Source organism: Monodelphis domestica, chromosome 4 (genome assembly GCF_027887165.1).
Source record: "Monodelphis domestica isolate mMonDom1 chromosome 4, mMonDom1.pri, whole genome shotgun sequence".
Lineage (NCBI taxonomy): Eukaryota > Metazoa > Chordata > Mammalia > Didelphimorphia > Didelphidae > Monodelphis > Monodelphis domestica.
The window spans coordinates 101,098,143-101,328,658 of record NC_077230.1 but is presented as its reverse complement, the minus strand read 5'-3'; the positions used below and the strand labels follow the sequence as shown (position 1 = coordinate 101,328,658).

General features: G+C 38.2%; 3 protein-coding genes across 16 annotated transcripts; 1 reads left to right on the top strand and 2 right to left on the bottom strand.

Annotated features, from left to right (window-relative positions):
• Positions 1–383: 383 nt before the first annotated feature.
• On the bottom strand, positions 384–87,533 carry FAIM (Fas apoptotic inhibitory molecule). Of its 10 annotated transcripts, XM_056793669.1 has the most exons (7): positions 87,401–87,533; positions 86,563–86,640; positions 40,292–40,427; positions 39,557–39,785; positions 26,746–26,795; positions 3,680–3,722; positions 384–1,770 (listed from the first exon to the last, which is right to left on the bottom strand). In XM_056793669.1, exons 3-7 carry the CDS (start codon positions 40,400–40,402, stop codon positions 1,445–1,447), a joined length of 759 nt encoding a protein of 252 aa, XP_056649647.1. In that variant the 5' UTR covers positions 40,403–40,427; positions 86,563–86,640; positions 87,401–87,533; the 3' UTR covers positions 384–1,444. The 10 variants fall into 10 exon arrangements, with proteins under 10 accessions (XP_056649647.1, XP_056649644.1, XP_056649643.1 ...); XM_056793666.1 differs by lacking the exons at positions 86,563–86,640; positions 87,401–87,533 and adding an exon at positions 60,901–61,038; XM_056793665.1 differs by lacking the exons at positions 86,563–86,640; positions 87,401–87,533 and adding an exon at positions 60,817–60,971.
• On the top strand, positions 60,877–122,890 carry CEP70 (centrosomal protein 70). 5 transcript variants are annotated; one of them, XM_007493939.3, is made up of 19 exons: positions 87,535–87,662; positions 89,786–89,863; positions 95,122–95,241; positions 95,682–95,792; positions 98,125–98,224; positions 98,497–98,620; positions 98,939–99,119; positions 102,246–102,415; positions 103,304–103,363; positions 105,932–106,019; positions 106,106–106,194; positions 106,877–106,951; positions 109,132–109,243; positions 114,318–114,488; positions 117,908–118,057; positions 118,224–118,389; positions 118,994–119,108; positions 120,340–120,419; positions 121,992–122,890. In XM_007493939.3, exons 3-19 carry the CDS (start codon positions 95,179–95,181, stop codon positions 122,060–122,062), a joined length of 1,926 nt encoding a protein of 641 aa, XP_007494001.1. In that variant the 5' UTR covers positions 87,535–87,662; positions 89,786–89,863; positions 95,122–95,178; the 3' UTR covers positions 122,063–122,890. The 5 variants fall into 5 exon arrangements, with proteins under 5 accessions (XP_007494003.1, XP_007494001.1, XP_001375700.1 ...); XM_007493940.3 differs by lacking the exon at positions 87,535–87,662 and adding an exon at positions 87,824–88,087; XM_007493941.3 differs by lacking the exons at positions 87,535–87,662; positions 89,786–89,863 and adding an exon at positions 60,877–61,005.
• Positions 122,891–127,538: 4,648 nt separating this feature from the next.
• ESYT3 (extended synaptotagmin 3) lies at positions 127,539–211,194 on the bottom strand. Its single transcript, XM_001375649.4, has 23 exons — positions 210,657–211,194; positions 193,140–193,181; positions 189,167–189,301; positions 186,841–186,917; positions 174,590–174,656; positions 173,644–173,733; positions 170,512–170,567; positions 166,163–166,283; positions 158,487–158,657; positions 154,496–154,578; positions 153,456–153,504; positions 152,779–152,868; positions 150,934–150,996; positions 150,782–150,844; positions 148,923–148,991; positions 148,289–148,375; positions 146,711–146,860; positions 137,753–138,222; positions 135,162–135,257; positions 134,232–134,363; positions 131,908–132,013; positions 129,859–129,908; positions 127,539–128,676 (listed from the first exon to the last, which is right to left on the bottom strand). Exons 1-23 carry the CDS (start codon positions 210,957–210,959, stop codon positions 128,640–128,642), a joined length of 2,607 nt encoding a protein of 868 aa, XP_001375686.1. The 5' UTR covers positions 210,960–211,194; the 3' UTR covers positions 127,539–128,639.
• Between the last annotated feature and the right edge of the window lie 19,322 nt (positions 211,195–230,516).

The window sequence follows — 230,516 nt, the reverse complement described above, 5'->3', positions numbered from 1 at the left end:
CATAGATCATTTTCTTTTCCTCCCCCCCACCCCCCATAGCCGACGCGTAAGTCCACTGGGCATTACATGTTTTCTTGATTTGAACCCATTGCTTTGTTGATAGTATTTGCATTAGAGTGTTCATTTAGAGTCTATCCTCTGTCATGTCCCCTCAACCTCTGTATTCAGGCAGTTGCTTTTCCTCGGTGTTTCCACTCCCATAGTTTATCCTTTGCTTATGAATGGTGTTTTTTTCAAGGAGCTTACATTCTTAAAGGAGGAAAGAAGCAGCTGTAAAGGGGTGGAAATGTGAGGGGTTTTTTTTTGTTTGTTTGTTTTTATAAAAGGTTGGACTGGATTACTTAAGAATAGGGTCAACAGGAATTTAATTAATTCCAAAGAGATTTATTCTAATAATTTATTTATAAAATATAGAAGAGTAGAAGTAAGAAAAATCATAGAGAGAGGATAGGATGAACTATCTAGCCTACACACTAAGTAATTTGCTCCAGCCCTGGCTCAACCTGGGCAGGGCTAGTTAGTCCTTAGCCAGAGGGGTCTCAGCCTTCAGCCAAGGACCTGGGGATGCAGGGAGCCTTTCTTAATAGGGTAGGTCTCTCCTGAGGCTGCTAGGGCATGGTTAATGCATTTCTTCAGCTCACCAAGCTACAGATTTTCTAATACTCAGAGACAGGGAGGTAGAGAAGGGATGGAGATACAAGTAAATAAAACAGGAAATATAGACAAGACAGGCATATTACATATAATGATATTACTCTGACCAATGTTAATTCTTAATAATATTAGTAATGCAACATAACTTAATCTCAGCATGATATTGCAAAGCTTCATTCTAATACTGTTACTTGGAAACCCAATTATAACATTCCTCCCTTCCCTCCCCCCATGGAATTAATTGCTTCCTGTAATGCCATTCTCACTAATCACAGAATGGTAGAAAGGGCACTGAACTTGGAATTAGATAAACTTCATTCAAATGCTAGCTGGATTGCTTCCTACCTGTGTGACTTTGGATAAGTCATCTACCCTCTCAGCTTTTCAGTTCTTTTATCATTAAAATGAAGGCATTGGGCTAGAAGATGTCTGCAATCCCTTCCCTCTCTACGCAGATATGAATCTGATGCATCTAAGATATCCAAGTTTTCCTATGTTTTCTTTAAGTCAAATTGATAAAAATTATTTGTAAGGTTTTGTTTTCTTTTCCCACATTTCTCATTCAAAAACAAAAGCAAGAAAATAAAAATAATATAGATTTAAAGAGTTGGGGAGTGTGATCTTCCTCTCTTCTTTAATCATTTGAAAAATGATCAATTTCTCCCTAGTGAAAGAAGGGGAAGGTTGCAGGAAAGCAAGTTTCTCCCAAATGTATAGGGTAATAGATTCAGAGCTGAAAGGACCCTCAGATGTCCCCTAATTCAAACTTTTCACTGTTCAGATGAAGAAACTAAAGATCATGAAGGTTAAGTGACTTATCCAATGACACACAGGAAGTAAGCATCAGAGGCAGAATTTGAACACAAGTCTTTATATTCCAGAGCCAGATTCTTTTCCCTGTAGGAAGCTTGATTGTAGTGGCCTTCTGGGGCTTCCAACAGTCAGTTCCCCCAAAAAAAGTGTAATAAGAAGGTAGAGTAATAAGAAGGTAGATCCTGAAAGGATGGGACCCTTTGGCACATTCCATCAATCTGAAGAACTGTGGTGAATTTTTGTTACAGATGAAGGGCATCCTGTGTACCAAGGATCCCTCCACTAGCAATGGCATTGTCCTAGCTGTTGGGAATAAAAAGACAAATATTAGACAATTCCCAACTTTAAGTAGTCTACATTCTATTGAGAGAAACAGCATGCACACACATAATGTAAGCAAAATAAATACAACTGTTCAGAATTGGGTTTTGTTTTTGGTGAGGATTAATTAAAATAGCTGGAAAAGGAAACAAAAATAGCTGGGAAAGGATTGTAAAAGATGGCTAGCTGATTGTCCCTTTCACTTTTCTACAAGCCCAGATGAAATGAGAATTTGGGACAAGATGAAGAACTTTATCTCCCTCATTTATAAAGTGTGATGTGATGGAAAGAACATCGGACTTGAAGCCAAAAACTGTAGCATTTAAAATTAGTTTCTCTGCTAGAAGTATTATGTTTTTTTAGAGGTTTATTAAAAATTAAGAATTAAAGAAAATACAAAATAAGAAAGCACGTGTCTAAACCCAGAGAGTCCATTCACAACCACTCACATCTTGCCTGCTAGGTAGAGAGCCAAATGTGCTCAGAAGCGGAAGTAGGAACAGAGAGAGACAGAAGAAGGCGGAATCCATTTAAAAACCCCTCTCTCCTTGTGGCCCAGGTGATGACCTCACCTGAGATTATGGGGAACTCTGGGAGCTACCAAGGACTCCTGGGAATTGAAGTCTGGGGCTCAAATCTACATTTTTACATTCCTCCATATGATCGTTTGGGAAGAAGAATTTCCCCAAAGGATCATGAAAACATAATCAACTTAAAGATTACAATAATTTGAGGATAAGAGGAAAAAAGAATAAAACCAATAATTGCTAGATGCATTGACAAAAAGCCAGTTAGGGGGCAGTCCCCATTGGCATGAAAGTATAGATACAAATAAATGTTCAATCAACCACACCCAAAGTTCAAATTTTATCTTCTTGTGCAGCTTGTGGTCTGGAGGCTTCTTCATGGTGTCTTTTCCAACAGTTCAGTTTCTGGATTCAGAGAGGTATCATCTTTCTTTACCTAATAGTCTTCTTAAGAGGAATTTAAACTTTGCAATTTAAAATAATAATATTTTTTACATTTCCCCGTGAAGAGGGTGATTGAAAAACACAGGATCACTTAGGGATGCATGGCTGAGTTATGAGGTATATGAAACAATTTGCAAGAGAAATTAAAAAGACACCAGAAAAATCCAAATAAAAAAGATAATTTCTTGATGAAAATATGGACTATCAAAGTCTTATGTGTAAAAATTCCAAGTAAAGGAAAAATAAATCTATAACAGGTTCTCGAATCAGGGCCCAATTAAAATGATCTAAGTAATGATGCATTTACCCAGTCAGTAGCCAGGACTACAGAAAGTTTGCCACACTATGAAAAGACAGAAAAAGGGACCAGATTATAGGAGCCAGGTAGGAGCCAAGTTTGGGGATACTTGTCTGTATTTTCAGAGTGAATGTGGACACAAGGAAGGCCTATGTCTTAACAAATGTTAAACATCGCAAACCTGAGTCTTCACACTAGGTTCAAGACTTTTGTATTGGCTTAGAAGCTCATCAATCCATCCTGGATTGGTTTATCTTTGGCCCTATGCAATGGCTCTTTTGTTTATATCTTGTCCTTGAATCAGACAGAATCACTAAGCAAAATCCCATAATTTTTTAAACAATTAGTGGCATCATTTTTATAGTCTCAAGCTTTTGGGACATGCATTAGCAAATGTGTTTCAAACTTACATTACTGCAAAATCAAAAAAAGTTAAAGAAAATCTTAATACTGGTGACATGTGCTTCAAATATAAAAAAGGAGAGAAAAAATAAAAAAACTAAAATAGTATATTGCACATGCAAGAAGAATATAATAAAAGTTTTAAAAATTCAAAATGTAGCTTATAAATCATTGACACACTGTGTCAGCTAAGAAAATATAGAATACAAGGTTTTCTTACCAAAAATGTGATCCATTTCCTCTTCACATCTGGCCATGATCCACTGTGAATTTCACAAGGTAACAGTTTTTGTTATAAAGAACAATAGTATAAATATGTAGGTATCAATATCCCCCAAATTCTCAATAGCCCAGTTAATTACAATAGCAAACAAACACACTATCATTTTTACATGAGATGCTGTATGGCATTTTAAAAGTCTATGAACTGAGGGATATTTGTCACAAGTTATACAAACATAGCAAATCTTTCAACCTTGGTAAACATATTTTTAAACAAAGTAAAATGCATTTTGGGTTTAGAACATCATCAAGAAATCTAGATATCATTCTGGTGGAAGTTAAGTAGTGAGCCAAAGAGTTATAAATGAGGGGTGCTCCTTTTTGGAGGCTTCTAGGGGTACATGCCCTGGGATTAACTGTCCAACTTCCATTCACATTTTTTTTTAAATGAGGGAGGTGAGGTTATAAATGTATTTCACTTCATCTATTAAAATAGGCCTTACCTCATGTTAGGGGCAGGCAAAAATGACCAGAGATTGTTAAGAAAAATTCTAAAAATCATGTCTAAAGAACCCTTAAAATCAATTGAGATATTTAGCACATTAAAATTTCCAAAGGTTGTTATAGCAATTTTCTGATGGAGTCCATCTATCCTCTATGTGACAATTTACAAAGTCAAAACTAGAAAAGCTGTTTTTATATGGGCTTATTCAATAATAATATCGGTAACAGCTTCGACAGGCCGGCTAAACCTTGTGAGGGTAGCCATCGGGTCGTTGACCTCTGTTGAACCAGGGCTTTGCTCACCCAGCATGTGAAGACTGCTTCGGCGGAACAGATGGAAGAAACCAACAAGAAGGTTCAACGGCTGAGAGGGCAACGCAGCAAAGCACTGTGGAGTGCTTGGGGTATGTTGGAGCACAAAAGACAACATGGCCATCCAATGCAGCTGAGGAAGTCTCCCGGTGTAACGATTTATTGCTTCATCAGAAGAGGGGTATGTCTTTGCTGGGACTTGGAAAAGACCCGCACATTCTGCTGCCATGTTGTTAACCCATTGTACTTTAAGCAACATGGCACTCAACCTACCATTAATCAGGGCTCACCATGGTTGATTAACCTTGCCTTTAGTACTTTTATCTTTAACAAAGACAAAAGATTCCATCCCATTTTCATAATAGCTTGGGGTAGGCAGAGAGTGGGAAGAGAAGTGGACTAGGTATAGCCTCAGTTTAGAATCAGACAGGAAAGGGGAAGGGGTACTAAAAAAATTATCTCACAAAAGTTTCACAATTCAAAATTAATTTTCTACAATTGCTGTAAGAAAATTCTGTCATAAACCTTAATGCACTAAGGAAATATGAGTTGCTATCCTTTGAGCATGGGAGTAATTTGTTATTGGGAAGAAGAGAATTGTGTTTCATGGTATACCATTCCCAATGCCACATTCCCCTCTATAATTAATCTCCTGTTTTGTCTCCTTCTCTAAGGATTGCTCACTTCAAAGAGAATCACTATGGATTCCTATAATGATTTAAAAATCTTTTTATAAAAAGAATTTGGCCAACAAGTTTGGGTATTCCTCTCTCCTTTACTAAGGGCACCATAGATTATGCATGATCTTTAAAACAAACAAGGTAGATATCAATATGAAAAGATGACTTCACCAGCTTAATAAATGACCAGGCAGACTAAAGTACATAGATGTAATAGAATACTACATGGCCATACCCGAAGTAGCTCAGATTTCTTTAGAGTAGGGAATGACCTCTATGGATATAAAGGTTGTTTTACTATGTTAAATAGCAGATTATGCCAAAGAAATTATTCAAGACACAAAATGATTTTCCTCCAGAATTAGAGAATGTCAGGCTTGGGATTTGAATTGAAATCTTCCAAACTCTAAGTGCTATGCTCTTTCCTTTATATCACCTTGCCTTGATATTACCACAAAAATGCTAAACATGAAAAATATCTTGAAATATGAAAAAAATCTATTTGAAATAATTAAAGTGAAAAAGCAGTACTAGAACTGATAATTATGTAAAATATGTATATACTTGAAAGTATAGTCATAAGCGCCAGAAAATATTATAGCAGTAGTTATAGTTAAGTTGATGTCTATGTGAGGAAATTCACCTTTTATTATAAAGTTGATTAAATATCCGGAGTGTTTCTTAAGCCATCCTCAGTGGAAATGAGCCTAGGATGAGTCATAGAACAGATATACTTTTGGATTTTATTGTTTTCAAGAACATGTGCCATCAGATTATATTTTTTTATTTATTTCCTTCCTTCCACCTTAAAACTGATACTATGTATCAGTTCCAAAGCAGAAGAGCAGTAAGATGTTAGGCAATAGGGGTTAAATGACTAGCCCAGGGTCACACAGCTAAGAAGTGTTTGATACCAGTTTTGAACCCAGGACCTCTCATCTCCCAGCCTGTCTCTCTTATCCATTGAGTCACCTAGCTGCCCTATGCCATCAGATTATAAAGACTTTGAATTGGATCAGATAACTAAGGGACTCATATTTAAATACCTCCTTAGTTCTTTTCTCCTCCATTATTTCAAATATACTCTGAATTAGCTAATTACAATTAGCTGAGCACAATTACTCTTTGCAAATATTTGGAATCTAGTACCTCTAAAACTCCCCAGGTTACCTGAATTTTGTGTTTTCCTGGAATTGAAGTGGGAGGAATTCCTTATATGGTTTTAATTTTTTTTTCACCTTAAGTAGAAGACTTACTGTGGAAAATATAGAGTAAAGCCTACAGTTTAGTCTGACTGAAAAATACAACACACTTTTCCTGAAACTGAACTTTGGTATCCTTGGACACTGGGAGAAAGATGAGGGGAGCTGGTAACATTATTTCTATATATTTCAAAGGCAATGCAGTCTAAAGTAAACATTTAGGTAAATTAGCCCATAATTATCTAGCCACACTCTTATTTAAAGAATTTATGGATAGATGAAAAGGCTGCCTTTATGTAATTTCTAGATCAAGTGATCCTAAAGATAATGTTTTGAAAATGAAATTATCTAAATATAATTCACTAATTTTCATGGACTTCGCATATATCATGTTTTCAATAGCTTTTAAAGGAAATCTGTCCATGTAATAAAATTTATTAGATTATCTAGTATAATGCACTATGCTATGCCTTGGGGGTACTACAAAGATGAATAAAATGAGTCCCTTTCCTCAAGGAGTTTACAATCTAGAAATCAGCACCATAGCTAGCAGTTGTAGGGAAGTCAAGTGCCTGGGTACTTCAGCACTGGTGTAGTGGACAGTACCAACAGTACTTAGGCCAATTACCCTGCCAGTTGAGTCACACTCTTGAACAACTTTCTGTGCCATCATTGGTTGAGAAATTTAAGGATGAAAGGGCCAGTTTCCTGAGGGACTAGACTAGGTTGGCTAACATTTTTTTGGCAATCTGATTGTGAGCTTCCAGGACACTAGGAAGGTATAACTACATGACCTACATTTTCTGACTTCTCATGTAAGAATTTTCTCTATTATGAGCTGTATTAGTCGCAGGAAAGTGTACATATGTTTACTATCTTGTGACCACACATGGCAAGTCATAGTCATGATTCTGGCAAGGGTTGCATCTTTGAGAAAGACTGTTACACACACCTTTCCTATTTATGATACATTACAGGTGCAATGTTGTGAATGCTTTGAGAACTCAGACTTAAACAATAAGACAGATAAAACAAATATGTGTAACATAAAATAATATATGCATCTATAAGAGAAATACAAGAAGTCATGAGTTCAGACGAGAAAGATTATAGATGAAAATAAAGATTCTAGTATATATACACATATAATCAATGAGGTCATAATATAATACTAACATATATAAACTCAAATTTGAAATAGTGCATTTTTTCCCCTTTTTAGGCTGGTGCAATCATTTTTAGAATAGCAGATAATGTGGTGAAGTTAGTTATGTACCAGGATCATTTCTGGTATAGGTTAAGGACAGGGCTAAAGACAGAATTTTTTTTCTTTTTTCTTTCATTCATTTCTTTAAAAATTCTTTTCCATTTTATTTTAGTTCTGAATCTTTTCCCTTTCTTTTCAAAGACAAGAAAATCAATCCATTACAAATATGCATAGTCATGCAAAACAAACTATTTTGGCTGTGTCCCAAAAGGAAGAAAGAAAATATACTTTGGTTTTCAGTCTGTGTCTATCTGCTTTTTATATGGATGGTATGTTAGAATTTTTTTAAAAATAATGTCCTAAATTGTTAGATGTTGGGAAAAGATTTCAATTACTCCATTGATAGAAATTATTAAATCATGGAATCTTGTGAGTAGGAAGGAAGAACATAAACACAGTCATTAATGGGGACTTTACTTCTCCATTTCTTCTTTGAACTGCTGTGACAGTTAAGAAGTACTTATTTATATTGAGTTGAAATCTTTCTCCTCATAACATCTATCCACTAGTCTAATGATCCCCTCTAGAGCTACATAGAATAAGTCTACAATTTGTTCCAAATGAGATTTTTGTATACTTGAAAACAGCAAAAATCCATTTCCCCTTGCCCCTCAAGTCTATATTGTTCCAGATGAAATACTCCCAGTTCTTTCAATTGATCGTCATAAGACATGGCTTTGAGAATACACCATCCTTGCAGCTTTCCTCTACATGTACCTTTTCAAATTAGCCTTTACTAGAGTAGTATCTACATGAGAATTGACAGTATACAAGTAAATGTTGAATTTCAATTTTCATATTTCTAGGGACTTGAAAGGCAGAGAAGATAAACAAGGATAGAAATATATAAGTATACATTTATGTGTGTGTTTCTAATACATATGTACATAGCTTCTGGTTCTGTGAACTTGCTTCAGTTAATCTGAGGTGAGAGGAACCTTTTCCCTAGCTGTTCAGTACTCTTCATTTTCTAGCTTTATATCATACTTAATGTTCCAACCAAAGCAATCTAATAATGTTATACAAAGAAAAGAAAGTTAGGTTGGAGGGAAAGAACCTGACTTTGCCTCTGTCATTTGTTACCTGAGTGACCAAGGAGCAGGTAGGTGGTGCAGTGGATAGACTGACCACCTGGAGTTAGGAAGACTCATGTCCCTAAATTCAAATCTGACACTTAGTAGTTGTGTAATCCCAGACAAGTCACTTATCCCTGTTTGCTTCAGTTTCCTTATCTATAAAATGAGTCAGAAAAGGAAATGTCAATCCACTCAAGTATCTTTGCCAAGAAAACTTCAAATGGGGTCTTTAAGAGTCAGACACAACTCACTAACAATAACAATAGCCTATGTGACCTGGGCAAAATCACTTAGCCTCTCCAGACCACAGTTTTCCCATCTGTAAAATGAGAGTTAGACCAGAAGACCCTGTAAAGTCATTTCTAAATCTTAATCTGGAATCCTATGACTCTATATTCTCTGTCTCCTAAATAACTCTCTATTTCCCACCTCTATTCCTTTGTTCATGCTTTCCCCCATGTCTAGAGTATCTTCTTGTCCCTAGTTAGTCTACTGAAATTTTAAATTTAGCTTTATTTTTTAATTCTCACTTTACTTCACCCAGTCTAGTCCAATGTTTTACTGGATGGAGTACATTGAACTTAGATAAATCACTGTTAGGGGATGAGACTCCTGCTGTGAACCTTTGCTTTCCAGTATAGATAGGGCTATTCTTGGGAAGACATACAACTTTGTAACCAATGTGGCTTCAATATGATAGATAGTGTCTTCACTGAAATAGCTTGCTTGTAAAGAAAAAAGTCTGTGCCCAACATTGACTTGTCAAAATGGTTTCCGATTCTTTCCAGGCATATTTTTATGTACATACTCCCACTTCTGGACGCCCAACTCTACACTTATTTTCATGTTCTGGAAACAAGGTTTTATCTCCTACTTGACAGTAGCCCCTCTAATGGGACATTACCACAAAGCTCCATGTCTCTCCAACCCCATTTCCCTCTCCTCCAATAAAGTGTATTCTACAATGCATGAAACATCTCTCAATTGACATGACAGGGATCCTTGCAAATCAAGCAGCCAGTTCACTGGATAGGTTTTTGCTCTGGTGTGTAGGATTCATTTTTGTGGTCAGGAGTTTGGCTCCAAATACTATGGAGTCATGACCAATTGAAGATACATGGTTTCACTGGCAGTTTTCCAATTTCAGTCTTTCAAAAATAATGCTGAAAAAAATGCTCTAAATCACTACTGATTTGAGAAATACAAATCAAAACAATTCTGAGATATCATCTCACACCTATAAGATTGTTTAAATGATAAAAGGGCAAAATGATAAATATTGGAAAGGATGTGGGAAAATGGGAACACTAATATACTGTTGGTGGAACTACAGATCCAACCATTTTGGAGAACAATTTGGAATTATGCCCAGGGAGTTGTAAAACTCTGTATGCTCTTAGACCTAGCAATACTATTGCTGGGTCTGTTTCCTAAGGAGATCAGGGAAAAAGGAAAAGAACTGATATGTTCCAAGATATTTGTGGCAACATTTTTTGTGAGGGCAAAGAACTGGAAACTGAGATGTCCATCAATTGGGGAATGGCTGGACTAATTGTAATATATGACTGGTAAGGAATATTACTGCGACCTAAGAAATAATGAGCAAGTTATTTTTTTTAATTGGGAATATCTACATGAAGTATAATGAAGATTGAAACAAGTAGAACCAAAAGAAAATTACATACAGCTATAAAATTAATATTTGAAGAATAACTTGTGAATGTCCACCTCTAAAGAATGAGCTGAAAAATAGAAACATGAAAGACAGTCTATATATGCATATCTTTTTATTGAGTGAATCCTTCTATGGTGCTGGGAGGGGAGAGATGAGCTGAGATACCTGGGAATAAATTCTATTAAACAAAATTTGTTGTAAAAAGGAATATTGAGTTTTTCTGTTATAACTGACAGCTAAAGATTTCCTTTTTATACCCCAATACTCTCTGAAGCAATTTGTTCATCACAAAATCAGAAAAATTCCACATGAGCTCTCCAAGCATGTATTCTTTGTGTCTTTGGTCTAGAACTAAATGATACTACAAGTCTTTAATTTTCTGGTATTCTTAGTGAACATCAGAGGAAGGACCTAGTGAAACTCATTGACGTCTACTCTACACTCACTTTGGATAATTGATTTCTGGTATAATTTATACTTGCTCACTACCTGGATGTTGAGCTGGTCTCACTTTAATAGTTTATAATCATGGTACCAGGATTGGTTGCTGTTTATACAGATTGCATCTATGTATTAAGCCACATCACGATGTGGTTCCATAATTCACACCAGGCTCAGATGTGGCTCTTCAGGTCATTGGGTCACAGGTCTGGTGGGCTCCAAGGCTTTGACGTGGGCAGTCATGATCCTGAAAAAGCTGGCACCAGCCCCAAAGGAGGACAATTAGCCACAGAGCCCATAACCACAACTGAATGGTTCTTGTCCCTCCAGACTAGGTCTCCTGGTGGTGAGATATTCCCAAAGCTCTGTCACAGCACAATGCTCACATCTGGACACTTATAATAACCATGATGCTGAAGCAATCACAGAGCTGCATCAACTCAGCTTAGAAGTATTGGCTTGTATGAAAGGAGTTTGTCTCCACTCAGTGGAACATTCTGAAGTTTTTCATTAGCAGAGCCCAATTGAATCCTTTCCCATGGATATTTCCATGCTCATGCTTGTTAATCCCATAGAAGAAGATGGGTTTTATACTGAGAATCGACTCTGGGTGACTGTCATGATCATATGATGCTCACAGGAAGGATGTCATTTATACCAAGTAAGACCATCATACCTGGAGGCTAGGTACTGGTCCTGGGTGCCCTTCCCCTTGGCCAGCCACTATTCTGCCTTCTGTCCCAGAGAAGCAGTTCCAGCTGGAAGTTCTCACTGCCTTATAACATAGTCTCATAGTTCACTAGCTCTGTGCTCTGCATCATATCAGTGTAGAACATGGAAGTAGGCTAGCTAGAGGAAGACACTGGGGAAGTCAAGATAGTTGAAGAAGTCAACATTTGTGCTCTGAATTAAAGTGGTTGGGATACAGACAGCTGATACAGGGCAACAGAATGAAGGTTGAGAGTGTTGTTGATGACAACAGTATTGCAACACAACTTCCCAGGATTGAACAATTAATTTGTGGAATCTGTTGGTGATGGAATACTATTGTGCTCAAAGGAATAATAAACTATAGGAATTCCATGTGAACTAGAATGACCTCCAGGAATTGATGCAGAGTGAAAGGAGCAGAACCAGGAGAACATGCACCAAACCTGCTGATGTTGGCCTCAGAGGGGAGGTGGCCACCCTCATGTTGGGCCACATGGATTCCATTCATCTACGAGATTGCATGGTGATAAGCACTACCAATCCTTACAATTACCCTAGTGCATGAATCCTGGGTCAAACATTGAGGCAAGAACATTTCCCACTCGTATCACACTGCTGATGAAACTTCTCAGTTTGCTGTCCAACTTAGGACCTCACTCCTAAAGAGGTCTCTGGTACCACTGTTCCTGGAAGCCCTGATTCTTTTCCTGAAGGGCCAGAAGTCACAAGATCATTGAATTCTACCACTTGAGACCTCTTAGAGATTAGACCATAACCCTCTTCAGGTCCAGTCCCTAGCCAGAGGAAGCAGCCCAAAGAGGACCCACCCAGATTACCCACCAGTCCATAGATCACAGCTTTTGCTACCCCAGCTACTTCCACTACTACCTGACTTCATTTTTTTTAAGCCCTTACTTTCTGTCTTAGAATCAATACTATATTGGTTCCAAGGCAGAAGAGCAGTAAGGGCTCAGACTTCATTTTTAAAATAAATTTTATTGTATAACCTAGATAGAATTATTTACCATTTTAGGGGAGTGGGGAGAAGAGTTAGGAAGGAGAGAATTTGGGTCTTGAATTTTGAAAAACGAATACTCACAACTGCTATTGTGGGGAAAAGTAAAATATTGATTAAAAAATAAAGTAGTTTTATTGGTCTTTACTCTAGTCATTGCTTATCCTTGGTCCTCTCACTAATGTAATGAAGGCTTAAACAAAAATTACACATTGACCACATCTTACAATATTATAGTCCTCCCACTATCTTTCTTCTAAGAGGAGGGAGGCGTATGTTTCATACTGTGTGATCCAGTGCCAGTGTTAGATATCATGCTTACTCAGACACTGTATTCCTTTCTGTAGTCATTTTGTAGACTGCTCCCTTGGTTCAACTTATTTCACTTTGTGCCAATTTCTCCAGCTCTTCCTGTTTCTCTGGCTTTCTCACTTCTCTGTCCAATATTTTATTTCATTTTTTAAACCATTACCTTTTCCCTTAGTATCAATTCTAAGACAACAACCAGGAAGTGTCTGTGGCCAGATGTGAAGCCGTGTCCTCTTGACTCCAGCCCTGATGTTCTATCCACTGCTACCTAGCTGCCCCCAACCCCAGACATAGTGTTGTTTGGTTGTTTTTTTTAATGGACACAAGAGAAGGCTGTGTTGATCCTAAACAGATGCCATCATCACTTTCCCAGAGAGGATATTTACTTCCAAAAGTATGATCACCAAAATACAAACTTACTCCCATAACACATGGGAGACATGTGCTTCCTCTCCCCGTGTACCACCTCAATCACTGCTTAGCTCAATTCCCAAAGGGCACAGTCCCAGGGGACTCGAATCCCCGGCACCTTGGCTTCTCCGGGCTTCCATGCAGGCCTGGCAGGTGCACCACTCAGCCTTGCAATCCTGGTTCCAATGTGAGGGTCCTGTGCAGAGTGCCTCCTGGGCACCCTCTTCCCCCCCTAAACATTTCTTCAGTGCTGGAATAGAGGCGAGCAAGCAGAGGAAGTTTCTCTTCCCTCTCACCAGTTCAGTGGATATGAGGAGAAAGAACAGTCAAAAAAGATGGAGAAAGAAAGGGGTTTATTTAGTCTCACCAATTTGAAAGAACAGGCAGTAAAAAGAGAGTACTACATCTCCCCCTCCCCCCAATCCCATTCCCAGAGACTCTGTAGCTTCCATGTTAGACCAACTGGGCATGATCAAAGGCCCTTCAAGGCCTTCTGCATGTTAGAACTAGACATGGTCAGAAGTCTAGGCTATATATAATAAACGATTGTACGTGAAATTGTGAATTTATTATGTACAAGTTTGTTATTCTTTTTAAAGTAATATTTGATTCAACCCATAATTTTTAAAGATGACCTCTATGATTCTTTCTGGTTTCTCTTTCTCCTAGGAATTAAAAAAGTTACAAAGAAATCAAAGCCATTAATAATCATATGAAAAGATGTTCTAAATCATTCTTGATTAGAGAAATGCAAATTAAAACAACTCTGAGGTACCACCTTACACCAATCAGATTGCCCAATATGGCAGTAAAGTAATAAATGCAGGAGTGGATGTGGCAAAATTGGAACACTAATGCTTTGTTGGTGGAGTTGTGAACTCATCCAACCATTCTGGAAGGCAATTTGGAACTATGCCCAAACGGCTTTAAAACTAGTTGTACCTTCTGATCTGGTAATGGCACTCCTGGGTCTGTATCCCAAAGAGATAATAAAAAAGAGGAGCTACTTGTACAAAAATATTTATAGCAGCTTTTTCTGTTGTGGCAAAGAATTGAAAATGGAGGGGATGTCCATCCATTGGGGAATGTCTAAACAAATTGTGGTACCTGTTGGTGATAGAATATTATTGTGCTATAAGAAATGATAAGCAGGAGGATTTCAGAAAGAGCTGGAAAGATCTGCAGGAACAGATGCAGAGTGAAATAAGCAGAAAACTGGAAGAACATTGAACACAATAACAGCAATATTGGATGATGACTGTCTGTGGAAACTTGGCTACTCTCAGCAATGCCATGATCTGGGACAATCCTGCAAGGTTTATGTCGAGGAATACTATCCACCTCCAGAGAAAGAACTGTGGGAGTCATCTTTCACATTGTGTATTTCTGGTTTTATTTTGGGATTTTGGTTATGTACAATGTGCTCTTACAACAATGACCAATATTTACTTGTCAATAAATATAGGAAACAAAACAAAAATAAATAAAATAAAGAAGTCACAATGATTCTCTCTCTTTTTTTAGGCAATTGGGTGACAGTAGATATAACTTCTGGGTCTAGATTCAGGAAGATCTGGCATCACACACTTAGCCAGTTCTATGATTGTATTAGAAAGTCACTGCCTCAGTTCCTTCACTCACAGAATCAGCCTAATGAGAGCACCTACCTGCTGATGGTATGGGGTTGTCTGCTGTAGTGCTGGCAATTCAGAGCTTTTTGGTGTTGGTAATCCAGGGCTGCAGGAGCTCCCGAAGGCTTTGGCTGCAGACAAGTTCATTGCCGCTGCTATCTAGGGCCTGGACCGTTCAGGAAATCTGACTTCATTACTTCACTGCTCCCACACATTTGCTATGAAATCTATCCTCATCTGCAGTCTACGGGGGGGCCTGGAGAATAGGCCATAGGCCTGCATGGTGGGAAGATGATGGAAGTGTATGGGCCAAGCTGATGAAGACCTGAAGGTCCATATGCCGAAGAAAGGGCCAGAGATGGGGAATACCAACGAGACCTCCAAATCCTTACTGACAGTGTGCAAAAACTGAACTACAGCGCTTATCCAAGACTAAGTGTACGTGGATTTATGTAGTTCTACAAAAAACATTTTATAAAATACTGAAGGAAGAGGGGGAGATTCCGAACAAAAGTCCCCAACAAAACATCGATGAGCTGTGGAGGTAGTCACAAGTCAGTAGAATGCTCGGCACAAATCCCCACAAAACACTATCATCCTGAGAACGGATGAAACTAGAAAGGACTGCAAATGTAGACAAAATAGAACATGTCTGTCAGCGTTTCTAGAGCAGTCTAGTCTTCCTAGCTATGCGATCACTAGTCAGTCAGTCAACCTGTTGTAAGGCAGGCACTGGGCCAAGCACCGAGAATACAAAGAAAGGCAAAAAGGGCTCGGACTCTGGAGGTAGTCTAATGCAGGAGAAATGCAATGAGACTAATGCAAAGAAGGCACATACAGGACAAAATGGGCAACAGAGGGCTGGTGCTAGAATGGAAAGGAATCAGGAAAAGCTTCTTGTACAACATGGGATCTTAGCTGTGACTTTATGGAAGCCAAGAAGTAGGGAGGCAGAAATGGGGGGAGTTTATCAGGCATGGACAGCCAGGGAAAGTGGAATAGATGGCTTCATCTATCTTTGCTTAAGTGGAGTAACAGATAAATTCCTTTTAATTAGAGCTATCTATTTTTAAAAATTCATTAGTTTTCAAGGGATACTGCTTAGGCCTTAAATTCAAGGGAGACGTAGGGCACTGTCAGAACACAAATTCTGGTTGCAGGCTCTACATATCTCGTAATCATGGAATGCGTGATAGATCTCCAAAGGTTCAAAATTGTGAATGACTCAAAACAGCAAGAGAGAAATGCATGCTGCTGAGTCTAAGGAGGTAATAACATTATTATCGACAATAGCTTACCTTCGAAGAATGGCATAAATGATATCATCAAGGAAAATATATCATCAGGAAAAAAGTTGGCTGAGGAACATAGCAAGAATGAGGGATGATAGCCCAGTGCTTCTGATACATATGAAATGTTCAGACACGTAAGGGAAATCCTCCATTGAATTAGGAGATCCTTTATTGAGAATTTGTGGGCAGACTTGGATAAGTATCAATGGAAAGTTATGGATAGGTACTGTACCAATGGTGGAAGTACACACCTCAATGAGACCAATTTATCAAAGCAATGAAGTAATGAAGTATACATTATATGTATATATATATATACATATATATATATATATATATATACACTAATTACAATCATATATAACTTAGATTTCAAGTCCAAGTTATTTTGTGAAGTTTTGCTTAGGAATAACTCCCAAGTGGTGGAGAGAATGATTAAATATTGGGTACCTAGAAAGGAGCAGATTCAGTGGGAGGCCTCTTAAGAGAGAGATGGCTCCAAGTTCTAGGAAAAGGGAAAGAAGACTCTGGGAAGTAGCAATCATGCAAACAACCAAGTATCTCAACTTGTTCCTGATTTCCAGTTTGTCTTTGTAGAGACTTTAGAGAATTTTCTCTTGGGTGAGATTGAGGTCTGTTACTTGATCAAGACTTAAACTTCTTCCCATCTAAAGAATTTGTTTGCTGGTATATTTTTTGGTATATTATATTCTGGAACTTCTCCAGTGTTTGCTATCTGGCTTGGATTAAAAAAGTTTACTGACTATTCAATAAACAAATATATGTGTGTGTATATATATATATATAAATTGTAATTAGTATTTGGTGCTCTTCTAGGGGCTAATTTTGGGCTTGACATCTTTTCACACATTCCTTTGAGGTGTCACACATTTTCATTTTGGAATTGCTGTCCTCTTCTGAGCTTGTATTCTGGTAATATCTCTTGCTGAGATTTTTCTAGTGTCGGGCTTTTTCTTTGTCTTTTGCTCATCTGGGGGTTATTTTTTTCCCCTTGATTTTGTCTATATGCTGAAGCTTCCCTCCATTCCCGAGGTAGACAGAGTACTATCCCATGCATGGATTGGGCTTGGGATTGGCTCAGCTGTCTCCGAATGAGCACTCTGAGAGGTAGCCTGGTTGGCCTGATGGGTGGTTTGCAGCTGTTCAGTTCAGCTGCTTGCATTTGGGTTCTGCCCAGTCCCACAGAGGCTGCATCTTGTTGGGCTAAAGGTCCTCCACTGTTGCTGGTGCTGCCCAGCCTCTCTGTTTTGGCTGGATTGTGCAGTTGCTTTCTTCCTACCACCGTTTGTTCTGTATTGTGTTGGTTATAGCTCAATCTGCTGAGGCTGAGCACAGCTTTCCTGCTGCTTGAGTCCCACTGAGACTTTTTAGCACTCTTTTCTTGTACCCCAGGGAGATGAGTCCTCCCTGCTGGCTCTCTAGGCCAGAGCACTGCTTCATCTCTCCTTCTGTTGGTTCTAATGCTTGAGTATTCATTTTGAGGTGTTTTTGTTCTTCTGTGGTTATTTGGAGGGTGGTAAGCAGGTTTCAAGTGTTTCTTATTTCAACATAACCTGACCTGCTGCTGATTCCCTCACAATGGCTGTTGTGGCTGCCCACCACTTGTAATTAGTATTCTTCAAGGAGGAGATAAGGTTGTAAGTTTGGTACCTTTTTCCCTTCTAAGGAATGGGTCCAAGGAAAACAGCTTTGATCTAAAATTGTGCCCTTAGGCTTATGCTGGTGAACCTATCATATTCCCCCCCCCCTTCTCCATGCATGACTGGAGAGGCACTTTTTCCCATGCTCCACCTCTCTGGCTCAGCAGCCAATGGGAGTGCTTCCCCCCTCCCCTGTGAGGGGGTGGGGGGAGGCAGGCGGCTCACTTATGAGGGGTTGCAGTTTGAGCACTCAGTCTCTAAAAGGTTCAACATCACTGCCTTAGGCCATTAATATTCAGGAAAGTAGGTAAAATTTTTAGTTCAGTGCCTTCTCTTTCCAGATAAAGAGCAGCTACCCTCAGGATCCTTTCTGTTCCCCTCTGGGCAAGAATCAAGGTCTTTGATGGCCACAATTACAAAACCCCTCTTCAAACTACATTCAGACAACCCATGTAAATCTACTCATATGGGCAGCACACATGACTCTCATAAAAAGCACTTTTATGACAATCTACTACCTTTAATCCACTCTATATAATATGCGTACATATTTACATTGTCATTCTTTTAGAAAGCAAGCTACTTATTTGGAACTATGCACATGAAGTTACTTAAAAGTGCACACTCTGATCCAATGATAATAATACTATTTAGTCTACATCCCAAAAAGACCAAAGGAAGAGAAAAAAGACCCACATGTGAAAAAAAAATTTCTAACAATTCTTGAGTGGGGAAAGAATTGGAAACTAACTTGGTGCCCATCAATTGGGGAAGAATTGAACAAATTATGGTATGTATGTAATGGAATACTATTGTATCCTAAGAAATGATAAAAGGGTAAGTTTAAGAAAAACAAGAGAAGACATATGAACTGATACAGCTTTCTTGGTAAGAAACAAGAGAATAATTTATACAACAATGACATTATAAAGACAAAGACTTAAGAACTCTGATCCCTGCAATTATCTACTTTGATTCTAGAGAACCAATGATAAAGAATGCTTCTGAAAAAATGGAATTGTATTTATTGCTTTTATATCACTTATTATAAGCTAATTGATCTCATATGATCCTCTAAGTAGTATCTGTAACTATGTTAGGAAAGTTAGTCTCAGTTGTTAATTAGCTGTGTATAAACACTGATAGATAGGGAGAAGAGTTAGCATAAGAGTTCCTGTTATCCCTGATTCAGGATAAAAGAGAACAAAATGATCAGAGTCGGTTGTGAAAGTAGGAATTTAATACTAGTATTTACTTTTCTAGAAATTCATGTTAATAACAGGGTCCTCAGATTTTAAGACTCCACTTTCCGAGGATATTTGTTAAAAGACCAATAAAATTGCTTGGACATTGTACTAAAATTTGGCAACCATTAGCTAACATACTTTGACTATTTGGGTTTTGTTAGCCAATGATTTCTATTAACTGTCAAAAAGCCTATAAAATCAACTGTGAGCATCCATAAGATGCCTTTGCCACAGGCTGAGTGGGGTGAAACCCCCAGCTTAAATTTCCAAAATTAATGATGAATCTTCAGCTCAGAATGATAGTCCAGTTTTCCTTTATTTATATATTCTAACTTCCATTTGAGAAATTTCTTTTTGCTGGATTCAATTTGTTGTAAGGCTTTTTTTTTTTCCCCTGAGGGGGATGGGTAAGGGAAAGAAAAGGTGGAAAAAAAGGATGTTTGATAATTGTGACAGAAAAAAAGGAATATAAACTGCTTGAGGATTGCTTTTGCCTTTTTTTTCGTGCCAAGGGCCTAGCACAATGCCTGGCACAGAACAAGCATTTAAAAAACATTGACTGATAAATATTTTCATTTAACCCTAATAACCCTCTAAAGAAAGCAAGACAGATATTACTATTTCACAAATGAGAAAACTGAGGCTTAAAGAAGCTAAATGGCTTGTTCAAGACCACCAGGCTAAAAGTGGCAAAACCAGACCTTTTAACTCCTGGGTTAGGGTTCCTTCTACAATAACATTAGTCCACAACATTGTGTTAAAGGTTAGTTTTGATATAAACTATTTGGAAAAATAGGCAAAAAAGGAGTCCGAATAGATTTCTTTCATGACACAAATATAGTTATGATACCTAAATCAGGAAGGGCAAAACCAGAAAACTAAAGACCAATTTCTCAAATGAAGACTTGTTGCAAAAATCTGAAATAAAATACTAACAAAGAGATTATAGCACTATATTACAAATATATATTATGACTAGGTAGGATTTATACCAGGAATGCAAGACTGGTTCACTATTAGGAAAACTATCAGTACAACAGACTATATCAATAATAAAAGTAAATATCATATGATTATTTCAATAAATGCAGAAAGAACTTTTGAAAAAATACAACATTCATTCCTATTGAAAACACTAGAAAGCATAGGAATAGATAGGCCTTTTCAAAAAATAATATACAGTATATATTTAGAACCATCAGCAAGCATCATCTGCAATGGGGATGAACTAGAAGCCTTACCAATAAGAAGGGGAGAAGCAAGGATGGCCATTATCATAATTTTGCAATATTGAACTAGAAATGCTAACTATAGCAATAAGAGAAGTAAAAGAATCAAAGGAATTAGAAAAATTATCACTCTTTGCAGATGATATGATGGTATACTTGGAGAATCCTAGAGAATGAACTGAAAAAACTAACTGAAATAATTAACAACTTTAGCAAAGTTGCAGGACATAAAATAAACTCATATAATAAGTCATCAGCAATTCTACATATTACCAACAAAGTCCAACAGCAAGAGATAAAGCTATTTAATGTAACTGCAGACAATATAAAATACTCAAACTATATAATACAATTTCAAAACACTTTTCACACAAATAGTTAGATCCAAATAATTGGAGAAACATTCATTGCTCCTGGGTATGCTGAACCAATATAAGAGAAATGGCAATTCCACCTAAATTAATTTACTTATTCAGGGCCATACCAATAAAACTACCAAAAATTTTTATAGGAGTAGAAAAATAATAACAAAATTCATCTAGAAGAACAAAAGGTCAAGAATATCAAGGGAATCAGGGAAAAAATATGAAGGAAGGTAGCCTAACAGCGTAGTGGATAAGTGAAATAGATTACACACACAATACACAGTAGTAATGGGCTAAAGTAATCTAGTGTTTGATAAGTCCCCGGATACAAGCTTTGGGGATTAAAAATGTTTGACAAAAATTACTGAGAAAACTAGAAAGTTGGTTGGTAGAAAAACTAAGTACAGACCAACATCTCATACCATATACCAAGATAAGGTCAAAATGGGTATATGATTTAGATATAAAGGGTGATGTGATATAAGCGAAGGAGCATAAAAATTTTTACCTTTCAGATCTATGTAAAAGGGAAGAATTTAAGATAAGAGACTGACAGCATTACAGGATATAAAATGGATAATTTTGATTACCTTGAATTAAAAAGTTTTTGTACAAACAAAATTTAAGTGTAGACCAAGATGAAAAAGAAAGCAGAAAAACTGGGGAAATTGTTTTTTTACATCAAGTCTTTATCTAATAAAGACCTAATTTCTAAAATATATAAGCCAATATATAAGATTATGAATCATTCTCCAATTGATAAATGGTCAAAGGATATGCACAGGCAGTTTTCAGAAGAAATCAAAGCTATCTATAATCATATAAAAATGTCCTAAATGACTATTGATTATAAAATGCAAATCAAAACAGCTCTAAAGTACCATCTCACACCCATTAGACTGGCTAACATAATAGAGAAGGAAAATGACAGATGTGGATAGAATATGGAAAAATTGGAACTCTAATGCACTATTGGTAGAGCTATGAAACTTATCTAAACCATTTTGGAGGGTAATTTGGAATTATGCCTAACAGGCTATAAAACTGCATACCTTTGAACCCAGCAATAGCATTAGTAGATCTGCATCCCAAAGGGATCAAAATAAAAAGGAAATGGATCTATGAGTACAAATATATTTATAGTAACTGTTTTTGTGGTCACAAAGAATTGAGGAAATAGATGAACAAGTTGGGGTACACGACTGTGATAGAATACTAGAGTGCTATAAGAAATTATAAGCAGGATAGTTTCAGAAAAACATGGGCAGGACTTATGAGAACTGATGCAAAGTAATTAGAACCAGGAGAAAATTGTACATAGTTAGAGCAATATTGTAGGATATTCTAAGTGAATAGAATCTTATTCTGAAAGACAGAATGATCCAAAACAATTGTAAAAGATTTAGGATTAAAAATGCTATCTACTTCCAGAAAAAGAACTGATGAAATCTGAATGCAGATCAAAGTGTACCTTTTTAACTTTTTCTTGTTTTTTATGTGTTTTTTTTTGCAATGTGGCTTATACAGAAATGTGTTTAGCATGACTTTGTATGTATAAATCTATATAAAATTACTTTCCTTCTCAAGGGGGGAGAGAGAAAGAATCTGTGGCTCCAATTTAAAAAAAGAATGCTACATTTTTTTTTAACACGTAATTGAGAAAAGAGAAAATAAAGAGGAAAAAAGTTAGTTTTCCTCTTGGAGGAGACAGAGTCACTGTCTTTGTTCCCTTATTTAGTTTATGTTACAGTATATTTAGGTAAAACCTCAGCAGCCTAAGTATAAAATAATTGATACTATTTGTATTTTTGGATATATATAAGCAAAATGAGATTTTCAAAGACAGTTCTGGAACCTACCTATTATTCTCCTGTATTTCATTGAAGGTAAAATATTTTGCCTTATCTGTTTTTCATCAGCAATCATACAAAATATGTAGCCCATAAACTATAACTGAATTTTCACAAATTTTTATTTTTATTAAAATCAGATACTGATAACATTAGATATTTTCTACTATGAGAACTCTTAAGAAGAGACTGATTTAGGAGGCAGTGAGTAGCTCAGTGAATTGAGAGCCAGGCCTATATAGGAGGTCCTAGATTCAAATCTGGCCTCAGACACTTCCCAGCTGTGTGACCCTGGGCAAGTCACTTAACTCCTATTGCCTAGCCCTTACCACTCTTCTGCCTTGGAACCAATATATTCCAAGATGGAAGGTAAGGGTTTAAAAAAAAAAAGAAAAGAAAAGAAAAAAAAAGAAGAGATTTATTTATATGGTTAAAATGAGAAAAGTATTCCAGCATGTTGCAATTATTTTAAACCCAAACAAATCCTATTTCCAGGAGATTAAAAAAGACAAAGTGTATCAGTTTCTGAAAAAATCAGCACCAATTTTATTTTATAGTTTATTGTAGTAAAAATTCCCCTCTTTAAAGCACTTGCTATTTTTTCTACATTTTTTCTTTTACTCAGTGTTGTATAACATTTTACATTATTTACAAAATAATTTGCATTATCTAAGGTTATACATAATCAATTTTTCCTCTGTGCCTCAAACAGAACATTAATTTCATGAAACTACAAAATAAGAATAGCACAGACTAAACATATGGGGAAATACAAATTAAATTACCACAGTAATTTAAAATCCCTGATTTTTTTTACTTTGCAAGTATCAAATTCATTAACAGGTGGTTACTCCAAAGTCTCTGCAATTTCTTTATCATCCACTATTAGAGTATGAATAATCCCTTCTCTTCGCTTTCCACTACTGACAGCTTTTATATAACATTCATGATTACCAATACTGAAGTGAGTTTCAGTTCCGTCATCTACAAACTCACCCTAAAGTAGGAAAAAAAAAAGTTATAAAATTTTTTTACTCTTCCTAGTATTCGTTGAAGTTATTAATAAAAACAAGCTATTTTAAAATAGTAAGATTAAAGGTTTACAAATGTGTTGGCTTATTAATGTTGAAACAAAAATTGTTAACTATGTATTTTCAATATACTTATCTTTCTCAACTTCTGGATAAAATTCCTCTTAATAACTCTAAGTGAATTCAATCACCAATTATAATTAGGTACTCCTACATGCATATTAATATATAATTAATAAGTGCTATGAGATTATAAAATGAGATGAAAAAATATAATTGTATCCTAACATAAGAACATAAGTAATGGATTTTGCTGAGACCTGAAGGAATCTCAAAGGTTAGGAGATGAGGGAATACATGTTTGAATTTTCAGGGTGAGGAGGCAAGTTAGAAAGGACAAGGGAAATAGGTAGGTGCTTTGACATTCTTTAGCCTTCCTTTTGTGGCTTTTTGTGGCACTGTGAAAGATCAAGATAAATAACAGAGGAAGAAAAGATAAGTGGTAAGAGCACTGAATTTGAAATCTGAGAACTTGAGTTAATTAAATATTAAACACCTGCTATATGCAAAGGATTGTGTTTTCACAAGTTCAAGCTCTCTCATTAATTATATGTGTGATATTGGGTAAATAAAAAACCTTAATCTGTAAAGTAAGGTGCTCTTGAGGCCTCTCCAACTCCAAAGTCCTATGCTATGATGAAATTAATAGGCAATTAAATTACAAGAAATGACAAATTTTGGGTTATAAAATTATGAAAACATTGAGGCACTTAAATATTCTTATGTTTATATCTAGAAAAAAGGATATTTTGTATAGAACATTAAATTTTAATTTCTCTATTGAATAAGTACATTCTTATTGACAAATAAACAATCTATATTCTTATATCTATTTTCATCTGTACTTTAGATTTTTTGAAATAGATTCAGTAGCATCATGACTATGAGAATCTGCAGCTTATCAGATAATATAAAGATTATCTCTGTGTGAAAAGAGGGATCAAGTTTCTGTTGACTATACTGAGCCTTGGAGCCTTGTTCACAGCTTTTACCATTTTGGTCTTAATATTTTGTTGTAAAATACATAAAAGCATGAGGATTTTTAGTCCATTTCTTTACTGTGCTCCTTTGGGTATATTAATGAATTCCAGCTTATCATGGTTGTTAATTCTGCTGACTACCAAAACAGGCATGTTAAGCTGGATTTTTGTACATTTTGGCTATCCACAAATCACAGAATTTCTTGGAATTCTGTCAGCAACTGATTGTCAAAAAAAAAAAGAGGTTAAGGGAATTATTTCATAATTTGCTTTGTTCAAATCATCTGAGGACTGACAAAACTAGAAGTCTTTGTTAAAGAATTTCTACTAGGAAAATTCAAGTTGTTGGATTAATATAAAACAAGACCTATGTCAAAGGGAAGAGCACCAACATTTACCCACTATAAATGTTTTTCAGAGTGGGAATAGGGATAAACTACTTTCTTATATCTATTCACAAGAGGAAATCATTATTCTGTGCTACAAAATGATGCAAAGCAATACCATTTTCCTGTTTGTAATGCTTAAGGTTTTATGGATTTTCTCTCTTTTCCCTTTTTTTGAAAACATTTTTTAGTTTGAATTTCTAACAGAGATTGTCATAGGCAAGAATGCAAGTTTCTTTACATAGGTAATGGAATATTTAGAAGTACAATGGAGATCAATCATAAAAACAATAGTTCCTACAGTATAGTAAGGAAGAAAAATAGGCTGCTATAATCATAAAGGAAGTGATGAAAATTATTGAGAATAACCATCCTATAAATACTGGAATGAAAGTAGAGGCAGCTTGGTATATAGTGGATTATAGCTGACCTCAAAATAAGAAATTAATAGATTCAAGGCTGATAAACTGTATTTGACTCTGGGTAACCTCTGAACCAGAAGCTACAGCAGCTGCTGATCATTATTGATAGTGGGAGTTGTCCTCACTCAAGAGTTCTCTATTCTGATAAAATCCTGGGTCCAAACCAATGAATGGAATATATTTGCTATTTCATATAAAAAGTGGTACCTTTCTAGCAGATCCATGTCAGCCATGCTATAAACATTTCTTGTTCTTCTTCCTACTTATCATCTAAATAAACTCTAAAATCCATTTCTATCAAATTTAAAGTTATTTATTTAACCAGAAATGATGTGTCCAATAATGATACACTCCTGCCTTTAAATATTTCTGGCACTTATTTCTACCCAGTATAAGTAGGGGTGGGGTGGGGATGGGCAAACATCTTGGGACTCAGTAGAGGCAAGATTAGCAGATGTACTAAAATGGGTCTAAACAAATTTGCCTAAGTTAAGTAACACTTAATAAAACTGTCTAAAAATTTCCATGCAGCTATTTCGCTTCTAGCTCTCTGCATACTTGTCAATTTCTGCTTCATTTTCAGCAGATTTTCCTGTTAACTCATTTCATTCTGATTCTTTTTGGCTTTTCTCACTCTGTACCCCACTAATCACAAAACTATAATTGTAGTTTGATTACAACTACAATTTGTAGACTCCTAAGTGGGCTAGAAGGTGTAGTGGACTTGCCTCATGTTTATAAGCTATATGGCTCTGGGCAAGTCACTTATGCTTTCTTAGTTTCAGTTTCCTCATCTGTAAAATGAGGTAAATTAGAATCAAAGTTACCTTTAAAATCTCTTTTAGCTCTAAAAATGAGATCCTATGATCTTCGTTGTTTTATTAAAAATGCTTTATTTTGAGTCTATATGTGTTATCTATTTCCAAGGGTCTTTGCCCAGACAAAACTAAGTCTTTGAATTTTATTCTGTAGAGTGTGATATGTATATTTGTACTAAAAACTTGAGTAATTATTTTCAGAAAACAGAGAAGAATCTTTGTGAAACAGGTCAAACAAAATTCCATGCTGTTTCAATTACATTTTACTTCCACATTCATAGTTTTCTAGCACTGCCTAAGGGAAAGCACTTTGAAATGAATGTCAGGGTGATTTCACACTTTAAAAAAAAATCTTATAAGGCCTTAATTATTTACATAATATTTATGTCTGAGAAAACATCTTTTTTTTTCCCTTTGAAACACCAAGAAAATTTCAATGTCAATAATGTACAAAGCATGAATCAAGGCAGTAACAAAACAACTACTTACGGCTGTCTCCATTTTTTTACCATTGCACCAGACATCCATAGTATCTTTCTCTGTAAGCAATGAGAAAAGAAAAGATTGTTTACTTTTGATAAGTTAGTTAGAATTCTATATTTTAAGAGAAAAAAATTATCTTTAACAACAGTATGTTGGAAAAATAATGCTATGTAGCTTTTAAAAAATTCCTTTAACACTTTTACTATGATACTTACCACTTTTTCATGGCTTTGACATTCATCTAAATATTAGAGAAATTATAAGTATTTATTGTTTATTCAGAGAAAAAAAATCCTTTAAAACAATATCACGATCCTAAGAAAACATGAAATCCCACTGTAGGCTAAAAATGCTATATTTAATGAATACATGCTAGAATAGATTTTCCTGACAGAATATCTTTTAAAATCAGTGAATATGTTTTTAAAAACTGCTCCCTAGGAAAAAATTTCCCACTTGGTGACCCTAGTAATAGAAGGTAACAACAACAAAAAAGCATGATAATGAGCAGATGATGAATAGATTTCAGTATTATTCTGAATTTCCCTGATCATGCCATAATAATTTATTTTCATTATTTTTCTTGTTTTTATAATGGTATTAGTTGGGGGGTGGGAATCCATAACAACTGGGAACTCTGAACATACTGAGTACTCAAGTAAATTACATTGACTACATGCCACATAGTAATGGTTCCCAATTTTTTTATTCAGAGGTATTATGTAAATTCCTAAATTTCCCACAGTTCACACCTAGCAAATATGAGTGTAAGCCTGGTGAGGGGAGAGATGAAGGGGGAAGGGAAGAGTCATAACTACTCATGAAAATTGTTATCTATATAAAGTGAGAAAAGGTGCTATCTTAATGGAGAGGTTAAGATTATATCCTAATACTAATGAATTAAAATTGCATTATGTGTATATATATAAACACAAAACAATTATTGTCAATTAACAATTAAGGAGGTAGGCTAAGGGTTTATAATCAGTTCTATAGACTGATTATAACTAAAATGAACCCCAAACAGTATTCTAATTTAAGGGATTAGAATAAGGCCCATTAATTCTGTGAGGTAGACATATAGAGGGGAAACCAGAGATAGAAGAGAGGAGCTAAAGCCAGAAGAGTAGGGAAAACTCTGAAAGAAGAGTCTTTGTGAATATTTGTATATTCCAATTTTCATTGCTGAAAGGAATCATAGCTTACTATGATTTGAGCAATTTACTAAGGATACTTAAAAAACAAATACACTTTAGAATTAAATAAATAGCATTCTATGCTAACCACATTGAGAGAAAGAACTGTGTGAGTAGAAACACAGAAGGAAAATATATGATTTACCACTTGTTTATATAGGTACAGGATGTAGAGTTTTGGTTTTAAAAGATTACTCTATTACAAAAATGAATAATATAGAAATAGGCATCAAGTGATAACACAGGTATAACCCAGGGGAATTGCTTGTCAGATCCAGGAGGGGGGAGGAAAGAGGGGAGGGAAAGAACATGAACCATATAACCATGGGAAAAATACTTTAAAATAAATATTAAAAAAAATATAAAATAAATTAAAATAAATAGCATTCTAGTACCATCTAAAATATAAGTATACATGTTAACTCATACAATAACATTTTTTTAAACCCTTACCTTCCACCTTAGAGTTAATACTGTATATTGGTTCCAAGGCAGAAGAGCAGTAAGGGCTAGGCAATAGGGAATAAGTGATTTCCCAGAGTCACATGGCTACAACATGTCTGAGGACAGATTTGAACCCAGAAACTCTAGTCTCTAGATCTGTCTTTCCACCCACTGAGCCATCTAGCTGCCTCCAAACCCTATTCAATAACATTTTAATTATTGTGATCTCAAACCAATTCTATGATAAATGAGAGATGCCTAGACAATATTCCATTTTTGGCTTTGTGCTTCTTCTCTTCCCTAAATTCCCTTCATATAATCATTAGTTGAGACTCTTGTAGGAAGTGAGTTATGAACTGCCTGTTTAATACAAGTATACTAGATACAAAATACTAGTATACTATTCCAAGGTTTCTTTTTGCCTTTTATATTGCACTATATTGCTGATTTTGCATAGTTTGTAAGAATTGAAAAATAAAAATTCCCTGGAATCTTTTTTATTTTTTTCCCCCCAAGCAAAAAACTAAATGTTTTTTATTGTTTTTTTCAAACACAAAACTAAATGTTAAGAACTACAGGTACTAGTAGATGCCTCACAATCTATGTAGCTTTCATGTTAAAAGTTTATACAAGAGTATTCTAACCTATTCCTTCTTTGCCCAGTAGTATTCCTAGAAAATCTATGAGAAGACATCACTAAACTCTAGGTCCTAAACCAAACTTTCTCAGGTTTCCTAGGGTATATAGTAGGAAACCAGTAGATGGTGAAATCCAGGGAAAAATCAAACCTCATCTTAGCCAATAACCTTCAGACTTTTAATCTAACAAATTATTTTCCAGAGTATTTTACAAATAATAGAACTGACATATTTGTGTTTACATACTTTTCTGAAGCTCTGAAGGTGTTGCTACTGAACAGTGAGATATCAAAAAGCAAGTGAAAAGTGAGGAATGGAACATAAGAACACAGATAATCTACAACTAGGTAAATAAACCTCTGCCAAATTAAGTCAGTCTAGGGCAGTGATGGTAAACCTTTGAGATACTGAGTGCCAGGTCCCTTCCCAACCTACCCTGCCCAGACCAAATGCCAAACTCCGGTCTCCCCTCCACCTCACTGCCAAGTCCCCCATCCTCCCTTATCACAGACAGGGGAGGGAGGAAGCACTTCCACTGGGCTGCTGGGAGGAGGAGTGGGTGATGTGAAAAAATCTCATCAGGCATGGTGGAGAGGAAGAAGGGAGTAGCTTCATTTGAGTCCCTCTGCCTTTCTAGTAATGAATTTGGAGGGGTGGAGGATGGGCAATGACGCACATGCCCAGAGAGTGCTCTACTTCCCATCTTTGGTCCCCATGCCATAGGTTCACCATCACTGGTCTAGGGTTAGTAATTTTGTAAGAACATATAACACATAAAAACCTTAGGAGTTTTGATTTAGAGTTGGAAGGGACAATCTAGTCCAACCTGCTTATGCTCATGTTACAAAGTATAACAAAATAGCTAATTAAATGACAAATTCCTTTTAAAATTCTGTCTTATCTTGAATAGTACACATTGTTTAAATGTCAAGAATTTAAATCCTGCCTGAGAACTGTATGTTATGTCTAATTATCTTTCATAACCATAAATGTGTCAAGGATTTAAGACCTATCTCAGAATTGTGTATTTCTATTGGTAATTAGCTGATATAATGGTTCTAACTCTTTTCTTTATGGCAGACTCTTTTTATTACAATTAATTCACTCACATTCTCTATTTTAAAACCCTTACACCTTCCATTTTAGATTCAATATTGTGTATTAATTCAAAGGGAGAAGAACAGTAAGGGCTAGGCAATGGGGTTCAGTGATATACCCAGGGTTCACACAGTTAGAAGAACTGAGAACACATTTGAACCCAGGACCTCTACCCCTGGCTCTTCAATCTACTGAGCCACCTAACTGCCCCTTCATATTCTCTTAATATTCAAGGTAATCATTACAGACCAACCATCAAAATAATCTGGCCCCCCTGTGTTATTATCTTAAAAATATCAACAGTCAAAAAAGAAACATGCATATATAGTACTTTATGCTTATGTTTCTATTCTAAATTTTCATGACTGGGGAGGAAGTTAATATTTGTATACTTATAGTGTACTAGTTTGGGGAGTAGGAAGTGGAAATAACTATAAGAGGGGAAATGTGCTATCATTAAATATGGACAATACTAATATGACATTTATGGGACAATATATAGTAGTCTCTCGTGATTGAGAATGACTATTGTCTTTGTGCAGTTTCATCTACGGTGTACCCTCATGTGGCTTTGGAGTCCAAAGGCTGAGGTGCAGAGTTTGTGGCACATGGGGCCTGGGACGCCAGTTGTTACGGGAGGTGAGGTTGTGGCCTGGTGTCGGCGTTCACGCGCAGCGGCAAGACGTCGACGTCGCTCATCTTCAAAGGTGGCGGCAGCACGGTGAATGTGGGCTCGCCAGCTGCTTCTGTCAGAGGCAGCGAGTTCTAGTTGCTTTGGTGTCATGCCAGCCCACTTCAAGTTGGACTTTAGCTGATCCTTGAATCTTTTCTTTGGTCGGCCTTGTTTCCCGAGTCCAGCTGATAGTTCACCATAGAATACCTGTCTTGGTATTCGCTGTGGGTCCATGCGGATGACGTGTCCAGACCATCGTAGCTGGGTTTTGAGGACCAGGACTTCGATGCTGGTGGAGTTGGCTCTGTCGAGGACTTCCTGATTGGTGATTCGGTCCTGCCATCAGATCCTCATGATTGACTGGAGGGAGTGTTGGTGGAATTGCTCCAACTGCTTCATGTGCTTCCGGTACAGTGTCCATGTCTCACAACCATACAGGAGCGAGCTGAGGACCACTGCGTTGTACACTTTGAGCTTCGTCGCAGTGCTTACACCTCTGTGTTGGAGGACTTTGCAGCGCAGCCGCCCAAGAGCCTGGCTGGCCTTTTGGATCCTGGCATTAATCTCGTGGTCTAGGGACCCATCGTTGGTGATGGTGCTGCCCAGGTACTTGAAGGTGTTGACGTTGGTCACATGCCTTTTTTCCTAAATGGGCACATCTCCATGCAATTAACTAAATCCTTCCAAAGTCACACAAAATTACAGAATCTCAGTATTGTAAGGCATCTCAGGGGCCAGAGACCAGCTTATCTAATTTCTATCTAAGCAAGAATCCTCTTTAAAATATATTCACTCTAGGGTCATTTAGCATTTGCTTGAATTCCTTTAGTATGGAAGAATTCAGATGGCAGCCCATTCTATTTGGGATTGCTCCAACTACTAAGAAGATTTTTACCTTATATCTAAATCCATTTCTTTGTAATATCTATCCCTTCTACTAATTGTGCACTCAGCATTTTTTCAATTTTTCTTTCCACCCTAAGATGCCTGTAACACAATCAAATTCAGCTTACTGTTTGCTGGATTTTAAGATTCCACCAAAGAATTGAATTTCCAGGTCATTTTCAAGCCTTTGCATAGATTATCAAGATTAAACTTGAGGCATGTCTGATTTGCCCCCAGGTGTCTGCAACGTGTGCATCACTTTTTATACTTCTTCAGGGCTGTCCAGAGTTGTGATTCTGTTTTTAAAAAAATGACTACCAAGTGCACCTGCACTAGATATCTAGCTCCCTGGTTTCTTATGAGTTGGAATACAAATTATGTGCATATTTGAAAACTTAGCTCTATAAATAGCATCATATCTTACAACTTTAGGGCAAGTGAAGTATCTGGAATTATTAGCAATGCTTTCCCATTATTTATTTGCATCTTTCTAAACTAATATTAAGAACAGGATACAATAAATCTATTTTTTTTATGATGAACTTTTTGTTGTAGCCTATTAGAAAAATGAGATATCAAATCTGGCCTCAGACACTTCCTAGTTGTATGACCCTACTCAAGTCACTTGACCCCCATTGCCTGGCCCTTACCATTCTTCTGCCTTGGAACCAATACACAGTATTGATTCTAAGATGAAAGGTAAGGGCTTAGAAAAATCTAAATACTAGATGGCATGTTGTCATTAAAATACGAGAATTCTAGGAAATGTTCTGGAATATGAGCTTTAGAGTCATGTCCCAGAATGCCACATTCCACCTACTAACTCTAGTCATTTTCACTGCTGTCCCCCATAACTAGAATTCCCTTCTCATTTCTACCTTTTGATTTCTCTGGCTTTCTTAGGTCCCAGCTAAAAATCTTACCTACTATATGAAGGCTTTTCTGATCCCCTATAATTTTTGTGTCTTCCTAATCTGGATTATTTCCAATTTATCTGCATATATTTTTCTTGGGCAATGTTCTTTGCATGTTTCTTCCTTCCCCTTCCCAAATTAGCTTGTGAACTCCTCAAGGGCAAGACTTTTGCCTCACTTTGTATCTGTAGGGCTTAGCACAATGCCCAACACATAGTGAACTCTTGATAAATGTTTGTTGACTTGACTTCCATTTAGACATTCTTGGATATTCCATTGAAGATGATTCACAGAGGAAGGCAAATCAAGGAAACTGTCATATAGAGGTAGCCAGAATAGTCACATAGGAGACAGAGTGCTAGATTTGGAGTCAGGAATATTTGGGTTTGATTCTTGCTTCAGAATACTAGCCATCTGATGTTGGGCAAATGCCTCATCAGCCTCAATTTCCTCATCTGTAAATGGGAATAGGATTGTATGGGGTGCTCAGGGAGGGGTAGTATCTCTGGTATGGAGGGCTTGTCGTGCCCTCCTAGGGCAGCTCTCCAGCCTCTGACCCCACCTGACACCCAGCTCTCACTTGTGGCTCCCAGTAGCTGCTAGCATGCGGCAGTGGCCACACCCCGGACAACGGCTTCGACAGGCCGGCCAAACCTTGTGAGGGTAGCCATCGGGTCGTCGACCCATTGTGAACCAGGGCTTTGCTCACCCAGCATGTGAAGACTGCTTCGGCTGAACAGACGGAAGAAACCAATAAGAAGGTTCAAAGGCCGAGAGGGCGACGCAGCAAAGCACTGTGGAGTGCTTAGGGCGTGTTGGAGCACAAAAGGCAACATGGCCATCCAATGCAGCTGAGGAAGTCTCCAGACGTAACAATTTTTCGTGCCACTGGACCCAGGCTTCCAACGCCGAGAGAGTGGGACTGTCTCTGTGCATCAACTTTTCCACTTAAATCTCTTTCACGCACAAGTATCTTTGTGCACACTCATCTATCCTAACCCCATCCACCCTCTTCAAGACCTGCGGCAATGGGGGAGTGACGATGCAACAGGTGGAGGTGACCACTGGCAGTTGTAGTCACGATCCTGCACGTAGGCGGCCCACAGACCAGTGGTCGCTCGGCACTGTGGGCAGCAGGGACGTTCCATGACCTCCCAGAATTTCACAGCCTAAAACAATCATAGTCCCTCTACCTCATTTTTATTTATGTCTTTTTAATTCTTTTATCACCAAAGTGTTCCCCACTATCTCTCCCCTAACCTTCATAGAGAATCATTTAATATAATGAATTGTATTTCTAAAGAGAAAAGAAAAGAAAAATGAGTAAAATGAAAACTTTGAAAAAGTCTGAAAATATATTCAGTGTAGCCTACTTATGGGCCTTCCACTTCACAAAAGGGTAAGATGAGGAGATCTTCTTTTATCTCTTTGTTGAAATCATGTACATTCTTTATAATTTTGAAATTTTTGCCTTTAACTTTTTTTGTGCTTACTTTCCCCATTTGCATCACTGTAGTCATTACATCTGCGTATAGATATTTCTGTTCTTCTTATATTCATCATTTCTTACAACAGAATAATTCTGTATTACTTTCATGTACCAAAATCTATTTAGTCATTCCCCAAAGTTTGTCAAACTCCATCATAATCAATCTGGCTAATTAATTTTCACTAATTTTAAGGCAATAATACACTTGAATACCTATCTTAATAGCTATTGGTTAAGAATATATGCAAAACATTTACTAAAATATAAAGAAACAAGGAGTAATTGAGACTTAATGATGCCTGATATTGGAACTTATATAGAAATTCATAGGATCTTGGAAATGGAGAGGACCTTAAAGAATATCTAGCCTAACCTCCTCATTATATATAGAGAAAATTAAGATTAAGCAACTTGCTCAAGGTCACACAACTAGTAAGTTATAAATATAATACACTGCACTTTCATGATATGTATATATTTTATTCACATATAATGAGTACATGGTTACCACCACCTGATGGCAGCAATAATTTGATCTTTTGTTAATATTCTAAAAGTTTATGATAAAGGATAGCTAGGTGTCTCAATGGAGTGTGCCAGATCTGGAATCAAGAGGACCTGGGCTCAAATCTGACTTCAGACGCTTCCCAGCTATGTGATCCTGGGCAAATCACCTAGCCCCAACTGCGTAGCTCTTGTTGCTCTTATGTCTTGGAATTCATACTAAGACAGAAAGTAAAGGTTTTTTAAAATAAAGCTTATGATGGAAAGAAAGCACATCTATAGCCAGTTTCTCCAAGGAGCTGAGATTTTTATCCATGTGGGTGTTATGTCAAAGAAGCCTTTGTTGAGAGAGATGCATTAAAAAAGACTCATTACTTTATAGTCAACTTGGTTATGAGCCTCTTCACACTTAGTTCATCTGATCCTTAGGTGACCAGAGTCCATGAACAGGTTTATGTTTGGTCTTTTGATCTTTTAATGGCCTTACAGGGTTTGCCATCATTTTGTCTGGATCTTCAAGAAATTAGGATCACCTCAATGCTACAATGTCATCAGAGAAAGATTTTTGAAGAAGGGGTAAATTATTTCAAATATTCATATTTATCCATTTGAATTTTGGGAAGGAGAAAATTCTGGAATCATTTAGTACTTAATTAACAAAAAATGTTGTAGGCACCTAGATTAAATATTGTTTCTGACACAGTTTCAAAAGGTGTTCTAATTTCTCCTCTTGATGGCAACACTTTGATGTTGAGAAATAAGTAATCATTGAGATTCCAAAGACATTTAAATACTGAAATCCCTAATATAATATATGTTGTTATTTAATTGTGTTAGACTCTTCATAACTCCAGGGACCATACTGTCTATGGGGTTTTCTTGGCAGAGATACTGGATCTGCCATTTCCTGCTCCAGAAGATTAAGGCAAACAGAGGTTAAGTGACTTGCCCATTGTCATGTAATTTATAAGTACCTGAAGCCATATTTGAACTCAGGTCTTTCTGACTCCAGGTCCAGCACTCTATCCACTAAGCCACCTAGCTACCCACAATATTTACTTATACCTTGGTGGGTTTTACCTGTTGTGCTATACTGAAACAGTAATGGTCCCTAATGAAAAAGGCTTCCAAGTAAGAGAAATGTGGAATGTCCAAAAAACCAACAATGGAGCATAGGATCCAATAATTCTAGTTAGAGGAATCACTTACAGTCTCATAGAACCAACTATCTGGTGGACAGTTTCATCTGAATGCCTCAGAGACATCTCCAACTCAACATATCAATAATAAAATTCTTGTCTTTCCTTTTAACCTTCTCCTCCTCCTAACTTCCTGGGTTCTAGTTGATCCATAAGCATCCTTCCATTCATCCAGAGGGACAAATTAAGAATCATCCTTGACTCTTGATTCTTTCTCAATCCTATGGCCAATGTTACCAAGTTTTGTTAATCCTACTTTCATAGTATTTCTTACATTTGTCCCCTTGTCTCTACTCACCATCATAGTTATTGACCATTGCATCAACCCTTACACTAGTAAGTGTCTGAGGCAGGATTATCAATGATGGCTTGCTCGGAAGCAATGAAGTCAAAGATATTATCAATGATATCAATTATTTTAATTCAATAAATACTATTATGTACCTACTATGTCCCAGGCACTAGGGGGTCAGTCAGTGTGTCATGTAGCAAAAATTAGTAATAAGAGACAGATAGAACAAGGACTCTAGGGGTAGGTATTTGTGGGATATAAAAAGGACTATGACATGAATCTTAATTTTTTTGGTGTCATGGAACCTCTGGGAATTCAAATGAAGTCTATGGACCCCTTCTCAAAATCATTTTAAATGCATAAAATAAAATGCATTGGCTTACAAAGCAAACCAGAGATCAATGAAAAATAAAGATGTATTTTTTTTCCAACCAAGTTCACTCTTGAAATCTAATCAGAGATCCCTTAGTTGGGATGGGGATGGGGGTGTGGACAGGTCTGTCATTCTCAAGTTAAGAATGCTTGGCCTAAAAGAAGACTTCTAATGCAATGGCTACATAATCTATGGAAAATTTATGGAATGATGTGAATAAGAATCCCATAGGATAAGACAGCACAGGAAATTAAGACCTGGAGAAATGAAGAAGCTTGATCAATATCACACAGAAAAGAAATGGCAGGATCAGGATTTTAATCCATGTCTTCCCATTCCAAATACTTTTTTTTTATTCCAATGTATCTTGTGATCTCCAAGAAATAAATCTTATTAAATAAAGCAATTAAAGAAGGTTTGGTGAAGGAAGGAGAATTGATTTAGGTTTTGAAGGAGAGGTAAAATCTGGATTCAAGAGGGAGGGACATTCCAAGACTGAGCAAATATAACTGATCACAAGATAATAGATTTAGAGCTGAAAGGGATTTTAGAAGTCATCTAATACAACCTCCCATTTTATAGGTGAGGAAAACTAAGGCATACAGAGTTTAAGCAAGTTACCTAGAGCCAAGAGCTAAGTGTCTGAGGCAGTAACTCCAAGTCCAGTGCTCTCTGTTCATTATAACACACTTCATTTCTTGGTATTCTACCTCATCACTGATGTCTTTTTCTAGTATGGGGATCATAAATGCACTGGATAGCTGGTCAAGAATCAATCAATTAATAAACATTTATTAACTACTTAGAATGTGCAAAGCACTGTGCTACTAAACCCAAGAGAAACAAAGATACTGATTTCTTCCTCTGTACAATGAGGTGATTTAACTAGCTGATCTCTAAGATATCTTCTAACTCAAATATCCTATGACTGGGATTCATTGTCTATGAACTACAGAGTTCCCTTCAATGTGGGTTAACTACCTCCTTAGCCATGGGCCCTGTCTAAAACTGGCTCAGAATAAAGTGAAGAGCTTCAGAGACATTTGCCTCCAGGCAAAAGGAAACTTTTCCCTCCTTCAAAAGGTTTTCCCCTGGTAAAAATGAAAAGGAGAGGAAAAAGACAGGACTCCCAGAGCTCACTGGAGAAGTAAAAAGTGGGATCCCAGGGGGCCTGACAATAGAAACAAATAAGAGTAGAATACAAGTTCAAACAAGTTGGTGGCTTGCTTCAAATCTCTAGTTCTTGCTATGCCTCTCAATGGAGAACTCCATCTGAGGAGAAATGGCATTTGAGATTGACAACTGATTAATATACAAGCCTGATTATATGCAAATCATCACTTTCTGTTGACTTTATTGTGATCTGATGTAACATGTATAATTAACACGTGTATTTAAAATAAATGTATATTTATTTTAATTTTTTATTTAATTAAATTAATTAATTAATTAATTAATAATTGACATGCATATTTATTAAATGAATATTTACATCTATATTTTGTCTACCTTTTTTTTCCTGTTTTTCTTAAAATGAGGGCAAATCTAATCCTTCTCAAAGTCAGATACTGGGTGCCCATTCCAGTAGGGCTAAAAGTAAATAAAAAGGAAAGGGATTTTTGCCTTCAGTTGCATATCAATATAATGATATGGAAAGAGCTGTAGATAAAAGAAATAGGTTTTAGTCCCAGCTCTGTCACTCAGGAACTATATGACCTTAGGCAAGTCATTGAATCATTGCAGACCTCTTTCTTCATCTCCTAAATGAGATATTGGACCAAATGACCTTTCACAATTCTTCCAGCTGTAAGATTTTATGATAATCTCAAGATCTACCTGGAACCGTGGAAGAATAAGTACTTTTAGGTTATTACCTTATTTCATCCTTACAAGAACCCTGGGAGGTAGGTACTATTATTATTCTAATTTTACAGATGAGGAATGGGACAATATGAATTTGAAAACTCTTCAAGATTTACATCAGACAGAGATACATGTAAAACCCAGTGGAAATGCTCATTGGCTATGGGAGGGGACAGGAAGGAGAGGACATGATTCATGTAACCATGAAAAAATATTCTAAATTAATTAAATAAATAAACTAAAAAAAAATTTACATCAGACATGCAGACATGTCTTTGCATAGAAAACAGTCTGAATAAAAGCAAAAGTCTATTTATGGTCTGTCAGCAGATCTTATGTTTAGAAAATCTGACCTCTGACATTCCTAAAACAAATTTTCGTTTATCCTCACTCTTGCCTTGCCTCAGGGTAGAAAAATAAATGCTTTGAGAGTAGGGATATTCTTATGTTTCTGTCTTTATAGTCCCAACACTTAGTACAGCATATAAACATAATAATAACAATAACAAGAACTGACAATTTACATAATGCTTTAAGATTTTCAAAGTACTTTTAATTAGTAGCACTTCTGTTCCTCACAACATAATTATTAAGTCTAAATCTAGAAGAAATTCCCCCTTGCCTGAGTTCCATAAACTAAGTAGGTCTCTGATTTGGGTACACTTCCCATTCAGACAAACAACATTTTGCATAAACTTAATAAATGTATATCATTTTCAAAGAAGGGCTTATAAGAGTAAGAATTCAACTGAACTACAAATATTAAATGTTTGTGTTTGGATAATTCTATTTTCAAAGAAGGGCCAGTGAGAATACTAACAATAACAATAATGACTAATAATAGCTAACATTCATGTAGCACTCAAGGTTTATAAGGTAGTTTTAACGTATGTTATCACATTTGACCTTAATATCAATACTGTGAGGTTGGTGTTATCCCATTTTACACAGAACAATATGTTTTATTAGTGCAAACTATCAATATGTATTGTTACCAAAGCTAATGATTTCAAGATAATAAGACTCATGGAATATATAAATATAGCATATACTCATGGGAAAACTATTTTTAAGAGTTCTGATAGAGAATACAAAGACAGAATTGCTAGAACAGTCTCACTAATGGTATTTCCTGCTTTAAAAATCATAGTTGTATACTTCTTAACAATTTAGTACACAAACTCAGACTAAATAAATTCAAATCACCAGAAACACACACAAAAAAACTATAAATGGAATACACACTTACCCAAAACAATTCTAAAATCCATACCATCCAAATGTAAAATCCAAGTATTTGTTGTTTTTGATCTATTTTCCATATATTTCTTGAGACTTTTCCCATCAATTTCCAGAGTATATTCATAAGCAAAACCACTGACTGCATCTATGTTTATAGTAGCTTTTGTTTTTGCAGCTCCAACACTAAATGTTTCTTTGCCAACCAGCTTGAACATCCATTCTCTTCTTACCTCTTCCTATGTAGTAAAACAGAAATAAACCAAAGTAGAAAATACCTGAGTGAACAAATATCCAGACAACAAAAGTGAATCATTAACTTCAGAAATCATGAAATGAGTTTAAATTCATGGAATCACAGTTCTGCCTTAAGAGAAAATGTCTTAAGTTCCCATAAGATAAGGTATTATCTCACCATTCTTTTACTGAGGAAACAACTCTGTTCTAAAGACGTACAGGATGAAATTCATGGATGCCCACAATTTTAAACTGACCAATTTATAAGTAGACATCTAGCAAGAACTGCTTACCACAAAATAATTATAAAAGCTATGAAATTAACTTCAAATAACTAATGTTAGAAATTATTTGAGGAACAGTAAAAACAAGCCAGAAATCTGAAAAGGAAAGGGTTTTTTCTGGATCAGGTTTATTTCTTCACAATAATCAGTCTATATGCCAGAAAAATATATGCCACTCATACATATTATACTTATAAATATATATACATAAGTTTTCTTCCTACCTTTCCATCTACATACACAACCCTTTTTCCTGAAGTAGTTCCATGTTCAAATTCAATCTTGTGAACACCATCACTTAAGGCAACATCCCAAACAGCTACAAGATCTGTCATTTTTTCAAACTGGCTGGAACAAGATCTAAGAGAAGAACAAAGAAATTTTCATGTTAAAAATAATTATAGCCAAATGGCAAAATTATTTGTCACATAAGAAAATAACTATTTTTAAAATGAACCTGTTATTACTGCATGTTAAGGAAAGATTATCCAAGAATTGACTGCTATCCAAATGTAACTTTTCTTCTATTACATCTAGTCTTCTTTTAATATACAAACTACTGTAACATGATTATAGTCCCTTAATTCCAAACAAAGCCTCCTTCATTTTAATAGGATTAAAAATCTATCTATTACTTCTGAATAGAACACCTTGCTCCAGGTTACAGCTTTTTTAAGGTCAGTTTAAAATTTTATCCTTTTAAAACCTAAAATACAAGTAGTATTAAATGTTATGTTCTGCTACATTGGCTCAACTGTTATAGTTTTTAAAACCTTCTAATTCAAGGTGGTACAGTTATTAGAAAAAGTGTTTTATTGTGCCATTGATAATCTACATTTCACTAAGAAAAGCAATTGAATTAAAGAAAAATGAATGCTATATTTAAAATTCAAAGTCCTAAATTTTGAAAATGTTATCTGCAGCACTTTTTGCCAATTTGTTGTTGTCTTTTTAAAAAATAAAATATGTCTACTTTATCACAAATTTCTGGTATGGTGTATGTGAATTCTTATGACATTACTTCTAACTCTGTGCTGATATAGTATGTTTACATTTATAGTAAGTAAATAGATGGATACGATCTAAATCATACTAAAACAGTTTTTAATTTTTATTGTACAAAACATAACTTGAAAAGTATTTCTATTTTTTTATTAATATGCTTATTAGTATAACAGCACAATAACCTACACAGACGCATATCTTTTCTCAATGTCCATAATAATTCCTCTTTTTGGTCCACATCTTCATTTATATTGCAATGAAAGCTATTTACCTTATTTCATCTTCAAAGAGAGCAATCTCATCTTGGGATGCCATAGTTATCAAAACAGCCTTTAATCCAATTTAGCAGCCAGGAGAGAGAAAAGCAGAATTGCAGCAAAGAAATAATGAGAGCAGCAAAGATCACTAAAGTAGTAAAGTACTTTGGTTTTGTATAATTTACAAAGAGAATTTTAACATATCATAGAATTGTCATCTCTAATTTCTAGAACATAATATAAAGTGTACAAAGTATGGCCAAGTATAGTTTTTCCTGTGCTTGCTTAAAATTTATAGATTTTTTAAAGTATCATAGTAGTTCTAGTCATTTATTTGTGGAAGGAGCCACCTTCATACTCAACTGGCCTAATCCTCTCATTTAAAAAAAATTTATTTAATTAGTCGATTTAGAACAATTTTCCTTGGTTTATAAGAATCATATTCTTTTCCTCCCCTTTCCCCACCCCTTCCCATAGCTGATGTGCAATTCCACTGGGTTTTACATGTGTCCTTGATCAAAACTTATTTCCATGCTGTTGATGTTTGCAATAGGATGATCATTTAGAGTCTACATCCTAAATCATATCCTCATCGACCCATGTGATCAAGCAGTTGGTTTTTTTCTGTGTTTCTCCTCCCACAGTTTTTCCTCTGAATGTGGATACTGTTCTTTCTCATAAATCCCTCCAAGTTGTTCTGGATCACTGCATTGCCCTTAATGAAGAAGTCCATTACATTCGATTGTACCACAGTGTATCAGTCTCTGTGTATAATGTTCTCCTGGTTCTGCTCCTCTCACTTTGCATCAATTCCTGGAGGTCATTCCAGTTCACATGGAATTTCTTGAGTTCATTATTCCTTTGAGCACAATAGTATTCCATCACCAACAGATACCACAATTTGTTCAGCCATTCCCCGATTGAAGGGCATCCCCTTATTTTCCAATTTTTTACCACCACAAAGGAGTGCAGCTATGAATATTCCTGTACAAGTCTTTTTCTTATCTCTTTGGGGTACAAACCCAGCAGTGCTATGGCTGGATCACAGGGCAGAGTCTCTTATCACCCTTTGGGCATAGTTCCAAATTGCCCTCCAGAATGGTTGGATCAATTCACAACTCCACCAGCAATGAATTAATGTCCTGACTTTGCCACATCCCCTCCAGCATTCATTACTCTCCATAGCTGTCATGTTAGCCGATCTGCTAGATGTGAGGTGATACCTCAGAGTTGTTTTGATTTACATTTCTCTGATTATAAGAGATTTAGAATACCTTTTCATGTGCTTATTAATAGTTTTGATTTCTTTATCAGAAATTGCCTATTCATGTTCCTTGTCCATTTATCATTTGGGGAATGGCTTGATTTATTTTGTACAATTGATTTAGCTCTTTATAAATTTGAGTTATTAGATCTTTGTCAGAAGTTTTTGTTAGAAGATTTTTTCCCCAATTTGTTGCTTACCTTCTGATTTTCATTGCATTTGTTTTGTTTGTAGAAAACCTTTTTAATTTAATGTAATCAAAATTACTTATTTTACATTTTGTAATTTTTTCTAACTCTTGCTTGGTCTTAAAATATTTCCCTTTCCCTCCCAAAGATCTGACAAGTATACTATTCTGTGTTCATCTAATTTACTTAGTTTCCTTCTTTATATTCAAGTCATTCACCCATTCTGAATTTATCTTGGTGTAGGGTGTGAGATGCTGATCCAAACACAATCTCTCCCATACTGTCTTCCAATTTTCTCAGCAGTTTTTGTCAAATAGTGGATTTTTTGTCCCCAAAGCTGGGATCTTTGGGCTTATCATAGACTGTCTTGCTGAGGTCACTTACCACAAGTCTATTCCACTGATCCTCCCTTCTGTCTCTTAGCCAGTACCATATTGTTTTGATGCACACTGCTTTATAGTATAATTTGAGATCTGGTACTGCAAGACCACCTTCCTTCGCATCCCCCCCCCCCCCATTATTTCCCTGGATATCCTGGATCTTTTGTTCTTCCAAATGAACTTTGTTATGCTTTTTTCTAATTCAGTAAAAGACGCTTTTGGTAGTTCGATGGATATGGCACTAAATAAGTAAATTCATTTGGGTAGGATTGTCATTTTTATTATGTTAGCTTGTCCTACCCATGAGCAATTAATGTTTTCCAAATCATTTAGATCAAGTTTTAATTGTTTGGAGATTGTTTTGTAGTTGTGTTCATATAGTTCCTGTGTTTGTCTTGGCAGATAGATTCCTAAGTATTTTATATTGTGTATGGTGTTTTTAAAATGAATTTCTCTTTCTAATTCTTGCTGCTGAGATGTGTTGGAAATATACAGAAATGCTGATGACTTATGTGGGTTTATTTTGTATCCTGAAATTTTGCTACAGTTGTTGATTATTCCACTAGCTTTTTAGTGGATTCTCTAAGATCCTTTAAGTAGACCATCATATCATCTTCAAAGAGTGATAGCTTGGTCTCATGATTTTTTTAATACCTTCAATTTCTTTTTCTTCTCTAATTGCTACTACTAGTGTTTCTAGTACATTGTTAAATAATAGAGGTGATAATGGGCATCCTTGTTTCACTCCTGATCTTATTGGGAATGCATCTAGTTTATCCCCATTGCAGATGATGTTGACTGATGGTTATAGATAGATACTGTTTATTATTTTTAGGAAAGACCCATCTATTCCTATGCTTCCTAGTGTTTTCAATAGGAATAAGTGTTATATTTTGTCAAAGTCTTTTTCTGCATCTATTGAGATAATCATGTGATTTTTGTTGGTTTGCTTGTTCATATGGTCAATTATGTGGATGGTTTTCCTGATATTGAACCATCCTTGCATTCCTGGTATAAATCCTACCTGATCATAATAAATAACCCTGGTGTGATTGCTTGCTGGATTCTTTTTGCTAGTATTCTATTTAAGATTTTTGCATCTATGTTCATTTAGGAGATTGGTATATAGTTTTCTTTCTCTGTTTTGGACCTGCCTGGCTTTGGAATCAGTACCAATATTTGTGTCTTAAAAGAAATTTGGTAGAACTCCTTCTTTGCTTGTTCTGTCAAGTAGTTTGTAAAGCATTGGGATTAGTTGTTCTTTGAATGTTTCATAGAATTCATTTGTGAATCCATTTGGTCCTGGGGATTTTTAATTAGGTGGTTCTTTGATGGCTTGTTCAATTTCTTTTTCTAATTATGGGGTTGTTTAGGTATTCTATTTCTTCTTCTGCTAACCTAGGCAATTTATATTTTTGTATATATTCATCTATATCACCTAGATTGCCACATTTATTGCCATATAATTGGGCAAAATAGTTTTTAATGATTGTCTTAATTTCCTTTTCATTAGAGGTGAGGTCTCCCTTTTCATCTTGGATATTATTAATTTGTTTTTTTTCTTTCCTTTTTAAAATTAGATTGACCAGTACTTTGTCGACTTTGTTTTTTTCAAAATATCAGCTTCTAGTCTTATTTATTAAATCAATAGTTCTTTGACTTTCAATTTTATTAATTTCTCCTTTCGTTTTTAGGATCTCTAATTTAGTTATTAAAAATCTGAGGATTTTTAATTTGTTCACTTTCTAGTTTTTTAATTTGCATGCCCAATTCATTGACCTCTGCCCTCCCTAATTTGTTAATATATGAACTCAAGGATATCAATTTCCCCTTGAGTACTATTTTGGCTGCATCCCATAGATTTTGAAATGATGTCTCATCATTGTCATTTTCTTCAATGAAATTATTGTTTCTATGATTTATTCTTTAACTGATTTTGGAGAATCACATTATTTAATTTCTAATTAATTTTTGATTTGCCTCTCCATGTACCCTTACTAATTATTTTTATTGCATTGTGATTTGAAAAGGTTGCATTTATTATTTCTGCTCTTTTGCACTTGTTTGCAATGTTTTATGCTCTAGTACATGGTCAATCTTTGTGAATGTACCATGTGCTGCTGAAAAGGTGTTATTCCTTTTTGTCTCTATTTATTTTTCTCCACATATCTACTAATTCTATTTTTTCTAAGATTTCATTCACTTCTCTTACCTCTTTCTTATTTATTTTTTGGTTTGATTTATCTAGTTCTGATAGAGGAAGGTTTAGGTCTCCCCCTAGTATAGCTTTTCTATCTATTTCACCCTTGAGCTTCACTAGTTTCTCCTTTAGAAATTTGGTGTATACATGTTGAGTACCCCTATTTCCTCATTGTCTATACTGCCTTTTATCAGGATGTAATTATCTTCCCTATCTCTTTTAACTAGATCTATTTTTACTTTGGCTTTGTCAGATCTCATGATTGCGACTCCTGCCTTCTTTTTCTCAGATGATGCCCAAAAGATTTCGCTCTATCTGCTTACCTTGACCCTATGTGTGTCTATCTTCCTCATGTGTGTTTCTTGTAGACAACATATGGTAGGATTTTGGTTTCTAATCCACTCTGCTAGTTGCTTGCATTTTATGGATGAGTTCATTCCATTCACATTCAGAGTTACCATTACCAGTTGTGTATTTCCCAAGATTTTGATTTCTACTCCTAGTCCTGCCCTTTCTTCTTTCACTATTTCCTTCTACTACAGTGTTTTGTTTTTAATCAGTCCCTGATTCCCATCGTTATTTTACTTCCCTTTCTACCCCCCCCTTCTTATTTCCCTCTTATTTTCTTTACGGTCTTTCTAATCTTCTCATTTTAAAGGGGAGGAAGAAAATGAGGTTCAGAAAGGTTAAGTGATTTAATTTCACAAAGCAAATTAGAAGCAGAACCAGAACCTAGAATCCAGGAGTCCTTACTGACAAGGCCAGTTGGTCAAATTCATTTTCTGATAATTAACTGAGCTATTGCTACATTTACATTTCAATATAAATTACAATTCAGTGAACTTACAGATTCAGGCCTCCATAGCAAAACTGGATGGGTTCAATGGTTTGCTTCTTAATCCTTCGTGCCACCCTAATTTGAAATTAATGCCATATCTTCTAAATCCCTACCTTTCTTTTAATATAAAAAGGGGATGAGCAGCCCATCTTGGTCCAAAACAATTAGAAACTTTAAGAGTAGTACTAAGGTTCTGAAATTAGCAACTAAATGCTCCTCCTCCCTTGATTAAGAAGAATGTAAGGAGCAAAGAAAAAGGTAAGCTTTAGAAAGGAGCCCCCCCAAAGTATTTGTCCACAAATCTTTTGTCAATTACAGATTAAAATACTTTTCTATTCCTAGAATCATTAGAGCTCATCCCAGAAAATGGGGTTTTCTACAATCATAAAAACATCTGGCTTGCATTTATATAGAACAAATCAAACAAATTATGAAAATTCTTTTGAAAAATGAAAATTGGTTTAGGCTTTATATTATTTACAGTTTCTTCCTAATCAAGTCTAGAGAGGCAATATATAGGCTTCAAATTTGAGTTGGCTAATTCATTTTAAAAAGCAGTAGTACAAATCATTAATGATGCTAAAAAATAAGTTTCTATCTTGATTACAAAGGCTTTTCACACAGTAAGAGAAAATAATAGGAAAATGGAAGTTTTATTGTGGAAAAGCCCTTTATTCTCCCTCCCTCCAACAACATTCACTCATTCAACCATTTGTTGTGTTTACTGTATTCAAAGCACTATGAAAAGTATCAAGGGAGATACCAATATATTCAAGGCACCATTCCTATCCTTGATTTTGCAGTCCTTGCTGTCAGGGTTAGTACATAACACATATCTAATTCAATTTAATAAACAACACCTATGTAGAGGACATATAAAAGCTGGAAATACAGTGTTATAAAGGTAGAATATGGCAAGGGAAACATGCTAGAAGAAAATCTGAGGTGTGATCACTTTGATCTGTTTCAAGGAAGTTTTCATGGAATAGCTAACATATAAACTGGGCCTCAAAGGAAGAAAAGAATTTCAATAGGCAGAGATGCAAAAGGGAGTGTGCTCTACACACTGCAGGATACAAAGGCAAAGAGAACACATACAGGAGGCTAATATCAAGGAACACCCTCAGTGGTGTAACGTAGGGTGCAGATAGGACTGCAACACAGGCAAACAGGCAACATTCACATTTAGTGGGCAAGAAATGGAGAATAACTCACCAAAGAAGAACAAGAAGTGATAGATATTTAAAAGGGAAACCTAGATGCAGTCAAGTCATGGAAGCCCAGGAAGAAAATCAAGAAGGAAAAAGATATGACAAGATATGTCAACAGTGTTGAATGCTGCAGAAAAGCTAAAAAGGACAAAGGCCAAGATATCACCAAATTTAGCAAATCACTAGTCACTGAAGACCTTCAAGAAAGCAGTTAGTATGATAATGCTGACAGAGGCAAAATTTCAAGGAGCAGAGGAGTGAATCAGTAGCAAAAAATATTAAAGGAGTCAAAAACCACAGACTACTCTTTCTAGAAGTTAACTAGTGAAAGATGATTTAAAGAAGCATAGCTTGAAGGAGAGGCAGGCTCATGGTTTGGAGTGAGGAGACCTGAATATGTTTGTAGACAAAGAAAAAGGAGCTAGGACAGTGATGGCAAACCTTTAGGGACTGAGTGTCCTAACTGCATCCCTCATGCCACATGTGAGTCCCCACCCCCCTCACCCCACAGAAGGAAGGGAGGAAGTGCTCCTACTGGGCTGCTGGGGAGAAGGGTAGATCATGTGAAAAATGTCCTCAGATGTGTGGAGAGGGGAGGGAGAAGGGAGTAGCCCGCTCCAGCACAACTGTCATAGGTTCACCAACATGGAGCTAGTAGATGAGATTTTTTTAAATGAAATAAAAATTATCAATCAATGAAATAAAAAATATCAATATCAATTAAGATAATTCCTTAAAGAACTGCAATAGTAAGGGGTTAAGAGTACAAATTGAAGGATTAATCTTAGTGAAGAAGGCCACCTTGCATACAGGGTATACAAAACCTTTGTGCATTTTAAAGCTTTAATGATTACTAATAACCAAAGGGCAGAAGAGAACATGCATAAAGTACTACTTAAAAAAGAGATGGTAGGGGGCAGCTGGGTAGCTCAGTGGATTGAGAGCCAGGCCTAGAGATGGGAGGAACTAGGTTCAAACCTGTCCTCAGACACTTCCTAGTTGTGTGACCCTGGGCAAGTCACTTAACCCCCATTGCTTAGCCCTATGGCTCTTTTGCCATGGAACCAATACATTGTATTGATTCTAAGATGGAAGGTGAGGGTTTAAAAAATTAAAAAAGGATAGAGATGGTAATTTCTGATCTAGGGAATGGGAAGAAGGGACTGTGGATGGTTTTGAATACTAATCTAAAGGAATTGGGCTACCAATTTAATAAGTGGGCAATAGGGAGGCATTTAACAGTTTAACTCAGATACCATGTACAAAATAAGAAAATACCTTACACCTTATGGTTATTCTGTATAGCTGATAATGCTTTCCTTAACAAATAATATAAATTACTGCTAGGAGAGGCCTATATATTGTAGTTAAAGTAGATGAGAGAATTATCTGATAAATTTTCCATAATCTCTATTTTCAATCTGGACAATTTTGCCAGTTTTAATCAAGTCACTGAAAAAGTGAATGACTGCTTCTTTTTGAGGTCCAGATAAAAAGAAAAGTAATTATTATACTTTAAAATCTGAATTGTTTAATTTTCCTACTCATAGGACGACAACAACAAGCATTGACTAAATAATAGGCACTATTGGGGATACTACAACTACAACTACAACTACCACACAACTACAACTACCACTACAACCACAAGATAGTTCCCATTCTCAAAGCATTTATCTTCTAATGATATGTTAATAGAATTCTGAATTCTATCATCTAATGTCTAGAATCTATTCTTTAGCAAAAAACTAAAAGTTTATTATGATTCTGCCTGGCAAGTCCTTAGTAAAGTACCACTGTATATACTATTTATAGGTAATGTTTCCAAGTTGCCTGAATTTCCAAAGGCAGGGCACGTGTGAAAAATGTTTTCAATGAAAAGGCTGAAGTAAAGACTAAGTAATAATAATTGTGACCCAAATAGTAATACTACTTTACCAACATAGAGAACTTTACAGTTTACAAAATGTTTTCACATTATCCCCTATTGTGATTTATATAACAAACAAGATTTAGGAGATAACAGATTTTAGAGTGGGTAATTTGAATCTATTACCCTAAAAACTACTTATCCCCAGCAAATTTAAGATTCCCAGCACCCTACTCTCTTCCTGTCCTTACATGCTGACGTAGACAGGAACTAAACTTGATAGTGTTCTCTCTGTCTCTTTTCCTGTGGTGACTTTGGTGGGGCGGGCTTTTTTGAGCAGGTAGAAAACTTAGTCACATTGTTCTATTTTGAAAGATAATAAACTTTTAAAAAATAATACTTAAAGTATTGGATATTAATTTAAATCCTTCGAGAGAGATTAAGCAATTTGTCTAGCTAATGCTGTATAAAACTATATGCAAAAAATGTTATGTCAGGGGCAGCTAAGTGGCTCAGTGGATTGAAATCCAGGTTCAGAGACAATAGGTCCTGGGTTCAAATGTAACCTCAGACCTGGGCTTAGCTATGGACTGTGGGCAAGTCACTTAACCCCTTTTGCCTAGCCCTAACCAGTATTCTGCCTAGGAACTAATACACAGTATTGATACTAAGATAGAGAAAGTAAGGGTTTTAAAAAAAAAGTATGTTTCCCAACTCTTAGATTAGTAGTCTCTTAACTAAATCATTAAATGTTTTAAGAACATTAGAGTTCACTGATGATGCAGAATACAATGAAATAGGCTATAAAAACCAAAAGGAAAGTCAATTTCTCAATTAAACATTATACATTATACAACTCTAACTTGTCTTAACAAGTAAGAAAAATGTTTAAAATTAAGTGTTTCCATTTTCAGGTTGACTTCTTATGGCAAAAGTTCCAATTTTATCAAGAGCAATGAATTACAGTTTTAAGTATGTTCTGTGAAAACAATAGAATTTCTGTAACAAAATTATTTAATTACAATGGTCATTACAATTGCAAAACTATGGTGACAATATATGTAATAATTACAAAAAGGGTGTGTGTGGCTATGCCGATAGAGGAGAAAGTTCAGCCACTGCTCTTAAAATTCTTTTTAAAAATAAACACGAAGCAGGTGATTGATAATAATCAAAGACTAAAGATTAGCAGGGTATGAACTCAAGAATGTGATGTTAACAGATAAGGAAAAGGAAAAACTACATTTATTTTTTTCTCAAACAAATGATTGTTCAAATTGTACTTGAATGATTAGCAAAAAAATTAAACAGGGTACTAAAGTTTAAGATAATGAGTAGATGGCAAGACAATTTAGTGACTTTCAGAGAGTTTAAATCATCAAGAATGTAAAAAGGTTGAATTCAGGCTACAAAAGTTACTCCAAGATCTTGAACTGTGAAATGCTCTACCTTATCACAGTCCTAAGTCCTTTAATTCTGCTGCCTCACTCCTTGAGTTTTTATCTTTGGTTCATCAGTATGCATCTAATACCAAACCTTCAATCTCTTGGTTATAAATGGGATAAAATCCAGTATGTACTCAAGGCAAAGGGACCACCAGCTTACACTGCTGCCCACCCTTTCCTCCCAATCAGGAATAAAATGTATAAATGAGTCTTTTTATTTTAAGACTAGACCCTTTATCTCATCATTTCAAGGGTATAGTCAGGAAGAAAGAAGAACAAGGCCACAAAGTCCAGCTGCAACTGACTCTGAATCTCTTCTTACCCTTGAAAATTTAGGGTGATATACTTTTACCCCTCCCCACTCCTAAATGATGAGGCTCATGTGTTTTGCTATTTTCTGATTGGGGTAGACTTCACACCTAGATTTTAAGTCCTTGCCCCAGTAAAGGGAAGTCACACAGAAGAGGGAGAGGGAAGTCAGAAACCTATATGTTTGTATTTGCACCAGCCATTGCATTTGCCACCAAGGCATCTGCCATTTCGTATGAGAAAAAGGATACACTTTTCTCTTCTACTCTCAACTTTCTTACTTCAGATTTTTAATTTACATGGGGTGGGTGCTTATTTTTATACCACTCAGTTATTACATACAGAAAGAGGTGACCCTGGCAAGAATGAAAGTATCTACCTGTTTATATTTTAAATCAATCATGGGAAAATTCTTGATCTCCTCACTTCTATTCCTGGAAACCTTCCAGGCTTGGTTTAGTCCTATACCTCATTCAAGAAGTCACCAGTTTGTAAGTGTTCTCCGCCATCATTGTGTTTTTATTTTGTATATTTCCTTTACCTATGGAGATACTGTATGACACCCACCAGAACATAAGGTCCTGGAGAGCAGATGATCTCAGGGTTGTATTTGTATTCTCAGAGGATAGCACAGGGATGATACTTAACAAATGCTTAATGACTGATTGATTTAGTACCTTCCCCTATTTTCCCAGTCATCATTGATGTTCTTGTCTCACTTTTTCAGTTTTGATCCTCTCCCACCAATGGTGCCAATAAAGCATTATTCTCTGGCCTTTACTTTCTTGTCCTAATGTCTGTAACCTTCTAATCCTCAGTCTTCAACTGCTCCTACCAATGTCCCTCTCTGCTCCTACTCCTGAGCCACAGAACACTGTTGAAGGTTGCTGAACTCATACTGCCTGTGTCCACTGCAAATTCATGTTACCTAAACTCAGCTGGACTTTCACTACTGCAAGACAATTTTTTTACTCATCTCTGATTAACTCCATCTTCATTACGTTCTCACAACTATTCCAACACTTCCTTCTTTTCTCAACTTTATCTGTTCCCTTTTCTCTCAATAAACTTCTCTATATTCTTGAAAAAAATTAAAGCCATCCTTTATACAGTCCCTTCTCCTATATACTTTTTTAAAAATTTAGAATATTTTTCCATGATTCCATGATTCATGATCCCCCCCCCCCCCCACAGTTTCTTTCCCCCTCTCAAATCCAACAAGCAGTTTCATTGGGTTATACATGTATCATTGTTCAAAACCTATTTCCATGTTATTCATATTTGCAGTAGAGCAATCTTTTAACATCAAAACCCTAATCATATCCCTATCGTGCTATGTGATTGAATACATATTTTTTAAAACACATTTCCATTTCCCCAGTTCTTTCACTGGATGTGGATAGTGTAAAAGAGAGAATCTGCAATGCATGCAAAGGACATCATCTGTCAATCAAAAGGGGGAAAAGTCAGTTGGAGCCAAGCCAGCAGCTGAATTGGGGTGAATTTACTTCTGACCTAGGCGGAGAGACCCCTCTTTGGCTTCTGATAGAGTGGTGGAGGAGAAGCTGGGGTTTCTGACTTATGAACTAAGTTTTAGCTGCTTGTGGCTGATAGTGAAAACCCTGAAGCTTTTGCTCACTGACTGATATTTGTCTGGCTGGTTAAAAGAAGAAAAGAAGACATATAGTTGTCCTCATAACTCCCTGACAGACTTTGTGTCACAGTTGTGACAGAACTGCCATTTCCCCAATATCCTCAAAACCAAGGCTCCTTGTATAGACTAGGGAAAACCCCATCCTTCTTACCTTATCTTCCATCCTTGTCTTGTCTTCCCCAAATAAACCCCTTACTTGAGAAATTAAGAGAAGGAGTATCTCTAAACCTCATAATGCACACTGAGTGAAACTGAAGGGAAAGAGGGAGGGGAAGGGAGGAAACTGGGAGGTGAAGGGTGGAGGGTAGGAAAAATCTTTGATCCATTAGTCTTCCAGTATTATTTAATAGACACCCTCAGCAGTATATATCTTAGGAAGTATCTCTTTATTACAACAGAAATCTCTAGTATCTCTTTATTACAACTGGCACCTTTAAGACAGACTGAAACCCACAATCCTTAGTAAGGCAGAGAAGTAGAAGACATGTTTAATTAAGCAGGTTATCTTTGGAGTTGTGGTTATAGCAGCCATTGCTTGTTTCTGGGTCTACAACATACTGTACAGTAAAATGACCCATATGATCTCTGACTCTATTGATTACATTGGCAATACAACAATGTTTATATTACAGTTGTCTTTTCAAACAGATCCTATTCCTCTGGCAGGTTTTAGTTCACGTATACACCCTTGTTATGGCAGCCCTGCAGTCTCTGACCCAAGTAAAGAAGATAGTTAGATTTGTGATTCCCCTAAAGGCAGAAAAGATACTGGCTATTGATAACCACTTGGAAACTGTGATAAAGAACTTGTTTGAGGAATTGATCAAGGAAAAAGGGCTAGATAAGTTTGAGGGCAAGGACAATGGACAGGCAGATAGTGTACCTAAGGGAAATGAAGATGACAATGACAACAAGGCTGATGGTGAACAGAGAAGATTTGTCCATTAAAAGAGGTCACCAATCTATCCAGTACAACTGGTGTACTGTAGTCTAAGGTTCACAGGCAATTCACCTCACAGGGACTTGAATCCCTAAAAAGACATTTCCCAAATTTTGTAGAACAACCTTTCAAATCTCAAAAGGAACTGAAACGAGCTTTTAGGATTTTTTATCCTGATTTTGAAGATGTTGAATTTCTCCTGTCAGAACTGTTCAGCCCCCATGAGCAAAGACAATTCCTAGAAAAGACAAGATCTGATAGTAACCTAACTAGCTGGCCTACTGTGGAGCAAAGGGAAGATCTAGACTTTGCTGACCCCACTAGCATGTCCTACCTAAGGAAATGCAGGGAAAAGTTGCTTCAAGCGATTAAACATTGCTGCTCAAAGCCAAATGCATGGGCTAGATTTGATAGGATCATGCAGAGCAATGGGGAACATCCTGCCACATCCATTGATCAATTGACCATTGATCAATATTAGGTCTAGAGACAAATAGTGAAGAGTCTGCAAGTCATGTAAAAAGGCAATTTTTAAGGGGATGCACACCTCATTTAAAGAACTTCTTTAGGCATTATTTCCCTATGTATGATACGGTTAGCTTCATAGAATTACATGATACAGCAAGTTACTTGCATGATAATCAGTTAGAACTAAACAAGCAAGTGCAAGACCTAAGAGACAAATTAGAAATGACAGAGAAAAATCTAAAGGAAAAGGAGAGAGAAGAAATCAAGAAACTAAACATGGTTAGGACTTACACAAAATCTAGTTACACAAAACTGAGTTACAAACCTATACCAGGGCAGAGAGAGACTAGGGAATGTTTCATTTTTCACAAGTGAGGACACCTCATTAAAAATTGTTTTTTTTGAAGAAACATGAAATTAACAATAAGAACACACAAAATTCACAAACTAGGTACAAAAAGTCCACTTGTTCTCATTGCATGCTAAAGTCTACTAAGCAAGCATCTGATTTGCAAGAGATGCAACAGGCCATTAAAACTGGAGCTAAACCCAAGTACTCAGACATGGTTAGGAAAGAATTATGAAGCCAGGCCTATAAGATATTTAGTGTGACAAATGGAGATAGAAGAGATGGGGGGAAAGAGGCTGCTGAAAATAGTAGACAAAAGAAGAGAAACAATGAAAAATTTGTGCAAGAAAGTGAATGATAGTACATGCAATAAATCAAGAGAAAGGCAGAGACAGATTAAAGAAATTGATGCATAAATTAAGGAAATAACATCTCAAATAGCAAATGAGATGAGAGACTTAGAGGAAAGCTGCATAGTAACTACACAGGAAAAAAGTTTAAATGAAATAAAATCATTTTTAGAGAACTTTCTTCAGTGTAGAGTGGGCAATGGGATTAAATTGTGCAAAAGAAAAAGAAAGATAAAGTCAGAAGAACTCAAGTAAGAGTTAGTGACAGATACAGGGACACATAATCTCAATTCCCTAATGGTTACTGTTACTAAAGAGGAAAATACTTTGAAATCATTCACAGAGCTGCAGGAAATCCCACCAAACTCAGTTAATTCGTCCAAAAGCTACATGGCACAGGTACCCTTAGAAAATACATCTAATTTGAATCCAGAAGCTGACACCTTCCATCCAGCAATGAGTGATTTAGATAAGACAAAATTAACTGAAAATGGAACTGACATTACATTTGAAAACAATAATCCTATTCAAAGTAATGGAGGCGACATGCCAGTTAAATTTGAAAAGGGGGATGGAATGGAAGTCTTAGTAACTGAACTAACAACAATAGTCTGAGCAGTTTTTAAGATTCACACAGGGACAGTTCTTTCTCTGGATGTGGATAGCATTCTTTCTCCTAAATCCCTCCGTATTATCCTGGGTCACTGCATTGCTACTAGTAGAAAAGTCAGTTACATTGGACTGTGCCATAATGTGTCATTCTCTGTGTACAATGTTCCTACTGGTTCTGCTCCTCTCACTCTGCATCAATTCCTGGAAGTTGTTCCAGTTCACATGGAATTCCTCCAGTTCATTATTCCTTTCAGCACATAATATTCCATCACCAACATATACCACGATTTGTTCAGCCATTCCCCAATCGAAGGGCATCCCCTTATTTTCCAATTTTTTGCTACCACAAAGAGCACCGCTATAAATATTTTTGTACAAGTATTTTTTCTTATTATCTCTTTGGGGTACAAACTCAGCAGTGGTATGGCTGAGTCAAATCTCCTATATACTTTAAAGATTCTCCATGAAGACTTACCACCTATCATTTCTTCTTTTTCTTTATCTGATCTCAGAGGACAAGTTTCTCCTTCTTGCCAAGTCTAACCACTTCTACTTGTCTCTGATTATATCCTCTTCCACCTTCTCTGGAAATTGTTCCATTGACCACTTCCTACCACCCCTTCATCTTTTAATAACTAGCTACTAGTCCTTTTTCTACTGCCTATAAACACGTGCCTTTAATACAACAAAAACAAAAAATGAAAAATCTTCCACTGACATTTCCAGCTTCTCAAATTATTCCTCTATCTACAATGTTAAACTTTTATAGAGTAGTCTATACTTTTTACTTGCCATCCTTACCACCTGTTCAATTTTCAACTCAATGTATATGGTTTCTGACTAAAACACCCTACTGGATCTGTTCTCTCAAAACTTAATTACTAAATCTGGTGGTATTTTCTTATGTCTGATCTTCTATTACCTTTCTACAACAGCTGGCTATCCCTTCTTCATGTTCTACCATTACCACAAACTCAACTCATTTCTCCTCTATAAATGCTCCCTTTTTCTTAACTACCCAGTTTCATTTGAGGTTATCATCATCCTTCCAGTCACCCACATTTACAACTTTAGAGTTATCCTCTCTCACCCTATCAGATGCAATGTTTGTGTAAATCCTAATTGCTAAAGTAGTTGAAGAGTACTGAGCTTGCAGTCTGGAAGAATGATCTTCCTGAGTTCATATCTAGCCTTATTAGCTATGCAACCCAGGATAAGTCAGTCATTTTATCCTGTTTGCCTTAATTTCCTCATCTGCAAAATGAGCTGTAGAAGGAAATGACAAATCATTTTAGTATCTTTGTCAAGAAAACCCCAAATGGGGTCACAAAGAGTCTGAAATGTCTAAACAACAAAACATTACTTACTTAATTAGAAAATTAGGGGGAAAACTAACAATTTAAAATATTATTGACTAGGTCAATCTGCTTTGTAGAAAATGCAAGAGCTTCCTTTTCCAAAGAAGCTAACCACCTTCCTTCCGATTCTGTGAAAATCAATTTAAAAACTCACCCAAGCAAAATACATCAGAAAGGTTAATTTGCTGCAAAAAGTGAAAATCAACCACTCAATAGGCACTCAGCATTTCTGTGTGCTACTTTGAGGGGTACCAGGAGATTCAGAGATAAAAGCAAACACACCTCCCTTCAAGGAGCTTACAAGCTCACTGTGTTGTGTCTGTGATGTGTGTGCATATGTATAAAATAAATACAAGGTAATGGGAGGCAGGAAGGAAAGACTCTAGTAGCAAAAAGGAGCAAAAAAAAAAAAACAACTTCCAAAGAAACTAGGGATTCTAAGAGGCAGAGATGAACCAGAGGTGACAGGTATTACAAAGGAAGGAAATGTAATGTAGTGTATGAGAAAAATAAGGCATCTTAAAGACCAAATTAAAATTATTTTGCTTTTATCATACATAGTTGGGTTCACTAGTACCACCTTTTTATTAACTTAATATACAATGTCAAATCTTGTTAAAAGATACAAAGATAAAACTGAAAATTTCAAATATCTATAGTCTAATGCCTTCAAGAAAGTAAATACATAATAAATATTAGACAAGTAAAAATTTCCCTATAACAAAAAGATATTGAAAGAACACTATTTGTAGTCAGTTGACTTGGAGTCCAATCTCCCATATACACTAGCCAGTGACCTTTAAACAATTCACTTATACTCTCAGTAGCCAAATTTCTTCGTCTCTATGATGAGAACACTAATGCATTAACTTATATCTCATTCAAGTAAAACAATGAATATAAAGATGTATAAAACTGTAAAACAACCTACCTATCAAAAATCTACCACTACTATGATTATTAGTTATAAGTTTCACTTATTTCAAATAAGAAAAGAGTATTTTAGAATGTTCAGAACTGTAAATTCATCAGGTTAGGGACTCTCCATGTAGGAAGTCCCCCAAATCATGGCAGATTATCAACTTGTCTGTAAATAACTGTCACAGAAAGTTGCCTGGCGCACTGGGAAGTAAAATGACTTCACCATCAACACTAGGCAGTATAACCTTATATATAATAAAAGAATAAATATGTATAGATAGATATAGATATTATTCCGGTGCCTCATGATGGTTGAGTTACCAGCTTTTGGCAGTTTCTACCATTCTGGGAAGGATTCAAAATACCAACCAGGTTATAGGTGTCTATTTCACAGGATCAGACTAAATTAAGAGAGGTTCATCAACAGAAGAATGACCACTAAATGTGCTATTGGCCACAGCAACACAAAAGAAATTATTAAGAAATGATTGTGTCCACCATAAATTAGCTGAGAAAGTACTTAGACTTCTATCAAGGACCTCATGAAATAGAGTATGAGAATTTTTATATTCATCTGGAGTTTACTGTAATTAGAATGATCCTCTAATGAAGAACTGATGATTATTACCTTAACTTTCCGCATTGATAATTAAGAATGAATCACAGACAAGTCTTTAAATCTGTACATCTAATATATTTGCTTCTTTGAGATCTGTGGATTTTTGCTTTTTAAAGAAACTTAAGAGTTTGGCTTTTGGGGGCAGCTGGGTAGCTCAGTGGATTGAGAACCAGGCCTAGAGACGGGAGGTCCTAGGTTCAAATCTGGCCTCAGCCACTTCCTAGCTGTGTGACCCTGGGCAAGTCACTTAACCCCCATTGCCTAGCCCTTACCACTCTTCTGCCTTGGAGCCAATACATAGTATTGACTCCAAGACGGAAGGTAAGGGTTTATAAAAAAAAAAAAAGAGTTTGGCTTTGGAGAACTGAGAAAGTATACCTTGATCTTTTCAAGGAAAAGTAGAGGTCTATGAGGGTGTAATATAAAACACACTGTAAAGACTTTGTTGGTATACTGTTGGTTATGCTGAATTGTGTTTCCTTTTCTTAAAAAATAAAAATTTGTTACAATGGATGGCTTGATGGGTTAGGGAGGGATATATATACAATTAAAACTGTCATGAAAACAAAAGATACCATAAAAAATTTAAAAATAAAATGTAAAAGGACAAGGCGTTTATTATAAATTTCAATCTAGTTATTAATAAATTATCTATAATATTTACATTTTAGAAATACATGTAACTATATCCATTGTACATCAAGTATCAGATGAGCAATTCTAATTGTAGTCACATGGATTTTAAAAATTAAATGCAGAAGATAGGAAAATTTTAAAATTCAAGTGGACAGGACAGGAAAATAATTTTGAGTGTTGTCTTAAAAACCTATTTGTAGTTTCACCTATGGGTATTAAGTTAAAAAAAAAATCTGTGCCACAGCAACAAGTTTCAAAGTATGTCTTTAAGCACCACCTTCCCCTTTTCCTGATAATTTGGATCACTAAAACCATAGTAGCTTTAAGATTCCCATGAATTTACACTCAACTGGTTTCACCGGCAAATGTGGGATTGGGTTTTTTCACCAAACTTTGTATCAGTTAAAAAAACCCCAAACTCCCGTTGCTTTTGTTTCAATTCAATTACTTCTAAAAATCACTTTAAAACATTTTTATTGGGGGCAGGTGGGTAGCTCAGTGGATTCAGAGCCAGGCCTAGAGATGGGAGGTCCTGGGTTCAAATTTGACCTCAGACACGTCCTAGCTGTGTGACCCTAGGTAAGTCACTTGACACCCATTGCCCTAGCCCTTACCACTCTTCTAACTTAGAACCAATACCCTGTAAGGGTTTTTTAAAAAAAGTTGTATTTTAGAAATACGTATTATATTATCACATTTATTTGGAACTACTTATTTCCAAGAAATATGCCACAAGCCTGATGAGATATTGTGATTCTGGTAGCATGGATTTCAAAATTGCAAAGGAGAAAATAGAATTTCTATTCTTTTTTTAGTCCAGTTCCAGGGGGAAGAATCCTATGGCAGACGAAGCGCGGAAAGCCACGCCCACTCCGGGGAAGAAGAGGATAGAATTTGCCTATTTATCAAAAGCTCCCAAAGAACAGCCGCTAGAGACAAACTTTGTTTGCAGTCGTTAAGATGCTCACCATGCAACCAAGCTTCAGCACGCCTGGGGGCCCAAGGGGACGTGGGGAACAACGACGCCGCATCCTCTGGAGTGGAGGGGCCAGACAGAGAAGAGAAAGGAGCGCGTCGCTCCCCAAGCCTGGGACCGACCGAACCGAGGCTCGTTTCGTCGTCTCCAGCTTCCTCCCTTGTCCCAACACCATCCCACAGCCCCCAGTGGCCGTGGCCGGTCGGCTGCCTCCGGGCTGGGGGTGGGGGTCCTAGGAGAGACGCTGGGCCCATTACGAGGGTGGTGGAGGAAAGGATGCGGGGAAAAGGAGGACGCGCTGGCGGCTGGAAGGCGGAGCGCCCTGGAATCGGAGACGGGCAGGGGCCGGAGGGATGGGGAGGGATTCCCCCCCTCCCCAAAGCGGCTGATTCCCCAAAGCGGCTGATTCCCCAACCCTTCCATCTTCTGCCTACTTTTTCCTCCCTCCTTCACATTCTCAATACAATTTCCTCGGCGCGCTCCTGGGACCCGGTCCCTGCCCCCGCCCAGAGAGCCCCCTCACCCAGCTAGTTCCCGCGGTCTCCACAACTGCTCGCAGGCTACTGCCACACAGCTCCTCCCTCTCTCTCCCGGTCACGCCCTCACTCCCTTTTCCGCTGGCAAAATGGCGGTCTCCTCGAAAAGGCCTAAGAGAACTTGAGACCGAGCGCGAAGCGCAGGCGACTACGGTGGCCTTCGTGGCCCCTAGCGAGCGCGGTGCTAGGGCTCGGTTTCGTCCCCGTGCCGGGCTGGGGAGGGGCTCACGTGGGTTGTTTCCCGATAGGCCATCTTGGTTCTGAGGCTGCGGAAAAGAAGCTGTCTGAGGCAGCCACCCTGACTGAGTCATCCTTCCCTCGACCCTCACTTTCCCCTTTGAAATGTCAACGCTAACACTTAACAGCATCACGTTATTCCGAGAGATTCGTGATGTCATCAGTGTAGGCAACTCTTTTCTGCACCTCAACAGGACACTGTTCGCCAACCTTCCAAACATATTTGTGCATTCTCCACTGAAGTGAAACTTGTCCAAATGTTTCAGCCACAAGTCGTCCATGATTGCTGATCTCCGCTTCCTCTGTCTTTAGAAGGTACTTATATTTTCTAGATCTTTAAGAACTTGGGACCCCGGTGCAGCTTGGACTGCTTTTCTTTACATAAGGGGCTACTGTAACCTGTTGTCTGTAACTATCTTTTACGTGACAATTGCTAAATTGTCTGGTCAAGTGCAGGCGTCACCATAGGGCCACATGGTCTTTCGGATGGCATGGCGATGTTTCGCTAGTTTCCATACATCAAACATTTGTGAGGTATCTATTACATGAAGGTATTTGTAATAGACATTTTTGAATGCAAAGGGGGAAAAAAGCCCAGCTCCTCAACGAGCTTACATTCTACCAGAGAGAGGGTTGTGTAACATATACAAGTGTCAACGTGGAAATCTAGAAGTCCCCAGTTTATTTAGTTTGAGGGTAGAAACCCCAGGTTTTGACCTTGTCACAGGAGAGGTTTCCCCCTACATCAGACAATAAACATCCACTTCAGGTGGGAGGTAGACCCAATCCGAAGTCGAGTAGCTCTTTTGTCTCCAGAAGCCTTTCCCAGTATATCACACCCTCCTTCGGAGGATCGAACTCCGACCTTCAGCTTGCGAGACTGATGCACCACTACTGCACCAAAGCGGAAGTGGATGTCTGTCTGGTGAAGTGGGACCTTCCCTCAGGGGGAAACTCTCCTGTGACAAGATCAAAAACCTGGGGTTTCTACCCTCAAACTAAATAAACTGGGGACTTCTAGATTACCATGTTGACACAAGATAAGTGTTATACATGAAAACGTGATATGGACAAATAATGTAATGGAAAGAGACCTGGGCCATAGGACCTTGGTTCTAATCTTGACTGTTAATTACTACAATAAGGTATGCTTTACATATAAGACGTATATGTACACACTGGTTGTCTAAATACAGCTTAAGGGAAGAATGGACAGATATCTGGAATCTTGCCCCACTCCTCTCAGCAGAAGACTGATTCCTGACTGAAGAGAACTAGAGATGAAGTTTTGAGGCTGGCTGTTGTTTTTGTTAGTCTAGAATTTTATGCCTTCTCCTCCCATCTAAATATTGTTGGTCTACAGGCATTTAAAAAAATAACTCAAGCCATTCTGCTGGGTTGCTATCTCTCTTTTTTAAACCTTTACCTTCTGTCTTAGAATCAATATTAAATGTTGATTCCAAGGCAGAAGAGTGGTAAGGGTTAGGCAGTGGGAATTAAATTACTTGTTCAGGATTACACAGCTAGGAAGTATTTGAGGCAAGATTTGGACCCATGACCTCCCACCTTGAGGCTTGACTCTATTCATAGAGCCACCTAGCTGCCCCCTGCTATATCTTAAAAAAAAAAAGAGAAAAAAAAATTAGCACGTTGAAAAATCTGAACAACACATCTGAAAACATGACTTCCTACTTTCAGGAAGGGGTATGTGGTTGCTCTCTCCTTTTAAAAATTTTCATTTATATTGTTAGTTCCAAATTTTATTTCTTTGTCCACACCTTCCCCCATGCTTTGAGAAGCCAAGAAATATAATACACCTTATCCATATACAATCTGAAAAACATATTTCCATGTTAATGGTTGCTATTTATTTTTTATATTTTTTATTGTCATGCAAAACACACTTCTATATTGGTCATTGTTGTAAAAGTAAAGTCATACATAGCTAAAACCCTCAAATAAAACCCAAAATGCCTTGATGTGAAAGACTACTCAAAGAGAAAAAAGAAGGCATTGTACTTGAACAAAGCAGAATTGCATTGGTATAAAAGAAACATGAGCAGCATAAATCCACAGACCCCTCAGTCTCAAATGTTCTAATGAACTATTTGTCCTCATCCTGCCATAGAGCCTTCTGAACTTGTATTGGACTCATCAGACACAAGCTGAACATTCTATACCTTAGTCTCAACATCATGATGTCATAGGCCATCTTGGACATCAAAGGACAAACTACAACTCATATGCTATCATAATTCTCTCCATAATGTTTTTCATGTAAACTTGTACTTTAAATTAGTTTTGCCTTTGATTGTGTGAGGGGCAGTTTTTAGATTCTTTTGGTTCCCTTATTTTGATGAGTTTATATTGGATGACTTGTTTAAAAATGGTGACAACCAGAGTTAACGCCTAATTTTATCCATTTTCCATTTTTTTATGAGTCAGTGATAATAGGTTACTACTGAAGTTGGATACAATGCCATTTTTATCCATCCATGAATTCATAAATTTTGTCTTCACTTTAACCAATCCATCACTGGGCATTTGCTAAGCTCCTACCATGTGTCAGGTAATATGTGGTATATGCCAGGACATAATACAGAAATAAAAATGAAATAGTTTCTACCCTCATTCATTTGGGTGAAACCATATATACATAAATCAGCATATACAGTTTCCAACCAATTTCAACCAACAGAACAGGCAAACCAGATTAAACGAAGCAGCAAGTCATCCTTTGGGAGAGTTAGGAGGTTGGCATGTGCCAGACAGGCAAAACTACCACCATCTTGAATACCACCTCTCTTCAAAATCTGATAGAGACAGTGGAGGCAGTCCAGGACCCCAAGACCAAAGGAAAAGATGTATCCCTGTACCACCAACCTTGTTTCTGGCACCATCCCCTTGCCATCATTCAGGGAATCAACCTATGAATATTAGACCTGGCAACTATAAGGGAAGGTTCTAAAACCCATGCCTCCCCAGCAACCATAGCTAATAAAGACCTGGTAAAAAGAAACTCTCATCACAAAACTCTTTCTCTGTAAAATGGTTATCAGAAATGGATGAGATTTTATACAATGTCGGAAATAACATTAATGAAAATGCACATATCTTTCCATCTGGCAATTCCTTTGTGTTATTTCTTCCTTTTAGAAATATAAGCTCCTTAGATAGCAGGGACTGTCTTGATTTTCTACTTATAAGAGGAAGGGAATAAATATTAATATAAAACCTACTATGTGTTTGGGCTAAGCACTTATACAGATATTTCATTTGATTTTTACAATAACTCTTCCAGGTGCTATCATCTCATTTTACAATTGAGGAAACAGAAATAGAGGGTAAGTGTGTGAAGATGGGATTCCCTGCCCATTTTTAGATTTCATCACTAGAAGCCTATATACCCCACTTACACTTGAGTGGGGGAGGTCTGTGACCCATGTGTGCGAAAGTGGGTGACGAATCAGAAACCACTTACTGCCCCCTGGGCAGGCCTAAGCAAAACTATAGACTATAATTTAACCACATAAAAAGTAGAGGAAGGCACAGGAAGTGACACAAAAAAGATATTACCAGATCTAACTACCATAGTCTTCCAGTCATGCTTCTTCAGGTCCCACATTCCCAACCAGCCCTGGCCCTTTTTACAAGTGGGGGCAAGGTAGCCCAGCTAACCACATGATTGGGCCAGATAAATTAAGGCCAGCCAAGGAATGGGCTTGTGTTCAGGAAGGGACTGGATCTAAAAGACTTGGAGTTCCCACTTGCCTGGGCTCCTATTCCATCTATGACATTACACCTACTTGACTTTCTGATTGGAAAGTCTGGGTCATGTGTCCTGACATCCAGGCATTCCTAATCCTACTCTGTTCCCCATTGGCTGGGTACTAAGAAGTATACAATCTTCCCGAGGTGCCTCTACCTACTTCCTCTTAATATGTATCCCCTCCTGTTACCATGTATAGAAAATGGCTGCCACTCCATATTGTGGGTGTGCAAATTAATATTCATAAAGTTATTAAGCATGTCCAGAACATGAGCAGAAATTTACTGTTCAGGCAGATGAGCTGAAAGCTAGACAGAGCTGGTTCACACGGGGTTGATAGCAATGTACTTTATTAATACTGTATTTCATTATCTAGGTGCAGAGACCCTGTCTCCCTTTTTATATAAAATAAACAGCATTTTCATTGTCCTGTTTCCATTTTTCTCCCAATATAATGGATCATTTAAATTGAAATTGGGAATTAGAAAGAAATAAGAGAAATGGTCTCTGGAAGCAAAGTTTTATTTCTGAGCTATTACTCTTTAGGGATTATCATTAAGCATGGTAATATTTGGAACTAGGATACCTATGAAAGTTGGCTTGAGGAATGGCTTGGTAGTTCAGTGGAGAACCAGACCTGGAGATAGATACTTCTTAACTGTGTAATCCTGGGCAAGGCATTTAATTCCAATTACCTAGTCCCTTCTTCTGCCATGGAACTCAATATTGATGCTAAGATGGAAGAGTAAATGTGAAATCCCCTACCCCACTCATGATTATATCACTACCAGCAGTTTTTTTTTTCTAATTTAGTTATTCTGTGCTCATAGATCTTTAACTTTCTCAAAATAATCATTTTAAAAAAGTGAATCACACTGCTGGTATGAAGTTTTCTGATATTCTCCACCCTATGCTGTATTATGTGAAATTGTTGTTCAAAAACATCCATGTGGTATCTGATTTGCATATCTCCTTTTTGGTTGATTTTTGCTGACTATACTTGATGTTCAGGAATAATATGATGCTTGGGAGCTTAATGCTTGGAAGAAACCCCAAAAAATGTATTTTTAGCAACAAGTTCTTGATCTATATAAAGAGGCTACTCACAAGGCTTAGGGTCTTCTGATGCCAACTGGAGTCTGGCTTTATTGTGATACTAGCCTCCTTTTGATAAACCTATTTCTTTTTGGCTTGGAGACTTTGTTTCACTTTTTTTTTTGCATCTTGGCTAATAAATTTTTGCTATAGAAGTTGAGTTTTTAAAAAATTGGAAAAAATTGAGGTGAGTTTCTGAGGTCAGGAGCAATAATGATTATAGGTAGCCCAAGTAGCTCATTAGACACATAGGACATAAGGGATATATTATCAAATTCCTAGTTTTAAAGGGCCCTCTCTGTAGTTGGGCATCTGATCTGCAGGAAGATTGCTATAGAAGCAATCGAAGATCAAGCAATCAGATCTCTTCTGGAAGGCAGGAATCTAGCGTGTCCAAATGTTGGTAAATAATAAAGAGCCTACTGATGCAAGAATGGGGAAAAAGAAGGAAATTGGAGAACTAGGGCTTATTTGTTGTTGCAAAACTAGTTTCATGTGTTCTGGGTCAATAAAACTGTCACTAAGCATTAAATTCATGGAAAAGAAAAAGAAAAGAGGAAAGAAAAAAAGAAAGGAATGCTAGAACATCATTTTATATGTATATAGTCTATCATTTTAGAGCTGGAAAGGACCTGAAACTCTCACTCAGTCTAGATAGATAGACTTTTTTTTACCAATCAGTTTTCAAGACCATATATAAAATAACCATATTCTAAAGCCAGACTATTTAACTCCTCAGCAAGCTCTTCTTTTTCTGCTTTATAAATAAAATACACTTGAATGTTTTCATTTAATCTGAATTTTCTCCATGAGAAACTGGTACTTCATTGCTGTCAGTTGTATTGTTTTCTGAAATACCACTTCCTTTTCGATGTTGAATTTTTATCCTAATTCTAGAAGATGAATTCATTATCTAAATTTACTTTTAAAATAAAAAAAAATTAGAATGAACATGGATTTTACATTGCATTGTAGTAGCAACTTCTGACTCCAGTATTCCCTGATTACAATTTGTCTCTGTTCTGATAAATTCTTTGTTATGAATCTCATTAGAACCTATATTCTCTCAGGTCATTTTTTTTAGGCAATATGTTAATAATTAACTAATGTTAATAATAATTAGTATTATTTGCTGATGGATGGTTAAATTTTTTGATACTCCTATTTGCAGATGACATTTGTAAAAAGAATTTTAGGGTTGTGACTTAAAATCTAGATTTAATTGGTCGCCTAAGGGAAATCTCAAATAAAATACCCAAGTCAATCTGGAAATATATGGTCATTTAATTAATATAGAGGGAAGGAATTTAAGGAGAAGGAGGGAAGAGGATATAGGATTTCTCCTGCCTGGCCTGTGCCAGGGGAACTTTAAAATCCCTGCCTCTAGTTCTCTGAAGAAGTTTAGAGGCTTCTAAGAGGATGAAGTTGGAAAGTAAAGGAGGAAAACTCAGAAACTCACCACCGAATTGGACAATAGCTTGTAGCCATGCTAAGATGCCGAAAGGCCCAGCACACTGCTATCAGCCAATTCTCCGTCGCCAAAGGAGCCGGAGAGAGGAAGTGACCCAAATATATAGATCTTTCACCCTTGTGTCTCCTCTAAATTTTCACGTATACTAATCACATCAAAGGCTTTTCTCCAGGACTGCCCATACTCATCTTCTTTTGATTAGATTATATCTTTAGAGTTACTTAACACTTCTTTGTTAAGTTCACCTTTTGTGAGTTACTTAACCTTTTTGTGATTAATTTAACCTTTATAGTTACTTAACATCTTTTTGTATTAAGATCTTAAAAATAGACTTAGCTTAAAGTTCTAGCTTCACTATAAGGCAGCTAAGTAGCTTCATTGTTCAATCAGGAGATTACAACTTTATCTTCCCCTAAAGTACAGTCTAAGTAGGGTGGAGTGATTTAAAGTTCCCAAGACATTTCTGATTTTGTTAAACTAAGTATCTTCATTGTTACAATCAGGAAATTTGTTCAAAGGAAGGAAAACTTTGTTCGAAGGAAGTCTACCTAGCAAACTACATGAAAAAACCAAGTGAATGAAAAATGTATATGTCTAGATTGTGACATGCAGTTGTATGGGTAGAAGGTACAATAATTTGGATCATTAGTACTTTGGCCACTACAATTTGACAGGGAGCAGCTCCTGGTATTGAATAGGAAAGAAACAGCATTATCAAGTACCTAATATATGTGCCAGGCACTATGCTATATACTTTGCAGAAATATCTTGTTTGATCTTCACAACCACTCGAGGAGATAGATATTATAATCATCCCTATATTACATTTGAGGAAACTGAGGCACACAGAGGGCAAATGACTTGTCCAGGGTTATATAGCTTTGTGCCAGAGACTGGTTTTGAACTCAAGTCTTCCAGATACCAGGCCTGGTGACCTATCCACTGTACCACTTCTCTGTCTCTTAGGTCAATAGGAAGATGATAGTAGGCTACATTTTGAAAATTGCAGAGATTTCTGCCAAGCTTCTCTTCTCATATTTTTAATACTGATATTCTCCCAGTGATGTCACATGGCTATGAACCACAAAATATATACTAAGATCTTAGGAAAATCAAAATGGCAGCTGGCCCAAGGGCGTGAATGTTAAAAACTGTAAATGCCAAACTATAAAGGTTTTGGCCAAACTGTAAAGGATAATTTTAGTGTTTTGACTTAAAATCTAAAATAAGTGGTCGTCATGGGAAATTCCCAAATATGAAAATACCCAAGTCAGCTGGGATTTATGGAGATTTTAATTAATATAAATGAAGGAATTAAGGGAAGGAGAGAGAGAGAGAGAGAGAGAGAGAGAGAGAGAGAGAGAGAGAGAGAGAGAGAGAGAGAGAGAGAGAGAGAGAGAAAATAGCCAAGCAGTAGAAAAGGGCCTAGGCCATACCCTAAGGGATAGCGAGTCAGTCTTTACCACTCACCATAAGATCGTCTCCAAGCAAGCTCCAGTCCTCCACTGAATCTCCTGAACTGAGTTCAGAGTCTAACTCCACACTGAATTCAATTGCGAACTCCATTCAAAATGTCCTCACTTCAACTCCAAACTCCAACTAACCTAAATTACCTTTTACCCCTTCCTTTCAAAGAAATTTTTCTTATGTCACCTCCCATAAATTTTCACGTCTAACAATCACAGTAGACATTTTTCCCCAGGACTGCCCATTCTTAGTTCTCATCTTCTTTGGTTCTCACCTTCTCTGGTTAGATTAAATCCTCTGAGTACTTCATACCTCTTTTGTTAAGCTTGCCTTTTTTAAGTTGCTTGACCTTTTAGTGATTAATTTAACCTTTATAGGTACTTAGCACCTTTTTGTATTAGATCTAAAAATAGTCCTAGCTTAAGGTTCTAGCTTTACTATAAGTATGAGTTAGGGACTTTTCATTGTTCAATCAGGAGTTTGCAACTTTATCTTCCCCTAAGGCACTGTCTGAGTAGGGTGGAGTAGTTTTAAAAGTTCCCAATACATTCTTGATCAAGTACCTCCATTGTTAAAAATGGGGAATAGCTTAATCAAATCTTCTAAAGTAGAGTCTGAGTAGTTTTTAAGATTCACAAGGGACAATGGAAAGACATGTGGCAAGTATAATAAGTAGGCTGCCTCATGTTACCAAAATGATCTGAGTGCAAGAAGTGTATGTAGCATGTAGAGAAGTAAATGTTGCAGGAACAGTAAACCATTTTCTCCCTCTGAAATATCAATGCCATATAAATACTTGGCTCCCCTGTTAGTGTTCCTACTCTGAATGTCAGTTCCAAAGTAATCTGAATAAAGCTGCCTATTTGGCCCATGAAGAACAATTAGAGAAAGGACAAAAAGCAGAGATTTCTGCCAGGGCTAGCCCCACTGAAGGTGCTGATATACATATAATACAGGAATCCTCCCTTCTGTTTCTTCAGGGGTAAGGGGATGGGGGAGGGGTGTGACACTATCATGACCTAGAAAATCTGCCTAAATTTTTTTGACTGTTCATATTAGAGAAGTCTGAATTTTTTCTTTTTGGGGTTAAGTATTTTGTCATAGGATACATGAAGGTCAATGATAAGTAAATACGTTGTAGAAAAAAATTTTTAACAGAAAAAAATTTGAAGAAAATAATTCTGAACATAGTTTTTGGTAATATAAAATGTACATATGTTTTGTGCATTTATTAGTTACTAAACTTTTAAAAATAGCTTTACATTTCTAGCCTTTGTGTGCCACCTGCTGGCATTAGTGTTCTTTTTGCAAACTTAACTTTTACTTATTTTCATTTTAAAAAAGAAATTGTATATTTATTGTATAAAAGAAAATATGTTGATATTCTACAGCACTCTACATGTATTTTATGCATTCCTTAGTTTCTAAACTTTTTCTGCCTTTGTGTGTTGTCTGCAGCAGCATCTGCAAAACTCCCTCAAAATTCCCATTTAATTTCTTATGCCCACCTTCAATATATCAAAACCACTATGAGAAAATTTTCAATATGGAAAGGATACTTGAATATACTACGTCAGTGCTGAGAAGAGGCAACATAGGACCTTGACCCAACTATTTAAATGCATGAATTGCATGTATCCATTTGCATAGATAATTTTGACCTTGTTTCTTAATATATCTGAAGGGCATACCCCTAAAACCTGTGGCCCAGAAAACTATCAACTATATCATAAAAATATAATCACAGCAGAGAGGAATAAATTATTTTATTTTTTTCAAAAGTTGTAATATTTCATAGCAATAGCTGACATTTTTATGGTGCTTTAAGGTTTACAAATCACTTTAGCTATATTATTTCATTTGATCCTCACAACAACTGTGTATGATAGGTGTTCTTCTTCATCCTTTCTTTTTGTAGAAAAGGAAACTGAGGCTCAGAAATGTGACACAAGGTGACTGAACTCATAGCTATTAAGTATCTGAAATAAGATTTGGATCATGGATTCCCAACTCCAAATCTATGGCTCTTTCCTATATCTCACACTTCTCAACAGATAAGAATAATTCTCTAACAGGAATTTTTTTTGTAGCTGTTTCTTAATGAATGCAACTAACAGATTTTATCATCTGATAGCCTTCTGATAATGAGCCTTAGCTATATTTGTCCCTGGATTATTTACAACAAAGTCTGTCACTAAGACCAATGTCAAAGCTTTACAACTTGAGAATTCTTTCCAGGACTGATGCTGAACTGACATAACTTTCAAAACCAGGGTGATCTTCATGTTATGATGTGGCATCAGAGGAAGAGTTTGATGGTGGATAATATACAATTTAGGAAGATCAAAATGACAGCTGGCACAAAGGACAGTGAAAAGACATGTGATACGTATAATAAATAGGCCACCTTATGTTACCAAATGGGACTCAAGTGCAAGAAGTGGCATGTAGAGAAAATAAATGCAGCAGGAATAGTAGAATCTTTTTCCCCCCTAAAATTTCAGTGCCACATTTCTACTTGGCTCCCTGTGTTAATTTTCCTCCTCTGAATGTCAGCTCCAAGTAATTTGAATAAAGTAGCCCAGTTGGCCCCAGTGAGATTCATTAGCTTATTAAGCTAAGTAGAAGGGAAGTGGCAAGATTGATCTTGGAGGAACAAAGTAAGCACAATAAAAACAATATAGAAGGTTTTTTCATAGTACATTCCAATAGAATTTACACTCCTTAAGGATATGGATGATTTCATTTTTGTTAGTATATATCCAGTGCTTAGCACTATGCCTATGACATCATAGGTACTTCATAATTGTTTGTTGACATAAATTAATTTGAATGAGAGGTCAGGAAGCAGCAAATCAAGTCAACAAGCATTTATGAAATACCACCTAGGCTACGTACTGTTTTAAGTACCAGGGATACAAAGAAAGACAAAACAAAACCAAAACCTACCAAACACTGCTCTCAAGTTGTTCATAGCCTAATAAGGTAGACAACATGTAAACAATTATGACATGCAGGATAGAAATAGGGTAAATTGGCGGTAGTCTCTGAAAGATTAAAGATTAAATTAAGATTAAAGAGGACTGTGATAGGTTTCTTGTGAAGGCAGGACTTTAGCTGAAATTCACAGTTAAATAGGGAAGCCAGGAGGTGGAGTTGATGAAGGAGAGAGTTCCAGACAAGGTAAAGCCAGTGAAAATGTCCAGGAGAGGAAGTGTCTTATTTAAAAAACAGCAAGGAAGAAAGTGTTACTGGATCACAGAATTGGGGGATAATATAAGGTATAAAACTGGAAACAGGAAAGGTTATGAAGATCTTTAAAAGCCAAAAATATAGTTTTATATTTTATCTTGGAACTAATAGAGAAATACTGAGTTTATCCAGTGGGGGTGGTGACATTGTCAGATCCTAGTTTTGACAGCTGAGAAGACAGATTAGAGTGGGGAGAGATTTGAGACAGTGAGCAGTTAGGGAGTTGCAACCATATTGAGATAATAACTGAATTCATAGAAGTTAATGAGAGATCATCAAGCAAAGAGTGCTCAGGTGACTTGCAGGACACTTATAGTTAGTGAGTGTTTAATTATGAATTTGATACCAGTTTTGGGAAGAACGCCTGAATATTTAAAATAATGAAGAGTTTGGGTATTTGATGGGATCCCAGAAATCATCCCATTCCCAAAGAGTATGTCCTCTGTCTCATTGGATTCTGAAGATCCTATTACCAACCTTTCAGTGAAACTCTCTTGCTCTAACAAAAACAAAGCCCTGCCTATAATAATAAGGACACTTCCTTATTATTCAAGGGTATGTAACTCAACACTTCATTAATAGAGAAACTCTATATGACTCTCCAGCTGGCTCCAAGCCAGTCCTGAAGCAGCATCTGGCCTCTCTTGTCTCTGACAGTTGCTCTCAGCTCTATCTCTCATTTGGAGCTTTCAAGGTACTGACTTTCCTTGTATGACCTGAATCCAGCCATCCCCTCACCCTCTTCAGGTTTCCTGAACTAGAATCTAAGCCTTGTCCTGTAACAAGCTAGGTGAAGACCTAACATCTAGTCCTGAACCTCTGCCTATACCTTGACTACTGGGATATTAACAATATGTACCAATTTAGAAGCAACCCCAAACCAGCTAAGTATTGGATTATTTTGCAAGTATTTTAGTTTGTTTGGAAATTGAGACGGGGGAGTGTGTGGAATTTCCCCCATGAAAAACAAAATAAGTATGAATAGAAATAAAATTTATTTGAATGAAGCCTTTGGATAAAAATCTTTTTTTTTTTTACACATAGAGAGAAAAGGGCAATTTGTAGTTTTTTTGGGCTAAGATATACCAAGATAAAGCCTGGTAATTAAAATCTGAGGTATCTAGAAACAGGCCAGACCTTTACTAAAAGGTCTTCTTTTATTTTAATAAGGTCTTACTAAGACTCATTGAGTTCATCAAAGGCTGACCATTGAAAGGAGTGAGAATTGTGAGTTCCTGAGATTTTTCAGGATACTTTTGAAATCTGTATTTATCTGTTACTATAGAGCTATATACATCAAACCTTGTTTTTGTTTATTCTTTCTTCAAACATATATCTCTATTCCACCTAACTGTCTCTATATGTAACACTTTAAGGTTTCTGAAACACTTTGTAGATATGATAGTACATATACATTTTCCATTATTATGGACCTCGCTTATCTACAACAAAGGTCCCTGTGTGGTTTTATGTTCATGTTCTAGATGTGTACTGTTGCATGCATATACTTATGTTTTCTGATTGCTCCTCTTCACATGTTGACTGTTGATTCTATTTTCTTACTTCTTAGGCAGGTTTCTTGTGCATGCTGCATGTGTGTTCTTAGTGTGAAGTTAATATATATGATGATTTATCTCATGTGACATGCTTTTTAGAAGTTCTTTTCCTATACAGTTCATGGGTTACAGTTCTTCCTTGTGTTCCTTTTGTCCATTTGCAATCTCTGATGTTCTGGAAGGATTTCTCTTGTCTGGTTCTCTTCATCTGTACAGCTAAACCCATCTTGACTGTTGTCTCACTTTGCTTGTAGATTTTTTCTTTTACAGGAACATGCATGTGTGTCAGAGTAGTTGCCATTGTGTGAGTATGATTAAGATTGATTCAGATTGTGTGAATGTGAGTAAGACTTTGTGTTAAGTTTTCTTGGTTGGTTTTATGATTTTGAATGTATGTCATGTTCTGCTTGTAGTGTGATTTAGAGTGAGTGTGGGTTGAGATGGAGAGCTTGATATATGTGGAGTCAAATTACTGTATTTTTCTCTTCTTGGGCATTGTTCTGTCTTTCTGCAGTCACTATTCATGTTTCAGCATTACTTTTTATGGGGCTGTACATATTTTATGTGTCCTCATTTTGGTTGTTTCTCTTTGGGTTTTAGCCTCTTCTGTGATCTGAAGCATTTTCTGTTTCTGTTTCATCTGGGTTAGTTGGGGCAAAGTGGTGTTTGACATGAGAAGCATGGTACCATGGTTCTTTCCCTATGATTTTGATCGAAGTAGGGGTTGTGATCACAACTTGAAATGGTCCATTCCACTTTTGGTTTTGTTGCTGTGGTTCTGGTGAAGTTTTTCACATACACTATATCTCAGGGGCTGAAAGTTTAATGGTACTCTGCACCATCAAGTCTAGGCTTCTTAGTTCTTTCAGCCTATCCTGTATATTTGTCAGATAGGTGTGTAACTGGCATTCTCCTCCCAGCATGGAAATGTGAGATGACTTTGTAGTCCTGCTGTGCCAGAGAGGCTGTCCAAACAGTATTTCATATAGGAATATGTGCAAATCTCCTCTGGGCTTTGTTTTAAGGTGGAACAGTACAAGTGGGAGAACTTCTGTCCACTTTAGGTGTGTTTGTGCACTATATTTTGTAATAGTTCCAAATATTGAATAGTACCAGTGTGCCAATATGGCTAACACTAGGATGATCCACATCACTTTCTGGTACATTCTCTTTTTTCCTGCGTTCACCCCTTAATCAGTTATTCTTACAAGCCTCTCTTTTTACAGGAACAAAGATGTCTGTTTTAACCCCTGTATATACTTGCTTAGAATTCTGTACCCCAAGATGGCTGCCCCATCCCCCAGGCTCTTCCAATTGCCAGGTGTGACTGTTGGTAATGGATTCTTGTGATTATCCAACATCTGGGGTGCCAGCTGTTATGGATGGGGAGATGGAGCCACCCACTGCATATATTTTGAGACTAAAGAGAGAGGTGAGAGAGTCAGAAGATGGAGAGGTGGGAGATATTAGATCTCCCCTCTCTTTCCCTAGTGAAGACAGCTCAAATTGTATGTGGAAGGAACAGAATATGTCCCTTCAGAGACTTAGTTGAATGTAAAGTCAAGGACTGAAGCCGATTCTCCCTCCTTGAGGAGAAGTACAGCCTTCCCCTCCAAGCTTCATATCTCTCTCCCTGGATATCATGAGGCAGGCAGTTTATCTAAAGAATAACTATTTATTCTAAAGGGACACACACAAGACAGGGTGAATAGGGTTGTTGAGAAAGGAAGTGGGAAATGGGAAGTAGGTGATCCCTAAGAGCCAACAACTGACCCCCTCCCACAAATCCTAAAGGTTCAGGCTGCTTGCCTGACCCTCGTAGGTCAGTTGTGAGAGCTGTCCTGACTTCTGTCTATCCTGGTTGCAGTATAAAGTTCAAGGACAACTTTAGGGGATGGAGAGGAAAGTCTTCTTTGGGTGGATGGCTGTATAATAAAAGTCCTATCCACTCCTTTTCTCATCAGTTGGATTCAAGGGGTTTGAGTTCACAGAGAGATGGTCAATGCTCAGAAGGTCGTCTGCCTCAGAGATTTCTCTTAGATCAACCACCCTTGAGGAGCTCCCAAAGAGAAATGAAGTAGCTGCTTTGAATTTTCTCAACTCTTCTGTCCCTTCCTGGAATTCTCCGTCTTCCTTGCTCTTCCCCTCTTTGGGTTGCTCTTTTGCATACTGAATCTGATTTTCCTTTTTTACAGCCCATTTGGCCCAGCACAACCCATTTGGCAGCTGCTAGATTCCCTAGATCATGCTGCCGGTATCTGAGATAATCCCCACTCATGCTGCATATGAAATGGCAAATTTATTACAAACCATTGAACTTCCCAAATTTATTTCATTTTCTTTTTTATTATCATTAAGGTGAGACTGACAAATTTATGCAATCTCAAGTCATGCTACCTCACTTAAAAGTAAGTGTAAATATGAGCACTCAATCAATCATTTTTGATTATAAGCTTTAGATCAAGTGGTCCATGGCTAGATTTCAGTGAATCTGTGAACTTGGATAGGAAGAAATGTTTGGTCTTTATTTTCATTAACTTCCAAATTAAATTTAGTATTCCCTTTCTTAAAAACAAACAAACACACGCAGAAAAAGCATTTGATAAAATACAACACCCATTCCTATTAAAAACACTAGAAAGCATAGGAATAGAAGGGTCATTCCTAAAAATAATAAACAGTATATATCTAAAACCATCAGCTAATATCATCTGCAATGGGGATAAACTAGATGCATTCCCAATAAGATCAGGAGTGAAACAAGGATGCCCATTATCACCTCTACTATTTGACATTGTATTAGAAACACTAGCAGTAGCAATTAGAGAAGAAAAAGAAATTGAAGGCATCAAAAAAGCAAGGAGGAGACCAAGTTATCACTCTTTGCAGATGACATGATGGTCTACTTAAAGAATCCTAGAGATTCAACCAAAAAGCTAATTGAAATAATCAACAACTTTAGCAAAGTTGCAGGATACAAAATAAGCCCACATAAATCATCAGTTTTTCTATATATCTCCAACACAGCTCAGCAGCAAAAACTAGAAAGAGAAATCCCATTCAGAATCACCTTAGACAAAATAAAATACCTAGGAATCTACCTCCCGAGACAAACACAGGAACTATACGAACACGACTACAAAACACTCTCCACACAACTAAAACTAGACTTGAGCAATTGGAAAAACATTAACTGCTCATGGATAGGACGAGCCAATATAATAAAAATGACCATCCTACCCAAACTTATTTATCTATTTAGTGCCATACCCATTGAACTACCAAAATACTTCTTCACTGATTTAGAAAAAAAACCATAACAACATTCATTTGGAACAACAAAAGATCAAGGATATCCAGGGAAATAATGAAAAAAAAAACACATGATGGGGGCCTTGCAGTCCCTGACCTTAAACTATATTACAAAGCAGCAGTCATCAAAATAATTTGGTACTGGCTAAGAAACAGAAAGGAAGATCAGTGGAATAGACTGGGGGAAAGCGACCTCAGCAAGACAGTATACGATAAACCCAAAGATCCCAGCTTTTGGGACAAAAATCCACTATTTGATAAAAACTGCTGGGAAAATTGGAAGACAGTGTGGGAGAGACTAGGACTAGATCAACACCTCATACCCTACACCAAGATAAATTCAAAATGGGTGAGTGACTTAAACATAAAGAAGGAAACCATAAGTAAATTGGGTAAACACAGAATAGTATACATGTCAGACCTTTGGGAGGGGAAAGGCTTTAAAACCAAGCAAGACATAGAAAGAATCACAAAATGTAAAATAAATCATTTTGACTACATCAAATTAAAAAGCTTTTGCACAAACAAAACCAATATAACTAAAATCAGAAGGGAAACAACAAACTGGGAAAAAATCTTCATAGAAACCTCTGACAAAGGTTTAATTACTCAAATTTATAAAGAGCTAAATCAACTGTACAAAAAATCAAGCCATTCTCCAATTGATAAATGGGCAAGGGACATGGATAGGCAGTTCTCAGATAAAGAAATCAAAACTATTAATAAGCACATGAAAAAGTGCTCTACATCTCTTATAATCAGAGAGATGCAAATCAAAACAACTCTGAGGTATCACCTCACACCTAGCAGATTGGCTAACATAACAGCAAAGGAAAGTAATGAATGCTGGAGGGGATGTGGCAAAGTAGGGACATTAATTCATTGCTGGTGGAGTTGTGAACTGATCCAACCATTCTGGAGGGCAATTTGGAACTATGCCCAAAGGGCGACAAAAGAATATCTACCCTTTGATCCAGCCATAGCACTGCTGGGTCTGTACCCCAAAGAGATAATGGACACAAAGACTTGTACAAAAATATTCATAGCTGCGCTCTTTGTGGTGGCCCAAAACTGGAAAACGAGGGGATGCCCATCAATTGGGGAATGGCTGAACAAACTGTGGTATATGTTGGTGATGGAATACTATTGTGCTAAAAGGAATAATAAAGTGGAGGAATTCCATGGAGACTGGAACAACCTCCAGGAAGTGATGCAGAGCGAGAGGAGCAGAACCAGGAGAACATTGTACACAGAGACTAATACACTGTGGTATAATCAAACGTAATGGACTTCTCCATTAGTGGCGGTGTAATGTCCCTGAACAATTTGCAGGGATCTAGGAGAAAAAAACACCATTCATAAGCAGAGGATAAACTGTGGGAGTGGAAACACCGAGGAAAAGCAACTGCCTGAATACAGCGGTTGAGGGGACATGACAGAGGAGAGACTCTAAATGAATACTCTAATGCAAATATTATCAACATAGCAATGGGTTCAAATCAAGAAAACATGTAATGCCCAGTGGATTTACGCGTCGGCTATGGGGGGTGGGGGGGAGGAAAAGAAAATGATCTATGTCTTTAATGAATAATGCTTGGAAATGATCAAATAAAATATTAAAAAAAAAAACTATCCCTACCTCCCATTTTTTTTTCTTACTCTCTCCCCACTGAAATAAAGAAAACCAACATCCTTGTAACAAATATAGTCAAATAAAACATATAGTCAAACAAAACAAATTCCCACATTGGCCATATCCAAAAACGTATGTCCTATTCTTCTGTTCTTCATTTTCTGGTAAGATGTGGTTCATCATAGATCTTCTGGAATTTTGGGTTATCCTTAAATTGATGATAGTTCTTAAGACTCAAAGTTGTTTAACTATAAATTGTTCTGTTTCATCTCAGCTAACTATGTAGCAGTATTAAGATTGTTTTTAACCAAGCAAGAATTTTTCCCAAAGGAGCTGCAAAGAAAATGATACTTTGTAACTAAAACATGCATTTTTTTAGGCTACTCTTTCAATGTAAAACAACATCCTCTGTGGGTCATTACCCACATTACTTAACAGGACTTGCACAGGTACAGCTTGAAAAACAAATGGAATAAAATAAAAGGAAACAAACTATGACAATGTCATTAATTCCATAATAAATCTAAAAAGGCAACATTGTATAGTGGAAAGAACATAAATTTAGAGTGTATTAGAAAATAGGATACTCTGATAAGCTATTTCTGGTTGCAGTAAATGGATATACTCTGGCTGACTAGAGAGAACCAGGGGAACCTGAGGGTGCCTAGTTGTAATGGAGATAGAAATGCTTCTAAGAGACAGAGAAATACTATTAGAGAGAGATATTCTGGGGTGACTAGAGAGAACTACTATAGGGAATACTCTGGGGTTGCCTATTGATCACTACTGATGGCGAATAGATTAATATTTTTCCTACCCTCCTCCTCCCTCATTACCACCTTTCACCACCCTTTTCTGAAACCTTTTGGCTTTGCCCCTCCCCCCCCCCAGTGGATTCTGAGGTTTATGAGGAAACACTCGTTTCTCTTCTTTTCTCAAGTAAGGGGGTTTATTGGGAACAACAAGATGAAGAACTGAGGTAAGATGAAGTGAGAGGGATGAGGGTTTCTCTAATCTATAATGAGGGATAGGAGGATTATGGGAAATGTCAGTCCTGTCACAACTGTGACACAAGTCTGTCAAGGAGATGGAGGACAACTGTTTAATCTTCTTTCTTCTCTCTTCAAATTCAAATCTCACATATACAATCAGTTCTTCAGATTCAATTACCACCATCAGCCACACAAAACCTCCTTCTTGCCTCCCCTCTCCAAAGCCAAGAGCCTTCAGCCTAGGACAGAAGCTAACATGGATCTGTTCAGAGCTTCTTCCCCCTTCAGCCTGGCTTGCCTCCAACTGACTTTCCTGGGAACATTCTATTTGGAATCTTCACCTTGATTGACAGATGAGGTCCCGAAGTTCTCTTTTCCTTCATGCCTCTTCCACAAGTGAAAGGATCTGGATTTGAATCCCCTTTTTGACACTTAATAACTGACATAAGTTACCAAGCTTCTAAGTCTCAGTTTCCTCATGAACAAAACAGAAATAGTAAGGCCTTACCTCTAGAATGGTTGTGAGGAAAGTGTTTTGTAAAACTTGAGGAGCCATGTGAATGTAGGGTTATTTCTCCCCTAAATGATAAACTCCATAAAGTCAGTGATAGTCTTATCTAAACTTTGCCTCTCCTATGTCACTTAGCACAGTTTTCCACACACAATAGGCTCTTAAATTCAATGGGGTTTCAATGTGAAAAATGCCTACATACAAATCACAAGCAGAACAAACTATAGCCTCTTCCACATTGCCTACTTTTGGTAATTCCTGTGTTATAGGTTTACCACTCACAGTTCTGACTCTATCTACTGAAAATGTTTCTTGCTTGGACCCAGCTATTACAATTTTCTTAGCCCTTTGATCATAGTCTAGCAAAGCAGTCTGATTAATTAAAAAAAAAACATGAAAATATTATGAAACATTTCAACAATTAACATAAACTCTTTAACAGTTTCACAATATCCATAACTAAACACCCTCCCCCATCCCAGGCAAGAGTTCAATCTTTGTCTCTTCTATCAAGCTGCTCCTGACCTACAGGAAAGTAAACCTAAAGGATTTTTAAAAAGAGAGATTTAATGAGACATTAAAATATATTGAACAGAGTGGAAGGAAGTTCAAAGGGGGAAACTGACAAATACTATGTTAAATTTAACATATAGTTTTTAAAAACCAAATTGTATATAACAAGTTGTTTCATACAATCCTCTTTTCTTCTTAAATGTTGAAATGTTTGTGTTTACTAAATTCATAATGTAATCCTTTTAAGTTCTGAGGATCCTTGACCCAACTTCCATTCCCAAAGATGATCTCAGGTCCTGGAACAAAGTTCCCCCTTAGTGTTCAAAGGGTATTCCTGAAGAGTCAGGTGATTCTCTAATGACATCAGCTCAAACCTCCACCAGAATACTTCTAACACCCCACCACCACCCCCTATCAGTTAAGAACCGTTTTAGTCAGCCAGCCTTAAATAACTTATTTATTAAGTTGGTATAATGAGTAAAGTTGATAGAAAACATCTCTGGAAAAGCCTGTGGAAATAGTATCTCACAAGTACATACACTACAAGGGAAAGTAAACTCAAGCCTAGGGAGCACATGTGGCAAAGGAGTAACTTAGCATTCATGGTTTTCAAGAAATTTGCCTTTGATACTATGTCGTTTCATTTCTGGGCTCTTGGAACTATTTATCTATGCCTAGTCTAGCCTTGCCTCCCAAAACAGAATGGCATCCATGGATCTGAGGATTCCACTGGAACACCAAAAGACAAAATGGTGTCCAACATCCTCTAGACCCTTCAGAAGTTCATAAGGTCCTCTGCTAAGGTTAAAGCTGAAGTTTCTGTTCCTCCTCAATGGTTTTATTAGGATGTCAGGCTTGCTCCAACCTTTCAAAGTACTCTAGTTCCAAGCTAGCTTGATAATTTATAGATGATCCCTGAGATGTGACCAAGTTTCTGTGCAATGTTACTCTAGTTCAGAGGCATTTTTGCACTTATTCTAAAGCAGGAGTTATTAATCTTTTCTGTGTGTGTGTGTGTGTGTGTTATGAACTCTTTTGGAAGTCTGACAAAACCTACTCACTCCTCAGAATAATGTCCGTTTTTTTTTTGTTTGTTTGTTTGTTTTTTAATATTTTATTTGATCATTTCCAAGCATTATTCATTAAAGACATAGATCATTTTCTTTTCCTCCCCCCCACCCCCCATAGCCGACGCGTAAATCCACTGGGCATTACATGTTTTCTTGATTTGAACCCATTGCTATGTTGATAATATTTGCATTAGAGTATTCATTTAGTCTCTCCTCTGTCATGTCCCCTCAACCGCTGTATTCAGGCAGTTGCTTTTCCTCGGTGTTTCCACTCCCACAGTTTATCCTCTGCTTATGAATGGTGTTTTTTTCTCCTAGATCCCTGCAAATTGTTCAGGGACATTACACCGCCACTAATGGAGAAGTCCATTACGTTTGATTATACCACAGTGTATTAGTCTCTGTGTACAATGTTCTCCTGGTTCTGTTCCTCTCGCTCTGCATCACTTCCTGGAGGTTGTTCCAGTTTCCATGGAATTCCTCCACTTTATTATTCCTTTTAGCACAATAGTATTCCATCACCAACATATACCACAGTTTGTTCAGCCATTCCCCAATTGATGGGCATCCCCTCGTTTTCCAGTTTTGGGCCACCACAAAGAGCGCAGCTATGAATATTTTTGTACAAGTCTTTGTGTCCATTATCTCTTTGGGGTACAGACCCAGCAGTGCTATGGCTGGATCAAAGGGTAGATATTCTTTTGTCGCCCTTTGGGCATAGTTCCAAATTGCCCTCCAGAATGGTTGGATCAGTTCACAACTCCACCAGCAATGAATTAATGTCCCTACTTTGCCACATCCCCTCCAGCATTCATTACTTTCCTTTGCTGTTATGTTAGCCAATCTGCTAGGTGTGAGGTGATACCTCAGAGTTGTTTTGATTTGCATCTCTCTGATTATAAGAGATGTAGAGCACTTTTTCATGTGCTTATTAATAGTTTTGATTTCTTTATCTGAGAACTGCCTATCCATGTCCCTTGCCCATTTATCAATTGGAGAATGGCTTGATTTTTTGTACAGTTGATTTAGCTCTTTATAAATTTGAGTAATTAAACCTTTGTCAGAGGTTTCTATGAAGATTTTTTCCCAGTTTGTTGTTTCCCTTCTGATTTTAGTTATATTGGTTTTGTTTGTGCAAAAGCTTTTTAATTTGATGTAGTCAAAATGATTTATTTTACATTTTGTGATTCTTTCTATGTCTTGCTTGGTTTTAAAGCCTTTCCCCTCCCAAAGGTCTGACATGTATACTATTCTGTGTTTACCCAATTTACTTATGGTTTCCTTCTTTATGTTTAAGTCACTCACCCATTTTGAATTTATCTTGGTGTAGGGTATGAGGTGTTGATCTAGTCCTAGTCTCTCCCACACTGTCTTCCAATTTTCCCAGCAGTTTTTATCAAATAGTGGATTTTTGTCCCAAAAGCTGGGATCTTTGAGTTTATCGTATACTGTCTTGCTGAGGTCGCTTTCCCCCAGTCTATTCCACTGATCTTCCTTTCTGTTTCTTAGCCAGTACCAAATTATTTTGATGACTGCTGCTTTGTAATATAGTTTAAGGTCAGGGACTGCAAGGCCCCCATCATGTGTTTTTTTTTCCATTATTTCCCTGGATATCCTTGATCTTTTGTTGTTCCAAATGAATGTTGTTATGGTTTTTTTCTAAATCAGTGAAGAAGTATTTTGGTAGTTCAATGGGTATGGCACTAAATAGATAAATAAGTTTGGGTAGGATGGTCATTTTTATTATATTGGCTCGTCCTATCCATGAGCAGTTAATGTTTTTCCAATTGCTCAAGTCTAGTTTTAGTTGTATGGAGAGTGTTTTGTAGTCGTGTTCGTATAGTTCCTGTGTTTGTCTCGGGAGGTAGATTCCTAGGTATTTTATTTTGTCTAAGGTGATTTTGAATGGGATTTCTCTTTCTAGTTTTTGCTGCTGAGCTGTGTTGGAGATATATAGAAAAGCTGATGATTTATGTGGGTAGGGATAGTTTCTGAAACCTCTCCTCCCACCAAAAGAAAGAAAACAAAAGTGTTGAAGCATTTTTAAAAAATAGAACTGGAGGAAATCCAGAAGAAATACCAAACAGAACACCCTTAAAAGTTATATGCTGAATAAATGATATACTTTAAAAGAAAAATAAACTGTATACAATAAAAATATGCATTTTCACATATAAATCTTTTTCTCTTCTATTATGTATATAGAAATGCTCACTTTATTTGGTGTTTGTTTAAAATAAATACAAATTAAAAATGTTAGTGAAAGTCAATTTCTTTTTGAGATGTTCACCTGTCTTACTATCAATTTCAAGACAGAAGAATAGCAAGGATTAGGCAATCAAGGTGAAATGACATATCCAGGGTCACATAGCTAGGAAATGTCTGAGACCAGATTTGAATCCAGGTCCTCCCATCTTCAGGTCTGGCACTCTATTGTGCCACCTAACTGCCCCCAAGTCAATTACTTTTAAGTCTATTTTACATGACTATTAGCTATTGCTCTCTGTTTTGACCATTTTGAGATCTTTGCTCCATTGGCCCAAAGTGTCTTCCATAATAAGACTCAAAATGTGTAGTAGTAGTCATTGTTTATAAGTCCAGCACTAATTTAACTGTTTAGCTTCAAATTCTTTCTAGTATCATTGCTTAATAAGCCAACACAAACTGTTTATCAATTGATGTGCTCTCCTGGCCACAAAGATTTCTGGGGCAGCTTAGTGGATAGAGCATCAGACCTGGAGATGGGAGGTCCTGGGTTCAAATTTGGCCTTAGAAAGTTCCTTCCTGTGTGACCCTGGGCAAGTCACTTGACCCCTATTGCCTAGCCCTTATCACTCTTCTGCCTTAGAACCAATATACAGTATTGATTCTAAGACAGAAGGTAAGTGTTTTAGGAAGAAAAAAAAAAGAATTAGAAGAGGTGTCTTCTCATATCTCTCATTTGGGGCCAAGCATGGTATTTTAAATTTCACAGTATTGAATTTTGAGTATTTATTATTTAGTTCTTACCATTTTCATTGTTGTAGTCATTGTTTTTATTGTTTTCCTGGTTCTGCTTAACTCATTTAATACCATCATTTCGTATAAGTTTCTCCATGCTTTTCTGTATTCATCACATTGTTTCTTATAGCACAGTAATATTTAATTACACGAATGCATCACAACTTGTTTAGCCTTTTGTGAGTGAGAAATTCACTACCCCTTTTTATGATGTATTAGATTTTTTTTAAAACCCTTATTTTTTGGCTTGGAATCAATACTGTGTATTGGTTCCAAGGCAGAGAGTGGTAAGGGCTAGGCAATGGGGGTCAAGTGACTTGCCCAGGGTCACACAGCTGGGAAGTGTCTGAGGCCACATTTGAGCCTAGGACCTCCCATCTCTAGGCCTGGCTTTCAATCCACGGAGCTACCCAGCTGCCCCTGGTGTATTAGATTTTAATGTTAGCAGTAGTCTTTAGTTAATCATAGTTGTGATTGTAGGGATATGTTAACATAAGTGAATCAATATTATAATACTCAGTATTTTAGTAGTGTTTTCATGATTGTTTTAGTAACAGTTTTAAGGCTTGATTTAATTAAATTATAGTTTTAGCATAATTAAGCATTGTTAGCATAGGCCTCAATTTTTAGCTAATCGTTGTTATTCAGCATTTAATGAATATGGTCTTGAACTTGTAACCTAGCCTTCTAGACTATATTCAGCCCTAATCACATGATCATCTTTTCTCTTGAATTGAGGCCTAGTACCTCTCCTCCACCCTGGTAGGCACATGATGGCCTCTGATGGAGTAGGGTTTAGCACCCCCATCCTACTCTTGTCTTCATCATCTCTTCTGAGGTGAAGTGTTTTCTACAAAGCACCCATGTGATTGACTTTCTCTATTTTGAGGTACTTTTCCTGGATTATTTTCTTTGGGTATAAAGGAGGCTATCTCACAAGGCTCTGGGTCTTTGGTCGTGACCAGAGTCTGGCTTTATTGTGAGACCAGCCTTCTCTCAATAAACCTATTTCTTTTTGGCTTGGAGACTTTCTTTTTGGCTTGGAGACTTTGTTTCTCTTATTGGCATTTCTGCTCATAGAATTTGCCCCACACCTTTCCCCAAACAATGATCATATACATAGTTTTGTAAGGGGTAAAATTAGGGCTGTTGGGTCAATATATTATTTTGGAGGTGGCCAGGGATTTAAATTCAATCGAAATAAAATACTCAAGTCAGTCTGGGATTTTTATGGTGGTTTAATTACAATAGAAGGAATAAATTAAGAATAAGAGAGAGAGGAGAAGGGAATTGGGCTGCTCTGGCCTGGTCTGAGCCAAGCAAGAATTCAGAGGCCTCTGCCAAGGAGCCTTCTTAGAAGATTAATTCTAGATTGACTTCCAACCACAAGGCCTCCTCCAAGATGAGGAGTCTCCTTTTAGGAGGTAAAGGAAAAGAGGAATCAGCCTTGGCTTACTAACCAAGGTCGCTCAGGGAAGACGTCTCACCTAAACCATGCTACGCAGCTTCTCCCAGTAACCTCACCGCCAAGCCACAAATGCCAAAACCCGACAAGAGCTACAAGCACCCCAAAATGCTGTCCAGATCTCCCCATACTGTGGAGAGAGACCATCTCCGAGAGCAAGTGAGAGGAAGTGACGCTAAATATATAGACAGTTCTTTACATCACTTCCTGTATCTCACATGTACCAATGGTACCTTAAGCTTGGCTTAGGACAGCCCAGGGGGTCTGTCAGTTGTCTCTGATTTGTCCTTGTTAAAACATGTCTATCATAGGCCATCCTCCTCACAGCTAATCCTTAAGTGGGAGTGTATACATTCCTGGTTGCTAGAAGTCTAAAGACTAAGCAGGGTGGAGTAAATCTAAAATTCACAGTTTCCAGTTTTTTGATACTACAAAAAGGCTGCCATGAATATTTTGGTGTGTAGGGACTTTTTATTTCAGCAAAATCTTTAAACAGCTTCTGAGCTTTTACCAGGTATTATTCAAATAGATGGTACCCATAAGAATTCTTCAGGCAGCTGCTCACATATTTTGCCTCATAGATTCTCCTAGGTGGTATCCAAAAGGGTGTCTCAAGCAATTGTCATAACACAATCCTCTCCACTGAGACTCTTCCACCCTGATTTCTAAGGACTTCCTCTTAACTCTTTTGAGATTCAGGGGACTTGCATTCTTTCTCACACTTTCCTCATTTCACACTGAAATTTTCTTAGATACACATACATACCCTTTCTGGTGATGCTTCTTTGTAGGAACCTGCAAATATTCTTGAATCTTTGATAATCCTCAGGGATGTGTTAAAGATCTGGAAGGTGGGGGAGGACAAAAAGATCACAAGCAGGAAATATTTTCTTGACATTTCCACTATACCATAAAAGTTCTTATTTGTTATTCTCTTTTATAAATAATGTTGGAGTCAAAAGTCTCAAGTTCTGGTTCTGATTTACCCAGCATTACCTGGATCTTCATGCCAGTGGGAGGGAAAAAGTTACTTAAATTCTCTGAGTTTCAGTGGATATAATATGCGAACTTCCTTAGTCTGAGAATTGTGGGGAATGCAATTTGTAAAATAAAACACGTAAAATAAAATTATATCACCCAGCCAACCTTTACTTGCTGCCTCTGTGCCAGTGACTTATAACATTTTAGTCTTGAAACTACTTGCATGACAGAAAACTCCGGCCACTCTCATTTGTGTGTACAACAAGCAAGAAAAAGAAGCCTCCCCCTTCTCTGCAGAGAGAATATTTAGGAGACTTAGATATTATGTGGCCTAACCTCCCTCCTTTTACAAAGGAAGAAATTGAGGTCCAGAAAGGTTAAAGGGTTTGCCCAAGATGACACAGACAGTAAGGGGGCAGAGCACGGATTTAAACCAAGGACCTGATTCCAAACCCAGGGCACCACCACGCAGAGGTCCCTGAAGATGGAAGCTAGGTAAAGATTTCGGGAGGTCAGGGGGCATCGCTAGGGGACGGGAGGAGTGTAAAAGGGGATGGAATGAATCGTTTGGAAGAGGAGAGAAGAAAGGATCGGACTCCACTCTCCGCAGTCTACATACACACCATATGCCCCGCCAGAGTCTTCCTTTGAGCTAGAAGTCCCGGGACCAGAGTCTTGCAGAGAAATCGCACCAGAACACACCGATGGATTGAAGGAGCGGGAACCCATCTATTCTCTCGCAATCGATTTCCCAGGTCTTTCTCCGTCGTTGTTGTCTCCTGGGCAGCTGCGTGGCGTACTGGCTGCAGTAAGAACCAGTCGCTGTTGGGTCCGGATGGTCTAGCTGTTGGTGCGGGCGCCGCCGGCTCTTTTCTTTGGAGAGAGGTAAATGGGGGATCTTTGGGAGTCAAAGCCTGGGGCTGGCTTTGCTCTTGATGAAGAAGGTTGGAGTGGGATGGGACTTGTAGTCCCCTCGTGACTAGATAGGTAACGCCAGGAAGCTCTGTGTAGACTTCCGAGTGCGGAACTGTTACTGATGTTGATGCCCTTTGGTAAGGGGAAGAGAACACCCGGGCCCCCCGTGGGCCTTTGCGTGGTCCCTGCTGTATCTGGCTTGCAACCCTGTGTTGTCGCGTATTCTTTGCCCGTTATTCCTCTAGTACCTGCCACAGACAAGGTGTAGGGGCGTGTGTGTGTGTGTGTGTGTGTGTATGTGTGTTTATGCATGTAAGTGTCCGTCTGTATAAGCCCTTTGGGCATTAAGTTTTGATGTTCAGAAAGATCTCCTGGCGACTGCCCTTCTATTGAAGGTTAGTGTTCTCTTTACCCAGCTAGGCTAGCTTTTAGTATGCATAGCCCGACACTGTGCAGAATAATAAAAAATAAGAATTGGTTACACTTCATAGTGTCTCAAGAATCTCGATACAGTTTTAAATTTTAATAACTGAAAACTGAACAAAGACTGTTGGGACATCGCCCGATAGAAGTCTTTTAAGATTTACAAAGGTTTTTCCTGCTTGATTATTTACTTGTATTGTTACCGTTTAATTCAGCCCTTTTAATTTAATTTTTTCAATTAATATTTCCTTTCCACTGAAAAAAGGAAAACAATTCTAACTTGGGAAACCAATTTCTCCATTGTCCTTGTTCAAAAACTCCTACATCTACAAAACAAAACGTAACAAATAAACAACAAAAAAAAAGCTAAACCTCAGCTGAGTGCAAGGCACAGTGTTAGGTGCTTGAGACACAAAAACAACTAGGACACAGACTGTTCTCCGAAAACTTTTAAGACCAATGGAGATTAGAGGATGGTGAGAGGAGGACAAGTAGGCAAGAAAAGCATGATGTTCTGGAGTTGTGAGAGAAAGGGGCAGGAAAAGCGCTTTTGTTACTTGTGGGAACAGAGGAGATAAGGATATGCTTTATTGCATGGAAGTAGAACCTAAGTTGAATCCTAAAGGAAGTGAAAAGCTCCAGTCTGGAGGTGAGACTGGGGAATAAAGGAATAATCCATTTCAGTCTTTAGTAAAGTGTGGATATGGGAAAGAGTAAAAAGAGAACCTGGGGTATCTTTGCATATTGGAAGGGGAACCGCATGAGACTGGTTGGAGCCAAATTGCAGAGGGCCTTGAATGCCCAAAGGTAGTAAAAATGCCTATGGTACCATCATTATGAGTTGCTGACAGACCTAAAGCATAGAAAGGAACTTGTAGGCAGAATGAGTAAGTCTTTGTTAAGTGTTTTAAACTATTTGCCAGCCACTACTATATGCTGAAGGATTATAAAAACAGTAAAATGAGATAGTCTCTGCTCCCAAGGACAGGTTATAACACATTCACAGATAACTAAATGCAGGATACATAGGATATACTCACAATCAATACACATTATTTTTTAGGGGTACTAATTACTAAGGGGAAAAGAAGGGTCTCTTGAAGGTGGTACTTGAGCTGAGCCCTGAAGGGAGATCCAAGAGGCACAGGTGAGGAGAGAAGGCATTCCTGCTATGGAGAATGGTCTAAATGTGGGGATAAGGAAGCAAGAAAGTTTATTGGTAAAATGCCATTATGAATGAGCTTGATTGTAGGCTAAAAATGCAAACAAATTACTAAGAAGAGTTTGGTACACAATATGCTAGTTCAATAATTATGGAGAGAAGCTGAGGAAAGTGCCTTTCTATATTTGGTAGCTCACTAAAGATGACTCCATTTTTCTGTCAGAATAGAATGGATAAACAGATTTAGAACCCAATTGTAACAGGTCAAATGTGCCAGAAAGGTATGGGAAAAGGAAAACAAGTCAAAGGGAAGGAAACTTTGAAAATTACCAAAAAGCCATATGGTAGGGAGTGGTAGTGTGCTAGTAGTTATATCAGGTTCAGTTTGTTGGCAGGAATATAATGACATAATTTCCCCTAGTCCTAGGAATAGCACAGAAGCATTTTAAGATGAGAAGGGAAGTAAAATTTAAACTATAGTTTTATCTTTTTCTTTTGGGTACTCAAGTCTTTTTGGACTGTCATTCATTAACACCAATTTTTAACCATCAAGTAGAAGTTGCAAGAGGTGTCTGCAAAGATTGAGGTAAGGACAGCATGATAGTTAGATGAATAATTCTTTGTGGTGGTAATTATTGAAGGGTAACAATTAAAAGTCATAGTCTGCAACATTGTATTGTTGTAGTCTTGGTAAGTTTTTTTTGTATGTACAATTCTACCATTTAACCATTAGTTAGTACTAGTTCCTTTTTGCTCTTTTATTTGTAGTTGATAAAAGAAAAATTAGTGTTAACCACTTAACATTCAAAAACCCTGGTATATGTCATAAAACATTTGTAAAATTAAAAACTTGGGCTGAAATGCTTTTTGTGCCTTGGGATTTGCATTTCTATTTTCTGGATTTTTCCTTTACCTAAAAATGGATTTCTCCCATTCATTCAACAGACCTTTATTAAGTCCCTTCTTTGTCTCTAGCACTGTGGGGGGAAATGACAAACAAATTAAAAAATGAAAGATAGACTTTATAAACTATTAAGAGAGATGAGATACACATAGAGGAAACAACCAAAATTAGTTGAGTGAATGAATGAATGAGGATAATTCTAAAATAACTTTGAATATTAGGTAATTGAGCTTTTAAAAAATTGATGTTTTCTGTATTTACATCACATTAATTTTCAAATTTCCCTCTCCCTCAAATCAGTACGATTTCCCTTATGACAAAGATTTAAAAGGAAAAAAAATAGTTCCTAAAACCAACCAGCATCATCCGCTATTGATAGTATATTCAGCATTCTGGGCCCATAGTTCTTCACCTCTAAAGTAAATGGAAGTACATTTTATTACTTCCTCTCCAGGGCCAATATTAGTCATTAGACAGTTCAGTTTCAATTTTTTGTTACTTCCATGAAATTGTTATGATCATTGTGCATGTTATTTTCCTAGTTCTGCTTTACTTCATTTTGCATCATTTCATAAGTGTCCTTATATGTTACTCTGAATTCTTCATATTCATCGTTTCTTAAAGCACATTAATATTTCATTTTGTGTGCAATGATTTGGTTAGCCATTCTCCAGTCAAAAGGCACTTGTTTCCAATTATTTGCTATCACAAAAAGTGCTTCAATAAGTATTTTGTTGTAAGATCTTTCTTTTTGTTTTTGACCTCATTAGGGTACATGCTCTGGGTCAAAGAGTATAGACATTTTAGTCACAATTTCATAGTATATTTCCAAATGTGTTCTCATAATAGTTAGAACAAGTCACAGGCCCATTAGTAATGTGTTGTTCCCACATTGTTGTTCTTCCCACAGCCTTTTCCTTATTGACTATTTTCATTTTTTTAATAGTTTTTGTCAATTTGCTGAGAATAAGATAAAACCTAGATATATAAGGATGGAGACTAGTCTGCTGAGTATGAGGTGAAACCAGTTCTGTTTGTAAATATTGAATTTGAAATCTTTTTCCTTCTTTAGTTTTCTTAGAAATTCTTAGAAAACATTGTGTGCATTCATTTCCTCCATTTTTCTCCCCTCATCCTTTTAAACCCTAGCAATCTGACTTCTGATTTTGTTACTCGACTGAAATTACTTTCAAGATTTCTAGTGATCCCTTAATTACCAGATACCACTCACGTCGGCAAGCAGGTTATTTATAGATCTATATATCCAGTCCAATAGCTCCAATGAGCTTCAGTCCCACATAACCATCTACCTTTTTGATATTTCGAAATGTATATCCAGGAAACATCTTAAGCCTATTATATTCCAAATTGAACTCATCTTTCACTTCTTACATCCCCTAAAATCCCCAAACATCTTTCTTTCTTTCTTTCTTTCTTTTAAATATTATTTTATTTGGTTATTTTCAAACATTCATTAGAAACAAAGATCATTTTCTTCCTCCTTTCCCTCCCACTACCCCTCCCCATGGCAATGTGAGATTCCTCTGGGTATCACATGTGTCCTCAGTCCGAACTCTTTTCCGTGTTGTTGGTATTTTCATTAAGGTGTTCATTTAGAGTCTCTCCTCAATCATATCCCCTCCACCCCTGTAGTCAAGCTGTTGCCTTTCCTCGGTGTCTTTATTCCCCCCATTTGTCCTCTGCTTGAGGGTAGTGTTTTTATTTTCTCCTTGATCCCACCCAAACATCTTTCTTGCAGATTTCCCTATTTGTATTGAAGATGCCATTATTCTTTTAACCCAGATTCATTCATAACTAGTATTATCTTGACTTCTCATACTCCCCTCACTTTTAGTATTCAATCAGTTACCAAATCTTACCCTTCCATCTCTATCAATGTCTCTTGAATCCATTGCAGTCTTTGTTTTGTCATGTGGAAGAGGTGAAGAAACCTTATTGATTTCCCTGTTTAAAATCTTTTCTGATGCCAATTTATCCTCTACACAGTTGCTAAAATTATTTTCCTTAAGTAAAGATTTAGCCACTACTCCCCTATAAGCTCTGGTGTCTCCTTATTGCTTTTAGGATGAAATGTAAATCCTGGCTTTAAAGTATTTTATCTCTAGCTCCAACCAACTTTTCAATCTCATTGTATATTACTTTTTTTCCTGTGGTCCAGCCAAACGTACTTTCTCCCCATTCTCACACTTAGCATCTCACACTGGCTTTTCTAATTAATTGGCTTAAAACATTCCTGACAGACTAAAATATTATTGACCAGATTAACATAACCTTAAAGTTTTATCTCAGACAGAACAACTTTCATACTTTTTCAATGCATCCTATTCAAATTCTACTCCTAGGAAATTCCTGACTAGTTATCACAAACTTTGAGTTATGTTGCAAGGACAGAATGACCTTCTCTACTCTGTCACCAGCATTATCTCATGTCTTGGATAGCACACCAAATAGAAATCTTGTAGATTAGTATTTTGTTGAATATATTTAACTCCCTTATGCAGCTGTGTACCTTTAACTGGCTTGCATACTTTGATAAGTTTGAATACTCTTGATTGACATATAGAAAATGTATACTTCTGACAAGTAACTTCTTTGTTCATGGAATGTATACAAATCACTTTTTTTTTTAACCCTTGCCTTCTGTCTTGGAATCAATACTGTGTGTTGGTTCCAAGGCAGAAGAGTGGTAAGGGATAGGCAATGGGGGTTAAGTGACTTGTCCAGGGTCACAGAGCTGGGAAGTGTCTGAGGCCAGATTTGAACCTAGGACCTCCTGTCTCTAAGCCTGGATCTCAATCCACTGAGCTACCCAGTTACCCCCCAAAATCACTGTTGAATGTCCAATAAACCAGGTCTTCTTGATCCCACTCATGAGCCTCCCTAAGTCTTCCAATGACTCAGTGATTCTCTGTACATCCATTGGTCTCTGTTTTTCTCCCTACCCTTGTTCTGGCTCTCTGTCTAACTCACAATCACATACTCTCTCTCACTCATGGTTTAGATCTTAGACTGTGCCTGCTGGTCAGAACACATTTGCTATAATTCGACTCCTTACCACCTGAGCTAACCAGCAAGGGGTTGGGCTATACCTGCCTTCTAACAGTAGCTACCAGAGTAATCCTTGAGGTCAACATTCCTTCCAATTCGCCACATGTCTTTTCTGGCTCCTTTTCCTCAGTGGGCCTGATTGGTCCTAGGTACCTCCATATTTCCATAGATATCCTGGTTCTTCACACTTTACTTTGTATCAGTTCATATAGGTCTTACCATATTTTTCAGAAACCAACCCTCTTGTCATTTCTTGCACTATAGTACTCCATCACAATTATATGCTGTAGCTTATTTGCCCATTCTTCTATTGTGAGTATCCCCTCTATTTCTAATACCTTGTCACCACAAAAAGAGCTTTTATAAATATTTTTATACATACAGGTCCTTTTCCTTTTTCTTTGATCTTTTTGGGATACAGACTTAGTGATATTGGTGGGTCAGAAGGTATGCATAGTTCTAAATTGTTCACCAGAATAGTTGGACTAGTACATTATTTCACCAGAAGTTCATTAGTGTACATATTTTCTCCCCTCACCTCCTCCAACATTTATCATTTCTTATAGGAGTGAAGTAGTACCTTAGAATTGTCTTCTTTTTCTTTAATAATGATTTAGGGCATTTAAAAAAAATATGACCATAAATAACTTTGATTGCTCGAAAACTGCATATTTTTATCCTTTGACCATTTATCAATTGTGGAAATGGCTCTTATTTTTGTAAATTTGATTCAGTTGTATACTCAGTACATATCTGAGAAATGAGACCTTTATCAGAGAAATTTGCTGTAAACATTTTTGATATTACATAATTGTCAATGGTATTTTTTAGCATAATGTAGTTTCCCTGATTATTTTTGCTTTTGCTTTATCTAAGATCATGACTGCTGTCCTGGGTATTAGATTCTGCTTCAACTCTTTATTTTTAACTCTTTGTGTGGCTTTCTGTTTCAAGTGTGTTTCCTGTATAACAACAAATTTTTGGATTCTAGTTTCTAATCCATTATGTTATCTGCTTCCATTTTGTGGATGAGCTCAATCTAATTCACATTCACAGTTATGATTACTATGTCTCTCCCTCTATCACATTTTCTCTTATTTCTCTCTCTTCTTTTATCCTGTGCCTTCTCAAAAGCCTTCTTTTACTTTTTGATCATTGTCTCCCTTAACCTGCCTTCCCTTTTATCATCCCTTTCCTCTTTTCTTATTCTTATTTCCCTATAGGATAAATTACATTTCTATACACAACTGATTATGTATATGTGTATATATTCTTCCCTAAGTTTTCTTAGCCTGTCTTATCCTGACCTTTTGTTAGTTCTGCTGCTCCAAAAGTTGATTTTGAGGCATTCTTTTAAAGCTATTTGGAGAGGAATGTTGAGAAAATTCAGCTGGATTGACTCTAAGGGAGAAAAATATTTCAAGAAGAAAATGATAAGCAGTAAGTATAAATTGTAGTAAAAAAAAGATTGAGGGCTTTAAGAAGATTATTCTATTTAGTCCAGAGGGAAATTATTGGTGACTTTAAAAGGATATTTTAAATTAACTTTTAAAAAGAATCTTAAAAGCAAACATTTATTAAGCACTTAAACACTGGACTACAAAGACAGAGACAAAAGCTAAACGGTTCTCATCCAAATCTGAAAATTTCCATCACTTTATCTTTGAAGGTAAATTTTTGGCATGCTTTGTAAGAAATACTGTGATTGTTCAAGATTTATATGCTTGTATAACTAGGTGTTTATTGGACTCTGTTACTTTGTATCTTTCTCAATACCTAACATAATATTCTACACAATCACACTGATAAGTCTTGTATAACTGGAGCAAATGTCTTTTCAGAATAACAGATGTAAAATCCTATTTTCACAGGTCTGCAGAGTTCTTCTTCTTCACTGCTAACTTCTGCTCCATTTGAACATATGGGACATGGCATCAGATCTGAAGCAAGATGCTAATAATTTATTAGATTGGAATATAACATCTGGTCAGGTATATTTCTTTTTAATAGTTTATGAAGCTATTTCCATTGTGTACTAGGCTAGTTATATACATGCTTTAATTTCTTTATAATTGCATGTTTTCTTTTTAGCAAGATGCAAAACTATTTCTGAAGGCATTTATGTAACACTAAGGATTGTAAAAGTACTTCATAAATATTATGTCATTTATACCCATAACAATCTTAGGAGGTAGGTGCTACTAATTAATCCCCATTTTACAGATGAGGAAACTGAGGCAAACTCATGTTAAATGACTTGCTTAATTACAGAATAAACTATGATAGTATATAAAGAGAAAAATTTAGAATAGGGTTTAATCTTCCAGATTAATAAGTCAGGAGAGAACATTCTACTCTTGGCTGGGAAGAACAAGAAGATCTTTGGAATATGCCTGACTTTAAACTTCCATGCGTGTATTTTCTTATACAGGTCAATCAAGATGTTTTTTCACCTGTTTCCTCTGATCATGTAAAGCCGGTCATTCCACTGACATCCCCTACATCGATTGAATTATTAGACATACTTATGAAAGGAAGTCAGGTATTTTTCTTTAGATATTTTAGGAAACTGTAAGCTTATTACATTTTAAAAACAACTATCAGTTGGTTTGAGGAATATTGACATTTTGACTATTTGCATGAGTAAAGGGTAGTCCTCTATTATTTAGTTCTTTCTTGAATCATTTTGAAGTTGTTTTTGTTTGGGTTCTTTATATAAACTCATATTTAAAAAATGTTTTGTTGTTGTTCTCAGTAGAACAAATGAGCATGTATTTCATTAGGTGCCTCATGTAAGTTTGTAGCACTTTTACTTCTGAAGATTAAAGCTTAAAACTGCAATAAGAATTTTGGGACACCATGTATAGTGAAAAATGATTATTATAAGAACAAAAGTAATTTATTTGAAAGAAATTGAGAGAATATTTGGTAAACTTGGAGAACTTTTAGTAAAGTGGTGAGGAGTGGGGAATCAGATGCCATATTGCAATGGATCAAGAAATGATGAGTAATGAGACAATTGAAAATGGTGAATGTGAAGACTTCCTAGATTATATCAGTTTTAAAGGTAAAAAGAGTAGCTTGAAAGGTTGGCAAGGTTGTTATAGTTTTTTGAAGATTTAAAGAATAAAATAGATCTGAGATTTTTTCTTTTTTTAATAAAATTTCATTTTTTTATTAATAAAAATATTTTCTCTCCCACTAAATAAAACAAAACATTTTTAACAAGCATGCATAGTCATGAAAAACAAATTCCCTCATTGCTAGTTCCAAAAACAAATGTCTTGTTCTACATCTTGAGTCCATTACTGCTAACAGAAGGTAGGTAGCATGCTTCATCACCAGGCCCTGGCTTTTTCATTTACTCATTCATTGTCATTGGAAGAGAGTAGAGAAGAGTCAAGGGACTACTGAGAGATAAGGATGAGTTAGTTAGATAGAGAGATTAAAGGTAGGGAGAGGTAGAAAGGGAAGTAATATATTTCTCAAGACCATGACTGAAGTAGTGTGGTTAGAGAATGAAGAAGCTTGAATTTGTTAGCCTTTGGACTACAGAAGTATCAATTGACTTGGATCCATACTTTAGTGCATCTTCTGGTGACTGAGAGTGGCATTTCAATCTCCAAACACTAGGAGACTAGATCTGGACATTTTCCATGTCCAAGCTCTGTTCCAGTAAATTCCTGAAGATAAGGTCTGTGGCAGTTGGACTGAGCTTCCCTCTGTTTTTGCCTATAGCCTCATCCCTCTGTGATAGGGGATAAGGTAACTGCAGATGATATCCCATACCTGGAATATTCACTTCACTCTGGCTTGGACTGAGGATCTCAGACTTCAACTTAGACCATGTTTATTTTAAATATACAAATATAATGACTTCCTTTATAATCCAAACAAAATCTCACCTTCTACAGGAAGCTTTTCCTTACCCTTCTTTCTCTCTTTTAATTATTTCCTATTTATCTTGTATATACCTCTGTATATTTTTATTTGCAGGTTGTCTTCCCCTTACATTAGACTGTAAGCTCTTTGAGAAGAGAGGCTATCTTTTTGTCTCTTTTTATATTCCCAGTGCTTGCCACAGTGATTGGCACATTGTCATTTAATAAATATTTATTGAGTTGAATCAAATTTAATTATATTAACGATATCATGATTTGTTAGGCATCTAAAATAAGTTTGGTGTTACAATAGAGAATGAAACCCATAAATTTAATGAGTTGAGTGGTCATGAACTGTAGTTCCTCAAAACTTGGGTTTTGAACTAGAAGTTGGTTGTAGCTTTAGTCTTGGCTACTTCTCATTTATAGTGTGTGGACTCAGCTGTCAGATCTTCAGCCTTATAAAGAAGGAAAGTAGAGGAGGGATTTTTATTCAGTCATTTTTCACTTGTGTCTGACTCTGTGACTTCATTTGGGGTTTTCTTGGCAAAGATACAGGAGTGGTTTGTATTTCCTTCTCCAGCTCATTTGACAGTTGAGGAATCTGAGGCAAACAGGGTTAAGTGATTTGGCCAGGGTCACATGGCTAGCAACTGTCTGAGGTCAGATTTGAATTCAGGAAAAATGAGTCTTCCTAACTCTAGTTCTACCACTCTAAGCACATTACAACCTAGCTACTCTAAAAATAAGGAAGGAGAGATGGAATAGAACAAAACCCAAGAAGGTCATAGATAACATTATAACATAAGGAAGAAGAGGAGAGTATATACAGAAAGAGCAAAATGCCACTAATAAAAAACATTATAGAATCATAAAATTTTAGACTTTTAAGGGTACTTATTACTTAATTCACCTCCTCATTTTATAGTCTAATATAGTACATGAATTTTACTTTAGAACTTGTCATTGATTTTTTCTTCTTTATGATCATAGCAGGAAGAAGCAGAATGGGAAAGCATAAATGCTCTATTAACGAAAAATGGCTTAAAACCAGTGTGTTTTGTCAACAGGGCACATGGAAAAAACCTAGGCGGTAATCAAACTTTATTCTTTTTGTTTCTGAAGATTAGAAAAAAGTCAATTTTACTTTTCTAAATGATAGATATTAAATAAAAATGTATTATTATATATGATACAATAAAAATTATACATTACAATGAGATATAGTATAGAGCTAAGATATACAATATATACATATGTTATTATAAAAATGATATAAATATCTATTTGTATTTGACTTTTTTCAAATTAAAATTCTTTATATTTGGGGCAGATTTTTGATACTGTATTTTAATTTGATTCCAGAGTTAATAATTTTTGACAAACAGACAGCACAGAGGATTAGACAGACTTTAAAAAGGTTGGTGGATGACAGTGCAATGAATCAGAATATGATTCATCAACTCATCGAAGCAAATCAACAACTCAGGTAAGATTTCTTACGGGAAAAAATTCTGTTTTGAATTTGCTTTGAATTTTTATGACTATATATATTCATAAGTATACTTAAAAAAAGAAAATATTCTATTTTACCTTTTATACTTTTGACAGATCAGGCCTATTCTATGGTTTTAAAATATTTGCATGTTAAAGGAAATCTTTTCTACTGTTGTTAGTTTCTGGTATAAGGCAAAATATTAAGAGTGACTTAGAAGTGTGGAAAAACTATTGAATCTAAAATTGAGAAAATTCGCCTTATATCTTTGACATGTAACCACGAGAAGGAATTGTGTATTTATTAAATCAGAGATGAACTGCAGCAGGAACAAAGCCGAACTTTGCAGGAAGAAAAACGAGCTAATGATTTGGGACAAATAGTAAATAGTGTGAAATCCAAAATCATTGAACTTGAAGAAGAATCTGAGGTCATGGTTTCCCAGCAACAGAATCAAGTGAAAGAATTTAAAAAAGATCAAAAAGCTGCACAGGTAAGAGTACTATATGTGTTTTGATTAGATTTTTTTTTTTAAACCCTTACCTTCTGTCTTGGAACCAATACTGGTAAGGGCTGGGCAATGGATGTTAAGTGACTTGCCCAGGGCACTAGGAAGTAGCTATGGCTAGATTTGACCCTAGAACCTCCCATCTCTAGGCCTGGTTCTCAATCCACTGAGCCACCCAGCTGCACTCTTGATGAGATTTTAAATGGAAAATGATTTATAAATATAAATAAATACTTGTTATAATTTATATTCACATCAGTACTGATGATATAAATTGAGGACTTAAACTCTTAAAAAAATTAGCTGGCAAAAAGTTCTCATTTAACTGGTATTTAATATGATAATAATAAAACATGAATATCCTTTATTCTAGCAAGTATTTATTCAGTGCTTATCCTGGGCTAGGTACTGTGCCAGGCTGGTCACTTCTTTTAAGCAGTTTCATAGTCTTCTCCTAATCAGTAATTACTTCTACAGCCATTCCATATGACCCTGGACAAGTCACTTAAATTCTCTGGGCTTCAGTTTTCTCAACTTTAAAATGTAGGAATTATACAAGGTGACCTGAGAAAGATCCTTCCAGTTCCAGATCTGGTCTGGTCAACTAATCTTTGTTGTACAACTTTTAAATACTTCTAGTATTAGTACACTTAGGTATCTTGGTGAAAAGTTCTGATTTAGTCTCAGACACTCACTAAGCTATATGATACCGAGCAAGTCATTTAACCTGTCTTTGCCTCAGCTTCCTTATCTACCTCCTAGGATTTTTCTGAAGACTATGTGTGATAATATTTATAAAATGCTTCACAAACCTTAAAGTGCTGTATAAATGCTCTTACTACTGATTTCCTTGACCTGGACTCTGCTAGCCAGCCATTGCTATTATATTCTTGAAGCTCTCCTCCTATCATTGTCCAGCAAATACTGTTTTTCTGTTCCTTAAGGAAGAGGCCCCTCACCACGCATTACCTTGATCTGTATTCTTTGAGATGAAATAATTATTAATAATGATGCTATACATTCCTAAAAGTAAGATAAAGCCAGCTTTATGTTCATGTAGATACTGTTGAAAAACTTTGTCCTTTTCCCTTTTTGGCATGAGGACTCTACCCTTGCTCTCTGTTCTTCTTTTCCTGGTCCTTCAGTTCTGTAAAATATTTCATGTATTTTCTTATTATCATTTTGTCACTTTAACTGTCCTTTACTTATTTATTTATTTTCAGCCTATGCAAAAAGGCATTTTTTGGGGTATAATTTTCTTTTCTTTTTTTTTTTTTTGAAAATTTTGTTTAATTAAATAATTTAGAATATTTTTCCATGATGACAAGATTCATGTTCTTTCTCAGACCTCCCTCAACTTCCTCCCATAGCCGACATGCAATTCCTCTGGGTTTTACATGTATCATTGATCAAGACTCGTTTCCATACCATTGATCTTTGCACTAGAGTGATCATTTAAGAGTCTATATCCCAAAACATATATAGACCCTTAGGCCCTTGTGATTAAGCAGTTGTTTTTCTTCTGTGTTTCTATTCTCACAGTTCTTCCTCTGGATGTGGATGGTGTTCTTTCTTACAAGTCTCTCAGAATTGTCCTGGATCATTGCACTGCTGCTAGTAGAGAAGTTCATTACATTCTTTTGTGCTACAACATATCAGTCTCTGTGTACAATGTTCTCCTGGTTCTGCTCCTTTAACTCTACATCAATTCCTCGAGGTTGTTCCAGTTCACATGGAATTCCTCCAGTTCATCATTCCTTTGAGCACAATAGATCACCATCACCAACAGATACCACAATTTGTTCAACCATTCCCCAATTGAAGGGCATCCCCTCATTTTCCAATTTTTGGCCACCACAAAGAGCGCAGCTATGAATATTCTTGTACAGGTCTTTTTCCTTATTCTTTCTTTGGGGTACAAACCCAGCCGTGCTATGGCTGGATCACAGGGCAGACAGTCTTTTATCTCCCTTTGGGCATAGTTCCAAATTGCCCTCCAGAGTAGTTGGATCAATTCACAACTCCACCAGCAGTGCATTAATGTCCCAATTTTACCACATTCCTTCCAACATTTATTACTTTCCTTTGCTATCATGTTAGCCAATCTGCTAGGTGTGAGGTGATACCTCAGAGTTGTTTTGATTTGCATTTCTCTGATTATAAGATATTTAGAACATTTTTTCATGTTTATTAATAGTTTTGATTTCTTTATCTGAAAATTGCCTATACATGTTCCTTGTCCATTTATCAATTGGGGAATGGCTTGATTTTTTTGTACAATTGATTTAGCTCTTTATAAATTTGAGTAATTAGACCTTTGTTTTTGTTTTTGTTTTTTGTTATGAAGATTTTCCCCCCAATTTGTTGCTTCCCTTCTAATTTTGGTTGCATTGGTTTTGTTTGTACAAAACCTTTTTAATTTAATGCAATCAAAATTATTTATTTTATGTTTTGTAATTTTTTCTAACTCTTGCTTGGTCTTAAAATCTTTCCTTTCCCAAACATCTGACAAGTATACTATTCTGTGTTCACCTTACTTAAAGTTTCCTTCTTTATATTCAAGTCATTCACCCATTCTGAGTTTATCTTGGTGTATGGTGTGAAGATGTTGATCCAAACACAATCTCTTCCATGCTGTCTTCTAATTTTCCCAGCAGTTTTTGTCAAATAGTGGATTTTTGTCCCCAAAGCTGGGATATCTTTCTGAGGTCACTTTCCCCAAGTTTATTCCACTGATCCTCCCTTCTGTCTCTTAGCCAGTACCATATTGTTTTGATGACTTTTGATGACACTGCTTTATAGTATAGTTCGAGATCTGAAACTGCTAGACCACCTTCCTTCACATTTTTTTTTCATTTTTTCCCTTAATATTTTTGATCTTTTCTTCTTCCACTTTAACTATATTATAAACCAAAAAAACTTTTTTGACAGGAATGTGTAATTAACTACTTCATGTTTTTGGATTTGAAGCTACTGAAGAAGAGAGCTAATACTTACCAGGAATATGCAGAGATGGCAAATATTCACTGTAGAAATAATGTCTTTGGAAAACATCAGTCTGCACATACATACATACCATAATTGGAATTTTTATTTTGTTTTGTTCTACAGGCAAAATACCAGCAGTGTGAACAAAAATGGATGGAGCAACAAAAGACTCTTTCTTGTTTGCAGAAGGAAATTCTCAAATTCCAGAAAGAGGAAGAACTTCGTGATGCTGCTCAAAAAAGAGTCTTTAAACGGCTTTGCAAACAAGCAACGCATACTACTGTGGATAAACAGTAAAGTTTTCTAGTTAAATTAATATGGAGTCACACTCACTTTGATTTTTAAGAATTGAATTTTATTTGAATTTTTAAATTTTTGGTCTGTTTTGCTTTTTGGAATTAGATTTCAAATAGGTATTATGTGAATTGGTTTGCCTATTAATATTGAGTAGTAGTGAAGAATTTTCTTTCTCTTTAAATCTTTAAAATCAGACCAAGAGTACTTGTAAATGAAAACTAAAATTAGAATTATTTGAGAGAAATAAATATAAAATATTTAACTCATCTGGCTTTAAAATCAAAAAATTGAAAAGAGACTAGAAAACCAATTTTATTCTGCAAAGGATAAAAAATGAAGGTAGTACTAAGAGAGAATAACCAATATTGGGAGAAAGAGGAATGAAAACTGGAAGAAAAAAAAAGTTTAGTAACAAGAAAGAAAGAAGAAGAAAGAGGGGGAAGGGTTTCTAGATTCTGAAGAAAAGACCAGTATTTCTTCCTTTTTCAGTTCCTGTTCTATACAGACCCCACTTTTTAGGATCTGGCATTTTGGTCCCATCTTCTCTCCCTTCTTGGAGAGGGTCAGAAATCTCTGTTTTGGCAGCCAGATACTCACTGAATCCTCACCAATCACATCTTCTTCCTGTCCTTCACCTTCTACCCTTTCCCAACCTGTTCTGGATTGTATTTTAGTTAACATAATCAATTCTAAGCCTAAAAAGGCTTCAGGTTGTTTTTAAAGTTCTATGTTGGTCTTAATATATAAAATGCAAATTGTTGTATAACATTGCTCTGGCAGTAGAGCAAAAGAATGAACTGATATGCTCTTTTGCTAACAAAATTATTACCAAATTTTGAAATCATGTACTATAATGCAGCATTCAGGAAAATTTTTTTTTCTAGGTTGGTTATCCTGATTGATTATTATGAATCCAAAATTAGAAAATTGCAAAAGGAACTGAGGTAGGATTAAATTCAATTTTAAGAAAAAAATTATGGTTATTAAATGTTTGCTTAATGCTCATGCTGTGTTTTGAAATTTTTTATTTATTTGTTTTTGAAATTGACCCGGATTTGATACCGTGATACCACAAATATGGTTTTTGAAGATACTCTTATAAGGGCCTTGTGCAGTAATGTTAAGTTCTGTATACTTAGTAAATTATTAGCATGTTGCTAATAGTAAAAACAATCTTTTTTGTTTGTTGGATTTACTCACAGTTGCATTCATTTCTAAGTAAATACTCAGTTTTTATTCAGTGCTTATTGGATGTAGCCCTACTGTGTAGCCCTAAACTAGGCAATTAACAAAATCCAACCTAACTAAGGATACAGATATCATATAAAGATAAAACTCAGAAGTAGAAAATGAAAATAGTTTTAAGATATGAAGAGAATTGTTATAAAATTATCAAATTGTTATAAAATTAATAATATTATCCAAGGAGATGGGTGTGTTCTATTTGGAGGCCAGTATCTCGTAAAATACATTTGATGTGAAGATATCAATGCACTTTGCAAGCATAATGTAACATCGGTATGCTTTTCTGCTTTTTATGTATTACAGTTTAGAGCACTGATTTTGTGACTTGCCCAAACTACATGGTGGCAAAGGTTTTACTTGACAGTGTTGGGTTCTTGAAAAGTAGTAATAGTGGTTTTAACTACTTGTATCATCTGACCAAGAAAACTATATTACTTCTGTAATAGTGTTATATCACTTATCTTTTTATTTTTTGCATTTAATTTAGGTGTTCATCTTAAGTCAAACACTAGTAATAGTGATATGTAGGCTTTGGGGAGAAATAGTAATTAGGATGATCATCTAGGAGGCTATTGAAATAGTCTTTGCTAAGGTGGCAAAGACTTGAACTAGATTGGTTATAGCAGTGAGGATGGAAATAAAAGGATATAATTAAAAGACATTTTGAAGGACTATCCAATAGTAATTGATAATTGATTGAATATGATGAATGAAGTATAGAGAGGAATCCAAGGCCCTCTCAAATTTTAAGCTTTGTTAATTGAGAAAATTGAAGTACACAGTTTGAGAAGTCAAGCTTATTACTTTTTAAATCTCAATACTTGGAGGTATAGGACTTCCGCAGCCAGAAGTTCAATTTATAGAACTTTAAAGTAGTTGCCTCTGAATGTTACTGATAAGTAGAATAGGTCGAATTTATCTACCAAGAAGGAAGGAACCTTTAGTACAAGTCTGAGGGACCACCTGAGGAAATGAAAGGAAATAAGAGACAAGGTAATAGACATTGTCAGCACAGGGCTAACTAGATTTTTGAAGGTCTGAGAAACTGGGTTAGCTTAGGAAGATAGAAAAAACAAACAAATGTAAAATGATTGTGCATCAGAGTCACTGCCTACTTTTAACCTGTTGAAGTTAAAGAGGCATCATTAAATGTGATAGGCTGCTAATGTTTCTGCTAGTATTTCTTTGATCTGTTAAGATTAAACAAACTAAAAAATTGGAAAAATAATATGGGAATTGGAAACCTTTTACTTTAGGATGGGTTTATTCTGAGATGACACAGACACATCTTAGCAGGAAATGTATTCAGTAAAGTACTTGATCTGTGCTATCTACTTGATGGAAATAATATTCAAGAGTATTGTTTTAGGAACAAAAAGGAGTCAAAGGGATGGTTTCTAGGAGAAGTAGGGCTTCTCTGTGACCCCTTTGATTTGCTTCTTTTTGGGTATGGCATTCAAACCATTTAGAAGGTGTAAAAATAGACTTGAATCCAGGACTTCAATCCCCAGAAATCCTTGCTTCACCTCCCCAGAGTGCTTTGTAATCTCACTGGGTTTTCACCTGGGCCGAGAGCAAAATCATTATTTAGAGGGTCTCCGCCCATGGTGAGTTTCTTCTCTTCCTGTCTCTGCTGGCAAACAGATGTGTCTCATGATGTGAGTGAAATTTGGGTGGGCCTCATGGCCCAGCTAGCATGTGCTTCTCTTGCTTGTATTTTCTTTAACCCTTGACCTTTAATAAACCTCATAAAAATAATACTCCTTGCAGAGAGAAACTAATTTCTACCTGCCTTAAATTTCCCAAATTTTAATCTTTACAAAGGCACACGTTTGAAGACATCACTGCCTTAATACCTTTACATTTTACTATGTGTCTTAATTGACAAAAAATAGTCCTAAGATTATTGAGGGTTTAGAAATACTTGAAGGCATGGTATCAGATGTTTAACTTCATCTTTTATTGTGAGTCAGGTTTTAGCTATTCAGTTGTGGGTGCTTTTAGTTAACCAGAAGAGTTTAATTCTTTATCTTAATGAATCTAAGGCCTGCAAGGAAGTGGCAATTGGACAACTTTATATTAGAAAGCAAATCCAGTCATTCCCAAACAGGAGCAACTAGAAAATGTTATATATGTATTTTTGAAAATTAATTTTAATTTGTATTTAAGATATTGAACTATTATTTAATTGGTTTGATTTTTATTAGTGTAAATTACACTTTTGTGCATAAACAGTTTTCATAAGAAGCATACCTTTTGTTTCATAGTCACTATAAAGAAGATTCAGTATCTGAAGGAGAAAAGGAGGACTTTATAAATCTGGATGGCACACCAAATTATAAAAACCTTCTTATGGTATGAGGACTCCATGACTAATGAAAATTTACTTTTAAAAGTTAGGTAATAATTCATACATTTGTCTTTATGATTGTGTGTTATAGTCATTCCAGAATCAACTTAGAGACACTAAAGCCAAGAATGATAAACTTTCATGTGAAAATCTGAATCTTCGCAAAGATTTAGAAAGCAGGTGAGAAAGATGTAAGTAATGAAATTTAGAATCTGTTGAATGTTCCCTCTTCTGCCATGAATTTTTCCTCTAATGCCATCCCAACCCCAGGGTTTCTTAGGGAAACAAAGTATAGATTTAGGGAAGGGAAAATGATAACATAGGCATCCAGATTGATAAAGGCAGAATTCAACGAGTAGAGAGGAAGAATTAAGCATACCTTTGTGCTTGTATCTCCAATGTCTTAGCACGGTGCTTAACACAGTGTAATCACTTAAGAAATACATATTGAAGTCAAGCTATCCAAAACATTCAGCTTATTTTAACTTTATAAAAGATACATTTTTTCCCACCAATAAATGTGTTTTAATGAGAAAAAAAAGAAATACATATTGATTGATTGTTTGAAGTATGGAGAGAATAGATGAGATGAAGTATGGATATTGTATAAATGATGCTTGAAATATTCTGTCAGTTGTGATATGTTACTAATATTTACATGGTATACCTTTCCACATTAGTTCTCAATCACCTCTAAACATCAACAGGATGTGCTGTCTTGAACAAATATAAACTATTTATATGTTTATTTTTATTATTTATAATGATTTATATTAAATCCAATCCATTTTCATTTGGGAAATGCTTTTTAGTTTTCTTAGTTTAGCAAAATTGAATATATCTAACCATTTATTTTTAATAGGCCTTCACCACACGATTTAAGACTTTATAAACAACAAGTGAAGAAGCTGGAGAAAGCACTTAAGAAAAGCGTAAAGTAATGATATTTTACTTAAATATATTCTTGTTTTTGTTTTGCTTTATTTTATTATTTAGTATTATTTATCTGTTTACCTAATGTGGTTACATGATTTCATATCAGTTGTACCAGGTTAGATATGAAATTTATAGATGGGTTATAAATGACATTAAGTAGAAGTTTCATTAGCCACAAAATTTTTTTCATTTAGAGTTAATATTATTAGGAGTGATAATTATGTTGTTAAAGAGACTATATTCTCCTTAAGGTATGCCTGAAAAATAGTGTGTCATATAGGGAAGGTTAGAAAAATTAGTTACAGAATGAAATAGAAGGCTCAGTCAAGACCTAGGATTAGAAAATAGGGGTAGCATCAAAAGGAGATTGTTGTGACTAGAGCTATCAAATTCTGAACTTTTAGGTGTAGATGGGAAAGAACTAGGGTAGGTCTGAATGGAATAAGCTGGCTTTTCTCACCCCTAGAGCTATCTGCCTGTTTTCAGTCCTCTTAGTCAATACCTGCTAGTACATAATGGGAAATACCTAGAAGGTCAGCTGTGAACTATTCAAGTTCTTTCTTCTTCTTTTGAATGAATGAATTAAAATTCATTCTTCTTTTGTGAAGCAGAAGGAAAACATAGATGAGTGGAGGTAATGGTTTACATACTATTAAAGTGGAAAAATTTAAGGGGTAGCTAGGTGTTTCAGTGAGAGTCAGGCCCAGAGATGGGAGGTCCTGGCCTCAAATTTGACCTCAGATACTTCCTAATTCTGTGACCCTGGACAAGTTATTTAAACCCCATTGCCTAGCCCTTATTGCTCTTCTATCTTAGAATCAATACATAATATTGTGTAGTATATACAATCCATTGAGCAACCTAGCAACCCCACAAAATTTTATTTTTTTAATAGCATTTTTTTAATCTTTGAAAGTCTCAATATATTTCTTTAATCTCTAAGTATTTTTAACCAGAATAACTGGAAATAATAGGAAATGTTTCTTAGTGGGAATTTCTGTTGGACATTGGAGGTATTGTGAGATTTGATTAGCCAGAAGATAGTCAGTAAGCATTTACTGTGTGCCAAGTACTATTAAGTACTATTGATTCAAAGATGAGAGGTCCTAATTTAAATATGGCCTCAAACACTTCCTAGCTGTTTGACTCTGGGCAAATCATTTAATCCCTATTGCCTAGCCCTTGCCACCCTTCTACATTGGAACCAGTACCTAGTATTGATTCTCAGGTGGAAGGTAATGGTTTTAAATAAAAATTTACTTGATGCTTTCTTTTTGAAAGGGTTGAATGAATCATGTTATATAAATGTAATGGAATATTATTGTGCTATAAGAAATGATGACTATGAGAAATCCAGAGAATCATAGGAAGACTTGTATGAATGGATACATAGTAAAGCAAGGCAAAATTAGGAGAATTTGTACCTGACTCCAATAATGTTAATGAAAGAAATGTTAAAAGGAAACTGAGTAATTTTACTGATCAGTCTTGACCCTAGAGAACAGTCAAATGAAGAAATACTTTCTTCCTCTACCTGTTAGAGTTGATGCTGAATGTTGCATATATTTTCAGATATAATCACTATGTCTTTATGTTTCTATTTTTCTTTGTTTAAACGAAAGGTTCATTGGGTGTATGTCTGTGAGGGGGCATAAAACTGAGAAGAACAAAAAAGCATCAATAAAACTTAATTTTTTAAAAGAAAAACTATGCTCAGGACAATAAAAATATGAACAAAACTTTTAAGAGCTGTTCAGCAGTGGAATGGCTTGCCTCTGAAAGTAATGAATTGTGTCACTGGAAGTGTTTAAGGTTGGATGAAAGTCTTTTGGAGATGCAGTAAAGATTATTCCTGTATTAGAAGGGAGATTGAGCTAGATGACTCGTCAACTGTCCTTCCAGCTTTTAATATTCTGAAAGTGAAAATTAATTGTCCAGCTTATCTGTTAATGTGACCTTTGTTATTTTCATTTTTAAGGGAGTTATTAAAAAAACCATAGTTGGGTTCTGAAAGTGATATGACAGGTAGAGAGATTAATATTTTGTGGCAGGGTTTTGCTTTATTTAAATCATACTATGTAAGTGATACAAGTCTAATCTGATTGTTGTTTTATTTCCTGGAGACCTTTGTATTTTACTCTAAAGGAATTTTGTATTAATTACTTTTTTTTTTAAATATAGATTACAGGAAGTCCTCAGGGAAGACAAATCTGAGAGCTTAGATAACAGAGATTCTGAGATCAGAAAAACAGATAGCCAGCACCAGGCCCTGTTTGACCAGAAATACTTCAAGGTACTAAATAGAGAATAAATGGATTTGAGTCTTCAGTGAATTGATGATGAAAATTGTCAGAACTTAGAGCTTGTGAAATATATATGTTTGTCCTGCCTTCCCTTGACAGTAAGCTATGATGCCACCAATTCTTCCTTTCTAGGTGCTCCTAAATCTTCCCTCTTTCTCTGTTCTCCTTTAAGAATTTAATCTCAGATATCAGATAGTAAAAATAAAGAACCTTATCTTTCACATCTTCTTTAGCCTCTGTTTTCTCTTATTCAGTTCAGTCAATAAACATTGTATATATGGTACATATAAAGTACTATGGTAGCTCTTATTATTAAACGAAGATGATTAATGCCATTTTGCTTAATATACTTGCCCATATGAAGCTTATATTCTAACAGAAATATGATGTGGTGTTAAGAGAGTTTAAAATCAATTAGCAATCATTTATTAAGGTTTACTCTATGCCAGGAACTATGCGATGCACTAGGAATATGAAGACAAAAAATGAAACACTCTGCCCTCAGGTTGCTAATTTGGAAGATGGCACGAACATAATTGCAGATGTGGAAAGTAAATACAAGAAACTTTGGGGAGTGAAGACACTAAGAACTCAGGTGTGGTGGGGACAGGGATTAGGAAAGTCTTCATGTGCTTGACATGAATTTTAAAAGAAATAAGAATTCTGCAAGACGAAAGTGAGAAAGAAAGTGTGCATTCCAATCATGGCAGAAGACATGATAGGAGTGGAGTTGGGTGTGTGGGCAATGATAAGTAGGACAATTTGGCTGGACCCCAGCATGTGCAGTATATTATTAAGCCTAGGGAAACAAGTGAGATCACTGGAATTTATAAACAATATGGTAAGGCCTATGCTTTAGGAAAATCACTTGGGCAGCTGTTGGAGAAGGGAGGATCAGACACCTAAGTTGGATGGCTGCTGAAATCTTCCATCTAGGTGAAGGGTGACAAAGGCCTGAGCTAGGGGGGAGACTAGGTTGTAAATAAAGAGAAGAGATTGGGAGCAGAAATGAGATTTCATAAATTCTTTTCTGTTCAGTTCAAAAATGATCCTTCTCCCCTTTGAACACTTAGGTTGTATGACTGATATAGAACTTGCCACTTAACTACCTTGTATTGTAACCATACATGATTATGTTTCTTTAATTGATTTTAGGGGCAATTAGATGATTCAGTAGATAGAATGCCAGGAAGTCAGGAAAACTCATCTTCTGGAGTTCTGATTTGACCTCAGGCTCTTACTAGACTCCTTGAACCTGAGTCAGTCACTTTGACCCTGTTTGTCTCATCTGTCTCTTCATCTGTCAAACAAGCTGGAGAAGGAAATGGGAAATGACTCTAGTAACCATCTCTACCAAGAAAACCTCAAATGGGGTCATGAAGAGTCATAAATCTCAGAGATCTTTGTGTCTCTGACAGCTATTTTGCCTTTAATAAAGAGGTTTATTAAACATTTTAAATCAAATTAAATAAGAATGGAAAGTTTAAAGCAAGTCATTTTTACCACAATACCATAATGCTGGTCTCTTAACTGTTCAGTAGCATGGTGGATAGAACCCTGGGCCTGGAGTCAGGAAGACTTGAGTTTATATCTGGCCTTAGATACTTACCAGCTGTGTGACTCTGGACAAGTCACTTAACCTCATTTGTCTCAGTTTCCTCATGTCAAATGATCTTTTTTTTTTTACCTTTACCTTTCATATTGGTTCCAAGGCAGAAGAATGGTAAGGGCTAGGCAATGGGGGTCAAGTAACTTGCCCAAGTCACATAGCTGGGAAGTGTCTGAGGTCAGATTTGAACCCAAGACCTCCCATCTCTAGGCCTGGCTCTCAATCCACTGAGCTACCCAGCTGCCCCCTAAATGATCATGAGAACAAAATGACAAACCACTCTAGTATCTTTGCCAAGTAAATCTCACATGGGGTCATCGAGAGTCAGATGCAGTTGAAAATGACTGAACAACAGATTGGTAAGGATATTGGAATGATTTGGGAGATGGTACTTAAAATAAACACAAGAGTAGGGACCAGAGCTAATAAAAAATAGATCGCAACAGATTTTGCCTCAACTTAGCAGTTTACCCCATTGTTTCATTATGTCAGTTGACTTTAAGCAAGAGACCTTGGCTACTCAGCTGTGCGTAATGATGAATTGATGGGTTGTTAGAGCTTTTAAGTTGCTTTCATCAAAAACTACTAACTGCACTGGCTCTTGATGTGAGATATTTTGATAAAATGTTTAGCCACTGAAACTATCAGGGGAATCCATAAAAAATAAAATGGATAAAATGCAGATTTTAAAATGAATTATGCAGTCATAAATGAGAAAAATGGATACTGGATTTTTTAAAAGGGAGAACACAGAATAATAACCTTCTATATTTGATGGACTAGGCTGGCCCTGTGACTTGGGATAAGGAACTATGAAGGAGCAAATTCCCTTTGCCAAATTCAGGTTTGTGCATACTTGGCAACTTCTAGTCTTACAGAGTTGCCCGGGAGCACTGAGTGGTTAAGTGACTTGTCTAGGATTACAGTCAGTATGTATTAGACTGGAGCACAATTTGTTTTGATTCCAAAACTAGGATTTTATGCTCTGAGAATTTTTACTGGCTGTCTGCCATACACTCCCTTCTCATCTCTGCCTCTAGGCTTCCCTGGCTTCCTTCAAGAGTCAGCTAAAATCCTTCCTTCCTTCTCCCAGCCCTCCTTCATCTTAGTGCCTTCCCTTGGAGACTTCTCCAATTTGTCCCACACATATCTGTTTGTATAGTTTGTATGTAGTTGTTTGTGTGTTGTCCTTTGTGCCCTTTATGAGACTGCAATCCTAGAGGACAGAGACATTTTTTGTGGTCTTTGTGTCCACAGTGAGTGTCATAGCCCCTGGTGCATAGTAAGCGATTAACATGCCAGTTGATTGACTAACACTATATGACTCTGCCTCTCATTTAACAAATTAAGATTGATCAAGTCAAAACTCAGAAACACTGAGGAAAGGAATGATTCAGTGAGACGGGACAATTATGTAATTGAAGAGCAAAAAATAGTTTTAGCTCAAAACTTCCTACCAATAGATTCTATAATAAATTTCATTCGAATCAGTGATTCAGTTGTCTCTCATTATATTGTTGTCCACTTATCATGGGTTCACTGTATCATGGGTTAAAAAAAAAATCTAATTCTGTATTGTGGAGTTTTCAATTTTGCGAATGTACATTGTATGTTTATGCAAGTTTGCCAACATGAGATTGTACACGGTTGAGTGCAAAGTGGGCATTTCTGTATTGCCTGATGGAATGAAAGGTGACCAACCACAGCTCTATGTTCTGGGCGCTGATTGGCTCAGTGTTTTAAGAGTGTGGGAAAGGTTAATAAAAGTTTGGGAGAGGTTTATAGGAGAGTGTGAAGGGTTTATAAAGCTTTAAAATATAAATAATAAAATAAATATCACGCCTCTACTTTGTGGATTTTCACCCATTGCAGGGGTCTCTGAAACATAACTCCTGTGATGGATGAGAGATCACTGTATATACTTTTTAAAACCAGATTTTTCTTTTCAGTTGTGGTAAAGAAAAAAGATGTTTATCAAAAAGAACTTAATGAAGATGAAGTAGATTCTTTATTAGAATACAAAGTTAACAGGATTACAAATAAGACTGACTTCAAGGTGAAAAGCAAGGAATTTTGGGAAAATATTTGAAGTAAAACAATCTGATTTGCAGAAAATGTAAGGAATGCAAGCAGTTTTGACTCACTGATAGAGATGTGATCAAAAGATGTGAACAGTTGGTTAATAGAATACAGATTATTATCAGAAAAAGCTGTTCAAGTTTCCATTATTAAAAGAAATACCAATTAAGTCAACTGATAACAATGGATACAAAATTTTATTGTTTTTGAGGCTAAAGGAAAAGTAAACGTTCTGTTTCATTGTTGGCAGGACAGTAGGTGGTGTGAATTCTTTGGAGACTGATCTGACCATGTATATAAGATGAATAAATCATCATAACTCTTGACTCAGCAATTCCAGGGCTGGGGTTGTGTCTGAATGATAATGGGGGGAAAAAGACTTACCTGAACAAAAATATGTAAAGCTATTTTACTACAGTGGTTTTAAAACTGAAACAACTTTTATATCTTAACAGTTGGTTATTGGTTAAATAGATTATGGTATGTAATTGTAGTGTAGATATGTAGCATACTTATATGGTTATATATTTATAGAGAACTAAATCATGTCTTCACTGTGACATGTATTGCCTTTGTAATTCTGAAAGCAAGCCACTTAACCTGTAATTGTACTAGGCTGTTCAAATTGGTAGAGGAAGTTTCCCAATAACAATGACATCATAGGTTTAAGTCAAAAGAAGAAATATAATACTATTGTCCTACAAAAATACTAAAATTGTGAATATTTATATAGGGATAGGACCTGGATCCATGATTTTTATTGGCATGAGGAACTCCTATAGTAAGGTGCAGGTACAATTTAAAGTCTTATTGCCTGTAGTATTGGGTTACACAGCAAGTAAGTGTTGTCAGGTCTCCAATCTGGTCTTCCTCTCATGTCGCCTCTTAAAGTGGAAGCTGCAATGCCAGTACTTTTCCTGTGCCAAGTGAGAGCTTAGCCATTAAAACTAATTGTTTACCCCATGCAATGGGTGATACAAAATGAGGTGAATAGAGTAAGAGCATGTACAAAAATAAGACAAAAAAACTATTCTTTCAAATCAATGTAAACAGTGATGAATTTAAGCTTTTATTTTTATTTGTTGAATGTTACTAAGTTCATAAAACATTTTTCAACATGATGTGGTAAATCATAAATAATTTCAATTCTATTTACTTATAGATTCTGTTTTTTAATCTGAAGCATAATCCTATTCATTTCATTTCCATATTTATTGTTGACTAAAAAGGCTTATAAGAGATGATCTCAATGAAAAATATCTTTATATTTTAGAGTAACTTGAAAATGGCATATTGAATTATTGTTTTTTATGCCTATAATAACATAAGTAAACATTTCCTAAAGCTTACTGTATACTCTTTCTATTGCTTTGAAGATCTTAACCAGCATTGACTCAATTATAAGTAATCCAAGAGCTCCAGTAGTAATATATAAGCAGAGCAAGGGGTCCTTCCAGAGTTATAATAAAATTAACAGTCAAGAATGTGGATTTGAGCATCTTCCTCTTACAATAGAAATGTGGGCAGACCAGCTAACATCTCTAAAGGTACGTATTCCTTGCAACCTTTGAAAATGAGAGCTTCTGAACCTTAATAGAGGGATCTTCAGTGTGAGAAAGGTTTTAGTTTGTTGCATTTTCTACAAAGGTGAAAATCTTAAAGCCTGATCTTTCATCTTTAACATTTCTGCCTTCTACTATTCTTATCCAGGATATATGCTTTCTTTAGTGACAGCCTTACTCTCTCTTGATGTGCCCTCCCGCCTGTTGAAATCCTGCAAAGAAGGAAGGTTTTCAGGACCTTTCAGGATTACTCTGCCTAATAATTGTATTCACTTCTGTTACATAGGCCAGGAACTTTTCCTCTGTCTTCCATGTTTGCCTTTGCCTTATTTATCTTATGTTTTAATTATTTTACATTCAGAAATATCTCTTTCTGTTTTCCAAATTATATTCTTTTCTTCAAATCAAAACTCACTTCTGCTGAATCTTCCCATATGAAGTGAAGCAATGTTTGGACTGGTAGATAACTCATTAGATGCATTTTGTGCCTGTAAAATGTGTGTGTACATAAGCATGTGAGATTATTCTTTTAAGTTTAAAGGATAAAATTCCTGGATATAGTTTCTTTTTCTCTCCTCTCAATAGGTAAAAGGTAAAAAGACCTGTGTGATGCTGGGCAAATCATTTGACCCCCTCTTACCACTTCTCTGCATTGGAACCAATACTTAATATCAATTCTAAGACAAAAAAAATAAAGGTTAAAAAAAAAGGATAGATTGTAAGGTTCTTCAGGGCAGGGATTTTTTATTTAGAATATTTTTCCATTGTTACATGATTCATGATCCCCTATTCCCCTGCTCTCTCTTCCCTCCTCCCAAAGCTGACAAGCAATTCCACTAGGTTATACAAGTATCATTGTTCAAAACTTATTTCCATGTTATTCATATTTGCAGTTGAATGATCCTTTAACATCAAAACTCAATCACATCCCAGTCACACCACATGATTGATCATATATTTTGTAATGCATTTCCTACAGTTCTTTCTCTGGATGTGGATAGCGTTCTTTCTACTAAATTCCTCTGGATTGTCCTGGGTCATTGCATTGCTCTTAGAAAAGTCTGTTACATTTGATTGTGCCACAGTGCATCAGTCTCTGTGTACGATGTTCTCCTGGTTCTGCTCCTTTCGCTCTGCATCACTTCCTAGAGGCTGTTCCAGTTCCCATGGAATTCCTCCAGTTCATTATTCCTTTTAGCACAATAGTATTCCATCACCAACATATACCACAATTTGTTCAGCCATTCCCCAATCGAAGGGCATCCCCTCATTTTCCAGCTTTTTGCGCAGCTATGAATATTCTTGTACAAGTCTTTTTACTTATTATCTCTTTGGGGTACAAACCCAACAGTGCTATGGCTGGATCAAAGGGCAGACAGTCTTTTGTCGCCCTTTGGGCATAGTTCCAAATTGCTCTCCAGAATGTTTGGACCAATTCACAATTCCACCAGCAGTGTAGTAGTGTCCCAATTTTGCCACATCCCCTCCAACCTGTCATATTGACCAATCTGCTAGGTGTGAGGTGGAACCTAAGGGTTGTTTTAATTTTCATTCCAGGATTTTTTTCCTTAATCTTTGCATCTTCCCTGCTGCCTCAGACAGCGCTTTGTGCATTATCACACAATTTATATTTGTCGAATGAATTGGCATCATGCTAACTGGGTTATATCAGTAGCTTTGCTAGCACAGCTGTTTTAGTCATCATGAAATCTCTTATCTTTCGTCTATTCCATTTATTAAAAAGTGAAGATGATAAAAGGGATAAAGTCTGTGAAAGATGAGGTTTTTAGAATCACAGGATATGAGTTTGGCAGCACCTCAGAGACCTTTTATTATAAACCATACCTGACCAAGAATTCCTCCACATCATGCCTAACAAGTGCCCATCCAGTCTTAAACTGAAGACCTCAGGAAGAGTAATTGAAAGCTGGGGAAGTTGGCAGTTGCCTTTCTTGCATTACTCATATTACTCATTGTGTAGTAGATGGTCAATAAATATTTTGTCATTGATCAATCATATTGCAGTGTCTTTTTGTCATTAATTCTTTTTTGGTTAATTAGCCAGTTTTACAGTTCTTTTTTTTTTTGGTATTTTTTTTATTTGAGCATTTCCAAACATTATTCACTGGAGACAAGATCATTTTCTTTTCCTCCCAAACCCCCCCCCCCCCCCCCCACATCTCCCATAGCCAACACATGATTCCACTGGGTATCACATGTGTTCTTGATTCGAACCCATTTCCATGTTGTTGGTATTTGCATTAGAGTATTCATTTGGAGTCTCTCCTCAGACATGTCCCCTCAACCCCTGTAGTCAAGCAGTTGCTTTTCCTCGGTGTTTTTACTCTCAGTTTGTCCTCTGCTTATGGATAGTGTTTTTCTCTCAGATCCCTGCAAGTTGTTCAGGGACATTACACCTCCACTAATGGAGAAGTCCATTACGTTCGATTATACCACAGTGTATTAGTCTCTGTGTACAATGTTCTCCTGGTTCTGCTCCTCTCGCTCTGCATCACTTCCTGGAGGTTGTTCCAGTCTCCATGGAATTCCTCTACTTTACAGTTTTACAGTTCTAAACTTCAAGGTTCCTGCCTTTTATTCTCAGTGATACAATAGATGAAAGTTATATTTCAGAGCTCAGAAAACTATAGACAGATTACCCTGTTAAATAGTTCTTTTATAAGCTAAAATCATTTGCAAACTATTGAGTTCTAAGTACTTTACTTAGTACTTAGAACTTAGTACTAGCAATACTAAGTACTATACAAACCATAGAATGTCAAGAAAGAAGAATGAACTATTTAAAGCCAGATTTCTTATAGAAAATGTATTATTTATACTTGCATAACACTTATAAATACTTATAAACTTATACTTACAGAAATCATATTGGTGCATTGATGCAAATCAGTATAACCTTTTTAACTTAGTAGATCATTTTAATGAAGCCTACTTTAAAAAATTTATCATCATTGGCCACCTCTTTATTTGTGAACTTTTAAAAATTCAGCTAAATTAGTCTTTAGACAATAAATATAAATTCACTATGAGGCTTATGATTGAATCCTTTCTACATAGATAAAGGCAAGCCAATGATTGCATTCTTCTGTAGGCGTGGCATGCAAGAATGCAAGGTTACCTTTAGGCCACTTTAGGAGTCGGATTTTAGTGGAAGTGAGAAATTGTATATGAAATTATTTTTAAAACTTTAACCCTTCAGTGATCTGGAGTTTCAGAAAGCTGCAGATTTGCTTTTCTCTATATAGTGTGTTTATAATCATGGTAACTTAATTGTATATTCATATGGAAAAATGTGACTTGTTAATAGATCTAACATTAAGATTTTTGGAAACATGATAATTGTTTTTAAAACAAATATCAATGTAGTTTCTTCTGTTATAAAGGACTTGCATAGGTCCCTGGAAAAACTGTCTGAGGAGTTGTTACCTTGGCATAATAAGAAACAATATGATAGGAGTGAAGGTGGCATTAAAGTGGAAGATCTTCTACTTATTGTTGATACCATTTTGGAAGAAGTCGAACATAAGCAAAAGGTAACCATTGATCCATATTTAGAACACAAATATTTTAAGGTAAAATAAGTGAAGTACAAATCAAAAAGTATCCTGATTGTTTCATAATACAACATTTACTATGCTTTGATTATATTTTAGGTGAAATTTTTATTTTTGGTTGTTTCTTGGTTTTTGTTTTTGACAGGGTGATGTGCCATGCCCTGAAACTTTACAAGCAATTGTTAATCACTTCCAAAAGCTATTCGATGTAACATCTCTATCTGGAATCTATCCTCGAATGAATGAAGTTTACATTAGGCTTGGAGAAATGAATAATGCTGTGAGAAATATCTATGAGATCCTAGAACTAGGTGAGGATACTCACTTATAATGAGAGTAATATGTTGTAGGAGAAAGTACCCTGCATTTAGAGTCAGAGCAATAGTATTTTAATCCATATTCATATACTTAATATGTTTGTATCTTTGGCCAAGTTACTTAATACCTATGGACCTCAGAGGACTTATAAAAAGAATAGGTTGAACCAGCTAATCTTTTTATGTTCCTTTTCAGCTCTGAATTCTGTCCCTTTGGCACTGATTTTATCCTTCTTAGGAGCTACTATTAGAAAAGTGACAAGAAGTAGGTAAACTGATAATGCAGAAAAGAAAATGACAGTGAAAAAAATAATAGATAGTACTAATAATAACTAACATTTATATAGCAATTACAATAGTTATCTAGTTTAACAGCCCTGTGAGGTAGATGCTATTATTATCCCCATTTTACAGATGAGGAAACTGAAACAAAGTCACACAGCTAGTAAATATCTGAGGCTAGATATAAATTCAGGTCTTCCAGACTCCTGGCCTGGATTCTAGCCACTGCATCACATGAAAGGTAATCCATTTCATTCATACTGTAGTTTGGAGAATCTTTTTGAAAAATAACAGCTCCATTTATTACTCTTTCTAGATAATTCGTCATCATTAAGTGTTCTGGTAAATACAGTTGGGAAATTATGCAAAATCATTAATGAAGATGTGAGCAAACATATTGAACAGGTGTTGGGGACCCAGGACATCCAAAGGTATTTATTTTAAATGTTTACAAAAGTAGCTGTGAGAATACTTTGAGGAGAAATTTAAATAGTCTAAAAGCACATAGGTTACACACCTTCCTTATTTGGGATACCTTATTATAAACAATATATTTTTATTTATTTCATTGAATATTTCCTGATTAAATTTTAAGAAATTTAGAATTCGCTTAAAATTTTTTTGAGTTTCAAATTCTCTTTCCCTATCCTTCCTCTACCCCTTGAGAAGGCAAACAATATGATATCGATTATACATGTGAATTCATGCAAAATATATTTCCATATTAGTTATATTTCAAAAGAAAACACAAAAAAGCCAATCAAAACAAAGTGGGAAAACTATGTTTTACATCTGCACTCAGAGTTATAGTTTTTGGAATCTCTTATTTTAAAAAAGTTCATTTGAAAACCAAAGAACTGCATACCCTTAAGAAGAAAGAGAATGCAAAGCATTTTACAAGCTAGAAACAGATTTTAGGAGCCATTTTTGCCCAGAGTTGGTTGAGTTTTATAATCTTTCTGCAAACTGATAATGTAAGCATTTAAAAAATTTATTTATTTCTTTGTCACATTAAAGTTCCCATATATTTCTCTCCCTCCTTGCATTAGAAAAGACATCATTTGACAACAAATTTACATATATATATATATATATATATATATATACCTATGTTTTCTTTCTATTTATCATTTCTTTCTCTGGAGGTAGACATACACCAATTATTCTTCAGACAGTATTTCTCTTGCTGAACCTAATGTTGTCTTGGTTCTGCTTATTTTGCTCTTCATAATTTCATGTAGGTCTTCTATTGTTTTTAAAAAATTAACCTGCTCATCATTTCTTGTGGTGCAGTATTATTCCATCACAATCATATATCACAGCTTGTTTAACCATTCCTCACTTGGTGGGCATTTCCTCAATTTTCAGTTCTTTGCCACCAACTATACATATTTCAGAACATTAGGTTCTTTTACTTTTTCCCTGATCACCTTAGGAGAAAAACCTAATAATAACACAAGCACTTTAACTTAGAAAACTACTACAAAAAGAGAGAGAGCAGGTTCCAGACATAAGAATAGCTACAATAACTAAAAGCTGAATTTGTTTAAATTAATAGGGGATTGTTTTAGATTTCCTTTTCTTGCCTGTTTTAAAACTCTCATTTACTTTTGCCAGGTATAATTATCATGGGTTAAAATTAACTGTAAACTTTTCTTCTAGCATTATAAATAAATTAGAAGAATATGATGAATTTTTCCCAACCTTTCAAGCTTTTATCCAAGATCTTCTTCAGATTTTAGGTAAGATTGTACTTTTAAACTTGTAGGTGGAGGTAACATTTATGGTTATTAAATGTCACTTGAAAAAAGGGAGTTCCATAGTCATTAGCTTATTGTCCTCCACACAGTCATTTTTTCAAAACTTCACCACCCACTAGATCATTAACAGTATTAATAGAAACACTTTAGACTGAAATCCAGATTGCTATAGAACAATGTAGATCTCTGAAAAGGGGGGTTGGGGCCCTTTGACAAGGAATGGTGAATTAAATATATTTTTTCACCATGTCTCCTTCATTTCTTCTCTGATGGTGTCTTTAAAAGAAGGGATGATTTCAGAAAAGTTTTGCTACTTTGTTGATTCTTATTAATTGTAATATCTGAAGTCATCTCTGTTTTGGAGTCCGCTTCAGATTGAACAGGTATGGCATTTTTCAAAACATCACTGAGAAAGTTAATGTAGGAAAAGAAATATAATGTTACAATTATGCTTTAAATAAACCCAGGATTTAAGTCATTCTTTAGTAAATAAAAGCTTCTTGTGGAAAACCCATGGCCACCATGATTATACTTTTAAGCCCTGTAAGTGAAATATGATTGCATTTCACAATTAGAAAATTCATTATTTCATAAGATTATTTTGGAAAAGGTTTATTATATGATTTTGAGTATTCCCTGTAGAAAGAGAAGGAATAATGAGAGTGGATTAGAGCTGGGCCACGCTTATAAACAAACAAATTCAGAGATTAGTTGAGCTGGTGAGTATATTTGAAGAGGAGAATAAGTTTCATAGAAGCATTTTGAATAGGCCAGAGTAGAAGATGCTATATTGAGGAAATAAAAAAAGTGAGTGCAGATGTTTGTGGCAATTGTAATAAGGCAAAAATGTAATTTGGAATCAGGAAGAGCTTAGATGTGGCTGCTTACTTTTGATGTATTCTGTATAAAAGAACATTTTCATAAAGTAGAATAGCTTTATTTAACTTTAAGAAACTCTTGCATTAAAAATAACATCCATTTAACACCTATTCAGTTATTCTCTGAGCACAAATATTTATTGAGGCTATTAAATCTATTGAGAGCAAGCATTATTAATGAATTCTTTTAAAATGTCAACCATTTAAATTTCTGTTGTGACATAGTAATGTATTGAGTACCATATCAAATATAGTTCAGATTAGAGTTAAGTCCTTAACTCATTGTGATGGCACTGAAAGAGGACAGTCTCTGCTGTGCTTCATCATGTATGGCTCCCTATCCATTGATGGTGCTTCAAAATGGACTTCATTGTTGAGGCCAAGTAGATTGGTTGATAAGCAACCTGCTAAAGAGGTCAATCAGTCACAGACTGAGAAAACTATCTTGGTCCCCTAGATTCTTTGGGTCACAGATTATGTTCTTAATTCTGATTGGTTATTTTGTAGATGTATACCTCCTAAAGATTAGTCAGGGATAAGCACATTATGTGAGGGTAGACTATCTTGAAACAAATGCTATGGTTTTATTAATTTATATCAAGAGACTTAATATTTATGGCATTTTCTAATAATTATATTTTTAATATTCGCAACCTTTTTCTTTTTGAAATTTCAGAAGTCAACAATTTGGATGCCATTATTCCTGAAGTAATGAAATTAAAGCTAATTCAGAGTAAAGAAGATTAAACTTTCCTTTAAGTAAATTTTATCTGAAATGTATTTTCTTTATAATTGGTCTGACCACGGCTATATTTACTTGCATAGTTCATCTCTATTTTTTCCACCCTAAGTGAACACTGTTAATTTTCATTCTTAACAAAAGTGAATAAATCTTTGATATTCTTATTCAGTTTACAAAATAATTGTCACTCTCAGGATTATTTAGAAATCATTTGGGGAATAGAATGTTCTTCAGCAAGACTGACTTAAGGAAAGCTGCTTATGTTTTGGAAACAGAGTAATGCTATATTAAGTATTGGCATTGTGGTATTTGCCTTTAAGATTTCCTTTGGAATTTGATATTTAGAACTTAGCATCTTTGGCCCAGAAGAAGTAGGATCAGATTCACCAATGACATCACTTCTCCAGCAAGTTTGGGGAGTGAACATTCTGTAATCCTCCCAAACTCAGGGGAAAAAAGAAAAGAAGAAAGGATTTCAAAGAGAAGGTGAAGGTATAATGCTGGCTAATTCTTTCTTTTCTCTAACCTAGTTAGTGGCCAGCTGGTTCTTGAGTTTAACCTTTTTTATGCCATGCCAATGAAAAAACATTCTTTTTAGACAATCTGCTGTTGGTGCCAAAAGCAGTGGCAGTTTCAAATTAGAGGGTAAAGGTCAAGGATCATAAACATTTCTAAATTTTTCTTCCCATGATGGGATAAAAGAGGTGAATAAATAGGGTAACTACCTCAAGATAGGGTGTGTTTAAGCTCCTGATTGTAATATATACATGCATGTAGAGAGATATTTTTAGAACATGAAACTGAAATAAATATCTTATAAAAGTATGCTAGAACATTGTCTCTTGATGATTTTCTTTTTCTTTTGACGGCAAACGTACTTATAATTAGCCTCCAACTTGCAGGTTAAGTCACTTTCTATGGCAAGCTGTAAAATGTGGATGTGTGCCCTTTAGCTCAAATGATCTTGTAAGAACCCCCAAATACAGTGTTTTGAAAACCTTCCACATCTTGGAAGAGACTTAAAAAAAAAATCAACAAACCTCAATTTTTGGTAACTCAAATAAAGACACTTTGTCTAATTGTCACCCTGAAGTGACTAACAAAAAAAAAAGTCTAGAGGAGTTTGTGCTCTAGCATAATTGTTACCTTTTTCAGCTGTTGCTCAGATTTATTCTTTATCTGTGGCCTTGTATAATGAATGAAAATATTTTTTTAATTGACCTCAAGCCAGTGTTTTTCACTGAAACACCAGGAAAACACCTTCACTACAGTTTTGTATTTAGGATATTTTTTTCTATAGTCTAGTCTAATTTTACCTTGTAGATAAAAGGGCCATTATTCTCTGGCCCTGAAATTATATGACTAAAGCTAATACCATCAGTACAATACAGAGTGATACACTAATTCCAGGAATAGGATTTGGTCTTGTGATTTCATTGATATAGCAAATTCATTGAATGAGGAAACTCCTACCAACATAGGTCTGCTTTGTTTTTTTTTTTTTTAATTAAGTCTTAGAGAATTGCTCAGAGCACTGAGAAGTTAATTGACTTGCCCTGTGTGGTTACAAAGCCAATCTGTGTCAGAAGCAGGAAACCAACCCAGGTCTTCCTGGCTCCAGAGCCATTTCTTTACCCATTACACAAGGTTGTCTTTAAATAACATTTAAAAGCACAGATTTTATCAGTTAAGATTGGACTCCAGATCCCTAGGCAGCCAGTCCAGCAATATTTCTGTGTTGGGGCAGCTAAATGGCTGAATAGATAGAAAGCCAGACCTGGACTTGGGGAAAAATTGGGTTCAAATCTGGCTTCAGATACTTGTGTGACCCTGGACAAATCACTTAACCCTTCTTATCTAGCCCATGCTGTTCTTCTGTCTTGGAACTGATACTAAGAAGGTATGAGTTTAAAAAAAAAAAAAAAGGAAGAAAAGAAGCCTAATGTCAAAGTTTGGTGCTCATTCCTTCAAACTTTTTTGTAATTCTTGCCAGTAGAGAGTAAGGTTTACATTCTCTTCCCACAAACTTGCCATCTTTTCAAGATAAGAATTCATTTCAGAAGCCATTGGTGATTGTGTTGAGGGAAGCAGAGGGACAGGGGACTTATGACATAATCTTATTCATCATCATGACTTCAGGGTGTTTGACAGGGACATCACCCATTTTGTCAAAAGAGATAATCTGGAAGGGAATAAAGTAGGACAGCTTCTTGCTTGAATTGGGTGTTCATTTAAGGTAGAAATGGTGGCTGATCTGGCTCATTGAATGTATTTTTTTGACTGACAAGGCAGATAGATGTACAGATATATGTATATATTTCTATACATAATTTATATTTGTCTTAATTCTTTGTCCTTTGAAAGCTAGAATTGTAATTAAACTAGTTTCAAATCAGCTTATAACTGCTACAGTTAAGGTTTCAAAACCAAATTTAAAATCTCAGAGAAAAGAAAAAGGAACAATATTCTTAGTTTGTTCATCTGTAGCCAAGAGTGTTTAAAAATGTATATATTACCCACCAGTATGTTTGAGGTATTTAGTTCTAGATGAATTCATGATCAGATATTGGAGTTCTTTGACCAAGGTAGTTTTCAGTTTTTAAAAAATATAAAGTGTTTATGTTCTGTCTCCTCAGTATAAGAAGATAAAAACATTTTGAGAGAGGTTGTTATTAAATATGGTTAATTCTTCTTGAAAGTCTTTGCATCTGTTCATATGTCTGACCATGCTTTTCTGAATTTTTTATATTTACCTTTTTATTAGCATAATGTTGTTCCATTGCACCCATGAACCACAATTTGTCTAACCATTCCCCTCCCAATAAATGGGCACCTGCTTTTCTTTCCTTTCTTTGCTACTACAAAAAGTGTTGTTGTGAATATTTTGGTGTACATGAAATCTTTCTGCTTGACTTCATTGGGATATATGCAGTGGGATCTTTGGACCAAAAGGTAAGGACATTTTAGTTGCTTTACTTTAGCATGGTTGAAAACTAGTTTCCAAAATATTTGGAATGATTCCTAGATCCACCAACAGTGACTTATTATGCTCATCTTTCTATAGTCTTTCCAATATTTGCTTTTTCCACCTTTTGTCATCTTTGTCAATTTGCAGAATGTGAATTAGAACCACAGATTTGTTTTGATTTGCATTTCTCTCATTGATTCAGAACACGTTTGTACTTTCCAATTTTTTTGAGATCCATTTGTTCATATTCTTTGACCATATATCTGCGGGGAGCCAACAGACCCCACTGGTTGACTTGGTCACAGTGGGAAGCCAGGAAGCTGCAAAGCAGTCCCCCAAGAACAAAAAGCCCCCCAAGAACAAAAAGCCCCCCTGCTAACCCCTTCTGTGACTTCTCTCTCCAACTTCACCTACTGATGGACTTGTTATGATTATTATTCTCTCCCCAATACAGGAGAAATAATATGAGAGCAAATACATATAGTATCAATACATATATACCCCACTTTGATCCCCCTAGATTATTACCCCCAAAAGATTGCAATTACAGAATTACAGCCCAAAGATTATTGCCCATAACCCCTCCTTTCTCAAGCACAGATACACTCCAAGGCACTACAATAAACATTGGCCAAATGCTTGAGCATCATAATAAATCTTTCCTTACAGTTATCACACTCCAATGAATTTGGTGATGAACAGAAACCAGGCAGCATTGCTAGGCATTTCAAAGTAACACAAGAAAAACAGAACTTGTAAATTGAGGAAAACCCCAAAACTAGTCTGCTTTAAGTCACCTTTTAACTTTGTACCTAGATACGAAGATGTTTTTTTATTCATCTCCTAAGCAATTGTGATTGATAGTGAAAGCTGATCAAAAGCACAATGATCCACTCAGCAGGTCAAGCGGTACTAACCTACAAATGACTTTATTCATATTATCCATATACATCACAGTGTTGTAGAAACATAATAAATGATCACAGAATTCTTTGTTGTAACATCACAAGAATGTTGATTAGGTGATTTGATAATATCCAGTCAGAATGCAGAATGTCACATATGTAGAAAATTGATTGTATGTCAAAGAAGTATATACCTGAAAACCTATATAATAAATGAACCATGGCACTAAGGCAGAGCACTAGGTGTGATGTCTGAATATGTGGGTCTGAACACATAGTGTTTCTCATCTCTTTATTCAACCGGATCACCACACCTAGATGGAGATAACTTCGGACCCTCAGAGAGACCGCTGGATGGATCTCAATAACTTGTGCCTGAACTATATAATTTGTATTAGACATAGTACAGTCATGAGGGTAATGTGAATGGGCTCCAGTATATTCCCAGTGAGGAACTCTGAAGAACGGGAATAAAAGATGTCATCAAAAATTGTGACAGAAAGGAAAGATGGCCTGATCACATGGCAAGAGTGAAAGATGACAAGTAGGTGACTAGGATGCTCTATTGGTATTCCCCTGACATGAAAGCCTCTGGCATTAGTACTAAGGTAGTGCCAGAGAAGGGATTTAACCAACACACTAACCAACTAAGCTAGACTGTCTTTCAGACAACTTTTTCTGACTTATTAGGTGAAATGGAGGCTCAAAGAGTTTAAATGCCATAAATCATGCCAGTTAATACACATGACAGCCTAGAATCTCTACTAGTGACATGTCCTACAGTTTTTCGACTATGCCTTATTAGAATTTCTAAATGTCATAATTTATATAATGATATTACTGAACTGTTATCCAAAACAACACAAAATTTGGGAATACGTTTTTATTGCACATATATTAGGCATACAGCACTATTATGTACAGTGAGAAATATAAATAAGTATAATATATAAACCTTTCCTTCAGTGAGCTTATACTCTAGTAGAGCAGACAAGACAAATTCACATTAAGTTAAACAAAAATAAGCAATGCAAGAGATGTTGGAAGCCAGTATATAAAATGCTAGATGATTGAAAAGAAGCTAAGAGTTGTAGGAGTTGAAAGGAGGAAGAGGTCATAGTGCATTGAAGTTGTCAAGGAAAGCTTTGTTCAAGGGTGAGTTAACCTGGACCTTGAAAGGGATCTAGGATCTGACTAGTTGGAGAAGTGAAAGCATTCCAAGTATATGAAAGCAGGAAGGGAATGTAGTGAAGGTTTAGTCGGTCTAGATTGTGAAGGGCCCCAGGATCTAGATATTGCAGATAATGAACAGCTACTATTCCTAAATTGAGAAGTAAAAGGTGCCATGATGAAAGGCATGTTTTGGAAACCTCAATCTGCAGGGTGGTTTGGGAAATGGGAGAAAATGAAAACAGAAAGACTCATCAGGAAGCAATTGCTATCATTGAAATTTGAATGAAATGACAGTGGTAATGAAGGGAAGAAAAAGATCCATGGGATTTGACTACTGCTGAGCTAGGGAATGATGGAGTAAAGTTTACTTGTGGACAGGTGGTGATTGGCTGGGATAATTCTACTAAAAGAAAGAGGAAGTGATGGAGCAGGATCATGTTCTAGGTTTGTTTGTTTTTTTTTAGTGCATATTAATATGATGAATTATTAAGAGCATTAAAAATGAAAATGCAAAACCACTTAGTATATACACAAATACTTTACATATTTTGCTTTTAAAGCAGCATAAGGTTACTTTGGTGACCAAAATCATTTTTTGAAATAGAAAAACAGACTAAGGCCTCTCTATTATAGAGATAAGAACTAATACCCCAAGTTCCCATACCACGTCTACTGTTTCTAATATTAACAATATAAATAGTCTTGATTTTACAGTTCTAAATGAATAATAATGTCCACAAAAGCTTATTTCATCTCTAATTCAATACAGTTCAATCTGATTCAGTTCAATTTAATTTCACACATCTATTAAGCTTTTATGCTCAGTGCACCAGGGATGGCAAAACTCAAAAGAACAATCTTTAGTTTACTTACAATCCTAATAGGCTACTTGTGGTAAGGACAAGAACATGAGCATGATATGAGATAAAGTAATGTACTGGAGGTCAAGTATGGAGATCATTGGGGAAAATAAATCTAGTAAAGGAGAAGAAGAATGCTTCTACTTGGAGAAGTGGGGTTGTGGTTAATGTGGTGTGTTTGGAACTTGGCACTTTTATCACTGCTGACTCTACTTTTGCACATGAGAAGATAAGCTGTCCAAAACCAGGAATATAGTTGCCCCTTAAGAAAGGGGTGATTCAGAAGCTACTCTTGCCCCTCTCCACTTCAATCCAATGATACTTATTTCTTTTCTGTGTATCATTTGTAAATCAGGAACTACCTGTAATTGCCTAGAAATGGATAAAATTCACTTTGTTCCTATAAAACTGTTACAAGTCACAGTGAATTCAATTTCCTTATTACAGGATTTAAACACATTAAATCTTGCCTTAGAAAAATCTCACCTTTTCAAAAGTCTTATATTTTCTAAATGTTCATCAGACACTGAAAAAAGTACTTTATAAATTTCACACCAGAATATATGTACTTTTCAAATGTTCTGAGCAATTAATTACAGAAAATACACATATATATTTTAATATAAAGCTTGACGTGCTTGTTCTTTGATAAGTAGTAATTGTAACATTTTTAAAATCAACTTCTTGGCTGTCCATTTGCTGTCAGTTCATACCTGTAAAAAAGATGGGACAAGTTAAAGTTGACTGAGTTTATATCTAAGTTAGTATTTTGATGCTGTAAAAGTTTGGCACATCTTGGTCAATCCTATCCATTTACAAGTTGGCTGGCGAGGATGAAGGGGCAGTTCATAGGATCATAGTTAAAGGGGGACAGGGCCTTAGAGGCCATCTGAGGAGTCCAAATTCCAAAAAGGTTAAGTGACCGTCCAGGGTCACATGGATAACAAGTGAGAAAGTCAAGATTCAAACTCAAGAACTGAAAGGTTTCATATAAAAGGTAGATCATCAGATCGCAATGCCAACCCCGGATTTCAGCAGCTGATAAAAGTGAGAACTGAAAGAACACATTAAAAATGAGAGCAGTAGGAGCCAGCCACCTCTAAATATTTTAGGGACAAGGTCATTTCTCTTTTTAAATTTTCCTTTTTACCATTCAGAATTTAACAAGCATCAATAACTATGAACATTTCCTTTATCAGAGACAGAAAAAGATTGCATATAGCACTGTGAATCTCTTATGTACAGGTTCATTTTTGAAAAAGCATTTAATCAATTGAATATGATAATTCCAATGGTGGCCTGACTTGTCCCTGCCCTCTTTGGAATTTCCTCCTGCATATTTTTTAATGTTTCTTTGATGCATTTTTCTTTTTCTTTTGGAATTATCACTACCTTATACTTTACCCTTCCTCCTCATCCCCAAAAGAAGAAAAAGAAAAGTCCTCCCTGATACCTAAACAGCTTAAAAAAACAAAAACTGGAGAAAGTCCTGTAAATCCCAGTTTTTGCCCTTTCTAAAAGAGCAGCCAACAGGCCTGTCCAGCACTAGTGGCAAATGAGTAGGATTCCTCTAGTCAAGGGGACCTCTAATACCTGAGGGTGGGACCCTACCAGTGAGGAGGACAGTTCACAACCTCCATTGCAACTCAGCTTTCCTTTCAGTAAAACAGCCATAATACCTGCCCATTCAATACCTTGAGATTGGGAAGATGAATGAACTATTACTGTGCGCTATGATAGTCCTTAAGATTTACGCCACATCAGGATAAAGTACATTTTTCCATGAAAGTGCTATTTTAGTCAGAGAACCACCAGCAAGCCAGCTATTTAAAAAATGCAAGTATTTATGAGTTACAGGGAATAACATTCATGATCAAATGAGGAAGTCTACTCACCACTGTGTAAACCCCTTGACTAGATCTTCCTTTGATAAGTCAATCAACACCTGCCAGAACAGCAATCACATAAATATCAGTTCCTGGTCCAATAATACCTTGTGCCCCACTTTTACCCCCAGGTTGGTGCTTAGTAATTTTTGGCAGACATTCAGTAAGTACTTATGGATTGCCTGGTTGAATAAAACTCACTGGGCTAAGCCAAAATGCTGTAGTTACAAGAAGGCAACTTTGTAGATTTTAGGTGCTGAGTGTTAGTCCTTTTTTACTTCCATGTTAAAAATGTCATGTCCAGAAGACCAGCATTAACCCCAGTCTAACCACAGAAAAAATGCTTATGGTGAAAGCAGAGGCAGTTCAAAAGTCGACATTTATTTAAAAGTATTCCCTTGACTACTTAATTTATAAAGATACAGAATATATTACAGAAAAACATAAGCAACTTTTAAAATTACTGCTAATTCTTCTCCCTGGCATTCCCTCACTATTCATGTCTCTTGTTTGTGGATAAAGTACGAGCATAAGCATATTAGGTCACCTTCTCCTCCTCAGTTGCCTCTGCTGACCACCAAAGAACTTTGGGAGCTAGCTCAAGGCCCCGTGTGGTTCACCTGCTGAGCTTCCAGATGGGCTGTTAACCTAGAATCCTTGATGATGTTGGGTGCCATACTTGGTTGAAAAAGAAATGGCGTCTGGGTGTCATGCAACCCTCTGGTTGACACCTGAAGTTGAGGATTCAACTAGCTGGGCTTCTACTAAGGTCCAAGGCTGTCTTTGTTTCTTTTTCTTGTCTTTCCTTCTTTTAGCAGCAACCCTTTGAGATTACAGTGGGAGTCTTTCCAAGATGCACTGGGGAGAGAGTATGCAGTAGGGGAACGTCTCCTTTTGACTGGGGTGAGGGGAAGCTCTACTAAGGGAGAACGATGTACATATTGTCAGATATGATGTCTATCAAGTAGTTTTATTTAATCATTTTTCTTTGTTATGAGGTGATTTGAGGCAGGGGTTGGGAACAGTGGTATATATCTGGAAATAACTGTGATGTAAAAATAAAAAGTATCAATGAAACATTTTGAGAACACTAACAAAGAAAAAAGGTCATCAGGAAGATCATGATTGGCTGTGTGATTGGAAAATTTCCAGTGTCAAAAGCGAAATCTGAAATGGCTAATAAGTAGAATTTTCAAATTGTCTTCTGCCTTGAGCCTTACCTAGTGGATTATAACCATAGTTACAGGTAACCTACTGAAGTCTGTTCTAATCATTCTTTAATGCATGTTATAATTCTTTTCTGATTAGCATTCCCTTTTCTGTTTGGGAATAAGCTCCCTCCCTGTTCCCAATCTGATCCTTTGGGCACCTTTTTATTTTTAGCTTTTCCTCCCTTTCTTAGATTTCTGATGCCAATGTCTATATGCAATCAGCAAGTTTCCCCAGGATGCTGGGGTTGGGGTGATGAGACAGTGAAAGTGAGAATCAGGGAGCTACTTTCTTTAATGTAAAGTCAGATTTGCACAGAGTATAACCTAGGTAAACTGCAATGGTGATGTTAAGGCTAGAGCCTTTATTTAACCTAGTCACAAAGATTTGCCCACAGGGAGATTTTCAAGTTTGCTTCACTAGGTGAATGCCATATTGAACACAGCTAAATCCCTGGTCCGCAGGAGTAGGGCCAAGACTCCCTTGAAGTCTGCTCAATAATATCTGCCTTCATTCATCTGCACTGGTGACTGGGCTGTATTTCTGGGTTCGGAAGCACCTCTTTTCTCTCCCCACCCAAACCATCGCTCGGGCTTCTTGTCCTTTTGCCATTCTTTCTGGCTGGGAGCATAGGAGGCTCTTGTTAAGGTGCTTGTAAATGAAGGGAATGCCAGATGTTGAAACAAAGAGTAGAGTGGAAAGAACTCTCTATCTGGAGTCAGAAGACTTGGGTTCAAACCCCATCTTTGCCTTTACTCCCTAGTGAAGATGAAGATATTTCCCTATCTGTAAAATGAGATGCCTAGGCACCTTTTAAGACCTAAATCCTAGGAGCTTTAACATGCTTACCTTGCCCAGTTCTTTTCTTCTGTGTGAACCAAATGGTCTGCAATTTTTGACTGCAACATCCAGGCTTCTTTTCTTCACTTCTTCCATGGGGACACAAAATTCAAATCTTTAAGAATATAAAATAATCAAGTCAGCCAGGAAACCCTTCAAGAAAATAGGAATGATTTTTTCATGTGTTGTAGAACTATAAACCAGGTCCTGAACTCCCTCTTAGTAGACAAATACTAGGGTATTGCCTGATGCAAGTAGAGATTAAGTGACTTGCCCAAGATCACACAACCAAAAAGTCTCAGAGATGGAATTTGAATCCAAGTCTTCATGACTTTAAACCTGTTTACTATGAGAGTACTATAGACTTAGAGCTAGAATAACATAGTGCCATTGATTCAGAGTTGGAACAGAACTCAGAAGTCATCTGGTCCATCAACCCCTTATGATGTCAGATGAGTCTGAATCATGGCTCTGCTATTTACTTGCTGGGTGACTGGACAGCTCAGATAACCTCTCTGGGGCTCAGTTTCCTTGCCTGAAAAATGAGTGAGATTGCCTAGATGAATTCTAAGGTACCTTTTAGCTCTAAATTCCTAGCCCTATTTTGTGAAAGCAAAATGTTCAGTTAAAGCCTGTCCCTCACAATGACACAACTTGAATCTTACCTTTTCTGGATGACTCAGAGTTACCATTAGGAACATGAATCATTGCACATTGCTAGGCTATAGAGAGGGCAGGCAGGTGGCACAGTGGATAAAGTTCCTGACCTGGAGTCAGGGAGACTCATCATCCTGCGTTCTAATCTGGCCTCAGACACTTATTAGCTGGGTGACCCCGGGCAAGTCACTTAATCTAGTGCCAGTTTCCTCATCTGTCAAATGCGCTGGACAAGGCAATGGCGAATCGGTCCAGTATCTTTGCCAAGAAGACCCCAAATGGGGTCATGAAGAGCTGGATGGGATTGGAAAATAACTGAACAACAACAAAACCAACAAAATTATAAAGAAATGCCTCACAGGTTCTAAGAAGAGATGGGAAGAAGTACTTAGCACCTACTATGTGCTATGCACTTTACCAAGTGTTTTAAAAATTTTTTTATATTAAAAAAATTTTTTTGGAAAATTCTATTTAGTCAATTTAGAACATTATTCCTTGGTTACAAGAATCACGTTATTTCCTTCCCTCCCCTCCCCCCACCCCTTCTTGTAGCGCAGTTTCACTGGGTTTTACATGTGTCCTTGATCAGAACCTATTTCTATATTATTAGTATTTGCAACAGGATGATCATTTAGAGTCTACATCCCCGATCATATCCCCCTCAAACAATGTGATCAAGCAGTTGTTTTCTTCGTTTACCAAGTGTTTTATGACTGTCATCTCATTGATCCTCACAATCCTATTTTTGTGCCAAGAAGACCTCACGGACAGTATTGGTGCGCTATGATCCAAGGGGTCACAAAGACTCAGTCACAACTGAGTGACCAGATGGCCCAGAAATCAGATAGCCAAACCCGTATCTCTCTCAAAAACCATTTTTAAAAGCCCTGAAGTATCAAAGGCAGAAGAGCAGTAAGGGCTAGGCAATGGGGGTTAAATGACTTGTCCAAGGTCCCACAGGAAGAACCCAGGACCTCCCGTCTCTAGACCTGGCTTTCTGTCCATGGAGCCACCCAGCTGCCTCCTCCTGAAAACCCTTGTCAAGGTTACTTGAGAAGGCACGTGGAAGCACTGTGTACATCACAACGCTAATATTCTATTCTGTTTTAACAGCTGTATGTAAGGGGGTGTCCCTTACAGATTTCTGGAAATTCTGCTGATCAAAAGGGACCAAGATAAATATATAAACTAATATGTAAATGTGTATAAAAACCCTAAGAAGGCAGCCGAAAGAGATGCTGCATTGACCCTGGTCAGTCTGCCTCAGTGCTTTGTTTCTCTTCTAACCAAAAAGGGAATTTTGAGTTCATAAACTACAGAATCTGGAAACCTGTTTTGGGATTAGTGGACAAATATCCATTGCCTGGTTATGTTTTACCCCGCAGAGATGAGGGTTTAGTAAGTGTGTCAGCTCATCAGAGTGAGTTCTCTCACCGACACGGAACCAGCCACTCCAAGTAAAACATCTACAGCCCCAAACTGGTCCAGAACCTCCCTTGAAAGGAAGGCGCTTCAGGAAGATCTATAGCTCCTGGCTAGGTGAAATTACAGGGGACGATCTACAGAACACCAGCAGGGAGGAAGCGTGGAAAGGATGACGCTCTCTCCAAACAATTAGCTCTTCTCTTTGTCTAAATCTCAAAAAGAATCCCACGTGACTCAGATGACCCACTCACTTTTCATCATACTGGGGATTTAGGGTTTTCCGCTTTACTGATGTCTTCTTCCGGCCTGTCCACTTCCTGTCGGGCAACAGATACACTCGGACGTAAGGATCCACTCCGCTGCTACAACAGGGTATCAAATTCCTAGTTCAATTTTGAAGGTTTTTTTTTTTTTTAAAGAAAAGAAACTCGTTAGTGTTAAGTACAAAGTAGAAATATAGATTTCAGTCAATTCTTTCTTCAGCTTTAGATTTATGGATTTATGAGCAGGCATGATAAATGCATAGACAGATCTAGAAGGGGCTCTCCCCCACTTTAAAGATGAAGAAACTGAGGCTTACAGTAATTGAAAATGACTTGCTCAAGGTCATATAGAGATTCAATGACAGAGATGGGTTTTGAACTCAGGTCTTCTAATTCTAGAGGTAACAATATTATATCTTGCTATTTGAGTGACTATGAATAATATAGTTCTCATTTCTTTAGGGCATAATATAATTAGAATAAGTTGTCAGGAAACATAACTATTTTTTTCCAGAAGGCATATTTGTGTTTGGTGGAGTCAAAACATTTTCCATCCATGGGAAGTAAGATTTGTCCATTTGGGAAAATAGGTTGTGTCTTTGTGTCTTACCAGCTGGTACAACAGTTCTTTCTAGAGTTATATATATACATATATATATATATATTTTAAACCCTTACCTTCCATCTTGGAATCAGTACTGTGTATTAGCTCCAGGGCAGAAGAGTGGTAAGGGTTAGGCAATGGGGGTCAAGTGACTTGCCCAGGGTCACACAGCTGGGAAATGTCTGAGGCCAGATTTGAACCTAGGAGGTCCCTTCTCTAGGTCTGGCTCTCCATCCACTGAGCTACCCAGTTGCACCCTCTTTAATGCCATTTTAAGAAAGAGATCAGAAGCCACAAAGCTAGAAATATTTTACCTGCAGCCATTAATGAAAACCACAAGGCTATGTCGCAGGGTCATGTAGCGCACAGTTAGCTGAATCTCTCCCAGTGGCTGGTGGCTTCCATCAGTTCTGCAAAAACAAGGACTTTTTACTTCTCTGTTCTTTAAACAAGCTAGACCTTCCCAAGCGACACGAAGTTGTAGTTCATTCTAGAAAAATCCAGGGCGTAAAACGGAAGACCTGACAAATACCCCCTAATTTGTTTCCTTGCTTTACATGGATTCCAGAATGACTCTTGGCTTTACGTGAGCATTCACAGGACATTTCTTTAAAGAAAAACTCACAAATTTAAATGGTTGGAGATAAGACAGCAAGGGTAGAACTGAAAAGAAAGAGAAATGGACCACTGCCATTTGAAGACTATCCAGAAGGGATTTGCTCAGCAAATCTGATGTAAATAAATAGGAAAGTGTTTGATTTATAAACATTTCACTCATATACAACTTATTAAAGGATCTGTAAAAAAAAATCCATGTAGATCGTTTGGATAATTTCAAAGATTTTCTTTTAGCATTATAAAACCTAAGACAATTGAGATTTTTTTTTTATCTGTTACATTTAGGACAATCTCTGTTTTTCAGTAGGGATAATGTTTTTTAAACCCTTACCTTCTGTCTTGGAGTCAATACTGTGAATTGGCTTCAAGGCAGAAGAGTGGTAAAGGCTAGGCAATGGGGGTTAAGTGACTTTCCCAGGGTCACAAAGCTAGGGAGTGTCTGAGGTCAGATTTGAACCCAGAACTTCCTGTCTCTAGGCCTGGTACTCAATCCACTGAGCCACCCAGCTGCCCCCAGGGACAAATTTTTGTAATGAAATTGCTCCTAGAGAGTTTTCCCTTCAAGTTGAGCATCTTATGATTGAAGTAAACTTCTTGTTTTTTGCTTTTGTAATTTTTTTAAAGGCATGGAATACTTAGTTAGCTTTTTTTGATCCACATCACACCAACAGATGGAGCTCTCAGACAGTAGAATTCTGGGTTCTTCATCTGGCTCTTTCATTCTACAGATGCCTGGAATATGGCAAGAGCCTTTTTTTTTAAACCTCTATCTTCTGTCTTAGAATGTATATAAGTATGGATCCCAACAATTGAGGTTAAGTGACTTGCCTAGGGTCACACAGCTAGGAAATATCAGGTCACATTTGAACCCAGGTCTTCCTGATTCCAGACCTGACTCTTAATCCACTGAGCCACCTAACTGCTCCTGTAATAGGCTTTTTTTTTTAACCCTTACCTTCCATCTTGGAGTCACTACTGTGTATTGGCTCCAAGGCAGAAGAGTGGTAAGGGCTAGGCAATGGGGGTCAAGTGACTTGCCCAGGGTCACACAGCTGGGAAGTGTCTGAGGCCACATTTGATCCCAGGACCTCCTGTCTCTAGGCCTGACTCTCAATCCACTGAGCTACCCAGCTGCCCCAGTAATAGCCTTTTAATGAGTCTCCCCATCTCAAGTTCTTTTCCATTCTAACCCATCTTCCACTCAACTGTCAGAAAGAGTTTTCCAAAGCATAGGTGTGATGGGATCACTCCCCTACTCAATAAACTTGAGTGGCTCCTTGTTACCTCCGGGATAAAATATAAAACCTGTTGGTTTTTTAAAGCCTGTCACCACCTGGCCCACTCCTACCTTTCCAGCCTCCTTCTCAGCCCCTCGAACCCCCTTCTAAACATGTTGGCTGTTCTCCCCTCATAACAATACGCCATCTCCCAACTCTGCCTTTCACAGATTATCCCCTAGACCTGGCATGCTCTCCCTCCTCAATTCTGCCTCAGCTTTTCCTGAAGACTCAGCTCAAATCCTTCTTCCTTTGAAAGATTTCCCCCATCTCTTACATCTCTGGGAAGACCTTCTATCTACCCTGCATATATCTCATAAGATACAGTTGTTTGCATTAGAATGTAAACCATGTTTTTGCCTTCCTATCTTTAGTGACCTGTCCCAGGTAAGTGCTTGAGCCATGCTTAGTGGCCATCACCTTTGGCTTCCCGCTTTCCTATCCATAAAATGGGAAGACTCTTGATCACTATCTGAGCTGTCGAAGCCCACATGAGATCATTTGTGTGCAAGCATTTTCTAAGGCAAAATGCATTCTATAAATTAAAAGGGCACCAAATGGTCTTCTTCGAGAGCAAGGAGCAACCATTTGGATTTTTAAAAATCTGTTGGGTGGTTTGGTTCAATTCTTGGACTTAGCAAGTCTGGTCTGAAAGTATCCTCAATGTAGCCTTGCAGCTCTGTCTTTGGAGGTTTCAGACACAATCCTAGGGCAGCTGCTTCTTTTGTATAAACTGAGACTAGGATGGACCCTTCCTATGAGCTAGAACCATCTTTTCATTTTACAGATGGAAGATCTGAAGGTAAGTGAATGGCCCAGCACAAGAGGATGTTATAACTGGCAGCACTCAGGCTGTCTAACTTCTGAGATCAGGGCTCTGCTCCACCGAAAGACCCAACGGACGTGGTTCCCACAAAACAATCAATACAAGGAAATGTGTCGTTCTTCACTCGCATGAAAATATTTTCACTTTCCCATGACAAATAATACTCAAGAAGAGAGAAGCATACTCAAAGGCTAGGCTGTTTTCTGTCACATCAAAGCACGAGGAGGCCATGGAATTGAGTGAAGACAAGCTGGGAGACATCTTTTTATGTGGCCAAGAGAATGGAGTGGCGTGGGATTTCATAGGTCTGGGGGACTTGATCGGCCCTGGAGAATGGGAGCCAGGAACAGTCAAGAACATGGTCGTCTTGCTTTTATTCTCTACTTGCTCTTGGGGACTGTTGCTACTGCCCTTGGCTTTGGGTTCTGGTCCCTTCTCCTGAGGAATGGGCTTAATTGTGGGATCTTCGTTGGTTGCCTTGGCTTCAGAAGTTCCGGCAATTTGGGACTGAAGTGGAAGTGTGGAATCATGGTCCTGGGATGGGCCTTTCACCTCCTGGTTGATTTCTGCTCTCTTAATGAACATGGGTCCTTTCTTCAGAACCTCAGGGCCCGTGTACGGGGTGCCTGGTTCCCGATCCTCCATATGCAGAAACTGCAAATGAAACAAACCACAGGATTGATCATCCCTGAAATGCTGCTGCCTCCACCTTGAGCATTCATCATCTAGCTTGTCGCCCCTTGCCTCTTCTATTCCCTATGATCTGCTCTTGATTCTACCACACGTGGTCTCTCAAAGAATAACTGTCTCTTTGAAATCCAGAGGACTTTTCTCAGTCTTCATTCCCTATTGTCTGTGGAAGAGAATTTACAATGCATGCAGAGGACAGAAAAAGCTGAGGATGGATGATCTGTCGGTCAAAAGGAACATTCCATTTGGAATGTTACAGGGAAAGACAGTTGGAGCCAAGCCAGGCTGAACTAGGCTAAAAGGCTGGTGGACTAAGCTTTTGGCTTTGGACAGAGTGGGGGAGAAGAAGCTGAGGCTTTGGCTGGTGTGGCTGATGGTGTTGAAGAAGCTAATTTGTATCTCTGATACTTATCTGACTGATTGACAGAGAAGAAGATAGACAGTTGTCCTCTTATTTCCCTGACTGTCTCTGCTAGTGACTGATTGCCATTTCCCCAATATCCTCCTAACCCGCATTTTAGAGAACAGGGAAACCTATCCCTCTTACCTTATCCTCCATCCTTGTCCTGTCTTCCCCAATAAACCCTTACTTGAGTTAAAGAAGAGAAAAGAATATTTTCTCTAAAGCATCATAGTTCACACTGAGTGACTTAGAAAAAGGTTGAAGGAAAAGGGGGAGGGGAAGCTGAAAGACTTCTGAAGCGGGAGGAAAAGGGAGGAGGGTAGGCAAAAATTGATCCATTAATTATCCAGTACATCAATAGACACTCTCAGGAATTACCATCTATTACACATTCTAGGGAGGAGAGTGGAAGATTAGAAGTAGTTCTCTCACAAAACAGAAGTCTCAACCTGATAACGTGCTTTTTCTCTGGCTGTCCCCCATGCCTGGAATGCTCTCCCTCCTCACCTCCACCTACTGGCTTCCTTTAAGTGCCAATTACAATCCCTTCTTCTCCAAGAAGTCTTCCCCAACTCCTCTTAATTCTAGCACCTTCTTTCTGTTCATCAATTACTATTTATCCTGGAGAGAGCTTGTTTGTATATATTTGTCTGCTTGCTGTCTCTCCACTCAGAATGTGAGCTCCTTGAGGACTATCATTTGCTTCTTTTTGTATCCTCAGTGCTTAGCATTGTACCTGGTACACAGCAGCTGCTTTTCCTGGACATGTACATGCAGAGGGAATTCTTGTTCAGGTATGAGTTAGACTAGGGGACTTCTAAAATTTCTTCCAATATGTAATTTTGTGACTCTATTAAGTGAAATGTCCTTAACAGAAACATCACCCCTTCCACACTCCAAATATAGATATGTGAAGAAGGGTCATGGTTCAGAAGAAGAAATGCTAGATTTGAACCCAGAGTCTCTGGGTTCAAATCCCAGCTCTGCCATTAACTAGCTATGGCCTTGAGCAAGTCACCTAACTTCTATGGACCTTAATTTTCTCATCTGTGCCTTCTAGTGCTAGACTTACAATCCTATTTAAACACACACACACACACACACACACACACACACACACGTATGCATGCACACACCCCTTACCTTTGTGGTTAAGTGACTTGCCCTGGATCACACAGCTATAAAAGTGTCTGCGGCCATATCTCCCATCTCTAGGCCTGGCTCTGTATCTACTTGAGCTGCCTAATTGCCTCAATTCTATTTCTTTTTAAGTTGATGGGAAGATGAACATCATGAATAATCTCATGATTATCTCAGTTAACATTATTTTCTATCCTAAAACACAGACAGCAAACAGTCACATCCTATGGATATAGTAGAATAAAAAGGATCTGAAAACATGTTGCCTTAAGTATTTTAAAATTTATTTTGATTATATCATATATTATAAATTATAATTTTTTATTATTTAAATTTTTTAATTGGCTTTTTGCTACCTGCTAGTAAGCATCCCCCACCCTAGTCATTTTATTTTATTTTTTTTTAAACCCCTACCTTCCATCTTAGAATCAATACTAAGTATTGGTTCTAAGGCAGATGAGTGGTAAGGGCTAGGCAATGGGGGTCAAGTGACTTGCCCAGGGTCACACAGCTAGGAAATATCTGAGGTTAGATTTGAATCCAGGACCTCCCATCTCTGACCTGGCTCTCCATCCACTGAGCCACCCAGCTGCCCCTCCTCTAAATAATTTGGAGAGATTTTCACCAAAAACAATTTAAAGTGAAAGATTTCACAACTGCAAAGTGTAAGAGTCACTGACCAACCAGCTAAAGTCTGAGCCATCCACTCCCAGCCAGCCTACTCCTCCATCCTTATCTCTCTCACTGTTTCCCCGGAAGAATGCTTCATTCCAGTTAGACTGGTCTTTCCCTGAACCCCAAACGCATCAGGCATATTCCTGCCTCTTCACTACTGCCTAGGAATTCCCCCTGCCTAGAATTCTCTCCCTTACAATTCTAATTACTGATGTTTACATAGCACGTTAATATTTTTAAAAACGTTTTTCATAATTGATCTCATTTAATCCTCAAAGCAACTCTTGCTGTAAGTACTACAGGTATTATTGTCTCCATTTTGGAGATGGGAAAACTGAGGCTCAGGAAGACCAAATGACATGCCCATGGCCTCATAGCTGCTCAATGTCAGAGGCAGGATTTGCTCTCTTATTCTGGAACCAAGTGTCCTTTTTACCACAACCTATTATTGCCAATTTAATTCATTCAGTTCAACTCAGCCAAGAAGTCGTTTTTTAAAGCTATTGTGTTCCAGGCTGTGTTTCATTTTGTTTCCACTAAACCTGCGAATTCATTGAGGACCAATGCAGATCTGCAGCTGAAGTGGTACTATAACCTTTTTTGTTGTTGTTGTTTTTAAACCCTTACCTTTTGTCTTGGAATCACCTTCTGTCTTAGAATCAATACTGTGTATTGGCTCCAAGGCAGAAGAGCAGTAAGGGCTAGGCAATGGGGGTCAAGTAACTTGCCCAGAGTCACACAGCTGGGAAGTGTCTGAGGTCAAATTTGAACCCAGGACCTCCCATCTCTAGGCTTGGCTCTTAATCCACTGAGCCACCCAGCTGCCCCTGTTACTATAATCTTGGAGTGCTGAGAGATTAAGTTATCTGTCCAGGGTCACATAGCCAGAATCGGTCCTAGGTGTGATTTAATATACTGGACACCCAGGCCATCCTGGCCACTCCTAGTTAGCAGGTAGCAAGTGGCCAGAAAAACACCTCAGTATAGCCAGAAGCAGTTTAAAATGTCAGTGGGAAATGTTTAAGAAAATAAACGAGAAGACAATTCAATCTGATCATGTTAGTTTGAGGTTTTCTAAGTCAATCGGCGGCCCGTTTCTTATTCTGTTTCCATTTGAGTTTGACAGCACGGTGCTCCATGATGCTCCCCAGTGTGTGGGCGGCCCTGGAGGTGCCAGGACCAAACCACAAGGGCTCTTGCTTTCAAGCAGCTTTCGGTATACTGGGAAGGACGTAGTAGGGTGAGACAGATCTCGAAACCTATCAACACCTCCCCAGCCTCACAAGTCTGGTTCTTATCTTCGCCTCCTCCTCCAGGAAGCCTGCCTCCATCCCTCCAGGTCAGGAGGATCTCCTCCCCTTCTTAATCGCTGCAACACTCACTGCCTTTCCCCACTCTGCCACGGACTGGGCACAGAGAAGAAGAAAAGATGCAGAAGGGGCTCTCTTATAAAAGGTGTTACAATTAAAATGATCTCGAGCCTGGTTTGGGGGTAAGAAAACCAATTTATTGGTCATATCCATTCATTGGTTCGGCCAGCATCATAACCAATAAAGAGGTTTAGGTCTCCACTGGTTGCGATGTAAAAAATAGACTCGAATACAGGACTACAATCCCCATGAGCCTTTGCTCCACTTTCCCAGAATGCCTTGTAATCTCACCTGGGCCGAGATCGAGAAGGTATTTAAGCTGATTCAAAGACTTTTGAGGGCTCTTTTCTCTTGGCTTGGACTTCCGTTTGGGGCAGATGTGGCTTTTTTTCATAATGTAGGTGAGGTTGTGTCTAGGCCTCTCTATGGCCTGGACGCGTGTCTCTTATCCTGTATTTTCTTTAATCCTTAATCTTCAATAAACCTCTAAAAAAATATAATACTCCTTGCAGAGAGAAACTCATTTCTACCTGCCTCAGATGCCTCAGTCTCCCCATCTCCCCTAAATTTTAATCTTTACAGCATCTGATGACCAGGGATGACCGGGAATCTTAATAAATAGAACTTTAGGAACTCATTATTCAGCCCATCCCTTGAACATCCCAAGACATCTTTACTTGGTAAACGGCTATTTAAGAGGTGTTCCATCAAACTACCCACCCTTCCCCATACTGAACATGTACAGGAAAAGAATCTTTGCCTCCTTCATTTATTAACCAAATTCTCTTAAAAAAGAAGGCATTTGGGGGCAGCTGGGTAGCTCAGTGGATGAAGAGCCAGGCCTAGAGATGGGAGGTCCTAGGTTCAAATCTGGCCTCAGACACTTCCCAGCTGTGTGACCCTGGGCAAGTCACTTGACCCCCATTGCCTAGCCCTTACCACTCTTCTGGCTTGGAACCAATGCACAGTACTGATTCCAAGATGGAAGGTAAGGGTTTAAAGAAAAAAGGCATTCCTTGGGATTTCTAAGGGCAAAGAAAATGCAAATAACTCTGACCCAGGTCCTAGACATAAGAATACAAAGTAATTTTCCCTGATATAAGAATACATTATATGAAAAATCAGTTCCCACAAATGGACACACAGAATTGACAATCAATCCTCCAGCTGTATTGAAGGCAAAGCCTTGCGTATGTTAGACAAACTGCAGCAGGAGGGATTCAGGTTATATCAAAAAGTGGAAGGCCCTCATAGAATTGGAGGTTTTGGAAAGGACAATGACTACCTCGTCCATCCCCCAAAGCAAGCCTGTTAGTAAAATCATACATTTATGTAGCATTTAAGGTTTGCGAAGGGCTTTACATTGGATTTCATTTGATCCTTACAACAACCTTATGAGGAAGGTTCTATTAATATCAACATTTTTTAGATGAAGAAACTGAGGCCAAGAGAGGTTAAGTGGTTTGCTCAGGATCACACAACTAGTGTCTGAAGAAGGATTCAAATTTAGGTCCAACTGTGAGTTTAATACTCTGTTCCAGGGGACCCCAAACTATGGCCTGCAGGCCACATGCGGCCCCCTGAGGCCATGTATCCCGCCCTCACCACACTTCCGGAAGGGGCATCTCTTTCATTGGTGGTCAGTGAGAGGAGCACAGGATGTGGGAGTACTGTATGTGGCAGGCCACAAAGCGCAGCGTCACTCACATGCAGTACTACTTCCGGTGACATAATCCTTTGTGTGTCATCTTGTTCTGAGAGTAACTGAAGGAGAACGAGGCGCCATGCAAAGGATTATGGTGCTGCACAATGGAAGAGCATGGTGAGCGGCAATCTGGGGGAGGGAGCAGCAGTGTATACTGCTGCTCAGTATAGTGGTGGCAGTGATGGGCCTGTGGAGGATGTGACAGGCCCATCACAGCCAGCGCTGCAGCCTCCATTATTCCAGACAGCAGTATACAGATTTGTTCAGAGTTGTTTTTTTTTAATAGTCTAACTCTCCAACGGTCTGAGGGACAGTGAACTGGCTCCCTGTGTAAAAAGTTTGGGGCCCCCTGCTTATTCACTGTGCCAGCTAGTACACTATGGCATGCTGAGTGGTTTTTATTTATTTATTTTTTAATTTTAATTTTAAAAAATACATTTTTATTTTTATTTTATTTTTAAAATTTATTTATTTAAAAACTATTTTTAAAAAAGGATTTAAAATACTATCTATAGGGTATAGTTAAGTAAAATCCCATCTTTAGGGCAAGTCAGTTTATCTCTCTGAGACTTAATTTCCCCTCTCTGTCAAATGTAACAGTTGAATTCGATTTCTCATATCCTTTGCCAGATCTGAGACACTGACTGGCTACATAGAGCCCATGGGAGGATTTCTCCATGCTTATACAGAGTATTGTCCTCTCCTGGACTGTTGTCCCTTCTCTGCTTCCATACAAGACCTTCCCTATTCACAACTTGGAATGCCTCAGGAGTCTGCTTACTTAGCCATCCTTGGCTTTACTCCACGTAATCACAATGGACACCAAGTTGCTTTTCAGAACCGAAGGCATAATAGCCCAGTCCTTACACTAGGCAGAGTCCAGTAAATCTCAGAACTGGGCTCTCTATTGTTAGTAGGGCAGAGGCCCCTTGGTTCAAGAGGGATTTGTCCTTTGAAGACAAGGGACAAAAGAACCAGCCCTTGGATCTGCTGTAAAGCTTGGAAGGCAGACATAAAGGTGTCGCCTCCAATCTTGAGTGCTGCCCAGTAACAGGCACAACAAGAAGGAACAGGACCTGACCTGATAGATAGGAGAAGACAGGGCTGAAAGGCAGAGATCTTCTGTGGAAGCGTCTCTGACTCTGGCTCTCTCCTTCCTGCGCTGCAGTTCTAAGCTTGGTTTCTCTCTTCTTTCTCTTAGAAGCGAAACAGCAGCCTCTTGCCTCTTTCAGTGGAGGGCAGACATCAGGGAGCAGCCCTGCTTTTCTTGGCTCCTCGTTGGGGCCCCATTCCTGGTAGACATCATGAAGGACCTTCTGGAGTGGCTACGTGGAAGCCATTCCTCTTCCTAGGACCAATCATCTACAGATCTAGACCTAGAAGGAACTTCAGAGGACGTCTAGTCCAATCCTTGCATTTTTCAGATGAGGAAATTGAGGTCCGGGGAGGTCACATAGAAAATAAGCAGCAGAAGTGGGATTTGAACCAAGTTACCCCAACTCCAGGATTGTGGGCCTTTGTTCTTGCTAAGGGAACATGCTCCCTCCTAGGAAAGGTTGTGTGTCTTGGATCTTTGAGGTTATTAAGAATTACACTTGCCATTTGCAGAAGTCATTTTGATGAATGTGAATATTTGTTATGGAACTAAAAAATGTCCCCCAGGTCTACAGGCTTGCTAGTTTCATTAAAAGTCTCTCTCCGGCAAATTTCTCTGTTTATTGAGCAGAGCTCGGCTCACTAAGCATCTTACTGTCCTCTGCTGGGGCGTTCCCACCGTAAAGACAGCACTGGTGGACGAAATGTATCCATAAGGCTTAAACCTTATACAGCTTGAAGTTAAAAGCACTCCTCTAGCTTCTGCTAGGAGAATGTAGGCCTTGTCTTCCCTCTCCCTAAGGGCCACTTGCCCTTAGGTGCCCCTTAGCATTTAAGAAGACTTACACAGCAAATGAGAAACAAATACAAGTACTACAGTATAAAGAGGGTAATAAAATTTGTTCTCCCTTGTCTAGTCTATTTTTCCTGTTTAGACCCAGAATCCCCCCAAGAGTGGAGGCCATGTCTTTCCCATCAAGCTAGGGCATCCATGAAAATAGGGGCGATGCCACACATTCTCTGTCTTTATAAAACTCAGTTTTTTAAAAGTATATTTTAGGGGCAGCTAGGTGGCATAATGGATAGAGCAGCAGGTCTGGAGTAGGAGAATCTGGGTTCAAATCTGGTCTCAGATACTTTCTACCTATATAACCCTGGGTGAGTCACTTAACTCCATTTGCCCAGTCCTTGCCTTTCTGTCGGAGAATTGTTACCAAGATAGGAAGTTATTTTTTTTAAGTATATTTTAGTTAACTTCATGAAGATGGTCATTGTTAGCTTTATTTTATAACTAAACTGAGGCACAGAGAAGTCTACCTGCATGACCTGCTGATGAATAGTGCCAGAATTATAACCCAAGATATTTAGTCTGCTTTCTCATCCCCAGATCCTTTCCATCAGACCAGCAATTCTCAAAGTTTCAGATTCCACGATCCTTTTATCCTCCTAAAAACAAAACTGCCCTTCCTCCTACCAAAGAATTTTTGTTTACACGAGCTGTGTCTTTTTATGTTTGCCATATTAGAAATGTAAAACTATCAAGATTTTCATGAAAATAGTTTTGACCTCGTGGACTTCCTGAACCCCAGATCACACTTGGACAACTCCTGTCCTAGGACCATGCTGCCTCCCTAGCCAACACAGCATGGTCCTAGGACAGCAGTTCTCCAAGTGTGATCTAGGGCTTTTCCAAGTCCTTTGGCCAGGAGCTCTCTGAGGACTGACAATTTCTATTATCCTTTCTTTGTATCTTCCTGGTACTGGACAAAGGGGGAGGGATATGGCACATACTCAGGGAGAGCTTCCTCACACAGACAGGATGTTAGTCAAGAGAACGCAACTAGGTGTTCAGTGGATAGAGAAGCAGCCTAGAGTGAGAGGTCCTGGGTTCAAATGTGATCTCAGATATTTCTTAATTCTGTGCCCTTGGTCAAGTCACTTAACTCCAGTTGCCTACTAGCCTTACCATGCTTCTGCCTTGGAACCAATACTTGGTATTGATCCTAAGCTGGAAGGCAAAGGTTTAAAAAAAGAAGACCAAAAAAGGAGAAAAGAGAAATTTACCCGAAGTACCAGCTTCATGGAGATGAGGCTATCCAGACCAGAGCAGTCTAGCTGAAATCGTTGCTCGATGGTCATGTCTGAGTAGGTGAGGATCTGGACCAAGGGAAGCTCCAGGATGCCCAGTGCGCACTCTTGGTCATCGTCAATCACCTGGAGGAAACAGTGGTCAGAACAAAGCAGCCAGAGCCACATGTGGAGCAATAAAAGCCTTGATGGATCCCCAAACCAGGTGTGTCATCTCCTAGTCACCTAGCACAGAACATGGACTGCAGAGGGATAAGCCTAGGGACACTCTTCCCATTTCCCCCTATAGAACATTAATTAGAGCCCAATCCATGGCCCTATGACCTCGAATAAATGAATAAAAGAAAATTATTTTTAAGCACTTAAAATGCTGTGCCTTTAAGTGCTGAGGATGCCAAAAAACAAACACCGCCCTTCCCCAAAAAACCCAACCAGGGTCTGTCTTCTAGGTTACAATCTAACGGACGAGGGAAGGAAGAAAAGAAACAAGCCTTTATTAAGTGGCTACTATTTGGCAGATACTTTTCTAAATCCTTTACACATGTTTTCTCATTTGATTTTCACAACCCTATGCAGTGAGTGCTATTATTATCTTCATTTTACAGCTGCGGATACTGAGGCAAAGGATAACTGCCTTGCCCAAGGTCATATAGCTAGTATGTGTCTGAGGCTGGATTTGAACTTAGATCTTCCTGACCCTAGCCCAGCATGTTACACCTCAAGCCACCTAGCTGCACACAAAGTGGTCATGCATAAAGTGGGGAGTGTCTGAGGAGGGGGTTTTTGGCCAGGGAAGTCACAGAGCATTTGTTTGTGCCGTCTTTTCTAGATGATCAAGGAAGCTCACTTGAGCAAACATCCTCTTTGCACTCTCAATCCTGGGCAGTCTTTAAGATATCTCAAGCTTCCTTTTGTACTGCTAGGGATTGTGGGGTCAATATAATGAAACACCAACTAATTCTCTATCAATTTGTTTCTCATTCTCTTATCCATTTGCTTCTTACTCATGTCCCTAATAAGGAAATCTGTTTGAGATGGTTTGAAGGAAGAGACCCCACTTGTATATTTCTTTATCTAGAACCCAGCACACAACCCCCCTAAAAATAAGGGGCTTATTCATGGCTTGTGAAGTTCAGTGCAGTGCTTTGCATCATTGAATTTGTCTTCAGACTATGACAGTCACAAATCCTGCCATCTCCTATCAGGCGTCAGGCTCCTCGATTTCTGCTCCCCTCATCCCAAATTAGGAGGTGGTTTCCATAGCTAGGTCAAAGTGAATTTCGTTTGCACACTAGAGGGTACCATTACAAACCTAGCTTCCAAGAGATTCTTGGACCCCATCTAAGGGATGCAACCTCCCCTAATGATGGAGCCCTTGGGCAAAGAAACCAAAGCCCGATGACTATGGAAAGATTGCTCCATCTTGACAGACCTCATTCTTTCCATCTACCTATGGGGATCAACATCTTGGCCCTTCCAAGAATGCTGTCAGGAGACCTGACAACAGAATCTTGGTTTTGTTCTGCAACAGTCTAAGCACAAGCCCAAGCAAACCTTCAGACGAAATTGTTCCGTGGCCACACTGTAAAGAAAGAATGTGAAGGCCTGGCCCCAAACAGGATCCTTGCTGTTGGCACATGTCTGTTAACAAAGAAGAAAATCTGGTCAAGCCAACTCTCCATTACTCAGGTGTTTAGTCATGTATTTCATATTATCCAGGCTCAAATACTCCACTAGCTCCTTTTGAATCTATCATAGGTTCCAGGCTCAAAATGGGTGGGATGGGAAGGTAGAAAGAGAGATCCATTGCCAGCAGCATCTCTCTGACCTGTATCCTATTCTCTCTCCATGACAGTCTGTCCCTAAGTGTGATATTCAAACACTGATCTGGGAAATACATTTCTCAAAATCTATTCTGCCCAGCTTCTATCTACCATTGCTTAGGTCTGGCAGACAAACACTAGGATACACTAATTAATGTGGATCTCACTTCAAAAACGTTTCAAGCCACCTTGCAGTAAAGGAAGAATTCACCCTTCCATGGCAAAAATCTGTTTTCAGGTAGAGAGTTCAGTGGGGTCCCACATAGACATAATCATGATCCTTAGCCAACAGAATAGTATAAAATGATGGACACCCTATTCTCTCCTCTCTGGCACAGATGCTATGTGCTATAGCACACTCCTACCTTACTTGTCTGGATTGTCTGACCCACACGCATCTTGACGTAGGCAGAGGGGTCCTTGTCCATCTTGTTCTGTGAATAAAAGAATCAAAATGAATGCTGAAACACACTGGTGGAACTATGAATGGATCTAACCATTCTTGGTATCAATTTGGAATTATTTCAGGAGAAGTGACCATTCTGGTAAATCCATTCTGAAGGGAAAGACCCCACAGATGTCAAAAAGAAAACAAAGGTTTAGTATATATATCAAAATATTCAGAGCAACACTTTTTTTTTGTGGTAGCCAAGAGCTAGCTAGAAACAGAACATCCTCAGACGAGGGAAGGCTTAAGAGACTAGGGCATGTGAATGTCATGGAGTTAATTACGGAATAGTAGGAAACGGTTAAGTGTGAGGAATTCATAGAAAATAAGAAAACTTTTATGAACTGATGCAGAGTGAAATAAGGAGAACTAGTGTAAATAATGAATTCCATCAAGTGGCTGCATGTTTTCAAATTCACACTCTCAAGTTATAATTATGGAAAATATAGTAATTGCTTCCACCCACTGGAAATATTCAGTACACAATGACTACAACAGCGTAAATGATCACTAAGTAATAAAAAAGTAATCTAAGTAATGAAAAAAACAAGGGAGGTTGCAAAGAGTAAATTAATAATGAAATATATGTCCCTCCTTGCCGCAGCGAAGTTACAAATACCTAGAAGAGAATATTATATACATTTTCGGATGCAGACCCCAAATGAGATGTTTTTGCTTAACTGTTCTTCTTTGTCAAAAGACAGGGGTCAGGTTGGAAGGGGGTGGATGTTTCTTCCCTATTCCTTCACTCACCCCTCCATAAAAAATGCCTAGAAGAATTTTTTTAAGTGAAAAGGGAAAGTAAGGATGATTTGTCAGTGATAGTCTTTGAGGTCTTTTATGGGGAACATCCGTAGATCCCATATAATTATTCTTCTGATAATCATCTTAGCGTGAGGTAGCTCTCACTGCTTTTGCCCAGCTTTCTCCTACTTCCTAATCTTTCCTTTCTCAAAGAGTGCAAACACTCAGTTAAGTAAGTAAAGAAGACCTTTACTTTTACAAGTTACCTAGCAAATACAGTTATTGAGCCTGAAGACAAGTCAGGATTCTGAGGCCTTTAAGGAAAAAAAGTAGAAGACAGACAAGTATTTGGAGAATTTGAGAGGAAAGTTGAAGATGGTCAGAAAAGGTATCCTAGTTGTATTCTGTTCCCTTTCGCATACTTCGTGCTACAACCAAACTTATATACTCTCAGTCCTATACATACTCTGTATTCTCCAGCCTTTGGGTCTTTGTTCATGCCCTTTCCTGGCCTAGGACCCCCTCCCTTCTTCCACCCACAAAACACATACATACTTGTTCAACTCCTGCCTTTCCCTTAAAGACCAACTCAAACCCTGCCTCCTCTATGAAGCCTTCCTTGATCTCCCCCACCTACTGAAAATGACTCCCCTTCTGATCCCACATCACAATCTCTCTTGAAGTCCCCAATGTACTTATCATGTATTAGAGTTTTTCTGTATTTACTTATTAATGGATTTAATCCTCCTACTACACTCCTGGAGGGCAGGATCAGGGCTTTATCAAAATCCTGTATCTTGCCAGAACTTGGAACAGTTCTCTGTGTAACAAACACAAATGTTTGTTGAGCTGAATTGTACACAATGGAGCTTAATAAAGATGGGCTTAATTCAAACAACAGTTAATGGTTAAGATGAATGGTTAAAACAAAGACTTTACCAGATGCTGGACTCAGTCTTACTCTGGCAATGAGAAAAAAAAGTATCCACAGTTTTTAAATTTTCAAATGATGAGCTGGATCCCAGCACTTACCCTGGCACTTCTGGGCAGTTTCTTGGCTCTGTATTCACCATTCAAATAATCAAAAGGACTTCTCTACAGCCAAAGCAGAAAGATACAAGTTACCAACATGGATGCTTAAAAAATCTACTCAGAGAAGGCACTTGGCTATCTTTTTTACTCACTGGTAAATTGCAGGCACTTTCTAGGAAGACAACGAGGATGGCAGTTGAGAGTCCATTGGGGTCCTGCAGACAGATACAAAAGCAGCTCTTGAAAAACCACCCAAGAAAGAGGGGGCAGACACTAATCCTGGAGAAGGCTACCTTTGCTAAGGGGCATAAATCTAGCAATAGAGGTGCTGGAGTAGGAAGTCATAGGGATCTGCTATGCTATAAATCAGCAATTCTCTGTGTGTAGAGTAGGACCAAAGCATGGAAAATTTAAGTTAGACTCAGGAAGGATTTCCTAGTGGCGAGGATGGAGAAGCAGTGGCAAAGGCTACTGAGGGGAGATTGTGGCATTTTCCTCAATGAATGGGAGAATTCCCACTGATTTAGAAATAGCTAATCAGATTACAATACGTGAATGAAATGCAGTTCTATTGCACCATAGGGGAGGACTTACATGAATGAATTCACAATAAAATGGAACCAGGATGACAATGTATACAAATGTCTACAGGTATATAAATGGGAAAACAACAATAAAACAATAAAACCGGAACATTTTGAAATCATAATTACAGAACTTCACCCCAAAGAAAAGAAGGCACTGTCCTACTTCGTTGCAGAGGTCAGGACATTGGATGTGGAACATTGGCATAATGTCAGATTTTTTTTGGCTTAGAGTCAGGAAGACAAGAGTTCAAATCTTGTCTCAGGCACAAATTATCTGTGTGACATTTGGCAAGTCACTTAACCTTGCTTGCCTCAGTTTCCTTATCTGTATAGTGAGCTAGAGAAGAAAATGGCAAAACACTCCAGTATATATATATATGTTTACATATATATATATACATGTATATATATATACTCAATATGACTATGATATAAAAAATAAAATTGAACTCTTTGTAGTTATTGTGATCAAACTTAACACTGGAAAACAAGTGCTACAATATACTTCCATCCATTCCTTGAAGAGGTAGGAGGCTATGGGTGTGAAACTTTACATCTTCTGTCAGTTCTGGCTGATGTGTTCCTTAGTTAAGACCTCTTAAAATTATTATTATTATTTGTTATAAGGGATGGCTTACTGGATAGAGAAGGTATTAGTAGAAGTTGTTTTCAAAGGATAGGAAGGCGTCTGATCCTTCTAAACCTGATCAGGAGCTAGCCTGTGGGGATCAGGGAGATTACATGAAGCCAGTGGGAAAGATGACCAGGGAGAATAGAAATGGGTCAAAAGATTGAAGGTGCATAGTGAGGAAAAGAAGTAGATTAGTGGGAGGGAGGACGTTAGAGAAGGGAGAGGACAGGAAGTTCTGGTCAGAGAGTAGAGTTTCAAAATTTTAGTTCTAGAAAATGGAGAAATTCCAAAGGAGGGCAAAGCTTAAGACATGATCAGACCACAATGAGGTGGGGAAGAAGGTTATTGGCCTTGAACAGACTAAAGAATCGGGTGGTCAGAGTGTTGGAAGGAACATCACCAGGAACAAATGAAGTCTCCAACAAAGACGGAAGGATATGAACTGTAAAAAACGAGTAGCAAATACTGTAGTTAATGAGAATATTTGGTAGTGTATCTCTGGGAACCTTGGCTTACTCACATGAAAATAAGGGGACTGAGTGAGTTAATCTCTTAAATTTCTTCCATTTCTAAATTCTACAAATTTATGTTATCTCTAAAAGACAAAATAACTTTATGACTTCACTCAGGGCAGTTCCAGTTTGTCCTTAGAATCTGGCCATAGTAGTTTTAGAAATTTGGATTTTGCATGGGTTTTATTGGTTGGGACCTTAGGATAGGTTCAGCAGGGAAGGGGTTAGAACTCAGACAGCTGAACCATGAGAACCTGCCACACTCACCTCAGCTAGAACTTCTTGATAGGTGGTCAAAGAAAGCCACTCAAGCTTCAAGTGCAGCCGGCCACTTGTGGTATTATTCAAGACAAACCACTGCAAAAAGAGGGAAACGTAAAAAAATATATATTTTAAAAGTTGGGGAGAGATCATCATCCCAGGGATCCTCCTAATACTAGAGAGATGTCTGAGACCTCCCCAACATGATAGAACGACAGAATACACTAGCTACTATCTCTGGGATGGACGTCCTTGATTTATGCTAGAGGATCTTGGGAAAGAGAACAAGAAGCCCATTATGGGGACTCCGAGAAGGGCTTTTGACTCAGTGTTTTGGAGTTGTGATCCTAAGAGAGAAAAGAATCTGCTAAGGGTTTAGGACTTTAATTGATTCCTTTCATCCTTGGTAAAGCAAGTCATTTCAATAAGTTTGTTTCCCCATATAATATGACAACTTTCCATGCTCGTCTTGTGGTTAGTATTCAACACAGAGCTTCATAATAATGAAGAACAGGCCTTGTTACTTAGCTCCTCTGGTTAAAACAATGATCCAAGACAATCCCGAAGGTCTCATAACAAAATATGGAGAAGGGGAGGTTGTGGGAGAAAGGTTATTTAACCCATGGTTGCTGGCCTCACCTGAATCTGAGCCAAAGCATGGGGCCCCAAGACAAAGTCTTTACCTCATCCACCATACTGTTCTTCATGACATCTCCAAGGTTGATCTGGAGGCTGTAAGACAAAAAGGAGCTTTGGTAATCTACTGCAGGCTCCTAGAGGGCTTTGGCCATACCCATTCCTCATTTTCCAGGTGATTGTAATGAGGGAAAGGTGGGAAAAGTGCAAAGGTATAAAGTCCTATGCTACTATAATGTACATTTTATCTCCATATTTGGTATATTTACTTGTGAAATGAAAATCCAGACAAATTTCATGCAGATATTTGTTTAAATTCATGCCCTAGTCCTCAAGTATAAGTGGTCTGGCAAACATTGCTTGGTTGGCTGTACTCCTAAGGCCACAGTCATAAAGGAAACCAGTCTTCTAAGAAGCCAGAAGTACCATTCATTTGAACTACTTACAGTCCCTCATGTAGCAGGGATGCCCATGGATGGGGTTGTGGGGGGAATAATAACTGAGAAGTAGAAGGAAACTTAGAAACCATTAATCCTCTTTCTCATTTTATAGATGAGGAAACAACTGAGGTACAGGAGTCTAAGGGATAATGACTTTAGGGTTTTGGGTTTTTTTTTGAATCAAGATATTTTGGAGGTAGAGAACAGGATACTAGAGACATAAGAAATGCCCCAGGAATTGGAGGGTATAGGGTTGGATTTTTTTGAGATTAGGTCCCCCTATTTTACAGGGGTCACCAAAGGGCATGACCTCACTATTGATTAACATGGAGATTCTAACCTGCCCTTTTTCCAAACTGGGCCAATCTGTTCCTCTGTAGGCATTCTGGTAACCCCCTTCCTCCCACTGGCTCATCACATAGGTGCTAGATTTAGCTTTAACCCTTCTCCATTCCAGAACTCTCAGACTCAAACAATGTGCCAGCTTCAACTTTCCCATTAGCTGAGATTACAAGTAAAATCACATGCCTCCCAAAGGATACAGGTTTCCAAGGTGATGAGCACAATATCCTGACACCCTTAAAATGGTAGTTAGCCTGATTAAAGGAAGTCGGCCGCTGTGTGTACACTCTAAGAGTTATCCTCACCTGCCCAGAAAGTCATCTTTGTCCGTGTCTTCATCATACAAATCCACCTCCAGGTCTTGCCCCGGGACTTCATAAACTATAAACTTCAGAAAGAGAAAAAGTTTCCTTGGCAGTGTGTGGGCAGATGGTATATCCTTAGGAATTGCAGCAAGTTCCCTGGTAAGTGGAAGGAAAACAGATTTCACCTTCCCCCACCCCCCTACTCACCTACCCACATGCCTAACAGTAGTTCCCATCATTCATACTCCTAGTAGTGTGGCTCATCAAGGATGGTTATTTCACAAATGATTTGAATGCGTTACAAGATATACGGAGACCATCTCTTCTTGGGAAGACATTTGAAAGGAACCAGGGTGTTTTCTCCAGAGTTTGGGTACCCTATATCTAATACCAGGCACTGGTGAGGATGTCCAGGGCTCAGGTAGCTAGTAACACCCCCCCCATGAAAAGTGACATCATATGATTTAGAGCTGGCAGAGACCTTTAAGATCAGCCAGTCCAACCTCTTCATTATACAGATGAAGAAACTGTGGCCAAGAAGTGAAATTACTTTCCTCACGTTGCAGCCAGAACAAATTTTCTCTCAGATCCCTATGTATGTATCCCTATTGTTCTCCAGGAGAATTCCATCCTGATTGAGGATGAGAATAGGGAAGGAATGACTCGGGCAAGGGAAGAGAAAACTAGGATCCTTATTTCTGGAGAATATAGCATGTAAGGTTGGAGGGAGAGCTATTGGATAACTTAACTCTCTTTTTTCAAGATGGACTATCCCAAAGGCATCTTATTAAGGTGGAACTAGGCCACTGCCAGTCATCCTGACTTTTGTCTTGCCATTGGACTTCAATGATTCTGGAAGAGAGTGAGGCTGATGATTTTGTGTAACTGCCTCACTTAAATCCAATTCAGGACAAGTCACAACCTCACCTCGTGATGTCATTAGTCCTCTTCAAAAATGAAGGATGAACCACAACGATCTGAACTTGGGATATTTATCTCTATTCTGGGCCTCAGTTTCTTCTGTAAAATGGGGTTAGGAGACCTTAGATGATATCTAAGGAAGTCCCCTCTAGGTCCTGCTCTGTGATTTTATGATGTCTAAGGTCTCTTCTAGTTTTAGCATTTTATGATTCCAGATCAGAAATTCAGATATGGTGACATCAGCTGATGGGAGACTCACAGAGAAGAGTGGGAAGAATAGTTTACAGAAGCTTCATTTGCAATCAACCTTTATGCAGCTGATTTTCCCCATAACCATGATCTGCTGATTGGGGAGATGGAGAAGTCTCACAGAACCATAGGCAGGTAGGACTTACTCTTATAGGCAAGGTAAGTAGACCTCGACATAGCATGATCTAATAGATGTCCTAGATTCCCTTCTGAATCCAAATCCTGTCCCTCTTTCTCTAGACAGGAAGAAGATTCTTTTTATTTTATTATATAGTATATTATAGTAAAATTATTCTTTGATAAGAAGACTCCATTCCTGACTTTCTTAACTTTGTCTAACATGCCACACCCTGGAAATTCACTCTGTCCATGGACTTCTCACGCTGGAAGCACATACTATACTGTGGACCCTTCTCTGATTGACTAGCTCCTTCCAGATCTCCCATTTTCAAGAAAACAACCAGATGAGCCTTGTCTTCATTTCTCTCCAGGCTCTGTTCCTGGTCCTGTAGACCTTTTCTGCCATCCTCACCTTCCTCACACTTTTCAGCTTCCTTTAATGTGCTATTTTCTCCCTGAGGGCAGAGACTGTCTACCTTTCTGCTTGTATTTGTAACGCTTCTTGACTTGACTTGTCTGGATCTCTGCCTTGCCTCAAGAACATTCTGATTTGGATCATGTCTCTTTGTATCCTGTCTTCATTAGATTATATACTCTTTGAGGGTGGGAGACTGTTGATTTTCAACTTTGTAACCCTAGGAACTAGCTTAGTGCCTGGCATGTAGTTAGGAGGCATTTACATGTTGATTTAAACAAGGTCCTGCGCCCTTGGATTTCAGGCAGAAAGCTTCCCAAAATATCATATGGCTTTCCCATCAGTCACAGAGGTAAACATGCAGCTCATTAATGTTTGACATTCCTCAGACAAGGAATAATAGCTTTCAGTCCACAATTAGAGAAGAGGCTTAAAATGGCAAAGTTCCTGAGAGAAGGAACAAAAGGACTTAAAAGGGATGAAGTGTTGGTGTTATGACATTCCCACGGAGCATGGGAAAGAAATACAGCCAAATCGAGGGCTCTACAATAGCTCTGCCAATACCAAGCCCAGCGTTGCACAATGACCCCCAACCCCACACTCTGTCCTATGCCAACTTTCCTTGTTCAGAGTGGTTGGCAAACCTGCCCCTTGGGTTACCTTGACATTTTTACCCTGTGTCAACACTTCATGATAGAATATCCTACACCTGCCTCTAGAAAAGACAAATTGGCTTCCTGATCAGACTGACTAAAGCCAGTCAGCAGCTTTGGAGATTTGTTCAGTGTAGTGAAGTCCAGATATTAGAAAGTTCTCCTAGGTCTCCTATTTGCTGAAACTCTCTTTGGGCAGGAGGCCTTTGAGTCAGTCTTGAAAGAACTCCTTAACTCTTTTTTTTTTTTTTTAACCCTTACCTCCCTCTTGGAGTCAATACTGTGTATTGGCTCCAAGGCAGAAGACTGGTAAGGGCTAGGCAGTGGGGGTCAAGTGACTTGCCCAGGGTCACCCAGCTGGGAAGTGTCTGATATCAGATTTGAACCCAGGACCTCCTGTCTCTAGGCCTAGCTCTCAATCCACTGAGCTACCCCTAGAACTCCTTAACTCTTAAAGCTGACTTGAAGCTGGTTTGGGTGGCTAAGGGAGGAAGAGGACAACTAGCTTTCTCTTGGATTGCCTGGTCAGCCAGCCTCGTGAAAGAATAAGAGAGGATCAGATAGACTGTCAAGGATGCTTCTTGCTCTGTGAGTCTCGATAAAAGCCACGTAACAAGTTACAAGTCATGGGCATCAGACCCTTTGATGGTGAGACGGGCACAGTGTGTTAGAAGCAGGTAGAAGCTGAAGGGTGCAAAGAGTAAATAAAAAGGGGGAGGAAGAGGACAACGAAGATAAATTCTGCCTATTTCATAATTCTGCCAAAGGCTGTCCCTGACTCACTTTCTGCTACCTCTCTCTACGGTCAGAAATTCTTAACAAGATTGAGAGCTGGACAGCACTTTGGAGACCCTCTAGTCCAATGTCAGCAACACTTCTCTGGGTTAGGGAACAAAAGCAGAGATTGTTTGCATGAAATCATTGTAAAGTGTGTATACATCACAGAAGGAAAGGCTCGTGCTCTCCCATGAACACACCAGTTCACTTCAATGGAATTAGCTAGCGATGACACTGAAAAGCAGAGGTCAGAACCCCAAGGCTATTAAAATATAGATTAGGAAAATTTTCAGGTTGGTAGGAGGGGGTGAGGACAAGGCCAGGGACTTCCAAAAATATCCGAGAGTCATCCAGAATATGGAATGCAACTCAGAAAGAACAGCTAGCTCTCTGGGAAACACTGGCAGCTAGATGGCACCTGATTTCAAATCTGTTCTTGGGACACTTACTTGCTGCGTGAACGTGGGCAAGTCACTCAACATTTCTGTAAGCCTCAGTTTCCTCATTTGTAGAATAGAAATAACCATAGCAATTACCTCCTAGGATTGTTTAAATGACATAATATTTGTAAAGCACTTAGCACACAGTCATAGTAGGTGCCATATAAACGTTAGCTATTATTCTTAGGTATCACATCAAGATATCCAGAACCTGGCAGAGGGAAGAAAGAAAGAAGAATGAAGGACAAACCTCACCAACATTTTTTCTTTCTTTTTTTTTTCACCAACAATTTTTCTAAGGGTTACATATGGTACGATTGTCCTTGGAGAGGCAAAAAGGACATGGAGAGTTGGAAAGACAGTCAGCTCCAGAAGATTAGAGAGTAAAAAGGGGGAGATTCTGAGGCTGCTCTTACCTCAAAAACTTCATTCCAGGTAGGATTCAAGTTCCTGCATACAGTCTTGCTCCGGAAATGTTGGAGGCCAATAGTTACCATGGCATATGGATCTGACTTGCCCTTCAACCCCAGGAAGCCATCCTTTCGTTCTAGTTTCTCAGCCTCCAACAAGTGAACTCTGATCACTCCCTGAAAAACAGCACCACCACACTAAGTTGACAGAAACCCTCTAAAAAACAAAGGCGAGGTCTTAGCAAGATTCCTGTGACAGAAAATTCTCCAACATCTGAAGGTGGTTAAACCACAGCAAGCTTTTAAACTTAGGGTGGCTTTCCTCCCAGCACCTCTAACATACCTACGGTGTTGTCTGATGCATGTTTCAGGATTTTAAGTTTATTTTAACACAGTAAAATCCCATGTAGAGGACATTGCGTAGTGGGCAAATTATTTTAGTTCTCTTGGCCTCCATTTCCTCCCTTATAAAATGAAGACACTGGATATAGATCATCTAAATTAAACCTTCTAGGTCTAATAATATATGATTCCACGATGATATTTGGGATATCTGCAGGTCAAATATCATTCTTTATGTTTATAGTCTATCAATGGGTTGAATATAGGACACATTTCTTACTATTATATGTAAATATCGTAATGATTTCTTATCTTCTTCCCTTTTTTTTTTGCCTTTACCTTCTGTCTTAGAATTGATAGTAAGTATTGGTTCTAAGACAGAAGAGCAGTATGGGGACTTGCCAAGGGTCACATGGCTAGGAAATGTCTGATGCCAAATGTGAACCCAGAATCTCCCAACTCCAGGCCATGATCTCTGTCTTACTGCTCTTATTCTTGTCTTCTGAGCCAATGGCATATTTACTATCTTAATGAAGAACTATATGTTTTTTTTCCCCTAGGCATTTTCATTGGCTGTCTTCCATACCTGGAATTCTCTCCCTTCTGCCTTGTCTTCCTTCCATATGATTTCCAGGTGGCAGAATGGATAGAGTGCTGGACCTGGAATCAGGAAGATACTTCTTCCTGAGTTCAAATCTGGCCTCAGACACTTACTGTGTGACCCTGGGTAAGTCACTTAACACTGTTTGCATTAGTTTCCTCATCTATAAAATGAGCTGGAGAAGAAAGTGGCAAACTACTCCAGTATTTTTGCCAAGAAAACCCCAAATGAGATCAGGAAGAGTCGGGCACGACTAAACAACAATATCAAATGTGTCATACAAATTTCTACCAACTGTATTGTCTATACCAACCATGATGTGAAAACTGCTCTTCCCTTTTCTCATTTTAATACTGCTGCCCGTGCTCTTTTTTAAAAGCTTTCTCTCCCTCTTCTTTCCTATGACACTACATTCTTCTAGTTTTCCTTCCACTTTGATTCCTTTACTACCATTCTGTCCTCTTTCAGACTCCTGTAAGCCTTAAAATTTCTTAGACTTATAAATGTTGGAAATTTCACCATTGGGAAATTTCATACTTGAAAAATTTCCTACTGATAGTCTATTGGAATGTGAACCCCCTTGGCACGGGAGGGTCTTTCTCCTCCCTACTTAAGATTACTTTAGGACAGAAACCTTTTGCTGAACAATGGAAAAGGCTTTGACCTATGCTTAAGCATAGAACAGGAAGTTCTTTGAGTCATGATTGATTTTAGACTTGATACAATAGAGATACTTGGAATGACAGAACCAGGTCTTGGAACTTCCAATCTCCACCCTACTCAGGGTAACAGGATTTAGGAAGGGCTGCAGCAAAGGATCAAGATTTAATTATTTGAGAATATGACCTTCAACAGACATGTGCAAAGCCACAGACCTCTGGGCAGTCCTGGGTTAAGCTAGAGCCACCATTGGCACAGGGAAGATATGGACAGTGATTGGTAGATGTGAGAACTGAGGGGAGGGAACTTGGATGGTTTCCTTAAAGATAGCGGGGTCTGAGGACTAGGGAGGTTGGAGAGGTTTTGCTCTGAGAGGTTGTGCTCTGAGAAGCTTGCTCTGAAGGAAGCTGGAGGTGGAGGCCCCTGAGACTGTTTCTCCATTTTGGTCACGTGAGTGATAGGGACTGATCTCTTTTCTTTGCCTCAGCTATCTAAGGGCTTGGGCCTTTTGGCCCAGCCTAAACAGAGGGGGTATTTAAGCCCTATTCCCTTCTCTCTCTCTCTCTCTCTCTCTCTCTCTCTCTAATACCTTCCTTCCTCCTGTTTGTAATTAAACTCCATAAAAGGTTGACTGCTGACTTGAGTTTTCATTAAGGAATTACATAGCTGAATTCCTTGGCGACCTTAAATTAATATATATCAGTCTTTTAAGGTGATTTCCTTGTCACACTCCCCAACCCCAAAGTCAGTCTTTAGTCCTCTGTTTTTTTTTTTTTTTAATATTTATTCCCTTGGCAAGCTGATTCACAGGACATGTGAAGTTATTTAACTTCTCTCTTTCTCTTTCTCAGTTTCCTTTTCTTTTGTAAAGGTTGGAAGTAGATCTGATGGCCTCTAATTGCCTGCTCTTATGACTTCAGCACCCTCTGGCCATTTCCATTTGGACAGTTTCATATTGAACATATTTAAATCTTGACTAGCCTCCCTAAAAAACAAAAACCATTTCCTCCACCAATTCTTCTTTTCTTATAGATGGCACTGTAATCACTGCACAAGAGACTATGGGCTCCAAATTGGGTGCACTCAATTTGAGGAAAAGGTCAGAAAATATCATGCTCTGATATGGAGACAACTAAGAATCACATTTAAATGGAGGTAATTATCCCAGGGATAGAAACAACCCATCCTAAGAAATAATTTTTTAATAGGTTGTCAATGAGATGAAGTGTCTCTCTGAATCTGAAGTGCCTGGGACCTTACTCTGCTCATATCAGTGAGATTCTAAGCTAAATTCAACTAGTAAAAGACAGATTACTGAGAAGTCATTTGGTATAGTGGAAAGAACTTTGAAGTAGAGGTGGTCCAAATTCAAATTCTGCCTTAGAATAGTTGGGTGACTGTGAATTCATTACTTAATCTGAGACTCAGTGTCCTCATCTGCAAAATGGGATAAATACTTCTATTAATTTTTTATTAATTATTATTAAAAATAAAAAATAAAAATAATATAAGATAATTATTATTAAAAATAAGTATTTTTCTTTTTTAAAAAAACTCTTACCCTCATCTTAGAATCAATGCTGTATATTGGCTCCAAGGTAGAAGAGTGGTGAGGGCTAGGAAATGTCTTGAAGCCACATTTGAACCCAAGACCTCATGTCTCTGGACCTGACTCTCAAACCACCGAACCACCTAGCTGTCCCTATTCAGAGATTTTGTTCATCTTAAAGTGCTCTATACATGTCAGCAATCATTCTGGCACCCTGTCCAAGGTTTTCTTTGTTCCATTCTTTCTCCTTAAAATGATTTCCCCCCATACTTTACACTTATTAAAATTCTTTCTATCCAAGATGCAGTTCAAATTCTGTGCCTTATGAACAGGAGATACCAAATGAATATCTTTTATTTGAATGAAATTCCATCTCCTTCATGAAACATTCCCTGACTGCTCTAGTAGCAAGAATGACTGCAAGAGACGTGGGGTCGTGTAGCCTTTTCTATTGCTTTCACAGAATGTCTATTACTCTAGTAAAAGGACCCCCACACCAAGGGCAATAGCTCTGACTGCCCACTTCCCTCCAACACTTTTCTAAGTGACTGGTTCAGTTCTTTTTAAGTCAGCCAGTACTGCTTTTGTTGTCTTATTGGTCCTGCCAACTACAAGTACTCTGAAGAAGCAGTGTCAAAAGGCTGATTTAAGTGGGAGGCTTTTATTATAAATCAATTCCATTGTGGCATTGCTTTCATGACTTTGTATAGATTTGCCAGGTCAGCATCCCGGAGGATTCTTCCTAGATCATTTTGCCTGTAATTAGGGTAAACTACCAAGAGGTGGTGGTGATGCTTCAATCACATGGTTCTAAAGAGAATAGTCAAAACTCTGGCCTTTCCTAATATATATATGTACACACACATATATATATATATATATATATTTTTTTTTTTTAACAAAAAGAGACAGTTTTATGAAAGAAGCTAGACATAGCAATATTTAAGGACACTTTCCATATATCTTTTTTGGATAGTCCTAATTGATTCAGAATATCTTGCCTATAGGCACATACAAATACGATAGGCAGGACTTATAGGCAGGACAATGATTAAAGAGTTGGAATAAATGATATATCCATGGCTTGTCCTCTATCTACAAGGGAAAAAAAGTCAAGTGCAAATTTATTTGCTTGACTATATGTGTTTTTAACAGGAGTTTTATTTTTCTTTCTTTTTCAACTGGAGTGAATGAGTGAGAGGAGCACAGATTTTGTGCTGATTTAAAAAATCAACTTTGAAAAATGACAGGCATGGTTAAACACATCTGAGGTTGTGCAGGCACACACAGAACTGCAAAGGTGGATTTCAGTTCAGGAAGGGAGGGACGTTATTTATATTGTCCTTTTCCATGCTTGTGGTCTTCAAACAAATGCAGTGAGGTCACTGCTCATGTAAAGGATGATTGAGTGTGGCATGTCACAGGTGAATGAGATTCCGTGCTGGGAGAGGTAAGATGGACAGTGAAATAGGAAATGTTGCTGTTGTTCAGTCATTCTAGTGGTGTTGGGACTGTTTGTGATTCCATTTGGGGTTTTCTTGGCAAAGATACTGGAGTGGTTTGCCATTTCTTTCTCCAGCTCATTTGCCAGATGAGGAAACCAAGGCAAACAATGTTAAGTGACTTGGCTAGGGTCACACAGCTAGTATGTGTCTGAGGGCAGATCTGAACTAATTGAAGATGAGTCTTCCTGACTCCAGGCCCAGCACTTTATCTACTGCACCACCTAGCTACCTGCCATGGAAAATAGTGGGACGTGAACCTACCACATTTTATCAGACACTATATGTTTTAACTTGTTTTTCATTTGTTAAGAGTTACAGAGAATGAGGACCTGTAGAAGAGTTATACCTATAATGGTCATCTCAAGAATACACAGAAGAACTGAATTGTTACAATTGTTTTAAATTGGAAATTTTAGTATGTCTGTTAACTCAGTAAGATGTTTGCAGGCTCAGCACTCTATCCACTGTACCACCCACCTGTTACTGGGTCTGCGGATGACAAAGACCTCTTCCAAGGCAGTTGGACCAATGCTCCCTTTCAATGTGGGGATTGTATCTCATCTAGGTTGTCCTGTACTTCAACTGTGACCACATTCACAAACACTCAAGAAACACTGGAGGTGTAAGAAACCTTAGAAGTCATCTAGTCCAACTTCTTCATATTACCAGTGGGGAAACTGAGGCTCAGAAAAGTGATGTTACTTGTTCAAAACAAGAATGCCAGCAAATGATAATTCAAAATCAGAACTTCTGACAAGTCTAGTGTTTTTTCCATTATGTCACTGCATCTTTGAATTTAGAGTAGGGAAAATTTAGGGGAAGGAGGAGCAATATAATAATATGTTTTAAAGTGGGCAAATATGAAATGTTCACACATTTTTGGCAAGGAGGCAGATGATATAAACAAGGAGGCTGTCCAGTAAGAATCTAGACGCCACTAGAAGGAAATTCCCTGGGAAGGACAAATAAAGCAGCTATCAAGCCTGAGAGGAGGTAAATAGAGTATTGAAATAAATAAATAAACAGATTAAAGGAGATATTTGCCAAAGGATAGGGATTGAATGAGAAGACCAGAGCTAAACTAATGAAAGTAAATCTGATGATGTAAAAGGATGGCTAATTAGCTCCAAATGTCAGAATTCATAACAAGGAGGTACAGTAGACAAAGAGAAGAAAGATGTGAGCTTGTGAACTTAAGGTTCAGTGAGATATTTCCTCATTCCTCTCCTGCCCAGGTGTGCTATGCTTCTCACTTTGCAGACTCTGACCAGGTAGTGACCCAAACAGTCCCCATCACTGGGAACCCACAGGATTCGGTTCCCAGGTATATTTCCTGGCAGATCAAAGGGTCCAGAAAAAGACAGGCTTATATGCCATTATGAGTACACAAGGGGACATTTAAATGGCAAAGGGCAATGATGGCGAATATTTTGGAAATGGAGTGCCAGGCCAATCACCTACTCAGAGACTTTGTTCCATGTCCCTCCCCCCTTATCCCACACAGGGGAGGGAGGAGGCACTCCCATTGGGCTGCTGGGTAGAGAGAGGGGCAGATGAAGTGAGGAATGTCTTCAGCAAGTGTAGGGAGGGGGAGAGGAGTAGCCTGAGCACTCTGCTCCCCTCCAGCTCTTTCACTTGTGAACCGAGCACGTTACCCATTGTGTGTTCCCATTGGCTGTTGGGCAGAGGGGTGAAGGATGTGAAAAAAATATTATCAGGTGTGGTGGAGAAGGAGAGGGGAGCAGCTCTGCCAGAGTCCCTCTGCCTTTCTAGTAATGAACTCTGGGGTGGGGAAGTGAGGAAAGAATCTCTGCATGCTGTATTTGGGACCTGTGCCATAGGTTCACCATCACTGGCATAGTGGATAGAGTACTGGGTCTAGAGTCAGGAAGACTTGAGTTCAAATTTAGCCTCAGACATTTACTAGCTATGTGACTCTGAGCAAGTCAGTTAACACTATCTCAGTTTCCTCATTTGTAAAATGAGCTGGAGAAGGAAATGACAAACCACTTCAGGATCTTTGCCAAGAAAACCCCAAATGGGGTCACAGAGTTGGATAGGATTGACAGTGATTGAACAATGCAAATGACCACACAAGGGCCTCTCTCTGGCCATATAATAAAAAGTCCTTTAGGTTAAAGATTAGCTTTCAATCCATAGGAAAGCTTAGATGAACTAACTGATGCAAAATGAAGGGAACAGACCAGGAAAACTTTAATATGACTAAAATGATGTAAAAGAACAAATAAAATTGAATTCTGTAATTGTGGTGATCAAGTTTGACCTTGAAAGGAAGAAAGGGGAAAACTTACTTCCCTCCATTGCTTGCAGAAGTGGGGGACTATTGGTGGGGAACACTTCCCAAGGTATTGGATATAGTTGATGTGTTAAGTTAATTTTTGCTCAACTGTTTCTTGTTCTCTTTTATATATTTTTCATTACAATAGATTGCTCTCTAGTAAAGAGAGAATGGAAGGATATATCTGGGAATAAAGGTGATATAAGAACAAAAGATATCAATAAAATTTATAAAAAGAAAAAAGTACTTTTCCTTCCTTGTGAAGGAGCTTTTCTCCTCCATTGTCTTATATAAATGATAACATCCTTTGGATGAAGGCAGGAACAAAAAAGGGAGTCTTCCCAATTTATATTTGGAGAAACCATGTCACTAACACTAATCCAGTCTTCACCATGAACTGAGTACCCACTGTGTCTAAAGCCCTGTGCTTGGGCAGCTGGGTAGCTCAGAGAATGGAGAGAGCCAGGCCTAGAGATGGGAGGTCCTGGGTTCAAGACTGACCTCAGACACTTCTGAGCTGTGAGACCTTGGACAAGTCAGTTAACCCCCATTGCCTAGCCCTTACCTCTCTTCTGCCTTAGAACCAATACACAGTATTTGTTCTAGGATGAAAGATAAGGGTTTAATTAAAAAATAAAAATAAAAATAATAAAGCCCTGTGCCAATCCTGATAGGGCCTGATTTCTCTTTCCTCCCTCTCTGTAAAGGCCTGAATTGGGCACTCACGCAGGGTAGCGGGAACCGAAGGTTGGTTATATTCAGCCCTTTCTTCACAGGGACGGTCACTCTGTTTGGCAGTACAAGGTGTGCAGCGATGAGATCTTCAAACAGGCTGTCTGACACATCACTGGAGCAACAGAAACATTAGCTGGGATGGTGATGATCATACCCAACATTACTCCAACAACACACACCCTTTGGCTCTCTGAATTACAAATAAAATACAATCATTGTGGGCAGCTGGATGACTCAGTGGATTGGGAGCCAGGCCCAGAGATGGGAGGTCCTGGGTTCAAATCTGAACTCAGATACTTCCCAGCTGTGTGACCCTGGGCAAGTCACTTAACTTCCATTGCCTAGTCCTTACCGCTCTTCTGCCTTGGAACCAATATCCAGTATTGATTCTAAGATGGAAGGTGAGGGTTAAAAAAAAATCATTGCTGTCATGATTACAAAACTGATTTCAGATACCCTGAAATTATGGATAATCCAGGTTTCCCCATGACCTCTCACCCTAACTGTGCATAGACAAAGGAGGACATTGGGGTGCAAAGGGAAAGAGTATATGTCTATACTCATGAGTAGAGTTAACTTTTTCCCCTGCTCTCTTTCCTCTCTCCTTCCTTCTTTCCTTTCCATTTCTCTCCTCTTTCCTTAAAAAAAAGAAGTAAAGACTGGGCTGAAAATGTAGAATCGATTTGAAGACCAATCCCCTTACTGATTAGCATGGGAGATTTTTAAACTGGATTCACTCTCTGCTTGGCCTGGTTTGCTCCTCTGTAGGTAACCTGGTCGCCCCTATCTTCTGGAGGCTCATAAGGCTAAACTTAGTTCAGCTACCCACCTAATTAAATTCACTGCTGCTCAGAGCTCTTTAAAAAAACAAACAAAAACCCTTACCATTTGTCAGTATCAGTTCTAAGACAGAAGCGTGGTAAAGACTAGGCAATTGCAGTTAAGTGACTTACCTAGGGTCACACAGCTAGGAAGTGTCTGAGGCCAGATTTGAACTCAAGTACTCCTGATTCTAGACCTGGTGCTCTATCTACTTACCCTATACAGCTCAGAACTCTTAAGCTCAAGAGATTTGCTAACCTCAGGCTCTGGGGTAGCTGGGATTATAGGTATATACCATCCTGCATGGCATCAAGTTAATTTTCAAAGTGAAACTATACATGTTTTGAATTTTTCTGCTTTGTTCCCTCAATTTTTCCTAGTATAGATAATGAACTATTTATATTCATAATGACCGACATTAAGAATATGAAAGTTATAAAAGAGATAGTTGTAAAAACAACTTTAAGCTAAAGCAGATTTAGGAAGATGTTCAATATTAATGTTGGGAAAATTGACTACCATCCCCTAGGCTTCCATATGTAGTAGCCATGTGACCCCTGGGAAGCCACTGAACTTTACTGGGTGCCTCAGTCTCCTAACTTGAAAAATGGGGATGTTGGATTAAATTACCTTGAAGGTTGCATCCAATTCTAAACATCCCTTTCCCCCCCCCAAACCTGGTCTGGTTCATGCCAAGAATTGTAGAAGAATGAATAATAGAAGAATTATGGAAGTCCTTGGTGTGGTGTCTACATATATGCATGAGTTCAATGAATAGGTGCACAAGTACATGCACATTTGTTTGCCTATATATGTACGCTTTCACATGTAGGTGTGAACATGTATACACAGTGGTCAAGCATCATGGTTACCCCTAGGACCTAGGTTTTATTTAGAGGGTTCAGAACTTTCCTATAACCTAATTGTACACTCAGGGCTGATGGTAATATGGCTACTGGGTATAGAATCACAAGATAAGTTAGTCCAACTCTTTCATTTTACAGGTGATGGAACTGAGACCCAGAGAGGATAGATGACTTGCCTAGGGTCACTCAGGCAGTGAAAATCAGGACCAGTATTCAAACTAAGGTCTAAATCCAACATTCTGCCCACTTTACCAGGCAAAACAGACTGAAGAGAATGGATCAAATGAGTTGTTTTTTGGGGGGCAAAAGGAAAATGACAGTAGAGGCAAGGTCAGTAATTTGAAAGGACAGAACAGAGTATCCAGACTGCTTTGTTTTCTCTTTTCCAGATCCCAAATCCCTATTGGATTTTTTGGAAATAGTAGGTGCCTTCCCCACCCCTGAATATGGTATAGCACCTTGCAACTCCAAGCAAATAGGGGTAGCAGTCTTCTCTAGAAGGTAGGGAGTTGCAGGTCTCCTCCTACCTGAATGATCTGTGCTGATTCTCACTGAGTCAGGAGGAGGGGGCATTTCTTGCTGCATTAAATAAGCATCTACCATTATCCCCTCTAATCCTTGCTCAGCCCAACCCCACTCCATGAACTCCATAGAGTAGTCCGTCAGGAGGTAATGTTCTGGAAATTACAGGGCAGGACGGAGTGCATCAGAATAGGGAGACAGGTCTATGAGGGATGCTGACCCAGCAGAGGATGCTTGAAGAAGCAGAATGGCATTTTAGGTCCTGTTCTGTAATGCGAGTTGCTCACATCAAGAAGAAATGCTTCTTCCAGCCATGATGAGCTGTCTTAGCCACAGTAGGGAATCAGCCCAAGGGAAGGCTCAGAATTCATGGCTAGCATTGGGTATGCAAATTCCAACCTGTTCTGGTCCAACCTGTATTTCCCAGAGAGGCATGTTTATATTAAATGACTACTCAGCTTCTATAAAGCAGGGGATATTTTCATGTTTAGCTATCAAGGGAGAGTCAGAGGGTAGCAGCTATTTAATTGGGATTTTCTATCCTGGCAGGTTGCAAGGATGCCATCACACCAACATCTCTGTCCCCTACTCCACCTACCCTACTCTGTAGTTTCATCCCTTATGTCCTTACACATGTTTGTGGTGAATAAGCTATGGTCCAAGGGCAGGGACCACATCTCTCCTTTTAGACTAAGAGAGCCTTGAGGGAAGGGCTCAGGCTTCCTCCTTTCTCTCTATCTCTTCCCGATATCCACCATAATACTGCTTAGCAGGTGCTCAGGACTGACTTTTGTGTGAGGATGTGGCAGGGGTGGGTTAGTTGTATTTATTTCTCATGTGAAGAAAAAAGGGAACTGAGGACTGAGCTTTCACTCTGACTTTTCTCAGCCTCAAAGAATCACAGAATCAGCAGAACGATGACCTCTAAAGATCTGATCATGCAGCCCTCTTTCAGAACCATGCAGATGAGAGCTCTCTACCCTTATTTTTTTCTTTAACTCTTTTCTTCCATCTTAGGATTGATATGAAGTTATCAGTGCCAAAGCAGAAGAGGGGTAAAGGCTAGGCAATTGGGGTTAAGTGACTTGCCCAGGGTCACACAGCTAGGAAATATCTAAGACCACATTTGAACCCAGGTCTTCCTGATTCCAGATCTGACTGGCTCTCTGTATGCACTGAGCCACCCAACTGGCCCTCTCCACCCTTATTTTAAGATCTGTAACCTCAAGAGGATATAGAAATGGCAACAAGTTTAAAGACCATCTCATCAAAGTCTCTCACTTTACAATAAGAATATAAAACTGGGATTGGTACTCAATGCTTCATATACTGTTGGCATACAGTAGATGATTAACAAAATGCTCATTGACTTGAACCCAGGTGTTTAACATTATATCCTGTGCTTCTTCCCCACCCACTATGTCATCTTGCTTCCTTGTTTGAATCCCAGAAATTAAAAAAAAACACAGTTCATTATTTCTAAACAAATGTTTAAAGTGCCCAAAGGGAGTTTTAGTAAACAGGAACCCAAAAGGGACTATAACACAGTGTGGGGTAGTGGATTAAATGCTGGATTTTGAGTTAGGAAGAGCTTTGAGTTCACTGTCAGACACCTCCTAGCTGTATGATTCTAGGTAAGTCACTTAATCTCTTTGTTTCTGTTTCTTAACCTTTGGAATGACAGGGCAGGACTCAACGACCATGGTCCCGTCCAACTCTAAACTCCTCATTCTATGGTTCTCCCAATGGGAAGCTTACATTTCCTCTCTCTAGAAGAGCTGAGTAAGGCTGCTCAGCTGACTATATGGGAAGACATCTGTGAGAACCATGCAGGCAGCCAGTTCCCTCCAGGGGCAGGGCTAGGGCAGTCGGTGTTGACTTGAGGATGAAATACCAAGATGCTATAAAGCCAATACTTGGACTTGACCCAAGGGGGCCAGGTTTGCATATCACACTAATACTGAAAGTTGGCCCAGGGGAGAATGTGAGGTGGGGATGGTGGGGAGGGCTGGGAGAGCAACTTTGCCCAACCAGGCTAAGCAGTAATGGCTATTAAGCGGCTGCAGAATTGACTTGGTTGCTTTCTCCTGGCCCACGGGAAATGTACTTCTCTAAGATATCAACACTTACTTGATACCTGGAGCATCCAGGAGGTTCATCAGGCCGGTCCAGTTTATCTGCAGGTGCTGCAAGAGACCAGAAGAGAAACCAGTCACATCAGAGAATGAAGAGAGAAGATTATACAAAACAAAGCACCATGGGAAGAGGCAGAACATCAAAGAGAAGACTTTTATCTACCAAACTAGACCCTTGGTCCTAAAGAACAGATCTTACAGGGAGATAGTTGGAATGTTCAGTGCATGTGGGGAAAGAGGGCTAGGGTCATCTCAAATACTGCCATCGCATTTGGATCTCCATGGTGCCCGAAACACAGAAGACACTTTCCTGATGTGTTTTTTTTTTCTATTCAGTCTCCACAAAGGGTGCATAGTCTCAGCATGTGGTGGAGAATGAGTTGCTTCATGAAGGTGTGTTACATGAAGCCATTGTAGGACCAGCACCACACTTTTCTCCCCACTCTGTTTTCTCTAATGCGTATTTCTCTTTCTTCTCCCGAGGATGGCCTGGAATAACCATTTCTTGCTCTTGTCAGGTTCTTCTCCTGGTTATTCTCTGCTTTGATGATTCTCTTCCTACAGATCTGCCCTCCTGGTCAGCTCTATCTTATAAAGAAAGTAGAGGCAATTGGTCTAGCTTTTGTCTGATGCTGTCTTTCTACCACACATTGGAAAAGGTAGATATCAAAGGAGTAGGGATGCAAAGAATACTTTAAAAGATATGAAGTATAGAGGGCAGCCATGAGAACATGGTGAATAGAGAGACAGGTCTAGAGATGGGAGTTCTTGATTCAAATGTGACCTCAGACACTTCTTTGTGTGACCCTGGGCAAGTCATTTAATCCCCATCATCACTCTTCTGCCTTGGAACCAATATACCACATTGATTCTAAGACAGAAAGTAAAGGTTAAAAAACAGACAAACATGAGGTATGGCATCCATAGCAGTATGTTCCAGGAGAGATAAACTTAAATAGCCCTACATGCATGTAACAGGGCATGCACAAAGTGGCCCTCCTGCTTCTAACTGACCAGTTGTGTCACTTATCACTTGGGTAGATCAGAGATGATAAACTCCTTCTGATCCAAGTCATGTGTGACTCAGTTCTAAAGGGGCCTGGCACTGGGAGATGATGAAACAATTCCCTTATTGGCCACTGAATGAGAATTGCTGGTGACTCAGTAGATGGTTAAAAGGGAGTGACTACATTCTGTGACTGCATCAACTGAGCCAATGTGAGGGGGAACCCCCCACCCTGCATGCCCATCAAATGCAAGAGGGCAACTTTGACCATGCCCCTATTCAGCCCCCTGTGACATTCAAAGAGTATGTTTCGTAGGGTCAACCCATATATCTTCCACACCACTCTTCCTAGCCTCTGTCCTGGAGTTTAATTCTTTAGTATCAGTCTTCTTCAGCACACTAATAATCTACCTATTCTCCCCCCAAAGAATACAGGGGAGAGAGGAGGGATAGGGAGAGATAGGGAGGCAGAGTTAGAGAGTCAGAGACAGCCAGTGAAAGAGGAGAGGGAGAGAGAGAGAGAGAGAGAGAAGAGAAGGGGGGCAGTTATAGTATGCTTGACTTTCTTTAGTTTTATGAAATCCTCAAAGACAAGAAACATGTAATACCTAAAGTAATGGCATCTCAGAATTGGAAAGGACCTGAGATAGTATCCTGTCCAATTCCAAAATAATAATTATAATAGCTAGATTTTACATAGCACCTACTATGTGCTAGACACTATGCTAAGTGTTTTACACATATTATCTCATTTGATACTTAATATACGAATCTTTCTACTACATCTTATAGTCTTATAGTCCCTACTCAGACATTTCTAGTGACAAGGAACTTATTACTTAAGAAGGCAATTCCCAAGAGGGATGCTTCATTTTGGACATCTATATTATGATTTTATCCCTTATTCTGATAGCTGTTTTATTGTAATTCCTCATTGGTCCTAATTCTGCCCCCTGTAGCAACAAAGAATATCATCTCTTTCATGTGACATCCACCCAAAGGTCACATTCCCTTTAAGTCTTTCTTTCTTCAGGCTAATTATGCAATAGAGTAGTTCAGTGGTGGCACAGTGGATAGAGGGCTAAGCTGGAGCTTCCTGGAGTCAGGAAGACTCATTTTCCCAAGTTCAAATCTGGCCTGAGGCACTTCCTAGCTATATGATCTGGGGTAAGTCATTTAACCCTGTTTGCCTCTGTCTGCTCATATATAAAACGAGCTGGAGAAGGAAATGGAAAACCATTTCTCTGTCATTGACAAGAAAATTTCAAATGGGGTCATGAAGAATCAGGTAAGACTGAAATGACTAAACAACAGCAAAGAATACCCAGCTCCTTCAACTAATTCTTGTCTAGTGTAATTATAAGACTCTTCATTACCTTGATTGTCCTCCTCTGGACCTACTTGAGGTTGTCAAAGTCCTGCTTCCAAAGTGGTGCTAAAGCACTAAAGTACTAAAAAATGGGATCTGACCAGCATAAACTTCTGGACTGCCAAGTGGTAGGAAAACTGCTGCCCCTGAGGGAAACCCACCCTTTTATCTCCTTCCTTTAAGTTGGCTGTTTGACTATGCACAAGGTATGGATGATATAGGAGTCAATAACTCCATTTCTTCTGATGAGATGGAGGATCATCAGGTCTTATAACTGCTCTTCCTTTATGTTTTGCAGTCCCCCTGCAGGGTCCTCTTAACCTGGGTCCTCTGTATCCTAAGGACCTCTAGGCCTTGCCATTCACTCCAATGATGCCCTCTTAGTCCAAATGGCCCTTTTCTTCTGCCTTACAGCCTAGCTTTCTTTTGTGCGTGACCTTTTCTAATTAAAGGTGAGCTCCTTAAAATCAGAGAATGTCTTGATTTTTCTACTTGTACCCCCAGTACTTAGCATATGTTTGGTACATAGTAAGAACTAGAAAAATGCTTCATTCATTCATCCATCTCATTCCCTCATTTTAGCAATGAGGAAATAGAAACTCAGATATGAGTATCATTCGCTTTTTTGCATTCTCCAAGGTATAGCACAGAGTAGGTACTTAATAAGGGTGGCATTTTAAGATGAGTGATGTCCCTTTCTATTGTTCAGTTATCCATTCATACCCCACCTCAACCCCTAACCCCCAACTTACAGGCTTTTGAAGAAAAAATACAGTCACAGCTCCTACAAATGGCTTATCAACAAGGAGAGGCTCCAGGATCACACGCAGAGTGCCCTGTAACTAAGACACACAAAACCCAAATCTCTTGTCAGGATTAAGGCTTGAGTCCTAATCCCTCACCTTAAAAGGGCCATTATCAGAAAATCTCTAGCCTCTACCCATCATGCTCTGCAAACTTAGCTATTCTTACCCTTTAGCTCTTGCTCTATGACTGAGCTCTTTCTCACTACATCCTGAGTTCCTGAAAGACTCATCTAAAGCCATTGGTCCTCTAGCCTGAATACCATGTCTATGAATGGATGTGAATGCTGACACTGAGTCCCATGAAGCCATCAAGTTAAAGGAAGGTGTGGAAATTTTAGCCAAGTCAAATGAACTCCTCTCCCATTCTGCTCCCTATTTCTGACACTCAATGTCCTTTGGATCCTGAGCACCCAGGACAGCAGCCTCAACCCTGAATGCGACAGTTTCAGAATCATTTCAAAACTAGCTCTTTTTTTTTTTTTATTCAATTGATCCTTGAGATTCAGTCCATGCTTCTGCAAATTTCCTTCACTCTTTGTGTTAGATTTTCATGCTTTCTCCTTCTCTTACCTTCCTTTCTAATGGATCTGCCATTTTCTCCATAATAGATTCCCCCCCACTAGCTCCATAGACAGTGAACAATTTTCCCAAATTGTTATTTTAAAAACTATTTTTAAAATTAGGAATTTGACAGCCCTCAGCAAATGGGAACATTTTCTCATTCTCAGTTGGACTCTGAAAATCTACTGTGTTCCAAAATGAGAATAATCCTTGAAATATAAGTTTCTTCTCTCCATGTAATAAAGCTCTCTTTCATCTTTAATTTGAGTCCTTCTCTGCTCTTTCTTTACTTCTTTTTACTCCCTCCCCTGTCTCCCAAGAAAATACCCACCTGTATACCATTCACCCCAGCAGGCATTTTTTGTATCTCCACACTGATCTCACAGTCTCCTATAAAGCTGAAAGGGAAGAAGAAAGAATATAAGGCATTCATTCTAACGGCTGGATTGGTTTGTGCTCATTTCACCCATGGAAATCTCAGAATCCCAGGAATGGGAAAATGACTTCAGATTAGGAATTCTAACTATTCTAGCCATATCAAGTAGGCATCTAGTCTTGTGGTTGAAAATATCCTGTGATAGGATATTCACTGGCTCTAAATTTTGGGAAGCTTTTCCTTACCTCAAGTCCAAACCTCCCTCTGAGCCTTCTAACCATTGTTCCTTTATCTGCCCTCTGAGATTAAGCAAAATAGTTCAATCCCTTTATAAGACAGTCTTTCAGACACTTGAGGACAGCTATGAAATCCTTCTGAGGCTTTTTTTTTCTTTCCTAGCCCATGTTATTACTCCTATGCTTTCTCTACTTAGAGCAACTCACCTCCTCCTCACTGGAAGTCTGGACTCTGCCCCAGGTCCCTCAGTTCTGACGGGCAAATTTTTACCTCTGTCTCTTAGGGCTCTGGTCTCCATGGCATTAACCATATCTTTTCTACACAGCCCATCACCTCCATTCCCTTCTCACCAATAACTTGGGTTCTATTCCTGGGTCCCTCAGCTTTGATAGATGAGCTTTTGCCCTATCTTCTGAGGCCTACTCAGACCATAACCTCTACCTCCTCCCCATCAGTAACTTGGGTTCTGCCACTGGGCCCTTCAGCTATGACAGGTGAGTTTTTTTCTTATCTTTCTGGGGCCCAGACTTTCATGCATCAGTGTACTGATTTACTGGTGTACATCAGTGTACTGATGTACTGGTTTAATAACCAGCTCTTGGGGGAAAAGAAAACATACTCAATATAATTCTAAGTTTAATCTGACATTTTCTTCATCATTTTCTTGTCTAGAAATCAATAAAGTGATAAATAAAGGTCTAATCTGTAGCATTTGCTGATTTCTGAAATGTAAATGCTTGTACCAAGAATTTAACAACTGGCTCTAGCACACCCCTTCTTCCATGCCTCTTTCCACATTGTACCCTCTCCCTCTCCTTTTCAGTTTCTACTTCTGTGTTGTCTTTCCTCATTAGAATATAAGCTCCTTGAGGGCAGGTGCTACTTTGATTACTTGTATTTATACCCTCAGCCCTTAGCACAGAGTTAACAAATTCTCTCAATTTCTTTGTCTCTCCCTCTCTCTGGGGTCCCTGTCTCTAAAAACTCATAGGTAACTTGTGAGAGTAAGAAAATTGGCAGGGGAGAGGGGCTGTGCATATTTGGCTCAGTAAATGGGCTTAATTGACTTCACAGTGCCAGGAAAGGGAAGAAACCAGTCTGAGAAGGCAGTCCCTTAGGCAGTAGAGTGGGCCAGTGAAATGAGGGAAAAACCCACAATAAGAACCAGAGAGAACAAATTGTATTCGTAAAAGACCCTAAAATCAGGAAGGGGAAGATGATGCAAGAATGCAAAGCTATGCAAAAAATAGCTACCATGCCTCTGTATTATTTATGTAATAGCACATCTCCTAATCACAAAGACACTGGGTCAATATTTGTACAGGAAATCAATCAGGCTCCACCATTCTCATAATTATAGGGGAAATTTGAAAGGGAGTTTGACCATAAATGGTCAACACAAGACTACACCAGTCCGCTTCAGGACCCAGATAACTCAGCACCAGTCCATACTTTACACCAGGATTGAGGTGTCAGGCAAAACTCTCAGAAAAATCTTCAGTAGAGGGGGCCCAAAGACAAGTGGAACATTAATTAGAGAGCGTGACCATAATGAAGATGGGTGTCTCTTGCCCATTATTAGCCCAGATAAATTCCAAAGATCCCCAACACCTTAAAAATCTCCAGCAGAAAGTAATTGAAAATAATCAGGATGGGTTGTTTTATCAAGGAGAGAAAAAGCTAGATATTAGAAGGAAACTCGGAGGGATGTGCTGAAGGGGTAGGAGCAAACTAAAAGCTGTGTGCTTGGCCTAGATGGGGCCCTTGGTGTATCAGAAGGGAACTAGCAAATAGAAAAAAAAAAGACTCTTTTCCAATGAGAAACATACAAGAGACTTCTTTTTAAACCCTTACCTTCCATCTTAGAATCAATACTGGGTATTGGTTCCAAGGCAGAAGAGTGATAAGGGCTAGGCAATGAGGGTTAAGTGATTTGCCCAGGGTCACACAGCTGGGATTTGTCTGAGGCAGATTTGAACCCAGGACCTCCTATCTTCAGACCTGGATCTCAATCCACTGAGCCACTCAGCTGCTCCCATAAATGGGACTTCTGAAGTTTCATCTAGCCCTAAAATTCAATTACAGAATATTGGAGGGTGTTATTATTCAGTTGTTTCAGGCATGTTGGGCTCTTTGTGACATTGGGGGTTTTCTTGGCAAAGATACTAGAGTGGTTTGCTATTTCCCTCTCTGGTTCATTTGACAGATAAAGAAACTAAGGCAGACAGGGTTAAATGACTTGCCCAGGATCACCCAGCCAATAAGTGTTTGAAGTTGGATTTGCACTCAGAAAGATGAGGTTGCTTTTTTTTTTTTAAAATACCATTAATAGGTTTGTACCCCCAAAGAGATAATAAAGGAAAAATACTTGTACAGAAAGATGAATTTTCCTGATTCTGAGCCTGGCACTCTTATCTACTGAGCCATCTGGCTGCCTATTACATAAAATAAAACCCTGCTTCTCTGAATGGTGAATGAAAGTGTTTGCTTCCCTCCCTTCCTTCCAGTGGCAGGGGACTGTGGTATGGAACACTGTTAGGCTCAGAGGATGTGGTGGTTAATTTTGCTTCATTTTCCTATTCCTTTTTAATTCATTGTTATGAGATGGCATGAGGGTGAGGGAAGAAGAGAGAGGGACGTGGTCAGAAGTGGTGGTGATGTAAAAATAAAAATATATCATTACAAAATTATCATTTTCAAACAAAGAAATATGGAAGAAATATTTCCTTTCATGCACCTAAATTCCTCTTCCTTCAATTTCCTATTCAGTGCACCAACACCCTAACACTCAATAGAAGTATTTGGATTGTTTACAGATTCATTTAATGCATGACCTGAAATATCTTGCCCAGGTTGATGTTTGCATATTAGAGCATGGCTTCTCTGTGTCCCTGGCTTTGTACGGTCCTACACAGTGCCACACACCCAGATGCCTAGTAAAAGGCATTTGGGGTTGACAGTGATGAGAGTCTAAAAACAATTTTCCTATGATCCTATGGTGATATTAACACGGGAAAGGCTTTTTTCTGTGGCTAAAAACTCACCCTTCAATGACTCATTTACTAGTAACTGGATGGATGGGCTAAGTGAGCCTGTGACATCTTTAGATGGATCATGATCCTCAAAGGTAGACTTAAAAAAATAAACAACCCAACCTTACCTTCAGTCTTAGAGTAGATAAGAAGTATGGGTTCCAAGGTAGAAGAGCAATAAGGGCTAGGCAACTAGGGTTAAGTGACTCGCCCAGGGTCATAGCTAGGAAGTATTTGAGGTTGGATTTGAACCCAGGACCTCCTGTCTTCAGGCCTGGTGTTCTATCTATGGAGCCACTTATCTGCCCCAAAGATAGACTTCTAAAAGGACCTGTAAATCATATGATTTCCAATGATAGTCAAAAACTTGAGTTAAGACCACCTGCCAGAAATGCTCTGAAAGAAGACTGCCCTAGATGTCCTCTGAAGTCTCATTGAGATCTACCATTCTATGATAGAAAAAATATAAAATAAAATCTTGCTTCTTTGAAGAGTTCATTAAAGTGGCAAATGACAGGTCCAACCAGTAACAATACTGGTCTTGGGGGCTACAGAACTGGTTCGAGTCCCAGCTCCAGTACTTACTAGCTGTAAGATCCCTAAGCTTCCTGAAGCCCTAGCATCTCACTTGTAAAAGGAGAATACTACTTGCAATGCCTGCCTCACAGAGTTACTATGGAGAAAGCATTTTGCAGACCTCCGGGGACTATATAAATGGGAGTTGTTATTTTGCTTTCCAGTGTCCACCCACTTTTATGAAAGCAGCCCCTCCCTCTCTACCATGCCATCATCATTCCACTGTGGCTTTTATTCTTTAATCCAGCCTTTACTCATACACTCACTGATGAGAATCCTCAGCAAGGTTAAATGCTCAGAAAGTTCTGGTCTATTTGAGGAGACAGTTCTTGGTTTGGGGGCAATATTCTTGTTGATGGGGCTAACCAGAGAAATAGACATGGCAATGCCTGGTATTGTTGATGGTGCGAGACAGCAATGGAGTGATCCATCTCTGACCTAAACTCTAAAATGAATTGAGTTATATATGTAAAAAAACCCCAAACAAATAAAAGTGGGTGAAAGGGAGAAGTTTCTTGAGAATAACTTTTATTTTTTCCCTTTCTTTGTATATCTAGCACTTAGTACAGTACTTGGCTTGTAGAAGATGGTTAATAAATGCTTGCTGACTGACAAAATCTATGTCTTAAACAAGAAGCAGCAAAGGAAATACTTGATCCTTGGAGAAGAAGATGTAATGCCAATAGTGGCAGGGAGAATCGCCTAACTTCTAATTTGTTTCCATCTTCTCCAGTAAGGAAAATGAACATTGTCCTATGATGGACAGAAGAAACTTCATAAAGAGGGAACTCAAGTCTAGAATGGGAAGGATAATAAAATTGTACTTGAGCCTAAGGAAATTCAAGATTCAACAAATGTATGTCTTAATGTGCTGAAGGAACTATTTGTAATCTTGGGGATATCATGGAGCAATTTTAGAAGACTGAAGGTAACCAGGTTCTGTACTAATTCTTAAAAAAGGAGAAAAGAACTGGTGCCTCCAAAGTACATACTAGTAAGCTTGGCACTGATCCCTGCCAAGGATCTAGAAGAGGAAGAGAATATGGGTTTTTAGAAAAAAACTGGATTGGTCTCAGTGTCAACAATTCATGTTACACTAACTTGATTCATTTTTTGGGCAGGGTTAATACACCGATTCTCTGCTAAAATCCTAGCCAATTGCCTCATTATGGTATGGAAATGATTCTTCATTTTTTTGAGGGGGAGGAATCCTTACCTTCTGTCTTAGAATTGATACATGTTGATTCCAAGGTAGAAGAATGGTAAGGGCTAGGCATTTGAGATGAAGGGACTTGCCCAGGATCATACAGCTAGGACATGTCTGAGGTCAGATGTGAACCTAGGACCTCCTGACACCAGTCTTGGCACTCTGCACTGCCACCTAGCCGCCCTGATCCTTGGTTCTTGAGGAACACAAACTTGGCATATCCTACAAAATTGGAAAGGCTTCAAGGATAGGTCTGGTAGCAGACTCTATGCTGACTGTCCTAAAGACTAGCTCAGCTAAGTTCATCACCAGAAGGCTGACAATCAGGTGATATTTTTTTTTTTTCTGTCAGAGTAACTCATGCAACTCTCTACAAAGACTAGGCAGACTTCAGGTCTGCACCTGTGAAACATGTACCCATAGCATTAAAATCACAGATTCTTTTAGTAAATACTCAAGTCAATGGAGTGTTATTGGTAGAATAAAGTTTGATTTCAACAAACTATTTCATAGGCTTTTATAATATTCTTTCAAGTAGATGGTAAAATATAGGTTGGGTGATCAAATTAGCAGATAAATCAATAGCTGTTTGAATTCCAAAAAAATATTAATGGTGTGGTATCACCCAGAAGGTTCTAGCATAGTGCCACTAGAGTCTATCTTTTGATTAGTCTTATTAAAATTTTTTATCAAACATTTGGATGAAAAGGGACATGTCAGATGACCTGGGTTCAAATCCTGTCTCTGCTACCTGTGTGACCTTGGACAAGGCATTTGACTTCTCTGGGCCTCAGTTTCTTCAACTGTAAAATCAAGTTTTTGCCTCCAAGGTCCTTTCTACCTCTAAGTTTATGATTCTATAAAGATATACAAAGAATGTTTATTAAATTTACAAAGCAACAAAGGGCACAATGGGTAACATAAACAAAATTATGTCAACAAATAGGAAGCCTGTATCAAAACTATCAAGTTCAAAGTTAACAAGAGATAATTATAAAGTTCTGTGTTAAGGTTGGAAAAATATACACACAAAATATGTGTGTATGTGTGTGTATGTGTTTATTTCTCACCTAAATAGCTTCCAGAAAATGTGTCTTCTAGTCTGTAGTTTTATATGTATATATAGAACTTTTTAGGACTTCCCAACTCCCAATCCCTATATATATGTATATGCAGACTAGAAGAGACGTTTTCTGGAAGCTATTTGGGTGAGAAATATCTAGGATTTTTTAAAAACCCTTACCTTCTGTCTTGGAACCAATATTGGTTCCAAGGCAGAAGAGTGGTAAGGGCTAGGCAATGGGGGTCAAGTGACTTGCCCAGGGTCACACAGCTGGGAAGTATCTAAGACCAGATTTGAACCTAGGACCTCCCATCTCTAGGCCTGGCTCCCAATCCATTGAACTACCCAACTGCCCCCATCTAGGGTTTTTAAAGTAATGCTAACTAACTGTGCATTATTTATAGAACACATCATCTGACTCAATAATTGAGGAATGGATGAAAAATATGAATTTAATAAAATATTACTGTGCTGTAAGAAATGACAAAAGTCATGGAATCAAAGAAACTAGGTGTTAATTAAAATTCTCTTGAGAGACTATTTTTTTGGGTAAGAATATGTTTACTGATTATATCAGGCTTATTGGTTAGGCCAACATCATAACTAATAAAGGGATCTAGGTGCTCTTAGGATCAGGGATCTTCTGAGCTACATCAGGCAGCCTAATAAATAGATTTTTAGGAACTCATTATTCAGCCCCTCCCTTGAGCATCCCAAAGCATCTTTAACTGGTGATAATTAATTGAGGTAATCCATCAAGCTATCTACCACTCTCTATCCTCATAGGTAGACAGGTCATATAGGCTGGGAAAAAACCCTTGTCTTCATTCAATAATCAAATTCTGTTAAAAGTGAAAACATTTCTTTGGGAGAAAGACAAAGAAAATGCAAAAACCAGCAAACTAGATGAAATCTCTGACCCAGATCCCATTCACAGGGATACACAGTAATTTTTCCTATTATACAGGAATTAGTACAATATATGAAAAAATAATTCTCACATGGGAAAGACTGGAATGAACCAATGTAGAGCAAAGTGAGCATAATTTATGCGATAATGAAGACAAACAACTTTGAAAGACTTGAGAACTCCAGTAAATGCAATAACAAACTACATCTTCATATGACTGAGGATTAAGCACTCAAATCAAAAAAGTGGAGAGAGAAAAGAAAAGAGCATTGGGGGAAATTTAACAATATACAGCAGAGACAGAGAGGAGTCCAGAGGGAGTCACTGAGAAACAGGGCAATGTTGGTTCACCCATATTAAATTTAATATAATAAAAGGAAAAAGCTATGAGTAGTAGATATATAGGTCTATGTACAATCCTCTCCTCTTATTTTTTGGTCTTTTTAATGTTAAAGGTAATACTCACACACATACATAATGTGTATGTACATGTGTGTGGTAGGTATGTGTGCATATTTGTATGTGTATAGAAAACATATATGACTAGTTCAAGGCATAGAAAGTTTGTACTGAATTATATAGAAATTTGAAATATACATATATATATATATATATAAATTAGTCCTAATTTGTGTTAAAACTGTATATGATAGCTAAGAGTTTCTTTAAAGAAAAAAGATCAGGATGGTGAGGGATTTGGAGACCACAACCCACAAGAAACAAATGAAATAAGGAGGGAGGGAGGAAGGAAGGAAGGAAGGGAAGAAAGAAGGAAGGAAGGAAGGAAGGAAGGAAGGAAGGGAAGAGAGAAAGGAAGGAAGGAAGGGAGGAAAGAAGAAAGGAAGGAAGGGAAGAGAGAAAGGAAGGAAGGAAGGGAGGAAGGAAGGAAGGGAGGAAGGAAGGAAGGAAGGAAGGAAGGGAGGAAGGAAGGAAGGAAGGAAGGAAAGAAGGAAGGAAGGAAAGAAGGAAAGAAGGAAGGGAAGAGAGAAAGGAAGGAAGGGAGGAAAGAAGGAAGGAAAGAAGGAGGAAGGAAGGAAGGAAGGAAGGAAGGAAGGAAGGAAGGAAGGAAGGAAGGAAGGAAGGAAGGAAGGAAGGAAGGGAAGAGAGAAAGCAAGGAAGGGAGGAAAGAAGGAAGGAAGGAAGGAAGGAAAGAAGGAAGGAAGAAGAGAAAGAAGGAAGGAGGGAAGGAGAGAAGGAAGGAAGAAAGGAAGGAAGTCCTGTCCAAGACAATCTTGGACTCTGGGAGGTTGAGCTTGACAACTTCTAAGATGCCTTCCAACTATAAATTCTATTGTCTAGTTAGTTAATGGTTCCCCACCCAGCTACTCAGTAACCAGAAATTCCCAAACTGCCATACATTCTCATGTGTTTAATAAGCTAACACATTATTCTGTATGAATGTTCTAGGAATCTGGTTCCTTCCACCTAGCAAAGTATTCTCAATTCAGGAACCTTGGCTAAGAACAGGAAATATGACACCCAAGGAGGGAGTGGTTGGCTTTAGAAACCTTTGGCATTTCTTTTTTCATTGAAGGACAATTCAGATCTCATCCCTTCTAGGAAAACTTCCTGGATTAAATCTCCTCATAGTTTATTACTAACCTTATTCACAACAGTAATTCTTACACAAACTGCTGACTTAATAATTATGAATGAGAATGTATTCCTGTTTTTTAAATATCTACCCACCAAGTTATGTAAGAGTAGGATGCAAATTCTCATAATTCCAGATTTGGGATCCCTGGAATGTCAAGGGAATCACTACTGATGATGATTTTGGGCTGAACTCTCTGTTTCATGTCAGGAAAAATATGAAAGAGAGGAGACAACCTCTGATTTATTCTTATTGAAACAATACAAATTACTGCACAAAACAGAAGAAGCAGGGATGGAATTTTATACAATAAATCAATTGTGGCATTAGAAAGACCCCTGGATTTAAAATCAGAGGTCCTGTGTTCAAAATTTTCTCCCCATCTCCGTCTCTCAAAAATATTGTATGGCAAAGGAACCCCAAAAAGATCTTAATAGACTAGGTTAGAATAGGGTTTGGCATATGGGCCAAAACCAGCCTGTGGGCTGAGAGAACCAAGAATTGTTTTTACATTTTAAAATAATTTTTACTATATTTAAAAATGTAACAAACATTCTTAGTTTTTAAACCACACAACTCCTCCCCCTTCCCCCAAAACTGGTAGCAAGCTCCGGTTTTCATTTGCCTACTCAGACACTAGAATAATGGGCCAAATCCAGTAAAATCAAATTTGATAATGATCAATGTAAATTCTTATACCTGGGTTCAAAAAATCAGGTTCACCAGTAAAAAGTGGGAGAGGCCTGGATAGGAAGAATTTTAAAAAGATATAGAATTGCAAAATCAATATGAGACAAGCATGGGAATAAAAAAAGTTAAAGCTAGACCAAAGTGAGCAGAAGATGTATAATTTCTAAAAGTAAGGAGAAAATAGTGCTACTGCTTTAGTGAGAATAGGTTGCATCTAGTTCAGAGTACCATATTTTGGGAAAAACACTGATAAACTAAAGAGGCAACCATGTTAATGAAGGACCTCAACTTCACACTATTTGAGGAAAAATTGAAGGACTGGCAATCCTTGGTTTGGAGAAGATTTAGGGGGGAAATGCCAATTATGCGGTACAGTGGATAGAGTGCTAGACCTAGAGTCAAAAAGTTTCATCTTCTTGACTTCAAGTCCAATCTCTGACACTTAATAGCTATGTTACCCTAGGCAAGTCACTTAACCCTGTTTGCCTCAGTTTATTCATCTGTAAATAAGCCAGAAAAGTAAATGCTAAACCACTCCAGTATCTTTGCCAAGAAAGGCCTAGTTGGGATCACAGTTGGATATGGCTGAAAAAATGACTCAACCAAAGAATTGTACATATAAAAAATCCAGCAAACACAAAGGTCTGAGAAATGGATAATGGGAAAAAAATCAATGCTTTAATCAATGCTTTGAGTATGTTTAGGATACCAGAGGATTTATAGGACATAACTGTGTCATTTTTTAGTAAGAATATAGTCAGAAAAGACTTTGGAATGTAACCAGATTAAGAATGTAGTCCCAGGGTAGTATCTGAGTAATTATCTTAAGTGTGTGTATTCCTATCAATCATGAGTGTTACTATATAAATCCTAAGTATGTGATTATACATTATGTTATTTTTAATATTAAATAAATTCATAGGGCTAAAAGACTAGAGAAGTCTTAGAAGACCATAAGGGATGGAATGAAGTCTCAGAGGGTTGGGTATTTCTCAGAAAGAGGAAACTGGCAAAGAGATCATTAGAAAAAGGGAAAAGGACCTACTTGTACAAAAATATTTATAACAGCTCTTTTTGTGGTGGCAAAGAATTGAAAACAGAGGGGATGCCCATCATTTGGGGAACAATTTGTGGCATATGTTGGTGATGGAATACTATTGTGCCATTAGAATGATAAGCAAGATGATTTCAGAAAAAGCTGGAAAGAACTACATGAACTGATATAGAGTGAAAAAAGCAGAACCAGGAGAACAGTGTCCATAGTAAAAGCAATATTGTACAATGATCAACTGTGAAAGACTCCGCTACTCTCAGCAATACAATGATCCAAGACAATTCTGAAGGACTGATGACAAAGAATGTTCTCCATCTCCCAAGAAAGAACTGATGGAGTTGGAATGCGGATCAAAGCATGCCATCCTTCACAGTAGTTTATTTGTTTTTTTATTCTGGGGTTTGGGTTTTATATTTGTATTCTCTTACAGCAATGACCAATATGGAAGTATGTTTTACATGATAATACATGTACAACCCAGATCAAATTGCTTACTGCCTCTAAGAAGAGGGAAGGAAGGGAGGGTGGGGTCTTATAATTTCAGAAAACATTTTGAAAATTGTTATTATATGTAATTGGGAATAGAAAATATCTTGCAATAAAAAAGAGAAGAAATAGAGGGTTGGGGATTTACTGTGGAGGACAAACAGGAAACTATCAAAGAGTATATATTTCGCAGCTAGGGGTCTCAGACTTCAAACTGGAAAGTCTGCAGATCTCAGGGCTCTGTGATTTTCTTGCTCGTATAAAGCCAGATCTTTGCCCAGAAGGGTTTCTCAGTCTCTTTTCTTTCAAAACACATCACCCATTACCCACCACTCTAATCAACTGCTCATGTTGTCATTTTACAAAACACCTCTCTCCCCTACAATTCCCACAAATCCTTCACTTTCCCCCATCTTTTTATTCTATTTCAGGGTTTGAAAGAATTGGCTCCACCACTACCAGCACAAGAGCTCCCAAGAGTGTCCCTCCATCCTTTCTCCCAGGCAGCACTACCTTCCAATGCTAAATGCACAGCACAGGATGGAAAGATCAATTTGTTTCCTTGCTTTGATTTTGTTGTTGTTTTGGATGGAGCCTGTGATCTCATTGGCTTTGGAAGTCCTGATGAGGAAACTCCTCATTACAAAGTAGATGAAACCTGTCTGCAATTCATAGTTTTAGAGCATTGCAGGGGCCACTGAGGATGTAAGTTATTTCCTCAGCCCCAGACCTAGCCAGGATGTTTCAGAGCAAAGACTGGGAACTCACTCACCTCTCTCAGCCACCATCCACACCAAGCTTGCTCTTAAATATTTGGTTTTCTGGAAGAAGGATTACTGCCTCAGGGCCAGGGTCTGATTCGAAGTCAGAGCCATAGTTTGTCATTCTTCTTTTAGTGACTATCCATTAGGTTGAATCATTAATCTCTATTTGGCTTCCCGCATGTACTTATCCCAGTCTCCTCAGTCCTCAAAGATGTGTTCTGGACAAAGGAGGATGGACCTTCCTTTAAGTAGTTCAATCAACTTATTGGGTTCCTGGTGCTAAAACAAAGCACCCAGTTTTCAGCCTCATGTAAGATACTGTACCTTTAAAGTACTGTACTTAGTTGGGGCAGCTAGGTGGAGCAGTCAGGATAGAGAATCAGGTCTAAAGCCTGGAAGTGCTGGGTTCAAACGTGACCAGATGCTTACTAGTTGTGGGATCCTGGTTAAGTCACTTAATACCAATTGCCTAGCCCTTACTGCTCTTCTGCCTTGGAATTGATAATTTTAAGACAGAAGGTAAAGGTTTAAAAACATTTAAAAAAATAAGTACTGTGCTTAGTCTATATTCCCAGCAGCCCCAGCTACATTACCATATCTGCAGGTCTAGGATGATCCGTCTTCGATTGCACTGGTTAGTGTGAGCCTTCACACCATTGACCTTGGGGCACTGAAAAAGAATGATGGAGAGGTCACTGCAGAGGACCCCACAACTCATTCTACTGGAAAAGGCAATAAAAACAATAATGGTCACAGGTCACTGACAATCCAGATGAAGTGCAAACAGAAAAATCAAAGTAGATCCTCTACTTTCCCATTTTGATTTGCTTTTGATTCACCTCAGTTTCCAGTGTATGACCATCTTCTCCCCCACATCTCTATCAGGATTTATCCTTCATTAAAAATAAAGTTATAGAATTTAGGGTTGAAAGGTTGAAAGGGGATCTAGTCCTTAATACCTTCTTTTAATGAATTGAGGATCAGGGGAAGTGAAGGTCAAAGGCATGGGGGGAGGAGGAGGGGGAAGGGAGAGGAAAAAAGAGAGAGAAAAAGAGAGGGAGGGAGAGAGGAGAGAGAAAGAAAAAGAGACAGAGACAGAGAATGAGAGAGATTGCGTGCGTGCGTGCATGCGTGCGTGCGTGCGTGTGTGTGTGAAGTCACCCAATCAGTAAATGGCAAAGTTGCCATTTGAATCCAGGTCCTATGCTTTGGAATCAGTGTTCAGTATACCATAAAAATATGAATATTTCCTCATTTTACACATGAAGAAAATTAATGTCAAAGAGTCTGTATATTCATGCTTACATAAGCGAAAATGCCAAAGTCAGAATTTGAACTCAAGTCTCTCTCTTCCCACAAAATCTTATACTCTCTCTACTATTTTCCCTCTCTCCAACCCATTCCTGTCCCCAGGCAAGGAAGGACCAAGAGCCATCTGGATTGGCAGGACACCCTCTCTCCTTTCATCTCATTCACTTTTTCCCCTCTGCCTTCTTTCACTTTTATCCCAACTTCCACCTATCCATCCTGGCTTCTCTTCAAGATGTTTGCTACAAAAAGGTGCAATTAAAAGAACAACAGGAATTGGCAGTAGGGTGGAGGAAGTAAGGGAATAAAGTAAAGCCATTGTTGAGTTTGGTTTAATTGATGTAAGAGACTAAGAATTCTATATCTGCTACTGTTTGAATTATTTTGCTCTCTGTCATCTCTACTAACATCAATGGAGCTGTATTTATTTATCTAAACAAATAGGCAACTAAAAATGTCCCTTCTAAAACTTCAGTACTTTTGAACCCTTCTTTTATATGCTTTTATATGATTTTCCTTTGAAAGGAACCATGCATTATCCATCTTTGTTCTCACCAGGACCTAGCATGATGTCTTGTACAATGTAGAAGTTTAATAGAAGTTGGCTGAATTACTGTCTAACGGGCTAATGAGTTCCTAGGAATCATGTCTCCCAAAGGCACCTTATATCAATAATTTTATTAGAGTCACTGGACAGAGAGAGCCTGATTCACAAGACAGAGCTCCACTTCTAAGGTCAGGAAGAAGAAGAAGAGCCCAGCCACTCAGGATGAGCTTAGAATGCAACTTCCTTGAGGACAGCCACTATTTTTTCACTTTGCTCTTGTATCTCCAGTGCCTGGCACATGAATTAGATTAGATTCATTAAGGAAGCCTGGAATAGTGGATAAGACACCACTGGACTTAAAGTAAAGAAGATGCTGTTAAGCTGGGTCCAACTCTTCATGACTCCGTGGATCCCAGCACACCAACTCTACCCATGAGATTTTCTTGGCAAAGATACTGGTTTGCCATTTCCTTCCCAATGTGTTAAAGCAAACAGAGGTTAAGGGACTTGCTCAGGGTCACAGAGGTAGTATCTGAGGATGGATTTGAACTCATGTTTTCCTGACTCCAGGCCCAGAGCTCCATTCACTGAGTCACCTAGCTGCCCAAAGTCAAGAAGACCTAGGTTCAAATCTTACCTTCAATACTTATGATCCTGAGAAAGACACCTTGAGGAAAAACACTTCTCTGAGTCTCAGTGTCCTTATTTGTAAAATGGGATTAATAATATTTGTAGTGCCTTTCTCATAAAGCTGTTGTGAGGATTATATGGTAAAGCCTTTTGTGAACTTTATAGCACTATCTTTATTATTATTTAGCTAATTACAGTTAAATCTGACTCTTTGTGACCCCATTTAGGGTTTTCTTGGCAAAGATAATAGAGTGGTAACTGAGGCAAATCAGGTTAAGTGACTTATCTAGAGTCACACAGCTAGATAGTGTCTAAAGCCAGATTTGAACTAAGGAAGAGGAGTCCTTAACTATCCACTGTGGCCCCCAGCTGCCCAAGGATGAGGGTAGGAAGTCTGAAAACAATCCAGTACTTAAATAAAGGAATGCACCAACCTTTTGTCCAAAGTTCAGCTTGGTAAAGGTGAACGTTTTCAGATGGACACTCTTTTCTCTGATCTTTGGCTCTAGTTTTTCTCGAAGTTTCTTCTCCATAATCATGCCAAGGTAGGGCCAGGTCTGTGCTATGATCTACAGCGTGAAGAAGACACACACACATACACACAGAGTGAGATTGCCATCACATCAAACTGATGATCAAGGGCTATCCAGGTCCTAATTCTTAGTAATTCTATCAAGATTCTTGAATTGACTCAAACAATCTTATAACCTCTAAGCAGCTCACACAGTCTCTCAGGTCTGCTAAGTGAACACAGCCAGATCCAAAGGACTTTCAATTCTGAATAGCAGGAAAAGGGCTGCCCTGCTCACATCCTAACTTAAGACAGTGGAAAGAACCATAGTCTGGGGATCAGGAGAGCTGAGTTCTAGCTCTTCTTGGCTTGGCCATTTGCTGGCTGTGTGCCTTCAGTGAGCTACCTGACCTCTCTTGATTTGTTTCTTCATATGTCAGTCAAGTGGGTTCAAGCTGATGATCTCAAAGGTCTCTTTTGCTCTAGGAATAATGTATTTAAACCAACAAATACCATTTAGATCATCATCATCCACAACAATAACAATAGCAAAACTTTTGTAAAGCTCCCACTATATGCCAGACATTGTGTGAAGCACTTTGCAATTATTATTTCATTTGATCTTTACAAGAACCCTGGGAGGTAGGAGCTATTATTGTTCTCATATTAGAGGTAAAGAAACTGAGGCAGGCAGAGGTTAAATGACTTGTCCAAGGTAACACAGCTAGTAAGGATCTAGGGTTGGGAGTATGGGATTTTTACTTTTGAGGATCCTTGGGCTTTTAGAAGGATTAGTGATCTTGCATTTCTTTTTTGAAACCATTTCACTGTCCATATCAGCTTTTTCACTTGACTCTCTCTCAAACCTGTCCTTGGAGGGAAATGAGAAGACCTAATTTTTAAGGGTTACAGATTTAGAGCTGGAAGGGAATTGAGAAGATCTAATACCCCACTCTATTTAAAAGATGAGGAAACTGAGAAAGTCCTAGTAGGGTTAAGTGATTTGTTCCAATCACACAGCTAGCAAAAGGCAAAGTAGAGATTAAAATCCATGCTTATTGATTAAAATCTGGAACTATTACCACTGTCATTGCAAAGTCAATAATGCCAATCTCCTCCAAGACTGTCCAACTTAAGGCAAGTTTTAGCTATTAAATTCTTGTTCTTCAAAGATGCCCCTAGAGGTCTTATGAACATATTTTGTCTCTCATTGAGCAATAGTCCTATCAATGCAATAAACTACAAACTTTGCATTCTTCATATTTCCTTTAAAAAAACTTTTAAATTTGGTTTTGACTCCTCTGATTGGTACCCCTACTTATGAACCTAATCTTCTCTTTGACGACTTCCGAGACAGAACTACTCTCCCAACCTCTATGACTAACTCTACCAGTAAAAAGAAGGAAAACTCTAACCTCTAGTCAGAGATACAGGAATATTGAGGGCAGGGGTTCCAAACCTTTTTTTATGGTATGGATCATTCACCAGTCTGGTGGAGTCTCTGGCTTTTTATATAACCCCATAAGATTTTTTGTTTGTTTGTTTTAAGCCCTTATCTTCTGTCTCAGAATCAATACTATGTATTGGTTCTAGGTGGTAAGGTCTAGGCAATGGGGGTCAAGTGACTTGCCCAGGGTCACACAGCTAAGAAATATCTGAGGCCAGATTTTGAACCTAGGACCTCTTGTCCCCCCAAAATAAAATACATAGGATTACAAAGAATATTAATTATGTTGAAATAAAGTTATCGAAATATTTTTTAAAACACCAACAAGTTAATGGACCTCAGATTAAGAACCCTTGCTAGGATTAATGTATCAGAAAGCAAGTCAAGCCACTAGTCACATGAAACCTCCTTTTTCCTGGGGTTACCAATAGATAAAGTAAGCAGAGTGTGAAATTAAAGTGCTAGCTAGAAGGGCTGGTAGCTATCTAAAGGTCTCCTCCTTATTTTTAACTTTAATCTCACATTCTGAAACAGAAATGCTTCCAGTATCTTAATCCCATGGAGGCATAATAATAGTAAAATGGTTTAAAAAAGTAAAAATTAAGCCAGCAGCCCTGGATAGACCTTCTATCATTAACCACTTGGGTAACCTTAAGCAAGGGTCAGTCATTTTGGAGTTTCATTTTCTCCCCAGTAAAACAGAGATAACAACCCTTTTCCCACCTACAACACAGAGAGGAAACATCTAGGTAAATATGATGCTATGCAATGCAGTAAAAAACAACATAGCTGATTGGCTTATCTGATTTGTGTGTGTGTGTTCAGTGGAAATAAAGAACTGGATAGAAGGTTGTCTCTGAAAAGCCTGGATGGGGAGAGAGAAAGTTCCTATCCTATGTGGCCTTCCAGGAAAGGCTACTGACAAGAGCTATCCTGTGTAACTGGGCTATATGAGTACCATGAGATAGATGAAAGGGAAAAGAAAAAAGAGGAACGGGGCAAGAGAAAGAAGTAATGTCAATGACCAACTGATTAGCTGAAGCAGCTAAAGGAGATGAGGCAGGATGGGATAGTGGAGAGAGAAGGGTCTTTGAAGTCAGAAGACTTGGGTTTGAATCCTGACCCAACTGTTTGCCACCTGTGTGATCTTGGGCAGGGCCTTGCTTTCCTCATTTGTAAAATGAGGCATTTGGAGCTGAGGATTTTCCAACTCTTAAAATCCAGTGAGGGGCATTATGGTACCCAGCTGGTACTCAACAAATGCTTGATTATTCTTGCAAAGTCAAAAGAACTAGAGAAAATCCCTCAGTGTATTGAAGCCCCCATGATGATCTTAAAGGAGAAAGTGGGCATGGGTTAGATAATATGGTTAGTCACGGAGGGGCTGAAGTCTGTATCTTTGAAACAAATAGCCATTGACAGGCATTTCTGAAATGCCTACTATGTGTCAGGTGTTAGGTGTTATGGATACTAGGATGTAAAAAGACTCTGCCTTCAGGAATCTTGCATTCAACCTGGGAAAATAGAATATATATACATGTATGTATATGTGAACTACACTCAGAGATTCTGCTAGACCCCTGACATATTGGGATAATGCAATAATTACCTAATGATCACAAGAATAAAAGCCAAGGAGATCTGATGTCTTGGCAGATGAATGAATGAACATCCCTTTCAGAAGGTTTTGAATTGCTTTGGCTTTTGCCCTCTCACCCAGGTAGAAACTAGATTTTTTTCTGCCTTGGGGACCTCAAATATTAGTCTTTTCTATTTGTCATTTGTAGGCTATAGAAATTACACAGACAGAAATTTGTGAATTAACTTGAAGTGTTTGGGAGAAGAAAATAAACATTCTCATGACGTGGGGGGGGTACATAGCTCATAGGGTCATAGATTTAGAGTCTTCATAGATTTAGGGACTTCAAAGGTCATCAAGGACAAATCCATTATTTTACAGATGAGGAAACCCAGAGGGGTTAAGTGACCAGCCCAAAGCTGACAAGTCACAGAGCTAGGATTTGAACCCAGGTCCTCTGACTGCAAATGTTCTTTACATTATAGGACACTGCCTTTCTGAAAAACCAGAAGCTAATTATCCTTTAGGGAAAAGCTACTTTTTCCAAGTTCAAGGTACTATTAAGATCAGAATATCAAATGAAGATATCAAAATTATAAAAGCATGTGCTATGGATACTTAAGATAACCTACCATTTACCACCTGACCTCTTCCACACAGCTCATTTATTAATTGGTTCTACAGAAGAATCCCTTTCCTTGACCCCTAGTTACATTCTTCATGACTCAACCTGCCTATAACCAGGATGAATCCAAGAAATAATTACAGGCCTTGCAGGGGTTCTGATTTGGAGGTCAGAAAGTAGCCAGAGCAGCCAGAGCAGGTTCCCCAACTTCAGCTTCCCCATCTTGAATCCAAATTGGTTCTTACCTTGTTGACCCATTCAACACGCTCCACATCTGGGAAGTGGATCTGGAGGCAAAAAGAAACAAAAATTAAAAAGGATTCTAAAAAGACGATCTCACAGATATAAAACATAAATTAAAATAAGCAGATAAATAAACTATAAGTATAATATAATTTTAATATAAGTACAACAAATTATCTATAGTATTTAATAGGCATTTCCCCAAGTTTTGACAGCCTCAAAGACCAGGCTTCCTCAGTCTCCTCACTGTGCAACTTTATAATGATCAGCCTGCCTTTCTCACCCCTCTCTTCCCAGCCAAGAGACATGGAAATATACCTGGCTCCTTCCTTTGCAGAAGTGGAGGGCTATGCATATGGAACACTACATATATCACCAGATTTAGCTGATGTTTTGGTTATTTTTGCTTAGCCACGTTTTTCCTCTTTTATACAAAATAGATCATTCATTTTAATGGCTTGATCTCTTGGCAATGGAGGAGAGAGGGACATTTTAAGAAATGAAGTGATATTGAAACAAAAGATATCAATTTGCTTTTTCAAATTAACCTTCTCGGTTAAAGAAAGATAAAAGATGAGATCAGACCACTACTCTTTTGCTTATGTAAAATTAAGCTGTTCATTTTTTCCCCTTTGAGATATATTTGAGTCACTGGTAGATCCAACTGTTCTTGTCTAGGGTCTCTTCCACCTCAATGATCACATTAAAAATGGTCAAGATAGAGAAAGAGGCTGGACCACAGAAAACACAAACAGAAGAAACTAGTGGTGGAGAATGTACAATTTTGAAAGCATTGAGGGATCAATTCTCAAAACATCTGAAAAAGGAAGATATTTTTGCTTTGCTTCAAAGAAGAATTAAATTTCAGTGTTGAGATATGTCCAGAATTGATCATGATGTACAAATGATATCTATAGAATATTTCTTCCCCAAAGGAGCCAAAAGTCAACATACAGAAGGCCAAAAAAAAAATCAAACAAAATTTACTACCCAAAAAACCACTTGAGAAGATAATTAACCCATGTGAGAAGGGAATTTGTATTTTGATTTGATCAGAGACTTAGACTTCCCTTCCATTTGTTTTGAATTTGGGTCAATCAGCAACCAGGGAATTGCCTGCCCCCCTGGGTGGTGCCAGGCTAATTGAGGAATTATGATTGGTTCTTGGGAGGGGTGATGTAGGAGAACTAGTGGGTGACAGGAATGGCATATAAAGTGAGACCCTGCAGGAAGCAGGGGGAGGTTGTTTCTGAGACTGAGATTTAGAGACACTCTGGGTTAGGTTAGGTAATTCTTTACCTCCTTTGTATATTTCCCTCTCTTATTATCTTTATCTTACTATAATAAAGCTATTTGAGCTACTAACAGTCTTGTGATTTAAGGGTTAATTTCTATAAACGGCAACCACAACATTTTAATTATTTAGTCAAACTCATCCTAACCATTATACCCATAATGCCTTTCTCATCTCCACTCACTCATGAGGGCGATCCACATGCATATGTATGAAATCCTTAAAGAAAATATGAAAAGAGGACAGGTAGTCTTTCACAATTTTCTACAGAATATCCTATCTTTAAAGTCACCCAACTAAGTAGTACAGTGGACAGATTGCTGAGCCTGGAATCAGGAAGGTGCATTTTCCTCAGTTCAAATTTGTATTTTTGCCAAGAAAACTCAAATAAGGTCACAAAAAGTTGGACATGACTGAACAACAAAAAACAACTGGCCAAAAAGTAAGGAGAATACACGATACTACAATGTTTGTTTTGTGATTAAAACAAAACCTCTCCAACAAGATGTCTCCCATACATGTGTTATCTTTTTTTTTAATTTAAGTATTTTTCCATGGTTCCATGATTCATGTTCTTTCCCTCCCCTTTACCCTCCCCCCCCAGAGCCAACAAGCAATTCCACTGGATTATACACATATCACTCAATACCTATTTCCATGTTATTCATTTTTATAACCTTTTAAAAACCCAAATCCCACATTCTATACCCATATAAATAAGTGAAAAATCAAATGTTTTCTTTCTGTGTTTCTATCCTAACAGTTGTTCTATGGATGTGAATAGCATTCTTTCTCATAAATCCCTCAGGATTGTCCTGGGTCATTGCATGGCTCTTAGTAGCAAAGTCGATTACATTCGATTGTCCTACGATGCTTCTGTTACTGTGTACAATGTTCTCCTGGTTCTGCTCATTTCACTTCGCATCAGTTCATGGAGGTCTTTCCAGTTCTTATGGAATAGAAATATAGCAGTTCATCATTCCTTACAGCATAGTATTCCATCACCATCATATACCACAATTTGTTTATCCATTCCCCAATCAATGGACACTCCCTCATTTTCCAGTTTTCTACCACCACAAAAGAGCGCAGCCGTGAGTATTTTTGTATAAATATTTTCCCTTATTATTTCTTTGGAGTACAAACTTAGTAGTGGTATTGTTAGATGAAAGGGTATACCATGCATATGTTATTGTACAATATCCCCTGATAGAGAAAATTTGTTAAAAATCCTGATAATTAATATCAAGTGAAATAGAAAACCTTTTTCAACATACTTGACAAGGTATTTGCCTCTGTCATGAAAGAGGTCTAGCACTGATTTCAAATTGACTAAATTCATTTGTTCATCAGCTGGTTTATACTCATCATATCCTCCTATCACAGTTTGGGTTATCTGCAATTTTGATTACTTGAAACTTCTGATGTTGTAATATATATATAAATATATATACACACACACATATAGCATGGCCAGAATGAAACTGTTGTTAAAAGTGTGGGGGTATGGGGGCAGCTGGGTAGCTCAGTAGATTGAGAGTCAGGCCTGGAGATGGGAGGTCCTGGGTTCAAATCTGACCTCAGACACTTCCTAGCTATGTGACCCTGGGCAAGTCACTTGACCCCCATTGCCTAGCCCTTACCACTCTTCTGCCTTAGAACAAATACATAGTAATGATTCTAAGGTGGAAGGTAAGAGTCTAAAAAAAAGTATGGGGTTTGGTTTCATGGAGAAGACCAAGATCAATGAAAGCATAATAGTTTCCTAAAAGTAACCCATTTGACTCTGGGCCCATCTCAATTTCCATCAGTTCAACTACTTATTATAGCTTAAAATAGGTGTTTTTAATCTTTTTTTATTTCACAGATCCCTTTGACAGTTTAGTAAAGCCTATGGATCTCTGCTATGAATAATGATTTAGAATATGTAAAATTTAAAATAGTAGAATTCCAAAGGAAACTAATCATATTGAGGTACAGTTATCAATTTTTTTTTTCAGTTCATGGACCCCAGAGTAGGAATCCCTGGTCTAGACAACAAACAGTTTCCATCTCCATGGCTTTTCCTAGGTGGAAAGTTAGCCTGAACTCATCTAGGTTGTTATGGATTTTATTTAGGAAATTCTGCAGTAATTTTATCTTCAGGTAGGTGGTACAGTGGATAGAGTACTAGAGCTGGAGTCAAGACGACCTAAGTTCAAGTCCTGCCTTAGAGACTTACTAGTTATGTGACCCTAATCAAGTCACTTCATGTTTGTTTGTCCCACTTTTCTAATCTGTAAAATGGGGTTAATAATAGCATTTACTTCCCAGGGGTGCTGCGAAGATCAAATGAGATAATTATAAAGCAGTTGGCACAGTGCCTGGCACAAAATAAACACTATACATTAGCTGCATCCCCTTGGCTGGTCTAGATATTCTTCCTGATTTCATCTTCTTTAGTACCATTTCCATTTCATAGCAAATAGGGGACCCAGAAGTTATAGATTGCATAGGACTGTGGAACATAGAATGCCTATAAAAAGAGTCGAGACCAGATCCATCTATGGTGTGGTCTACTGTGGCTTTTCCATTAGAAAGCCTGCTTGTTTCCTTCTATTTTCATTAGGGAGATCCTTGTTACAGGTGCAAATTAACCTCATAAAGATTTATTGAAATGAGAAAGTAGACACAGGGATGAGTAGATCTTGACATCTTTTGGATCACCTTTTGGTGTGAAAGTTTCCTATTCTTTCCGCATCTTCCCATCTTTCAGATAGTTTATGAATAAGGCCCTCCATGTCCTCAAAATTGGGTCATCTTCATCACAAACTTCCTCTGTCTTGACTTGGTCTAGTTCAGCTACTTTTCCCTTTCTTCCTTTTCTTTGATTTAATTTCTTCCTCATATAGCACACTGTCCCTGGGAGGCTAACGTCCAGATGCAGTTGTCCCACATTTGATTTTAAGTTATTTCCATTTTCTCTATTAGCATTACTGCATTTGGGATCCAGAGACTGGGCTGGCTAAGGGCCCAAGAAGAAGGTTAGAGGAGAGCCACACCCCCTTGAAAACAAGTACTGTAATTAAAAAAGACTCATCTCTTCGGCACAAGCTGAGACTTGCCAACATAAGCAGAGCTCCTGGGAAGTTTGGGTTTGGGTTGTTTTTTTTTTTTTGACAGCTATAGCAGACTACAAAGAATGCCACGTTGAAATAATTCCACAGCAGCTAAACTCAAGTGAATGAAATGGGTAGAAAAAGACTAATTTTTCTTGAAAGAGAAAGAGTGTAAAAGCCACCAAAATATAGAGTCCAGAAGAAGAAAAAGGTTGCATGTTTTTCTAATTCCTTTCCCTCTCTGACCTTTCCCAGCCAGTTTCTTTGAATGAAGTAATAAAATTAATGACTTCCTTTAACCTTTCTTCAGATGTATTTTTAAAAATATGCTTGAAGTTTTATTCCCAATTCACTGAAATTATAAGTAATGTGATAAGATGTCCCTAGCTTATTACAAATATTAAAATTAGAATGGAAAAGGAGTATATATTTTCTTTTCTTATTTTTAAAATCCTTAACTTCCAAGAATTTTTGATTCCTAGAATCAATGGTGAGTATTGGTTCCAAAGCAGAAGAATGGTAAGGGTTAGGCAATGGGGGTCAAGTGACTTGCCCAGGGTCACACAGCTAGGAAGAATCTGAGGCCAGATTTGAATCCAGGACCTCCCATCTCTAGACCTGACTCTCAATCCACTGAGTCACCCAGCTTCCCCCTATGTTTTAATTTTTAACTCAAGCACTCATATTTTTACATTCTTAAATTGTTTATTTTTAGAAGAAATTTTATTTTTGCCCTTTGATTTCACATGCATACTTTCTTAAAATTTAACCCCCTCCTGGCAACAAAGAACTTTCTCTGGTAGGAAAGGAAAGTAGTCAAGCAAAACCACCTGTTACATTTGCCACACCTGACAACGTTGACAACATTCTGTTTTTGCTTGTAGCCCTAGGTCTTAGCACAGTGGCCAGAACAAAATATGTGGTTAATAAATGCTTGTTGTTTGGTTGATGGAATCTATCAGAGCGGTGACCCACTTCCTTTTGGGAGGAATTTTGTTTCATTATTTCTTCTCTGGGTAAACTGGATTTTCAGTTACTCAGTATCTGCCCTCCAAGAACTCACTGGGAATATAAGAAATGGATACAAATCAAAATGAAAGGAGGTGAATTGTAAAGACAAGGGAGACATCCAGGCAGAGTGGTGTATTACAAAATGCAAGGAAGGGGGCGAGAAAGAGGGAATTCAGGGAGAGTAGACAAGGGGAGGCTCCATGAAGGATTTGGAACTTGAGCTAGGCTTCGAAAGAAGACTAGATTTCAGCAGGTAGGAGATATGGAGAGCTTGGTTCACCTACATGAATGCATAGAAGCAAGAGAATGCAGGATGAAATTGGGGACCTGTACAAAATTCAACAGGAACATAGAGTATGAGGGGGGAAAAGCAGAATGAAAGAAGGTTAGGAAAGATGGGTCACAGAATTCAAGAACTGGAAGGGATTTTTGAGGTCATCTAAGGCTGCTAGGTGGTGCAGTAGATAGATCACTTGACCTAGAATCAAGAAGATGAATTCAAATTCAGTCTCAGATAGTGTGACCTTGGGTGAGTCATTTAACCTCTGCCTTGGTTTCCTCAACTGTAAAATGAGGATAATAATAGAACGGACCTCTTGAGATTGTTATGAGAATCAAATAATGTAGAATTAGTTAATTAGTTTTTTTTAATCTAGTAGGTTTTTGCATATTTTTAGGTCATCTATTAACTTTAACTTGGATAAATGGGAGGTCCTAGTTCAATAACCAATGAATGGATTGGATGAACTGAATCATATCAATTTTGGTATCCTTTCTTTCAATAAGGTATCTCCCATTCATAGATGAAAATCATTACAAATTCCTTAAAAGGTATAACAAAGATTATTTTATTCAGTAACTCTCCAATCATAAACATCAAAATGGGCATAAAACAAAGAAATAAATGCTAGATATTGCCTGACCATAGTAAGTACTATGTAAATATTATTATTATTAATATTATTATTATCTAGTTCATCCCATAAGGTCAAGTGGAGTTTGATTGCAGGAGGTTTTAAATGCAGACTGAGGAGTTTGTATTTTATCTTACAGACAGTAGGGAGCCATTGAAAGTCTTTGAGCAGGAGAGTGATTTGGATCAGTTTGGTGCATCAGAAAGATGATTTTAATAGCTGTGTAAAGAATTTTATTTTTGCCTTTTGTTTTGACATGAATGTTTTTCTTAAAATCCAGAGAAAGGAGAGATCAGAGGCAAGGATACTTGTCAGTCAGGAAGCTATTAACAATTATCAGGGGAAGAGGTATTTATAGCCTAAACCAAAGTGGTGACAAAATAAGAGACGCTGCTAAGAAAGAATGGGCAATACTTGGTCCCTGATCCAGCATAGGGGATGATGGAAAAGGAAGAGTAAGTGACAAGTTCTGGATCCTGTTGACAAGGAGAAGGGTCACAAGAACAACAGAAATAGGAAGTTGGTAGCAAGGACAGGTTTTTATTTGGTCTTAGATGTGCTGACAGGATATATAGGTGGGGATTTCTAGTAGGAAGCTAGAAATGAAGAGCTGGATGTCATGTTTATAATTCATTTTGCTTATCTTAATAGAGAGTTAATGTTTCTTTCAGGGCATGTGCCCAATTCTGGGATACTATTGTGGTAAAAGAAATAGAAAATATCCACTGAAAACTTATTTTAAAAAAGATTTACAAAGCACTGACAATCCTGTGAGGGGAATAATGCAAATATTGCCCTCATTTAATAGGCAAAGAAACAGGTTCAGAGAGATTTAAGTGTCTTGCTTTGGGCCACCCAGTTGGTAAGTCAAGGATCAACACCATGATTAGATCTCTGATCATTATGCCACATTGCCTTCCGTTCCTCTCTATAGCAACTGAATTCCCTTGCAGTTGACTTCCTAGTCACAGGGTAGTCACTTAACACTCTCTTCATAAAAGAACTTCTCATTTCCATCAGAAAGATAGCTGCTAAGGTAGATGTTTCTAGAAAGCTGCAGATTATGACTTCTTAGTACCATCCTGGAAACTGGCAGCTAAGTGGTGCAGTGAATTGAACCCCAGGCCTGGAGTCAGGAAGACTTGAGTTCAAATTTGGCCTCTAACATTTACTAGCTAAGTGACCTTAAATAAATCACTGAGTCCTTTTGCCTCAGTTTCCTCATCTGTAAAATGAGATGGAGAAAAAAATGGCAAGCCATTTCGTATCTTTGCCAAGATAACCCTAAATGGGGTCACAAAGAGTAGGACAGGACTGAGCAACAACAATCAATACCAACTAATAACTGCTTTAAAAACACTATACCAAGCAAGATTAAAGATCATGAAAACATTGACTAATATGAAAAGTTTGGCCAGCACAGTGACAGCAATAAAATCTGATGAGCAACTATAAATGATTTAACTATCATCAGCAATGCAAGGATCCAGGAAGACTGCCAAGGACTCATGACTGACAAGGCTATCCACTGCCATAGAGGGAATTGACGGAGTCAGAATGCACACTGATGCAGACCATTCTTCACTTTATTTCCTCCATGAATTTTTCTCTAGTGAAAGCGATATGTGTCTTTTTTCACAACATGATGAACATGGAAATGTGTATTGTATAACAAGATTTGTATAATCCACATCATACTATCCGCTAGGTCTTGGGGGAGGAGGAGGGAAGAGAGGACATGAGAACATAGACAGCAAAACTTTATAAAACAATTATTAAAAATCATGCCAATGTGTAATCTGGACATTTTTTTTTAATTTAGCCAGTTCCAACATTTTTCATTCCTCATTCCAGAGTTGGGGTTTCAAATCTTGAGTATTCATGCCTCCAAGGGATAGAAGATGTTTGGTCAAGAACATGGAGAATATTTGGCAAATAACTATATTATTACATCAAAATGAAGCGGTCTATGTTGTTTCTTGCAGGCATGGTAAACTCAAAATTCATTCCTTCTCTATTAATGGATATGGGAAGTTTAACAGAAAGCCAAGGGTATAAGCAGTAAAAAAGGTTAGGAATCAATTAGACTTAAAAAAATTTAATTTCTAAAATTTTGGTTATGGGAGGGGATAATGAAGGAAATTTAGTCCTGTGATTTCATTGGTTATTCAGATCAGCTAGCTACTCTTTTGTAGTCTTAGAGGACCTTGACAGATGAAGTGACTGTAGAAGGGTTATATAGCCAATTACTTGTCAGAAGCAGGATTTGAATCTAGTTCTTCTTGGCTTAATCTATTGTGCTACTGAATTGCTCTTTAAGTGACTTTCCCAAGGTCACCCACCCAAGAAATTCCCAGCAGAGTTAGATTTGGAACACATATACTGCAACAGCACCCCAGTGCACATTCTGTTCTGCTGCATTTTGCTGCCTCTGTTCATACTATTTGTGACCCTGGGAAAATTGCTTAATTTGCCAATGCTCTCTCCTGCTACAAATTACAAAGGGCGTGGGTGTGCATGTTGTGTACCTTACACATTGACTTGAACACAGTAGGTGCTTAATAAGTGCTTGGTGAAAAGATACAGAGGACTAAATGATTAATTTAAGAAAAAAAAAGGTGATGGCTGCTCACTATTCCAGGGAATACTGTACTCAGTTCCTTTCAACTAATAAGGGAAAATGTGCAACTACTAGGCATAAAGGATGGTCATTTACCAGTGCACACTGACATAGTACTAATGTGAATAGTTGTGTTAAATGACCATCCAAAGTCCTGTCCTTCCTCCTACAGAGAAGTGAGGCCATCCAAAATGAATTTCTTCATCTTCCCTCAAAATTTGGCATCATGGCCAACTCTGTCTTTCTTTACTCCAATCACAGAGTAAATTTTCACAATTCCATAAAGCCAGTCACTTGACTTCAGACCTTTAATCTTGTTTTCTCTTGCCTTCCTCTAATCTTCAGTTTCTCCTTCTCCGTAGCCTGCCTACAAACTTGCTCAGGTCTCCCCAATCCTTGACTTGACTTTTCTAGCCCATCAAGCTGCTGTCCCATGGCTTTCTCCCTTTCTTTGCTCAACTTCTTGAAAACAGTGTCTACATGCAAACAAGGACTTCTCAATCACCAAATCATGATGACTTGTTTCAGATCTCCTCCTTGAGCTCTCAGCAGATTATGACATCACTGAATCTCTCCTTCTAAAGTATACTTTTTTTCATATTGCAGAATCAGACATTTGGTTCTCCTTCTCTTCCTAGAATTCTTATGTCCATTATACATCAGCATTTTCCTGCTCCGTTAGTTTATTTGTTTCTGAAAGGATCTATTGTTTCTTCTCCTCTTCCTCCTCCCTCTCTTTCACCCCCAAGGCTTCTGCCATCACTAAGCAGATGACTCCTAAATGATATTCTAGGCCCTAACCTTCTCTCCTTTGCCTCACCAAGCAATATTCCTTCTCTTTTTCCTCAACTCCTCCAAACTACTACAGACCTCCCTGTACCTCTCGGTTTTTCATATTCTCTCCATCTCTCACAATAAATATTACAAGTGGCTTTCAGGATGTCTCTCCCTTCCCAGATGCCCCATCAGCACCTCCAGCACAGCACATCTAAATATAAGCTCATTATTTTCCCAACTAAACCTGTTCCACCTTTTATCAATGACATTACTATGTACCTGGTCTGCCACATTCATAACCTTGGTGTAATCTTTGACTCTTCCCTCTCCCTCACCTCTCATATGCAATCAGTTATCAGACCTCATTGATTCCACCTCTGCAACATTTCTCACAACCATTCCTTCCTCTCTGTCTCCACTATCACTGCCCTACTACAGGTACTCATTAAAACACACTTAACTGCCCACCCAAATTATTATAATAACCTCTTAATAGGCCCTCCCATCTCCATTTCCTTAGTTGTGAAGAAAAAATGAGATGATATTTGTAAAGCTCTTTGCAAACTCTAAAGTGCTGCATAAATGGTAGCTATTATTATCGGGGACATTGTTACAGATAAGGGAATTTGAGAATATGTGACAGTAGTTGACTTACAATGCCAGGAAGAATAGAAGCATTAAGGAAAGTTACATTCCTCAAGTTAGAGCCACGAGGATCCTCAATCCCTTGAACGTTGGCATTAGAGGATTGGAATCCCACATTCTATCACATTTATTGCCAAATATAGGTCTTAATGTTGATTATTTCATGAGGCATCACTGCGATGTGGTGGAACAAGACCCAAAGGTGTATGACTCATGATGTATGGGAAAGAGTGCTAGATTTGGAAGTCAGATGATTTGAGGTTTCAAGGGGGTGGCTGATAACTTGAGACCATATGGATTTGAATAAAACTGTTAATCTCTGAGTTTGTCTTCCAGTTTTTAAGATGAGAGGACTGGGCAGTGGAAACAATACTGGATTTGGAGTCTGAAAGTCTGGGCTTAAATCTTGCTTCTGCTACTTACTTCCCATATAACTTTAGACATGTCTCTTGAATTTTTCTGGGTTCCAGTTTGTCATCTATTAAACAAAGGGTTGGGCTAAATGGCCTCTAAGGTCTCTTCTAGCTCTGGATCTCCTATGGAGCCAAGTAGGTGGTACAGTGGATAGAGCTTTGGGCCTGGAGTCAGGAGTTCAAATCCAGCCTCTAACAGTCATCAAATGTGTGACCCAGAGGAAGTCACTTAAGCCACTATCCATCTTAGTTTCCTTATCTATAATAGTGAGGATAATAATAGTATTTGTCCACCAGAGTTGTGAGGATTAGATGAAGATTTGTAGAAGAGAACCTTTGTAAACTTTAAAGTGCTATATAAACACTAGTCATTGTGATACTATTATTATCCTTCAGTGGTTTCTGAGTTCCCCTTTCAGCTCTAAATTCTATGATGCTATAAACTAAAAGAATGCTATGTTGAAGCTGCCTATCCCTTCCTGAGAACAGACTCGGTCCAAAAGCTTACTAGATTTTCATTGTAAAACTGCAGCAACCATGAAAGGTCATCTAAGTCCACTTCCCTTACATCAAACAGAACCACACCTAGTCTAAGCCTCCCCAGATAGAAAGGTCTTTTGTTGTTACCTTTTAAAAACAGACCCTAGAATTCTAAACATCTAGCCTTATGATTTAACTTGCTGAAAAGCCGTCCAGTTCAAAGCCATAATTGTTTTAACTTCCTCTTTAATTAAGAAAAGTATCGGTATAGGAAAGGTAGTTGTACTTAGACCTCAAAACAATCCCCAATGTATAGGTCTACAAGAGGCAGCCCAGCAAGAGCAAGCACCCAAATAAGAGAACTGAGGTTCATGTGCCACCTTTGACACATCCTGGCTGTGTGCCTGCCTCCAGTATGTAAACTTGTCAATGCATACCTGAAGGCCACTAATTGCAAAAACAGTGTCTGGTCCACCATGATAGATAGCAGTCATTTCTTCATAAGGAGCAACTCTACATTGATAAAATACCAGGTCCATGGCCAAAAAAGTAGAATCTTGTGCTCTCAAAGAGGGGAAAAATGATACGTAGGACTTTTATCTGCTTGAAGGGAGGGGAGAAGTACACTTAGAACCAAAGAGTTTAGCATTTTCCATCACAAAGTTCAAGAGGGAGACAGATGGGGAAAAGAAGGGGAGAGAAACAGAGAATCCACCCAAGAACTGGAGAATGGATGGCAAAAAACCACAAAGCATTGCCAGCTGAGTGCCAACTCTGTTGGACCCTGAGGCCTTCAGCAGAAATAATCATAGCTGATCTTAGGTAGTCACAGTTCTGGGAGAAATGGACTGGAACTGAATTCAATTAGGATCAACATATAGAGAGCTTAGTTTCAGAATCTTTCCTCTCACAGCTCCCCTCCCCCATTTTCATACTACTCCAATGGCTTCTTCTTCCTAAATCTCTATCTCCAAATTAGGTATCTTTCAAATTTCCCCTTTATTCCAAAGCCCTCCCACTTCACTCAGTCTTTCTTCTTTTCCCAGCCCCTCTCTGAGAAATGGCTTTCACTGTCCTTGTGTGAGTGTCCTGTTTCCCCAGCCAGACTCTAAGCTTGCTTGGGACCTTTCTTCCCTTCCTATTTCAATACCATATGCATCTTATTTGTGCCACGACTGTATCCTAGTCACTGGAGATGTTTTGGATCCTAACCTCCAGAAGCAACTTAAATATAGCTGAAGCCCCCAAGTTCTTTAACTGGTTCTGGGCTCCCAGCTGACTCTCCCCATCCTCAAAACTTCAGCATTGTGTCTGTATAAGGAAGATGGTCTTAGAGTGGCTGAGTTTCTTAGTTCAGCTTCAGGTTCTTCTTGGATGGAGCACAATGATGTGAAGGACACTTGCCGTATGCGGCATGCCTACCTCCTTGAGTTGGAGCATCTGTCTCTACCTGAACAGGAGATTCCTGAGCTCTGAACAGTTGGTCTTTGGGGGCTGGGGCTGACTCCTGCCTCTCTTAGCAATCCAAGTTGCTGTCAGGTTGGAAGAGCCTGAATGTGAAGCACTGATCCCTTTCTCTGCACAGTCCACTCTAGTCATCTTCTGTTCTCTTGCAGGGATCCATTCCCTGTGCATTTCTCACACAAAGAGAACAGTGAAGCCCTAAAAGGGCTCTTCTGACTCCTTCACTTCCCTCTCCCCCAAATAACCAGTGTCTGGAACAGTAAGGAACTGGCAGCTGGTTCTTACTACACTCCTGTTTTGAGAATCAAAGTAGCAGGAAAAGGGGAGAATGACAAAGGACCTTTAGTAATCAGTAGTATTAAGGAAAAAACCTCTGATTCAGAGTTCTCCCCTATAGAAAAGCCCAGTTTGCTTAAGTGAACACAGTAGCTTTCCTAGGAAGGACAGTTAGCAGCACTGGATTTAATGATTTCATATTGATATTTGATGCAAGGTGCAGGGGTTATGTTGAGTTCTGTTGTACTTGGGAAGCTAGGAAAGCCTATGATTTTCAGAAGTGGTCAGAATACAAATGACTTTGCTCTATCCCTTTAATTCAACTTAAAACCATTTATTAGGGGCAGCTGGGTGGCTCAGTGGATTGAGAGCCAGGCCCAGAGATGGGAGGTCCTGGGTTCCAATCTGACCTCAGATACTTCCTAGCTCTGTGACCCTGGCCTCAGTCATTTAACCCCCATTGCCTAGCCCTTATGACTCTTCTGCCTTAGAACCAATACTCAGTATTGATTCTAAGATGGAAGTTAAGGGTTAAAAATTTAAAAAAAGTATTCATTAACAACCTACAGTGTACATTAGAAGGCTAAAAACACAAGCAACAAACCTTGCCATCTAATCCCCACAGCAAGGCAAAGTGTGTGCAGCTAAGATATCAAAAGATGCATTTTAAAGTTGATTGAATGAAGAAATATAAAGGTTCAGTTGAGAAAAAAGGGCTGCTGGTGGTAGAAATCTTATTTTATTTTTTCCTTAAAGAAGAGGCAGGGGGCAGCTGGGTAGCTCAGTGCATTGAGAGCCAGGCCTAGAGAAGAGAGGTCCTAGGTTCAAATTTGGCCTCAGACGCTTCCCAGATGTGTGACCCTGGGCAAGTCACTTGACCCCTATTGCCTAGCCCTTACCACTCTTCTGCCTTGGAACCAATACTCAGTATTGATTCTAAGATTTGGAAGGTAAGGATTAAAAAAAAAAAGAATAGGTAGGGGCAGGTAAGTGGCTCAGTGGATTGAGAGTCAGACCTAGAGACAGGAGGTCCTGAGTTCAAATCTAGTGTCAGATAAGTCCTAGCTGTGTGACCCTGGGCAAGTCACTTAACTCCAAGTGTCTAACCCTTACCACTCTTCTGCCTTAAAACCAATACACAGTATTAGTTCTAAGGTGGAAGGTAAGGATTTTTTTTTTAAGAAGAGGCAGGATGATATAGTAGATAGAGTCCTGGATATGGAATGAGAAAGACCTGAGTTTGAATTCTAACTCTGACACTTACTAGCTGAGTGACTAGGTGACAAATCACTATATCTCAGTTTCTTTATTTGTTAAATGAGAATAATACCTGTAGTATTCACATCACATGATTGTTACAGCACTCAAAGGAGCTAATGTGCAACTTTTAAAAGCAAGAGTTCTTAACATTTGACTGTTTAGTAAAGGCTAAGAATCCTCTTCTCAGAATAACATTTTTAATAAATAAAATAAGATACACAGAATTACAAAGAACCCAATTATATTGAAATAAAGATGTATTTTCCCTCATCCAAGTTCAAAGACCCCTTAGAGTGCCATAAATCCCAGGTTAAGAACTCTTGCTTTCAAAATATTATATCAATGTCAGCTAGTCTTATTTTTTTTCTTCCTGTCTACTCCTAAATTAGAAAAAACTAGTTGGGCACAATCTTGCTATTTCCAAGACCAACTTATGATCAATTCATCATGCTGAGTCAAACCAAATCCTTTTCATCTTTCAGATCTTGCCTGCTACAAGACTGAAGCCTTTCCCAGAATCCCACCAGCTCATAGTGATCTCTCCTTCCTCTAATCAATGCATTATTCTTTTGACACTGTTAACTGTTTTTTATCATTATTTTTATAGTTCACATCTGTGTGTTCAGTCTCCCCAGTTAAAACAGAATATCCTCCAGGACAGCTGTACATATATGTACCAGGAATGCTAACAGCTTGACTAAAAAAAAAAAAGGAAGAGGATATGCTGAATGGAAATATATAACTGTATATAAATAAATATACAGATGTGTATATTCATTTCCAAAAGTTCTAGGAAAAGCAAGAGGATCCCTTCTCAGAGATACTAGTTTCTGTGGGGATTCCCACATTGCATAGAAGATAGGATTATCAGGTTTCTAAAAGCCCTTTCAACTCTAAAATTATCTGATTCAAACTGATAACTAAGAGCTGAATGACAAAAAACATCCAAGTGGAGTGAGGGTTCTGGTTAAGCTGACCTCCAAGGTCCCTTCCTTCCTTTTCTTAATCTGTGATTACATGATACAGGTGGCAGGGCATCCAGGCCTCACTTTATTTTTTGCTACTTCATCTTCCTCCTCTAAAAGAATACGAACAATATAGACAAAGGCGAAAGCTTAAGAACATTACTTGGATAAAGACATTCTCTCTTTCTGTCCTGAGTGCCTGGAATGCATACCCTCCTGTGCTCTGACTATTGAAGTCCTTGGCTTCCCATCTAAAATCCTAGCTTCTATGGGAAGCCTTCTTCTACTCTTCTTATTCCTACTGCTTTCTTTCTGTTAATTATTTTCTACTTATCCTGTATATAGCTTGTTTTGTATATATTGGTTGTCTTGTATATTGTTTGTTGTTGGTTTGTATATATGTTGTCTTCTCCAATTAGGCTGTAAGCTCACTGAGGGTAGTGACTGTCTTTTGCCTCTTTTTGTATCCCCAGAGATTGGCATAGTGCCTGGCACATAGTAGGCACTTAATAAATGTTTTTGACCAATTGACTGTCTAGTTCTTGTATCAGTTTTTTTTCTCATAGTTGTGAAAATAGGTCTGACCACATGGGCCATTACAGTTTAGGAAAACTCCTTCATTGGGTAGCCCTATGGACTCTCTTCTCTCTTCTCCAGGGATGATACTGATATTAGGTGTTTGTTTTAAATTCAGTAAGAAGTAACATCTCAGGGTTACATAGTCCCTGCCAGAGAGTGACTCAGCCACAATGTCCAAGGTACAAATGACCCCAAGGGTTTCACATGAGATGGGGTTAGGGAGAAAATCCCACAAAACAAAGGTGACTGGACTACTGCCATAGCTATGATCATATATTAAGGATGAGGAACTTTTTTCCACTTGTCTTTGACTAAATGCAATTAATTCCCTATTGGCCACTCCTCTTCCTTCACTGTAAACATCAGTAAAGACAACTAAAAAGATGCAGGTCCTGATGCTCTACAAGGGATTATCCTTAACTCATAGTTGTGCTCAGTACTTTAAGGGGAAGGATTTAAGGGAGAAGTAAGAGTTGGCAGTGTCTTTCTGTTCATCCCCAGTCTCTCCATTTCTGCTTTCTTTATTTTTATGTCAGTCCCCTAACTGATTATATATCATGGAAATGAGATATTTTTGTTACATTTATTAACAGTTATTTCCTTTGATTATTTTTAAATGGGTGATATATGTTTCAGATTTCCCTTTCAAAAGAAAAACAAGAATAATTTTAGCTTAAAGTCATTTTTTAACTTGAGTATTAATTACTATTGATTTATTGTTTTGTGATCCAGGGACCCTCAATTTAAAAGAAGTTTCCTATTTCTGCCCTTTATAAGGCTTGTGAAGCAAAGTAGAAAGAATACTGAATTTGAAGTTAGATTTGGTTTGGAATTCAAGATCTGTTATTTATTATCTGTATGATCTTGAGAAAGTAATTTCTTCTCTTCCGGGTCTCAGTTTGTTCATCCCCAAAATGAAGGGGTTGAATTAAATGAGCTGTAAGATTCTTTCAAACTCTAAATCTTGAATAATCCTATGAAGTGGTGGGAGGACAAACAACACTATGGCCAGCATCCCAAATAAAAAGGAATGGGGAAGAAGCCCCGAGATTTGAGAGAACTGAGCTGAGGTATTTGTCCCAGAAAGGGAGGGGCAGAGGAGTATCACGCAAAACCTAAGAAGCAATCTCTTCCCTCTTCTCCCCTCCCCGCACACCTTGCCTTTAAAATAGACACCTTGTGGAAACTGCTTTCTGTTGTAGTTTTTGAGAGCCTTCCTCTTTTTTCGACTGAAAACTCTTTGATGACCCAGACAGCCTCATTCAACTTTGTATCTCTCGTGGATATATAATGAATGAATACCGTGTACGTTCTATACAAAGTTTTATCTTTCAGCAAACAAACCAAACTAAGGGCTGACTAGATCTACACAACAGAATCTGTTAGATGTGAGTGGGAAGGAAACCAAAACAACAGAGGGCAGTGACAGGCTCCCTCCACTTTTCCCTTCCTCTTAAGTTCAAGTTTCTACTCTTCCCTATACTAGACTGTGCGTTCTTGGCCAGAACACCTTCGATTTCTGGGTCTCAGTTTCTTTCTTTGATTAAATGAAGGTAGAGAGCTGGCCGCTCAAAGATCCTTTAGAAAGCTGGTTTCTAAGTTCGTTTCCATTTCTAACGCGCTATGAAACTGACCCAAGTGGTGACCGGTATCATCCTTCTTTCCTTTCTCTCCCAATCCTAGGGAACTCAATGTCTCTTCAGCTCCAGTCCCACTCACTCACCCAAGCAGGCAGATGCTGGTCACGGAGCTCCTTGCCGATGAATTGACGTTCATTGTCCAAGAACTCGAAGGCTGCGGCGAGGCGCGAGTGCTTCCAGCGGCGGTTCTTGCGCCACCACATCCACAGGAAGGCTCCGAGGATCAGCCAGGTGAGACTCAGGCCCAGGTACCCGGCCAGGTAGACGGGCGCCAGGTATAGCAACACCCGAGCCACGAAACCGTACAACTCGGGCAGCAGCTGGCTGGGCAACCCCGGCTCCTTGGCTCTTGGTTCAGTGCCTGCTGGGGCCCCCTGGGTCTCCATCTCCTCGGCGTCTTGTCTCCTAAGCGCTCCGCCGTCCGGGGTCTCCTCCTCCTAAAGGCGGTCACCCGGGGGAAGGGACGCGCGCTCTGGTGAAGGAGTACATTTGCTCCTCCAGAAGGTAAGATACAGGACTGGAGGTGGTAGCTGCTGAAGTCCAGCGGGTCCTCACCTCAGTCTCTTTGATATGGTCGCCGCCCACCTGCTGTCTGTGAGTTCTCAGTGGCGGACTGAGAGCATCCAGTGCGGGGAGGGCGTTCTCTTTTAGGGGGCTGGGCTCTGGAGCAGCTCACCGGAGTTTGTGTCTCCGCCCTATCAGAGCCTGCCCTGGAAAGAAGTGCCCGTAGTGGAGACAGCTTAAAACTCGGCTGTGGACCATGCAGTAGCAAGACACGGGGCAGATCACTTACAGACTACCTTATCTCAGGGAAGAAAGCAGAAACGCCTCCTTTGGAAAAAAGAGACCAGATAGTAAGCAACAAACTGCTATGTCCATTAACTCCCCACGATTTACCTTTCCCAGAACGCCGCCACTCTCCACCTGATTGATGGCTTTTAAATAGTGCTGGCTTTTATTTTATTTTGGGGACTCCTTATAAAAATATTTCATTTTACCAATTATATGTAACAACAACTTTCCACATAAGTTTTCCGAAGTTATATGGGCCAAATTTTCTCTCTTCCTCCTTCCCTTTCTTCCCCATCCCGGAGCTGGTAAGCAATTTGATTTGATCTGCGTAATATTATCAGGCAAAAAGTATTTCCATATTCTTCATTTTTGTAAGAGAATACATATAAAACTAAAACCCCCAAATAAAAACTCAAATAAACTAAAGTGAAAAATCGGATATACTTTGATCTGCATTCTGATTCCAACAGGTCTTTCTCTGGAGGTGGATGGCATTTTTAGTCACAAGTCCCCTCAGAATTGTCCTGGATCATTGTCGATGCTGGTTTTTAAAAGAGTCTGGAGAAGAGATTTCTTCCACCCTTCCCTAGGATATCTCCCTTTGTCAGAGTAAATCATGCTTGGATAAATTAGTTGGTAAAGGAAATTCCTCAGCAGGACTTCCTAATGAATGAAATCACAGTGGCATGGGCATTGTACCCCCAGAAATCCAAGCAAACTATTATCAGGGAAATTTCCTTTGCTCCCTTACATCCTTGTGACTTCTAACCCAAAACATCTGATAACTCCTATAAGACCCTGAGAGGATTATCCTCCTTGAATTGTCCTTTAGATTTAAGATGGACAGAGAGATGCACCTCTAGGCTATACCTTGATGCCATAGGGCTGTATCTCAGACATCCATCTGTCCCCTAAACTCCGAGGGTCACCTCTTATGTCACCAGGCAGACCTAGTCAGATGACCAAACTCCCCACTGAATGCCTGAGTTTTTACCACTCTACCACTTTTACCACTCTATGACACAGCATCACATCTACACTCTTGTAAAGAGTATAAAAATCCCCAGAATTTATGTCATTTGGGGGACAGCTTTTCCATCCATGCTGTCCTCCCAAGGAATGGCTCCCCATCTTGCTGTTCCACCTTGCTATCCTCCTGGCCATTTTCAACATTACTTTCTAAATTAATAAAATTTTCTTTTTTTTTTTTAAGCTAAGTTTTGGAGGCTTGCATTCTTGCAAAAGGCATCCTTCCCGAACCCCAGGGGTTCAACTTTAGAACTCCACAACAACAGGTCTTAAGATTTTAAAAATCTTCTTTACTTTCCCTTAGGGGACTAATATATCTTTGGACACAGACTGTCCAATTAATATAATCCATTTACATTTTCAAAAATCCTTGTTAAAGTGAGATAACAGATAGTGGAATGTGTGGCATAGAAAACTTTAACTGGAGAAGAGAGACAAGGTCTACACACAAAGGAAGGTTAAGTGATTTACCCAGGGTCTGTGTGGCAAGAAGTGTCCGAGGTGACATTTGAATCCAGGTTCTAAAATGTAGGATTGGCCATGTTAGCCTTTTACTTAATAAACTTCCATGGTTCTCAGTTACCTCTAGATTAAAATATAAAGTCTTTTGGCATTTAAAATTCTTTATCACCTGACTTTTTCTGTCTTTATAGTCTTCCTATACTTTTATTTCCCTCTATATACACAACAAATCACCCACATTAGCCTAGATACTGTTCCTTATACTATATACTATACTCCACCTTCCATTTCTTTGGCTTTATACTGGCTATCCCCCCATGCTTGGATGCTCTTCTTTCCTCACCTCAGCCTTCTAGTGATTTTAGCTTTCCTTAGGACTCAACTTAAATACTACCTTCTAGAGGAGGTCTTTTTCTGGTTTCCCTCCCCCAGCTGCTAGAGTTCCCTTCTCTAAGTTCCCTTCTCTAAGGGTATCTTCTATTTACTTTCTGTTTATCGTGTATGTACCTGTTTATTTATGTGTTTAAGCTCTTTCAGGGCAGGGATTGTTTTTGCCTTCTTTGTAGAGTCACAGCTTAGCACAGTGTCTGGCATATAAGTGTTTAATAAATGTTGGTAAATTGGTTGAAATGTGTTTGACTCTTAAACTCTCTAAATGTAAACATTTACTCTGGGGTTTAATAAGCCAATGACTTTACAAATGCACAGAGAGCCAGTCTGCTCCTAGGTATACTTGTTCAGAAGTTCAATACACCCATCCTTTCTGTGACTTCTTTCACAACAAGCATGCACCTTTGGTTCGTTGAGGAAGATTACTTAGCCTGCTCCCTCTCCGTGCCCCATATTGCAAATCTTTCCTGATTCTCTTCTCCCTAGTATCAAACTTTGTTGTTGTTCAGGTGTTTTGGCCATGTCCAACTTTTTGTGACCCCATTTGGGATTTTCTTGGCAAAGACCCTGGAGTGCTTTGCCATTTTCTTTTCTAGCTCATTTTATATGAGGAGACCAAGGTAAATAGGATTAAATGACTTGCCCAGGGTCATACAGCCAGATGGTGTTTGAGACCAGATCTGAATTCAGGAAGGTAGCTTCAATCCAGTCTTCCTATTCTTTGAGGGCTGTGCTATGGAACAGCTAGCTTATGAAGCAAATTATATTCCTGCAATGTGCTGATGGCTAAGGATACCACCCCTTCCCCATATTACACAGGACCCTTTCAAATTTACTGGAATCTAGAATAACTAATGTTGCCGTTAGATATTGTGAAAGGCTGATCAAGGAGATTTTTTTTTAGGTGAATTGCCCTTTTAAAGTCACTCAAATCACACTACCTACTCAGCCCATGCTTTCCGTGTAAGAGTATCTCCTCTGTACAAAGATGCTTGCTGAATGGTAAACTAAATTATCACTAACAATGAAGGCTGGGCCACATTAGTCATTGGGAAATAATGTGGCCTCAAGTTTTAGCTCCTTATATTCTGAATGAATGCTTCTGAGTGGTACCTGGGTTGTCAATCAGAGACAATAAGCAAGGAAAGGAATGTGTGGGGCAATGCCATCCAGTGCTGCCATCGTTGGAGGCTTACAAAGCATTAGCCAGCAAGTCATTTTGTAAACTCTCTTGAATTCCTTCCATACCCCCTGGGGGAAGCCAGTGTTACTACACTACCATTCCTTTGGAAATATCATTTTCCTCTCAGATGTTTATAGAAACAGGCTTCACATTTCCTCATACTTTTTGTGCTCAGCTCCTGTTTTGCCATGCACAAATGGAACTAAGTTTAATTCATAGAATCATAAAGTTATAGCTGGAAGGGACCTGAGAAGTCATCTAGTCCAACCCCTTCATTTTACATATGAGAAAACTGACTCTGGGGAATAGAGTGCCAGGCCTGGAGTCAGAAAGACTTCTTCTTCCTGAGTTCAAATATGGCCTAAGAAACTTACTAGCTGTGGACCCCTAGGCAAGTCACTTAATCCTGTTTGCCTCAGTTTCCTCAACTGTTAAATGAATGAGAAGGAAATGGCAAAGCACTCAAGTATCTTTGTCAAGAAAACCCCTTCCTGCATAGAAAGCATCATTCAGGAGACAGATATGTACATATAAATGATCTCTTTCATGTTTCCATTTTTTGATTCATTCTTTAGAGGTAATATTCACAAGATATTCCTTTGGTATTCAATCTGTAGCTGTGTATAATATTCTCTTGGTTCTACTCATTTCACTGTTTATAGTCCTATGTAGTTCTTTTCAAGTTGTTTATTTAATAAGCCTGCTCATCATTCTGCTCATTGCAGTAGTATTCCATCACAGTCATATACCACAATTTGTTCAGCCAAATTCCCCAATTGATGGACATCCCCTCAATTTCTAGCTCTTTACCACCACAACGATTTTTGGAATTTTGGATTTTGGAACCTGTAGGTTTTCTTCTTTTTCCCCTGGTCTCCTTGGGTATGTATACATTAAAAAAAGGCCAAAAGGCACTGAACATGGCAACCATTGAACATTATCACTTATACGAAAATTAAAAATAAAGAAATGGAATGTCTTAACTGACAGGAAAAAACTGATGACTAAAATGAGTGTGATTCTCAAATCAGCAATTTGTGTGCATTTAGACTACTAAATAGTCAAAGGTCAAAAGCAACCCTAGAGACCAGTAAGAGAACCAAACACTGTAATTACAACATAGACCTGCTCAATGTCATTCCTAGCCTCCAGTCCGACCTATTTTTAATCTAGCTAGTAATATTAAAAATGGGGCCTGGATAAAGGGAAGGATATATACTCTTTTTAAAAGTAGTATGACAGATGTAAATAGGTGCTATGATTAAAAGGCCAGGGAGGGCTCACAGAAGAAGCTTCATGGAGAAAGCCAAAAAGGCACCATTTTACTTGACAAATCCTTGATGTCCACTTCAAGTATAAAAACAAAACAGTCAGAGGACAATTGATTTAGAGTAAAAACTTCTTTATAGAACATTATAGAGAGAGGACAAAAAGAATATGTAAACAATAGCAAAAATTAAGGAAGAAGACAGAGATTACAGAGGCTTGTGTGAAACCAAGTAGTTAACTAAGACCAAAATATACACATATTGGAAATGATGTTTGGGTGGGGTTGTTTTTTGTTTTTATTTTTTACCAATTACATGTAATAACAAATTTCCATGTAAGTTTTCTGAAGTTATATGATTCAAATCATCTCCCTCCTCCCTTCCCTTCCCCTTCCTGGAGCTGGCAAGCAATTCAATCTAGGTTGTACTTTTATTATCATGCAAAATGTATTTCCTTATTATTCATTTTTATAAGTGACTAATCTTATAAAATCAAAACCGCCAAACATGCACCCAAACAAACAAGTGAAAAATCATGTGCTTTTATCTGCAATTCTACTCCAACAGTTCTTTCCCTGGTGGTAGATAGCTTCCTTTTTCATAAGTCTCTAAGAATTATTCTGTATCTTTGTATTGCCAGTAATAGGGAAGTCTATCATAGTTGGTCATTCCTCAATGTTTCAGTTACTGTGGACGTTTTCCTGGTTCTGCTTATTTCATTCAGTATCAGGTCATGTAGGTCTTTTCAGCTCTTTCTGAAGAGATCCTTGGAGATGACAATTTTTAAAGCATTTAGGGATAAATTTTTTAAGTTAACCTCAAAGTGGGGAAAGCACTAAATAACTGGAAAAGTGATATTTGGCATTATTGGAGAGCATTTATATATAGAAATTTAAAGTGTTAAAAGTGCTTTACAAATATTATCTCATTTATACTCACAACAAGCCTTGGAGATAGGTGATATTATCATCCCCAATTTTACTGATGCTGAAATTGAGGCTAACAAAGATTACTCCATTGACCATGGTCATTCATCTATTATCTAAGTCTGTATTTAAACTTGGATCTTCCTGACTATAGGTCAAATGCTTTATCAACTATATCTTCCAGCTGTTTTTTTATTAACAACAAAATAGGTAACCAAGAAGGCCTTAATAATGTGAGAATTTACTACTCTGAACCCCTATTCTTTTGGGTTGTTCAACCCTAACTTCTGATTAAGAACAAGACCTGAGGCTTATCTGTATAAAGGAGATACATACACACTCTGGGAGAAAGCCAGAAACCTTGTGGCTCCCTGGCAGGGGAAGATACTTGCCTCCTGTCCCATGTGACTCATGTTATCTGGAAGACTGGCTTCAGTCTTGGACTGAGGTGAAGTCCAGCCAATCAGAGAGACTCATAAAAGTGACATAAATTTGAGGTCCAGGGAAAACCTCTGGCTTTTTTGGTATAGAGGTGACCATGAGAGGAGACAGCTGGGTGAGCATGAGCTTGGGTTAGCTAAGGGAGGAGGCATGCGAAGGGAACAGGCAGCCACATGTAGTTGGTGCCTTCTCTTTCTCTGACTCCCTTTTTGTTATTTAATAAATAAGTATAAATTAAGATGGTTTCCAGAGAAATTTAATAGTTATTGCAAGTACATATACTCCTTTCTTATTTCTATCAAATTCTTAAGAGAATGACCATAGAATTGCTTTAAAAAAAAGCAAACCATGAGAAGTGAAAAGGCAGGAATTAATATATTATTTTTGGTAGTAGACCACATTTTTACATAAAGAATATAAGAGCTACTATGTTTTTTCTTTTAATTACAAAAAAATCATTTGACTTGATAGAGCAAATGAAACCTTGACAATACTCTAATGCAATCCTCATTCATATGTGAAAATTCTATAGGATCTCTTGGCAGATTCTACAGATGAGGTAATTTTTACTTAGTAATCCTCTGATTATTATCATCAATATCAAGCGAAAGGATCTGAGACCTTGGATGGGTCCACTGGAATATGAAAGGGTCAGAAAATGAGGATTGAAGAGACAGTGGACTTGTTCCTGATTGTGTACAGCCTGGTCAAGAGTTTTATTGCCAGAGAAACAAACCTAGGGGTGATGGTTGGATTGAAAAAAGTTATTTAATTAATTAATTTAGAGTATTTTCCCATGGTTACATGATTCATGTTCTTTTTGTCTCCTCCCTGCGCCCCACAATTCCACTGGGTTTTCCATGTGTCAGGGGTGATGATTGGAAGACAGAATTCTGAAGCTAGGATGATGCTGAACTTCAAGGAGTGGACTTGGGGAAGCTTAGTGTTGGTCCTAGCCAAAGGATTTCTGGAAAGAGCCTAGTAATGTCCTTACCAAGAATTTCAGGTGGGCCAAACCTGAGAAGCCGTGAAGATTATGACCAGTGAATGGAACAATTCATTTGACAGAGTCCAGGCCCAAGGGGGAAACAGACATAATTCCTGCACCAGACCCCATTGAAGTTTAAAGCTGCTAAGGAAATCCATTTCATATTTGTATAGTTTTCAGCTTTCCTTTAACCTTTACTCATTGGTATTTGGTCTTTCTCTGAAGCTATCAGAAATGTCTATAATATCTTCAAGAGCTGTTAAATATTTGAAGGTGTTCAATCTTACCAAGCCTTTTCTTCTTCAGGTGAGACATTTTTAGTTTCTTCAACTGTTTGTCCCAAAGTATATTTTCCAGAATTCTCCGTTTCCTGGTAGTACTATTTTGGACAGTTCATCAATATTGCCCTTAAAATTTCAGTTGTGGAATTGAACAAAGTACTTCAAATATAATATGAGCATACCCCACGATGTCCATTGCTAAATACTTTAGATGAGAGCTAATTGTGTTTTTGGTGGTACTCTCGTGTTTATAGCTATCTTAATGTAAGCATCGGGTTAACTGAAAAGGCATGAGCTTTTTGGGTCTTTTTGCATTAATTTGCATTACCATGCATTCATTTTGAGTCTGCAGTCAGTAATAACCAGTCTTTCCCAAATCTAGAGCACTTCTATTTTATACTTGTACATTTGATCTTTTTAACTAAAAATAAGATTTTATATTTATTCCTATTAAATTGAATATTTGAAGATTTCAACCCATAATTCTACCCTTTTCATCTCTTTGACTCCTGATTCTCTAATAGCCCTCTTTAGCATTAGTCTCCCTAACTTGTATTTACAAGTTGAATTCCCTATAGAGTGGCTACTATCTTTGATTCATGCAACTGTATTCCTGTGGCTCATGAACTCCTGTCATGAATAGTTAGTCAGGAGATAAAATTAGCTCATAGCAAAGGCATTTATTCAGATGATGTCAAGAGGAGGCCATCTTCAGGCTTGTACATATTAACTGGGTTTGAGCGGGTCTTAGGATGCAGATAGAATTTCAAGGAGTAGTTTTAGAAATAAATTTTGTAGTCTTCTTGTTTGTTTTTGCTCAGATTGCTGTACCCAAAGCATAGCATTTCCTCCTAAGGTGGAGGTCCAGGTCTTACTTTACTAAGAATGATTGGAATCATGAGTTGACTTCCCATGACCCCAATCAAGGAGTAGAATATGATAGACCATGGCAAGGCATGGACAGATGATCTGGTTTGAACAGATAGAATTTCAGTAGAGAGGTATATAGGTTGTGGAGTTGATAGGATTAAAGCTACATGGGAATTAATGGTTGCTGTTAGACAGTATCCCCTGCCACTTAGGTAGTTGGATCACAAAGGTTTCGTTGTTTTATGAATAATTGAAGACTTTGCACTGGGAATGTGGTCCCTGGCATCCCTATTAGCTTATTATTAGTTTGGGGGGTTTCTTTGCATCTTAGCAAGGCAGCTTCTGCCTTCTCAGAACTATTAAATTCTCTTCTCCATACAGGCAATATCTGCTACCACTCAAGCATTGTCTTTAAGGAGAAAATGTGAGATAAGGGAAGGTCTTGGTGCTAAGCTGAACAAAGAACTAGAACCAGAACCATCATCATGCAATCTTGCCATATATTTAACAACTGTAGCCCTATATATAATCCTTTATTTATTCCCTACTAATTAACTTCTTGCTTGTGTCAGATCAAATATGCTAAACATATCTTTTTGAAAGTCATTGGTTTAAAAAGTGTTGAATGAGACAAGACCAAACTAGAAATTTCTCTCTAGGATTAGCCCCAGTGTGATTCCTGCATTGCATGGATTGTTGACTTCAATTGACCCCTTGAATCTCTTAAAATCTGATGAGTCTTTGAAAGGGCTCAGACCAAAAAAAAAAATCAAAACACCAATTCTTCAATAACAAGTGAATCTTTTCTTATAAATGCCAAGGTGCAAAATAAATTTATATTAAATTTTTTCTTTGCAACCAATTCATTTTGTTATGAAGACTTTGTAACCACATTTATCTGAATTACAAATTGGGAAGGAAATTTAGGATTTAATTTGGGAAATAAATTTTCAAATGTTTGTTACAAAATTAAAAACATTTACAAGTATGTAGTACAGGAATAAATACTACATTTTAACACTATAACATGATGGGAAAGTCATTACATCACATGACTTCTGACTTTTCTTGCTCTTGTCTGTTTCTAGTCACTCTATGTTCCGCAGATATAAAAGAAATAAAATTTCAAATGTTTATTACATATTAAGAACATTTATAAGTCCATGGTCCAGGAATAAATATTAGCATTCTGTTTGGAAATACCTAAAACTTCTTGTGTTCCTCAAAATGAAGTGATATTTGTCTATCAAGTTCTGTAAGGTATCCCTTTAATAGTTTAATAGGCATGACATTAAACTTGTAAATTAATTTTGGTAGCGTTGTCATTTTTATTACCAGCATGACCTGACTATGAGCACTGAATATTCTTCCAGATCTTTCTTTAAGAAGAAGTTTTTAATTAAATCTATGCAAATATTTTGTGTTCTTTAGCAGGTTAACCAGAAAATTGATTTATATATGTCTATATATAATGTACTACCTACATACATATACACATACTATATATATACATATATATTGCATTTTATAGTTATTTTGAATGGGATTTCCCTTTCTATTATTGTCTTCTGTTTTAAAAATTATCATTATTTTATCATCTTATCAGCAAAAAGGGATAGTTTTGTTTCCACTTTACCTATCTTTATACCTTTAAGTTTTCTGTCTTTGAAATAATCTTTAATTCATCTTTTGTTTTTTGAAATTGTCACAATTTGTCTCAGTTGCCCTCCTTCTCCTCTTCCTCTACTAGTGAGTGGACAGAACTGAAAATTTTCTGCTTGTTGGCACAGAATTGCGCAGAGTAGCAATATGTGTTGGAGGGGAATGCAAGAGAATTCCTGAATGGATGTGATGGTACCAGCAGATGGGGTGGATTATGAGATCTGACAGACTGTGGGGGCTGATGGGAATGGTGCTGAGTGAGCTTCTTAGAAATTAGCATTCTCTGCTGTTAATCCAGAAGACTGTTACTTTAGGCTTCTGAGTGGCTTGGCAGGTGGAGACAGTTGTAAATTGTTCTACCTCTGGGGTATAGTTCTTCTTTTCGGAGTTTGTGAGAGTTCGTAAGGACTGGAGAAAATATTTAGTCTTCCATCTTGTTGGTCATGTAACTAGGAAGCCTCAAAACTTCTTTTAATAGATTCTCTATACAACATTTTGGCAGGTTTTTTTTTTCTGATTGTTACACTAACAGACAAAATCTCTTAGTAGAGATTCATGAAAGGGAGGGAAGGAGAGAGGGATGAAGAAAGAGGAGAGAAGAAAGGATCCTGAATCTTTCAAAAGGTTTGAATGTGAACTCTGTATCCCTGAGACCTTGGTTGAGATAGGAATCAACAACTCCATTTCTTCTGATGAGATGGAAGATCACCAGGCTCTGCGGTCTTCTGTTACTGATTCCCAAGTAGCCTTTCCACTGACCCTACTTCTATTATCTGTAGCTCCCTGGAATGGTCAGCTAAATTAGTTATGCAATCTAAGGGCCTTTGGGCTTTGCTATCCACCAAAGTGCTTCACCCTTACTGCCTCTGGGCCTTTCCACTGAGCTTCCTTTTATGGGTGGTTTCTTCCATTTTGAGTGTAAGCAGTAATTGTGTCATTTTTTTTTATTTGTACACCTAGTGGTAGGGGTGTATGGGGTGCTCAGGGAGGGGTAATATCTCTGCTATGGAGGGCTTGTCGTGCCCTCCTAGGGCAGCTCTCCAGACTCTGACCCCCACCTGACACCCAGCTCTCACTTGTGGCTCCCAGTAGCTGCTAGCATGCGGCAGCGGCCACACCCTGGGCAACAGCTTCGACAGGCCGGCCAAATCTTGTGAGGGTAGCCATCGGGTCATCGACCCCTGGTGAACCAGGGCTTTGCTCACCCAGCATGTGAAGACTGCTTCGGCTGAACAGACGGAAGAAACCAATAAGAAGGTTCAATGGCTGAGAGGGCGACGCAGCAAGGCACTGTGGAGTGCTTAGGGCGTGTTGGAGCTCAAAGGACAACACGGCCACCCAATGCAGCTGAGGAAGTCTCCAGACATAACAATTTTTCGTGCCACTGGACCCAGGCTTCCAACGCTGAGAGAGTGGGACTGTCTCTGTGTATCAGCTTTTCCACTTAAATCTCTTTCACGCACAAGTATCTTTGTGCACACTCATCTATCCTACCCCCGTCCACCCTCTTCAAGACCTGCGGCGATGGGGAAGTGGCGACACAACAGGTGGAGGTGACCACTGGCAGTTATAGTCACGATCCTGCACGTAGGCGGCCCACGGACCAGTGGTCGCTCGGCCCTGTGGGCAGCAGGGATGTTCGGCAGCATCCTGGGTGACTGAGCAGCCCTCTCTAAGACAGCACTGCTCACCCTAATCAAGGGAGGGGACTAGAAAAGGTGTCCTAAACATTGCCTGCCCTACAAACACCCGGTCAGCACACCGCGGCTGGCGGGTCATCCCTTTAAGCGGTCGAAATCAAAGAAAAAATACAAAGAAACTCCTACTAGGAGCCTGGAACATCAGGACATTACTTGATAGAGAGAATACCCCAAGACCTGAGAGAAGAACAGCTCTAATCGGTAAAGAACTGGCGCGATATAACATTGAGAAACACGCTTACCAGAAGAGGGATCACTCAGCGAACCTACCACTGGATACACCTTCTTCTGGAAAGGTAGAGCCTCAAATGAAGACAAAATCCACGGTGTTGGCCTGGCCATCAAGACCAGTTTGCTCAAACAGCTGCCAGACTTGCCTGTGGGCATCAGCAAGAGGCTCATGAAGATCCATTTGCCTCTCAGCAAAGACCGGTATGCCACAATCATCAGCGCATATGCCCCAACACTGACCAGCACAGAGGAGACCATCAAGCAGTTCTACTCTGACCTGAGTGCCGTCCTGCACTCAGTGCCCACAAATGACAAGCTGATACTACTGGGAGACTCCAACACCCGCGTTGGCCAGGACCATGAAAGATGGAAAGGAGTGCTCGGCAAACACGGCGTGGGCAAAATGAACAACAACGGCCTACTGCTACTCAGCAAATGCTCAGAGTTCGAACTCACCATCATGAACACTGTGTTCAGAATGGCGAACAAATATAAAACAATGTGGATGCACCCAAGATCAAAACAATGGCATTTCATTGACTACATCATTGTACACCGCTGAGACATCCAGGATGTAAAGATCACCAGAGCCATGAGAGGAGTTGAATGCTGGACAGACCACAGATTGGTTAGAGCCACTCTTCAAATGCACATTGCGCCTCGCCATCCAAAACGCGCCCAGACAGTTCGCGCATTTTACAATGTGAGTGGTCTTAGAGATCCATCTTATTTGCAAACATTCCAGTCCTGCCTGGACGACAAGCTGTCTGCCAAGAGACCACTCACTGGAAGCTCAACTGAGAAATGGACGCATTCAGTTCAGAGACGCAGTGAAGGAAACATCAAAGGCAGTCCTAGGCCCAAAACAACGCAACCACCAGGACTGGTTCAATGAGAACAACACTGCTATTGAAGACCTATTGAGCAAGAAGAACAAAGACTTTATGGAGTGGCAAAATAACCCAAACTCTGCTCCTAAAAAGGACAGATTCAAGTCTCTCCAAGCCAAGGCGCAGTGTGAGATCAGGAAGATGCAAGACCGATGGTGGGAGAAAAAGGCAGAAGAAATCCAGCGGTTTGCTGATATGAAAAACTACAAACAATTTTTCAGTGCCCTCAAGACTGTCTATGGGCCATTAAAACCCACCACCACTCCCTTGCTATCCTCTGATGGTGACACTCATAAAAGATAAAAAAGGCATCAGCAACAGTTGGAAAGAACACTTCAGTCAGCTTTTCAACCGACCCTCTTTAGTCGACCAAAGCGCCCTTGACCAGATCCCCCAAAACCGCTCCATTGAACAACTTCATGTCCCTCCTTCAATAGAGGAAGTCCAAAAAGCCATTAAACAAATGAGTGCAGGCAAGGCACCTGGTAAAGATGGGATTCCAACCAAGGTGTACAAGGCCTTAAATGGAAAGGCGCTCCAGGCATTCCACATAGTGCTGACCAGCATATGGGAAGAGGAAGACATGCCCCCAGAACTCAGAGATGCCCCCATCGTAGCCCTATACAAGAACAAAGGCTCACAAGCAGCCTGTGACAACTACAGAGGCATCTCACTACTCTCCACTGCTAGAAAGATCCTCACCTGTGTTATACTCAACAGACTCCTGTCATCTGTTTCAGAGCAGAACCTGCCTGAATCACAATGTGGCTTCCGACCAGATCGCAGCACCATCGACATGGTCTTCACGGTGAGGCAAATGCAGGAAAAATGCCTTGAGCAGAACCTGAGTCTCTACATTGTCTTCATAGACCTAACAAAGACATTCAACACAGTGAACAGGGACGCATTGTGGGTGATCCTCAGCAAGCTCGGTTGCCCAGCAAAATTCGTCAAACTGATCCAGCTCTTTCATGTTGACATGACAGAGGAAGTCCTATCTGGTGGAGAGACTCCCGATCGCTTCAACATCTCCAATGGCGTGAAATAAGGCTGTGTCCTTGCTCCAGTACTATTCAACCTATTTTTCACCCAAGTATTACGACATGCTGTGATGGATCTAGACCTGGGCGTCTACATCAAATACCGACTGGATGGCTCACTATTCGACCTTCGCTGCCTGACTGCAAAAACAAAGAAAACAGAGAGACTCATCCTGGAAGCTCTCTTTGCAGATGACTGTGCTCTCATGGCCCACCAAGAAAATCATCTCCAAACCATTGTGGACAGGTTCTCTACCGCAACAAAACTGTTTGGCCTATCAGCCTCAGCAAAACAGAGGTGCTGTTCCAACCTGCACCAGGGAGGCCAACTAACCAGCCGTGCATTACAGTCGACGGCATGCAGCTTTCTAACGTCAACACTTTCAAGTACCTGGGCAGCACCATCGCCAACGATGGGTCCCTAAACCACAAGATTAATGCCAGGATCCAAAAGGCCAGCCAGGCACTCGGGCGGCTGTGCTCCAAAGTCCTCCAACACAGAGGTGTAAGCACTGTGACGAAGCTCAAAGTGTACAACGCAGTGGTCCTCAGCTTGCTCTTGTATGGTTGTGAGACATGGACACTGTACCGGAAGCACATGAAACAGCTGGAGCAATTCCACCAACGCTCCCTCCGGTCAATCATGAGGATCCGATGGCAGGACCGAATCACCAATCAGGAAGTCCTCGACAGAGCCAACTCCACCAGCATCGAAGTCCTGGTCCTCAACACCCAGCTACGATGGTCTGGACAGGTCATCCGCATGGACCCACAGCGAATACCAAGACAGGTATTCTATGGTGAACTGTCAGCTGGACTCAGGAAACAAGGCCGACCAAAGAAAAGATTCAAGGATCAGCTAAAGTCCAACTTGAAGTGGGCTGGCATTACACAACTCGCTGCCTCTGACAGAAGCAGCTGGCGAGCCCACATTCACCATGCCGCCACCACCTTTGAAGATGAGCGACGTCGACACCAGGCCGTAACCTGCACCTCCCATAACAACTGGCGTCCCAGGCCCCATGTGCCACAAACTCTGCGCCTCAGCCTTTGGACTCCAAAGCCACATGAGGGTACACCGGAGATGAAACTGCACAAAGACAATAGTCATTATTGATCACCGAGAGACTACCACTACTACTACAACTACACCTAGTGCTTAGTACTTAACAAGTAGAAAACAGTAATAGATGCATTTCCATTCCTTCATATATAGCTTTAATATTTGCATGTTTGCATTTATTCGTTGTCCTCTTTGAGCCTCATGATAACCCTGTGAGGTAATATTATAGGTATTATTATCCCCATGTTTCACACGAGGAGTCTGAGGTTCCACGTTGAAGTAACTTTCCCATGATCACAGAGAAGACAAGTATGAATCTAAGCCTTCCTGATTCCAGGGTCAGCAATCTCCCCAATCTGCCCAGGAGTTAACCCAATCTCAGGGAGTTAGAGTAGATGATCTAAGTTCCCTTTCATGTCTAGATCCCACAATGTCTATTATGGTGAGTAAAATGTAGAATTGCTTTTCCCATTTAGATGATGTGTATGTTTTGTTTACATGTGCACAGGCACACATGCGATAAGATGCCAGTTGTGGGGGATTGCTAGAAGTTATAAAATAATGATTGCATATGTAAGTTATTGGATATCACAGCTAGGGTCTCCCTTAAAAAAACAAACAAACCCTACCTCCCAATTTAGAGTCAATACTGCCTAGTCAGAAGAGCAGAAAGGCCAGGCTGTGACTTGCTAGGGTCACATAGGTAGAAAGTGTCTTAGGTCAAATTTGAACCCAGAACCTCCTGTCTCTAGGCCTGGCTTTCCATCCATTGAACTCAGGGAGATGAAACTTCCTAACTCCTGACCTGGCTTTCTATCTACAGTGCCACCTAGCTGTCCTATATTAGGGAAGTTTTAAGAGAAAAGGTGACAAATGAGTTGGGTTTCAAAAGGAGATATGTCAATAAATGGAATTGGATGGGGAGTTCTTCAGTGACACGGGGTAGATTCAACCTGTATATTTCATAAGTAAAAGTACAAAGACAGGACTGAGCAAGATGAAAGTAGGGACAATGAGAAGGTTTCTATTTACTCTGTGGTTCTGTGTTCAACAAGGGATATTTATTCAGAGCCCATGCCTGAGATAAATTACCTGAGCTGCTATTTCCCATCCAAGTTGGACCAATAGTTGGAAGGGATCATTTTTTAAACTCCCCTACTTTCTACCTCTTGCTCTGAGAACTGTAATCACATCAAAACTAACATTTCTCTGGAAAGTTGTATTGGTGAATTAACTGCTTCTCTCATTATTTTGGTGATCTTCCAGACCACAATTAGTTTTTGTGGCTACCACTTTCCACTGTGTGTTATCTCCTCCATTAGAATCTAAATTCCTTGAAACAGTGAAAGGCTCCCTTTTGTATTTGTGTGCCAATTGCTTGGCATACAGTAGCTTTTCATTCATTCATATTTATATTTTCCATAAATATGACTCCATTAAATGCTTCTTTTTCAAATTATTACATAAATAATTTAAATTCCTTAAAATTATAGGAATTAGCCAACTCACAAAGATTAGTTACACAACTCACTATGGGTTAATACCTCATTGGACTCTGATTTACCAGTAAAAAATAAAGAGAATGAATGAATGAATTAATAGGAGTTGGACTACAATAAGCACATGAAGAAGTGTTCTAGATCTCTTATAATCAGAGAGATGCAAATCAAAACAACTCTGAGGTATCACCTCACCCCTAGCAGATTGGCTAACATGACAGCTATGGAAAGTAATGAATGCTGGAGGGGATGTGGCAAAGTAGGGACACCAATTCATTGCTGGTGAAGTTGTGAACTGATCCAGCCATTCTGGAGGGCAATTTGGAACTATGCCCAAAGGGCGATAAAAGACTGTCTGCCCTTTGATCCAGCCATAGCACTGCTGGGCTTGTACCCCAAAGAGATAATGGACAAAAAGACCTGTACAAGAATATTCATAGCTGCGCTCTTTGTGGTGGCCAAAAATTGGAAAACGAGGGGATGCCCATCAATTGGGGAATGGCTGAACAAACTGTGGTATATGTTGGTGATGGAATACTATTGTGCCAAAAGGAATAATAAAGTGGAGGAATTCCATGGAGACTGGCACAACCTCCAGGAAGTGATGCAGAGCGAGAGGAGCAGAACCAGAACATTGTACACAGATTGATACACTGTAGAGTACTTCTAATGGAGCTGAATACATGTGCTGTGGAACATATATATGACTGAGCCATGAAGAGTTGCATGCTTAGTCTTCTACAAGAAAATTTAAAAAGAAACCTCTCTCTGTCTGTCTCTGTCTCTGTCTCTGTCTCTGTCTCTGTCTCTGCCTCTGTCTCTGTCTCTGTCTCTGTCTCTCTGTCTCTCTCTGTCTCTCTCTGTCTCTCTCTGTCTCTGTCTCTGTCTCTGTCTGTCTGTCTCTGTCTGTCTCTGTCTCTCTCTCTCCCCATCCCCAAGCCCCTTTACTTCTTTCTGAATCTGATGACATTTTGGCGCCATCTAGTGAATTAAAGAATCACTGCACCTTTCCTTCCTTAAGGAAGGTCAGAAGTGCTACTGTCATTAGGCTGGCCAGTAAATACCCTATGGGTAACAGTTATTTGGCTCAGTGAATTGAGAGTCAGGCTTTTTCGTAGCCAATAAACTATAATTGAATTTTCACAAATTTTAATTTTTATTAAAATCAGATACTGATAACATTAGATATTTCCTACTATGAGAAATCTTAAGAAGAGATTGATTTAAGGGGGCAGCTAGGTAGCTCAGTGGCTTGAGAGCCAGGCCTAGATACAGGAGGTACTGGGTTCAAATATGACCTCAGACACTTTCTAGCTGTTGGACCCAGGATAAGACACTTAACCCCTATTGTCTAGCCCTTACCACTCTTCTGTCTTAGAACCAATACCCACTATTGATTCTAAGTCAAAAGGAAAGAGGAGGAAAGAAAGAAAGAAAGAAAGAAAGAAAGAAAGAAAGAGAGAGAGAGAGAGAGAGAGAGAGAGAGAGAGAGAGAGAGAGAGAGAGAGAGAGAGAGAGAGAGAGAGAGAGAGAGAGAGAAAGGAAGGAAGGAAGGAAGGAAGAAGTTGGGAAACTTGCTACTACTTTTCACTGAGAGTACCAGAGAGGGAAGGTCTCAATGAACTGCCTCTCTCTAGTTTCTCAAGGAAAAAGTTCTTCTATCTTTTTTTTTTTTACTGTGCCAATCAGCTCCTACATCCCCAGTCCCTAGGCTCATTGAGTGTTCTATTTGCTCCACCCATTTTATATTCTCATTCTTCCTCTTTGATGCATACACACACACACACACACACACACACACACACACACACACACACAGACACACAGTATAGGTATCTATATAATATGTGTGTGTGTGTGTGTGTGTGTGTGTGTGTGTGTGTGTGTGTTGTCCTAGTTTGGCTATATGGTAATATAGAGAGCATGTGAATTGGGAGGAGATAGAATTAGTCTGGAATGAACATAATGAATTTACTAAATGTTTCATTCAGTGGGTAACCCCTAAAGCTAAAGTGATTAGAAGAGTAATGGCTAGGAGAACTAAATCAAGCCAAAAGAGTATATCATGTTTGAAATCTACCAATCTCTGTTCTTTTGCCAGACTTGACCTAAAGCCAACTTTATAAGTCCAGGAACTAGAAACTGTTGTCTAAAAGTCCTCCAGGTTCCGCCCCTTCCTTCCTCAATGAGTTTTGCATATGGCTCACAATTTTTTCTTCCCTCTCCAACTACTTCCCTCATACTTGGAAATTTAACATCTATGTTGATTTTCCCTCAAATACCTAAGGACTGAGTGCCTCAATCTACTCACTTTTCATTACCTCTGCACAAAGTTAGACATATCCTTGATCTGAGATGTGAGGCGATGAAGGCCTGGACCAGATGGTGGTAGTGTCAAAAGAGAAAAGGGGGTATATTTGAGAGATGTTGCAAAGACCAAATCCACATGACATGTAGGTTGGGAGCCTGCATGACTGGGAGGATGGTGTTGTCCTCTACGGTAATAGGGAAGTTAGGAGAGGGGGAAAGTTTAGGGGGAAAAGAGAGGTCAGTTTTGGACATGTTGAGATTTAGATGTCTGTTGTTTGAGGAAGGTTAAAAAGATATGAAAAAACCATTGAGGGGAGTAAATTGATAAGAGAGGTATAATAGGATCACCTAGTGGCAGTGCATGCCCATTTAAGATTTCATAACATAAATTTTTAGTAAACCCAATCAGAGCAGTTGCATGTTTTTCCCTCCACCTTGATTCAGCAACATGTGTGTAGGAGTGAATGTGGTAGATGTTGAGAGTGATCCAAGACAGGGACTAAACTCAATGGAGGAAGAAAGGGGAGAGACCTGGAGTTCTGTAGACTATAACTACTAGTGTTTTATTGGATAGTATAATAAAGCTGATAATCTGTGTGGAACTATTTCTGGTTGTAATAACTGAAATGTACTCTGGCTGACTGGAGAGCTGCTACTAGGGGACACACCTGAGGCTGCTTAGTTATAATGGAGATAGATGAGAGATAATGAGATATATAGAGAGTTGCTGCTAGAGGGGGTACTCTCTGGGGTTTGTCTATAGATCACTATTGGCTAATAAATAAAGATATTTTCTACCCTCTTCCTCCCTTCCCCTCCCTTAACCACCTTCTTGAAGTCTTTTGACTTTGCCCCTCCCCCCTGAGTGACTATGAGATTCAGAGAAATATTCTTCACTCTTCCTTTCTCAAGTAAAGG

Bases quoted from the DNA above. Each gene is read 5' to 3' on its own strand.
- ESYT3 (XM_001375649.4), bottom strand. From the start codon at position 210,959: ATGGAGACCCAGGGGGCCCCAGCAGGCACTGAACCAAGAGCCAAGGAG. The intron at 129,909-131,907 runs GTAAGCATGTTA...CTGTTCTGGCAG, and splicing joins GAAGAAAAGAACTGGGCAAG to GTGTTGATTGACTTATCAAA. The intron at 128,677-129,858 runs GTGAGTAGACTT...TCTTTTTTACAG, and splicing joins GTCAAGGGGTTTACACAGTG to GTATGAACTGACAGCAAATG.
- FAIM (XM_056793665.1), bottom strand. From the start codon at position 60,971: ATGGACGACTTGTGGCTGAAACATTTGGACAAGTTTCACTTCAGTGGA. The intron at 39,786-40,291 runs GTAGGAAGAAAA...TTTACTACATAG, and splicing joins TTGTGTATGTAGATGGAAAG to GAAGAGGTAAGAAGAGAATG. The intron at 26,796-39,556 runs GTAAGTGTGTAT...CATTGCTTACAG, and splicing joins GGATTTTAGAATTGTTTTGG to AGAAAGATACTATGGATGTC.
- CEP70 (XM_007493941.3), top strand. From the start codon at position 95,179: ATGGCATCAGATCTGAAGCAAGATGCTAATAATTTATTAGATTGGAAT. The intron at 98,621-98,938 runs GTAAGATTTCTT...TTATTAAATCAG, and splicing joins GAAGCAAATCAACAACTCAG to AGATGAACTGCAGCAGGAAC. The intron at 118,390-118,993 runs GTGAGGATACTC...TACTCTTTCTAG, and splicing joins CTATGAGATCCTAGAACTAG to ATAATTCGTCATCATTAAGT.